The following is a 242,077-nucleotide window of genomic DNA, read 5'->3' as shown; positions in this document are numbered from 1 at the left end:
CCACTACTAGGTTTCTATTGATATGCATGTTTTCCTTATGTGACATGAGTTTTCCATTATATCTCTTTTCCTAAGCCTCTAAGAGCTGTTGCTAGGTCTTAAATTTATGCTGCTCATTCTAGCCTGCAAGAATGAACAGCCAATACATGGATCTCCCTTAACGGACCACTGGTGCCCTTCTGCTTCCTCTGTTCTCCCCACCACAGCTGTCCTACCCCTCACAATGAAAGTACCCTGCCCAATGATCTACCCAATGGCCCATCCTTTAATGGATGCCCAGCAGACTGGCATTATCTCTCAATCTAGCCAGTGCTCAGCAACAAATTTGGCAGTGTTGTGATACTGCACAACAAATTGCTAAATTTGATTTTCCCCACATATTCTAGCTGCTGGAGCAGAAAGGCTGGCATATGCTGCCTCCTGATCTATCATAGCCTGTAGACTTTGTAAGGAGAGAGAAAAACTGGAAAAGACCCTGCTGAATTTTCACTTCTTATTCTCACATACAATCCTATAAACAGCAGATTCAAGTGCCTGCAAATAACAGGCTTGCTAAGCAACAAAATTTGCATGATTAAAGTAAAGAAAGCACCCATAACGTCTTTGCCTGTGGGGCAAGGCAGCAGGCAGGCTCAGTGCAGCAACTCAATTCTTTGTGTTCACAGTAGGTGATCAGGAACCAAGAAACATGACAGCCAGAAGCTGAGAGAACTGGGCTTGTTCAGCTTGGAGATAAAAACGCAAAGGACTTTATTGCTGTCTTCAAATATCTGATGGAAGGGTGTCATACTGATCTCAGAAATGCACAAGGATAGAATAAGAGGCAACAGAAAAAAGAGGCGTTGGGAACAAGATGCAAAAAAAAAAAAAGAAAATCCCAGGTAGGGTGTTTGGGGATTTGTTTTGGTGGGTTTTTCGGCTGTTTCGTTGGTTTGTGTGGGTTTTGTTTGTTTGGGGCTTTCTTGGTTGGTTGCTTGATTTGGGGTTTTTTGGTTTCGTAACAGTGAGGGTAATCCAATACTGGGACAGCATAGAGGGGCTGCAGTCGCCATTCTTGCATGTAGTCAAAACCTAACTGAAAAAGCTTAGAGCAATCTGGGAACGCTGGCCCTGCTCCGAGCAGACAGCTGGACGAGATGACTTCCAGGGGTCCCTCCCAACCTAAATTATGCTGCGAAACTACGATTTGTAACGGCAGCCGTGCCTCCATTAGAGGTCACTGTTGCGCAACCACCCGGAGCGACGCCGCAGTAAAAAAACACACAGTTGTACAAAGTGCTGCACGAATTTGGGTTCCCTTTCGCTCAGTAACTGAAAGTTGAGATCCATGTGGCTGCAGGGCAGCTGTATGATGGAAGATGGGGTATATGGCCCACTTATCTCTCGTTTCCCACGTAGCATATTCCAAGTATGGGATAAAAAGGTGAAAAGTGAGGTTAGCGAAAGAGAGACAAGTCTTGGAAAAAGAAAGGAGAGTAAGGCAGGAAGGTAGAAGTATTTGTTTTGAAAAAAAAAGCTCTGAGTGTACTAAGCAAAGTTTCAGAATGTGGGGTTTGTGTACACTCTCTGCCAAAGTTGAGTAACGAAACGGCAGTCAGCAGATGGAAAACTGATTCTGGTTTTCTACTGTGATTGTCAGAAGCGTAGATGAATGCATTCTTTGTTAACTTCCCATTTCCTTTGTTTATGGGTTTATATGACAGGTTAGCCAGTCACTTTAAAGCCAGCAGGCTTTGTGATCAATCTGCTATTACCTGCTGAGGATCAGGGATCAGAATCCATTGGTAGTAAAAATAAACATTTTTAAAAGCCCAAAGGATTGGGCCATAGAAAGGATGTTAGGCAAGGTGCAAATCCTAGGCAGAAGAGTTTAGGAAAATTTTTGTTGAAACAGTCTTTTCAGAGATGTTTGGATTAAACTGGGGGTTCGTTTCTAAAGTTTACTGTCTTTGATTAAAACTCCCATGGAAACATTTTTGACACTATTATGTGTTGAAGTGTTTATGCTGTGGGAGTTGTTACTTAGGCCAAACCATTGTCTTTGTTACTGATGTCAAGAATTGTACTAAGAAATCATAAAAAGGGCTGCATTTATTTTTTAATTAAACTTCAACATACTGAATTGAACTTTTTTCCAGATACCTGGTTTCATGTTTGACAATCCTGGAAAATGTGTTGCTCACACAAGAAAATTCACACTAGAGAATGTGAGATTGCTTACATGAAAGCATTTCTGAGGTTTGGCCAGTTCTGTAATTGGTCAGATGGCTGAGGAAGAAAAGTATAAGAACAACAAAAGGCTGATATGGAAGACCTTGCAGGATAGCACTGATTGAGAGATGGGAACAAGAAGGATGTGCCATGTAATTTCTGTGCTACACATGTGCCCAGGCGTAGCACAGAAATTACACTATGTTTGTATTTTGCTTGTTCCTGTCTAACCAACCAAACTGTCGTGTTCAAAGTCTGTGTTCTTACCTTCCTTCTCCACTGGAAGAATAGTTTAGGGACTCCTCAGTCAAGCACACCTCTAGTGCAGTTACTTTAATATTATGTTTCTTTGTATTGCTGACATAAATGCTGCATCCTGCCACCTCCACCAGTGGGATTATCCAGATTGAAAAGCAATTCCTTTGAAAGGAACCAGGGTTCCTTTCCTTTTCTCTCATTTTCTTTCCTCTCTTTGAATATTTTTAATCTTGAGTATTTCTCAGTGATTATGTGGTACTTAACAGTCTTCTGCTTCTGTAGTAGGAAGCCTGAGGGAAGGTAGTTGAGACACCTTTACAAACTGCTGGGAAAAACTGTTGAGGCCATTACACAGGCTTCTAGCCTTTTGGGGAAACATTTAAAAGTGTAATTGTTAGGTGACCTATGCCCATGTCAACACTGAGGACATACTACTTCCTCAGAAGGTACAACTAGTTGGAGTGACTGAACATCATGACAGCATAGGCTCATTTTTTCAGCTCATTTTTTTCTTTGATGAGTCCCACTGATGTGGTTAAACTGTTGACTTACTAGAGGAGTTGCAGAAATGGTGCATAGGGTGTGTGGAAAACAGATGAATGATGACTTATAAATAAATAGAAAAGGTCTATAGCAGGAAAGAATCCATGCCAGGCCTACACAGTAGACTCCTAAACCCTCCCTGTTTGCACAATGGCAGTAGCTGGAGATGAAATGTGTTCTTGTCTTCCTTTCCCCTCTCTTCTAATGTGCATCTTCCCTTTCACAGCCCAGACCTTTATTCTACATCCTCATCCTTCTACCTGATACTACACACAAGCTGGGATCCCAATCCATTCCCTATCTCCTTACAACACAGCTTTAGCTCTGCAAAAAAAGAACCCTAACTTCATCCTGTCACAGAGGCCTGTTCATAATACAGCATATATGATAACTAAAAAGTTAAAATTCAAGACCATGAGAAAAATACTACTAATTATCGCAGAAGCATTGTGAAAGGGTGCAGAGGTGAAATGGCAAAAGATTCATGGCAACTGAGAATTTAACTTGAGCTTTCATGTTCTCTGTTTCAGATGTTTTCAAATTTGGTCCTACTTGTGACAGGTATTTTCTTGAGAGCACATAAAGAACAGAAAGATGCCAGTTGTGTTTCATTAAAAGACATTTTTGTCTTAACTTTATTATGGATTTACTTACCAAATGTGACCATGAAAATTTTTTTTTTTTTTTTAGCAAACGTATTTTTCAAGCAAAAGCAGCCTGATCACCACTGGTGTGATTTCAGCAATGGTTACTAAATGTAGGTCTGATCTTCCACTTTTTAAAAGGAAAAGACTGAAGAGATGTTTGTAAGAAATCCTATCATGTTAACAGAACCTGATTTGCTCTCACCTGAAACCTTTTCTTCAGAAGCTTAAGGAGGAGATTTTGAGAGATAAAGGCCCTTTGCTACCCTCTTCCCAGAGAAAGCTCTTGATAACTGAGCTAGGTGTTACCTGAGGAGGCACAGACATCAGCTGCAAGTCCCCTATGCCTCCATAAGCTAGTGCAGAAGGGCAAATACTGAGAGCAGGGCCTTGCCTGGAACCGAGATGCGTTTTGGGAAACATGGGTTTCTGCTTTGCTTTTCTGCACTAAAAGCAGATAAAATTTGCACAGCTGATGGGGGTTTAACATACAAGAGCACAGGAAAGGAGGTTAAGTTTGAGTGTGAACATACAGAGTGTCCCTCTCTCCCTCCAAGAGGTTTGCACAACTCCTGGTAAGATGTTTGCATGTTCTTGCACATTTTTTTTGCCTTACAGGCAGAGGCAGGGAAGGACATGTTGAGGAGAAAGGGAAGTCAGTGGTGTCTTGCTAAAGCAGTCTGTTCCTCTTGCTTTTCCACTTCCTCTTCCTCCTGGTATCAGCAGCTGTGGGGGATGCCAAGGGGAAAGCCAGGCCACTGGATAATCCGCTGCCCCACCATTTATATAAGGGTGAATGGGCAGGAAACATAAGCAACTTCTTCCTTGAGCAAATTGTTTCCTCCCTACCTTCCCACCAGTCTCCCCTTCCCCCAGTTTAGGCTCTCTCCTCCTCTCCCTGGGTGCCAGGACGCTGGTGACAGCAGATGCTAAGATGAACGTATGCATGCATGCACTCAGGCTTGTGCTGGCTCCAGCCAGTCCTGGGTCCCTCTTTGACAGCCTGAGCCCCAGCAGGGAGGCACAGAGCAAGTCAGGGTCCTGTGAGCTGATGGCAGGGGAAGGCAGGGCACAGGCATGAACGCTGCTGAGAGGCACGGGGGGGGGTGTGTGTGTGTGAGTAAGCACAGGTACATGTGCTCCCCAGCTGCTAGATCTGTTTTCCCCACACAGACTGTTCATGCCCAGCTCCCTTTAGACTTGCCTTGCGCTTCCATTCTCCCTCTCACCCCAGCCTCTGCTGATTTCACCTCATACACAGCTTCTAGCAACTTCCCGGCCAGCAAGACCACTTGATTGCCAGCCTGCTTGCTTGCTTGCTTGCCTGCCTGTTTCCCTGCCTGCCTGCCAAGATGGCTAACAGGTCCTCTCCGCATCCCCCTTGTCTCGGGCTAGGAATAGGTTGCTGCAAACTCAGCCATCACAGCTACGTGCACATCACCTGCAATTTAGCTTGTTAATCATGTAATCAAGCTAACACTGATGATCAGCTACAGCCCTCAACAAGGCACAAGCTGTGGGATGTGAGGGATAATGGTGCTGTGGCAAGCCCTGTACTTCATGGGGCTGCAGCTGTAATGCTTCAGGGCTCTTGATAGCTATGGTGAATTCTACACTTTCAAGAGGGTTTTCTGGTGCCTCTGAAGGGTTTAGTAGAGGCCTGGTGTTCCCATTTGGTCTGTTTGGAGCATTTTCTGTTGCAGCACTGCTTTCAGTTCCCCTGAACTCCTGCTGCTGAACTCAGGCAGGCAGAAAGCAGGAGCACAGACATTGGCAGAAACCTCAGAGCTTGCAGAGCAAAAAGAGCAGAGTTCAAAAGCCACTTAATCTGAGCCCTCTGTGAGTGGGCTTCACAGCAAAAAGGGCAGGGAAGAGCCTGTGACGTAGGGGACATTGAGGGCAGCCTAGGGGCAGAGCACAGAGCAGGGAGCGCAGGGCAGTGAAGATGAGTAATTCAGTGAAACATGATGGTTAATACCTGAATACAAGCTTTGTATTCAAAGAATTTCTTGAGATTTGAGCTGACAGAGCACTTCTAAGGTCAAGTCACCAAAAAAAAAAAAGACTTTTTGCATGCAAGATTATTTTGTATGGCAGGTGCTTTACATCAGCTTTAGATGTCAGTGGGAAGGACTGTGCTCTGGAAAGAGTGATTTATTACAGTGAATACACCCAAGCAGAAAACCAGTAGCTTAACATGCACCTGACTGACACTCTGGAGTACGCTGGGCTTTCCTTCTTGGCAGAAATATATCCTTCACAAAACATAGCTGGGGTAAAGAGACTCTGCCATCATCATCCGACTTCTTTCTTGAATTTGACAGATCTACTTTTTCTAGGACAGAAAAATATAAATAGTGGAAAGAGATTTCTGTGCTCCTTGTCAAGCTATAACAACAATAGCTAATGGTTATAAGAGTATAGAGATTGAATTGTGACAATTTTGAAGAGCCACAGTATTGACTTGAAGAACTTTCAGGGAGTTCTGCATTGTAGCTGTCCACAAACAGTATCTGGAATGCCCATTTTTTCCCATAAGCATGACAGTGCATGTATACGTGAAAGAATGCTGCTAATTCACTCATGAACACATCAAACTTGTGTCATAAATAGCAAAAGGACCTTCACATGTCAACCCAATGGAAATGCAGCAGCACATTTTTCAGGAAGTCTAGTCCTGTCTGCAGACATAAAGATAGCATAGGCTGAAGAGCCATGAAGAAACATTTATTGTCATAGCATGCTATAGCAATGGGAGTTAGAAGCTCCTACCAGTGTTCACCAATTTAAAGTTTTTATTGAAAACCAGGTACTTTCCAAAGTGATGCTGCCACAGGATCACTACTGCAGCACAGTGGCACTTTTCCCTAGACCTTAACTCTGTGGAGTGCCACAGCATTGCTAACCAGAGCTGCTGGCTCTCTGCCTTGCCCTCTGATGAGGTTCACATACATGTAATCATGGAGCAGCATGAAAACAGGTAGACTGTAACTCTCTCTAGACAGGTATGTACAAAGAAATGATCAGTGGCAAAGTGTGTCATTTCTGCTGCTGCTCCTAGTATGCCACTAGGAAGCAAAAGCCCCATAAGAGTGAGCAGGCAGCAGGAAGTTTATGTGTAAAACTGCTAATATTGACATTCTCTTGTTGAGTACTCCTCACGTTTGTATGCGTTGCATATTACAGATATACAGAGCAACACTCTTCTGACTTAGGAATGAAACTGTCAAACTTGCTTAAACAATATTAATGCATCTGTCCAAAAACATTCTCTCACATACTTTTTTTCCCCCCATATACACATGGTTTAAGGGTTACCTGCCCCAGCCAATAATTTTTGTCTTGTTCTTCTCTACCCTCACTCACCACATAATTCTATTATGATGTTTCACCTGTTTTGGGATCATTTAATAGAGTAAGATTAGTGAAATGAAGCAGGTTAAAAACATCATGGAAAGAAAAAAAAGTATTTTTATTTTATATCATTTCACTTCACCTCCAACCATGGTACTGACAGAACTGTGGAGGTAACAAGATCCTGATAACGATATTCCTTGTAAGCATTGAATGGAAAGTCAAAGGTGTTCAGATGGGAGTGCCCAACCCTTCAAACTACTTCAGAGCGCAGGACAATATCAATACATGAAAAATACCTTAAAAAGATGGACTAGCACTTATGGCAGAGAAACTCAGTGAAGCTCTTACCCACCCTCTTTTCTTTCCTCTGTTTTTGTCAAATTTAATATCTAAGCAGCCACTTTTCAGAAAGGTAAAGAGAAACAAAAAGTTGAATAAATGCTCTGATAAAAAAAATACTTAGAGATACAGTCATAAAAGTTGCACATGGGAACAGTAACACACCATCGCTGCTCTGGGATTTAGATGCTGGTTTTGGTCTACACAGAGAATGGAATGGCATGTTTATACGTGAGAAGGTATTACCATTGCTAATATTCTTGTATTGCTTGAATATAACCTTGTGATTTTGTTGCTAGTACTGCTGTTGGTTTTTGTGAAAAAGAAAAAGGCAAAATATGTATAAGCTGCTTTCAGACTTGTGGGTCCTGTTCCTTAAAATATTAATTCCTTCAAATTTTTTATTCACCTAAAAATACCTAGTTTCCCCAAATTAATCACAGACATCCTTCACAGAAAAAAGTGGAAAAAACAGAGAGGATCCAGGAAGCTTTTCCACCAGCAAGTGTAAAATGAAGCATGTGATAGACCTTTCAGATGGGTAACTTTCACAGAAATTTCACGGCATGAACAGTTATTTTAATTGTGTTTGTTGCCATTTATGTTCTCAGAAGCTTTCTACCAGGTACAAATAATACATTTATTTCGGAGTATTGGGCAAAAGAGAAGATGACAAGTACTGCCTAGCATTCAGAGTTGCAAAGATGAGCTTGTCCTTTGATCATTGAAAGATTTTTCTGGTGCTGATACTATGTGCATGCTTTTACAGCAGTGTTTGCCCACGCAAAATTACTATATTGCTATAGTTAGCACATTAATGGTCATGAGGACTGTCAGAATAGCAACAGTCACAAAGTCTAATATTCCTTAATAATAAATGCCTCATCACTAGTGTTGATTGTTTATTTTCACAAATACACGATTTTATAAATAAAATCCAGTGTTTAGCAGAATGGATAGCATAAAGAACTGCATTTCTCCCACCAAGAAAAAACCCATTGTGTTATGCAACAAAAAAAAATAACTAGTTATCATTGATTAGTGGCTAATAAAAAGCACATGGCAGTGTTTTTAACTCAAATAAGCTCCATCCAGCACTCTAATAAGCTTCTGAATAAGCTAAGATAGATCTTTTTGGTAAAATTAAGCTGGAAATATCAAGCATTTCCAAAGCATTATTTTTGACACCCAAAATATTTCAAAAAGTAGTTAAAATTTTGTGCAGAAGGGGACATGATAAACAACGAGGAAGAGTCAAGCAACCTTTTATGACGCTCAGACAAACAATTTTTATTCTGCAATCCCATCCACTGAAGAGCTCAGCACCTTCACTGAGGTCTGTTTAATAGAGGGTTCTGTCTTTGTGACAGGCGGGTTTGGGTTTAACTTAGCACAAACACAGGTTGAGAATTTCAAGTGAAGTTTATTTTCTCAGTATTGGTTTTCCAATCCTTTATTATTCTTCAAAGTCTTTGATTTGTGTAACGAACTCACAGGCAGAAGAGCAGAAGAAATTTATTATCACAGTTTAAAAAAAAAAAAACAAAACAACAAAAAAACCCACCTCCACATAGCTAAATCTTTAAAAGACTTACTAGCAGAATCTCTTAAGATCCTTCTGGCAAAGGAGGGAGCAAACACGTTACCAGACACCTGGGGAGTGGGAGTGTATACAGTGATTCTCAGTGGTATCAGGGAACTAGACTTCAAGGTCTTTCCACTCTTGTCTTTATACCTGTAATTATCACACAAATTTCATTAGCCATTACTTTGTAATGACTTGACCTTTTATACAGGACTCTGCAAAATGCGGTAAATGCATCACATGGTGAATACTGCTGATAGCAGCAGCCAAAGAGTCTGAACACATTTTAGTTCCCTTTCCCCCACCACTTCTTGCTTAATATCCTGAGGAGAGCAGTTTTCTCCACTGATCATAATGAAACCCACAAGTAACATTGTTATGCAAACCCTCGCTGAGAAACAGAACTCCTCTTAGCAAACAGACCAGGCTGCTGAAGTGAGATACCCATGGACTGTATCATTGCAGGAACCAGTTTTTCTGCCTGTATCAAAGTATTGGAGAGCTTTGGGGAATCAAGGTAAATTGTTGTACATGTTTGTTTGTCTTAGAAATAAATGAGCAAAGTTCCAGGAGAAGTAGAGTTGATATGAGGTCTTACATATAACCTTATACAACTGGAAATTTTAATTGTAGATTTCATTTAAAATTACTTAGGGAGCTGAAAAGACGCCAGGTTAACAAAATGGATTTCTCTCTTTCACTGGTTCCCTGAAATTTTACTAAGAGCATTCCTACTTAAAGTGCTGTTTGCGTTTTTAATAATAACAGAAATGGTATCACCAAAATGCAATTATTTTTTAGTAATTCCTTTTTCATTATTTGTGGCCAGTTGGTTGTGTGGGGGGTATTTTTTAATATATCATGCCCTGGGTTGAGATATCTGAATATAATTTGTTTGTAGTGGGTCATAAATAATACTTTTATTTCCATTGGTAAGTCAGAATGGTAGTCAGTGTCTTAAAACTGCACAAAATTTCCTTTACAATTACAAGGGATCTTGAAATTATAGAAATAAGGATAGGAACTTTTCAGTGGCAGGAATTTACATTTTTCTTCCTGGAGATTTGGAGATGTTACATTACCTTTAGTGGAATAACCAGAGTCGAATCAAAGATGTTCATAAGGCAGTCACTGTATACACTATATTCACTATATTCACTGTATACACTATATTCACTATATTCACTGTATACACTATATTTACTATATACACTGTCTGCTTCATTTCTGGGCTGTTACTCTAGAAAATTTACATTATTCTGAAAGCTGTTGATCAGCATATAAGAAAAATAATTTTTAGAACCCAAATTATTAAGTACCATGACAGTCTGTGACTATATAAAGCCATGTTAAAAGCCATGTTCTTATTGGATAGATGTTCTTGGTGGAGAAGTTGACAGGTTTCGGCTGTTGAAGACTGAGTTGCCAATAGTTGCCAGGTTTTCTTTTATTTTGACACAGGCACCAAAAAAAGCCAGAAAATAGGAGCTGAACTTTGTGCTGAATTTAGCGGGACATAGAATGAATAGATGACCATGAATAGATAGATGCTTTGGCATCATGCATAAGCTGTGACAATAGTTTGAATCCAAACTGGGATGCTGTCTGGCTGCTCTGGTCAAGCCCTACGCTTTCACTAGTTCTGGTCTCAGTCTGACCTTGAGTGTATGAACTATATTTTCCTCTCGTGTTCCTGAAATATGATGTAGTTGACCTTATGACTAAAAAAAATGAGAAAAAGTGACAAGAGAGGGACAATGGAAATGTAGAGTAATGCACAATGGAAAAGATCCAGAATGCAGTGATCAGGCTGGAACACTGTCTTGTCTAATTTTGACAGCTACATGTACTCACAAGTATGCTGGTTTTGCCTTGCTGGTGTTAAAGAAGGATGTTTGAAATTATGCTCTCAGGATAACATAGAGGGTGTGAGCCTCTCATCAGGGAATCACTTAGACAGCATTGCACAATGCCTTGTACAGTCAACAGTTATATATATTTCACTTGCTTAATTGAGGATCGTATGCACATCCTTTTATTGATCCGGTGTTGCTATTTGAAGAAAGAGCGAGCACAAGAAGGGGAAGTTGAAGTGCTTGGCTTCAGGAAGACTGAAAAGTAAATAATGAGACCATGTTTATGCCAAAACAAAGCAACTTTTTTTTTTTTTTAAATCAAGCTGCTAGTTGAGACTGGGATATTCACAGTTAATTCAAGAAAAATACAGTTGAAATATTTGTATTTTTGTGTTCCTATTACGCTGTATAGGAATATGCGGTTACATTGTAAAGAATGGATCATTGCCCTTGTTTACAGAGTTGTAATTAAGATCCAATTGTGAAAAAAGTCTGTACAAGTGTATCTTGATATCTGTGTGAGTCTTTGTTGATGGCAGTGGGATGCTGGAAAGTATTGCATATACAAATCTCCTTGATGAATCCATGGAATGGAAACTAAACCCGAGTATTGTTCCAGATTTGAGCACATTTGACTAATGCAACCATCTCATATAAAAGCAAATGTTACTGTGCACCTAATGTACTGCTTCCAGTTCAGATCAGAAGCTGAAAATCCGAAATATTTTGCACTGAATTTCCCAATGTAGTGCAAAGAGAAAGTTCAGAAAATACACCAATTACTTCTTGCACGACACTCCTCTGTCCCACAGGCACTTTGCACTTTAGAGGGGAAGGGTATGGTGAACTTAATCTCCCTTCAGAATCTTGTCAAGTTCCCATTTCATGATTTACGGTATATTGCATGTGCTAATGGAATAGGTAGCTGCTGTCGCTTCTGGGAAGAGAAACACAAACTGCGGAGATTACTCTGTGAGCATAGCCACAAATAAAAGATTTTCTCATTATCCCAGTTCCTTTTCTATCTCCCTGGCCAGTCAGGTTTTATATTATGATCCATAATATGGCTTCTAGCATAACTTACTTTATGAAAGCAGGAACTGGTTAAGTACATTAGAGAGAAGTAGATAGACTTCAGTTTCTGGTTCTTGGTGTTAGCTTTACCGTTTACTACTGGTAAAAGACAGAGGCTACACTGCTGATTGTAAACCCTTCCACATGCCCAGGAGCTTTTTACTCGAGATGCTTGTAAATCTGCATGACTAGGGCAAAGTTTGTTCACAACACTGGTAAGAAATTTATTAAGAGAAATCCATTGATAGTCATAACATATAACATGGCAGTCATGAATGGTTCAGTGCACTCTAAAGCATGTATGAATATAATTGATCTTGCTATTACAAAGATGTAGAAAACTTCTGAGAAACCAAATTCATAACAACAGGTTTCTTCAAAGCTGCGTTTCCAGGTTCCAAAAGTCTGCATGATGAATGTCTCTTTTCCAGGATGATCACATTGCTATAATTTGACACAGAACATTTTCTTAAATTTCAAATGAAGAGGGAGTGGAAGAATCAATGTATTGCTAGAACTTTCAAAAGAAATGAGCTTCTGAGTTGGCCAAGCAGCTGATGAGATTGTAATTTGTAAATTCTGAAGACTTCAGACACTAAGGTAAAGTTATAGTATCTCTGATGGTTTAGATTTTGTTACAGCTGTTGAAAAAAAAAGCATGCGTTACAAAGTCAAAGTCAGAAGCATGCAGTACAAAGTCAAAACAGATCAGAGACAAAAAAATGTGTTATTCTCTCTGGTGCTGCAATTAGCTTAACTTTCTGCCTAAGAGAGTGAAATCAATTCTTTGTGAGGCAGTGTGGGAGAAATCTTGAATGATTAGTGATACATATACACATTTCTGCAGTGTAACTGTGTGTGTGTGAGTGCATATGCATCAAATAGCAGCAGATAGCTTACACCTGATAATCTCTATAGTAAATGTGTACTTCCTCTCTTCTCTGTATGTGCAAAAGAAATGACAATATGGTGCTCTGGGGGTAAGTTTCACATATATCTTAGTTTGGCTGTCTTTACTGTAAGTAACATTGTAGTTTAATACACAGTGTTTGGAAAGAATGAATTTCTTGGTGATACTGAAAGACTGGGAAAGATAACTTTAAGTTGCAGAAGTCAGAGGTAAAACTATTCCAACATAACTGCCAATTCATGTAATGTGATAAAATCAAACAGAAGGCAAAAGGAGCAACATCCCAATTTAGAAGCTCTTGTTAGTGAAGTGAAAAAAAACAACTGAATACCTACTGAACTGTGCTGAGTAAAGACAGTATATCATTCTTCAACCTCTTTCTAAAATATTTTTCAGACCCCCATTTATTGTGCTTTGTAGCGATACTCCTTTAATTTCAAACAGATCAGAGCCCTTCTAGTTGTAACATTCCAGCTTTGTATCATTAGTCTTACATTCTAACTTACACACACCACCATTATCTGCTGTAGTTGCACCCCTGCTTCCACTATTGGCTGGGAATGGAGTCCTTGCTGCAGAGGGCTTCTGGAACCAAAGCTGGCCCCAGATCAGGAGTCCAGCTACCTCCCTATTGCCCCTATCCTTCACTGCACTGTCTTTTAATTGTGCTGAATTCAAACATACTGAGCTTTTGCTCTCAGTTCACAGTAAAGACTGGTCCTGAAAGTTGTTGAACAGGGCTGACAAATTAAAACAATTTCAAATGAAGCTATGTGTTTTCCACTTGGAATTGTTCAACTTTCTTTTTTCTTTTTTTTTTTTTTTCCCCTGCAAGAACTTGCGTATCTTTGAGAGTTTCTAGGTGTTTTGACTGTTGTATCTTCCTACTTTACTCCAAATATTTTAATTCTCCATCTACACATGCACTTTTTTTTTTTTTTCCCAGATACAAAATGGAGAAGACAAACAAGAACACAGAGCGGAAAGGGGGAGCAGCAGGGAAGAAAAATTGCTAAGAAGGGAAAGAAAAACTGACACACACACCCCAAAACAGAAGAATTTCTGTTTTCACAAGGGAACTTTTAGTTCTCTAAGGATTTTACAGGAATAACACTAGTCTGGTAATCCAAGTTCTAGTACAGTCTATGCTTCTCATAGGACACTCATATTTTTAAGGTTATATTAATTTTAAAATAGTATGTATTTTATTGGTTTTATTCAGTGTTCAGTTCCTAATTCTAGAAATAAAGATAATTTTTGGTATGCCCAAAAGGAGCTGCATGACCATGCTCTAAGGGCAGTACCTGCACTAAAAATTTTAAAAGATCGTATAGCCACAGCAAGGATATAATAAAATAGAAAGCTTCTCTAACCCTACAGGAAGACATGATACAATATCTCCACAGCCAATCAGCAGTACTAAAAGCCTCAGATCAGGAAACTCTTTAATGTACAGTATGTGTGAACATCGCAACAACAACTTTCTCATTGCTGCTCTTTCTTTTTATCTTCTTTATGCTTACAGGATGTCAGGGTAGATGTGAAGTCACTCATGGCAAAATTTAACACAGGCAGCAACCCCACAGAGGATGTTTCTGGTAACAGCCATCCCTTCAAAGTCTCTGGACAACCTATCCATACAGGATTACAGACAAGGAAAGCAGCATTTGAGAAATTTGCAAGCCAAGGAAATGCAACTTCTTCAGGACCCAGTACTTTTCACAGACCTGTTCATCCTAAGCCTCCTCAGGCAGTCAAGCCTTCAATTGATGATAGAACAGAGAAGGATCCAAAGTCCCCATATTTGAAACCAGTGGCACAAAGGTTTGGAGTTCAGCTTCAGGCAACTAACAGAGAAAATTATGAAAAAGCTGGATGCACTAAACTCACCACCAAAACCAGTGACTTGGCAAAGGAAGAGCCAGTGCCTCTGTATCCAAAACTTGCTCAGAACAGGTTCCTTAACTCTGCTCCTTATGAGAAAGAAAAAAGCGCTCTGGGAACAAAACCAAATCCAAATTTTGCGCCACAGGAGAGCGAGGCAAAACCAGCATTTTCAAAAGTAACTGGAGTTAAGGAAAAGTTCTTGTCTGCAACACAAGAAAATGAGCCCAAGTCGTCTTTCTCTAAACCACCTCTTGCACAGAAACCTTCTCTAAACCGTGATGTCTCCCACAATGAAGACACTTCTAATAAAAATGTTTTTCTGCAAAAACAACTATCAGGCCCTAGACAAAATATACACTCATTTAAAGCAACGAAGGAAGTGGGTGAAAATAGTAACTGTTCTGCAGAAGCTTCAGGCAGTCATTTTTCTAATAAAGCTCTGAAGCCTACTGATCACTGTTCTGGTGCATCTGAAGGAACCCCCAAATATATGGAGAAAAAGACTGAAGAAAAGGGAATGAGTGCTGCCAAGAACATCTTTCTCAGCAAAATCACCCAGGAAGAGTCAGGTTCCTCTTCTAAGTTCCATAAGACAAACACAGTATTTGCTGAAGAAAGGCTATCGGGTCCATCACAAGAGAAAGAGGATGGGGACAGGAGCTTAGGAAAACCCAAGCAGAAACCCTTGCCCCCGCTGTTCAAGCTGGGCCAGCCCCCGCAGAAGCCCAGCAGACCCCCAAGCGTGGACCTAGAAAGGTTTCGGAAGAGCAGCCTAAAAGACAGTGAGTCCTCTCTGTTCTTGCTTTCCTGGGTATTGTCGTATTTATGCATTTACTACCCAGTTCATTTCAGGTGGAATCCCTTCTTCTGTTCAGAAATAATGAGGCTTATGCATCAGACAGTACTTTAAAGCTTTAACCTATGTTTGTGTCTGTTCCATTCAGGACAAAAATTAAAATTATATTCTCCCTCCCTCTATGATAAAGTGTAGGATGAATGCTTTCTGTATTGGGTTTATTTGTTTTCAAAACTACCTACAGGTAACTATAACTTGCATTAGGTAGTGTAAGTATTTTTCTTAATAGACATTTAAGTCCTGACTTCCTATAAAGATGATCATGTCGTGTGCCCCGTTATCAATGGTAACTTCCTGAGCATGGTTTGAGGGTCACCAAAATGATATACTAGAATCTGCATACTTTTTTTTTTATTTCATTTTTGTCTTTCACAATGACTAATCACAGTGTGACCCTACAAGTTACTGTATTTTAAGGTTTATTTAGAAGGTTGAACACTAAGCAAAATTACCGAATCAATTGTTCCCACATGCTGCATTGATTTTATATCCAGATCTGAATCCAGACACCAAAAGCATCTCCTAGACTTAGTGTTTTCTGTTAGATTTGAATGATTGCAGTGCCACAGTTAGTAGCACCTGAGTGTCTGCCTCACTCCTTTTGTAAAGAGCCAAACCTCTGAACTTCCTGATGGTCATAATACACGCATTAATATTAAGGCCTGTCACTAGGTTTCTGTAAAATTTGAGATTGTCTCGAAATATCTGGAAAGACATAAATCCTTGTGAAAAAAAAAAGAAGTTGCGGCAACTCCCCTCCCACAAAGAATTCTGTTTCAACAGGTTGCTTTCACTGCATAAGACAAATTGCAACAATGATATAAGCTGTTTCTGAGATACTCCAAATACGCCCTTGAAACTTTCATGTAAAAATGTAGTTTCCTAGAGTTAGGCCCACATAACCACTGTCAGCTCCTTGAAGGAGAGGTCAGTTTTGTGAGGTTCTGAATGTCCTTAATTCCTCATTAAATCACCTGTATTTCAAAATTTGGCTTAAGGTTTTTCAAAAAGGCTTTTAGGCACTCTTCAACAATTCTGTAAAGTTAAAAACAGCAACTCCAGCTGGAATGGGTGATGCCAGTTGGTACATTTCTGTTACAAGTTTTACAGTAGCTGAAGGAGGCTTCCTCTTTTTCCTTATAGCAGCAGATGCAAGAAACAGATTGCTAAGAAATTCTGATCCCATTTTAAAATCAAAGCTTTAAGTTGCTTTTAAGTTGGGTTGTTTGGTTTTTTACTTCTCCCTTAATGCAATGCTGTCTGCATTGAGCTCAAGAAGAAAAGACATATTCAATCCTCACATATATATTTTAGCTCAAGCAATTTTAACCAGTCGTGTCCTGACTAATGTCAGGTGATAACCATAGCTAAGTAATTTCTAATAATGAGGAGCATTTCATGCACATTAGTCTGCTGTAACCATCTGGCTTTGATTTAATTAAACAGATCAGACTTAGACTCTTAAATTTTCAGTGTAGTCAGTGGAAAAGGGAGATGCCTAATGTTGCGAATTCAGAGCATTACAATTAGATGCCTAATGTAGCTGGTGATAGATGGTCTGAATCATTCCACACTGTGCATGTGCACTACATCAGGTACTTTAATGTAATTTAAGTGATAAAAAGTTTGGCCCTGTGCGTCCCATACTTAGAATACAGTATAGTTTGTGCTTCAGTATTTTTGAGTGCACTAAGACTTGTCTTCTTGAGAGAGAAGATACTCAAAGGGATTATGACTGGATGAAAAAGCTCAGATCTGACTTTCTGTAAAGACAAAAAGCCACACGAAAACCACAGAGTGTGCATGCAGCTATATATTCTATTATTATTAATTTCGCTTAAAAATTAGGAGCATATCAGTAACATAAAATGTATGTTCTTGTCAGCTGCTACATCCTGGTTTTTTCTGTCTAGTCCTACAGTTACAAAAATGTTCTCACAAATCCATGACCAGAGCCAGATCCTCAAATGTTGTTAATTTCTTTAAAATCTCTTTAAGAGAAATACGCCAATATATAACAGTCTGTGCAGCTGCTCCTTCTCAATAGAGCACTGTTAAGCATGGCTGGCTTTACTTGAGTGCCCAGAGCAGTTTCAAAATGGAAAGACAGCATTTTCAGCAAATGACACCAGAAAATATTTTGATTCAATAAAAACAACTAGCTTTGCTAGCTAGAACTTTGAGAAGTCCTGATAAAGCTGGAGACACCCAAAATTGCAACTATTTTTTTTTTTTTTTAAGTACATTTTTTAGTTTAAGTAATGGAGGAATAATGTTACTTTTTGTTTGTTTATTTTTTTTGGTTCCAATGCAGTTAAGGACACAAAGCATTTTTTCCTCATCCTTTTTTTTATAACCAAGGGCTAGTAATATTTAATCATTAAAAATGAATACTGTGAACAGGGCTGTAAGGGTATAACCAGAACTTTTGCTAGAAAGAGGATCTCCAGTTGTCACTAACCAGCACTAGCGCAATCACCAGCCTGGTTGAGTCACATTGGGAACATGAGCAAACGGTGGAGGTGCCTAGTGTGGTGGCGCAGGATTTTTTCTAAACGTTGCGAAATACACACCCAGCTAGGTAGAACTGAAGGGTCAGACATGGCCTTCTCTAGCTCACAGTGTTTGGGTCAGGGCAAGACTGAAAAATTTAGAAACCACATCCATACAAAGCTGTTCATAGTGGTTCTGAACTTCAGCTTTCCTCTGTAGGCTTGGCATGTAGACCTGATGTTCTGTTTGGTTTTAATGAATGAGGCCAGAACTCTCCATAGAACAGTTCTGGTGGAATGACTAGGTGTTCTAGAATGAATCCTGAACAAATTAATTTTTAGTCAACAGTTATTCATCATTGATGGGTTTCTTGGAATACTGAACTCAAATGACAAAACCTACCTGCTTTGGAAGGGTAGTTAAACTGAAATTTTTTCTTTCCTTTTAAACTGTCATTTCAAGGACCAAAGTCATATCAGGAAGGTGCCATCCCCACAGCACAGATTCCTGCGCTTTACTTTTAGGCAACTTTACAGTTGCCTACTTTGCTGCCATGATTCAGGTGCTGAGTGAAAAGAACAAGAATATGGAAAGGGGTATCCCACCCAACAAAGCTTCCTGAGGCCTAACACTGGGGGGGGGGGGGGAGGTGATATGTACTAGGGCAAAAGTTAGATTTTGTGTTGTCCTTTGAGAAAAGATATTCATATAGCAGTCATTACATTTGCGTTAGGGCATGTGCTTGTGGTGCAGAAAACCTTATACTGTCTGATATAAAGCAAGAGTGTAAACTCTGTTTACTCAGAAGTATAAATTCAGCCTTTTTTCTTTGGTTGTTATCCTTTCCCATGAAAGCTGCTTTACCTTTTTTGTAATCAGGTATTCACTAGGCATGAAATAACTTTAAACATTAGAGGTTGAAGGACTTACCTTTGATGCGATGCTCTCAGTCATGTATGGGAGAAGGGTTTTCATTCCTGCATGAATACTGAGGGATGCTGATTTGGTGTTGACCTTGCTTTGGACTAGAATTTTCACCTAAAAAATTTTTCTTGATAAAGTTTCTGTAGAAACAAGTGTCTTGCTGAGGAAAGTGTGACTATTGACGCGTTACTATTTTCCAGTGAAAGGTTTTAAGAAATTCCTGTCTGGGCCTGTGCATACATAGCACTCTGGTAAATTCCTGTGTTATGTCCCATTACAGCAATTTTCCCTGAGAGTAGATCATATTTACGTCAGCCCAAAATCAGTGAGATGCATGTGCCTTCTACATTCAGAAAGTAATACTAATGATACTGTTTTATAATGAACATGTGCAAATGGGTGCTTTGTCAGAAACAAAAAGTCATTTGCTGACAGCTTTCTGTGTGAGGCCACAACCGTACCATAGCTTTTAGAGAACTGCACCTGGGCTGACCTCAGTGTGATCCTGTGTGTACACCCACATCAAGTCAGTTGAAGGCTTTAAACACCTGTGAACATGTTGTTAATGATCAACACTGGGGTTTCTGCTACGGAGAGTATTTTGAGCTGTACTGGGAGAAATGAAAGGAAACTACTGGATCTAGAAGAGAAGAATACATCTAAGAAAATTCTCACAATTTATAATTTGGTTAATGGTTCTGTTTGCAGTCCGTGTTGAGGTTCTGTTCTGCAGCAGACTATATACCCACGCAGTGACATGGCTATCTGAGTTGGGTAGGACACCAGAGAGAGAGGAGGAATTAAAATTTGAGGTGCTTTGTCAAATTTATCAAGTTTGCTTGATCACAATCAAGCACTACTTCTGAAGGCAGTAAATGACAGCAAAGTCTCTTAGAACCAATTGTTTCTCTTGATGGCAAGTTGAAAAAGCAGCTTCCAAAGTTATAAAGAGCAGGGGATTTTTTTTATCACAGGATGTCACAGCTGTTTACTGCAGAATCTGGACTTAAAAGGTCAGTGTAGGTTTTCTTTTTTTACCTCAGTGCTAGATTGGATAAAGTTATGCAACAGCTCAGTATTAAGGTGAAAGGGAATAAAAAGAATTGTAACATGAGCTAAATCATCTTGTTTCTAAGACAGATAAAACTAAAAGCAGCTGATGAAACAAAAGCAGTTGAGGGTGGGGGTAGCTGTGTGTAATGATGTGATATGTCTGCACAGGTGAACTACAGTATGCCACAAACCCTTGTAACAGCTCAAGAAAGTGTCAAAATCATAATTTCAGAATGGAATGATAATTATGTGCAACAAAATAGGGATGCTGGTCATGGGCTGTTCATTAGGGACTGTAATGACAGGACAAGGGGTAACGAGTTAAAACTTAAACAGGGGAAGTTTAGATTGGATATAAGGAAGAAGTTCTTTACTGTGAGGGTGGTGAGGCATGGAATGGATTGCCCAGGGAGGCTGTGAATGCTCCATCCCTGGCAGTGTTCAAGGCCAGGTTGGACGAAGCCTTGTGTGAGATGGTTTAGTGTGAGGTGTCCCTGCCCACAACAGGGGGGTTGGAACTGGATGATCTTAAGGTCCTTTCCAGCCCTAACTATTCTATGATTCTGAAATGCCTGCTATACAGAGCTAAAATGCTGAATTTCAAGCAATATGAAAATTATGGGACTGAGAAATGAAACTCTGGGACTTTTGAAGACCTTCAGTGCCTTTTTTACCTGGTCTCTTATTAGATTTCATGATGTTGATGTTTATTATTATTGGTCCCTCATACATTTACCGCAAAACTATGGAAGTGAATTTGAAATTATGATCATACAGATCTGCCAAGAGCTTAACTTTGCTGTGTCTAGAAAAACTGGATGAGTATTTGCCTGTAGTTTAGTTTGTAGTGGAAATGAATGTAAAAGCTTCTCAGCTTTTCTGTAAGGACATTTCTCTCTCTTCTCTGAGAGAACCCAAATATTTATTGTTCAGCAGCATTAGACTGAAATATTTTACACCACTGAGAAACAGAAGAATCAGTTTTGAAGCTCCTAGAACTAGACAATGGTCAGCTGAAATATAGTTAAAGTTGTGCATTTATCATGAAAATCATTCCTCAGTGTATGAAATCTCAGACAATGTACGTAGTTCGGTACAAGTGCGTTGACATCACCTGTGTCCATCTGACCTCGAAGGAGTTGTGTTACTCATGGGACAAGACTAGTTTCAAAAAAGCATTCTGTGTTCCTTTCTAATTTCAATATTGTTTCTTTGACTATCTTTCAATAGTTCAAACTTCAAGTTCCAAAAGACCAGGTGAATTAAATTTCCCTCAGTCTTTTTGCTCATATCTTCATCCTCCAGCTATAATTACATACACCACAGTTAGAGATTACGCATGTAAGACTAAGGTTTTCTACAAGCAAAGAGTGGAGACATGCTTTCAGTCTGCTTCAATTGGAGATAAATTTTTCAGACTCTTTAAGGGCCTCCACTGCAAAGAATATTAATGCTATGGGAGAAACCTTGCCACACTGAAGTTTTTGTAGTATTACTTGTAATTGGCCAAGGATTAACCATGTAATTCTGCTAAAATCTGTAGACAAGACTACAGATGAAATTGCTAGTATGGCTTAAAGCACTGCAAAAGATAAATCACTGCAATTTAAAAATGAATGAAACCATCCTGATAGAAATATGAATGAGAAGTTACTTATCTGCCTAAGGAAATAGATAAATCTAATCCAAGTTATAGATAAAATAAGTCTTGAGGGAAGCTATCCTTTAGTAATCCCTTGCAGAAGATTGTTCTGGGTACAACTTGCTGTTGTGCAATAGGAGCAAAAGTACACAAAAAACTTCGCAAATTAATATTTAAACTCATTGCCCATTATCATTTCCTTAGCTACAACAGTCCGCAATATCTTTAAAATAAATTAATGTGTTTTTTTACTTATAAACAAATAAAATGTATCCATCAATAAACCACCAGAGGGCAGTTATTAGTCACAAAATGTTATCATTTACACAACTGGCAAATTCATATATCTTCCTCTAACTATCTCTGGTTTTGTTTGTTCAGCCTTATGTGGCACACTTGTTCTCGTCCAGATTATCTGATTCTAGTAAAATCAAAAGTAAGATATGGGCTGTTTATATCATAGTATGAAGGCACAGGAAAATGTATTTTTCTCATGTAAATACTTGTTATAGTTTATGTAAAAATTCTAGAGTCATTCCTGCAGTTGACTATGCTAATTCTCATTGAGTGAGTTATAATAATTCCTGAGTGAAGGTTCAGAATCTCAGATGCAGAATTTAGGACTCTTTAGGTAAATCATGCAAATTCTGTTGATTAAGCCTAAATGATCACTTAAGAGGAATTTCAAACACACATTGATATGCAGTTTGAATCGTTTTGAGGACTCTTCTGTTATGAATCAAAGTATGTGTCTAATATATTCACTCAATAGGTCTGGACTTCTGTTACAAACAAAACACGTAACGCATTACACTGTATTAGAAACCAGTGTCTACCCCCAGCAGTGTGAGTGCTGGATGGGTTTAACACAATGTGTTTGGGATTACACCATATACGAAAGGACTTCTTGTGAGGGAATGTTGAGAACACTAATTAGAAACAAGAATTTAAAAAGTGTCAAAAAAATAAGACAGCTATGAGTTTATTATGGAAGGTGATAGAAAGTAGATGGCTAGAAAGAAAGCAGTAACATTGACGTAACTGAGTAATTCTGTCTCCTTAATTATGTTGCCTTAATTATGTTTGTCCTCCATCTCTGAATACTTGCTGTTGCTGTTCTTTAATCATGCATTTGAAATGGAGTATACCATGCAGTGCAAAATTAACTGGCTCAGGTTTATAAATACTTCTTATTAAAAAAAAGAAGTAATTATTAAGGCTTCTTATCAGACAGTGAAAAGTTTCACCTATATTTCAATTGGGAATTAATTTTGTGTTCCCCTTTAAATAAGGATAAGCATCTGCATATGACTACACATCTGTAGTCTGAAATCACTTTCCTTATGGCAGCAGCACTGCCCAGATGAAGTGTTCTGAATATGTAACCTTAAGGCTCAGTCTGGTGAGCTTTAACATACCAAAGACTTTGGATGAAACCTGTGGGTTTTCTTTTGGGAGTAAGATTACATGCCTGCTTAATATTTTTCACCTGTCAATCCTAAATGTATACTTAGACATTCACTTTTGGGTGATGTTTATCCTTCATCTGTTTTTCTCTACATTCTCACACAGAATGGGAATACCCTCTATCAGATGTGTAGTCTGGGACTTATATTGAATAGTTGTTAAGTATTAGGTGAAATACCATTGATGTAGTCTGTGCATCTGTTCTGGAAACAAGATATCCCAATTGAGATCAATGAGAAGTTCTGCTTTAAAAAAAGACAAATTCTCTGTTATCTCTGATCATGTTTTTCATTATGTATAAGAAGCAATCAACAAAGTAGTCTGAAAATGGATGGAGATCTGTACTAAAAAAAAAATTCAGGACTTCACGTGTAGTTACACAGTCAAAAGTTTTGCATTTTGATAGAAGCATCCTTTAATAAAACAAAGTGCTTTTGAGCTACTCTGCAAATGCAATATTGGTTTTCAGTTTTACTGCAAAACTTTTCACCATTTCTATATGCAAGACCTGGGAAGCTTCCTCAGTTTTACAGAGGGTTTGCTAACGACCTGCAGCAACATCTGCAGGAGCTGATCACCCACTTCCTGCTTAATTCAAAATGTTCAGAGAACTATTCTCAGCTTCCCTAACCCACATATTAATTTAGATACAAGCCATGGTTTCAGGTTTCACAATTATGCTACTTTGGAGCTGCTCGAAGTAAGCAAGTAAACTTGCAACATTACTGAAGCTCAGTGCTTTTAATTATGCTGTTGTTAGACATCCTGTAACAACAGAGACATGAAGCTTATTGGAGACACTGCTCACATTTTGAAAACAAAATCCACAGAAAGTTTTTGATTATTGCCATCCTTGAGTCCAGACCCCACTTTAAGAAATGCCCAGGTACAATCCTGCTTTCCGTTTCCCTTTCTCATTCCCATTCCCTTTCCCATGCTCCTTCTCTTTCCCTCTCCTCTCCTCTCCTCTCCTCTCCTCTCCTCTCCTCTCCTCTCCTCTCCTCTCCTCTCCTCTCCTCTCCTCTCCTCTCCTCTCCTCTCCTCTCCTCTCCTCTCCTCTCCTCTCCTCTCCCTTTCCCCTCTCCCCTCCCTTTCCCCTCTCCCCTCCCTTTCCCCTCTCCCCTCCCTTTCCCCTCTCCCCCTTGATTTTACTTTCTCTTTCCTTCAAAATATCTCTTTTTCAAGGTGATTTCTATTGTTGCAAGATAAAAGCTTTGTGTCAAGTAATCACATTCTGTTGCAATACAAGTTGAACTGATCATGACAGCCTGTATCTTCAGCCAATGGATGCTGAACTGCAGGTGTGAGTGCTAAACATGTTTGTTTGTGTGGTTTTTTTTTCCTTTGAGCACTTCTGCTTAGGTTGATAATACCATTATTCATCTATGTGCCATTCTCTCACCCAAGCCATATCAATAGCTTGGTATTTAGAGACGGGAATGAATAGAGACATTATTTTCACCTGTAACACCCTTGCACCCGAGTCCAATTTATTTTATGATTTTGAAAAGGAATGGGGGGACTGGACCTGGACAAAGTCCTGGATCACATGGTTCTTATCCCGCTTAATTACTTCTTACCTCTGTTGCTCCAATAAGGATGCCTAGCAGCGGTGGGAATTCTCTGCAATTCACCACTTATTTCTGGATTAGCATCTCAGGGTAGAATAATAGAATCATAGAATAGTTAGGGTTGGAAAGGACCTTAAGATCATCAAGTTCCTAACCCCCTGCCATGGGCAGGGATACCTCATACTAAACCATCTCACCCAAGGCTTCGTCCAACCTAGCCCTGAACACCACCAGGGATGGAGCATTCAAAACTTCCCTGGGCAAACCATTCCAGTTCCAGTGCCTCACCACCCTTACAGTAAAGAACTTCCTCCTTATATCTAAACTAGACTTCCCCTGTTTAAGTTTTAACCCGTTACCCCTTGTCCTATCACTACAGTCCCTAATGAAGAGTCCCTCCCCAGCATTCTTATAGGCCCCCTTCAGATACTGGAAGGCTGCTATGAGGTCTCCACGCAGCCTTCTCTTCTCCAGGCTGAACAGCCCCAACTTTCTCAGCCTCTCTTCATATGGGAGGTGCTCCATTTCCCTGATCATCCTTGTGGCCCTCCTCTGGACTTGTTCCACCAGTTCCATGTCCTTTTTATGTTGAGGACACCAGAACTGCACACAATACTCCAGGTGAGGTCTCACAAGAGCAGAGTAGAGGGGCAGGATCACCTCCTTCGACCTGCTGGTCACACTCCTTTTGATGCAGCCCAGGATACGGTTGGCTTTCTGGGCTGCAAGTGCACACTGAAGCTGGTTCGTGTTCATTTTCTCATCAACCAACATCCCCAAGTTATTCTCCGCAGGGCTGCTCTGAATTTCTTCTCTACCCAACCTGTATCTGTGCCTGGGATTGCTCTGACCCAGGTGGAGGACCTTACACTTGGCATGGTTAAACTTCATAAGGTTGGCATCAGCCCACCTCACAAGCATGTCAAGGTCCCTCTGGATGGCATTCCTTCCCTCCAGTGTATCAACCGAACCACCCAGCTTGGTGTCATCGGCAAAGGCTGATGGCGCACTCAATCCCACTGTTCATGCCACCAACAAAGATGTTGAACAAGACCGGTCCCAACACTGATCCCTGAGGGATACAACTCGTTACTGCTCTCCAGCTGGATTTTGAGCCGTTGACTATAACTCTCTTCATGCGGCCATCCAGCCAGTTCTTTATCCACCGAGTGGTCCATCCATCAAATTGATGTCTCTCCAATTTAGAGACAAGGATGTCGTGTGGTACAGTTTCGAACACTTTGCACAAGTCCAGGTCAACTGCTCTACCCGTCCATCAGTTCTGTAGCCCCACCATAGAAGGCCACCAAATTGGTCAGGCAGGATTTCCCCTTAGTGAAGCCATGCTGGCTGTCACCAACCACCTTGTTGTTTTTGATGTGCCTTAGCATGCCTTCCAGGAGAATCTGCTCCAAGATTTTGCCAGGCACAGAGGTGAGACTGACTGGTCTGTAGTTCCCTGGGTCGTCCATTTTCCCCTTCTTGAAAATGGGGGTTATATTTCCCTTTTTCCAGTTGTCGGGAACTTCACCTGACTGCCATGATTTTTCAAATATGATGGTCAGTGGCTTAGCAACTTCATTCACGAGCTCCTTCAGGACCCGTGGATGGATTTCATCAGGTCCTATGGACTTGTGCAAATTCAGGTTCTTAAGATGGTCTCGAACCAGATCCTCTCCTGCAGTGGGCCTAAAGTCTTCATTCTCACAATCCCTGAATCTGCTTTCCAAGACTTGTTTGGTGTGGTCAGAGCCTTTGCCGGTGAAGACTGAGGCAAAGAAGTCATTAAGAACCTCAGCCTTCTTCAAATCCAGGGTAGCCAGTTCTCCTGATAGCTTCCAGAGAGGCCTACGTTGTCCTTAGTCTATCTTTTATTAGCAATGTACCTATAGAATCCCTTAATTTAGCATCTCAGTAGAGAACTGAGGATTTTAGCAAGGTGAGAATGGATCTTTTTCCCATTGTGTCCTCAAGCTTGTTTCTGACTACGTAAAGTACATGGGTTAAAACACTTGGACTTATTTGGGGGTTTTAACTAGTTTCTCTTGGACTTCACACAAGAGAGGTATTAGGGTATTGCTAATATGGAGGTTGATTTCTCTTCAGGTTGTTGAACACAGAATATCTGGATATGAAGGGAGGATGGGATGTTTCTCTAGGTATTATGTCAACTACCAAACAGGTATCAGTGTTTTTTCTTCACAAGCCAAGAATGGCAAGGGCCAAAGTCACAAATTCTTTATCAAGCCAACTCCAGTGCCCTAAACTTCTGGATAAATAAACATTCTCCAAGAATGTACATGACCTTTGCTCACTGCATGTGTGGAAGTTGTTTGAGAAGGTTCCCCAAGAACACAGAAGTGTTTGAAGTGTTCTGTGCATAGTTCTGCTGTAAGGGCTGATGTCAAGCACAATTAAAGAAGTATAATATGACAAGCAGCAGTTTAATGGGATATTTGGTACTTTCTATGGACAGTTATTTACTATGGCAAATTTATCTTAGTTGCAATACAGCTGCAGAGGTTTTGAGGAACTCATTGCTTTTCATATACGCTTTCATTTCTTTGTGAAGAGCTTCAGTTTCTGCATCTGTTTCTTCAGTGCAGCACAGCATGTGAAAAAACTTAAAGAGTCCCAAGAAGCAGAAAGAGGCTATCTGGTCATTGAGCTGTTTGTTAGTGTCAAAGCGACCACACAGTGATGGTTCTTAACACTGTTTCCTGTGATGAGAGTGCTTTGGATACATGTGAAGCCAGAATGTTGTTTCAATTTGTTTTCTTGTTCTGAGTGTCCAGAGCTGACTTCAGTTCCTCTACCCACACAGAGCCTTTCCATGTTCTTAGTGTACCAAGCGTGCACAAAAAGACGGAACTGGAGTCAAAAAGAAATTCTCCATTAAAACAGGAAATAAAACACTACTGAAACATTTTGATATCTTTGGCACCATGGGCCTGATTATAAGAGCTTTTTCATAATAAATGTCACCTTTCATACTAAATGTAACTCATCCCATTATTTTCAGTACTAGAATTAAAGCATTTTACGCCCACATCAGTCTCAGTCATAAGTGTAGGCAATTACAACTCTAAAGGTAGTGAAGAAAATAGTTAAATAGTTAAAGAAGTAGTGAAGAAAATAGTTGAAAAATAAAAAAGCATTGTTTACATTAATATGATGATCATTCAGTTATTGTTAGATTCCAGCAGTGTATATAAATTAAAAGGGACAGCTTGTTCAGCCCTTATGCTTAAAAATAAGTAATTAATATATAATGCATGTGATGTCCTTTCCTGGCTCAGTTTCCTATTGCCTGAATTTGGCTCCCAAGAGACATCAGATTAAAGGAGTATTATGCACGGAGACTTGAACAGACTTTTTACCTTGATCCCAAAAAATATTTACAATAAAGTAACGGTGTATGAAGACAATGCATTTATGTCAACATATACACAACACTGTATTAGGGAAACATGACACTGTTAAAACATAGAAATTTGACAATATAATTAATACCAACTAATATGTCTTTAAAACAAAACAAAATGAAAAAATAAAACAAAGCAAAACACACCTTTCTGGCTTCTTTTTTTCATTAGAATCTGCTTAAAAGAATTCTGTTGCAGATACATGCTTAGATTACCAGTGTTACTCATTTTTATCAGGGATTTTAAAACAATTAGACATTATAGCTGGTAAATAAAGACTATGAAGACTTAAATGGGAACAGAAAGTCCTCAGAGAGTCAGATATAACAAGAGAAAATCATGTGTAATCTCAGCTCATTTAGGCAAAATTTGTCTTTACTCGAAGTACACATGTAGAATGAAGAAATGTAAACCATACCTGCAAAGAGTTGTGTGATGTCTTGGGAACAAATCTAGATGTTCTAAAGAACTCTACAAATTAGTAAGGACAATGATGTGCCAGGAAAGTCTAATGAATTATTGTTATCATTTTATAATCCTAAATTCTTAAAGATTTACCCTTAAGGATTCTTCATATAGTTACAAAGGTTTTGAATAAAAGATTTTGCTAATGGGCCTTAGTTTGATATTCAGGTGTCTGCACTTCCAAAACAGGAGGAGGGATAACAACTGGAGAAAATACTGAAATGCCCTAGATGCAATCAATAGGTATATGGCCAGATTAAGAATGGCTTGTAATACTGATCACTGCATGTGGCAGACAAGCGCATGCTGTGTAGAATTCCAGTGCCAGATTTTTTTCAATGCTGGCAAAGTTGGAGAGATTACAGAAATAGCTACAAATTAAGGGGAGGGGAGGGAAAGAAATGTTTTGGGAAAAGGCTAAAAGCTTTGTGTCTTTAAAGTTATCAAAATCTAGTAAGCAAAGGTAGAAATAAAAGTAATAGAACCTGAAGCCTGATGAGCTTGGGAAACAGTAAAATACAAATTTTAACAGTGAGCAAACTCAAGCAAACTCTGTAGTGGTATATTCCTTCTCTCATTTTCAAACAAGTGGGACATCTTGCTGCAACATAAATTTTAGCCAAAATTGTATTTTAGATCTCTAGTTGTTGGGCTCAACATAGGGCAAGTATTTTACATGTGGTGTCTTCTAAAATATATGACGAGAAACAGCAGATGTCATCTTTGAATTACAAGGGACATAAAGAAGCTGTTTGGTGTCATCCATATGTGTACTAGAACTTATTCATGCCATAAGTTTATTCTACTTCTTCAACATGAACCTTCAAGCCATGGAAATTCCACTTTCAGTTATTAGAAACTGACTCCTAACAAACATTGCTGGCCTTTAAACACATTACTTCTTGCCTTCTCCATCACAGAAATGAAGAAAAAATATTTCCCTTTCTTCTTTGACAGAGACTTAGGTATTAATTTTGTTTTCCCTCAGTCTTATCATATTCCCCTAAACAACCATCATTTGTTAAATGTATCTAGGAACCAATGTTTTCTAGACCTCTAATCTTTCTCACTTTTCTCCTATGGACTCTCTCCAACTGGTACACATTAATCCTGTGGTAGCTTCCCCCCTATGAAGTGGAAGGATTATTTTACTTGACTTTTAGATTATGCTTTTGCATAAAATTATTAAAAGATGTGTGAGGTTTCTTAACAAAAGAACCAAAGAATTCACCAGTGTCAGCAGCAGCATTGGAACTTTCAGTATTCTGCTGTTTAAGTAATGGAGGAACTTAAACGGTTTCAAATGCAGTGCTGCTGACACACATGTTGACAAGTTACTCCAAGCATATCCAAAGCCCAGCATATCCAAATTTTTTTGAGTTCTTTGATGGTAACAGAAAAATGGTTAAGACTTTGTAATTTCGCTTTGATTTCCATGTGACGCATGAGATGTCCTTCAAGTAGTTGTTGATTCCCCTTCTCCTTCCCTCAAGGACAGATTCTTAGACACCTAAAGAGCTAAAGATAGCTCTTTCAGTAGTTTCTGTAACTTTCAGTCTTGCTATTAAGCATTCCTACATATTTGTCCTTGTTCTGTGTTCAAACCACTTTTTTCTAAAAAAAAAAGTGAAAGTATATCTTTCTTGAGAAGATTTTTCTTTCACTATACAGGTGTGAACTTGAAGAAAATCTCCAGAAAAAAAAAGTTCTTTTCAGTTTCAATTGGTTTAACTGAACTGTGAATTATCTTTTTCTTTCTTCTCTCTTTTTCTTAGATTTTGCTGGACTTCCCTCTGTACAGCTAGGGACAATTCTTTCTGAGTACCTTTAAATCCACTCATGATACTTGAAAGAAAACTCTAGTTTTCATGGCATTCAAACAGTGATATCATTTGGTTGTGTTGAATAACTTCTCTCAATGTGAACTTTCAAAGCAGTGGTTACTATGGTTGTACATGGAGCTTGAATTCAGTGCAGCACACAATTCACACATACCAACCCACTCATGTATTATGGTATCTGTGCCTGGTGCACTGCATCATCGTGTTTGTTAGGCTGCGCCTGTTTGTGTAGCTTCTGTGCAGCTTCTCAAACTACCACTTTTCTGGTATGGGCTTGCTAGGAAATTAAGTCCAGACTTTTACAATTTAGGTTACAAATATATTTGAAGATGTACAGAGACTATTATACCTCTTAATCAGTGCCAAAATATCTTTTCATCCCTTCCCTTGAAACTGTCTCTGAGCAAGGTAAACTCCAGCAAGACTGCATCAGTGCTCACATGATGATCTGCTCATCTGCAGCTGATCTTTTCAAGTAATTTGTAGAATTAAATGACAATTCAATTTTGAGACAGCTTAAATAGTGGATGAACTGATATTTTTGTGTCTTATTCATATCTTGGCAAAAAAGATTTCAAGCCTTCTATACATTCTTCTAGGCAGAGGCTCTCTGGCAAGATAAGGCACCAAATATATCTAAGTGAGTTCAACAAAATGTGTTTGCTCTGGGGTGTGTGCAGTACCGATATTGCATCCTAATGCTTCATGTAAACAGTGACGCTCCTTCCTCAGTTGTTTGCTTGATAAATTCAGACTGTCCTGCTTTTTTTCAGTCCCTAGAAATGAAGGTTTGAAACAGACAGTATCTCCCTCAGCAGCACTTTCCCTGCCTGTACCTCCACCACACCCTGCTATGCAGTTGCCATCGCCTCCATCAGCCTCTCACCCATCTCTGCAGGCAGAAGCAGCTCCTAACCTGCCTCCAAGAAACATCAAGCCCAGCTTTGAAACAGTGTAAGTGAACATAAACCCAAAGGTCTGTATTTTCTCACCTTTTTCTATTACTTTGTTCCTGCAGTAGCAGATTAAAGTTGCAGGTGTCCCGGATTTCTGTGGCAGCGAGGTCCCACACCACTTTCCTTGTCCTACCCTGTCCCTGGACAGTTTGGAATTAGGTTTGATTAGATTGAACCCTCCATCTATTCAACTGTTTCCCCAAATTGTCTTATCTATAAAACCACTTTTTTTCTGCCTTGTTGGTAGAGGGGAGGAGGGAGAGAAGAGACACCCCTCTGGGTTCATTAGACCAGAACAGTTCAAGGGCTTCATACACTGGTAGAAAATCATTTGTATCAGTAATTAAAGCTTTCCTCTGCCTTTTTCTGGGGAAGGAGGACCAGGAAGGTAAGGTCTATTGGCTGATACCCCAGGAAACAGCTGTGCAAGCCAGAGATACTGAGCTCAGTGCTGGTTATGAAACTGTACCAAGGGCTGTGCTGTGGCCTGTTGTGATAACACTGAAAAGCCTCTATCACATATAGGGCTCTTTTCTAGATCCTTCCTCAAAGAGCTGCATACATAATGGGAACCTCTCAGTGATGAAGAGCTAAGCCCACTTCATTCCAGTGTCAAAACTGACCAGAAACAAGCTGATCCTGAATAATCACCCGCTCTCTGGCCAGTGGTTATGGCAAATAGCAGGAAACAGACAACAGGGAGAATGTATTAGGCATTAGAGAGGTGTGGATTAGCATATACCCCATCCAGCAGCAGGAGCACTGGCCACCTCTCTGCAGCCACTGCTGCAGCTCCCCAGACACCCTCCTTGCCAAGTGCTTGGGATCCAAGTGTGCTCTCTTTGACTTCAGGAATGGGGAAAATTTACTTACAGATTGTCCTTCCACTCTCCTGTTCCTGTGTGCCCTTTGGGCCCTCCCTTCTGCTGAAAATGTGTGCCTGGATGCTGACACTGTTCCTTTCACCATGTCTTCGTTGCTTTCTCCATCAGGCCAATTTTAAAACATCACATTCTGCTTTCAAGTCCTTTCTTTGATTACATTTCTTTGTTGATGGCTGTCAGCTCTAGTTTTCTTTCAACTAACATAAGGTATTTTAAAGTTAAAAGTCCCTGATATTATTATTAGTTACATTCTCAATTCTTGCTTCTCTCGGTTTGACATCACTTTTAAATCTAACAGCATCAGAGACTTTTACCTGGGCTAACTTTATACCACTGTTTCTCTTATCCCTTGTTCAGACTTTAAGCTCTGCAAGTCAAGGAGCATATTTTAGAGCTATATTTAACAAGGAGCAAAAGTCTGGCATTCTGCTTATGCATTGTGTAAGAAGCCTGCACCTGTGAAGATGGTTAAAAAGCCCAAAAGATTCTTTGCATTCTGTCAGCCCATCTGCCTATTATATTTTTTCATACAATTTTCATTTGTAAACAGATAGCATAGGTAAGTTCTTCTCCATAGAGTGCCTTTGACTCATTTTCTCCTTTTATATTCAGAATCTAGGTGTCCTGATTTCTAGGTGTCCGGGGGGGGGGGGGGGGGGGAATAAAAAAAAGCTGCAGTTAGGAAGAACAATTAGTAAATCTTGTGGGTACTTAAGTAGCTTACAAGGCTCAACAGCCTGTCCACACATTGTATAAAATAGCTGAAAAAAACACCAGAACAATGGTGCTTGAAAATGCAGTCTCCATAGGTTTCACATGTCCCCTTTTTCATATTTACAGAAGTCCAGAAAATGAAGAAAATTATGATGATGTTGAATTTGTTTCACAGGGTAAGATGCATACATTTTAATTAATGGCAGTTGTAAGAATCTGTAAGCATACTGTATTTATAAGATAAGCAAAAGGAAATTGTATTTGTGAGTGACTTGTGTTACTAATTATGCTGTTTCTGCAGCTTTATCCTTGAAGTTAGTTATCTCATAACACTAACTGTTCTATAATTAATATGACAGACTCTCAGGGACTGCTTTAAATATCCCCCCTTTATTAGTTGGAAGTATGCTGGGACTATAAATTACCAGGTTTTCAAATCTGAACCAAAAGGAATGCTGCTCTTCCAGAGCTGACGTTGCGTGCTCTGGTGAAACAGGCATTGTTTTATACTTGATTAAAAAAAAATAAATTGTTGACTGTGCTTTTAATGTCTCTTTGTGGTCTGCCTTCAATAAAAGGCAGTGAGTCACTATGTTGTACCAGGAGCAGCCGGAGAAGCAGATTGTGACACAAAGAATTTCAATCTGCCTTCTGATCTCTCCTCTGGAGGACTTGGTTTGTGCCAGGCACAGTATGCATCATTTAGTGTGCTAGCCATCCCTGCCATACAGCAATGTGAGCTGTAGAGCTGAAACTGAGCCCAAGCTCTTTTCTCACCTAACTGCCAGCAGAGTAAGGAGGAAGGAGGAAATTCACAGTTTCTTCTCCTGCAGCTCAGGGTAGAGCTGGCTTAGCAGAAGAGCCTTTGCCTCCGTATTCAGCTGTGGGCCTGGTGCAAGCATGTTCTTTGAGGTTTATTTGGATTTATTAGATTTTTAACAACTCCTTTCTTGCATGAATAGGCATTTTGTAAACAAATAGCATAGGTAAGTTCATCATTGTCACTAAAGAATTTTTTTTTTAAAATTCCACTTTTGAAAATACATGGTGAAATATGCTGTTTTGTAGATATTTCTAGTTTACAGTGTATTACAAAAGCAAACTGAAAAAAAACTCTGATTTTTGCATTCATACCCCTATTAAAAGCCAGAAGCTTTCTACTTAATATCATTGGTATTAGTAGCAATTTGTAAATAGTTAATGCTAGAATGAATTATTTTCTGTACGTCAAAAAATAAATACCCTGTTTTTATTTTTTGCCACATAGGTCATCAAAACACAGAGGGGGTAAGTGTTATCATCCTTAACAAACCAATCCTTTTAACACGAACTTACAAATTTAGTAAAATCCTTTCAATACATTAGAAAACTTAATTGCTGAATGAATCCAGTATATTGACAGCCAGTTGTAGAAACACTTACTTATTGTGAAGTAAAGAAATAAAACTGGTTAAGTGGAGAAAACTGGATTATTATGAAAGCTGGCTAGACACCAGAAATTGATTTTTAAAAAGCAAAATCACCCCTTCTATTTCCACTAATATTTTATTTCACTAAAATTTTCCAGAAACAAGAACAGCTTAAACTACAACATTGTTTTATTCCAGTAATAAACCACTTGTTTCAGTTCAGCACAGGTTTGTATTGGTGTCTTTAAGTAGATATATTAAATGTATTAGGACTAAAACAGTCTCTGAGACCTTCATCTGAGTCCCGTGTAGATCCCTACTGTTCTAGTTTAACTACTGCTAACCCTAGTACCTTCACCGTGACAGTGCAATAATCAACACAAAGGCTTTCCAGGACTAACAACTGCACTTGAAACATCCACTTTGGATTAAGCAGTGTGCTAGTATGATTATAATCAGTACTTCATAGATGCAGTATTATAGAAACAAAGGCAGAAAAAAGGAACAGTGGGTTTGAATAATATAGTAACTTGGTTTGGGATGATTAAACTTGTTTGTATTTTCATTTTGCTGGAAATGTTTTTATGTAGTTTTTATGAAGCTTACATAGCAGGTCCAGTTTCCTCATGTCTTTCCATTGAAAACTGAATTTTTCTTACAGGGCCAAGAAAGTGATGGTGAGATGTATGAAGACATAAATGACATCAGGTAGTAATTTTAAACTCTAGAACCTATTGTATCTTTGTTAGTAAAAGCTTGCTAACAAAGTTATTTCACCTGGCCAAAAGAGTGATCCCACTGTAGTCCCTGCCAGGCATTGTTGCATTCATTCATTTTGCCTAGAGGAAGTCCAGTTGTTCTCAGGTTCTTTCCTACTTAGATCTGCTATGCCCTGGGCGGGGAAAATCTCCTGCAATAAAATCATGTGATTACTATGATCAAGATAACAAAAGTCTGATTTCTGATCTAAGGAACATGTCTGAATCACTGTTTGGAATTACAGCCTAGGAGGGAAAAATAAGCTCAGCCCCTAGGCACTGTGGTCCCAGATAGAGCTTTTGTTGTGGTTGTTTTTCTTGCATTCTTGGTAAATGTTCTTAGAACTCATATGAAAGGCTGGATTTACAATTTACTCATGGCCTGAGTCCTCTAGCTTAGGTACTGAGACAGAATATGAACTCGACCTATTCTTCTGCCATTTAGTCCCTTCCTTTGAGAAGTCTCTTGTCCTGCTAATGTCTAAATGTATGGGATTCACTGTATGACAACAGCCAAAGAAAAGCTAATTCCCTTCGAATCAGTAACAGTCTAAAGATCCTTGTTGAAGATGTAGAATGACTTTCAGCAAAAACTTATTAATTCCCTCTGGAAACAGATAATTTTAAAACTACATAATCAAAACAAGCAATCCTTTTTCAGTCTTCTTTTTTTAATGTAATTTAAGCATATTAGTTTAGCTAAAGTACCAAAAAAGGAAGAGGAGGGACCCACACTCAGTCATTTCCATAGGGTCTGTAAAGCACAGCTCTTCCAGTGAAACCATTGGCACCAAATGGCAGAGCTGTAGCTATAGTCTGAATTACATCCCAGGGCCTAGATCTCAGCGCCATCCAGTACATGAGGCACAGAAGGCAATGTGCCCTAGTGTGATAGGCATATTTGTGATGTGGTGCAGAAGACTGACTGTCATTTATGTAGAATGCAGTTAGGTTTAAAACCTCAGTCCAGTGGTAGCTCAGGCTCCATTTCAGGCTGCATCAACCACTGACGGCCTGAGTAAATATTTAACAGCTGCAGTCAGTGCCACAGCACCCAGACAGCTACCAATTTCCAAGCTTGATTTCTAAAATTAGCTCAGAAGTGTTTAAATATGCACATAGAGCCAGTTTTTTACCTCCAGATAAACTTCTCTGGTATATTGTCCTCTTAAGGACAGGCACTTTAAATTGTATTTGTAATATAAGATAAAGGGCTGCTTACTCTACCTGTTGCATCCAGACTAGGGTTGGGAATCTGTAGCTTTGATGTCAGTCTTTTTCCACCACATATAGTTCTTTGTTAACCTTGGAAAAGGCGGCTTTAGTGAGATTTGTTTCACAGTTACATTCAATCCTGGCAATGCACTTTCAGATCATCAAGGGAAAAAGAGAAGAAGTGGGACAAGGAAGAAAAGAGAAGAGTGGACCAAGAGAAGAAGGAACAAAAGGAAAAAGAAAAGAAAGAGCAGGAAATAAGGAAGAAGTTCAAAGTAAGCTTTTTGTTTTCTAATCTAACCAAAGACATGTAAGAAGCATTGTTTAGCATTGTCAAGTTCAAAATACACTTTTCAGCTAGAAACAAACCATTTGTTATGATAGGTAGTTCAAGCACCTGGATGAATTCTGAATAAAGGTTTAAGTTACCCTTTTATGTTTGGCATATGCTTGAGTTCAGGCTCTGTACTGAGGGCAAAGTCAGTTTCAGTGTTTATACTGTTTTCATTAAACTCCCTTCTCACATTCTTTTTATGTAAAAAAAGTCTTAAAAACATTTCCTTCCACTTTTCTGTTTAAAAAAACATTTACATCACTAATATCATCAAAAGTCCTTAATAAAAGTGGAAATTGATCACATATACTTAATGGGTTTTGCTTCGCTGGAGTCAAATACAACTGTGTCCAGCCCTTAAGAGATTTCAGCATTCTACTACATTACCCTTTCCTTGGTCTAAAGGGACCTAAAGGGGCATCCAGCTAGGGGCTAAATGATGAGACAGTTCTTTCTGGTTTGTATCATTTTTATAAAGCTGGTGCAGCATGCTACCACAGTCTACAAACCTGCCAGTCATTCTCTGTTGACTAATGCCTGTTCACTGTGCTGCACTGTACTGCTTTCAGCATTGTACATAGTGGGCAGCTTTGTTTTTCTTCATATTACGCTCTCTCTGTACACAGTAAAACCATGATGATTCTCTCACATCATAGCCTTGGTCTGCTGTGGAGAGACTGCCATGAGCTGAGAAGCAAATATTGAAGGAAAACAGTAATAGTTAATAATAGTGGGTTAGCTGGTGTTTGGCAGGCCCCAAGTCTATTTTTCAAATCACTCCTGTGGAGTGGAGGCATTAGTGCACAGAATGCTTTCAGACTGCAGATTGCTGTCTTGCAGTCATTAAGGTGTGTTGTTATTCTTAAAAGCAGACAAATACATTTTAATATATATTTTCTTTCACATTTCTTCACTGCCTGAACTAGTCTGTAATTGTCGAAGGCCACTAGCCTCTGTAAAATCACATGTATCTTAAAGACACAGATACTAAATCCAAAATGGTTTCTTCATAACATGTACTAAAGATTTCACAAAGAGAATCCTGAATTCCAGTAAACATTGTGATCATCTCTTGTGAGTACTTGTAGGATCATTTACAGATCAGAATTGTAAACACAGGACATTATGTGGTAGACATATTTATGTTAATGCACATTTACTCATACGATTTGTATCAGCAACGGTGTGGCAGCAGGGCCAGGGCGGTGATCACCCCCCTGTACTGGGCACTGGTGAGGCTGCACCTGAAATCGTGGTTTGACCCCCTCACTAGAGAGACATTGAGGTGCTGGAGCAGGTCCATAAAATGGCAGAGAAGCTGGTGAAGGGTCTCGAGCACACGTCTGATGAGGAACAGCCGAGAGAAATGGGGGTGTTTAGTCTGGAAGCTGAGGGGAGCACTTACCACTCTCTACAACTACTCTTACCCCAAGTAACAAGTGATTGATTGTTGGTTTTTTGTTTGCTTGTGAGTTGTTTTATTTTTCTATTTTTTTAGGTCCCAGTTTAGACCACTGCTGCAGAGATTACTTAGCTCTGGTTAATCCTTACTCTTTTGCTCTTCAGAAGCTTTTACTTTTCTATCTGAAAAAGGAAGCTATTTGTTTTAAGACCCCACAAAACTCTACTCTTTTCTGACTTACCTCATTTACTACTGATATGTTGACTCATATTAGGAAAAAATTCTTCACAGAAAGGGTTGTCTAGTACTGGAACAGGCTGTCCAGGGAAGTAGTGGAGTCACCATCTCTGTGGGTACTTTAAAGGGATGTAGAAGTGGCACTTCAGGACGTGGTTTAGTGGTGGACCTGTCAGTGCTAGTTTAACACTTAGACTCAATGATCTTAAGGGTCTTTTCCAACCTGAAAAATTCTATGATTCTGGGAGTAGTTCTGCTGGAGCTACATGGAGCTGCCCACTGGAATGAAATATGTGTATATTTTGTGAACATGTAAAAGGCTCCATACTTTGTTACTTTGTTGGGTTTAGACTTTGTATTTCTGTGATCTTGCCAGTCACTTCTTCAGCTGCCCTACTGCTATGCCATATCCCTATCTTTTCATTCATGATTATTAATTTCAAACCGGGTAGTTGGGGACAGGAGTTGTGCCTTTCTGTTTATTTGCCTAAACTATTTTAAATGTTAATGAAACACGTAATCAGTATTTTAGGTTGGATATAAGCAAGAAGTTCTTTACTGTAAGGGTGATGAGGTGCTGGAAGGGGTTGCCCAAGGAAGTTGTGAATGCTCCATCCCTGGCGGTGTTCAAGGCCAGGTTGGACGGAGCCTTGGGTGACATGGTTTAGTGTGAGGTGTCCCTGCCCATGGCAGGGGGATTGGAACTGGATGATCTTAAGGTCCTTTCCAACCCTAACTATTCTATGATTCTATGATTTTATTACAATTATTTTCCCTTTTGTCTGAATGTTTTGGAAAGAACTTAGATTTTCCACATCTGCAATTTCTTCTGTTGCTTCTTCTCTGCAGTTAACAGGACCCATCCAAGTCCTTCATCAGGCACGAGCTTGTGCTGACCACAAGGGAGGGAAGAATGAGCTGACTGTCAAACAGGGGGATGAGATTGAAATAATTCGCCTGACGGACAACCCAGAAGGAAAGTGGCTGGGCAGGATAAAAGGATGTTGTGAGTTCTGTTTCTTCCCTGTGTTCATGAATGTTTTTACTGTAAGACAGCAAACATGTAAGCATTACACCAAGGAGTAGCCTTACCAAGGCTGAGTCATTGGCCGCCAAAGTAAATGATTTCCGCAACTCATCCTCCTGTCCTTAGCTGGCATGCTAGGCTTAGTTAATAGTAAAAAGTTATTTTAGAAGATAATGTAACATCTACAGACACTAGAATAAATTAGGAAAAATGTGTTTGGATCTTCATGGACCTATTGAGTGGTAATTCCATGTCAACCTTTAAATAGTATCACTCAAATAACAAGGATCACATGTTTTCATGTCTGAAATAGAAGCAGAGAATATAGAGCACTGCGCTGTTTGTCTTGTTCCTATTCGTTACTGATTTATAGATTTTACTTTGTCTGAAATCCAAGATCTGTCTCTAATAGCATAAACATCATCAGTGGGTCTATGAGCATGATAAGGAGTTTATGATCTGGCTCCTGGGTTATAACAAAGACATTAAAAGACTGAGCCATAAAATCAATGAAAACTATTAAAGCACTTGATTGATTTTTAAAGAGACTAAAATGACAGTCAGTTCAGTAAGACAGTTCACACATGTAGAACTGAACAATACCAGCTGAGTACTTTGTAGTGCTGGATGTAAAAAAAAATATTGAGGAACTGGAGCATGTCTTACACAAAGAGAGGCTAAGAAAGCCAGGACTGTTCAGCCTGGTGAAGGGAAAGCTCGGGGGGGATATTATAATTGTTCATAAATATCTGATGGGAAGGTATAAAGAACATGGAGCCAGGATCTTTCTATTGTCCCAAGAGAATTGATAGACACAAGAGGCATAGACTGAAACCTGTGAAATTCTGTATGAACATCAGGAAACACTTTTTTACTGTCAGGGTGACCAAGCAAGGGAGCAGGTTGCCAAAAGAGGTGGTAGAGCCTCCATCCATGGAGATCTCCAAAACCTAACGGGACAGAGTCCTGAGCAGCCTGCTTTAGCAGATCCTGCTTGGACAGGGGGATTGGCCAAGATGATGTCAAGAGGCAAGTTCCAATATCAGCTTTTCTGTGCTACTTTGAAGTTTCATTAATAAGTCTTTTGCATGGATCATTTTGTACACAGCAAAATAAATGTTGGTGAGGGCTGGAAGAAGGGTATTCTCTTGAGCATGTGCAGTCAATTAATTAATACATCTTTAATTAATTTACTTTTCATAAACCAATTGCATCAGCAAACACAAGCTACACAGTGACAAGTGTCAATGGTACAGTCAAATTTGTTTCACCAGATGCCAGTAATGGTCTGTGAAGAAGACCAAACAACAGAGGAAAATCAGTTCTGATCATTTAAATAAGAGAAAAAAAGAAGTTACAGATTTGGGGAGAAGCACAGTAAAAACTGGGTTCACTCAGAAACAGTGAAGGGGGGGGATTTTTCATTTTTCAGGAAATGCAGAACATTTTTTCATATTCAGAAAAATCCATTCATGCTCTCTTCTGTGCAGGCAGTACACTTGTCTAGAAGTCCTCTTAACATAGACAGAGTTCCCAATCCCAGGCCAACTGCTTTGCTGTAAGTTTCTCCTGATCCGTGGCACCTAGGGATATAACCAGACAATTTTTTACAAAAAAAAACAGGCATAAGAGGGTAGAAATAGAGTTTCAGCATATCTACCAACCTGAAGCAAAATCAGTGCAGTGTGTCTCCCTCCTAATGCCCTGTCAGAATCTTTATGTCATGGACTGCCCTAAAACACTCCATGACACTGCAGTGATACCAAGGTTAGCTGAGAAAGGGAGCTTGCCCAGTCATTCCTGGAATTTGCACAGAATATTCTTCTGCTGTACCTGAGAAACAAATAAAGGTGAAGTTAACTTGACACCAGCTGAGGAGGGTTTGGGTGTAGATCTGAGACAGGTCTGAGATTTGTATTTGTGTAGACAGATGCAGACCCAAGCTGAGGCTACTTGGAATAAGACATTTCTTTGAAAGTTTTCAAAGATCATATAGAACAATTCGACCACTTATTCTGAACCTTCTGTTAAACACATCCCTTTACCATGAGCTTTAAAACTACCTCTGCATAATTACATGTTTTCATTCATTTAGATGGATACATTAAAACAACCATGGTGGAGATTGATTATGATTCTTTAAGAAGAAAGCAACAACAGTCTACCACAGCTTCTGTGAAATGTCCAGAGAGTGACCAAGAAGTGTATGATGATGTTGGAGAGCAGGACAGTATTAGCAAGTACGTATAAGAAATGAATGATTCGCCCCGGTCAGCCTAAACAGGGGAAGGTTTACAACACCAAAGTAGACTCTTGTTACAAAAGAACAGCCATTTATGTAAGAAACATGTAACAGATATTCAGACTGATTTAGTCAGAGGAACAAGGATGGATTCTGGAATCCAGCATCTATAACCACTCATACTCAGGAGAAATCCATACGATTGGAAGAGAACCTACAGCCTAGCAGTCCAAAAGAGAATAAAATGCAAAACATGCAGGATTACAAATCAGATCTGACTTCAGGCTGGCGTTCTTTCAGCAGCCAATATAGTTTCAGGTCTGATGTTTTCCCAGGTTGCTCAGTATCAGTTTTCCTCCCTGCACATTGGTCTCATGGCATTGTAACCTAACCAGAAGTGTTGCTTTAGTTGTTCCAGGTTTTAGGAAAAACTGAGCATTAGGTATTTCATTGCAGAAGTATCTTTGGCCAACCAATTTCACTATGGCAAGCACTACAATTAACCACCTCAATGCAAGGAATTTAGAAAATATATTGAATCCAAAAGCAAGCAAGAATATTCACACTGTTATACACTAAAGTAACAGTGTAAGGAACTTGGAAGGATGAATGAATGGCTCAGATTCATGAAATCCTTTAAGATGTATTTTGCCATTTTTATCTTCTCTAGTGATGAATAGCATTCTGTTCAGTTCACAAGCATGAGTTGTTGGAAGGTCTGACATACATTAGCATGTTTTGAAAGCACTGTAAGAATGCCATCCTAAAAAAAGCCTATTGATCAAATAGTATTGTTAATATTCCAAAATATTCCTAGTGACTACTAAGGCTGTTGTATTTTAGGATTTCTTGGCACAAGAGTTCAACAAAATATGTAAAAGTTTGAGAAAGGCTCTGACCTGGAAATAATGTCAGCTACTGTGTAACTACCAGGTTTTTTCAATTACTGTTGGAATACTGGGCTAATATGGAATCCTTGAAATGTTAGAAACATGGAGTTAGAGGTGAAGCATCACCCAGTGAAAGCTGGTTGAGCATTAAGTTTATTTGTTTAACATTTCCTCTCAAGAAAATCCCCTATAAGGGATTATTCTAAATGATGTGGATGCACTCTGTAGTGTTCAGTCAAATTATATTTTTATCCCCATCAAGTTTGACTTCATGAGTTCCTGAGATCCTTTCCAACATGAAATATCTTATGATCCTAAGTCTTATTTTGTACTTTAGTTTGAAGACAGCAACAACAATATAAAATATGTTCTAAATATATTAAATCACTATAGCTGTAGACATCAATTTGCATTTCCTTGAAAATGACACTTTATTGGAAATTGCTAACAGTTGCTAACAATTACTAACAATTAGGACCAAATGTTCTGCTGGTATGAAAATGCACACCTTCATTAGCTTGAAATATCTGCTTTGATTTATGCAAATAGAGAATTTGCTTCACAGATTTACTCATAAAATACTGTCTTTTACATTAACTAAACATGGTATCATTAACTGTCTCTCATTCTCCTTTGATTTACTGTGAATGAGATTTTATAATACTCTTTTCTGATTTGTAAATAATTATTTCCAAGAAAAAGAGCAGTATTTTTTCCTACTTTACCTGAACCTACTTAATCTTTCCTCATCTAAGAGCTAGTTTACTTACGAATTAGCGCCTTTTCTTTAGCATTAGTGAGAGTGCAACTAGCATTTGACTGTAAGAAACTGGTGTGCATGTGGTGAAAACAGAGAGAGAAAAAGAACTGGCACATTTAGTTGTTGCCTATATAGAACACACAAGCATGCCTGAGCTTCCAGTGCAGAACCTGTAGTGCTCAACTGGCAGTGTAGATGAGTGCCAAAATGCTGAGAAGCAGTGGGTGATCAGGGGTTTTTCATTTTCCAAAGGATGACTGTTTTTCTCTAAAATGTCTCTCACTTGCTTTTCCAGTAACAGTGCTGGCCAAAGTGGATCTGGAAGTAAGTTCTACATACACTTTTGAGGAGGAGTGGTTTCTGCATACCGCTTACCTTCAAATCTGCACTTTCCAAATAAGACAGTAAATATACATAACCATGCTAAATATTAGCTAACCGGCAACAAATAAGCAAGTGTAGTGGCTAAATTCACTTTCTTTCCACGTATGGGAACTTGGCTAGATTCAGATACTGTGAATCAGAAGCATGCCAGAAGATGACAAAACTAATTTCTTTTTGTAAAGGTAAATCATCCTACAAAACAGCACATACATAATTGGCAAAATATTAACATGAGCAAGAGCTTTTGTGCAGGAGAAATTTAGTTCTGAAATAGCCAGTAATACTGCCAATTAAAGCTGAATTTTGCTTTGAACTTCAGTTTCACTGATACTCTGGAGTCCTAACTGGTATGACTGCAGCTGTTTCACACTGTCAAGAATGCACCTTCAAACAGTTTCCCCTTTGGTAGCACATGAATTTTCAGAGGATTCTCTGTTGATCACAAGAGCACAGCTCATCTTCTCAGCATAAAGTTTAGATACAAGTCATGGCAGAAGCATCCCCTGGCAGTGCTGAATGAAGTTGCTGCCAGCTAAGTACAGGTTTCAGTGATTATCTGGCCAGAGGCTAGAACTGGACATGGAAAATGAGCTAACACTGCACTGACGGAGGTGGGGCTGAAAGGTCCGAAGACCAGAAAAAAAAACAGAGACCCAAATGGGGAGCTTACACTGCATTTGCCTCTCTCTTCTGTGGGTGAGCCCAAGATGTCAGTTGTTGAAAGTGTTCGTCTGACATCTTCCATCATCACTCGTGTCACACACAAAAAGGTAAAAGCCATCAGTCATCATAAGGACTGGGCCAAAATTAGCCATTTAGAACTTCATGGAATACAGTGTAAATGCATTTGTTTTCAGTATTCGCAACAGCTACTGTTGTGATTGGCAGCAGCACATCTAAATGCTGTGAATGGCATTCCTAACTGGAAAAAGTCTAAATCACTGTTTTAATAAATGGGCTGTACTGGTTTACAAAAAGATTCCATTTATAAGAATACTGAACAAGTCGCACACACATCTGACATACTAAAGAGGCCAGTAATGAATACCCTATTCATCAGCATTTAATATAATACGTTAATTCATGTTTGATCTGTTAAAGGTATGTTCCCACCTCCTCCTTCTGATAAAGATATTTATGATGGGATTAATGACGAAGATGCTGCAACCAGGTATGTTTTTGTATCATTTTGCTTCTTTAGCAGAGTGTTTTCGTTTCAGTTTTTAGTATTCTTTAATTAGGAATAATAAATAGCAAGTATTAGAATGATCAGCGATATATGTATTGCTGGATATATATCAGGATGGGTTCATGAAGCAAAGGGCTCTTTGGCTCTTTTGGAGTGGTTTTGTTTTGTAATTATTTTTCATATGTCAGCAAAAGCAGCTGCAGTCATGAAAATCCACGAATTCCCAACTAGACAGAATAGCTCTGAAGTGAGATCAACAAAGTAAAATGCTAGCTTTTGGAGTAACAACATGAAAACAGTAAGCCACTAGATTAATATTTAAACCTACAAATACATCTCAATATCTACAAATGATATATATATTTATAGTTCAGCATTTTAGTGTTTAGCATTTAGGTAAGAGTCCTCACCTTGTGGTATAGACACCGTTGCCATTATTGAGAATTATGTGCATCAATGGAGAATTTAAACTGGACCTTTTAAAAAGAATGTTACATTTTACATTGTGATAATTGCATCCATACTCCAAAGGTCTGTATCGCAGGATGAAGATAAGAACGGTATCTGGTCCTGGGGAATCTTGAAGAGGCTAAAAGTCAAAGATGACAAAAAGAAAAGTGTACGAGAAAAACCAACCAAAGTCAATGTGGCAGAAGATAATGGAAATTTGTTGTAAGAGTCTGCCAGGAAATCACAGTGCACATTAACTAATTAAAAAAATTTGATCACATGCAACTAACATGTTCTTACAGCAACCTAATGAATCATGCATCAAATTGCAGCTCAGGATGATACTTTTCTGCAAAACCACTGACCTCCTTTCTTTTCACCTCTGTAATATAGCTATTTGCTTAATAAGCTGCATTTGTTGCATAAGTCTGGTAATTCAAATTGCCTTTTTTTTTTTTTTCTGGTGAAGAGTGCCAAAATAATGCATCATCTTTGTGCCACTCTGGTGATGTAAGTTTTCTGTATCCTCAGTTTAAATGTACTCTGCTCACCAGTATAATGTATCTGAGACAAACTGGCAAACCTAGTGCCATAATCCAAATTTTAAGAATACTGTGTTCAACAGAATAATGCAAAGATTGTCTTTTACCCATCTTGCCTACAGGTTAGATAAGCAACTGTTAGTTTTACCACTATCTTCTCTCATTCAGTTCTGAACAATTTTCCTTTGATTTAGTGGTAAAAATCCGTTTAGTCCACAAGTATTTCTGGTGTCAGCAGAGCTTCAAAATGTCTGGAGATTACTTGGAGCCCTTGTTGAAAGTTTTTTAAATTACTTAAATGATACAAAAGCCTATTAATGTGATATAAATACTTAATGAGCACCTTTTTTTACAGCATGCCTCCTTCAACAAAGCAGTTTGGAAAAGGTAATTAACAGCCTATTGTTCAGTCTCCATATTGATTCCCAATTTTTTTTTTTTTTTTTTTTTTGTATACGTTACTCTGTATTATGCTGGTCACAAAAATACATTCAAGGAAGGAAACAGGATTTCCCATTGCTTAGCCAGTTCCAGTAAACAAATTTCAAATATTGTGACCGATTTGTCTGCAGACAAAGAGATATATATACATTGCAAGCTCTCTGGAAAACAATTTAATGTAATTTTTTTAAGAAGCTGAGATTTTTCTATGTGAGATTTACACTATTTTGTTTTATTTGACATTAGTATGAACAGCTAGTTTTGGAAAAAAAGTACTTACTGCAAGACTTCAAAAGTAAAAAGGGATGCTTGTTGCTATTTTTATCACTTACAGTGTCTTTGTGAGAGAATATATATTCACAAATATCAGCTCAGCCTTGAAATGAAAAGCAAGTTCTTACAATTTTTGAGGCTTTTTCTAGACCTGAGTTCTAAACCTTTTATTTCCCACTGTGATTTTTCTAGCCATTGATTTGATGAGTTCAACAATTGCTTCCTCTTTACAAATATGTTGAATGTGATTCAAAGTATATTCTTGGGTAAGAGTTCACTGCTTTGGCATTGCAAGATGGTCTAAACCCTAATATACATGTGACTTATATCCACTGCTAAGCAACATTGCATTGACCACAGTGCTATAGAAGTGCCTGTGTGTACATTAAAATCAAACTCCAAAAATATACTTTGATGCAATACAATAGGAAATGGACTCATTAAAATGAAGATTAAAGGCTATTAAATTAGCCAACATGTGCTAAAACTTGCCTCAGCATCAAAAGATTAACATATCAGTGAATACCTATTATTATTAACAAAGAGTCTTCTGAAAAGGTTAGCTGATGTATGTTTTTCACAGTACATTGTGCAAAACAGAGAAGCCACAGTTACTATGGAGAGTAAATGGTTACAGTGACATAGATTGTAACAATATATTCACTACTCAAGGATTGCATAATGATTTTCCATTGTTTTAAAACTTTTTTGTTTCAGATTGTGGAGACAATGATGTTTATGATGACGTAGATCCTTCAGACTTCTCTCCTCCCCTGCCTGACCTCAAGCAAAAGAAAATGGCAATCTCTCCCCTGATTAGAAATCTGTAATACACTGAAAAACATTTTCGAAATATTTACTACAGGCACATTGCTACTAATGCGTGCTTTATTTGGTGTTAAGTTTAATTCTCATGACTCTACTGTTGACAATGGAAGTTGAATATTCCCTGCTTCCATTTCAGAGTGAAATAATAATTAGACTACAGAAAAAAAAAAAAAGCATGCATTGAATTTCAACAAATTTAGTCCCTGATGGACAAAAGGTAGAAATGAATACATGGCCTAACAGTACTTTGTTGTAGATTTTCTGCATGTAGTTCTTTTCTTATCAGAATTTGGGGACTGATATGATAAGTACTTGATTCCAGCTGCTGCAATATTTTAAGAGAAAAGCAGACAGCTGTTATAGGTATGAAACACATATAGCAGTGTAAAGTTCAGCTTGGAGAACTTCTATCCCTGTATTAGGAAGTTATGGCCATCTCTGGAGCACAGATGTGTTATGAGTACATCTATGAAGATGACTGCAACATGTCACATTCTTTTGCAATATGTCACATTCTGTTGTACTAACTCCATTCAGGTGGAGCTAAAGTGTGCACTACAATAAGCTAGTCTGGAGGCATTAAAACAGAGATAGCTCTTTGAACGCTGTACACAAAGGAAAAGACATAGCCTTCCCAAGCTAAATGTAGGTTAGTTCACACACAGACATACATTCATTATCAGTGAAACTGTCATCTGCAACTCCTGAAGAGATCAGGAAGGATCAAAAAGTAGGGTCAGACTTTGAACTCCCATGTATGGCATCAGGAGTTAGGGCACAAAACCCTTCCATGCTCACTGGCATAAGTCAACAGTACTGGGGATGTGGAAAAACCAACTGAACTTGAAAAGGGTCACGTAATGCAGATCCCCTTGTGTAGCAAGGTCGTGTATGGGCTCATAGAACTAACACAGCTACTGTACGAAAGGCCACGAGGTTCCAGCTGCCTCCACAGTGGGACATGTGTTATTCAGGCTATTCTCCAAAGATACATAGGCTTCACAAAATTTGCGCCTTGCCTAGAGATTCTAAGTGATGGCTATAATCTACCTAAACTATTTTTGGTAGATTTAAAGTTCTTATTGATGTAGCAGCTAGAAATGTCAAATAATTTTCCATATTCACTTATGTGATAGATATATTAACATCAGAACTCACTAAAAGAGAATACTAAGAAAGACAACCCCAACTTTTTATTTCTTTTGAAATCAAGTCTGTATTGCATTATCTGTATTGGTTTTGCAGAGCAGCAAAAACATGTGAAACACACCTGAAGGCAAATGCATTTTCACTAAAATTTTCAAAAAGTTTGTTAATACCTCAGATGTATTGTTAATTTAGTTTTTATTTGTAAACTTTTGTTTTAGTTCATCAAAATCAGCAAGGCTTGTAAAACACAAATCAGATGAAAAAGATGCACAAAAGTTTAAAAATATGGAAAGAGAAGAGAAACAGTTCAGAAAAAAGTTCAAAGTAAGTTTTGTTCACATAAAATATAAATACTAAAATATCTGTATTGTATCCTCTAATTTGCATCCCTTAATTTGCCAGTAATCAACTATTTTGCCTTCGAATGTAAAGTATTAGCATTTGTAAAAATAGTTATCTGAGTATTTATAAGTCCAAATGCAAGCATGGGCACATGATACACAGCATAAACAATCTTTTGCCTTATTTTCAAAAATTAACTAATAAGTGGGAGTATATTGGTCTAAGAAATGCATGATTATAAGCTTTATGTAGATCATTTTTTAATCAGCATCTCTTATTTTATTTTTGCAGTTTGAAGGTGAAATTAAAGTCATGTACTCTACCACAGCAGTCCAGGATTTGCCCCAGAGAAGATGGGGATCTAAAGACTTACAAGTTAAACCAGGGGAGTCTCTTGAAATTATAGAAAGTACAGATGATACCAAGGTCCTGTGCAGGAATGGAGAAGGAAAATGTAAGTTTTATTACAAAGCTGTAGTATAAATCAAATTATCAGAGAATGATTGAGTCAAGTTGCATAAAAAATTCTCTACCCTGCCATACTAAAGCAGAGTCTAGTATTTGTCCTTTTCTTTGCCTGGTGGTTGACAAGAGGCAAATTCTTGTTATTTTTATTATTTTAAGACAGGATTGTCTTAAAGCAATTAAAATTCCAACAGACAAGATATACCAAATGAGAGAAAAAGTACAGCTTAGTTATGTAAATCCTGCTTTGCATCAGCTGAGATTAGCAGATGATTTGGTTGCTTCTGTCTCTATTTGCCAAAAAGAGCATAGCTATAACACCCCACAGAAACTAGTAAAAGTAAAATCCTTGCTGCACCTCTGGGAAACATTTGCCCATTGATTGCAGCCAAGGGAACATCAGTAACAATATTCTTACTTTGGAAGCTTAATCTTTCCAAGAGGCTGTGTGGGAAACTGCTTAGGAGTCTTTCCTCCATCCCCTAGCTGGTTCAAGGCATGCCTGCTTGTCTGGGGAGCTGCACAAGGTCGTCCAGTTTTTCTTTGAAACCCTTGGCTGAGGCCTGCACTGGCAGAAGTTTTTTTGCATTTTTGAAGAACTTTGGACTATTTACTACTATTTTCAATTTATTAATGTGTTTCTGTTATTTTTCAAATCTCCTAATGAAAATTCACTGTGTAGGAAGACTGCATCCAAAGGAGAAGCATTTTTCTGCTCACTTTACTTTTTACCTTTGACCAGTGTAGATGACTGTCCAATGCTATATACCTCTCAAGGAGATACAGTCACTTTCCTTCTATTTTTCCCCGCTTTGTACTCATTGTTACAATCTGGATTATAACCTTCTCCTTGGCAGGCCTGCAGGGTGAGGGAGAATTTCTTGCATGACAACACATAATGTTTTTTCAAAATATGGGCTACACTAGTGTAGCCACATCCTAAAGTGCAGATTTCACTGCTGCATTTTTTTGAATCAAGCTAATAACAAAGTAGAAAGTAGTTCATGTCAGCTGTTTCCCTCACAGTCTTCAAAGCCTTTCAAACAGTAAGAGTGACTGCTTTGCTATGCATAAAAGAGCAAAACAAATAAAAATATCTTCCCTGGAAACCTCTGAATAGATCTCTTGTCAGTTTTCACATTCATTAGTGAAGTTTGAATCCTACTTTAGTTAAGTGCCTGACGGTTTCAGTTATTTTCTCTAGTTGCAGTAGTTTCTCATACCTTAAAGATATGATTTTACCTTTTGAAATTCAAATAGACTGAAAATCAACAACTAAAGATGTTTTTGTTAATTTCTTGCACATGAATTCTTGTGCTACGGACCCTTCACCAGCTCTGTTGCTCTTCTCTGGACCCACTCCAGTACCTCAATGTCTCTCTTGTAGTGAAGGGTGCGAAATTGAACACAGAATTCGAGGTGCAGCCTCACCAGTGCCCAGTACAGGGGGATGATCATTGTCCTGGCCCTGCTGGCCGCACCATTGCTGATACAGGCCAGGATGCTCTTGGCTACCTTGGCTGCCTGGGCACAAGCTGGATCATGTTCAGCTCTGTCAGTCAGCACCCCCATGTCCTTTTCGACCGAGCAGCTTTCCAGCCACTGTGCCACAAGCCTGTATCATTGCATGGGGTTGTTGTGACCTAAATGCAGGACACAGAACTTTACCTTGTTGAACCTCATACCACTGTCCACAGCCCATTGGTCCAGCCTGTCCAGATCCCTCTGCAGAGCTTCCATATCCTTCAGAAGATCAACACTCTCACCTATCTCGGTGTCATCTGCACATTTACTGAGGGTGCACTGGATGCCCTCATCTAGATCATCACTAAACATATTAAACAACACTGGGCCTAACACCGAGCCCTGAAGGACATGACTAGTGACCGACTGCCAACTAGATGTGACACCATTCACCACCACCCTTGGACTCAGCCATCCAGCCAGTTTCCAACCCAGCAAAGAATCCTCCTATCCAGGCCATGAGCAGCCAATTTCTCCAGGAGAATGCTGTGGGAGACAACATCAAGTGCTTTACTTAAATCCAAATACACAACATTCACAGCCTTTCCCTCATCAACCAGGCAGGTCACCTTATTGTAGAAGGAGATCAGGTTGGTCAAGCAAGACCTGCCCTTCATGAACCCATGCTGACTGGGCCTGATCCCTCTGTTTTCCCACACATGCTTTATGACCTCACTCAGGATTATCTGCTGCATGATCTTCCCCAGCACAGAGCTCAGGCTGACAGGCCTGTAGTTTCCAGGGTTCCTTCCTGCCCTTTTTGTAGAGAGGTGTCATGTTGGCCAACCTCCAATCCCCTGGGACCTGCCCACTAGAACAGGACTGCTGATAGATGATGAGGAGTGGCTTAGCAAGGTCCTCTGCCAGCACTTTTGGGTGGAACCCATCTGGCCCCATAGACTTGTGCATGTCTAAGTGAAGCAGGAGGTTACTAACCATTTCTTCCTGAATTATGGGCACTTGAATCAGCTCCCTGTCTCTGTCATCCAGTTCAGGGAACTGAGTACCCTGGGGATGGCTGTGTGACTATTAAAGACTGAGGCAAAGGCAGTATTAAGTACCTCAGCCTTGTCCTCATCCTCAATCACTAGGTTTCACCCAGTATCCAGCAGAGGACAGAGGCTCTCTTTGGCCCTTCTTTTATTGTTAATATATTTGAAAAAGCACTTTTTATTATCTTTGATGGCAGTGGCCAGATTTAGTTCCATGTGTGTTTTTGCCTTTCAAACTTCCTTTCTACACAACCTAACAACATCCTTGTATTTTTCCTGGAGTGACAGTTCCTTCTTCCACAGGTGATAGATTCTTTTTTTTTACCCTGAGTTCCAGCAGTATCTTCTGTTCAGCCAGGCTGGTCTCTTCCCCAACAGTTTTATTTTTGGCACATAGGGGCTGCCACTCCTGCACCTTAAGGATTTCATTCTTGAAGAGTGTCCAGCCTTCCCGGACCTCTTTGACCTTCAGTAATGTTTCCCAAGGAATTGTGCCAACCGGTGTCCTAAATAGGCTGAAGTCAGCCCTCTGGAAGTCTAAGGTGGAGATTTCGTTGACCTTCCTGACTTCTCCAAGGACTGAAAATTCTATCATTTTGTGATTGCTTTCCCAAAAATGGCTCCAACCATCACTCACGAGTACTTCTCTGTTTGGAACAGCAAGTCTAGCCAGGCATCCCCCCTAGTTGGCTCACTCACCAGCTGGGTCAGGAAGTTATCTTTCATACTCTCCAAGAACCTCCTGGATTGTTTCTTCTTTGCTGTGTTCCACTTCCAGGAGACATCTGATAGGGTGAGGTCCCCCACGAGAACAAGGGCAAGCAATCATGAAACTTGTCCCAGTTGTTTGAAGAACACTTTATCTGTAGCTTCATCCTGGCTAGATGTCCAGTCTTAAACAGAAGGTAGTGCAGATAAGTGTCAGATAAAATATGATCACATAGAATTAATGGCTTTCTAGGCAACCTTCAGGTCTAGCACAAGACAGAGGTTTTCCTTAAAAGGCAATGTCTTTAATGCATTACAGCCTTCACATAGCAAATTGCTAATCTACTTTATATATAGCATATTCTGGGAAAAAAAAACACCCTTACTTACATTTGAGATTTATAGCACTATCTGATATCTACCTATTTTAAGGTGGAAATACACCAAGTTAAAAGGAATTATGCAAATATTTCTTTATGAAGAAAAGCAGTATATAAGAATTAGTTATTTATTACAATTTGCAGGACTATTGGGGATATTAGTCTTGCCAGATAATTTTTTAATATTCCATACAGGAATCATAGGACATTTCACATTGGCCATTCAAAGACTGCCAATATGACAGCTTTTGGGAACAGTACTAGCTCATTGTGACTGATGCCAGTTTGCAAGGGAGGGTTTCCTCTACTAGTAAATATCTTCAAAAGTGTGATTTCAGTTAGAACAAAATTAGGGCTTGGATGTGAAAAAGGCTTAACACAAAATATGAGATTATCTGGACATTACTGTGCATTTATATTAAAAGAAAAAAAAAGACAGACTTAAGAGACTTTTATGTCTTGTGTATTAGAAAAGAAAAATTCCTTAAGGATCTGGAGATTCAGCTGGACTGACTTGAAGGATTGCCACAAGATAGATTATCAGAAAACTGGTACTTTCTGTACTATATAATGGTTTTTCTAAGTACATGGAACAGTATCGCCTCCAGGAATTAAAGGAAATTTACAAGTCAGGCTAACAAATTTATTCTAAAACCTATGAATATTGTATGAACGACTAAAAACCTGACATTTTAGTGTGACCACGTAAGCCTCCTAATGAATAAAAGAAAGAAACTTATATAATAATTTCAAATATAACACAAGATCACATTTCTCATTTTAGCATTGTCCTAATTTTGTAATATGTCCTAAATATGTAATTACTGTTGCAGCTTTCTCTTTGCTCGCATGTTACACCAACTGACAAATATTTCTGTAGATATCTTTTACCAAAGTTAGCAAGCATTTTTTTCAAGATGTTAGATGAAGAATATATGCAGTTTTATCTGATTTAATTAGTATTGCAGCAGGGTAATAAAATATTTCACTAGTGAGCAGCTTTTCTAAGGTATATCCATTATCTATATAAAGAGCTCTTATCAATATAATACAGTTAATGATTAATTGGTGTATACATCTTGAAAGACATTTTGTCCTATATACATATTTCTGGTTTTTAATATTATAAATAATATGTGGTTATTATTATACCACATTTTTGTGCTATAATTCATGAACTGTACTTTATTTTGTGTTAATGGCTATTATTTCACACCTCTCTCATGCAACCAGGAAACTAAAATAGAAGATGAAAACCTAATCTCACACAAACTGTATTACTATTTCCTCCTTTCAGCACTAATTTTGTACACAATGGAAACTACTCCAACAAAACAAGACAAATGAGATTTGATGAATACGTGAGGTACCTGGCACAATAGTCACCCAACTGATTTTGGAGCTTCTGTAGTATTGTGATTCCTTATCTAAGGCGTAGATATGTTAAACAGCAAATAATGATTAAAACTAAAATTGGACATAGCATAATTTTCCTCAAGTATATACTTGAGTATATACAAGTATATACCTATTTTTCATTGTTATCCACCTATTACGTCTTTCTGTCTGAAACATCTAAAAGAGAAAAACTGTATTTCACTACTTCTAGCAATGGAATAACATGAATATTTAATTAAATACAAATATATTTCAATTTTACAGATGGCTATGTTCTGAGAAGTGATTTAGTTCAGAAGTAAGTACAAAGTTATCTATTTGAAAAAAATTGTTGTAACACTCAATTTTGTTTTAAACTGTTTGTTAAATAGAAGTGGAACATAGTTATTTTAGTATGTCATTCTAGTCCTGCAAATTAATTTCTTTTAATGGAGTTTAGATTTTTCAAGAATTAGTCACACACATCCATGTTGGAAATTTTCCAGGGCTCCATTCCTTGTTGCTTAACCATAAACTCTGGTTTAAATCATGAAAAATTACACAAATTAAACATTATTAGTACTAGAATCTATTACTGAATGGTCCGTTACTGGGAGTAAGTGTATTGATTCCATTTTAAACTGTTTAACTAACATGGACCAATTTTTTTTAGGTTTAATATTATTTCAGTCTCATAGGGATTGAGCAGATTTGGCTCAGTGTTGCTCCAAATAACTGCATGGAGTTCAGCACTTAGATTCTAATTCAAAACTCTCACCAAGCAAAGTCTTTCCATTTCCTTCAATGGGCTTTATGTTAGCCCCTTAAGCATCAAATCAGATGTCACTTTTAGAATTCAGTCCTGCAAACACTTATACACACATTTCTTATATGTATAAATAGCCTTATTGGCTTCCATGGGCCTATTCATGTATCTAAGTGACATATTGTAAAAATTCACAGAGCATGTATCATTTATCAACATTACCTAAATTCATTAATTAAATAGCTGCTACTCCAAAACCATTATGGCATTGCCAAATACAGAAACAAATAAGAATTTCAAGGGCATAATGATATTTTTTGCTCATCTTTTCTGGTTTTCATTTTAAAAAAAATCAGTAAGCATTTAATTGTTTTATGGCAGTATCTCTATGAGTTTGTTAGAATAGCTACTTAAAAGCTCAATCAAAAAACTTTTACTGAAAAAAGCCTTGCATGTTAGAAATGTATACAACTCTACCCTCTACTGAAAATCTTTTGACATGACCATCTTGTTCAACACAGTACTGTTACCACAAAGATTGCACTTTCCTAATTAGCTAATTAATTACTTCATGGCACGTTTGCACCGTACCAGTATGCTATCTTTTATCTGCATGCAAGTAATAATATCAACCCAAATCATTCTGTGATTCTATGGTCCGATGTCTCAATTTTTTACATACATTATTTTTCTTTTTTTTTACTTACAGTGATGGAGAGATTTACGATGATATTGGTGATGGTATGTTGAACATTTCAAACAATACAATAACAGTATTCAGTTACACCAAATAACTTTATTCTTGAGTTGAAATACTATATAATATTAATATTTTTTGCATTTTATTTCCATTTCAGATTGCATCTATGATAATGACTGAGGCAGAATTTTATTCAAGTAAGAGGTTCATTGAAGATCAAAATCTATTCAGAGTTGCTAATTGTGAAAGCAAGAGAAGTCACTAAAGCTGATTACAAGTTAACTCAGTTACACTCTTACAAATGTACAATTAATCTTTTTTTAGGATTTCAGGGTTCTTGCATTCCTTGCTTTGTATGACATTTGAATTGCCATTTATCTGAGCAATTAAAATTCAGGGAATATGAGCTAAAGTTAAGGTTACCATATTCCACTTTCTTTCCACATTTATGATAGTCCATGTAAAAACACTTCTTCAACTAGCTATACCCAGAGAGGCTAGTTCAGGTCTATGAAGTATACAGATGACAATAAGCCCTGGGAACAGGTTTTACTTTGGCTCTGGTCTATTAAACACCAGAGACTCCCACTCTGGGAAGGACAGTATCCTGAAAAGAAATGCTTCCTTTAGTGATAACATCCTGTTGTGAAAACAGGAAATCAAAAGTGGGCATCAGAGAAGACAATACATTGCTGACCTGCCATTCCAACTGCAATAGTGTTAGCTACACTGACATGTACAGCCATGTACCATCATTGCTCAAGTTGCTTTTTCTGTGTTGTACTAATGATAAAATATCATTCTCTAAGGTTCATTTGACCATTCTGTAAGTACTTTTTGACTAACAGTAAATTAGTAACAATGCTACCTGTCTTACATACAGCACTCTGAGATATAAACCATAGAACGGCATAGTATAGGCTATAGATTATAGTATAGCATTGCTCAAAATATATTCAGAACATTTAGGTTAAGATTTAGTTCCTGTTTAGTTTGAAGATATGTTGCTGTTGCCACTATAGTCATTAACATGGACCTATAAACTGATGATTGATTGGAAATAATTTATAGATTAAATATGTATTTTGATAATACCTTTTCATCTAGGTACTATATTTTAGACTTGGCTGAATAAGAGAATAGAAACAACATTTATTCCTAAGAATCATTATGATTCTCTGAATGAGCAAGTAGCAAACTAAAGTAAAATGAACAATGAATCATAACAATAAATATCACTTTGCACTTACCTATCCAAACTCTCTGGAAATCAAAAGACAGTTACAGTGAACTCCTAGTAAAGAGGGTGAGCATGCACAGAAAATGGAACGTATACTTTTAATGTGTGATGCTTTCTCTGTAGTGCAAGATAATCAAAAACCTGTAATAACCAATGTGGCTGGATCAGTGTAAGCAACTCCTCCTGATAATCAAGGCTCCTATAATCCTCAAGGGAAGTAAAGCATACTGTGCAAACCAGTGCAATGTAGCAAACTAGCAAGTTTAGCTTATAAACACAAAATTTTTGTCTCTGTTGAAGTCAGTGAGTTTTGGTCTTATCTTCAGTGGTGCTGAGATTTCATCTTACACAAGTGCCTTTTACTGACCGTTCAAAATACAGTAAATCTTGAAGGAGGTATAATGCTATGGGGATATCAAACTTAAAATTAACTGTTGAGATAGTAGCCTATAAGCTGTTTTATACTGTATTTAAAATCACTTATAATACACTGAAAAGCTACATGTAAACTTGCGATTCCTGTTCTATATTTGCTACTCAAACCAGCATCCAGGCATAGAAATACCAATTTTCTGTGTAAACATCAGCACCAGCACCCAAATTTTAAAAATTACCTTATTATATTGAGTGCAATAATGCATTTGGTTATTTGACTATATTGCTGCTGGTGGTTTATTTATTTTTTAAGGGCATTCAAGAGGGTATCCTCATCAAAGTAGTAATACACCAAAGAACTGAGAAGGAAAGCAGACATTTAGAGATACACAACCACTTATTAGTTTTACACAGTTAGTTGTTGCAAAACACTCTGTGTTAAACTCTAGCATATATGCCCAGTCTTGGTTTAGTTTTAACTGATAGTAAATTTCACATGTTGCACTAAGACCAACAAAGAAACTTCCCTTCTGAGTATAGTTTAACTATCTTGTGTTAAACGACTTCAGTAGAATACAAACCTCTTTTGTCCCCCTGATAAAGAAGTAAACTATTCTTTGTGAGATTTTTCAGTCACATATTTTTAATAGCTTTTAATGTTCTTAGCCTTGATGTGCTGTAGGTACTGTGTTTCCTTACTGAATATATTGACTGAATTTGTCATACGATACATCAAATAATGAAAAGAAATAATCATAAGATTCTTTAAGCTAAAAATCTGTGTATTGTTTATGCAGATCAAATATCATGTGGTTGTTACAGGGTGTATAAATGTATTTAAAAGGTACTATGCACTGAAAAATTACTGTATTGTATATTTTTTTCTTTTCATTATTTTACCAACTTTGTTAACTGGATCCATTTCTTTTTCTCTCTTCTGAATAAAAATGTGCTTTTTGACAAGAAATGTGGGTGCACCATTTTCTGCCAAAGTAGAACAACAGCTGAACAGTAACTTCTGAAAATTATCACCAAGTGGCTAGCAGAATGAAAACTGATTTTATTGGCAACATAACTAAAATACGGCATTTCTTGGTCAGTAATTACTATCCAAAAAGTGAAAGCAGAAAATCTTCCAGGCAGAAAAATCTATACTTAGGCAGTTTAATAAAGCCAGTATTTTAAGGGCTTCTCACCTGTAATTTATTTTGTTATCTTTTGAAGAACATAAAGAAAAAAAGGAAAACTGTTCTCTCTGGTTATTTTTCCCTCCCAAAACTCGGTCTGTGATCCTGGAGTATTTGGCTTTGCCTGCTAAAACATTCAGCAGTGAAAACGTCAAAATATTGACATAAAAATTAGACTTCAGCATGAACACCACAGCTATGGTAAACAGAAATGTTTTCATCTGTGTTTTACCTCTGTGCTGCGCCAGTACACAAGCTAAGCAAAACCAAAACTGGGAGTGCAATAAAGGCTTCTCTAATTCAGGAGCTTTAGAGCATTTCTCTGCTGTTAGCACAGGCTCTGGACTGCAGGAATGCAGCTGATCTCCTGTGCATTCCTGTGTAAGAGGTTTATGTTCCTGATCCACATAATTGCAGATCCCTTGGCTACTTCTCCCACTGTAGTAACAAAACTCCTCTATGTGCGATGTTGTTGCACAATCCACCTCAGCTGTGAAGATCAGTGCTTTAGTGAGGGAAGGAAACTCAGTGGAGGAACCTAGACTCACTGTGTGTGAATTATATCACCCCTCACCACAACATTACTTCATGACAGCTATAGGCATAAACATGTTCGTGCATACACATGCATATCTCTGGATGTGTATATTTTCTGTCAAGTAAAACAACCTCTGAGGAAACTAATGGACCTTTAGAAGGACTTCTGTACAGCAGCTCCAGACCATGTCACATAGAAAAGCTTTTGCACGTAGCTTTTCTACAAAGTGAAGCACTCAAATGCTAGGAGGTGCAAGAAATTAGTTTGCATTTGCACAGTTTCTGCTCTGTCTCCTTGTGTGGATGTGTCTTTAACTGTGTGCACAGTCTATAATTACATGAGGGCTCAGTATTTTTTCCCACAGGATCCCCGCCTCATTTAGTGCATGGGTTGGATGAAAGTTAACAGAAAAGGCAGTTGTTCAGCCCTGCTTATACAGTTTCTGGACACTCCTCTATTTAGTGCAAATCTTCCCAAGCCCATGCTGCACCCAGAATTAGTTTCTCATGGCATTCATCACAATGATATCTCAGATTTCCTATGAACAGTAATGGATTTCTCATGAGAGAGGAAAATATTGTATCCCTGGTTTTGGTGTATGAAAGCAAGGCACAAACAGAAAACAATTTGTGGCACATACCCATTAATCCTGGATATAAAAACAAACTGCTAAAGCTAAATTAATTATATTTTTTATACTTTCCAAGACTAGGACTCTCACTATTTTCCATCTCTTTGCCTTTACTTGTGATTAAACACTTTGTGTTTAAAAAGTATTAGCATCCCAAATGAGTATTTTTAATATACCATGCTCACAGTAATAAAAAGAGGGCAAATAGGCAATACTGATTAAAAGTGAATTTAAGTAATACTTTACATAACATTCTGAAACTTAATGAAAACTGGGGACAAATTCTAGAAGTGAGTGGTCTACACTGTCCCCTCCACTTACACCCAACCTACATATTGACAGCAAGTTTGTTGGCATGGTTTTGAGTCAGGTCTATGGCTTTTGCCAGAATTAAAACCTTTCATGTATATGGTTTGGGGATATGCCAGGCTGAGACACCCAAACCAGTTCTGAAAGGATTAACTTATTTATCAGATGCCATTTACTCAGGATTGCAGCTAAGCCTTCCAAGCCTGCCACCTTGACTACTTAGCCTGACAAAGAAACAAGGTAGGGGTGCACCTGAAGGGTCACTCTAACCAGTTTCCATCACTGAAGCCAGCTGGAAGGTATCTCTGTGCCACGACACAGCCACGGCACTGCAGAAGGACACTGCAGCATGTCGTAGTGTTGTGCAGAACAGCTCCGTGGTAGCCCCAGGTCCCCTTCTCTTCCTGGGTGGAGCAAAATTGCAATGATCTCACAAAGCCTTTCTTCTCTGTCTTTCATTCTAGCTAGCTGGCTCCTGAACATACGTAAAGTTTGTTAAATTATCTCCACTTGCCGCCTTCTAAAGCACTTTGAGAGGATTAAGTTATTATTAAAAGTATAGAGTTTCTTGCTCAAGGCTTTTTATATTGTGGGCCTCATTGAAAATATGGGAAACTATGTTTATTTTCTTTCTTAACACACTGACACATAAATATTACTTAAAGCTTTCACTGTTAGGCAGAAAGTAAGTATGCAAAACATCAACAAAAATGTGAATGAAATGTGAATTAGATGGATAGCAAAGGTTTTAAGAAACATTATACGATTTGCATTACTTCATTAATATTGCCAAATCCTGCAGCTCAAGCATCATGAGACAGACAAAGAAAAGAAAAATCAGCACTGGCTTATTTTCCTGCCTTTTAATTCTTTTTTTGGCCCGATTCCTGATTTTCAAGGTCTTAGCAGGAAAAGCTGCCTGATCCCTCATTTGCGTGTGGGTGCGCATCAGGTGGAAACGTACACAAACCAGAGACACAGAAACCAGGACTCCAGTCCCCTTTTCTTGATGACAGAAGGGACACACGGCCAAGCTCCCTTGCCTTCTCCTGCATCTCAGCTTCTCCCAAGTTCTCCTGCCCTGGACAATGCTGTCAAGCAGTTTCCATCTCATGCTGGTAAGACCAGTTTCTTCTTCTGTATTGACACAAAGACACCCTTATTTTTGTATTTTCATTGCCTCCTTTCACCACCTGAGAAGTTCTCTGTACGCTTTGACTTGCTTTCTCAATTACTTCCTGTTCCCTATAATTATTCCTCTTTTCCTTCATTCTCTGACCATACTGTTCTGCCCTTTGCCTTTCTGCTTCCTTGTTCCTTTCTCTTTTCATCCTTTTAAACTGTTCCCCTACTTTTTCATTCCTGCCCCTGGCTCTTTCATTTTTATCCCGGTTTTAAAAGCTGTTCTGTTTAAATGCTCTTTTTTGTGTGTGTGCAAGATTCCTAACTCTGTGGGTGACACCAGCAGAGGTTTTATGAGTCACCAACCACTGAGAAGACTTAGAATTCTTGTATTTTGTGCTCTACAGTGTTTATCCCATTGCATTTTAAATCAGGCCAAACATACCTTACTTCTGCCCTCAGTATTTTGGGGAGGTTTTTTCAGTACTTAAGTTTGTATGCTATATGTAAATAAATTTAGTTTACTTAAATTTATTGACAGTTTAAATTATAAAAAATAAATTAAAAAAGAAAAAAGAATGCATTTTCTAGCCCAACCCTTTTCTTTTTCTGCTCCTGTATTCATAGACATTTACTTGTTACCAGCCATCTAAGGGACTGAAGGCTGTTCTAATGATATCCACTGACTGCTGAGCATCTCAGCTATCCAAATATTTCAGTATGGTTACCATGATGTGTAACAGTATTGCTATTAAAATGTTAGCCAGCCCTTGTCAGCCCATGGCCAGGGAAAATATTAAAATTAAATAAAAAAAAAAAAAAAGACCATGAAGACCTATAAAAAAGCAGCTTCTGCTGCCACACGGATTTTGAATTCAATGGTGATAAATTATCCTTACATGCAGCTCAAGCACTATTGCTGGAGCTTATTTGGACTGAAACACTTAACATCTGTGGTTTTTAAAGATTTTTTTTCCTCAGGTCTAATTAATATGCCAACCATACCCAAACTCAACACCTGTTGCTTTTCACAGCTTCAGTAGAATTATGCAGCACAGAATGCTGTGAATGATCTTACATGAGCGGGAGCCTGGGTGTAAGGTTGCACTAATTAACAATCTAGTTAGCAATCTGCCTAGTTAATCAGAAAGACTTGCTGCATCACTTGACATTCTCTTATTTTGCAGCTGGTTGTTGTTGCTTTAGTTTGACACTTACTGCTACTCTTCATACTTTTCTGCCATGCGCTGTATGGTCATTTTTCTAATTTCTTCCTTTTCTGGACACTGAAGGAGTATTAACATTCCACCTAGTTGCAATCAATTAATTTTTTTTTTTTTTTACTAGTTTATAGTTCTAGCTGGATTTAAGTGTATATATTAATGAATTAACTTAGATTATGCTGTTTTTCAAAATCAGAGCAATTCCAGAAAAAAAAAAAAAACAAAAAAAACACCTGAGATTAACATTTTATTAGGAATTGTTTTTTCTTTAGCCAAATCACATTGCTTTTGCAAGTTGTTTTACTGATACTTACAAAATTATCCACAGAACTCCTTTTCCATAACAGTATATGTACAAATACACATATTGAAAAGGCCGGCACAGGAAAATATTAGGAATATTCCACATCAGCCAGGAGCACAATCACATCCCAGAAAGCAGATCCAGTGGAAGCAACCTCTCTGGGGAGCAAACTGCAAATTACCCCTTACAGAAAAAGCTGATTGGTGAACATGAGACCAAAAGCAACAAATTAAAAAATCAACACATGGCTCAAAAGTTCAACAAAAATATTCAGCATCCACCTAGACCTCGTGGTTATGCACTAGGGTCCTCCTTGCTTCATTTATTCTCTGCAATGCAACCCCCCCCCCCAATCCCCTTGCTTATACCCAGACACAGCTGAGGCACAATAGCTGCACCCATATTAATCACTTAAAGCAGTGCCAGGAAACAAACATCCCTGGGCATTGAAGACTGATGGTCTTTTCTGTCACTCTGGCCAAACCAAATAGTTTTGGCTCAGGACCAGTGTGAGGCTGTACAGAGATGGCCCAGCACATATTTACAGGATCTCCATGCCACCATGTCCTTTCCAAGCAACCCCATGGGCCAGATGGATTCCCAAGGGAGCAGATGTGTGTAAAATGAGATATCCATGCTTTCACATTGCCCTTGTGTTTCAGAATCACTGTCCTTCCTGATATTCCAAGGTCTGCTAGGCTTTCAATCAAGGTCTGGAAATGTTCATATTTTCTTGGATCCTCTAGCAGGGTCCAAGGCAAAGACACACTGTTCCCAGGAGGCAGTTGATTTTATACACAGGAAGAAGGACCTTTCCTATTTCTGCTCATTGCTGTATTATAGAGACATACAAAATAAACCTCAAGAATGTCTCAGTAAAGGACATCAATTTATGTAGATCAAGCTAGCCAGTAGGGTCACCTTTTCCCCCTAGTTTCCTTTCCTGCATCCTCTGAAGACTTTTTAATCTTTCAGCACAACCCTCTCCCCAGTTGATCCTAGCACTTCCCTTTGCACAATAAAAGCAGACAAAAACTGGGCTGCAGCTGCACCCTCCCACAGACTGCTCTGTATCACTGGCTGGAGATGCAGTGTGCAGGCTCATACTGTTATACACACACCGTGCAGCACACGGTGGTCTGAAAATGTGTGTGTTGGGCAGGTCTGCTCTAGTGCCTCTGTTACTTAAGAGTGACCACTGGAAGTACAGAACTCCAAGCAACTTAACTTGATATACTGCACTTTTGTCTAGCTGCTAAAAAATGTGTGATGATCTGTATTTGATTGTCTCAGAATGTAGAACTTCTAAACTAAAAGCCCACTAGCACCTTTCTTGACCTGACCCTGAGCTTCTGCTGAGCCAGACACTTTTACAGCCTGAGATTACTTAACATAAGAAAAACCAGGCCAAGTGATTCTTGCACCATCAAATGGACAACTAGCATATGGTCATCTTTGATGCAAAAGCCCCCATCCACCCTTGAGCATATAGAAACATTTTAATATGGTTTGGAGATTGTGCCTTTGCAAAACTGCAGATGACACTGGAGATCTGTTGTTACGTGCTCATACATTATGCTTTGCAGGTGGGAACGGAAGCATGCCAGCAGCTCATAGAAGCATAGAATCATAGAATAGCTGGGGTTGGAACAGACCTTAAGATCATCTAGTTCCTAACTCCCTGCCCATGGGAGGGAGTCATGTCATCCAAGACTCTGCCAGACTGGCTTTGAACACCACCAGGGATGGAGCATTCACAACTTCCTTGGGCAACCCATTCCAGTGCCTCACCATCCCTACAGTAAAGAACTTCTTCCTTACATCCAATCTAAACTTCCCCTGTTTAAGTTTTAACCCATTACCCCTTGTCCTGTCACTACAGTCCCTAATGAACAGTCCCTCCCCAGCATTCTTATAAGCCCACTTCAGATACTGGAAGGCTGCTCTCCACGCAGCCTTCTCTTCTCCAGGCTGAACAGCCCCAACTTTCTCAGCCTCTCTTCATACGGGAGGTGCTCCAGTCCCCTGATCATCCTTGTGGCCCTCCTCTGGACTTGTTCCACCAGTTCCATGTCCTTTTTATGTTGAGGACACCAGAACTGCACACAATACTACAGGTGAGGTCATGCTCCTTTTGATGCAGCCCAGGATACGGTTGGCTTTCTGGGCTGCGAGTGCACAGTCCTGGCTCATGTCAGGTTTCTCATCGACCAACACCCTGAAGTCATTCTCTGCAGGGCTGCTCTGAAATTCTTCTCTACCCAACCTGTAGCTGTGCCTGGGATTGCTCTGACCCAGGTGGAGGACCTTATACTTGGCAAGGTTAAACTTCATAAGGTTGGCATCAGCCCACCTCACAAGCATGTCCAGGTCCCTCTGGATGGCATTCCTCCCCTCCAGCATATCAACCGAACCACACAGCTTGGTGTCATCAGCAAACTTGCTGAGGGCGACTCAATCCCACTGTCCATGTCACTGACAAAGATGTTGAACAAGACCGGTCCCAACACCGATCCCTGAGGGACACCACTCGTTACTGGTCTCCAGCTGGACATTGAGTCACTCACCACAACTCTTTGTGTGCGGCCATGCAGCCAGTTCTTTGTCCACTGAGTGGCCCATCTATCAAGTTAATGTCTCTCCAATTTAAAGACAAGGATATCATGCAGGACAGTGTCGAGCGCTTTACACAAGTCCAGGTAGATGACGTCAACTGCTCTACCCCTGTCCATCAGTTCCATAGCCCCATCAGAGAAGGCCACCAAATCAGTCAGGCAGGATTTCCCCTTAGTGAAGCCATGCTGGCTGTCACCAAACACCTTGTTGTTTTCCATGTGCCTTAGCATGCCTTCCAGGAGAATCTGCTCCAAGATTTCACCAGGCACAGAGGTGAGACTGACTGGTCTGTAATTCCCTGGGTCATCCATTTTCCCCTTCTTGAAAACTGGGGTTATATTTCCCTTCTTCCAGTTGTCGGGAGCTTCACCTGGCTGCCATGATTTTTCAAATATGATGGACAGTGGCTTAGCAACTTCATTTGCCAGCTCCTTCAGCACCCGCAGATGGAGGAGCTGGGGAATGAAGTTGCTAAGCCACTACCCATCATATTTGAAAAAAATGATGAAAATCATATAAATTCTGCTTTCATACCATATCCCTGGCTTCAGGAGACCTACTTATCTATATAAAGAAGTTATATTCACTTCTTTATAATTATAAACTAAGAAGTAAAATTTTACTAGTCTGATTCCCCATTTGGCCATTAAAACATATGTTCTTTAATGTTATTTATTGCAAGTTTATTTATTGCAAGTTTACTTATTGCAATTTAGACACTGAAAACCAAAAATAATGAATCAGAGGCCACCTTATGCTTGATCAATTGCAATTTGTGACACAGATAAGCCATCAGACTAGTGAACAAGTTAGTTTTCTCTTTGGTATTAATTTTCTCCTCTAAAATGACAAAATAGCTCCCCTCCCCCCCCAACCTTTTTCTCCTCCTTCATACTCAGGAGCAGCAGTGGCTGATGAAAATGTGTAGAAAATTTGATACCTATGGAATCTTTATAATTTTTTATTTAATCTTTTGTGATTCTTTCCCCACATTCTTGGGGAAACAAAACATGGAAAAAGTTAAAAATAGATCCTGAAATGTCCTCTGCTCTCACAGGGTGAGGACTCCTCATACCAGCAATGACTATGACATTTTCAAGGCTGGATTTTCAAGGCTGGACTCACTTTTCAGCATGATTTCTTTTTTTTTCTTCCCAGGAGCTCCCTTGCATCTAAGTGATAGTTATGAGTGGTGTATACTTCGAATTTTTCATGTCATCATAACAAAAACTTAAAATTCTGGAGCCCAGAGAATTAGGGTTAGTAAGGGAAATATTTCTATTATTAAAAGGTGTCTGCAGGAAGAAAGCTGCAAAAGAGTACTCTGGAGTTTAAACCTTACTCCTTTCTTGCTCTCCCTCGTTGCAAGATACTCTGTTTCTTTTAAAAACCATGATGTCTCTTTGCATCTGTAAGGGAAGAATTAAGTGCTGAATGGCATTAGCCCTTAGCATGAGGGCCCAAAGCATTTTATATGCACATTACAAGTTCAGATCCAACGCAGAAATTTAGCAGCGGGGTAACACTTCAGTGGTGCTTCAGAATTTATGTGAAATTAACAAATTCCGGCAGAATTTGTAACAAACAGGATACAATGTTACTACCATAAGCAACGGTTCATCTGACATTTTTCAGGAAGTCAAGGGCTCCCCAGCCACAAAATTTTAAAGGACAGCCCTGACGCATATTGATAAAGTTATTCTAGGAAGTTTCATTCACTTTCGTCCTGTGTTATGGAAAGATGAGATTTTATTGTTTAGACCTCTTAATTTTGGGTAAACCTGGGGTTCCTCAGGATCACTACCTTTATATATAAAATGAAATCAAGATTGTTGAAAATTGCATTTTAAATATACTTGACATGTTCCTATTAAAACAGGATTCTTGTATTTGCCACAAACTGATACTCCAGAGTTTTTATACTCTGGCTTTGTAAACTATTATTTTAACCTCCTAAATGAGTATTAATGTTTTGGAAGTGCACCGATCCAGATAAAAACACTTAGAATTTTTGAGACGAAATTTAAATGTTCATGTCTACCTAATAAACCCAGATCTTCATGAGTAATACGGGACCTGAATTGAAGGATCACGAGAGAGAAGGGAAAACTTAGTGTGGAAAATGACAAGTAGGAAAACAATTACCTGAGCTTGTGAAGCTATTTTTATACAGCTGGCTACTCCTACATTTCAATTTGATTACTGCTTGCTGCTTTTATCCCTGAGAATCTGGAAGTCTGTGTGAAGAACTTGCCTTGTCTATGGCTGTCTGAAGTGCCAGGACATAATGTAAGGTGCTACCTCTTCGTTTAAACTTTTGCCTAAAAAGGACAAGAGCAAGTATATGTAAGCATACCGTTTCCTTTATTGAGACTTCTTTTCGAGTTCTGAGAGTTGTTTTTTTTTTTTTTTTCTTTTGTATATATACACGTTTTATTAGGTAAGTTTAACAAATATCAAGGTAAGAAATAGATCAATGCTTCAGACTGCAGAGAGACCTACTCTGCCGTGAGAAGACATTTCCCTGGTTTTAATTACTTCACACGTTAAAAAGCAGAGTGCAAGAAAAAGCCGGTGTACAAAGCTAATGGTCACGCAGCATTCACGTGAATTACCATATCATCACAAGGCAAGTGCAGCTTAGAAAGGGAAAACAAAGCAGCAAACCTCATATAAACAAAACCAAAGGGCAAAAAGTAATTTCACTTGACAGACCAAACCCTTCTGATGTGGTGACAGCAGTTTCTGTAGGAAGCCGGCTCCCAGCACGGCAAGATCTACAGGACAAGGAGGAGTTCGCCACGTCCTGTGGCGCAGCGTGGAAACCCCCTCAAGACCTCCCTGAGCTCCAGCCTTTCGGGGCCGAGCTGCCAGAGAAACCACCCAGCGAACCGCGGCCGCGGCCCTCGACAGCGCGCGGCTCCGAGGCGGGTGCCCACGGCGCCATCCGGAGCCGCGGGAACCCTGGCACAAACAGGCGCAGCCGCCTGCGACCGCCTCGGTGAGGCGGCGGGGCGGGAGCTCTCACCGGCCCTCCGGTGCTTGAACTCCCACATCGGCGTCAAGAGCGCCGCTACACCCCGGCAGAGGCCGCGGCTCAACCAGCACCGCCCAGCCCGCTCCGGCCCTGCCTCGCGTCGCCTCGCCTCAGCGGCCTTTGCGTCGCGCCGGAAGGGAAGGAGGGAGGGGAGGGGAGGAGCGGCGAGGGGCTGCCGGCCGTGGCGGCGGCTCCGTGGGTTGCTCCTCGCGAGAGCGGGCGAGGTTTCCGGTGTTGTGACTGCGGGGCCGTAAACATGGCGGTGAGTCTTCGCGCCCGGTCCTTGAGGCACCTCCGCATCCGAGGTAAGGGACCAGAGCAGGCCGCGGCCGCACGCTGTGCCCTGGCCGGCTCTAGCACCGCACTGCTGCCCAGCCGCACCCTTCCTTCTTTTCCTCCCCTTCTCCTGCTCCGGCTCCCTCCTCTCCGTCAGCATAACGCGCTTCTCTCTCCCCGTCCCTGCAGGTCGGAACGACAGCGGCGAGGAGAACGTCTCCCTCGATCTCAGCCGAGGTACGGGCCGGGGGCTGGCGGGGCGCGGAGGTGCCGCCTGCCCCTCCCTGCGCGCCCGCGGCAGAGGGCGGGGGGAGCCGCCGGTGGCGAGCGGCCTGGTGGTGCGGAGCGGCCGCGGAGGCCCGGAGAGCGATGGGGGAAGTGGAGCAGTAGCGGGGTGCCTGTGCCCACCGCTGGTGGGCTGCCCGGCGACCTGTAGTGAGCGGCGCTGCCCGTAGGTGGAAGCCTCTGCTCAGCCCCTGCCGGGCACTGTGGGGCCGTAGCGCTGGCCGTCCCTGGCCGCAGGCGAGCGGAACTCCTGCGTGGGGGCACCGGTTCCCCGGCCGCTCCGGGGGTTATTTCTAGAGGGGGCTGTGCTTTGTAGACGGAGCTGTATGTTTACAGCTGCCGTACCGCAGCCGTCGGCCTCGCTGCCCGGACTCCCTCTGGCCGTGGCACCGCTCGGGTCGGGCGCTGCGGCCCGGGGAAGCACTTCTGCGGTGGTGCTGGACCTGCCCCCATACCTTGTCGTAGCCCCCTGCCTGTTCTATGCCGGCTGGCCACCGTCTTTGCTGTGAGCCGCTTGCGGTTAGACCAGAGGGCACTTATCTCCCGTTTACTTGTTAAATTGTTCCAAACATCCTCCACTAATCTCAGATGTATGGGGAGGAACAGGGACACAGATAAGAGGAAGGAAGAAACAATAACATCTGCTACACACCAGCTGATTTCGTCTCAGGCAAATAGGAACTCGTTCCCTATCCAAACATGTAGTTCATCTTGCCGTGCTCAGGGCCAGGGTAAGGGTTAGACCGTCTCAAGGAGCTGAATAAAATGCAGAAAACGAACTGGCCCACTGGAATCAATGACCGTACTTGGGGAAGAAGATCTTAGTCTGGGGGAGGGAATAAATTTCATGGTTGTAGTATAACTGTTCTGCTTCAGGAGATCAGGGCTGGAGCTATCCTGAATAGGTCCATTTTATGGGGAAGTAGGCAGGGAAGTGATAGAATCAATGAGACGACTGTGAAATGTAAAGGAAGTACAAATATTAGCAGCATCAGTCAAGTTTTCAGTTTAGTAAGAGGCTGTATCAGCAATTCCACCTCTGCTTCTCTTTTCCCTCAGTATGATTGATCAGTGTTTAGAATTTTTTTTTATTAAACAGTTTTGCCATGGGCTGAAAGCTATCTCTCTGAGTACATATGTTTGCAAGTGTATTTTTGTTCCTGGGAAAAAGTGCTGAGGTTTTTTAAGTTTAAAGAAATGGGCTCTTATGTCTCCTCCCACCCTGTATCCAAATGGAGATGACTGTGTTAGTGAGACAGTGTCTTTAAAATTAAAAGAAGTGAAACTTTAGTCAACAAAATGTATGACAAAGGCCTTAACAGTCTGATCACATGACACAGTTATTAGTGTAAGCAGTGTTACCTGTTCATGAAATTTAAAGTATTGGGATTTTAATGAACGGTTTAGTAACTTTTTGATGTTGTGTAGCATGCTGAATTATTTTGGTGTGGAAGAGCAATACACAGAATTTAAATTCTGGAGTGGTAATTTTTACATGTGATCTGTTTGAAAACTTTTACTTGGAATTTGATAGGTGACTATTATGGTATTGATTTTTGCCATGAGGTGTTTTCAGCCACCTACTGATTCCATGAGACAGTAGTAGTAGCAGTGCAACTACTTCATATGTATCGTAGTATAAAATAGGCTCTCAGGTAAGATGCAAAATAATTTTTTAGTACAATGAAAAAAAAGATGTTTTGCACTGTGACTTTATATAGCCCCTATTTAAAAATGTTGTGGTAGTTGCAAGTGATTAAGAAACTGCTTTATATTTAGTTGTGAACCAGTTATCAAAAAAGTAGGGGGTTTGGATTTTTGTCAGAGAAACCACAGTTGCCTGATCAGTAGTCATATAGCTATCCATGGTAGGTATTAACCTCATTTTAAAGAGAAAGCAAAAGTAAAAGGTTAAAAAGTCTCAGCAGGACATTGACTAACCTAAATCATAACTTGATTTCCACACTGAGCACAATGTTTTTTTTTTTTTTCCAGCTGTTGCAGTAGTTACATAAGTGATTAGTTTAAATATTTTAAATTGCTAGCCTCATTCTGTACTGATAATACACTGATCTGATTCACTGTGTTGAGTGGATCACATAGTTTTCCACAAGGCTCATGTGTTCTGTAACTTTAAAGAATATTCTAGTGTTTTTTGTTTCCTCAGTCAGCTGAACTTTGTTTTGATTAACATGAAATATCTGATTTGGGCAAAGAAGAAAATCACCATAAACAGTGCCTCAAACATATGGTTCTAGTTATAGTGTCCTCTTTATTACAAACATGTGAAATTATGTTGGTATTGCCTTGTTTTAAACAGATTGCTATTAGTGATGGCTTGGCAAACATGACTTAGCATTCAAGTTAGACCTTTGCTAGTCCGTACCTGTGGACTGTGTACTAACTACACTCTCTCCATGCAAGAGGCCAGTGCTGTTATTAAGTATTTCAGAACTAATAATAGATGTGGGGAGGATGTTAGCCCTGTTTGTGCTGCTTTGGGTCCTACTTCTTCCTGGCTTTTTGTGCAGTAAGGCTGGGGGAATGCTTTGCTTCTTTCTGCTTATCTGCCTTTCTTTGTGTGCTTTTTGTTTGCTCTTTCCTTTGCTGCTGTAGTTTGAGGGTTGCCCCTGTTTTCCCAGGACTCACCATGTTTACCGTAGCTTGTATAGTATGGTTTCACTCTTTAGAGCCTTCTTGGTGCCCTACCATTTTAAAAATGGTGCATAATAATGCTTATGAAGTGCATTTTATATGATGGTGCATTGCATGTATATGTGTGTGTGAACTCCTGTGTATAAGACTACACTGGTTAAAGATTATAATGTGAAGTCTATGGTTTGCTGTTCCTCGTAGTTTTGGGGATTTTTTTCTCCTTAGTGTTTTTGGTTGTTGCTGGAGTTTTTTGTTTTGGTGTTTTGGTTTTTGTTGTTGTTGCTGTTTGTTTTGCTTTGTGTTTGTGTTTCGGGTTTGTTTTATGCGTATGTGTGTGTTTGTTTTGTTTTTTCCTTTTAACTTTTGGGCCACTCAGTCCAGGCTGTCCTCCATCTTTTAAGAGGATTCTGGTAAATCTGTAATTTTTTCAAAAGAAAATTCTTTTGGGACAGTAATTTTCTAAAGAAAATCTGTTTGCCGAAAGAATGATCGATTGTGGAAAAATTGTCCCCAGCACATGTTCTTCTGTTGGTTGCAAATTCCAGTTAATAACTGGGGTTCGAAGTGCTCAGGTTTTGGCCTTGTGTCATATTACCTGCTCAGAATAGAACAGAAAAGGAAAAGGAGGACAGACTCGCCACCCTTGCAACTCCCATTACAGTCATCTGGAAGGAATTAGCAGTGGGATGAGGCAGATTGGTTTAATTAGACTACTGAAATCAACCTCATAACTTCTTAAGGCCAGAAAGGACAATTGGAGTTATTGACTAGGTTAGTGCATTCAGTAGGAATTTTTGCAGTGAGTCTGGTCGTGGTTGTGTATGTAATCACAGTGCAAGTATTACGTGATTTTAGCATAATTCATCTTGGTTTCTGACTGTTTTACAGATATTCCAAACCAAATTACAGAAATGTATATATCTTCCAAAGCTTTAGGCTGTGTAAAAGGCTGTGGAATCCATACATCATTTGCTGCTGAGTTCTTTTCTTGCCTTGGTGCCTGAATCTCCCTCTCTAATTCAGAGATTCCTGAATCCAATTCTGAGCCTGCAGTGGCTGTTAAGAACTTTTCAGAAGCTTTAGAGAGATGCAAGAGTGCCAAGTGCTGATGGTCAGGTACTGTTCATGTCTTTGTCTTCATTTCCTCCTTTTTGGGGGTAACAGTCTTCACTTTCTGGTAGTGTAGTTTTTAATTAACTGAAATGTACCTGTATCCAACATCAGTACTTTAATTTATTATTCATAAACATGCATTATGAGGTAGAGCTTAGATGTAGCAGCTCTTTTCGTACAGCCAGTTCTTTCTACTTTGTAAATGTTGAGTCTTCTAGCTACACCATGAGCCAGATATGAACAAAGTAGTTAAGGAAAGTGACTTTTTCTGCCTATGTTCCGCAAGATTGGCTATTGTTCTCTGCAGAGTTACCATTTTCCTTCTTTACCTCTACTGTCCGTCATTTCCTCCTATCATGTGGGTAAAAGATACAGAAGTTCCATATAATTTGAGATCTGAAATGTTATTATTTTTTGTACTGTGCTTTCATCACTTTAAACCATGTTGTATTTGATTCCATGTGCCCACATGGCAAAATGTAACGCATTGCATGCAGGGCAAACATCTCGGGATGCTATTTGCAGTTTACAGCCCACAAAAATGTCGGGCATTTTTAAGGGTTATTTGCGGGATAGTCAGAGAAGGCTAGATGAATTTAGTTTCCAAATCGAGCTTGAGATTTGACCATGCTGTTCACAGCTTCCTGCATCAATATGGAAGAAGCAGGGAGGGACACTGCGCACCTGTCTGGTACTGAGAGCCCAAGAAGTGGGTGAGGGAAAAATCCCCACCCATTTTGGAGTGGACTGCTTGTAGCAAGGCCGTGGGGAACTGGGGCGTAATGGTAACTTCCTTGGTGGCTCAAAGGCAGGTGTTTCATACTAATGGCAAGACTGTTACAGGGAGCCTCTTGGTTTTTTTTTTTATACTCTTGAAGTATATGTTCTGGCTTGAAAAGGAGAAGGAGCGGGGCTCCAGCGCACTGTCAAAACATTACCTTTAAAATACCCAAATAAACAAAATGTGTGGGTACCTTTCACCCTGGCTTTGCAGTATGCCATCGCTGTGATAAGTAACCGTAGCAGGATACTTGTGTTAGATCCACACAGAAAAATTGCTAGTTTTTTGCTCCCTCATTTGTGAATCTGTAACAAAAGCTGTAATAGGAGCAAGAAGGTAATAGCTTTTTTTTTCTTTTTTTTTTTTGAGATACAGAACAGCTTGAAAAACAGCTGGAGAGAGATATTACTTGTCTTGCTGTCTGAGAAGTGTTCTTCTGCATTATTCTTGTATACTGTTTTGTTCATATGTGGACGCTAAAACGGAACTGATCGGTAATGTTGGCCTGCCAACTTTTTGGGTAATGTGTTACCTTTTGGTAGGTTAGAGAGGTACAGGTGCAGAGTTTATATACTCTGCAAAATGAAGCGTGCACCTAGCTTTCCTGTTTGTACTTGCCCTTTAGTTGACTATTGTTTTGGTGACTAGAGTGCACTGACCTGGTTAGATTAATGATTCTTGTGTACCTTTGGCTTTGCTTCCTAAAGCATTACAGTTTTAAGACTTCAGAGCTAGTAAGAAGGTGTGTGCTTAGAATATTTTCACTTTTTATTTCTTGATAATAGGAACAATGTTTTTAATGAAGAACAAACTTAACAAAAGGCAACTTGAAAAAACTTTCTAACTTGCTTACCTAGTGTTAAGGTGTCTCTAGGATCTGGGCACTGCCATGTCTTTCAAGATCTGCATTCGTATCAGTCTGTAAAGTTCTCATGTGCAGCATCTCTAGATTTGTTTTTGTGGGTGTGTTCTTTATTTTTTTTTTTTTTTGCTTCTGTGGTTCAGAGAGCTCAACAAATGTCAGCCCTCATTCTGGAGGACAGGGAATAAAATGACTGTCCTAATATCTTGTGGTTCCTATTTATATTTGACAAAATTGTTCTGCCATTGGGATCGGTATAAATATCTTCCTAGGTGTTTAAGCTATGCTGTGGTTCCACAGCGTTATAGTATTCTGCTTCCTATCCTCTCCCCCACACCCCACAGAGTCATTTGAGTCTTACTAATTTTAGAAACTATTGAAGTACCAATATCTCTAGTTCCTGCCTTCTTGATATGAGTGTTTTAGTCTTTGTCATAAATGTTCCTAATTTTTCTTTCTTCCTTCCCTCCCTTCCCTTCCCTTCCACCCCCCCACCCCCCTTCCCTTTTGAGATTAACGCTATGCTTAGTTTCAGGATTTTTTTTTTTTTTTTTTGTCAGAGCCTATCCAGTGTAGATGCTGTGTAAAGAAACACACCCCTCATCATAATTACAGTAAATAAGGAAGCTATGTCAACGATGGCCTTCCCAGAAAGAAATACATCACTTATTTGCTCAATCTCATGAGTTTCATGCGCACTTTACCAATTACCTATCAATCTCATAAGTTTGCCCCTAATAACAGAGAAGAGATGCACAACATCAGGTGGAGTTTTCCAACTGAGGAAGAAAGTGAAATAGTTATAATGAAAAACTGCTGTTTTGCAACTGTTTATATCCATCCAGACCCAAATACTGCAGAAAAGAAAAATGCCACAGGGTGGCTTGAGGATTGGTGATGAAATGATGACTGACTAGTTTGGTGGAATGTACTGAAAAATGAGGTAAATTTTTTAATCTTAAATGCTAATTGAGATTCCTGCTTGAGACTTTCTTATTTTGAAATAATAAATGACACGAGTCATCTACTTTAAAACCAGCTAGCTTCTTACAACTAAGACATAAGCATGTGACTTGAGGCTGTGATAGCTACACAAAAGGTTAGATAAAATAAAGAGGTTTGCTTTTCATTGGAGCTGTTTTTAACTGCAGGCAGGTAGGCAGATGCTTATACCATAGTGCAGATGAATTTATGCACTGAGCAGTACTCTTGTGATTACTTCTGATGCAGAAGGGAAGGTGCCATAACACTGCTATACAAGTGCTGGCTGATATTTGACAAATTGTTTTATTGGTTATATTTTATTCTAGTTTTTAAATCTGCAGCTTCAATGTATTTGTGCATAGTGGAGATTTTTTTTTTTTTCATTTGCTAACCACCTGTTACTGTGATGGAGAATTTGGATAGAATGAATCAAGGAAAGAGCAGGAGTTAGTAAAACCTCAGAGCCTGATCAGTGAAGATCACCAAATCTTTACATCTTGTGAAGAGAAGGAATGCTGGCAAAGATAAATAAGAGAGAAAATGGATTTTTCTTTTTTTCTTAAAGGCAAATAAAAAGCAACCAAACAACAAAACCAGACAGCCCCCCTCCAAAAATCCAACAAAACCAAAAACCACCGAAACAATAAAACCAACCTCAAAGAACAAAAAACCCTACTTAAGAGTTGTATTTTCTTAGTTGTGAGACTGAATTTTACTGTTAGCACATACCTCAAAGCTCTGTAGGACTCACATTCTTCTTTATATTCATCAATGTAGCAAGCTCAACAGTGGCATGAATAGGTTTGGGTAACTAAATTTTATGAGGAAATCTCTTCTCCCAAATTCTACCTCATTTTAGTCCAGGTGCTACTTAACGCTTTGGTTTTGGTGACATCTGACCTTTTATTCCGGTAGCTGCTCCTGTAGTAGTTCATAAAGCTGGTTTTACTGCATTTATTTTAGTTACTATGTAGAAGTTAAATACATTCCATTGTTTGTAATGTAAAATGAAAAGCACAAAAGTTTTTAATTCCCTTTTAATTGGAGAGATGGGTAGTTAAATTCATACTGTTTATCAGCGGTACTTTGAATAACCTTGTGAGTCTCAGACAAAAAGGATGGCAAAACAGTAAAAATGAGCTAGGATAGCTACTCACCCGTATTTGAAATGGCTGCTGTTGTTTAGTGTGGTTAAAATGAGAGGTACATTTCTATACACCATCTACATAAATTTCACAACAAATAAACTGCAGCTGTTGATTTAAGACTACAAGAATGATTAGTCAGAGATTCTTAGAAGTAAGGTATTTAAAGCAAAACAATATGGGCTTGATTTGTGGAAAAAATATAAAAGTAACAATAATTTCATTCGTTGCTTCATGTAAAATATGTAGTAAACAATACAGGGATTTTGCCTGTTTTTTTTCAGTTGTAAAAGATGGATTTTCAGCTGGGTTTTTTTCAGTGTAAAAGATGGATTTTCTGAAGTGTACACAGGCTACACAAAAATACATATATTAAATAACTACTTCATACAGATAGATTACTGTCAAGAACAGCTGTTGCCTGAAAGTTACTTTTTAAAAAAAAAAATCTATAATCTTTTTCCTTTATTACCTTTTGAGCATCAGTGAAGTCAGAATTCAGCTTTAGTAACCTCATATCTAGAGAATTTAGGATGTTCTCATGTCCTCTATGCAAACCGTGTGTGATTCTCATGGGTAGACTTACTGAGGTTTTTTTGGTTTTGTTTTTTTTTAATGACATATAAAGAAATGGAAAGAAGTTACTGTTTCCATAAATGGGGTGTTTCCATCTCAGTTTTTTAGTTTAGCTTGCTACTTCAGTAGGATAGATTTTTCCAAGTTGAAGTTGACTAACAAATTAAGTGTCATATGTGTGTAAAGAACTGCACTTGTATGTTGTTGTGAAATTCATGAATATGGTGCTTCCTGTCCCTTCTCTGAAAATTACCTTTCCAGGAGAAAAAGTCGAGCAGTCGCAGCAATGAGGAGATGAGACCTGTCCTATCTCTGGTACAAAGGGCTGGAGTTCCCAAACATCATCAGTCTGTGCACTATTCTAAAATATTCTGGTTATAGCATTTTAAGGAGGGCAGTTGTCATATCACACATTTGTCACAGTTTAAAGTTTTCCTGCTGCAGTTAGTGCTGTTTGTGAATTACGTGCAATTTCTAGTTGCGTACCTTTATTAATGTTTGAGCATGTTACTATTTTGCTCCTTCCATGTCTTGCTAGATTTGCCTTCATGTCTTCATTGGCAAACCGAGTGATCGTACAGCCACTGGTGTTGCTAGGCTTTTCTTTTTTTTCCTTAAATGACACCCTGTGTAACAGGGTATTTCTGGGGACAGTGGCTGCCTCCTGACAGCTTGGAGTTTATCTGTAAGGGCCATTTAACTGGACAACATTATGGGTTTGGATTCTTGAACAAATTAAAATGATGCAGAGAAGAATCTGAATGTTAATTATGAATATTCTAGAAGGAGCAGCTGTACTGCTTCAGCCTTGTGTTCTGTCTCTCAAGTAGCTGATAAATTGATGCAGAGGAGAGAGTACAACAGCAGGGCAAAGAAACACGTAGTCACTCCACTGCTATGGAGTGTTCCCTGGCCTCCAGCATTTTGTGCCTCTGTTTGTGTTCATTTTGTTGTCTCGTTTCCTTCTCCTTCCTTTTGAACATCGAAACTTTTGAAAGTTTTAGAGAAAGTTCTGGAGTTTGTAACTGCGTATTCTGGAATAATTTGTGTTTCTGTTTAATGCAAAGTGATAATGAGAGAAATTTTATTAGGAGAGTATAATCCCCACTTGGTTTTAGTCATCATGTATATAAAGACTGTATGTACCAAGAATGATTGCTAAGATTCTTGGCATTAACATCATGTCTTCCTGAGAGTTGAGTACCTAGTGTAAATGTTAAGGGAGGACTAAATCAAACATTTGTTCTCTATGAATAGGCAAGTTACTTGAAGAACAGGGCTTTTTAAACCTGCCTTGGTACCTGACTTTAATACTATTTTTATTACTGGTCTTTGGGGAAATTCATGCAGGTCAGTAGTTTGTGTACTGCTATAAAGCAGTGAAAGAATAGTTTATCAAAACATACATGTAATTATTTCTTAAATCGACATTGTAGCTATTCTTTGGAATGGTCCTTCAGTTTTCTCTGTGTTCAAAATCTAAAGTTATTTTAGGTTTAGCAATGCCAAATAATTTGTGGTCAGTCTTCAGCTTTGTTCTCTGCTTCTGTTGAAGTAATAATACTGTAGCTTTAGATGCTAGAAAAACTGTTAACATTTCAACTATAAAATCTGTTTTTCAGAAGTTTTAGCAGTAAAGCAATATTGTCTACAAATTTGGCATATAGGATCACACTCTGGGAGTAACAAGAATAATTCCAAGTGTGGGGATGTAGGGATGGCTCTTCTACACATGTAATCTCAGGCTCTTGGTTAGAAATAACCCTGTAATTTGGAAAGTGGTCCATATTTGAACTCCTGTCTTTGCTTCAGGATGACTGCAACACCAGAATGAGCATTTGCTGTCATCTTTATCCATACTTAAGAACATGAACAAAATTATCTTTTAATTTATAATACTCTGTGTACATCTGCAAAAGAGAAATATATACAGTTACAATAGGCATTCAAACTTTACTTTCCTGTTTACTGAGAGAAGGTTATATACATGCATGTCTAGATGTACAGAGCTAAGTAGGAAGCACTAGACTCCTAAATGTAATTGTAGTAGAAGACTTTCTTCTTACCTGAGGTTCTAGTGATTGCTGATCCTACTTTGGATATGCTGTCTTTTGCACTGCTTATCAGTCATTAGACATTTTTTTCTTTTTTTTTTTAATAATGTGAAGGTCAATTTCCACCTGACTGATAGAGGAAGAACAGTTCTTTGCTTTCTTTGCTGACTGCCATGAAAAAGACAAAGTGTGCTTTTTTCTGCATTACTGAGCCACTTTAATCTAGCCACAGCTTTTTTAAGTAGCAAGAATGAAAATAATCCGAGTTCTTAAGCTTTTGTTTTCTTTCTGTTTTCATGAACCTGAACAACTTCTTTGTTACTGTATTCAAAATAAAGTGCTTTTTGTATCGTTTACCCATGGAAGCTATAGGAATCAAATAGATCTCTAGGTACATTCTGCAGAAATCACTGGGTTTGGTCACCTGTACTTTTCAAGGGGATGCTCTCAATTTTTAAGATTCGTTATACATTGTGAGGTTTTCTTAAATCTAAAATTTATGAGAATTATTTCGCAAAACATAAGCATCACACTATACCAATGCACAGTATTTTTCACCTTACTGATTCAGGTGTGATAAAAGCATCACACTATGCCAGTGCACAGTATTTTTCACCTTACTGATTCATCACACTATACCAATGCACAGTATTTTTCACCTTACTGATTCATCACACTATACCAATGCACAGTATTTTTCACCTTACTGATTCAGGTGTGATAAAAGCATTTTAACCGTGATCGTAGAGGATGTCTGTTTGGCTTAGTATTCAGAACATATTTCAATATAATAGTAACTATCTAAACTTGATACAAACAACTGTTTGTTGTATGTTTTTACCTTATATGTCTAGACTGAAGGTGTATCTCCATTTATATTACTGGGGTTTTGAAAATCAGGTTGAATGTAAATTGTTCACTAATTTTTTTTCGATCTAGCACAGTGGAGCTGGTGCATCAATATAAATAATTCAGGAGTCATGTCTGTTGTGCAGTTTGCTTTTTGTTGCTTTCTCTTCTGCCATTGTTCTCAGAACTTGGTTGTTTTTCTGTGCAGTTTCCACGTTTTGAATTAGTTGTAAATTAAGAATACTTCATGTTATGAGATATTAAATAATTGTCCTGATTATTTTTTTAAGCAAGTTGATGATGGCAGGATGTGCCTCCTCATTGGTATTTGATTTCATTATTAAAGGTAAAAAGTGTCTTAGCAGATTGATTACCTGTCATCTAGGCTTAGATAGACACCTTTAACTAACTGATACCTAATATTTCATCACTTTTATTAACTGATAACTCATTGCTGTTTCAGTAGGAATGGAGGAAAGTGAATTCATGTTTCTAGTTGGTGTGTATTTCACTCAATTTGATTAATTTTGGCAGCATGTAGTTTAATGAGCCACTAAGAGCAGCTTTGCAGCATATGGTTGCCTATCATTTAGACTTTAAAAATCTCTAATGTAGAGGTGTACAGTAAGTTCACCAGGATCATCCATTTATTTTCTTCAGTCAGAGAAAGATATCTCTTGTATTCTTAAAGATGAAATGCTGAACTATATAACTTCCTTCTTTAAAGGGAGTCTTTAGGCACATTTAGTCTATTATTTCACTTTTGGCACTATGATTCCAGTAGGTGTGATAGTTGCTAGTGCAGCCTCTCACTTGAGAGTTTACCTACTGTATGTAGATACTGTCCTACCATCTACCAGATGATGCATATAAATTATACATAGCTCAGTTTAACTTATGCCTGACTTCAGAGTTCCTAAATTATTTGTTTGCTAGAGCCTACCATTTTTTTTGTTTGGTTTTGTTATTTTGGGTTATGGGGTTTTTATGCATAACGAAATAGTTAACTGGCATGCTGCTAGTATACTGAATGTTGTCAAAAAATCCTGCTAAATCTGTCAGGGGGAAAAAGTTGTCATTTGTGCTAATACAGCTATTGCTGGTCCTGTTTCATCCCTGCAATAGATGCAGTGCTGGCTGTTTTGTGTAGCTGGAGCTCTGTGGTATTCTTTCTCTTGGGAGAATAGGATCTGTCAGAACGCATCATGATTCTCACTGGGAAGAGCAGTGTCACAGTCCTGTGGGGTGAAAAAAGGATTCAAGCCCTAAAAGGTTATGAGAGTTCAAAACCAAATCAGCAGCACAACTTTGAAGACTTTTAATGTACATACATCTGTGAATTACTTTGAGTCATAGAGAATCATGGAATTCTTGAGGATAGGATTTTAAAAGCACCAGTGTTGCTCTGTTGAAGATTTTCATTATATGCACTGGATGTTAATTGGTGCAAACAGTTGGGGGTTAGAAGCTGGTGCTTCTAAAAAAAAAAAGAAAGCAGTATGCAGTAAATGAGACAGTAATGATCAGCAAGCTAAGCTGTTGTTGCAGAATACAGGTATGCTGCCTTGAAATGCTTGTACATATCAAGTTTTCAGATGAGATTTGAGGCAAAGTGGCTTTGTGTACAGAGGTGGGGACAATATGCCAAGTATAAAGTGCGGGTTAAAAGGGAAAAAAAAAGTCTGACTTTTTTTCTAATAAGTGCCTTCTGGAAGGGGTATGTCCCACTTCCACCACTCTGCCTGTGAATGGCTTGTTAGCACAGCCACTTCTGCATGACTCATATCACAGCAGAAAACATAGCAAAAGAAGTAAAAGTATGCTGCTGAGTTAGTATTATTTTAATGTGAAGTTGATAGGTGCTGGAGTAGTTTAAAGGATAGGGTGTATAATATATTCGGACAGAATAGAGAGAAGGAAAGTGCATCTTTTGGCAGAAGTAACATCAGCTCAGTAATTTTGCACAGCTCCACCCTTAAAGAAGTACCATGCCAAAGAATGGGAAGATACTTATCTTTCGCTATGGGCCAGCTCGAGATCTTAGAATCATTTATGTTGGAAAAGACCTTTAAGATCATAGAGTTCAGCCATAAACATTACACTGCCAAGTCTACCACTAAACCATGTGCCTGAGTGCCACGTCTACATGTCTTTAAATTACCTCCAGGGATGATGACTCAGCCACTTCCCTGGGCAGCCTGTTCCAGTGTTTGACAGCCTTTTTGGTGAAGAAAATTTTCTTTATGAGTCAGCATATCAGTAATAAATGAGGTAAGTCAGGAAAGAACAGACTTGAGGGGTCTTAAAATTATAACAAGTAGCTTGTCTTTTTTTTTGGATAGAAAAGTAAAAACTTTTGAAGAGCTGAAGAGTAAGGGTTAACCAGAGCTAAGAATTCTCAGCAGCGGTGGTCTGAAGTGGGGTCCTAAAAAAAAAAAAAACCAAACGAAAACTCATCATGAAAAAAAAAAACAAAAAAAGACCACAACAACCAAATAAAAACAAAAAGGCTTTGTCAACACCAGCACAAGCTGTTGAGAATTAAATGTTTGGGCCATGATGTTTCTTATTTTGGGAGATGACTTTCATTGTGTGCCAACTTTTTTCCATTTTTGCATTAGAATCATAGAATCATAGAATGGTTAGGGTTAGAAAGGACCTTTAGATCATCTAGTTCCAACCCCCCTGCCATGAGCAGGGACACCACACTAAACCATCTCACCCAAGGCTTCGTCCAACCTGGTCTTGAGCACCGCCAGGGATGGAGCATTCACAGCCACCCTTGGCAGCCTATTCCAGTGCCTCACCACCCTCACAGGAAAGAATTTCCTCCTTGTATCCAATCCAAACTTCCCCTGTTTAAGTTTTAACCCATTACCCCTTGTCCTGTCATGACAGTCCCTAATGAAGAGTCCCTCCCCAGCATCCGTATAGGCCCCCTTCAGATACTGGAAGGCTGCTCTGGGGTCTCCATGCAGCCTTCTCTTCTCCAGGCTGAGCAGCCACAAGTTTCTCAGCCTGTCTTCATACGGGAGGTGCTCCAGTCCCCTGATCATCCTCGTGGCCCCCCTCTGGACTTGTTCCAGCAGTTCCATGTCCTTTTTATGTTGAGGACACCAGAACTGCACACAATACTCCAGCTGAGGTCTCATGAGTTCAGAGTAGAGGGGCAGGATCACCTCCTTTGACCTTCTGGTCACGTTCCTTTTGAGGCAGCCCAGGATAAGGTTGGCTTTCTGGGCTGCTAGCACACACTGCCGGCCCATGTTCATTTTTCTCATTGACTAGCACCCCCAAGTCCTTCTCCTCAGGGCTGCTCTGAATCTCTTCTCTGCCCAACCTGTAGCTGTGCCTGGGATTGCTCCGACCCAGGTGGAGGACCTTGCACTTGGCATGGTTAAACTTCATAAGGTTGGCATCAGCCCACCTCACAAGCGTGTCAAGATCCCTCTGGATGGCATTCCTTCCCTCCAGCATATCAGCTGAACCACACAGCTTGGTGTCATCGGCAAACTTGCTGAGGGCGCACTCAATCCCACTGTCCATGTCAGCGACAAAGGGTTGAACAAGACCGGTCCCAACACCGATCCCTGAGGGACACCACTTGTTACTGGTCTCTAGCAGGACATTGATCCATTGACAACAACTCTTTGTGTGCAGCCATCCAACCAGTTCTTTATCCACCGAGTGGTCCATCCATCAAATTGATGTCTCTCCAATTTAGAGACAAGGGTGTCGTGTGGGACAGTGTCGAGCGCTTTACACAAGTCCAGGTAGATGACATCAGCTGCTCTACCCCTGTCCATCAGTTCTGTAGCCCCATCATAGAAGGCCACCAAATTGGTCAGGCAGGATTCCCCCTTAGTGAAGCCATGCTGGCTCTCACCAAGCACCTTGTTGTTTTTCATGTGCCTTAGCATGTCTTCCAGGAGAATCTGCTCCAAGATTTTGCCAGGCACAGAGGTGAGACTGACTGGTCTGTAGTTCCCTGGGTCGTCCATTTTCCCCTTCTTGAAAATGGGGTTTATATTTCCATTTTTCCGGTCATCGGGAACTTCACCTGACTGCCATGATTTTTCAAATATGATGGCCAGTGGCTTAACAACTTCACTTGCCAGCTCCTTCAGGACCCACGAATGGATTTCATCAGGTCCCATGGACTTGTGCACATTCAGATTTTTAAGATGGTCTCGAACCAGATCTTCTCCTACAGTGGGCCCAAGGTCTTCATTCTCACAGTCGCTGCGTCTGCCTTCCAGGACTTGGGTGGTGTGGTCAGAGCATTTGCCAGTGAAGACTGAGCGAAGAAGTCATTCAGAACCTCAGCCTTCTCCAAATCCTGTGTAGCCAGTTCTCCCCAGAGCTTCCTGAGGGGGCCTGTGTTCTCCCTAGTCTGTTTTTTATTTGCTGCGCGCCTGTAGAATCCTTTAGTCGAAGAACATTAGTCAAAGTTCTTCAGTGCTGTTGCATGAGATTTTTTGACAGGAAGATATGCAGTGCAGGATCTAAACTTTGATTACGGGAAAGCCACGTGGCTTAGTTGGTAGTATCCAGAATGTATTTAGTCTGTTTTCAAGCCTATTTTAGTGAAAGGACAGACTAGCAAGAGACTATATCTGAATTTGTGAAGTTGTGTTATTTTGTTAATTTTTTTTTACATCTGCCACATGTGGAGCTCTGTTAAGCCTGCCTGCCTTCCCTGTTGGCTTTATTTTCAATAAAGATGAGTCATGCTTCAGTAACTAAGTAAATTTTCTACTTCTTTCTAATATATGATGAATTGCCAGAAGAGGAAAAACAGGATAGCCAGTCTTTCCTTGGAGTTAATATGTCACAATTTTTTTGTTAACTTTTCTTGAAAGGTGTTTTTTGCAAGAAGTTGGGTCTGAAGTTTAAAACAAGACTTGAACTGGCAAGACTTGACTAAAAAATTTCTGCAGTCTTAGTTCTTTCTGGAGTAGTATGCTGTTAGAGGGTATTTATTTCCTTACTGTCGTGTTTTTTCTGCAGCAGTAGTGCTGTTGATATAATCAAAGTCTGAGCCAGCCAACGTGTTGTAGTCATATTATCAATTTGCCAGTGGAAACATCTGTTGTGTTCTCGGTTTTCCCACAGTGTTGTAGATTGTACACTGTAGTCCCCGCTTTGCTTCAAATTACTTGTCTGCTAGTGAAGCTTCTGGGAAATACCTGGCTGCTCTGCTAAACACTGCAAAGATTGCTTTCCTCAAACTTTTCTGTCCCTCTAGAAATGAGAAGTTTTTTCAGCACAGAGGACTGTGTGAAGAGATATTGCTGTAACTGCAGTTTTTCACACACATGTAGAGTAAAGTGATTTTTAGTGCACGTTTTAATTAGGCAGCCTCATTATAAAGGTCTGTCATTGCTACAGATTTGTCAGCATAGGAAGTGGTAGTATTGTCGTGTCCTGGTTTCTTCATATCCCAATGGGCTGCCTTTCTGCACAGCACATCTTGCTTCCTTCTGCATTAGTACTCACTTTATCAGGTAGCTGAATGTAAGAGCTCATTGCCAGCGACGTGTAAGAGGTTTTGTGGTCTGTCTTGTCTGTATAGTGAGCTGTATTTCGGTAGAGGTTTACCTGAAATATGTAGCCATCTGCACTTATAAAATTAAAACTTCTAAGCATATTTCTAGTAATTTTAGAATGTTATTGTTGCTACTTGTTGTCCAGGGAATTGAGGTAGAACGTTCTGTAGGGTGTTCCCCCACCCCCTGCCATTACGTAAGGCAGGCCAAAGTATAGAAATCAGCCAAACTGTATTATAAAGAAACCAAATTATGACAAATTTTCCTCTCCTGTAATGTTCCCTTGAAATCGGGGCCTGTGGTGTAGACTATTCGTAGTGCTGTAGCTGTCACAACTTGCTTGTTTTTAGTGTTTCTCTTGTTCTCGTTTTTATGGCTTATGCTATTGCAAACCTTTCAAACTGAGTTAAGCCCTGGAAAAGTAAACCCTGCAGAGGAGTCCTGAACTTGGGATGGATCTAGTAAGATTGTCACTGTCTCTAATTTCTGTGATAGTATCATATTTCTTGTTTTCAGTGGTTGGCCTGTGGGGATTCAAAGAGGTGCATGCACGTGTTCCAATTTAAGTTCAGAGTTACTGGATGTCAGTTTCACTATGCATATTGCTCTGCAGTGCAAGGTAGCCTGCATTTGTGGCTGAGTATCCAACAACTGACGACTTATGGTAGTGACTTAGATTTGTGGAAGCTGGTGAAGGCTGAGATTGATGCCTCCTCAAAATCTCACTGATCCTTTGCAAAAAGTCAAGATTATGTGTTGTGGCAGTAGCATGGTCTGTACATGTGCTAATGTTTTGTTATAAGCAGTGTAGTCAATGTAACTGATTCCCCTTAGCTTCAGTAGGCATCTTGCAGCTAAGCAGGTTAACTGCTTTCAACTTCATTGACTGATAGCCAAGATCTCCATTGACTACAATGCATTTACAGATTTGCACATCTTAATCCAGGTTTCTTATTCTTTAAATACTGTCTTGTACTCTTGATGGTAGTACATGTAAAGGGTCTTGTCTTTGCAAATATGATCTGGATGTATCCTGATAAGAGGCTAGTTATGTCTGCTTTTTCAGATTTGTTGGTTTTTAAAGTTTTTAAACTGCAGAAAGTGATTAAAAGCTTCATTTATAGAGAGATGATGAAGGAGGTGCTTTCTTTACATCTCTGACACTTCTGATTTCTTTTGTGTTATGAAAAATATACGAATGTCCTTTCAGGATAAACAGGGAAGTAAAAAACTCTATGTGGTTTCTGCAAATTCAGCTGTATTACATGGGGTTTTAAATTCAGCTGTAGCTGTTCGTACTGAAGTAGGAAGCAAGTTTCTTTTACTGAAGTTAGTGTGGGGCATCGCACACAAAAACCTTCTCTTTGCTGCTTTCCAGATGTCTGGTGTTTGGACTCTTCCGGCTTTTTCTAAAGACTTCATTTTATGTAATGAGGGTTTTTTTTTTTTTCTTTTTTGGTAATGCGATACTTTCTAAGAGCTCACATCTGCAGCATAGCCTTGATATGTCATTTATTTCAAACTACAGCACTGTTGATAGTATTGTTGTTGTGCCTATCATACAATGTCTATTTGATCCAAGACTGCATGAGAATCCTGCAGTCAAATATCTCCCTTTGAAGACTGTCGTGCTGCAGTACCACTGTGTACAGAGCTTACTGCAGCTTGTGTTACAGTAGTTCTGTGTGCAGCTCTCTGTGCCCAGCCCCACTCTGTGCTGCTTGTCCCACTCTGCCGCAAGTTCCCCCAACCTTATTCCCAAAGGTGGAGCAATATTGTTTTTTCTCACCATGTGTGGTAACCCTGTTCCATTTCCCAGACCAGAATGCAGGGTCATCAGTTGGTGTTTGAGTCCTCGTTTGTGGTTTTGGTTGAGGGTTTTTTTGCAGTTGGGATAGTGGACCCTGAGGAAGAAAGGGCATGATGTTTCTAGTCCCCATATATCTTGTAGCTCACTTCCCATGTCACTCAAAAGTTCTAGCCCTCTAGTTACAGTTTAGGGTGATTGTAGAGGTAGGTTAATATGGAAAGCAGAAGAGAGCCTTGTTTTCCCCAAATCCCACCAACCCTTTGTCAGGAGAGAAAAAAAAAGTCAAGTGGTGTGGCAGTAACATGCCATCTTTTTACTGCTATCTTCATATTTACTTCTTGTCTTTAAATTACAACGGGGTTAAAGATAAAGCTGTTCAGTTACGAGACGTTAGGATTGGAGTTTCATACACTAAATGAATATCTTTGTTAATTGTAAATGGAAGATATTGATTAAAATCTGCTTTAAAAAAAGAAGTATCTCTTTTCTATGGGCTTTAGCATTCGTTCTAGAGAACTTGGTCTGCCTGATTTTGGTTCTAAACATAAACCAAATTGATCCTTCTTGAGGTGAAAATGAACAGATCCGTTATTAAGAGCTGGAGAGAGCTGTTACATTTAGAAAACTGCATGTTGAGTGCATGTGTAGATTTTTGACTTTAACTGTATTTGCTAATAACCTGTTTGTTTTTTTTGCAGAACCTTCTGATAATATGAGAGAGATTCTCCAAAATGTAGCGAAATTGCAAGGCGTTTCAAATATGAGAAAGCTAGGTCACTTGAACAATTTTACTAAGGTAAGTGCTTAAATGGTGTCATAAAACAAATGGTGGGTTAAGTTGTACAAAAAGCTAAAGATTGCATCCTGCTTCACAGAATTGAATCAAAAATGTGAAATGCAAACTCCATTAATGTAAACTGACAGTGTGGAAAGGTTGAGGACTCTGTCAATGAGTATGGTATGGTGGTTAGGTTGCTAATAGAATAGTAACAGCAACTTTCACTGAGTTTTCCAGTGAAAAAAAGACTTATAGGGTGATTTCTAGTCTGTATTGTTGATTTTTGAGGTGCTTTTTCCAAATACATGCTTTCAAATCATAGGAATGTGACAAGTACTTGCCTGAAAGTACGATGGATATGTTGGAAGATGTCATTGCGAATTGACAGGAGGCAAGAATTAAAAACCTACTGCAGCATGAGGGTGTAGGCTGAAGAAGGAGGCCAGGAAAGGCCTTCAGAAGGAGAGCAAGTACCATTTTTTTTAAATTTTTTTTTTTTGTCAGTAAGGAACCTGTAGGGAGGAGCAGAGGGAGCTGATGGGAGATAGGTAGTGGGTTAGGAAAATGGTACTTCTTGTAGCATACTGAATGGTTGTGGTTGGACCAGCGTTCCATTTATCAAAACGGGAAAAATGCTCCTAGTCCATGAGCTAGGAGACATTTTTGAGCTTCAGTGTGTGTATTACCTTAATGGATGGACTGATACTCGAATTGTACACATTTCTGACAGAGCACTACAGATGCGGCAGTGTGTGTGAAATGATACTGCAATCAGTGGTAGCCAAGCAACAAGGTAGTTGAGAATTTTGTGGAGAAATCAAGGTTAAAAGCTAGTAATAAATCATTAAGTAAGATAACCAGGAGGATACTTGACATTTTTGAGGCAATCTCAGGTGAAAGAACAAATGCTCAGGGGTGGGTTTGAGGGACCAGTCGGTATGAGAAAGACAAAATGCATGATAAACGTCGAAGTAGACATGCTTGTTGGCTGTTAAAAGTACTCCTTGTAAGATTGAGCAGCTCTTCAGTGGTATTACTTGCGATTCAGTTAGCAGGAGGTACTGAGGACAAAATCAGTAGTAAATATATCTATCTTCTAGTGCATTATAACAAATCTGTAAATGCTCCATTTCCTGAGTTGGTCCAGGGCACATGTAAGTGCACAGCATTCACTGAGGGACAGAAATTAGTTACAGTGAAATCTCTTTTTTGGGTCATTGCCTCATTCTGTCTGTCAGACCCACAATTGACAAAATGTTGCTGTTTTTACTGAGATTCCAAACTGTGTTGCAAGAAAGCTCTTTATTCTGATAGAAAAGGCTGATGCATAGCTAACTGTTTCCTTTTTGTGCTAATCTGAAAACTTTTGAATGTGAGTGCTTCCAAATTCTGTAGTTGCCTTAAAATTTAAGAGCTTTATTATATTTGCAGATTCATGATTCCCAGTGAAAAGGCAATATTCAAAGCTATGGATGTTAAAATAGTGTTGATTTTACTACTGAAGATCAGATGTTAAGCCCCCTTAGATGTGGTAAAGTTGTAAAGATGCATATTGTAATTAGAGGATGAACCAAAAACTCTTTTAGAAAGATAGTTTTGAAAAATTGAATTATTTCATAATTGAATATTTGAAGAATATGCTCTCTATACTTAACCTAGTGTTAAAAATGGAAAATACTTACAAAAACACAAGAAAGATTTTCGTAAATTGTAGTTAAGACTGGCAAGGAAGTATGAATTTGTGGAAAAACAACTTGCTAAAGTGAAGTATTACTTTTGAAGACAGATTGTAGTTCCTAACCTGGTTTTGATTGTGAATCGGAGTGACCCTATATGTGAGAATCATCGTACTCTACTTAATGTTGAACACATGTTCTTACAGTCATCTCCCTGGAATAACTGCTTTATAACTGTTTGCCTTGTACATTTGGTTTTGAAAACTCTTTATATTTTTGTGTGAGCTGAAAATGCAGTTTAATGTAAATGAAAGTAGATTAAGGTTGCAAATTGTACTGTGTTGTCTGCCTTGTGGTTGGAGCGATTCTGTGTTTTTCATTCCAGTGGTTAAGAGTGAAAGCCTGGAGCTTGGGGGAGACAGTTTTATTTCCTTTTTGCACTCTGGCCTTCTACCATGAATTAAAATAGTCTCGGTTCCCCCTTTGTGAGATAGGAGTGTGGAGAAGATAAATGTGCTGAGACCTGAGATGCTTGTATCATGTCATGGAATAATGTTAAAGATGAACTTGATTTGTTTGTAAATTCTTGCATTTTGTGATCCATTTTTGAAAGGCTACTAGTAGTCTAGGATATTTGTCCTGTAGACAGGAAAGGACCTTTCAGAAATTTTAAATAGCATATTTCTGATAAAGTAATGCAGAAAATATATAAAAATTTAACCCTCCTACTGGAAATACTATTCTTGTTAAAAGAAAATCAGCACCAGTCTAAGTAGTTGCTGCTCACTGCCCCAGATTTTTCCTTCAAGGTCTGGGCAGATCTCACATTTGGAAGAAATACTGTTCTCCTTTTTTGGTCAGGGGAAGCAAAATGTGTGTATTAATGTAAAAACAAATAATGTAAGTTAATGTGGGCTTTCCTGACAGAGACTTTGATAGATATCTTGAAATTAATGTAAAACTTGATGTCTCAGGTATGTTAGGTTCAGGTTTCTTTCCTTGAAAGAGGACTAGATTTTTGAGGTGGGGTTTGTTTCCTCTACCCCGTTTTTTTTTTTAAGGAGAAAGAAACAAATCACACAATGGTTTGGATTGGAAGGGACCTTAAAGCTCATGTGGTTGCAACCCCCCTGACACAGGCAGCAACATCTTCCACTAGACCAGGTTGCTCCAAGCCCTGTCCAACCTGGCCTTGAACACTGCCAGGGATGGGGCAGCCACAGCTTCTTCTGGGCGAATCACCCTTCAGAAATTACTGAGCTAGACTCCAGATTTTATGCGAAGTTAAATATATAAAATTTATTAAAATAATAATGATCAGCAGTCAACAGGATTTGTTACTTTGTCTGCAAAGATGATACCGTAAGGCGGATAGTTTTTTTGAAGCTTGCATTCCTAATTGGTGTAACTCCCTTTCATTTGTCTTTCCCTTCAAGAAAAGCGTTAACAAGTAATAATCAAGTCCCCACAGCACTCATACTTGCTGTGCAAAGTAAGCTTAACATGATGTTTTAGAAAAACTTGCATTTCATTTATCAAGTTTTACTTAATAAAAACCTTACTGCTCACATTCTTGACACTTTGGCTGCAGAACATAAGTTGTTCTTACCCATCAGGCACTGTAAAGTTTCTGCTTCAAGAAATTAGCATCCCCAGTCTGGTGATACTCAGGCTGTGGAAAGGTATGTTTAATGTTGAGCAGTGAAAAACTTAGAAATTTTTTTCCTCATCTGGTGCTCATCACCTAAATAAGTGAAGCTGCAGTTTGTGGGCAAAATTACAGCCTAACCTGTGTTAGACAAAAATAATTATGTTTCTTTCAAACCAGCTGTATGACTTTTTAAGCTAACCTGAATTCTGACATGAAAACTGTTTGAGGATTTGACCTCCAGTAAATGGTCGGTGATACCTTCAGTTGTCGCAGCAGTTCACAAGCTTGGTATGTGCCTTTGGCTTCAGTAAGCTGAGTAGGATTACCCATGTTTCATTTATATGGCCAGCTACATAGGGTGAGCACCTTGAAGTTTCCCAGCTTCTGCTGATTAATACCAAAACATCATGGTTACTTCTTTGGGGTTTTCCCCACCCCCATGAGAAGTAGTAAGTGATAAATTACTGAAAACCAGAAATAACTGTACGATTCTGTTTACCTAGTGGAAAATATATTTTGAAATATTTATTTAGAATCCTTTATTATAGAAGGTTTATCCCACTGTTAGCTTCTGAGAGATCCTCTATATCTTTTTTAAAACTGAAAGTGTATTTAGATAATGAACAGGAAAAAAAAAAAGATCCACAGGTGGTGTTTATAGGGATTTCTATCTTTCATTCAAAAAGAAAGGTATTCTTTACAGACAAAATGAACCTTAATTCATTTTAGCTTTAGCATAGCAATTGACTAGGCAATGGGATACGGCAAATAATATCCTAAATCTTCTAAAAACTAATTCATCATTATTTAATGTGTCTCTGCTTTTCTGCTATATATATCTGTTAGGTTTTGACTATGCTGCTGAATTTCACTATGTAGATATAGATGGAGTTTTGGGGCTATAGAGGCTTTCGTGGATTCTGTCTCAGTCCGATTCATAGTCCGTCATTCTAGTCTCATTTGTCCTCTGCAAAACCCAGGTATCTTAGAATCTGAATGTAGTATTGACTGTAATATTCATCCATGTAGCCAAACCACAGTGGGCAAAACTTGAAATCTCAAGATAAATCTTGTAGCAGATATAAACACAACAACTGCTTAGGGGCGTTGAGATGTGGAACAAACCTGGAGAATTAACGGGTATAAATCCAGAGTCCACAGTTTCAGTAGAGGCTTCTCTTCAGACTAGAATGTACTGAGTAGTCTTCTCATAAATATTGTCAGTGATGGTTGAAACTGTATCTTCAAAATTACAAAGTAATAATTACATTTGGATGCACAGACTAATATTCTACTTTTACCTAGTAATTGCTGTGACTATGCTGTTGAATATAAATTTGAATGGTCTTGGTGTGCGCTTAGCTTGTGTATGCTATTGACCTCCTGTGGTTTTGTTGTTTTGAGCTACTGTTTCCAAGACATGTTGATGTGTTACTCATATTGCTATGACTCATCCAAGTAGCATGAAAAGCTCGTAGCTGACAGTAAACATGAAAAAAACCTCTTCACTGTGAGTTAGTCACTGTCTGGCCTAGTGTAAGTACCATTTTGTCCCAATATTAAATCATACTCCCAAAAAGTCTGTGCTATTGCCATACATTTACTATTGTATCAAACATTTTCAATTTTAGAGTTGACTTACTGGAAGTTTTAACAAGTAAAGTATTTTCTGTGTGTTTATGTGTGTATATATAGAAATAAGTAACATTTATTGTGTATATATAAAAATACATACCTTTTGCAAGATATATTTATATGGAAATATAAACATATTTGCATAATTCCAGGCATTTACATGATATGGTAATCCACAGCCATTTTCATGAAATACAGCTATGTATAGCCAAGCGCAGATTTTAATATTCTGGTACTGCTTGCCTACAAACTTAGACTACAGTGACATGCACATTAATTGTTTAATGTTACAGTTAAGAATATGACAGTTACTTGGATTTGTCAGGAATTCAGCCATCAAAAAAAAATTACTGCATTTTGGGCCAGAATCGCTGACCTGCTTAATGTTGTTTGGATGTTAAATGAGACGAAAGTGGCAGAGTTTTCCTTATGATGTGTTTAAGACCAGACATTTATAACTGAAAAAATACCCGAAGCATTGAGGGTACCCAAAGCTGAACAGTATCTTCTTTATAGCAGCTTCACGACCTTTTTTTCTCTCCTTTAAACATATATCAACCCAACCTTACTTTTTTTTTTCACCTGGACTAAATGAACCCAATGTCTGAGCCTTCATGGGTGTATTGGGTACATTTTCTAGCCGCCTTGTGCATTCTTCTGCTCTACTTTTCCCAGATTGTCTGCTCTTAAAATGTCGCACCCAAAATTTTACAGTTTTGAGAGCAGCTTGGGAAATGATGAAAAAATTAATCTCGAACATAATGCAGTCCTGTAAGTATTTCTAAGGGTAAAAATGTCTTTTTTTTTTGTATTTGTTTTGTTTGGTTTTTTTTGTGTTTGTTTTTTTTTGTTGTTGTTGTTTTTTTTTTTTTTGTCAAATGGCATCACATTAGTTCATTTAATTTATAGTTCACAGGAACTTAGAAATCTTGCTCTCTTTTTGAATTTTGTTTTTGTATTTAACATTCTGAATGCTTTCAGGACATCTTTTCTTTCTGTGTTGGACTTGCTTCAGTTTTTGTGTCTTATTCATGTGTGATACCCTAAAGGATCCGTTCCTTTTATTTAATTGGATTTTCTTACTGAGTTTAGGCACTCCTTTCAAATTAGTTTTGAACTCTGATCTTGCTGTTTGTCTTTGAAAGCCATTTCTAGCTGGAAGTCCTGTAACTGCACTACTGTGTGTAAATTGCAAAGGAAGCTAATACATAAGTAATGGTGGTCCATTGGAATGAGAACAAACTAATAGCTAAAAAAGAAGGTGTTTTTTTTTTTAGGCCATTTTATCTGTTCATTCTCTGAAATGTTTCACATGTGTTCATAGGCATCATCTCAAACACTTTGATAATAATTATCAATACATTTAGATATCTGCATCCACAAAACAGTTAAGCTTAGTGAAACTTGTAACTGTCATCAGGTTACATGACCATGTTTGAGTTTCAAGATAAGATTAAGTTGTTGAGTTTCTTTCTATGTCAGTGGGGATGTATGCGGTGGGACATATATAGAAGAAAACGGTTGGTATTGAGGAGCTAATAACCTCACTATGTATGTTTAGTAAGAGTGGTTACTGAGAACTAGACTAGAGATGGTCCAGTGCACTGAATGCTCATTAACAGCAAGTTAGGTGGGTTCTTGGAACACAGCTGCTTTAGTTTCGTCTCAAGACTACTCAAGATGAAAACCAATGGTGAGTGCAGTGATGGGAGACTTGCTTCAGGAATGCAGTAGTGCACAAACCAGCAGCTTTCTCAAGAATGGTTTTTCCTACATCAAAATTACAATTCTGTAGGAGTTTTTAAAGTAGGAAAGAAACACTGTTGAGGATAATGTGGGGTGTTAAATGAGGATTTCTCCTTTGTGCTGGTATGGAATGATGGGCAGATGTTCAGATGTATGAATGATTAGCCTAAACAACTATTGATGTACTTGTCTGAAACTGAACAATGAACTGTTTTTGCTCGCTATCTTCTCACACTGTTTTGCTTACACTCTGCCAGCCAATTTTTACAGTTCATAAGATGCCAATAGAAATGCTAAAGCAGCACTGGTGGCCTTAGGCAGCCCAACAACATGGCATAAAAATAGATTGATGCTAGGAAGTGACATACTGTCATAACCAGTTAATACACCAGTTGTCTTTTATAATCAATTAAATTTGAATGGTGGTGGAAAAAAATATATATAACTTGCCTCTGTTTTATAATCATCTTTGGTTATAGCCACTGTTAAGAAAAACACAAAATCCAAAATATTTCAATCAACCAAGATTATGTGAACCCAAATGTGGAGCAGATCCAGGCCAATTTAATAATCTGTCTCATTAGCAATGTTGGATTTCAGCATTATCACTATGCATTTTTCTCACAGTGCAGAAAGTTGTATCTTAAAATGTGATGTGATCTTTAGAATTTGTACTTGTTGAACATAAACCAAAGTATTGTTTGAATTTAAACCATCAAGCTAATAAAATAGGTTTAATTAGAAGCAGAGTTTCTGCAATATACTGTTTTTTCAGAAGAACGTGAAGAGTAGAATGGGAGCATGGAACATGTTTAATATTTGAACTTACAGTAGCCTTAATTTAACTGTTTAGGGTTTTTTTTTATTATTATTATTGTTAGCAGTAAATACATACAAAGAATACGGCACAGGTTTTGATATATTCTAATATATTCTAATATTTTCACTAGTTAGCACAAACACTTCCTGAGTTCCTCACTGAGGAGAAGCTGTTAATATTGTGCTGGCTTAGAACTGAACATGTGCCTGTTTTGAAGAGAGAGGACAAAGTGCAAAGCTATTGCAATCAGTATTAGTCACTTGAGTTTTTGCAAGTGCTTTGAAAAGTGCTTTGGGATTTGGATGTGATAAGTATTTTAGCATTTTAGCTAGGGGTAGTAAGTGAAATTTCTTTGCTGCTCTTGCAAAGGAGAACAGCATCAGCTCTTCTTGCAGAATGGACTGTTTTCTTTCCTTAGGAGGCTAAAGCATTGGCATGCACTACGTTCCTCCTTTTGAAATTTGTTTTAAACATGAAAGCTACACTTGTAAATTTTCAGTCCTGTGTTCAGAATGGATAGATGCAGTTGAAATGTTCAGAATTTGCGACAGTCTGTAGGTGCCGTTTTGTGTGCATTAATTCAGCCTTTGTACTGGTGTTTTTCAGAGGTACAAGTTCAATGGAATCAATGGCAGGCTAGGCCAAATGTCAGTTACAGAACACTTACCACTGGCAATGCCCTCTGATTTTAATTTTTTTTTCCTGACACCTCTGCTGCTGTAGCCAAGCATAATAGTAGACCAGCAGTGTTAATCTTTGCTTCATAATTCTCACCTGAGAGTTCACTCTTCTTGAATGCGGATGTGAGTTCAGTCTCTCTCATGTCTTTTCAGGTTACCAATTGCCAAACTAGCTACTTGGAGTTGAAAAACTGACCAGTAGGCACCTTACAGGATTGTGCAAGCTTTCTGCTAGTATAGGAGGCCACAAATTTGTGTGTGAATGATGTATATAGGAACAGAAAAGTGACAGCAGAAATTCTCAAGAAAGTCTGAAGCTGGTATGCTTCTCCTTGCCATGAATGAAATTCCTCAGGTTTCTTTGAATGCATTGCCAGATATCTACAGTTTTACATAATTATTTTGAAAGAGTTACAAATAATACATGTTTTGTTTTGTTTTTTTTTTTTTGTTCTTTTTTATTTTCAGCTGCTTTGTAATATTGGCCATGCTGAAGAAAAGCTAGGTTTTACGTATGACAGCATCATAATATGGTAAGTAGTAAGGAACACTAGAGTAATACTAGGGTACTTTAATTTTTCTAAGTGCATTTAACTAAACTTTATTTCTGAGCTAGTATTTTGTTTCCCTAATGAGTTTAAATTTCTGAATTTAAACATATACCTTACAAATATTCTGGCTTAAATCAGAAATAGATTGTTCTCTTTGAAGCATTTCTTACTTACATTCCCCATAGAGTAAAAATACTTCCGGACTTGCAGAAAGCACTTTCAGTGAAAATGAGCACCTACAGAATTTAGAGCATGCCTTTGATATAGCATCAGGATTTAAGGATAAACATTTATGTTAATTGTTTGTGTATATGTGTCTGTAACATTGCTTTTTCTGCTACTAAAATGCCCTGTGTTTGTACTTCCAAGTGGAATTTTCCTGTATTTTATGGCCGTTTCTAACAATCAATAGTAACTACATGCTTATTTCCGGAACTTCTGTGGTTTTATGCAAACATTAGTAAATATGTCCTGAGACTCAACATAGGTGGCAGAAACAACTAAGACCTGGTATTTAATATGATTCTTGTCTTCTTCCAATTTAGTTATCAAACTTAGAAAAGCTAGTCACCCTTCAAGTAAAATGTTGGAAATACTTGTGTAACGTCTTGTGGAAATATTGTAAGTTCTTTTGTAAAAAGAATTGTTTTTTCTTGCTAGAACTAAAAAAATTAAAAAAAATATTAGTGTATTTTTGTGAATGCATATTTTGCTGTAAGCTTTAGTAAGTTCTCTTCTGATCTTATGTAATCTATTATGGTGCTTTATGGTGGTACTAAACATCATTTAAGAGTATAACTTCAAAATTCAGAGTTCTTTGGTAAATATTTTTAAATACAAGCCTTAAAAGGTTATGCACATAGAAGTGTTTGTTTTTATAGGCGTAAGTTTGCAGAAAGATCTGCTAATCCAAACACAATTACAGATATTGATGTTCTCAGCAGACACATGAAGAAAAATAGCCTTCTGCTTAGAAAAATGCCAAAAATGGCTTCTCAAAAAAAAAACAGCAAACCCCCCACAAACTCCAAAAACCACCAACCCTCAAAAAAACAAAAGACAGCCAAACACAACCCAAAACAAACAAACAAACTCTAAAAACATGTATCAAGAAAGTTACCTTGGTTAGTGTTATTTTGGTCAGTCTGGTGGGTCCATTGTGTATGTACACTAGAAGTAAATTTTTAGTATGTGTATGTTGGTTATTGTGCTGTGGTGTTAATTTTCAAACTCAACGATTTCACTCAGATACTAACATTTTAACAACCATAATCATGCTGATTTGTGGTTCTTCAGAAATATTTATAGGGTGGGTTGTTTTCATGAGATGCTGACTTTTCAGGCAAACTTAAAAATGCTGCTGGAGTTATAGGTGTTCTGTGGTAGTATTCTGTTTGCACATTGTTATGTAGCAAAACATGCAGATATTCTGAGTAACTTGCAAATATCTGAAGTTTTTAATAGATTTTGGAAGTGACCTTCAGGTAGGCTAAGTTTATATATTCCTTTGGACTTAACATGCAAGTGCTGTAATTTGCTCTGCTGTTGTTCCCAAGATTATCTTGGATTTCCCTAGGGAAACCTTTTTGTTCTACAGAGCAAACTTGGTTTTCTTTGAAAAATATGAAAAGTTATTTGGATGCAAGAAGTACCTTGTGAGTTTTCTGTTTTTGTGAGGTATAAATGGCTAGTCTGAGTGCATTAAACTGGAAGGGAATTATGATTTCAAGAATAATTTTAGATTTCCTATATAATCCTAGGGTTTGGGGTCAGTAACCGTGGTAGACTGTTTACCCAAACTGAAGACAGTCACAGTCTGCAATAATTGCGATTGCCCTCAAGTTAGAAATCTGTTTCTTAGAGCTCATTTTCTTTTTAGCATTTTGTTAGGTGCCTAATTTTAGTTTCTTCCTACCAGCAGATGGAGATAATAGTGACACCTTGTGTTGTCATTCCCAGTGTAGATGGGTCTTCCCGGTTCCCAGAGCACCATACCATTGACAGATGAGAGGAAGCCTTGAGCCATGAAGAAAATGGAATGTTGGTAGGCCTCAGAAACTTTTGAGGTCTTTTAGAAATGTGCCAGGAGGCTTTGGTCATGAAAGCAAAATTCAGAATATTCACTACTACCTGACTGGATCAAACAGGGATTTGTCAAAACCATGGCTATCTTTGCTTAGTGAGTAAATGAGGTGCTTTAAAAGAAGGTGCAGGAGTGATACTGTAATAGGGATTGAATATCTTTTCTTATTCCATTCTTTATTAGCTCTTCCAGACTTTCTGTCACTTTCAATGTTTATCACTCTTAATTCTGTCTTAAATTATTTTCATTTCTGCAGTGACATTTAAAATACTAGGGTAAGTGGTATTGTGCTTAGTTTTTTCTCTTACAGAATCATGATGTCTTTTTGGCACGTTCAGCCAAGTAGGTGCATGTGGAATGTGCATATCAATTTTCTTGATCTGATGGCTCTTTTAGAGCCGTACAGTATGAGTTTGTAACAGTTTTTGTATTGATGTATGGGAAGTCAGATCTAACAATCTTGAATTTGCTTCACCATCTTGTTAACTGTGCTTACAGATAATTTTTAAGTTCCCTTGGTGTTTTTTATCACCCCATCCTATTCTTATAAATAATGTTGTCATGTGTATTTCTGCACAGCCACCCACCCTGCTTCCTCCAAATCAGTTACTGTACACTAAATACTGCCTACAAAAAGAGACAGTGAACTTGGATAAAAATGGGGACAAAGACTTGCCAGGGCAAAGATCTTCCACTCACCTTTGCTCTTCCATTATTATTTCGTATTTTGATTTGTGAAACTACTTTTCATCATTCTATAATCTCGTTATGTCTCTTAATACAGTCTTCAGCAACATCTTATGCCTTTTTATATATTATTGTAATAACTGCTTTCAAGTCTTTAAAAAGAGTAGTATAATATAGTTTGTGTAAACTGTACTAGGTGCTTCACATGGCTAACCAGTTTTATTTTGAGGTAATTTTATTTTGAGATCATTAACTGGCCTCTGGGTGCCTTTTAGAATCCTTTTTGTGTAGACCTGTTTATTGCCATTTCTCCATTGTGGCCACAACCATTTATAATACGGTGCTATCAAATATATGCAGATAGTTCGTGTGAAGCTTGGTGCGCTGCTGACAATACTTACTGACAGATTTCCTCCAGTTCTTCCATCATTTTCACTTCTTGGTCTCAAATGTTGTATAATAAAAAAAGCTTTAGGATAGGAGAAGAAAATGCTTGTATCAGTCATGCCTCTGTCGGTCTCTCACGTGCTCCCTTCCTTCTTTTTCTTTTGGGTTATCCAGAGGATCTGATTTAATTTTTCAGGTTTTCTCCTTGTGGCACAGCTGAGAAATCAGAACATGTAGATGCATGCAGCCAAGTACGCATAGGTTTTCTTACATACCATTTTTTCTGTCTCCTGTAGCATGTGTTTGTTGTCTTTATAAGGTCAGGTTTCTTTCAGGTTTTTACAGTTCAGTCAGTAACTGGTGATGGTTTTTGTGTGTTTTTTTGTTGTTGGTTTTTTTTTTTACTGGAGATATTTTTGTTCACCCTTGTATACTTTTATATATAAGTCACTGCTTTCACTGGACCTTTATGGATTTTATGGCCTTTATTTTAGGTCTGTTATCTTTCTGGCTAGCTGTATGTATGTTTTCATTGCATTCTCACTGTTTAAAGATAGTGACACATCCTTTTTTGGTACCTTCTGCTTTTAGATTTTGGATCTCACAATAGCATTGTCCTGTGTAGTGGTTTCACTGTTGCGAATTCTTAAATTTACTTCTGCCCACAAATTAAGAGCATCCTTGTGAGATTTAGAATGAGTTTTGAAAGTATTGATTGCATTTGAGAAACTATTTGTCTAAAGATTGGTTTGGTCTGCCATTCAAAATATGTTTCCTCTCAAATATAAAAGTACTTGGGGGAGGAGAAGGGGAGGGGAATGGGGGGTGTGATGGGAAATGGAAAAATATCACTGAGTAGAACTGGGTCTTAGGTACTCATTCCTCAGACTTCCATCTCTGGAAAGCTTCAAAGCTAGAAACTATTTTTTATCTGTGATGTAAAGAATACCAGTTATCCAGTCAGCACAATTGAAGAGTTGCTTGTCTGTTTTTCTTGAATAACTTTGGAAGTAAATCTTTTCTCTAGTACAGCTTTTTCTAGAGAAAGAATTTTTCTTAACCTCACTGTATAGAGAATCTTTCTAATTTGCATCTAGCTTAAGTAAACAGAGTCAATTAGTGGCACTCTTTTTATGTAAGAATCATACTTGATACAATAGCACCAGGGTTTTTCCTGAAGTAATTTCCTACGTCATGCTGAAAGTAATAATTGTTTAATCTTTATTTGTGTCTAGTGTTGCAGCCTTTCTACTCTGTCTAGATACCAACTGAAAGTAGGTTCCTGTTACAGTAACTTTTCAGCAGGCCAGTTCTCCAGAACTACTCATAAGAGTTTCAGCATTGGAGTAGCTGATTACCATGGATGACGATCCTAGAATAAGAAAGGAAAAAAAATTAAGCCATTTGTTTATCACATGCTGAAGTATTTACATTCTTAGATGTCCACTGAAAGAATCCTACTAAAATATGTTATAATAATATTATAATAATATATAATATTGGGGTATTTCCCCTGCCCTGTGTAGTCAAGGAAAAAAGGGTGAATTTTTTGAGGTCCTTCAAAAGGACTGTGTGTCATTTAATACTTTCTTATCTCAAGAGGCCTTCAGTATCTTGTTTCCTTTTACGTAGATAGCGAATTTAGGAATTACATTGTGATGGCAGTTTTGATGACAGTTCTGTTTAGGAAAGCTCACTTCGGAGCAAGCAAAATGCTTTTAAAATCTGTATAAAGAGAAATAATGTTTTGGTTACGTGTTAAAATGAAGTATGTAGCAATCTGTGCAGTGTGGGACTGCTTAAATTGTGACTGTCATATTTCATGCAAAAATAATGTGGTGCCATAACATCTTTAGTGAGTGGTGCATATAATTACTTAGGGTGCAAATTTGTCTCTTTGTCAGATTTGTCTCTCTTTTGTCAGATTTGTCTCAGAACATTGTTTTGAGGACCCATGCTTATGGGTTGGCAGTTTAGCAGAGGAGGAAATGTGCTCTACCTGTTAATTTTCTTTGACTAATATTGTGCTCAGTTGTTTTGTTAAATAACAAATTGTATACAGGTCTTGGTCATGTATTATTTCATGGATGTACAGACTGTTCTCTGGGGAATGAGGGGGCTGGAAATTGGTTTGTGGCTTGTTGAGATTGTTATATCTGTATCTGCTGGCAGGGGAAAGATTTGGCTTTCAGTCTGTACATGTAAGTATCTCAAAGTTGGAAAGTTAATAAAGAACACTTTCTTCTTTTTTTTTAAATTTTTCTTTTTCTTTTTTTTTTTTTTTGAAAAAGCAGACTTTATTTTAAATGAGTAGATGGTAGCTGCAGCTGGTGAAGTCAACTTGCTGCTAAGCAGTTGTTTGTCCCCCTTGTTTTCTGCACTGTAGCCTGAGGTTAGCTTTACTGAATGAAGCAAAAGAGGTGCGAGCAGCAGGATTGCGAGCTCTCCGCTATCTAATTCGAGACTCCAGTATTCTGCAGAAGGTCCTGAAGTTGAAAGTGGATTACTTGATAGCCAGGTAATTTTTCTCTTCTTTCTTTTGTAAATAGTACAATTGTAAATCACTTGTTTTTTCACGGTTGAGGCAGGTTTTTTAATATCCTGTTACATTCTTGATTTGTAGTTTTAATAAAAGCCATTTTTCTTCAGTGTGAATAACATCCTTTAGAAATAGAAGGAAAACATATTACACAAGCTAATACAAATAATGATACTATGAGTAATACAAATTTCTGTTTTCAATCATAAATGCCATTAATTATAAATTAATTGTGGTGTTCTTAGAAGGTTGAAGTATCAATAATTTTAATGTCTTAAGGTTTATGCAATATGTGATTCTTATTATCATCAGGCTTTGGAGCCTCTAGTGCGAAAGTAGCTAATGCTCAAGAGTTTGTGTTTTAAGTGTAAGCCATGATTCAAGAGAAGAGTAGCAACAGGCACACTAGCAATGAGATGATAAGCATGATAAGTAGATGTAAATGTTAGCATTTCTAGTGCTTCCTTAATTAAAATCTTCTTCGTTTTTAATATACTGATACAGATTTGTGTTTCTGCTTATAAATATATATACATAGTCAGTTTTAATGTACTATTTCATCTTGTTGGAGTAAAAAGACTTCTGATCCCAGAACACACACAAAACATGTTGATGTGAATCATTACTAATACTTTGTTTAGTCTCATTTGAAATGACAAATGTCATTATGCCTTGCCGTAGTATATTTGAGAACTTTCTAGTGATTTAATTTTAATGAAGATACCTGAAAGAATATAAACCAAAGCTAATTGACCAATCATAATAAGTATGCTTGCTGAAAGGCAGAATTCTTAAACAATCAGTCATAATACTCCTTTTATTCTGTTTATTCAATTTCATAATTATTAACACAAATTGTTAACAGTTAAGGTGAAAGTTGATGTTATAAACAAAATGTGTTTTTTTAACTTGTTTTAGGTGCATTGACATACAGCAGAGTAATGAAGTTGAAAGAACACAAGCACTTCGATTAGTCAGAAAGGTAAAACCTAATATATGGTCTTATCAGCTATGCCTGTCAGTCATACTGACTCCTGGTTTTCTTCATCAGCAGTTTTTTTTACACAGTCTCTAATACCATACTTTGATTTGAGAAGAAATTATAGCTGATATTTCAAAAGAGAGAAGGAAGGATAGCACTGACACTTGCTTTGAATTTAATCTCTCACCACTGAGGATCTTGAGTGGGCTAGAAGAATCCTGCTAATTTCCCTTTGATAGACATCAAACTGGACAAGATTTGGGAAAAACTTCTCAAATAATGAATGCAAGGGTATAAGAACCATATATTAAGTTTCATCTAATGACTTATATTTGTTGTAAAGTGTGTTTTAAGGATCTGTGAATCAAGGATGGGAGATTTTCTGCCATTTGAGAAATGAGACAAATTGCTAATGCTGGAATAATCAGTTGAAGGAATGTTTCTAGCCTTATTGCTTTAGCCATACAGGTTCACGCTATTTGTACTTCTTAGATACACAATGTGACGTAGGTAGTCTGGTTGCTGCATGGTGTACCCACGGATTTGAGATGTTTGAAGCTGGTAGCTACATTTGCAAGTTCATTTTAGAGAAATTGGCATATACAGCTATGTAAGGTATTCTGCCTTTGTATTGGACTTACTTATTGTTTATTGTGCTTATATTCTTCTACTGAGCATCTTAGCAAAAACAACCTCAAGTAAAGTTATAAGTAGTTGGAAGAGTGGTTCCCCAGGAGCATTGTGTGTTTAATCTGTTTTGTGAGTATATATATATTTTTTTAGCAATATATATATTTAAGTTCTAAATATGGAAGTGTGATGTGCAATTTCTTCTTGTATAATAAGCTCACTTGGCTTCTGTCTTGTAAAAGAGATAATACATTTGATTGACTGTTGCACCAAAAAGTTTTAAAGCTGCAGCACCACCCCGCGCGTCCCCCAAACTCAAATAAACAAAAAACATTACCATAAAGGAATGGATCCTTGTGGAAGTCACAATTTATAAAAGTTCTTTGCTAATCTGCTTTAAAAAGAGAGCTTCAGTGTGAAGCCAGAATAACTTAAATGGGAAGAGGAATGGAAACAGATTCATAATTGGTTTTATTTGGGTCAGAGCAATGTTCTTATGCTTCCTGGACTTTTTTTGACTTTTCTTAGTCTTGCTTGAAATATACGAGATGCAGCAAGAGAGGTAACTCCATTAGTTTGATTTGAAGAAATGATCCTGAAAGATAAGCATTTAAAAAATCGTAGAGCTGACCACCAGTTCTGCTTTTTCCTCCATCGTTGTAGAAGGATGCTGTGCATTGGGTGCATGTTCTTTGATGCTGAGAACTATGTTGATGAAAGATGTTTCCCAACACCTTTTGCTACTTAGAGCATTCTTTTTTTTCTTAAAAGACATTGTCAGACAACAAAAAGCCAACCCACCTGCCTGACAGTAAAATTAACAACTTTCACATGTCATATCTGAGTTAAGCATGCGTTGGCATAGGGCAGTCAGTACTTGAGAAAGCTCACTCTCACAGGGAATACTGTGGCACACATCCCAAATGGCACATTCCATATTTTCACACTTTCTTTTTGTTACTGTCTCTTGCCCTTTTCCCATCTCTCCATCACCCGCAGTATCTTGGACTCGGTGTCTTGATGTCAGGATTTCTAAAAGCTTATATAAAGGTCTGGAAGAGGACAGCACATGGCAGATAGAACAGAGTTAATTCATTTGTGCAGCAGATGATTTACTGTGAGCCGTGGAAGAGCTGCACTGGGTTCCACCAGCATCACAGAACTATTTTCAGTTTCAAATTCTCGATGCAATTCTTTAACCTTATCTTTGATAGAAAAAATGCTTACATTAGGATAGATATAAAACTTCAGAATTAAAATATTCTCACACTTTTCATAGAGTAGAAAAAATACAAAACATCCTGTTTAATGAATTTATAAAATGTATGTAATAAATTTCTTTTAAAAATATATGCAGGAAGAGAAAGATAATTTTTTTAAATCTAATCTGATTTTTTTTTTTAAGTTTTTGAGTGCTCACTATCTCTTGACTGTAGTCACATCTGTATTTCCTAGTAGGAGCTTTACAGTTGAGTGGTGTCTTCAGCCATGAAAAGAAGGGCATAAAGTTGCTTCAGAAATTATTTCTCCATCTAATAGAAGTCAGTAAGACCATTTTTTAAAAATAATTTAATAGGCAGAAGGATTTTTTTATTTTCAAAGCAGAAGTCAGGGTTAGGTACAGTATGAGCCACCTTCTTTCTTCCTCTTCTTTAGAGGAATCTTTATAAACACGAAAGAGATAGTCTTTTTTACTTATTTCATCATAGCTGCTTGTAAGTAGCCTTGCATCACCTGTCCTTGGTCTTTAGAACTTCGTTTCAATACTTAGAGCTGAACGAAAGCAAATGTGAAAGCTTATATTTATTCTACTAACATAGAAGTAGATTGGTATGCTCATTCTACTGCTAATTCTTTTTACTTCATGGCATTGTAAAAGTGAAAGACTGTGTGGGTGGGGAAAAGTTTGTTTTTTCTTTAGAGTCCTATCTTAAAGTTTCCTGTTTTGTGGGTGACAGTATTATATACAACAAGAAGTTTCTCAAAAACACATTTTAAAAATGAACTTGTTAAAGTGTTACAGTGTATTTGTCAAAATGGTTGATCTCTTCTTATTTTGACGTACTTTGCAAAGAAGGCAAAACAATTAATCCCTTTTATCTGAACAGATATCTATGAGACACTGAAGGGAGCTGTAAAGTGAATATAGGGCAAAACAATTTTGGAAAAATAAGATAAGCTTGCTTTTGTTGGCAGTGAAAGGGATATTAAACAAAACCTTTGGAAACTAGCTTTAAGTATTTAGATGTTTGGATTTTTTTTTATTTTTTTCTTTTACCTTTTTTTTTTTTGCATCTCACTTTCATTTATTAGTAGAAAAAAAAGGAAGTTACATGGTTTAGTGGGCTGTAACACATGACGTTGTTCCCTTTTTAGGCAGTCAGATAACCTACTTCCTCCTTTGTAGTACATCTTGCTGGTGATGTTCATGTTCGAGAGTAAAAAGGTTATGTATATTTAATTTTCACAAACTGTGAAAAAATGTAGTTACTCAGACTTTGCAGTCAAAGCCTCATTTGAGGGAGGACAAGGAGTTGGTGGCATTGGTTGGTTGTTCTGGTGCAGGGCTTTTTTGCCTTTAATGTGTTCACAGAGGTTTGCTCCTGAATCTGGTGTAAATTCTGATCATCCTAAACTAGCAGCTGAGGATTTCCATAATGCAGGGCTTCAGCAGTGTAAAGGAGCAATACATTGTTCTATTTTGTATCAAATTTATTGCCTTTTTTTTTTTTAATTGAAGGATTGGTTTCTGTAATTGGACACGGGTCTTTTTTTCATCTTTGCTTTCAGTTTAATGTGTTTGAAATGTGTGCAGCGATCTAAGGATCTCTATGAAACAGCAGATTTTAGTCTTGGCTAATGAAACAGTTGGATAGGTATTGAAGAATCTGCTGTGGTATGAATTAGTCTAGGAGAGTTTGTAATCTACTGTGTCATTGTATAGTATTCATTGTCAATAAATTATTGGAAAAAATATAAAAAAAGGTATCCATAGTTCTCACTGCAGCAGACATATTTTTAACCATTTCCTATTATGAAAATATAATACAAAAATAAAAAAGTGAAGCAGGAAGAGAATGGTAAAGTAAATTGACAAAGAATTTCAAGAGCAAAAGAAATAGTTCTGAGGATTAGCCAGGTATAACCAAGTAATAAATGGAGTAGTCTGTCTGGTTGTATCTAGGAAACAGATTGCTGGTGAATCTCTGAGTACATTTAGAGAAATCCTGTGAAGAAACCAGAGGGCTTTTTCTTTCATTTTTGGCAGATGATCACTGTGAATGCATCATTGTTCCCCAGTTCTATTACTAATTCTTTGATAGCAGTTGGAAATGATGGTCTTCAAGAAAGAGACAGAATGGTTCGAGCATGTATAGCCATTATCTGTGAACTAGGTAAGATAACTGAAAGCTAATTAAGAAAAATTTTTATATGGTTGTCATCAGTTTTTAAGAGATTCTTTTCGGTGGGTTTGTGTTGAATAGATGATATTCAAACAATTGAGGGCATAATCATATGTTAAATACTCTTAATGTCAGTTTCATGGATTTTAGTCATTAGTTTGATATAAACTGAAACCACTTTAACTTAAAATCAAAATCTTCTAAGTAGCTGAATATTTCAGGTGCTGTTCTTTCCGTTGAGACTTGCCAATTTTTAGTTTACATTAAAAACATTTCCCTGCTGCAGCTGATGTTTCTAAATCTAATGGACTGAAAGTAGGGAGAATTCCATCCATGAAACGCTGACAAATGTACAGGATTTTGGAGAACTACAAAACATCTTCCTTTAATTTTTTTTTACAGTGAGTACTGGCTTTTCGAAGTCAATGTATGTGTCCACCATGTAAAGGCTATCTGGATGGTGGCTTATCCCAGCTCCTTATACTTGTCTGTTGGTGCCGATTATCAAAGTTGTTTCAAAATAAATCGGTATGAAATAATTTCAGCAGTTTTTTGAAGACAAACTTCTGTTTTAAAGAAATAAATAATCTGTTACTCTTTGGGATTAGTATAAAATACTTATATTAGAATATAAAAAATACTATAGTAATATATACCTTTCACAATCTCAGTTCATTGCTAAAGTCAGTCAGTTCCATTAAAAGCTTTACATGTGCCTCAGCTGTGTTCAGGAAGAAAAATCTAAATGTACTAAACAGACAAGTTTGTCGTATTTAAGCCATGAAATGTGTTTTTTCCTACCACTGGTCAAAGTGATGTGTTTTTCTTTATTTAGCACTTCAGAATCCAGAGGTGGTCGCTCTTCGGGGTGGTTTAAGTACCATCTTGAAAAATGTGATTGATTGTCAGCTGAGCAGAATAAATGAGGCTCTCATAACTACAGTTTTGCACCTCATTAATCATCCAAAGACCCGACAGTATGTGCGAGCAGATGTAGAATTAGAGGTGGGTTCAGTTTTACTTATTTAGTGACAGAAATTAAACATTGTATTACTAATGAAAATGTTTAAGATTTAATCTCAGATTTCACCTTCTGTGTTAGTGCAAAATCTTTAAAATACAGTATTTTAGGCTAAGACCATAGTGATTTATAAAGCAGGAATAGCATGACAGATTGGAGTGAGACTGAGGAATGGGCAAGACCCGTTTGACTGTATCCTCGTGTGAAAGTAATGTATGTCTTTTTTTTTGTCTTTTTTTTGTCTTTTTTTTTTCTGTTTAGCGAATTTTAGCTCCTTACACGGATTTTCACTACAGGCATAATCCAGATACAGCAGAAGGACAAGTCAAGTAAGTGCTAGTGCTGCTACTTGTGCTATCAGTTGCGTTCACGGTGCTGGAATTGAACTGTTTTCCTTTCCAAAGTGAAAATAAAAGCATTGACCTAATACTAAACTAACATTTAAAAGGGCTTGCATGGCCCAGAGAGGAGAAGGTCCTGGGACATGCTTCCTCAAATAGCAGCCTTTCTGGTACCTAAGAAGATGCTGTAGCCTGGGCCCTTCATGGTGGTGAATGGTGGGAGGACAGGAAGCAGCAGGGCGAAGTTGAAATAAGAGAGGTTCCAACTTGACATAAGGAGCAAGAAGGGGGGTGTGTGGAATTTTCTGTGGGGCTAGTTAAGTGTTAGAATAGGCTGTGCAGCGAGGTCCTGTAGCCTTGATGCTTTAGAGTTACTAAAACCCAAGTCTGGAGTGTAGCCTGGTCTGGTGTCGTGGTTTAAGCCCAGACAGCAACACAGAACCTTAAAGCTTCTTGCTCACTCCCCCACTTCTTCACCCGCCTCACTCCTGGAGGGATGGGGAGGAGGATTGAAAGAATGTAAACCCTATGGGTTTAGATAAGAACATTCCAGTAACTAAGGTACAGTACAAAACCAGAATTACTACCATCAATAGTAATAATAAGGGAAATAATAAGGGGAGAAAATATAGAACTAAAAGAGGAAAAGAGATCAATAAACCCAAGTGCTGCACCAGTTGCTCACCACCCACCAACCAATACCCAGCCCGACCAAAGGAGCAATCTGGGCCTTCTGGGTAACTCCCCTCAGTTCATATACTGAGCATGAAATGCTGAAACCAGGACATCTGGTCTGATTGCTGTTAAGTTCTTTGTCCAGCTTTTTGTATTAGAGACCTCCTGAGATTGCTTTCAACTTGAATTATTCATTTTTTTTTAATTACCAAATGTCATTAGATGCTTAGGTCCGGATAACCAAGTAAGATCCAGATCTTTAGATCCGTGATGTAGACTTGCTGTCAGGGGAGGTGCAGAGTGATACATCTGACCACATACGGGTGTTTACTTTGTGATGTTATCCTCCTACCATGGAAACTTCCCTGAAAAAGGGGAAGTAACAGAAATTCTAATCTTTCTCTGTGTGTGTGTTTGTGTACACATTGCATAAATGCATATACGCACATATATGCATATGTAAACAATCTCTTTCACTCTGGATTTTGTAACCCATCTAAGATCTGTTAATTACTTTTTACTTCCTACATTAGTAACACTGGTTGGTTTTTAGTAATTAACTGTACTGTGACATTTGCTGTTTTAATGACAGAGAGGACAGAGAAGCACGTTTCCTAGCTAGTAAAATGGGAATAGTGGCAGCATTTCGATCATGGGCAGGTAAGATTTTTTGTTTGTTTGAAGCTGGATGATTGGAAGGGGAATTTTATTTTCTAGTATACAAGAGTGTTTTGAGAGACAGTCTAATTTGATATGTCTAATTTCTATGAATAACTTGCTACAGTGCTACTGATGTGGTTTGGTATTGTGAAGTTTGAGGACACGTACATAGTTTACGTTGACAAGACACAACTTCCCCACCTCCCATATAGAATGCCTTATAAGTTATATCTTGAATGTAGTTCTTGACATCTGCTGAGTGAGAGGATGTTGAAAGTAAGATCATACGGTAAGAATTTGCCCTTGAGATCATTCTGCAAGTGTAAATAAGAAATCTTTTTCTGTGTGAGGAGATACTACCAGTTCCATTACTGCGTGCTTCTACGCAGTGCTGAAGGAAAATTACAGATGGACATAGTTTGGGATTTTTTGTGTAGAAGACACTTCTAAACTGAAAAAGCATTTTCTTTTTTTTTTTTTTCCTCCTAAATCCTCTCTTTGCAATATTACAATACCTAACATGAAGATACTGCCTTAGGGACTGCTCACTCTTTTAGACAAGGCGGTGTCTTGGAACTAAACTTTATTGGTTTATATGATAATTTACCAAAACTTTGAGTAGGATTTTTACAGGCTATGCTTCCTAATGATTCAAACTGTATAGAGAGCCTTCTTCATTGTAAGACTATTTGCTATGCCTTAATGTTCTGAAAATGATCACTAAGCTGCTTTTAATATCCAGGTATCCTTTAAAAATTTTCTACATGTGTTCTCACTTGTTTGAGGAGGAAGCTTCAGAAGTTTGTGACAACTTTAAAATTTTAGGAAGCAGTTTCTGATAGTAAGGAAGATGCAGCGACTCTCCTCAGAGACTTAGAACTAATTATATATGCCTGAAACTTCAAGTGGCTGAAGAAACAATTTTCTTGGGGTACATTAGTTGCCTTATTACTTATGTTGGAGCCTAATATCTTAAATATTTTTAATACAAAGATGTCCTTATGCTGTTAGTCTTTCCAAAGGACATGTAGCTGAACCAGACTGCAGGGCTTTGATTCTCATTTTGGCTTTTTGGGTGGTTTTTTGCCTGTCTATACTATCTGCTTGTGTTACACTGTTTGGCTCTCCTGATTTCCCAGGCTGGATTATTCTTCAGAGCTGATGGTTCTTATGTCCTTTATCCTCATAGGCAGTCATGTCCTTAGAGATAAAATGGGCGTGCAACAATGACTGCATGCACGCAAACCTATTTCTGCATTGCATTTGGGATGTGGCCACTACATCCTCTCGGAAAAGACCTTTGAGGTGCATTTTGGAGCACACTTAAATGCTCTTATTATGTACATGGCCGTATGTACATGTCTTAAGTTTTTGTGACATGAAGTTTTGAAATTCAGGACTTTAGTAAAGTTCATATAAAACACTTCATTAAAGTTATATTAATGAAAATAAATAGGTAGATGATATTTTTCATTTTTTAGTAATATTTAACAAATAATGATTTGAGGTTTGTGATCTGTAAGACAAAGTGAATTATTTTTGTTCATTTAAAGTTGCATTTTGGAGAAGCTTTTTTATTTTCTGAATAGCATCTCTCTGTACATTTTAATTCTGTGAAGTATGAAGAGAAGTGGCCAAGGAAATGAGCAGGATTACTGTCGTTGCAGCCACATTTTTGATGAAGAGACATATATAAGTTGAGGCTAAAGATCAGTGTAAACCGTAGGTGTAACATTTAGAAACAGTTTGAAGGTTTTCTCTATTAATATTGAAATATTAAAATGAGCAAAGATACAGTATAAAAGGACCAAATTATAAGAGAGGCTTTGAGCGTTTATGCGAAGTTAAATCTCCCATGCTAAAACTGGAGATGAGCATTAGTCATTTAGGAAAAGATGTTTTAGAACTGTGCACAGAGAATGGTATTCGAAGGATGTTTAAACTTGCTGCTTAGAATTCATGTAGGTTAAAAGGAACTGAATAATATGGTAGGCTAAGATACAGCTTTTGATGGAGAAACTTCTCACAGTTCTGCCAAGATGATTCAAATCTTCCATGTTTAAGATTCATTCTTTATCAACAATTTCATCTTTTCTTTCTGCCATTTATTTAATGAATGCTGCTTTTGCAGATAAATTAAAAATACTGTGCACAGCAGAAAGGGTAAAATATCTATAGTTTTTAATGAAGAAACAATTCTTTTTAATTGAAGTTTTCTTAAGTAGTATTTGTTGGAAAGGAGATGGCATGATAAAGGTGAAAATATTTGTGATTGGAGAGTTCTATTATCTGTGCTTGTACCCCAAGTGGAAGTAAAATTCAGTGTGTTTAATGGATTTGGTTTGTGGTTTTGTTGTTCTGGGGTTTGGTTTTTTTGTTTGCGGTTTTTTGGTGTAGGAATATTATTAAGTATTTAATGTTTTCTAGGTATTATCAGTCTGTGCAAACCTGGAAATTCAGGGATTCAGTCTCTTATTGGGGTACTCTGTATACCAAATATGGAAATACGGGTAGGTGATAAACATTTAGTACTGATGTAGGTGTAATATTGGGTGTTCTACTTTAAATATTCTTAAAAATTTAACAATTTAGTGGTTTAGACACAGACTCCACTGAGACCACTATCCTCGTGTTTATTTGATCCCTGACTTTATAATTCCATTATAAAAATCCTATGAGAAGCACACCCTGTATATCTGAGAGCAGGGAATGGAGGAGAGAAAAATACATAATTTTAAGTCTGGTCCCAAGTCAAAGTGTTTCCACAGTAGCTGCAGTTACAAGTTTAAAGCATAATAATCAGAGTTGAATCCAAGATAAATAAAAATGTTTCTTCTAAATTACAAACCAAGAATTTGATGGTTGCAGCAGTAACTATTCTAAAAAGTCTGTAATCCAAGTAGCTTCAATGTCTGTAGATTTCAGTGTGATAATAAGGAACAATTCTAAAGTAAACAAGCCTCTTCCCTTATTCTTCAGATTATTTCAGTTTATCAATATAATCATGTTACCAAAAAAAAAATAATCCTGAAACAGGTTATACCAGTTTTAGCACACTCTAGAAACATCAACGTGAATATTAATAGTGAACAAAAGGACAGCTTTTGTAAATCTATTACATTCTGGGTTTGTTTGTTTTTTTTGGTAGCGAGGTCTGCTTGAAGTTCTCTATGATATATTTCGCCTTCCTCTCCCTGTTAATGCAGAAGAATTTATTGAGGCCCTTCTCAGTGTAGGTGAGTATTTAGAAACAGTTCACGAAGAATTCTGTCTACTAAGCCCTTCTACAGATTTGAGCCCTTCACAGTCTCCTCTGTACTGTAAATTATGTCACTATTACCTGTTTCATCAACTAATTCATTGGGTGCTTTGAAGTACTATTTAAAATTCTTTATCAGCTGTTAAGTGGTGTAAGTTTGATAAAGATCACCAGTGGTGCATAATGGAGCATTTACGCAAACGACTGTGTAAACACATTACTACAAATTGGACTTACTTGAGCTGTTAAAAGAGTTAGCAAATGTTACAAAAAAGTTACTGAGCAGTCTTTTCTATATATTGTGTATGTACTAGCTATTTCCACTGCACTTAAGCAGACTTTTCCTGAGGCAAGTGTATGCTTTTCCACGTCTTTATATTGAGCAGAGTTAGTCTTTTATCTTTAAAATTACTCCATTCTAAACCCAAGAGCATCCTCTGCTTTCTTTCACAGTGCAAAAGTATGAGCCCAAAAGGAGCAAGTTTCAGGCTGTAGCTTTCCAGCAATTCTCCAAACTAGTTGATTATAAAAGTTTAATCCTTATTCCACATTTATAAGTAAATATATTGGTCTATGTTGCAGACTTGCTACTTTGCATTATATGGATGTACATTTTCAATTTTTTGGTGTAGCAGTGTTTTGTGTTAAACAAGTTTAATGTATTTATGACTTGGAAATGTCATTATTGTGATTGACGCTTGTATACAGTCTTTGTTGTAGCTTTGAAGTTAGCTTTACTTTGTTCAGGAGTATATTAGACAACTTCCTAGAGATCCCTTCTGACAAAATTTTCTATAATTTGGAACCTCAATTTTTTTATTTTTAATTTTTATTTTTTGCAGGAACTGTTATTTGTGTATTGATAAAATAACACTATGAAATCCTGTGTTATAATTACAATTGTCCATATTGTCGTAGATCCAAGCCGGTTTCAGGACTGTTGGAGACTTTCTGACGGCTTTGTAGCTGCTGAAGCTAAAACTGTATTACCCCATCGAGCCAGGTCAAGGTGAGCGTTTAATGAGCTTACTGTAAACCCTTGTTTCTGTTTTGTGGTGGTGGTAACAAAATTTTTTTTTTTTTTCTTGCAGACACAATAAGAAACTAAGTTTCTAAACTGTTTCCGTACTTTTTTTCTCCTTAGGCCTGATCTAATGGATAATTATTTGGCTTTAGTGCTTTCAGCTTTTATTACCAATGGACTTCTAGAGGTAACTGATGACTTTTGAATAGATGCTTCCTGCTTTTCACCTATAAATATTTAAATAAAGTGTTGTACATTAAGTGTTGTAATAATTCTTTAACTTTTTGAAGGGTCTGGTTGAAGTGATCACAAGTAGTGATGACCATGTGTCCGTTAGAGCAACTATCCTTTTAGGAGAACTTTTGCACATGGTAAGTAAAATTTGTGCTGAGAATAACTAGAGCAGTAGCTAGTTGCAAATAGCGTATTTCCACCTATAGCTTTTGAATTTGTGTTATGAATGTAGAACATCTATTTTTCATCAGAATAATGGATTAATCTGTACTACATCTTTTGGCACTTCATACTTTCCAACCACTCTTCCTGGTTTTGATGTATTGAAAGTGCTACAGGCTCTGCTCCAAGAATAATCCTCAGCTCCCAAACTCTCACCAATATACTTCCTTGCCTCATTAGCCAGTTGTATTTTAAGGTGGAGTCCTGCAAACTCACCCATCAGTTACTGTGTCTGGGAAGAGGACTTTCTGATTTTTGCTTTTCCTCAGAATGATGGCAAATGAAAAGTTTTCTTTACATTCAGCTTGGTGTGTCCAGGACACTTGATATTACTCATTCAGGCAACCACAATTTGGCAGAGTGCTCTGTTAGCACTGCTGTGGGTAACCCATGCTGTAGAGAAGCCAAGCAGACCTTACTTTGCTCTCCTTCCCTCAACCTAATGTACCTTTTACAGTAGCTTACTCTCTTAATCTAAACTGTTCTAGTATAGAGATGATTTTCATATATGCTCCAGTGCTATCTGTCAGCTTCACAAGGAGCTGTTAGTCATATTCTTGCAAAATAGTTCTTTTATTTCATCCTCTCTTGATGGTGAGAATCGCATATGTAGCAGAGCACTTCTTGATGATTTTTCTTGCAGTTATTTGAAAAACAGAAAGAGTTGAAAAACCCCTACTTTTTAAGAGATGGTAAGATTGCAAAATACAACTTTTGCAAAAATTTGAATGTAAGTTACCAGATGTAGTCTGCAAATCTAGACTATCAACTCATTTCAGTGGTGGTTAATGGTCCAAAAAAAGGTTATTACCACAGTGATTTACAACATCTCAGCTCAGCAGCATGGGTCACGACAGATCTGTTCTTTAGCCTCTTCAGTAATTTTTCTTTATACAATTGGTGAAAATTTCTTGAGTATGTAGTCAGCCATGTAGTTTAAAAAGAGGAATTTGTAGTAACTGTATGCCATATTTCTGTTACTGACATTTGAGTATGCTGCAAAGCACAGGTATTTTTTGGCTTTCTGAAGAGGCAGTTCATTAGTCAGAGAGAGCTGTTCATCAAAATACTGAACAAATGCGTGTGCTTCTATTTAGTGTAGGAGACTGAAGTAATTTCTTATTTTCATTATTTTGTTTCCAAAAATATTTGCCTGTTTTCCAAAACAAAGGCAATTAAATGTCTAGTAACTCAGGATGTTAATTTAGTTAATGAGTTGGGGGTTTTTGTTGTTTTTTTTTGTGCAGAAAGTTTTTAATGGAAATCATCAGTTTAAATTGTGTTTCTGGTTTTAGGTATCTTTGTACTTTAATACACATGACATCAGGATATGTGATGCTTTGCATGTTTTTGCATGTTAACACTTAAATAAATTAGAAGGCTCTGAAATCCAAAATTGTTTTAAGCCATTAGTGAAAGTATTGTGAAAAGTGGTAGATTCTTCAAATGTTGATCCTAAACAGATGGCTTGAAAATGTTGCAATCAGTTACTCTAACTGGTCTTCTGTTGTTTTTAGGCAAACACAATTCTTCCTCATTCTCACAGCCATCACCTGCACTGCTTACCAACACTAATGAACATGGCAGCATCTTTTGACATCATGAAAGAGAAAAGACTGTAAGAATTCTAAGTTTCACTTAAATAAAAATATTTACATCTTCTTTTCCTTCTACAGATGAGTGAAAACCTACAAGTTTTCTGGTAGCTGAAACCTTTACTATCTTTATTTAAAAGCAAACAAATGCATGTGTATATAATTGCTGCCGAATGTACTTGCATTTTTTGTAAAGATAGTTTAAATTAAATGGTTATTTTTTGAGGGGAGGGTTTCTAACATTATAGGAAATATCTTTGCTAATTACTTATGCCATTCCAGGTCTCCCTTATCACATCACTGTGGTGATAACTGTATCATAATTTTCTATTTTATTGTTCATTGTATTGTCAGCAATAAACTACAAACACTTGCTGAAATACTACTGTGAAATAAATGCTGTTTGTAGAGTGATTCAAAGAAACTTGGTGCTTTTCTGCTTTTTAGTTTTGAAAGTTTCTTATAGGTCAGTAGAAGATTTTGGTAGGTGATAACACAGTTATTTTTCAAAAAAGGCATAGCTGAAACTCCACAGGAGATTTCGCTTGAGCAAAGTTGTGGGATCAGAGGAAGGATGAAGAGCAGATGGGACACATTTCTGGATTATCTGCCTTTTTTTTTTTTTTTTTTTTTTTTGACATTTGTAAACATACCTGATAGAGTATACCTGATAGACTTCCTGGACTTCCTGGTTTTGTTGGAAGAAAGTGATTTTGTAGAAGTAAAATTTTTTGGGTTGGGGGGGGGGGCAACACCTTGGTTTTGGTCAATAATACTGTGTTGTTTCATACTGTGGAAATTTGTAAACCCTGTTATGGGTTAAGTTTGAATAATTTGGATAAGTGACCAAATACAAAGGTATTTTTACTTGAAAATAATAGAAATAATAATAATATGAACTCTCCTATGAGAATTTTTGTTTACAAGGAAGAAAGGTAGACTACCTCCTCATTTTAGGCTTACTCATTTTATTTTGCTCAGTTGTTTTCTGCTACCACTAGTTTGTAATTACTGTTTCTGTCCTTGTCAACTCTTATTTCTGTTACTACTTATCTTTTCCTGGAAAACTTCTTACATGAGGTTGCTGAACTGTTTAGATATAAAGAACGGAAATACTGCTTACACTCTTGCCACCCTCCAAGGAAAAAAAGGAAAAAAAAAAACACAAGTGGGGTAGGCAAAACTCATAAACAACAGAATTTACAAGAATTACATTGTTAGTTGAAGTTGAAGCTAGCTCACTCAACTCTTAACTTTACTGCAGACTGTTGTTCTGCTGTGCATCTCACAATACTTTAAGCTTTACGATACCTTCTGTGAAGTGTGATAGATTCCTCAGTACTAGAAATTCTGAAAGATAATTTTCTGTATCATTTCAGTACAAGACTGATGCCTAGCGATGTATGAAAGCTTGTATTATGAAAATTACGTTGTTCTTATTTGCTTCAAATTGTTGGTTGGTTCTTTCATGAGCTATGTTTATTTATTCAAGGTACAGCAGTGGTGTGCTGTTGGATAACAGTTGCCAAATACTGATCATAGGGTATTTTTCCTATTAGACGAGCAAGTGCCGCACTCAACTGCTTGAAACGTTTTCATGAGATGAAGAAAAGAGGACCTAAACCTTACAGCCTCCATTTAGATCACATTATTCAGAAAGCCATCTCAACACACCAAAAAAGGGATCAGTACCGTGTGCAGAAAGACATCTTTATTCTAAAGGTAATACCAATACCAATTTTTTCCAAACTGAATTTTACTTCGTATTTTGGACACTTAGATCCTGCCCCCCCCCAAGCTTCACTCTGGTTTAATTCAGAGTCATTTGCATGATTTCTTTGTAGCATTTTCTTTATTTAATTTGTCGTGTTACGTACTTGCGGATACTATGTTGTATTTCTAGAAATTGAGGAGTGAAATTAAGCCGAGGTTTGATGCCTTTTGGGATGAATTGTGATCTCTTGCTATTAAATTATAGCCATGCAGTTTACTTTCAAATGTAAACTACTGTGGAGCATACCCCTTTTAATGATTGTTGCATGATTGGTAAGTATATCATGTGACAACATTGAAAAAAATGATGCAGGGAAACTTGCTGGAGTTTTTTCATGTCTGTATTCCAGGATACAGAAGAAGCGCTTGTAATGAATCTTCGAGACAGCCAAGTTCTCAATCATAAAGAGAATCTTGACTGGAACTGGAATTTAATAGGGACCATACTGAAGGTAAGCTTAAAAAGGGTGTGATATTAGTTGTATGAAATTGATTGAAAGAAATCTGCATTTCACCTATGAGCTTTGACTTTCTAACATTAATTCCATATGCAGTCTCCTAAGTTTTGAACTAATACAAATATTCTCATATAATAGAGTTTATTATAAAATTAGCTTGTTTCTACAAAATAAGTATCTCAGGGCATTATCTTGAATAATGCACAGCTTTTAAACAAAATACTTTCTGAATGAGTACTCAGTGCAGTTTTCAAATCAAAATAGCTCCTGTCATTCTGTGGATCAAAGCCGTACTTCTGTTGTTACCTCAAGTAACATTTTATTGTCTTCTTTATTGTTACAGATATGGTCAAAGGACAGTCAAGGGTTAATGGTGACAATCATAATATTTTATTAAAACAATAAAAGAAACTATTTCTGTTAATTATTTATCATTCCTTTTTTTCCCCAACCCTTGAGACTTGAGAGAGCAAGAGTCTGTCTTGTATAAAGACCTGAATATGTATAGTAAAGAAGCTTTGTTCCACCAAATTTCACTTTTCAGAGGCTTTTAACCACAGTTTACTGGATTACTACATGTGTGATGATTAATCAGATCTTTTTTTTTTTTTTCTTTTTAACTTTTGATTCAGTATTAAAGGTATCAAGAAACTTTTTCAGAATCTTGATCCTAATTAATCAGAGTAGTACTTGGACTATGGAAGCTTTATGTAGTTGACCACTAAGGTGTTAGGATTTTTTTACCTGAAATTTAAGTCAAGCTGTCAGTTTCCATGCTATCTCAGACCGCTCCAGTAGTAGATTTTCTAGTGTCCTGTCAAGCTGTTGCTAATGTCTCAAAATCAGGAGCTTCTGTCAAAAATTTATGTGTCTCCTGGTTTAATTCTTACCACTTCTGTTTCTGTTAAAATGCATACCAGCATAAACTAAGATAATGTTATCAGAGTGGTCCATATTTAGTCTTCAAATGAGAAGGATCCAGATTCCAGTGTTTGGACTTGGCTGTCTCATGTGGATCTTCTTGTCTCTGTCACAGACTGTGGACAGCTGTGGAGCATCAGCTTTCTAACAACCCCACTACTTGCATCTCCTGTGGTCCTTTACTGCTTATTTTACTTGCTCAGCTTGCTGTCTAAGCTGCTAAAAGAGCAGCAAAAGTGGCAGTGGTCAGTATGGAGGAATTGTAACTTTGTCATTGACAGTAGAGCTTCATACTTTATGTGGCACTGTTACTAGTGTAATCAGTTCTACGAATCATTAAGTAATGCGTTTTATGTCTTTAATGAAGTGTATGACTTAGGCAGGAAAGAAGATGTTTTGTGCAGGTTTTCTCCATCTGTTCTATGAAGATACTTACTGGTAGCAACAAAAATAGATCTGAAACCACAGAGACAGCAGATGCCTGTAAAACCAGAGGAAAATATAATAGAAAGAATAGGTCCAGGAAAGAGTATTATGGCTTCATGTGATCCTTCTTAAAACATTCATGAACTATCAGCAGAAGAGTTTAAATACCATTTTAATAAGCAGTATTTAAGTGAACTGTTACAGAATAGTGATTATTTTAAATAATAGTGAAACTACTACAAAAACTATTTCTCTATTATGCAGATCAGTTTTTTTGTATTTGCAGAGAAGAAACTGAAAAAACCTGTTCATTTTTCATTAGCTGTTCATAGTTTCCTGGTTTCATTAGAATTGGAGCCATATACACATTGCATGTGATTGTCATTCCCTGTCCTTCTCTAGAAAAAAAAACCATAGTTCTTGGGGCAAGAAATGTGGGTTTGCAAATAAAATAAGGGGATTGTATAGGTAACATTAGGTGCAAGAAAGCTTACACTTCTATTTATTAGTAAATATAACTTTAACAGTAATGAGAAAATTTGAGTGACTAATCAAGGACTAATGTACAAGTTTCATATAATGCTTTATTTGCTATTTTTCTAGTGGCCAAATGTAAATCTAAGGAACTATAAAGATGAACAGTTACACAGGTATGTAAAAATTAGCCTTCCTTTGCAGAGAGAAATTTGGAAAAACTGGGTTTTAATATTGCAGTAAACTATTCTTGCATATCACATTTCTAAAACGTAATCTCTAGATAAGACGCAAACTAGAAAATTAGCATAGTAAGGTTGCAGTATTTGCTTTAAATAGGACTTTAAGCTTCAGTAGTTTCTTCTCTATGCACAGATACTTTATATGTTTATTCTCTTAACAAGAATCATACCAGCTTTGCAAACACCTGTTTTCATTTTAAACCCTGAAGTATTACCTCTTTGATATTTAATACATTACTGTTTAATGTCAACACGTGACAAATTTTGACACAATAGGTCTACAGTTGTACATTCATATAGTTCAGCTTTCGCCAAAAACTAAAGGAAGTTATTTCTAGTTGCTCTTAATGGCAAGGAAAGCATCTGTGATTTGGAGAAAATAAAGTACAGCTCTGGTTCCTTTCATATCTGTTGGCATTTAGGCATTTTTATTAATTTTGTGCATGTATGGTAATAGTGTTACTATAATTAGTGCTTGAATGTACCTTTTAACATGAATTTCAGAAATTTATTTGATGAAATTACTTTGGAGAGTAATTCTGTTCTGTAAGCATGGAAAGCTATTTCTGCTACTTTTGTGAAATTCCAGATATTTTTGGTAGAGATGCGTTCATTTTATAGCAATATAGTTAATGCAGTGTGTGTCTACAGATGTACATGCATATATATACATTTGAGTATGCGCGTATAGGCACAAATACAAATGTGTTAGTTAATATGTATAACATATTTATTGCTAGTAGTCCAGAATAAAATAGACTTCATTTGACAAAATTTGAAGAAGCCCTCAAATTGCCTTTGTGATTCGTCCTGTGTTTGGAGTTGGGATAGTGGCTTACTCTCACTTTTTTACAGAAGTCTCAGTGCTCTATTTAAGTTTTCTTAATGTTCAACATACCCACCTTCAGACAGAACATTCTGTGTTATTTTTAAGCACAAGTGTGTGTTTATTTTTTGACAAAGAATTGGCATGGGGAAGCTCTCTGCTGAAGATTTATTTCTGCAATGCAAAACTCAAGTTACATATACCACGATCTCAGAAAGTCTGAGTGAGTCTGCATTTGCAATTACTGTGTTATTTTACAGAAATGCTAAAGTGAGCTGAATGAAAATACTCTTGCAGAACAAATATGGCCTTTTCATGGCAGAACACAAAAATGTATTTTTCACAGTAGCATTAACTAAAGTAGGTGAAGAAAATTCATTTCACAAATTCTTGTTTTGCGCTTTTTAAGTGAAGATAGTATAATCTTTGAAACTCACCACAGGCTGAACTGCAGCAAAGTAAATTACAAGCATGGGAAGAAGGAAGCTGTGGGTTCTAAGAACACAGAGATTTTGTGGTGAGGCACTGGAATAGGTTACCCAGGGAGGTTGTGAGTGCTCCATCCCTGGCAGTGTTCCAGACCAGGTTGGACAGAGCTTGGGTGATACGGTTTAGCGTGAGGTGTCCCTGCCCATGGCAGGGGGGTTGGAACTAGATGATCTTAGGGTCCTTTCCAACCCTAACTATTCTATGATTCTATGATTTTAAATCATGGCATGGAAAACACTTCATAATGTGTAGTACAGTTGCATCTCTGAAGCTGTGTCTGGATAGTCTCATTACTGCTACCTGCTACTCTTTTTAATAACATTTGAAAATTTATTTCCAATAAACTAATTTAGTGATAATGTAACTTTTCTACCGTCATAATTTTGTACTGGGAGCCTATCCTTGTCATACTGCAAAACAGCTAATTTTTTTTACTTTCTGTAGGTTTGTAAGGAGATTGCTATATTTTTACAAGCCTAGCAGTAAATTGTATGCCAACCTGGATCTGGAGTATGCCAAGGCTAAGCAGCTCACTGTGGTGGGTTGTCAGTTTACTGAATTTCTTCTTGAATCAGAAGAGGTAAGAAATTTTCAGCTCTTTAGAATGAGTAGTGCTGCTTTATGCCACTTTTTAGTAAAGACTCCTTTAGACTTTGGATGTTAAAAATAAAATGGACAATGTAATTAAGTGTAACTGAAGATCCATCCCTGGTGGTCGGTGTTCAAGTCCAGGTTGGACAGAGCCTTGGGTGGCATGGTTTAGTGCAAGGTGTCCCTGCCTATGGCAGGAGGGTTAGAACTAGATGATCTTAAGGCCTTTTCCAACCCTAACTCTTCTATGATTCTATGATTCTTAAATTATCCATATGAGGCACTGAGGAAGATGATTGTGTATAAGTAGAAGTTTTATTAAATACAGCTATATTAAATGCAACTTAGGCTTTGGAGTTCTTTCAGTTTTTACTACATATATCCTTCCTTTCTCTACCTCCTTTCTTCTTGTGTGCTAAAAAATTTTTATGCCTCAGGTCACAGCAATATGTCATTGAACAGTCATTTCCCTGGAAAGAATAGAATTGGTCCTGAAATGTCTCCAAGCTTAAGCCCTTTTATTTGCCTTGAACCTTTTTCTTTAGTCTGAATTGTGTTTTCCAGTCAGCCTTTCTCTTTTGTATCTATTGTGTTTGTGTGTTTTAAGAAAATGAAAATAATCGATTTCAGTAACGAGACACTGAGTTCTAGTAAATAGCTTTTTCTTTGTTTTATTAGGATGGACAAGGTTACCTGGAGGACTTGGTTAAAGATATTGTACATTGGCTTAACTCTTCATCTGGAATGAAACCTGAGCGTAGTCTTCAGAATAACGGGTTACTGAATACCCTTAGCCAGCACTACTTCCTGTTTTTTGGTACTCTTTCTTGTCATCCTCATGGAGTGAAAATGCTTGAAAAATGCAATGTATTTCAGTGGTGAGTGTTTTTATTCTGTTTAAACTGTGCTTGTGGGTATAATGAAAATTATAACCTGCATGAGCACCATCATCTGTAAAGCTGAAAAATAAAGATCCCCAGCTGGGGGGGAGGGATTCATTTGTTTGGGGTATTTTTGTGCTTTTGTTTGTTTGTTGGGGTGTTAGGGGTTTTGTTTTTGTGTGGATTTTATTTTGGGAGGAAGGGGAGAGTGTTTGCTCGTTTGTTTGGGTTTTGTTAAGGAGGAGTCTTTTAGGCTGCCGTTACTGACAGATTTTGTGAATCTGTCACAAAATTCCACATCTATCTGACAGAAATCAGTATCAAGAAGGATGATACTGTACTGAAAAGATGGGGGGAGGAGGGGAAACAAAACCAAACAAACCAGAAAAACCCACACACCACTAAAAACTGGCAGGTATCATACTCTTTGTGAAATGCCATGATGCATGTTTTACCTCAAATTCAGACTAATATCTTTGAGTGAAGCTGTGAAGTTAAAATTTTGTTCAGGTCCAAATAAACTATGTACTCTGTGTAAGAAAACCTAGTTTACAGTAAAATGTAGACAGTTAATAGCACTAACCTTTTGACAAGCTAGAACAGTTGAGAATGTTTTACAATGAGGAATTGTTCACAGACCTTCATGAATACTATTTTTCGTGCTCAGAGTCACTAATTAAAGAATGCTGACAAAATTATTACTGAGCAGTTATAAAAAAATGTTCATTTGGGGGTTTTCCCATTTGCAGTTCAGTGCATTATCTGGTCCCCATTTGACTCTCACAGATGTAACAGGTTAGAGTTAACTTAATTTCACTGAGAACTTACTTTGTATTATGCATAGAAATTAAAGTTTAATTCAAAGTACTTAAGTTCAAATTCATGATTGAAATAAATCAGTTTGAGTGGGTTCAAATACTAATTTATTTTTTTTTTCTCTCTCTCCATTTCCGCCTCCTCTCCCCCCAGTCTTCTTAATCTTTGTTCTTTGAAGAACCAGGATCACTTGTTAAAACTGACTGTTTCCAGTTTGGATTACAGCAGAGATGGGTTAGCAAGAGTCATCCTTTCTAAAATCCTGACAGCAGCTACTGATGTGAGTCTGATTCTACTTATGTGCCAGCGTTATTTGCCACTAGATGTGTATTCCGTTATTCAAGGTGTATGACTTTATTTTAAAGCTGTTATATATCAAGAAAAAAATGTATTTTTTTGTGTTCAGAGAAATGAAACTCCTGCTCATGCAGCTTTTCAGTTTGCTGTGAACTTCACACCATACATTGTATTTGTGCTTAAGGAATTCAGCCATTCAAACAGGGACTCAGAGCCCATTGTATGTATAAAGCTGGGATTATTTTTTCACCTTAGCTCATTGTTTCAAATATATTTGCAGTAAATTTTACTTGCCATTTTATTGTCACATCAGAGTCATGAGTTTCTCTTTTCTTCCTCCAAACAGAAAATAATAATTATTTTAATTCTGTGCTAGCTATTTTGATTAATTCCTGTTCAGGAATTATGTTAAAAGGAGTGAATATTGTGATCTTTTGTTCTCTGTATCATACTTGTATAGTTGCAGCAGTAACAAAGATTCATTCTAGACAGATGTTAACACTTAAACTATGTAACACTGAATTCTGCTTTTATATTACTGTGTTATTCTGCAGGCTTAACTTACCAAGTGATCATTTCAGCATAATAGCTGTTGTTCTTTTAATAATTAACGCTGCTAGTTGTCTATTCCAAGTACAAGGTGTACCACTAACGGAATGCAAGCCATTTCAACATGGTTGTGCAGCCTAGGTCAGAGTTGCAAATGACTGTTCCACGGTCTTTCTTGATACATGTGGTATGTTATTCCTGTCTCCCAAAAAATAAGCCTCTGTATATTGAATATGTAGAAATGTGCACATGATATTTGAGTTGAAATAATGAGACAAAATTTTGGAAATTAACTATGCACATTCACATTTTCCACTCTCATTTTCTTTCAAGTGTCCAACCTGGACCAGTTCACCTGTCTCTTGCAGTACAGGTACTCACATGCATCCCAGCATAGATCAATTATATTTTAACATCTAAGAAATTTACTTGGTTATCTGCCATAGCCGTAAAGGTGTAGGAACTGAAGATAAGATTTGGACATCTGATGTTGTTTTCTACCAGCTATGTTTGCCTCAGCATAGGTGGCACCTTTCTTAGGAAACATACATTGTGACGCTTGTTCTGTGCTTACGCAAGAACACTGCAAATTCTTGTCAGTTAAGCCTATTTGTGTCTTTTTATTTGTATTTTTTTTTCTAACAGAAAATGATGTTGATTAGTTCATGCTGTTTATTCAGTAAGTTTTGAACAGCAATACGGGAACTGTTCTGCTGTCACTTGGAGAAATTCATACTAGTAAACCAAGTGCTGTGGAACTGTCTTACTACAGAAAGCAACACCTTCTATTTAGAAGGTTTTTGAAGCATTTTGAAGATAAAATACTTTTAGGAAAAAAATTAAAACATCCCCAGAGATTTTTGTATTTGCTTATTAGCGTTTTTGCAAATCATTGTGTAAATGAAAGAGTATACAATTGAACTGACCATTTATAGGGTATTTTTCCTGCTAATTCTGATTACTTCATATGTTGCTGTCACAGTGAATGACTAATTGATAAGGAATTTCCGAGGAGACTTGCAGCGAACAGATTACTTGTGATCTCAGACTCAAATTTCACATTTGTTAAGACAGAAACAGCTCTCTGAGAAACTCTAGTTTCACTACAGGTGTGCATCACAGCTACTTGCTGTAAAATGCAGTCATTGAAATGTATTTTAAAACCTGATAAATCATTAATTACATTAGCTGTTTTTCTTCTGTTAAAGGAAGCTTTTCCCTACTTTTGCAGAGCTGCAGGTTGTATGCCACAAAACACTTACGAGTGTTACTGAGAGCAAATGTAGAGTTCTTCAGCAACTGGGGGATTGAGTTACTGGTGACCCAGTTACATGATAAAAATAAAACTATTTCTTCTGAGGCGCTTGATATTCTAGATGAGGCATGTGAAGACAAGGTGAGCATCTTTTCTCTTTTCAACCTCTTTTTGGTACAGTACCCCATAAGCTGTTCCCCACCCCTTTCCTCAGTAGCAAAAGTATGCAAGAAGCTACTGATGGTTTCCTTTCTTGATTGTCATTGATGGACTTCATGATAGTTTGTAGAACTATTGCTGAAAATGCTTGAACTATGTATACTTGAAAATGTAGAACTATTGCTGAAAACCCTTGCTGAAAATGCTGCAGTATTAATGACAAGAAAATACAGATTTCTGGATTATGCCTAATTTAAAATATTAATTCAGACTAATTCAGCTGGTTTGATACATATTTAATGACAAAAGGTGCAGTACCTGAAGCAGATAGTATGAGGAGGAGGTTGGAGCTATTTGATACTTCCTTTTGTAAAAAACATCTTGCTGCTTTGCTGGCAGATCATTGTAATTGTAGTTTTCAGAATTATGTAATGCTCTGATACTCCTTATGCATTTTTAATTATTTTAGGCCAATCTTCATGCCCTTATCCAAATGAAACCAGCTCTTTCTCATCTTGGAGACAAGGGTTTGCTTCTACTTCTAAGGTAAATGTTGAGTATGCTCTTTGACTTTACATTGTGGAAACAAGTAAGTGTTTTTTATTAAAATTATGTGATTTTACTGAAGTATTAACTGTCTGATGTTACTTTGCAGATTTCTGTCCATCCCAAAGGGGTTTTCATACCTAAATGAAAGAGGTTATGTAACAAAACAAATGGAAAAGTGGCAAAAGGTAATGCTAAGGATAAAAAGTGTGCTTGATAATAGGAGGAATAGTGTGAATATGCAGGTTAAGGTCAGAGATTCTTTAAAATACTGTATTGCTAATGCCCATGTATTTATTGCTTCAGTGACTTAATGATTTTGCTGAAGAAGGTTGACAGGGACTTGCAGTTCCAAAGCTCCTTTGGACATGCGTGCTTTTAATTTATCCAGGCTTTTTATATAATTTGGATATTTCAGCAAAAATTTTCAGAAAGAAATATTTCAGGAGTTTAGCGACTTTCTAAATGATTGTTGTGTTAAGGTCGTACCTAGAGAAGTATGTAAAGAAATACTACTCTTCAAGATACCTGTTATCTCTGGTTATTGCTAAAGTTAAATTTAGAGCTCATGAAGACAGAATTAGCTTATGCTGTTAGGAAGTGAATAAGAACTCAAGACCATTAAGAAAAATGTATCATTGCCATTAATAGAATAAAACTCTCCATGCATTATTTTGTTTTCACAGTTGACTATAAGTGCTTGGTCTCATTCCTGCTGGCAATTTTTTTACTAGTTTGTAAGCTAGCGCTTTTGTAGGAATACTGAAGTGCATGATGGTCTGCTGGGATTCTTCAGCTTAAAGTCAGTTGTGAAGTATTTCCTTCTTTACTTCGTTTAACAAATTGACGAAAATAGTCATGGTATGAATTGTCAACTCTGCAAACTCATTGTATGTATGAAGAGCAGTAATTTGGATGAGCCCCACCTTCAGATCATAAAAAAATTCAGCCTTCCTTAAGGAGGACTTCAATTATTCCTTCCTTATAAGTTACCATACTATAAAAAAGATAAGCCACTAAATGTATTGTGTCAACCTGTGTCTTCTTTTAGGAATATAACTTAAAGTATGTTGAATTGATCGAAGAGCAGCTAAATGAAGCACTTACAACATACCGCAAACCTGTTGATGGTGATAACTATGTTCGTCGGAGCAACCAAAGGTAAATTTTGGAAAATGTGTCTTCGGGCATAAGCTGGTGGGACTGATTGAGAGAGCTTTAAACTGGGTGGATAGGGTACAGCAAGAGGGTTGCAGTAGGTAAGCCAAGGGTTGATATAACATCACTTGAGGATGGGAAAGCCTAATGGGAACATTTACACTGCTCCTGGGAGCACGGATAGCTCAGGCGCATATCTGAAATGCTTGTACACTAGTGCATGCTGTATAAGAAACAAATAGGATAAAGTGGAAGTGTTGGTCAGTTTGTGGAGCTATGATACCATTGGCGAAACTTGATGGAATGAGTCCCATAGTTGGAGTACTGGGGTGGAGGGCTACAGGCTGTTCAGGAAGGACTGGCAGGGCAGGCAAGGTGGAGGTGGAGGTGTTGCCCTGTGTGTAAGGGAAAGGTTTGACTGTACAGTGCTTAGAGTTATGTGATGTGTTTGAGAGCATCTAGGTGAGGATTAGGGGATGGAAAACAAAGGAGGTATTGTAGTGGGTGTCTACTACTGATTGTTCAGCCAGGATGTTAGCACTTTTGAATTACTCCATAGGCATTTAGGAGAAATTTCTGATAGTGATTTGTGGAGCTTCAGAGGGAAAAGAAATTGTGTTATCTCTGTAAGTGAGGTCAGGCTTCACAGGAAAATTATAGGGTTGTGGTTCATGTATTCAGGGAGAAAACATGAAGGGCCAAAGCTCAGTTGGAATTAAAATTTGGCCAGTATTGTGTCAGATAAGAAGGGGTTTAAATATGTTAATAGAAAGAGGAGGTCTGAATAAAACATTGTATCAATACTTGTTAAAGATGGTCGCCTGATAAATAGGGATGAAATAAAAGTGGAGGCAGTCAATGCTTTTTTGCCTCAGTCTTTAATAACATTGATCGATCTTGGGCTGCCTGGTCCTCTGAGTCAGAGGATCACAAGTATGGGAACAGACACTTTCCGTTTGTGCACACTGAAATTGTAAGGGACCAGCTGCATACATATCAATAGGATCTAGCAGATATTATGGCAAGACCCTTCTTGATCATCTGTCAAAGGTCTTGGAAGTTGGGGGAGATCCCTGCTGCCTGGAGGCTAGCCAGTGTTACTCCAATTTACAAGAAGGGCATAAGGGAAGAACCAGGAAACTACAGACCTGTTACTCTAACCTCAGTTGCTGGAAGAATTATGAAGATCACGCTAGGTAATTTTGAAAGGCATTTAAAGAACAAGGCAATCATCAAGCGCAGTCAGCACAGGTTCACAAAGGGAGATTAATTTGATATTCTTGTATAATAAGGTCATCCACCTAGTGGATGAAGGGAAAGCCAGTAGATGTAGTTTTTCTGTATTTTAGTAAGGCTTTTTATATTGTCCCTCACAGGATTCTGCTGGGCAAATTGTCTGACTATGGGAGGAGTGGGTTCACAGTGTACTGGACAAAGAACTGGCTGAAAGCCAGAGCTTAAATGGTTATAGTAAATAGGGCTACATCAGACTTGTGGCCAGTCACCAGCTGTGTTTCTCAGGGCTCAAATGTAGGGGCAGTTCTGTTCAATATATTTATCAGTGATGTGGATGCAGGAGTCAGATGCAATCCATTATCAAGTTTGCTGAAGATACCAGATGTAGAAGTGCTGTTCACCTTCTTGAAGGACAGGAGGCCTTGCAGGGGGGATCTAGATAGATTGAAGCATTGGACAGCCATTAGTACGGTGAAATTTAGCAAATCCAAAAGATTCTGCACCTAGGACTGAGTAATGCAAGGCACAAGAATAGACTGAAAGAGGACTGACTGAAGAGCAGCCCTGAAGGAAGGGTTGTGCTCAGCAGCAGGCTCTGTGTGAGTCAGCAACGTTCCCCAAGAGGACAGACTGTCCTGGGGTGCATCAGACACAGCATCAACAGCTGGTCAGCAGAGGTGATTCTGCTGCTCTATTCAGCATTGGTGCAGCCTTACTTGGAGCACTGTGGGCAGTGCTGGGACCCACCATTTAAGAAGGATGTGAAGGTCCTTGAACGTGTCCAGAGGTGGCAACAGTGCTGGTGGCAGGGCTGGAAGGAAATGTCTTGTGAGTAGTGGCACAGGCCTCTGGTCATGCCTGGTTTGGAGGGAAGGAGATTGAGGGGTGACCTCCTTGATCTCTTACAGCTTCCTGAGGAGGGGAAGTGGAGAGGGAGGTGCTGAGCCCTGCTCCCTGGTACCCAGTGACAGAACACATGGGAGTGGTTCAAAACTGCACCAGGAGAGGTTTAAACTGCACATCAGGAGACGTTTCTTTATCAAGAGGGTGGTCAAACTCCAGAAACGGGCTTCCTAAAGGGTACACTGCAGTGTAATTTATTTTAAAATAAAATGTTGGAATTCCTGGAAAAGCATCTGATTTCTTCCTTCCAGATTACAGCGACCGCACGTCTACCTGCCAGTTCACCTTTATGGCCAACTGGTGCACCATAAAACAGGCTGCCATTTATTGGAGTCTCAGGTGAGGATAATAACTATTTATAACATTAATGACTTTAAAGAGTACTGTAACCTATTTAGAATGTTTTAAAAAAGATGTCATTTAGACAGTCATTGTAAAATAATTTAAGAATGTCTTAAATTATGTGGGGCCAAAAAGTTGCGAAGACAGTCTTTGACATCTAGTCTCATGTAGAATTTCTCCCTGAAACTGAAATACCAGAGAAATACCTTGCAACATTTTCCTTAAAATGGCTAGCAAAATCTTAGAATAAACATATTTTCAGCCAGTGTGTGGGTGAATTGTATTCTAACAAGTAAAACTGTGCCTATCCTTTTATGCATACAGAAATGAAAATGAGAATCAAAAGAATGTAACTCTGACAGGTTGATATAAGAACAGTCCAGTAACAAAGGTATAACACAAACCACTACTGCTGCCACCAATAATGATAATGATAAGGAAAATAACAAGGGGAGAGAATACAACCACTCACCACCCACTGACCGATACCCAGCCCGACCCAAGCAGAGATCTAGCCCTTCCGGGTAACTGCCCCCAGCTTATACACCCGGCATGACGTGCTGTAGTATGGAATACCCCTTTAGATAGTTTGGGTCAGGTGTTTGTCTCTGCTTACTCTAAGCTTCCCCTCCTCCCTGGCAGAGCATGAGACTCAGAAAGTCCTTGGTCAGAGTAAACATTACTGAGCAACAACTAGAAGCATCGGTTTTATCAGTGTTGTTCCCAGGCTGAAAGTCAAAAACACAGCACTGCACCAGCTACTAAGAAGGAGAAAAATCACTGATACTGCTGAACCCAGGGCATCTGCATTAAGTTAATTTAGTCTTTATAAAGATAACAGATTAAGCAATCAGTGGTGACATTAAAATTTTCTACTTGCATTACCCTTACTGTCAATTTATGCTTATTATTCCAGAACTGTACATTTTAGGGTGCATACTTTAAATTAGTGCTTTACCTTTTATTAAAAATGCAAGAGAACCTGTTTGACTGAGGTCTTGCTTTCGTTTTCAACTGATGTTTTTTTTCTTCTGTTTTTTCTCCTTCAGAGTATTGTTACAGATCTGAGTTACACTGTTCGTTCCCCAATGCTGGACAAGTGGGAAGGAATTAAGCAGCTGAAAGCAGCCCTTTGGGCTTTGGTTAGTAACAGATTTACAAACTTCTTGCAATTGTTTGAGTTTTGTCATGACTCTCTCATAAAATCATTAATTAGGGCTTTTGTCATAAAATGTGTGATTTTTTTTTTTTTATTTTTTTCCAAGTTGGTGCTCTCTATACCGTGACTGAACTTTTAGTTGAAAATGGTTTACTGCACCTTTTGTTCCGGTTTTCAGTATTCATGTTTTTTGGTTGGTTGGTTGGGTTTTTTTTTTACTTTTTTAACAAGTAAAAAAGATGTAGCAACGATATTAGTATGGAACCAGTAGTTCCAAATTGCTGTCGTCTGATTTTAATGTATGTACTGTGGTGGTCCAAAATTCAGTGTTTCTGAAAGAGCTGTCTGCCACTGATGCATGTGAATATATACAGCCGTTACACTTGGTGCTCAGGACAGGCAAAAACCTATTGTCTGTGTCTATCCAAGCTACACTTCTAAATTTGCTTTGCACTGTCAACTGTTCATCTGCGTCTTTCCTGTCTTCCCCAAAGTTTATTTTGGCACATTTGCCAACGTGGCTGTTGTAGGTATGTAATAAAATGTAAGTGTAAGTGGGATGTAAAATGAGTAAACCAAGATCATACTGCTATTTATAGTAGAATTGGTAAAATGAGGAATACATAGTAGTTAATAGTGTGATGAGCCCTTTTTTTGAATTTGAAGGACTAGGAAATGCCAAAAATGTTGCTCAGATCTCTAATTGCTTTAAGAAGATAGAGCTTGAAACTATACCATCAACAAAGAAAAATGCCAAAAGCTTTATACTGGTAGTACTGCAGATCATGTCAAAATCAAACCTTACTTGACAAACTTTTATTCCAGGGCAATATTGGATCATCAAATTGGGGTCTTAACTTGCTTCAAGAGGAGAATGTAATTCCTGATATAATGGCACTTGCCCAACATTGTGAAGTTCTCTCTGTTAGAGGGTATGTGTATCTGATTTATACATAAAATTTTCAGATGGCAATTGCCATAGGTTTTCAAATAATCCTACCTAATTATTATGAATACAGTTTTGCACTTGCTTTGAAATAAGATATTGAACATTGATAACAGAGTATCAGTTATGAAGTTCTATAGGAGGTCTGAAAGAACATGCAGTAAACAAATGAAACTCGTGAAAAAATATATTGCTTTTTAAAAAAATTAAGTATTCCTTATATCTCTGTAGGAATCAATTTATTATTCCAGCATTTTTATTCAATAACTTTTTTGAATCTTTAAAAGGATGAATAGATGGTATTTTGCCTAATATTGCATTAGTGTTTGTCCTTTTGCCTAATATTGCATTAGTGTTTGTCCTTTATTTAAAAAATAAAAATAGGTACTTCATGTAATCAGGCTCTTGTAATAATGAATTTTTATTTTTGAATAGTGCATTGTTCTCAGATATTTGATATGAAGATACTCAGCTTCAATTGAATTACAAACAAAAATGAACAAAAAGCTGCTTGGTACTTTTGTGAAGTTTCTGCGGAATTGTTTTGAAACTGTTTCAAAGAGAGCAAGTTTAGTTAAATTAGATACTATTATTGTTGCTTTCCCCCCCCCTCCCCCCCCCCCTCCTGTGTATACATTAAATACAGAACCTGTGTCTACGTGCTTGGTCTAATAGCCAAAACTAAACAAGGATGTGACATTTTGAAGCATCACAACTGGGATGCAGTGAGACACAGTCGTAGACAGCCTTGGCCAGTGGTCCCTGATGATATGGAGCAGCTCTGCAATGAACTTTCTTCTATACCCAGCACTCTTAGCTTGAACTCTGAGTCCACTAGTTCTAGGCACAACAGTGAAAGCGAATCTGCCCCTTCAAGTAAGTAACAACAAAACAAAGAGACAACAACAAAAGAAAAAACCCACCACGAAACAGCATTTTGGTGTTCTACTAACACTTTGGCATGGTGAGATTCAGACAAATAGTACAAAGTTGTTATTGCAAGGAGAATGCAAGCAAGGGGAGGGAATTTTATGTCATTCAGAGAGATCTACACAAGTGAGCAGGGAGTCTTAGGTTTACATTTGATACAGAAGTAAGAAATTCTAACATAGGCTAAGTTATGTCCAGTCATGACAGCTTACTGTAATACTCTGCAGAAATCTCCATGCTTTTGTGAAAAGTTTACTTGGTTGTCCTCAAAGGAATATTCTATAATATAAATGCATACATTCTCTGTGTGTATGCATACACACAGAATATTAGTGTATTTAAACTCTTGCGTATTTTGAGCATCTAATGCAATTTAATTTTGCTATGGATATTTGGAATTTAAACCATATTTAGATATCATGAAGGAAGCACATTGACTGTAATCCTAGTAGCTGGATATTTGCACTGAAATAAGGTACTGTGGCTTTTCTTTTGAAGCAGTGAGGTCTTCAGCTCAGGTACTCCTTAACATTTGTGCTTTACACTGAGTTAACAAAATGTTAAATTAAAATTGTAGTAAGTCGGTCTCCCACTGTTGGTTTTGTAGAATTATTGCTTACTTTTTTGCAGCGTAGTTGCAAAGACATGTCCACTTCTAGTGACAAAGTCTCATATAATTTCAGGTATGTTCATCATGGAGGATGACCGTTTTGGTAGTACTTCCACTAGCACGTTCTTCCTAGATATTACTGAAGATGCAGAACAAATATTTTATGACAGACCTGGACCTTCAAAGGACAAAGACCGTAGTCCCTTTCCTTTTTTTTCTTCTAGTAGGCTTGTGAAAAACCGCATTCTAAACTCTCTTACTCTCCCTAATAAAAAACACAGAAGTAGCAGTGATCCAAAAGCAGGAAAGCTGGCATCATCTGACAGTAAATCAGTCCTGAGGCGAAATCGTACAGTAACAGAACCTTCTGGTAGCATAGAGTTTCCTGCTGGGGAAGAATTAAACCCTGTTTTCAGAGTTCCTAAAATCCAGACTTTACGATTAGAAACTTCTTTTGTTGGAAGTAAGCATATGGAAGATACTGATAGTACCCCAAGTATTGGAGAAAATGATCTGAAGCTGCCAAAAGGTCTTGGAAATGAAATTCACCGTGAAAACACAAGCAGAGAAAAGCTAATAGGAGATGGTACTACGCAAACACATTTCAAGAGTCGTAGCTTAAGTTTTAATACAGATACCACAACAAGTGGTATAAGTTCAATGAGCTCTAGCCCTTCAAGAGAGACTGTAGGTGTGGACACTACAAATGTAGATACTGACTGTGGAAGTTTGAGTACTGTGGTAAGCACAAAAACAGTTAAACCAAGTCTCTGTTCAACACCACAGTCTAACCACCTGCCTCTCTCAAAGTCCAACTCTGTATCTCTGGTGCCACCAGGCTCTTCTCATACACTTCCTCGAAGAGCCCAGTCTCTTAAAGCTCCTTCTCTTGCTACAATAAAAAGTCTTGCTGACTATAATTTTAGCTACACAAGTTCTCGAGATGCCTTTGGCTATGCTACACTAAAACGCTTACAACAGCAGCGGATGCATCCTTCACTGTCTCACTCAGAAGCCCTGGCATCTCCAGCAAAGGATGTGCTGTTTACTGACACTATTACTATGAAGTCTGGCAGCCTGGATTCTCGACTAACCCCAAGTCGGTAAGAGATTATAATGTGCTCCTTACTTCAGAGGTGTAAGGGCAATTAAATGGGAAAACTGTCTTTCTAGTACCTTGTTGGTTTTTTTTTTCCAACTTCACCTAAAAGTGACAGTTGTTGCAGGATGATTCATTGGAAGCAGTATCAATACTAGGAGAATAATAGAATGAGAATTCTCAACTCTGTAAGTGCCGTTAGAGAAGCTCAGCTTTCACAGCTGTGCTCAGCCCTTTCAGTGCTGTTAATGGGACAGTGTTTCCTTCTGTTAGATTGGCTTCCTGTTTAATTTTTTAATATCTAAATGCACTCACACTGCTAACATTACTGAAGTTGCAGTCACACAAAATAGCTTTGACTACACTGCATGAGCCATATTGCAGGAGAAAATTCTCTCAATGCCATTCAGTGAGGTTTCAGGACACGGCCTCCTGCCAGCATGCTATATGTGTGTTCACTGTGATGCTGAGGCAAGTGATGAGATACTGGTACCACTGACAGGAATGTCAGTTTGGCTTCTTAGCTATAACAAAGCAAAGGTTTTACTCATGGCGTTTATTTTTAGATGGCAGTGTCACCTCTTTATTTTTGAGTAATATTAGATGTTCTGAAGACTAATTGGAGAGTTACATAAGCTACCTAGCTCATGACATTGACACTGTTCCCAGCAGCTGCAGTCAGTGCTTAACAGCTTTCTCTTTAAAACTCTTCTACCAGATTTTTCCTTTCAGATTATCTTTCAGCTGATGCATTGAATTTTCACATTGCTATTGAGAAGGAAAAGATACTTTATATCTCAGTTCTTAGCTAAACATCCTCTCAGGTGAGAGAAGGGGGAGAAGCTATCAGTACATAAGTCGTCTGCTTACTGCACAGAACAGCAAGTCCCTGAACTGCGCTCCACATATCCAGCTGAGTGTATATGAGTGCCTGTTTATTGCTATGCATTTTTGTCCTGGTTAAGAGCAACATTCCTTTGTTGATGTTTTCACATGATTCTGCATAGATGTCATAAAAGATAAGTATTTTTCCCTTGGGTCAATTAGAACTAGACTGTGCTGATTAAATTAAGGATGATTCAGTAGTTAAGCTGCATTATCTGGAAATCAGAAGTGCCTTTTCTGCTTTTGTCACTGGCTTCCTGTGCTAATGCAGGAACAAATTGGTGTCATTTCAGTGGTAGTACAGGTTCTGTTGCGGTTGTAGTAATGTTGTACCATTCCTTGCAGTCATGCCTTTGATATGCAAAGCAGTCTTCCTGCAGTGGGCTTTCATCCTGAGACTGCATGCAATGTAATACTAACAGTATTCCTGGTGTTCAGCTGTTCGTGGTCTCTTATCATTGGGTAGGCTCAGAGATTTGAGCTGACCAGTTTTAATATTGAACTGAAACAGCTGTTGTGCTCGTATCTCAGAGAAGAAAAAATTGCAGAGATGCATATTACAAGAGATTGTCCAATTGTGTTGGTAATTTAGCTAATTGATTGGCAAGACTATGATATAGCTAGTACCTGTGTTGCATGTACTGGTTACAGCTGCATGTCTGCACTGAATAATTGTGGTTCTTTTAATTTCAGAGTATGTTACTACTTCCAGAGAAATGTTGTCCCTCTCTGCTGTTAAAGTAATAAATTGGAAGGAAATATTATGTCCTTTTTTCTCTGCCAAGCCTATTTTTGTGTCAGTCTTCAGAAAATTTCTTTGATTCATACTTCATTGAGAAAATTATTTGTCATAGCAGGTAGCAGATGTAAATTGGGTTTTTTTATTATGTTTCTAGTTGTTCTTTGCATAATTTATTTTGTGAGGCTAAATTTCCCACCTTTGTCTTTAAAGACCAACTAAAATTTTGATGTGTGTGTCGTGAATCCTGATTGTGGCTGTCACCATCTGCTGACATGCTTTCATAAAAACTTACCAGTGTTTATCGCTACTAATGATATATCTGATAACTTTTCCAGGAAAAGCAGGGACAAATTTTAGGATTAATGGTTCTGTCTTTAATTTTATGCTGAGAGTAATTGTAGAATGTTTTATTATGAAATAACTAATGTAATTGGTAATTTTAGGGGTAATTTTAGTATCATAGACCCTTAAGATCCTCAAGTCCAACCATAAATCTAATACTGCCAAGTCTATTGCTAAACAATGTCCCTAAGTAAACATCTACATGTCATTTAAATACCTCCAGGGGTGGTGACTCCACCACTTCCTTGGGCAGCCTGTTCCAATGCTTGACAACCCTTTCTATGGAGAAATTTTTCCTAATGCCTAATCTAAGCCTTCCCTGATCCAACTTGAAGCCATTTCCTCCTGTCCTTTTGAAGCATGGCTTGATTTTTATAGTAAAGTCCACTTCTTCTGTCATTAGCATTGGTCAGAATTGCTTAGTAGTGAGAAAACTATTGAGATATCCTATAACTTGTGTTCTGTGCATTCTTATTGCATAATCTCTTGAACATTACATGGTCAAACCTTGATAATGTAACTTTTATCTCAGTATGAATCAGTTAACCTCTTAGGGATAAGAATACATTTTAATTGCCCATCTAAACCAAAAGGTAATAGAAAATTATTTCTAAAGAAGACTATTTCTAAAGCGGAAAGTCAAGAAATTAAATGCTTATTGTACTTTAGCTCCCAGTGTATAATAATTTACAGTAAAATAATTAAAATCTACTGTTCCTGAGGTGTGTCTCTTTACTAGGAAGCTTTAACCCAGTGCATATAGACCATCGACATAGGTTGATTGGAAGAAAACATTTACTGGGTTTATCTTTAACAAAAAGTGAAATGACAGATGGCCCAATGAGAAATTTCCATCATCAGGACTCTGATCAGCACTGAGGACTCCAGCCTCCTTTCTCCCATCCTGTTTTTTTTTGTTCCTTGTCACAGTCAACTCTGCTCACTGTGCAGGTTCAGGTTTGTCCCCTGCACATTCACCTTGAGCCAGTTCTTCCTCCATGAGTGGGTGACCTAATGGGTGGCAGCTTTGAGTACAGGAAAAAAGTTCCTTGCTTGCATTGCTAGTTCTGTAGCAAGCGCAAACTTTGCATTTGCAGGATGTGCCTGCTCAGCTCAGAGTTTCTGAGTATCCAGGGGAGATAGACTCAGTGTACAGGTACATTTCAGAATATGGCAGTTAGCAGTTTCAATATTTACTGACTCTGTCTGGGCTGTAAATCTTTGAAGCCTAGGAAGCTGGAGAAGATTTGTGGTTTCGCAGCCACAACATCGCAAAAGTTTCATCTTGCTATTTTGCAAGTCCTTCTAGGACTTTAGAAGAAAAAGTACTTGTCCGAGGAACTGGCAAACTATGCAATACAGTACAAGACAGAAAAAAGCAATGAGCCTGTAGTTGTAATTTGTCAAAGTAACAGGCTCTGGGTTCTGCAGTGGGAAGGTGAGAATAGTCATAGTGTCAGCAGTCCTTCTAACTTTTAATATGCCAGAATGAGAAATGTACCTGGATTGTGAGTTGTTATTTCAATGTTGCAGGTTCATGAAAGCTTTAAGTTATGCTTCATTAGATAAAGAAGATCTGTTAAGTCCTATTAACCAAAACACACTTCAGCGTTCCTCTTCTGTTCGCTCGATGGTTTCTAATGCTACATATGGTAGCTCTGATGATTACATTGGCCTTGCTCTCCCAGTGGATATCAATGAAATATTTCAGGTATGTATGTGATAATTTACTGGGGTTATTTGCACTTTCATACTGAAAGGTAGTCAACTGTTGCATTTTCATCAGAATAGATTAGATCTAGAGAAATGGGGAAAAATGGATGTGGTACTTCCAAGGAATGCATTTTGGAGAACAAGAGTTTCTAACTCAGTTTATTGAAAATTGTTGGCTTTGTATTGGGCAGATAACACAGACAGGGTTGAAGAGTGTTAAACAATGGTAGCATAAATAATGTCAGAAGATCTTTAGTTGACATCGGCTTTTGTACTAAAATCTGCATAGTCTGTGGACATTTGTTAGCACCTCTTTAGCCAACTAATTGAAACATTTATTGGTCAATGGTGATATGCATTATCCCACAGTAAACTTCCTGCTACCATTAGTTTGATGTGTACATATGTAGTCATAGCAGTAAATTATATTGTCTTTACTTAACCTCATATATATATATATATGCATATATTTAGGTTAAACCAGATTATTTTAAATGTCTTACCAATTGCCACCTTTCTGCATGGTTAAAATGCATTCCCATCTCAAATTGATGCATCACAGGGTTTAATATACTGTTACTTAATTATCAAAAGCAGAGCGTTGTCTATTGCAAAGGTAAATCAGTGGGCTTCCTTGTCTTTAGTTTACTTAGTCTTTGTCTTTCAAACCCAAGTAGTTTCTTAGTAACCTCAAAATTTAGTAAAACTAGAGCAAAGTCAAGATTGGCCATCATACCTGCTTATATTCTCCTTTGATGAAATAACTACTTTTTCTTTCTCCTTTGCTGCCTTTTTGGCATATTTACATTCTCTCTGAAGTCTTTTTGTAGAGTTATGTCTTGACAATACTACATCTTATTGACAACATTTTAGATGTCCTGTGTGGTTTTGCACTGCTCTCCTGATACCTCCAGTGGTGTAGAGTGATCATGGACAGATCATTAGTATCCACTTCTGGGTCACAGGTTTCCTTGCAGCCTGTCACCACTGTTTTAACATTTACTATTTGTAAGCCTTGCTTAATAAATGTTCATTCACAAATGTATGTTTTTCTCATTGGCTTTCCTTTAGTACTCATGAGCCCATTCTTAATTTCTCTGATCGGATCTTTTTCCTGAAGTAAGAGATGTACAAGACTTTATTTTGTCATAAAATCTGTTCTTCCTTTATGTATGGCTATCATCTGTGCTAATTTTAATTTTCACTTGAATATTCCAGGTGAAGGAAACTCCGTATTTCCAGAAGAAAACCACACCTCCATTTGATGATCATGGGACTAAGATCTTTGCACCTGATGCAGGAGGTACTGCTTTCTTTCCTTTGCTGTACCTTTCTGTTGTGTATTTGTATACGATAGCTGTTGTTTTACCTCCTAGTTAACTGGAACTGTACTACAAGCACTTTGAACACCCAAATAGACATACGTTACTGACATTTTTTTTTCATGTGTGTTGTTGATGCAATATATAAAGCTGATTTTCCAGAAAATGTGTTTCTGTAGCTTGCTAAATTTCAAAATTGTTCAAAATTATATTTGTTAATATTTCCATTTTGGGAAGAGCATGTTACTAAAGTGTCTTCATCTTGTTTCTGCAGTGTTGAGTAGTTTCTTCCTACTACAGGCACTAAGTTACAGGATTAATTGTGTTTCTGTGTTCATTGGTACATGTGTTGTTTAAACGTTAGTATATTGTTGTGCTAATCTTGTTTGACACTGTGAAAATCAGTAATGTATTAGTGTTACATGGGTATTATTAATGCTGACATAATTCAGGATTTACGACACATCATCTTACAGTAAGTATGTACAGTGTGTGTTTTTGCAGGTTGAATTATGTCCTTTGCCATGATTCCTTACATGTGATAAGCTGAGATTAAAATGTGGTACCTGTTTCCCAAATGCTAACAATCTTGGGAGCTTAACCACTCAAAAGTTTCTATTCTTGACACACATATACCCTCTCCAGGCTTAAAAGGGGAAATTTAATTGAAATAATGGTTGCTGGGTTTTGTTGTTTTTTTTTTTCTGATGTCTAATTGCTTATCTACAGGTCTTCCATCAGGTACAGGTGATGTTGTCAAAAGCCCTTTTCAGATGCTCCGACAGCAGATCAGTCTCACAGAAATAATGAATACCAGCCGTTCAGATGCCTCCCAGTTTTTAGAAGGTACAGAGGATACAGGGCTGCAGGAGCACACAGATGAGAACTGCCTTTACTGTGTCTGTGTTCAAATACTGGGTTATCAGCCTAGCAGTAAAGTGAACTCTTCATATGGTCGTACAGGTTAGTGTTCCTTGTGGGGAAATGTGGTAAAACTGAAGGAAAGTAGTGAATTTTGTTCATGTTGAAAATGTATTAATCTGTGAGGGTTTCTTTTTCTTACTGACTATTGACCTTGAAATTAATACTCCATAGTAAGCTCATTGTGCAACCAGTGGTATTTCTATGGTCATTTTCAGCTTCTTGGTTTCTAGTAGTGTTAGTATGACTGGGTGCCTGCATGATTTTTTTTTTCTATATTTCTAAGAGCTTATCAAAATATGAAATTTGAAATCTTATTTAGTATTTAAACTCTGTGTCCTGGAAACAGGTGCTTGCTGTCAAGCTTATGAAAAGTCTGACTTCAGAGAAAGTCTGTACCATAAAACAAAAACAAAGGAAATCTAAAGAGTCTTTTGAAGTTGAGCTGTAATTTCTGGGATTTAGTCATCTTCCTTTATATTTTGAGATTCAGATCAGATTCAGTATATTTTTTCCTAACCTCCTCTGCTGAGCTTGAAGTTACGTGACTGTTTGGAATCTCTAATAGAAACATAATCCAGTAATGGATACCTAGTAGGAATAATCATGGTTTTACAATAGTGTTGCAGATGAGCTAGTAGCACATAAAGAGTACTGTCGACAAAGGGGACAATGTGAGGAATGGCCCAGAAAGCAGAGTTTGAGCTTGAGTTCAATGTCAAGAAAGGATGGCAAATAAAATCCCAGGTGTAGTCTTCAAGTAGTGAAGGGATTAGAGGTATGGCAGAGCCAGGCTCTTGTCAGGCATGCAGCCAAAGGACAGGAGGGCAGGAACATGTGCTGGAGGAGTAGAAATTCCAGTTGAACATAAGGGGAAGGAACCTCTTTGCAGTGTAAAATAACCTCATTTTGAGGTGAGCAAGACCTTCAACCGTCAGGCTTCTTTGAGCAAGAGGTTGAACTAGGTGATCTGCAGGAGTCACTTCAGACCTATGTTTTTCTGTGGTTGCTAACTGTGCAACAATTAGAAGTTTGGATATTATATTTATCTCTTTAAATCAAAAATACCAAAGGCTGTGGATAGTGAAAGCTCCCAGAAGAATCTTACTTCTCACATCTTTCTGTTGATGAAGTCAGCTTTCTGCAACACCTGCGTTAATTGTATGAACAGAACAAATTACACATGTACAAAAGCATCTTTATTATGTTATGTAAAATAGAGCAAAGATATATCAATAAGAGCTGTATGTGTAATCACACTTTTTAGGCTTCTGTTAGTGTCTAAAAGAGCTTATTGGTCTTGACTATTTTGAGATTCAAAACCAGTGATTTATAGATATTTTGATTTGTCCAAAATCAGCATCTAGTTTCCAGATGGCTTATATGTACAATACTTCATGCATCAATGTCTTGAATGCTTATCATTGTTGGAAAATTAGAAAAGCATTTGAAGTGAGGAAAACTGTGAATAACAAAGATACAACATCATGTTTATGTCAGATTTTTCAGACATTCCATATACTGACTGGTGTGGGCAGACCATACACAATCACTTAGATGTGCATTCCTCCAAATTTTCTGGAATTTCAGGCTGTAGTGATGCAGTATCCCATGGTTCAGCTAGCAGCACCAAGAGTACAGAACTTATGCTAGGTAAGTTTGGAAACTTTTTTGTTTATTAAAGACTAACTCTAGAAGTATTTTAGGTATTGCTTTTGCTATACAACATTTCTGCAGGTTATTAAAATAGCTCTGAATTTCTGTAAAGAGAAAGACATTCAGGCTGATGTTTTATGTTTTGAATTGTTGTAATTTCTTAGGAAGTAGCTGCTTGCTAACTCTGCAGCATCTGATAGAAACAGAGCAGATAATGACTCACCCAGATTGCAGCATGGTTTAGTGGTAGAGACAGCCCTGTAATTGAATCCTACAGGCTTTTCCATTTATGAAATGGTAGTGTACCTTATTAAAATCTTTCTATATTAATTCCTGAAAATAGATTTTTTTTTATTTTTTTTAAGTTTTATATTCAAATGAAGTATTTATTAAAAGTTCAGAATACATACATAAGTGCATATGTATGTGTTTATGGAATTCTAAAACAGACTTACTTGGCACAAGATCAGCACAAAGATTATTCTGTTTAAACTCCCATCTTGTTTAATTTGTTTTTCCAGGAGTAAAATCAATCCCAGATGATACACCAGTGTGCAGAATACTTCTGCGGAAGGAAGTCTTACGTTTAGTCATCAATTTGAGTAGTTCAGTAGGAACTAAGGGCCATGAAACTGGACTGCTGACGTAAGTTAAATAAATTTCAAATGTTTTAGCAGTTTGTTGTATGTATACGCTCAATGTTAATCACTACCCCAGAGATCTTATTTCTTACTCCTCAAAAAATTGTAAGCAGGTATGATTGAATATAACATAAAGGCTAAACAAAGAATTGTTCTTCTAGTGTTTTTGCTCTCTCTTTGATTTCTTACTCTTCCCCAGTCTTTCTAAAATCGGTAGTTCAACTATAGTGATATTCCTTTACATACACAGTGTATCATACATCTTAAAAAAAAAAAACAGCAAACTAAAAAACCAAACCAAATAAACCAGTAATTCTTTTTTGTTATTTTGCCAAAAAAATATATATCAGATAAAGAGAATAACAAACTGAAAGTAACTTCTTGAGAAACACGAATTTGCTTCAAGCGAGAATGCAACTACTGGTATTAACTTATAGGGGGGAAAAAAAAGGTGTTAAAATACTGGAATATAAATCCAGGTACCAAATATCATAATAAAACCTGTAGGTTCCTGGCATAGTGACATGGGAAATTTGCATATGGCTGCTACAAGAAAATGAAGAAATGCTCATTTTAGTTTTAACAATGGTTACAGGTAATTAAGTTAGCTTTTTCCGATTTCTCTTATTACTGCTGTACATGTGGGTGCCAGTTCTTTAATATACTGGTCTATGTTTCTATGTCTGTTATTTTAAGGGTAGGTGATCCCCAGGTGTACAGCAATTCTCTGCAACTTTAAAAATTGTATATTCTGTTTAATCTCACTTGCAGTTTTGTACAAAGTCATGGTGCCCTTATGTTCTTGCTTTTGTCAGACCTGGAATTTATAATGCCTAGTAATGAAGAGTTCTACTTTAATGATGACAATCAAAATCTAATTGAATGTTTTTTGGTGTTTTTTTTTTTCATTTAAATATGATGGAAACTTGTTTGAGATTTAACAAAGCTTTGTTTTTCTGTGTGTGGGCTTTTTTGTTTGTTTTTTTTTTTTTTGGGGGGGGGGGGGGGGGGGGGGGGTTGGTTTTGTTTTGTTTGTTTTTTCCAGAATTAAGGAGAAGTATCCCCAAGCATTTGATGACATATGCCTTTACTCTGAGGTGTCCTACTTGTTAGCACATTGTACATTTCGGCTTCCATCTAGAAGGTTCATTCAGGAACTATTTCAAGATGTACAGTTCTTACAAGTAAGTGGAGTGTTCAGATGTGTTGAATGCACCAAATTGCACCAGCTGTGTGCAGGTTTCATGTTGTGAATAATGGATGCTTTTAGATATATCTTAAAAGGAACCCATTTTATGATACCTATTTAGCAAAAATCACTAATGACATGAATACTTCTTCTTGTCTTTTTCTCTTAGATGCATGAAGAAGCAGAGGCTATTTTAGCAACACCAACAAAGCCTCCAGTGATCGATACATCAACTGAATCCTGACCTCTGTCTCATGCAGTGCATTGCATATAGACTCTGAAATCCTCAGACAGCCTCTGACTGACTGGATAAAAGGCTTCAAGTATCATCTGCTACACTGTTCCAGAAGCTGCTGGTACCTGAAGACTGAACTGAAAACTTTCTTCCTCAACCAATTACTGTCCAAGTCTTTTGAGCCCTTTGGGGATTTATTAAACATTACCATAGTTTTAATAATAGTAATTATCAGTATATGCAAGAGCCAAGCACTGAACACCTCCACAATTTTTCATTTCATTGGAAAAAACAAACAAACAAATATGACAACATGCAGAGACATCTTTTTTTGATTGACTTTCAATTCTGTTCCAGAGAAGTAGAATGATGCCTTGCTTTTTAAATGCTGGATACGAGGAATCAGAGAGAGATATGAGGGTGCGTTCCGTTGCCAGCAATGGGGATCTGTGCTGTAATCTTGGAGACTAGGGGATTAATGTTAGTGTTAGCCTTTCTCTGTTTGTTTTTGTACTGTTTATAACACTACTTGGAGGTTTGTAACTTCAGACAAAAAGAAAAGCCTCAGTGACACTGAGGTTTCCTTTAAGTTATTTTAATATTGCTATAGTTCTGAGTCATTTTATTAGCAGTCTCTCCAATTTCATGACATTTACATACATGTGTCTTATCTGAACCAGTTAAGGACTTTCACTACAGTTTGATTTTTAAAAATAACAAATCATTTAAACTTAAAATGCTGAAATCAGATTGTTCTCCCTGAATGATATGCATGCATTTGCAGTTTCTACATTCATGCTCATATAGTACGAATGTTGGTCTTACTCTTAACCAAAATCCTTTAAAAAGCATGATTTGTATAAGATAAATGAATATTGCATAAAGTAAACTTGAAGACATTTAATCATTGCTGCTTTTGTGAGAAGACATAATATGAGTGTTTTCAAAGTTCTGTGGAAACAGCCTTTTTTAAAAACAAAGATTTATTTGGATTTTCAATGGATGAGTGATCAAGCATCAGACAGTACTAATAATTGTAGTGAAAAGCCTTACGTACCAAATTTTGGAGCAGCAGTACTTATAATTTTATACTGGTATTTAGGACTTGTTGCAAAAGTTAAATGAGACAGTGACTGTTGGTGACTGAAATAGTTGCCTCAGTCTTGTTGCTGGTGAGGTTTCTAAATTAATGAGTGCAAGTTGTAAAAAAAAAAAAAAAAAGTAAGAATCCCTGTCAATTTTACACTTTTATTATGGATCTAGAGATTCAGAAGCCTTTATACGAAGGTAATATAAATATATGCAAATGTGTATATACAGTAGCATGGCCACCTTTGTTAGAATGCCTGTAATAGAAGGGATTACCCATTGATTTTGATATAGGAATAACTCAGCTGGACTGTACTAAGTAGAACGTATTTTTTCCATTCACTTTTACCATTTTTTATAATTGTCAGATTAATACTTAAGTGAAGATAAGTGGAATTTATCCTGACGCTCACAACTCTGTTCTTCCTAGCTATGCTACTGGAGATTTCAATAGATAGTCCTGTGAACAGTAAAACAAGACACATAAGCACTGCTTTGTAGCTATCACTTCACTGAGTTTTTGTGTGCACTGCATACCATCACATTCTGGTAAAGCAGATTGTAAACTGCTGCTCACAGTTAAATTTAGTTCCTAAGATTATCTTCCCATGACTTCCCACTGAAAGAAGGAGCAAAAAGAAACTGGTTTAACTCTTCTGTGGTCAGTGACACAAATAACACATCTGTGTGTCAAGGCATGTTTGAAATGCTCTGAAAATATCCGGTAACTATTGGACTTCTGCTCATAAGAGATAAATGCTTCTGTAAAACCAAAATGTCAATCACAGTAGACCAAATAGTGGTATAAACTCCAAAGGAAATAATGTAGTTTTCCCAAAAATGGGGCTAGCGTATCATATACCGTAGTTTCAAACACTACCTCAGTTAGGCTAAAGTATGAGAGATTTGTTTTAATAACTAGATGGGGTTACATTGAACAGCTCCATGTTATTTTTCTGCAGTTAAAGCAAAATAAACAAGTTTTATCACCTGCATTTAGAAAAAACCAAACACCTTTGTTCATTTGTTACCAGTTTAACCTGTAGCACTTAACATAGTAAGCACTATACAAAGGCCTCTGATTATAAAAAGGTAAGCAAAAGCGGTGTTAATATGTTTTTGAAAGACTCTCCATCCTGAAATGCTTACCTCCTCTGAAGTAACTCACTTGTGTGGGGATCCATGACAACAGATACCTGATGTAAAAGTTACGGCTGCAGATTCAGATGTAAAACATGATTTATTTTTTCCCTGAAAATGTATGAGTGTCAGTAGATTTCAACAAGTACACATAGAGGATGGGAAGTCTGTACTGTACATAATATACAACATTTCCAGAATGAATTTACTTATTTACAGTAAGCTCACATTAATGTGTCATTTTAATTGGCAAATGAAGGGATGCTGTAATTGAAGGAATCTGATATTGGCCTAGTTATAAACTGTGAATTTCCGATTCTATAGATTTTCGTTTTCAGATATCCCTTTCAGAGTTGTTATATTGGGGTTTTATTTGCTTCATGATAAAACTTAAGAAAATAGTAGTAAATAACAGTTGTGCTTATATTAACCCTGATTAATAGTCCTTCCACTTCTCTTGAAAAGGTTTGCAAGGGAAGCTGACAGACCACCTGCTTTGTGATTTTTCCAAGCCAGACAGTTGCTGATGTAAATGCTTGAATAAAGGGTGAAGTATGTAACCTTCACTTGCACTATATAGTAATACAGTTTGGTTGCTGTGGCAAAGGAAACTCCCAAATGATTAATTATGCTAACACAAAATGCTCAGCTCTGATGTGAAAGCCTTTGTGGGAAGGAGAAGCTGGCTCTACTATGTTAGGGGGCTGGTTTTCTTAAGTCTGCTCCTACAGTCAGTGCAAGGGAAGAGCCTTTTCAAAGGCCAGACAGCTAACTAAAGGTCTCCCAGTTACTTCCCCAAGGGCCTGTTTCTCTCCATGAGTGGGAATAGGGAGGAGGATGGAGCTAGGTGCTGCAAGTGCCCTTTTGGAGAGAGACTTTTTCAGCTGTCTGAAATTCAGAGATGAGGAGAGCTCCCAGCTCTCATGGGCATCACTTGGAGCTGGAGGAGACTTGCATGCTGGGCCCCTGGTATGATACGCTTGTAACAGTTGCTTTTCCTCATCTGGGTGTTCTTTGACCTGACATAGGTACCCTAAATGTGCTCTCCTTGGGTTTTGTTCTTACTTGTTCACAAGGCACAATGAAGTGCTAAACTGTTCGGTACTTAAGGAGCATAGTGGATTGGCACACTGAGATGATCTGCCCTTATAAACATTTGGAAAGGAAGCAGTGAGAATCCTGATTGTCTTTTTGTCATTTTATTTGGAAATGTATGTAGTGGTCTTGAAGGAGAGTTGTGATGGCAATGAAACTGAAAAAACCTGTAGCACCTTTACTGTGTGCCTGAAGGGAGAGGTAGCTATTCAAGAAACAGGCAATAATCAAAGCTTAGTGAGAGATGAAGCCAGCTATTGCTCCTTCTTATCCTGTGTCCCAGAGTTGGTATTTGGCTTTTTGGACTGCAGGAAGCTGGTTTTACCTTCTAAGTGTGAGCTCAAGCTGAGCACTCTCAGTGGAAGAATTTTTGCCAGGCTTGGGAGCATCTCCGAGATCTGTGCTCGTCCCCTGGCAGGGTTACACACAAATCCTGTTACTCCAGGTTTCACTGGAGCCAGCTGAAAGCAGGTCCAATAACTTCTTTTTTAAGCTGCACTTCTATTACCGTGTTCTTATTAAGGGTATACTAGGTGAGAGTAGAATCTGAGAACTATAAAAAGACCTTTGGGAACATGCTAGAAAACATGCTTGTATTTCACTAGAAGCCTCCCACATCTCCTTGGATTTTGCTTAACTCCGAGTTCTGGTTCCCTGGATAGTTTTGCTTTCAACAGATTTCTAGTTCAGTAAAGAATGTGGGTATTCTTTTGACTATTTTTGTAATGTAAATGGACAACAATGCCACAGCATGCAGGAATTGCACATTTTGCTTGAGTTGCTTTGTAAAACACACTATTTTATTTGAGAAATGTAATTTATGCCAAAAAGTGTAAGATACCATTTTGTCACTGAATAGGGTGTTCCAGCACAAGATGCAGTGTCTAAGGGGGGAAAAGGCAGATGCTTTGTAGATTTAATTGAAAAATTGTTCCAGTATTGGGCTGTCAGCATCCCTAAAACTGCATTACAAGAGATTGTCTAAATTAATGCATCTGAGGAAAAAGGGGATCAAGGAATATCTCAAGACTTTATTCTCCCTACCCCGTGTGGTGTTTTCTTATTTAGTAATAAGCTGCTACATATTTGGGGTTCTAGTGTTTGTAGGTCACTGAACAGACATTGAAATCTGATTTATATTGTATACCTGTAACATAGAAAGAAAAAGTATTTATATATTTTCCGTAAGAATATTGCATTGAGCTGTGTATAATTTAAACAGAGGCTTGTCCCAAATGGTATTGCCCACCTTGATTTTTTTTTCCTGTTTTTTTTTCCTTTTTTTTCCTTTTTCTTTTTTTCTGTTTTTTTTTTTTTTTTTTCTTTTATAGTGTGTACAGTTCATGTCAATGGGCATTAAAAGCCTTCTGAAGCGTAGTCTTATCAAAGGGATGCATTGTTAATAAAATGTACTTAAACTTCATACAACTGTTCTGGTCTCATGTGTACCTCTCAGCACTAGAAATGGATTGGAATTCTATTTAAATTTTTTAATTACTGGTTAACTAGAACAATCTGAAGCTTTGCAAATTTTTTTTTTTTTTTTGGTTAAAAATACATTTTCACATTAATGCATTCTAGGATGTCTTACAAAAAACGTAAGGGAACTAAATAGTTCATATACCATCTTTATTTTGAAAATGTAGCATATTGATACTGAGAATAATTTTCCACTATGTGATGGTTTAAGTGTTAGCGTTTCAAAGGCAGCTGTGAAAGCTGAATTATAAACAAGAAGAGAAAAACAAGTTAACAGTTTTGAATTCTTTAACCATTAATACAAGACAGATGTCTTAAATCTAAAAGTTGTACATACCTCTCCACAGAGACAAAAACACGTTTCTAATCTTTATTCCTCATTCTCATGGCCAAGCTGTGCCCCTGGAAAGGTCACTGTGTCCTCGCTGGAATCCTGTATGTGTGCTTTTGATCACAGGTGGTTTCACAATGTCAGCCCTCAGGGGCAGCCAGCAGAAAGGTTTCTCATGGCCTCACCACCCATCGGGTGGTACCTGGCAGCTTATCCCCTGGCTTCCTGACAAAGCAGTTTCATCACTGCCAGATCTCTGTGGGAAGGATCTGGGGATTTGAGGTGGGATGTCTCAACAGGCCTTGGTGTCTCACCACCAGTAATTAGCAGCTTAGCTTGTTCCATTGGCCCCCTCTGCTTGCTCCCTGGATGGAATCACCACAGACAGCGTGTGGTTTTTCTCACACACTTCAAAAGCAGCGATCTGTGCTCTGATAGAGCTGTCCTGGTGTGAGGAGCTGCAGCATGTTGAAATTTAAAGGCTTTGTCGGGTAGTTTGACTTTTTGGAACGACTTGTGTATCAGAGTTCCTTAGATGTGAGCTCTTGGTTTACGATACCTTTCAAACCTCTTTAAATAAACAAACCTGTTCTTGAAATGCACAGCTAGGCCGTTTTATTTCAGTAGTGCCTGAACAGCTCACTTCTGTTTATTGTCCTTTTCCCTAGCAGTAAAGCTGTTAAACTGGGCAAGTATATAGGATACGATGAAAAACTCTGGAGAAGAAAATGTGTTCTAAGCCACAAGGATACTGTGGTATCAAACTTTCAGATTCACTGTAACTCAAAGGAGAGTAATATAAATGGGGGCAAAACTCTGGGATGTCTCCACTGAACAGCATCATTCTTCCTTCTTTGTTCTCTGTGCTGTTTCCTTAACCTCACTACCTGATGGCTGAAACGAAGGACCTTACTCTCTTCTACTTCTGAAGTAAATCTGCATGACCCACCTGTGGGCACAGCACAGTCTGCACTGACCAGATAGCAGCCACAGCTAGCCACTGGCCTGCCTACCTTTCTTTGCACTGCTACCTGCCGGACGACTTTTCCCTCTGCAGGCAACGCTTGTTGTCTCACCCAACGTCTGTGTAAGATCTTGTGAGTTTTCCTGAGCAACACAGTTCAGGGACAGTACAACACCATCTATAAGCAACACTTTAAATCCTAGACATGGTTCAGTATTAACACTTGTTTCTCTCTGGTGCTGCTTTGTTTTTGTGAAGTTAAACATAGGAAAGATGAGTAAAACTGCATTTTAACAAATCAGCTGAAGATCACATCTAGAAAAACACTTCATGTTTTCCCTTCTAAGAACTACTTGTCCTGTGCTCTGAAAGAATTCAACTTATCTGAATCATGAAAGATTCTAGATAATACTGCAGTTAAGCAAAACCAATGAGTTCCATGTGTACTAGGGAGGTTAATCTGCTAAGACACTTGGATCAATTCCAACTCTTCTACTTCATTACAAAAGTACAAGTCTTTTTAACTCAAAATGGAAGATCAAATTCACTGTTGCCTACTGTAGAAATTCTGGTTAGAATAAAAATACTATTTTCAGTACATGTAGAAGTAGTGTGGGGAGATCCAGCCGAGAGTCTGAATATGACACTCTTCAAAAATGGAATTCATATACCTATGCATATGTGCCTGCTTATCTGCTTGGTTGGGGCTTGCTACGTAAGTGCAGGGGTTATTGATAAAAGAAGTTCTTCTGCACAAGCAGAGAAGTAGTGCCATGGTAACACCTCTGCAAACAGCTGTCCTGTTGATAACAGCTCCTTCCCACTCACCTCTCCACATCTCTTTGTTCAGTTATGAGGATTTTGTTTAGGATTTCAAAGGGTCATTCTTCCTGCAGAGAAGGCAGTCACCAGAAACAGAGCAGCAGCCCACTAGCAGGGCCTGACCCTGTTAAAACCCTGGACCCTATAAAAACGTTTTCTGTGCTCTTTCACCCACCAAGTGTAGTTAGAAGACAAGGGGAGTAAAAGCAAGACAGTCACTGTATTTTGGTGCACAGGGTAGTACTCCTAGAGAAGTCAAAGTTTCTTTTAATCTTTCAGCAATGTGCCACACACTGAGTGCTGGTAACTCTTCCATGCTGATTCCTTACATCACCTAAGAGAGGGAAAATACAACCCACACCCCCAGTGTTACTGGGCTGGAGTACACCCCAAAGCTGAGTAATGCTCCATCACAACTGCAACCCACACTTGCTGGGGTGGCCAAAGCACAAAGTAAGCACACTGTAATTTACTTCACAGAGTAAGTAAAATAAATACACTCTATGAGCACTCTCGCTTCTTTAACTTGTTCCTCTACTTTCTGAATACATTTTTAATCTCTGCAAAATATAGTATTTCTCTGCATCAGACCATGATGAACTGCTATGATCTAACTTTCTACGTAATATAGGCCACAAAGCTGCCTGTAAAGCTGATATAATGCCTGTAACTTGTGATGAAACCATAGCACACATTGTTCCTGTGCACAAGACAGTATTTTTAAACTAGCCTTGAAGTAAGAGCTTTTCAGAATTAACTGAAGTAGTGCAGCTGGGCTTGTGAAAGCCTTCATCCAAAGAATGTGGGGGTTTGTAAGTTCTTATTTACATTGTGTAACCAAAAACTGGATGGACTCAAAGGAGGAGAGTACATCAAAGCTTCCTCCCTAGGCAGTGCACATCTGTTTGTGAAACATATCTCAGGTTGGTCTTTCTGCCAGCTGTTTCTCTGGGTGTTCAGGCAGTATCTTCCTTACAATGTCAAAGTAGAGGTGTGGCTGGTACAGCATGACTGACAGTTCTGGCTTGCTTGCTTCTATTGTCTCTGGTAGTTGATAGAGATCAGATTCAACTGCAAGATGAGAAGAATAAGCAAAATTTTCAAACCAAGTATGAGTCTGAGGTGTAGGTGTAAAGTCTCTCTCTTCATTTTCATTGAGGTAAATGCGGGAAGAATTGTGATCATCAATCTTATCATCTGTTGTCATTGAAGACAACTGGCTCCAAGGATGTAACTTCTGGGCTTCGGCCTTACTGTCCACTGCTAGCATGTCAGGAATGCAGTCACTTATTTTCAGTACTTTCTCAGAACCAATCTACAAGAGATCATAAAACAAAATAATTACTCAAAGTAATAAGCCCAAAGTAAAGGAAAGGGAACGATTACTTCAAGCACTTCTTCTACTGTCTTATAATGTTTTTGAGCTTGGGTTTTTCAAATAAACACACAGAATTTGAAGGAAAACACATTTACAGAATACCAACAGAAGCTGTATTTTATGTGACATTTATCAAGAGTATTTATTTAAAGATATCTAAGCAAGTTCAGTATGACTACATTTCAAGAATGAACCATGTCCCTCTGCTTTAAAGCCTTTGCCAGGTTTTCGATGTGTGCATTTTTTACCCTGAACCAGTAAGTGACAGGAAGGCAGCAGCAGCAGAGGTTAGGTGGTAGAGTGTCCACCCTCTGGTGCTACTGCTCAGTGAACACCAGCAGCCAAATCAGCAGCAGCCCCAGGCCTATCACGATGAGGAAGTGTCCCCAGTTTTTGACCCCCTGCATGGAAGGCGCAGACCCTGGTTCGAAGGGCCTGCAGAAGAAGCTGAATGCCTTTTGCCACTCCTTTCCTCCTAGCCAGACGTGGCAGTGCCTGGCAGGTCTCCCTGCATCCTCACCGGGGCCCCAAGTACATCTCTGCAGTGCCCCCTACTGCGATGCAGGAGGCAGGAGGACGGGGTAGACGGTTGACAGGCTGCAGCAAAGTGCCATATCCTGCGGTCTTGTGTTCAGACAGTGCTGGGTTTTGAACTGTAATACTGGATGAGTCACCTACTGTATCAAAAGATTTAATTTATTCTCCGATTCCACTTTCACTTTTTGCAGTAATAGACTACAGAATATAGAATGATCAATGTGGAGTCAAATGAATATTGAAAGAAGAATTTTCCACTAAATGATGATATTAAATTATGTTGATTTCTGTATAATAAGCATCACTCATTTTTAAATGTAGCCAACACCAGGAGAGTATTTTTCTGAATCTTCACTAATCAAAGAATGGAAAAATGAAAAATACTAGATTTTCAATGGCCTTACCTTAAACTCTTTGAATGACAGCACTTTGCTCTTGTTAGGACTAGGTATTACAGGACAGCAGCACTCTTTCACCCTGAAATAAGAGAGTAAAATGATAGGTTTCTTTTCTCTCATCAAAGCATATTCTACCAACACAAGCCACAGGCAGATGTGTACAGAAACAGCAGCAGACGATGCGTGTCACAAACGCCACAAGCCAAATACTTATATCGTCCATCCACACAGTTGGACAGCCAAAGGAAAAATGAACGAGGCCTTACAACAGGCTGGAAACGACAAGCTGCAGCTGTGGTTTGGGAATTACGCTAGTTACATTCTCTGTCTACAACAGGAAAATGCATTAAAACTTACCACTTCATCCTCCAGCGGCATATAGCTGCTGCTAGTGCAGGAACTATCACCATCAGGAATAGGAGGTACAGCACGTTGGCTATGGAAGAAAAATACTTCTAAATTTGTTTTCAACTTCTACCCTGTCAATACAGCCTGAGTTCCTAGGACAAAAATAACATTATGCCCACATGGGATACCTGCCACTAACTCAGCTGTAAAACTGTGTGTGGTCTCTGGTTGCAAGGTAGTTTGTCTGGAAGTTCTGGGATACAGCTCTAAGTCTTTAAACCTTCATTTCCTTTACCAAAATTGAATTAGTACTACATTGCTTTTAATTTGTTCTCATGTTGACACCTTAACTGTAAGGGTTAATTTCCAAAAGCTAAGACAACAATAACCTCACTTAACTTCACTTTACGTTTCATTCCAACCCCCAAAGAAGACAGATTTTTACCATGAGACGCTGGCAGAACATCCATACCTCTGGTATGGCTGGTTTATAGCAAGACAGACGCAACACAAGTGTTCATGCTCTCCTAGGACTTGCACTGACACAAGAAACCCAATGTATTTCCTTCTTGTTGGAAGACACAGCCTTGGGCTATGCTTTTCTCAGACAGCTGATGCTATAAGGAGGCAGAGGGGGACCACTAGGTAGTGCTTGCTGTCCTTCTGCCCCAGCCAGTGCCCTCTTGCCCTGTGCCAGTGAGTCTGTGTGTCCTACCACACACCACAGCAGGGAATGGGCATGTGCTGCATTCTCCTTTTGTTTTTTCCTGGTTAGCTAAGGGCTTTGATTCCCTGTGCAGTTGTACATGTCTGTGTCTGCACAAGAGAAGGCTGACTAATGGGAGCTAGACATAGGCAGACACTGTTCTGCTAGTTAGTCTAAAACATCAAGTCTCCTTCCTGAGCTTCACCCTTTCCTACCTCTCCCCTTTCACTTCCACCCCCAACTAATTTTTCCAAACCAGGCATCTCTGATTTGGATAGTAAATTTCCCAATCGTGACTGCTGAGTGGTACTTTCAAGGGCAAGTGATACCCTGTTCTTCTTTGATGACCAGATCTGCCCAGTTAGCAAACTACAATGCTTCAGCCAACAATCCCTTCTTACTGACTTATGCAGAAATTAACTTCACAATGGATTTAAAGACTGATGAGAATAATAATCACTATTAGAAGTTCAAGAGCCCATTAGGAAATTACCTGTTTGCACACAGGTCTGTAGTTTTATACTTTGTTATTATTCATTTATTTATTTATATTAAATTATATATTATATAATATTATTTATATCAGAAAACTAGTTAAAATGCAATTCTTCAATACTTCTAGCAAACAGGACGCACTAGTCACGTAAGCATGCATAAATTCAGCTACTTCCCAGAAAGATATAAAACTTTAGTAAGGATGTAAATTATTTTCATTCTAAAATGGAAAAAACATAGCAACTTAGAAGTTTCACAATGCCATGTTGGTATGCGCATTTTGGTTCTCAGCTGGATTCTTTCTCTATGTATGTCATATTGAATTAAATATTTTTCCTTCTGCTAGAAGACAAATTTTCTACAGCCAATACTCACAGTTAAGAGGTGTATCTATGTATATAAAGTTAACAATTGGAGTCTCTCCTCCACCTGTATATGCTTTAACTACGAGTTTGTATTTTGTGTTTGACAACAGGTGTTTCACGGTGTATCTCTTTTCTTCTGGATTTTCAACTGTGTATTTGCATAGCACCGAATCATCTAAAATAAAACAGATGAGACAGAATCATAGAATCTCAGAATCACAGAATCATTTGGGCTAGAAGGGACCTCAAAGATTATCTGGTTCCACATCCCTGCCACAGGTAGAGACACCTTCCTCTAGACCAGGTTGCTCAAAGCCCCATCCAACCTGGCCTTGAACACTGCCAGGGATGGGGCAGCCACAGCTTCTCTGGGCAGCCTCTGCCAGTGCCCTCACAGTAACGAATTTCTTCATAATATCTAGTCTAAATCTACCCTCTTTCAGCTTAAAGTCATTCCCCCTTGTCATATTGCTACAGGCCCTACAGGTAAAAAAATCTACAGGTGTTCTTATCTACAGGTAAAAAAACTCTACATCTTTCTTGTAAGTCCACTTCAAGTATTGAAAGTCTGCAGTTAAGTTCTCCCCTAAATGTGACAAATTATCTTAACTCAGATGATAGGCCACCAAAGCAACAAAACATTTGTAATTTGCACGTTCTTCTGAGAAGGATGATGTGTCCTGACTCACTGACACTTGTCTGAACTCACATTCCTTCTAACTGGACTATCCACAGCATTGCACATCCTTTGACAGACCACCTAATAACTTGCTGTCAAAAGCTGAAACTGATTAATTCCCTTTTGCTACAGCTTTTGAACAGAATGACTTGGGCTTTGCCTTTTCCTTTTTCACCAGAATCTTGTATCCCTTAAGCTTTGGTCAAGTTCTTGGAAGATAATCAAAAGCAAGAATTTGCTGCCTGAAAAAAAACCCTCTTTTGCCTTTCTATTGTGCAACTTCCAGACCCCAGGAGAAAAGGGTTATATTATTCCACTTCTTTTCAGTCACACCCCTTGTCTGAGCTCAGACAAAGCAGGAAATCTTTGATTTAAACATTTTAAAGTCTAACTGGGATGACTTGCAGAAACCTGATACTTCTATGGTTAGGTTAGTTCTGACAGGAACTTCTATATCAGCCTCCTTCAGTTCAACATAAGCTTTTCAACTTGGTACTAGTCTAATCACCAGAAGGATCTGACACAGGACATGACCCAACTGGAAGCAGAGGCAAAGGGGAAAAGAAATTATCCTGAAACATGGTGGAAACATCTGAAAATTATAATGGAGCCAAGTCATCTGGGGCAGTTTTAACTGTGCAGCAGGAAGATCAGATATAAAAGTTTAAACGTGGCTTTGTGCCACCCCACAGCTCAGTTCTACTGAACTCCATGGTAGGGCACAGCCACAAATACTTTCGCTATAAAAGAATTTAAATAGGGAATTCATACAGTGCTCCAATTCTGAAGGAAATAAATTGTATCCCATCTGTTTCAAAAATACCCCAAATCCTAGTAAAACTAGCATGCTTCCTATGACTCTCATCCATGTAGACCACAAACAGATGTTTTCAAAATTCATCCAGAATTCAGATCGTAAGAGGCAGAAACTTGACTCCTCCTACAGTACAACAAGCTTTTCTGGAGCTCACACTGGAGTTAAAAGGAACTATGGACAACATGACAGAGGCTATAAATCTGTATAAAGCCAGGACCCACTTCCATCCATTAGCACCTTAACCATTAGAGAGCATTTAAAGGCAGCAGGTGTTGAAACTTGTGTATTGCCTAATAAGCCAATGTGCCTCCCTAATGTCAACTTTCTAAGAGGCTGCAGCATCAGCAGCAGCCACACAGTTTTCCACCTGCATTAATGACATTAATTCCTAAATCCCAGAGCCCAGTTACCTGGAAGAACATGTTTTTGGGATCCTTTCAAACTGCAGTCCTCTTGTAGAGGTGACACATAAACATGGTAGCCTCTTACAAAACCAGGCTGTGATTCATTTGTGGGATAAGAATCCCAACAGAGTGTTACTGCATTGAAAGTCAATTCAACTTTTTCCACAACAGGGTCAAGTATAGGAGCTGAAAGAAAGGAAATTCAGGTTAAACTTACCATTAGTCCTCAAGAACGTTCACTTAAAAAACATCTACAGTTGCAAATGGTGTTTCTATCTTACTTGTATTTAAAAGCTGAACAAAGCCAAAGCTCCCCACAGAGCCTTCATGCAGTCAACATTATGCCTGTCCAAATGACTGCTAATCACAGCTTTGTTCAGCTATTCTAATTAATGTGGACTCTATGTGGTCACTGCACTAGTCAAATATGCTTGACATAGGGCTGTGTACACTGTTGTACAACTTTTAAATGCTTATATAGAGACAACACAGCAAATACATTTTTAGCTACTTGTAGCAGGAAGGATGTGGAATTCTTCTGTTTATGACAGATGAATTCAGCAAACACACAAACCCTAAGTATGCTGCCAACTTACGTAGCTCCCTGAGAAAACCAGTCTTCTTCTCCAGTAAGGATGCTTTATTAGCAACAGATCCATAGATTTGGAAGTTGTATCTCACCCCTGGAATAAAAGCAGCTAGAAAACAGTGGAACTAGTTACAAAAATAGGTTATAGTTTGTCTTTTTGTTTTGCTTTTACTTAACTGCTTTTTACAGAGGTTTATACTCCATTAGAAATGGTCTTTGTGGGCTACTGTGCTCTTAAGGCAACTGAAGGAGACACAGGGTAAACCAATTCTTAGTGTGTCTAATGTGAATTAAACAAATTTGTTCTGTCTGAAAGAAGGTATTGAGGGGAATTATTACTATATTTTTGTTGCCCTAGTGTATTCAAGATGAGTGTACAACAGACTCAGAATGCATCAAAAGCAAGATAATTTCAGTTCCATTTCCGGCACAGGCAAGGGTCATGTTTTGGACTGTTTGCCGTAGACACGTACTCATGCATCAGGATGCCATGTTATCCTCACTGACATCCACTCCCACTTGCGTTAACCAAGTGCATCCTACTGAAGAACTGAACAACATTTTTGCCACGTTACCACACTCTCCCTTCAGTGAGGATGAAGGTTCCCATGTATTTGTATGCATTGAAGTGCTGTTCCTTCACTGTATACTGAAATATGTTCAATCAAATTTTGTTCAAACATGTTTCATTCCAAAGTGAACTCTCAGCTTTAGAGAAACCAGGAAGCCTATATTCTTTCAGCTGTGGAAGTATATCAGAGCAACTTTCACACAGCTAGAATCTATTTTCGAAGCCACTACTAGGATGAAAAACCACACAACTGGTCCTAAGCAAGGACTGGTTCTGAGACACATCACTTGTGGTACACTGACAGCACTAAACCTCTAACTACACAGTGGGTGTTAAATTGCTGGAGTCTAAACTTCTGAGCCATGTTACAGGTAAGGCAAAGCTCAGTTTTGCATCTCTCCTGCTAACAGATTTTAACTCCTTCATCAACCTCACTATCCTCCCTCAAGACCCTACCGCAAGACACTCAGAAGACCTTTTTCTAAAATGATGTACTGACTTTTCTAAAATACTGCACTGATTTCCAAGGCTTACTACTGCTGGTATATTTGTGGTGTCTAATCCACTTGCTAGGCAATGCTTGATGCCACGTGCCTTTAAAGAATTACACCCACACTGCACAGATTTCAACATTCCACAGGATTTGTTTCTTAAACTCAGTTAATGCCCACAGCACGAAAGATAGTTGCACAGGCATCAAGAAAGAAAAATGGTTCATCTTTCACCTGAGTTGATCAGAGCACTGGAAGTGTTGGGCCCAAATCTCTTCCACTGCAAATCGCAAGGCTGTAACATTGGAAAGTTACACCAATCAACAATGTAATTGTCATACATATGTCTGGGCTCCCAGGTAATAAAAATGCCATCATCTGTACCATTAACCTGTTCTTCTTTAAGCTCTTTGGTGTCTAGGAATGAACAAAACATAGTCGCTATTATTTTCCTGCATAAGACCCTTGATTCATAAACGAAGATCAATATAGCTTCTATGCTAAACGGTTAAAACAATAATAATAAAACAGTCACATTCCTTCACTATCAGACATACTGGATCTTTCACAGGCTGAAAGTTGATTTCTTTGTATGCTGAAAGCTGACAGCTAAAACAAAATCCACTAATTATTACTACATATTCATAAAACTTCAGAAACCTGAAGACATAATAACAAGAGGCTAATCACACACAAGAGCTCTCTGCAAGGCACTGGCTGCATCTTCACAGCACCAGCCTCAGGTCTGAGGTCCTAATTTAAGGCTAAATGCGTTTTGCTCTGCAGAGCCTCTCTGTGAAAAACAGACTGTCTGTTATAAGAGATGGATCAAGGCACTTAAGCTACATATTCATGCAGTTACCATCCTGTAGGCAATAACACATTAATAATTTTCAGATAGCAGTGATGTGAGTTAACAGGCCAGGTTAGTTTGCTCCCCCAAGATGATAAATTCTCATACTGGAAAGCTTCAAAACTCTCATAATGGAAACTAACTGCAAACTGTTACCTGTAGTGCTAGGGATTATCAATACTGAAGGAAGTGAATAATTAACATTGTTCTTTGCTGTGATACTAATTCTGTAAGAATGGTTATCAATGGAAATCCTTGTGCTATTGTAGACTGATGAAAAGGAGAAGCTTTCAGACTTAGAACCATCTTCTACTTTTCCCCAGGTTACTTCATATGAAATATTTTCTCCATTTGCTTGAAAACTTGGTGCTTGCTGGGGAAAAAGTTAAAGGGGTAGACACCAATTACTTACTAAATTTTGGAAAAAAAAAGAAAAGAACATTTAGAACTTTAAATAACTAATTGGATATATTACTTCTGTAAGAATATAAATACTTGTTTCCGTACATGCATACACATACTGGTGGAAACAGAAGCGCAGAAATCTCAGTAACGGGTTTTGTCTTGCTATAACAGTTAGAAAAACAGAACTATATGTCTGAAATGCCAGGACAGCACATAGCTACATATGTTCTACCATATGTTATATCTGATTCTCCAATTCTTAAAAAGCCATTTTCATACTGAAGTGATATTAAGTGCACACAAACTTGTTAAAGTTCACGGGAGAAATTTCCAACCTCTTCATGAAAGGCTTTGCTTCTGTTTCTGTACCAATGCCTTACCTTCCAGAGCAAGGTCACATTCCGCCCCCCCTGAACTGGTGTAATTTCTCTCCAGATGTCCAGTTTCCCCGACGGAACTGCAATTAATACAGCAAATCAAAGGTGTTCTAGGTGCAGAGAGAATAAACCATTTAATTGTTTCCTCCTATTTGAAGAAATTCCAACCCCAAACCCTCTTTTTCCATTTTCCCCATCACTGCCAGGTATTGCCAAAGCATTATCCTTTAACTTCTTTCTCTCTTCATTATTGTTTCTGAATGAATGTCTCGTTCATCTCCCTAGAAAATCTTTCTTTGCTTGCAGTTCCCAGTTCTCTGCACCATTCCTCCAGCCCTCACAGAACACTGTAACTCAAGTCTGCCCATCCTCCAGTCATCTGCCTGCACTAGATGAAATGGCAGACTGGCAGCTAGGATAAGAGTTCCTTAATAAGAGACATCTTCTTAAATTTTGCTTAGTGTGCCTCAACTTTTATGCATGTGACAGGCCTCTGCTTTAGCTACACAGCAAGATCATAGCAACAAATGTCAAACAGAGGTGGCAAGTAAAGAATATCCTTCAAGCTTTCCTTCTCAATAGATTGGACATACTTGCTTCATTCGTTCTGATGGTTCGGGCTTCACTCCATTCACTCCACTTCCAGAAATGCTTAGCTGCCCCACAGTGCACTCTAGTTGTGTATTCAGTGTATGGCTGCAGTCCATCCAGCACTATGCTCTGTGAGGCATAACGGAGGTGTGTGTCTGAACTATTATGCTGTAAGACAGAAAAAGAGAACAGTTAAGGCTCAGTTCATCTTCATTAGCAAGAGGTTTTTGTCTAAAAAATATAAAATATTTCTTCCTCTAGATACTATAGTAGCCAGTTAAGTTTGAGTTGGAAAAGATAATCATGCAACAACAGTCAAAAAAAAAAACCTAAAAAAAGATGTTCACAAGATCAAAAGACTGGGAGATCCAAAAAGAAGTCTGCAGGCTGTCTCAGTGTAACTGAGTATGAGTCACAACCTATCAAATGACTACTTTTCACATCAAGCAGGGAACCTACTGAGATCTTAACCTCACAGGGTGTGGGCCTCTTACTTAGTTCATGTAAGTAGTATGCTGTTTCAGATCTATACACAGCATCTATTCTTTCCATTTTTCCCCCACCCTTTTCCTCCACTCCCTCCTGAGAAACAGAGAGAGTTCTAGCAAAAGTCAGAAAGTGAGCATGCTTTCAAGCCTCTCATCTAAACTGTTTTCTGCAATGATCAATTGCAGCAGCCATTTGACCTAACAGTTCCTGAGCAATAACTAAGACAGGACGCAACTTGATCCTGATCTTCATAATGCCTTTGTAATATGCTAGAGGCAAGCTGCCTTCATAAGATAAGGGCTACAGAGGAATGACAGTACACATACAAATGGTGAGACTGGCTAACTCTTTGCGAAACAGGTGGAACAAGACAAGGAGGCCACTCAGATAATCTTCAGGGAGATGGAAGAACATGATAAGAAAAACTGCTTGGGGTTCCCTCATTAGAAACCAGACACACTACCATCAAGTACAGTAAACAGTACACAGAAAGCTCCTGAATTAATATGACAAAAAACTTCAACCTGCCTTTCAACATTTGTGTGCGAGATGAGTAATAAAAACATGATAAATCAAGATGAGCAATAGCTAACAGCTATCCTATCCAGCTATCCTGAGTGTAGATCAGAAAATCCAGAAAAATCAGAAAATCAGAAAATCCAGAAAAATCAGAAAATCCAGAAAACAGACACATCAACATGGTCATGAGATTTAGACTGTATTCAAATTACTGGGAAATTATTTTTTAATCTCACATAAAAAAAGATACTAGCTATATTTTTGTGTATGAAATTCAGGTTTCATACCAATTCTACTTTTCCATCAGGTAGGAGCACTTCAGTCTGACAAAAGAGCTCAATTCCTTTGTTTTGATGTTTCCAATATAATGTGATTTTGGTATCTGTGCATTCTTCCCACAGCTGCGAAGGTGCAGCAGGATAAACTGTCAACAGAAGATCTGAGTTAGCTCTCATAAAACACAAGGAATTTTAAGGTATTTTAGCTGAGTAGTAAAAGCAAATACAAAATACAGATTTCTTTGCCAGTCTAGGAGAAGCATATCTAAATTAGTAAAAAAATAATTTCAGACTATAAATGCAAGTAGATATTATTAAAAAAAAAAACAACAACCAAACAAAAAAACAACCCTTGCGCTGACTTGGAAATATTTTAGAAAATTGTGAACAAAAGACAGACTCAGAGACTTTTATTGCACACACTGGAAAATTCTCTAATCCAGGAGCTGGTGGAGGCTCCTGATGTAGCACAGTAACATTTCCCACATTTCTATACCCCAGAATCCAGCCTGTTCACCAGAAATTTTATTCATATCTCTTACATTGACTCCTGACAGAATTTACCCCTTGGTAAACAATGCCAATGATACTTCTTCCAGAAGACTTCTGAGATCCTTTCCTGCTATGTAAGCAGTATTCAGTGAGTATTCAGCAGATCTCAAACTCTCCCATATTATCAATACAATTGTAAGGAATAAGACATGGCCATGTGAGTAAGCAGTATGTTTACAGCTTTGGCCTTTATTCTAAATGGACAATGAATTACAACTTGAGGACTTCCAGACTCAAAGGAGCTTTGATACAGAGGGTCCCAGCTACCACCTGAAGAATTAGCAATGATGGACATCAGTTTTTCCTTTAGTCACTGACAACCTTTAAGTAAGGAAAATTCTACTGTAAATATGTCCAGGATCAGAAAAAAAAACATAAGGGACTTTACAGCAACCACTATTTAAAAGGTTAAATCATAAATATATCACTTTTAACTTTTAACAGTCACCAGAACTGGAAAACTAGTAAAACTTTAATGTACTTAGCACATTGAATGTAATCTATTTTAACCTGAATTCCCATGAAAACTTACTTTATAAAATTGTGTGGTATCACTACAACCTCTTAGTTTGCTCTTTCACTTTCTTCCTGCTCTATTTCTTCCACCCCCAAACAATCAAATACTCAACTTTTAGAGCTCTCATGCCTTTCTGAGACAAATTTATCAAAGGCAGGTGCTTAACATCAGTTCCTACAATTCATATGAAAAACCATGTCTAGCAAAACTGTAATCAATGCCTCTGAGGAAGGAAGCACTGCCAGAATGCAGCAGTTACACCAGACTCCCTGTCCATCAGATGTCAGCTTCAGAACTAAGCAAAGTACTTGTTGCCTCCTTCAAATAGCTAATGCGGCCACAGGATCTTCAGAACCCTTAGGTGGTGCGGTAGGGCTAGAAGGCACAAGGAGAACTGGAAATACTGCTGGATACCCAGGAAATACCCAGGTGTTTTGAGGCACAAGCAGGTGAGAACTTATGGGACCTGGGGTACACTGTGATGAAGGGTAAAACTCACAGGGAAGAAGAAACCACAGCCATCAGCTATTGCTCACAGAATAACCAGTTTTATTTCACTGATAATGAAGTACTCTTTTGCCCTTACAGTAGTACCGCTGATGTTACTGTTTAGTATTAGCACCAAGAAAGTTTAGCACTATGGCCTCTTTCCTGGCAATGGCTGCTTATACCTGCATCACAACTCATTTGGAGAGGTATTAGTAATTTTATTTACCTACTTTTCAAAATGTGCATCTCCATTTTATATTGGCAAGACAGTAACATCTGCAATAATACTTTAGAGAAAGGACTGCATTCCCAAGTAACTGACACATTTTTCTTGAACTTCCCATTTTATATCCTTGTACCATGTTGCTCCCTATACTAAGAACCAGCTTTAACAAAGCAGCAGATTTTGAAGCATTTAGGGGTCATTTCAGTAACCAAATCTGACCTTTGTAGTGAAGCTGGTTTTTACCATTAACACAACTTATCAAAGCTGAAACTGAAAAGAAAGCAGGTCAGAAAACTAATGAAAACTCTGAAGATAAAAATCAAGGACTTCTATACCTTAAACTGGGATACTCAAGTATTAGGATCAGAAGGAGGACAAGAAACCTCAACAACGAAATAGAAACATCTTACTTCTGTGAGTTACATCAAAAACATCTGTGGCAGTTTTCTTTCCCAGTGGGTTTTCCACAGTCACTGTGATATTCAGGATCCTCTGCTGGCCTATATCCCAAGAACACGAGCACTGCTCAGAACAACTTACTGTGCATGGAACCTTTTTGTGGGAAAACCTATCAAAGAAAGTGGGGGTGGAGGGGAGATGAAGAGAGAAAGACGTTTTTCCATAATGTACAATAGACATAGATGTTGAAAATGCCCAACTAGAACACAACATTATAAAAAATAAGGGGGAGGGGCACTAAAAGAGGCTACCCAGTTCTTTCCCTAGCCTGCCATCGGATGTTTATAGTTATTCTTACAATTAGAATAAAATTTTCTTCAAAGACTGAGTTTACTTTATCTTTTTAAGATACAGCTAAATTGCCATACTTTTAAGGTACAGTCAAGCTTACTTTACCCTTTTATGACACAGCTAAATTGCTTTTAGTTATTTCCTTGTGGAAATTCTAAACTAGGGACTCATTTGCCAAGAATTAAGTGATACACATAGCTACCATTATGCTTTTAAATGAAGCAGTGATTTCAAGTGCATCTTCTAACCTTCCATTTTGAAATCAGCATCATAATATCTAAATGGAAGTGAATGATGAAGAGACCACAAAGGTATAATGCAGTGATGACCTGCCTTCTGCTGAGATCTTTTGATGCAAGTTTCTTGTTGCCCTTTCTCTGTAGGTTCTTTCCTCTCCATTTAGGTGCCTCTATAGCAAGGAGCCAAGGGCCAGGTCTGACATGCCTCAGCTGTGTAGCAGCTGAAATTATAGAAACTATAGGCAGAAGTAGGATCATCAGTAGCTCAAGAAGGAAAACACTAGAATGTAGTTATAAAATCCTAAAGTACTAGGGAGGCTAATCAGGCTAGCCAAGGATTAGCTGGGAATTATCAGTTTGCATCAGCATTAGTGCAAATTGCTTGTGAACACACTAATACCAACTGATTTAATCCTAGTTACCTGTTGTGTGTTTTACCCAGTAATTACGATACACTTTTCAGATATCTATATTATGATTGCAGGGTGTTTTCATACATACTGAAGGATATCCAAACAAATTAACCCAAAAGAACGGTTAGAATAAGTTTTATCAAGCAGAATCTGGTCTGACGAACCTGCAATTTTGTTGTAAGTAGTCTAATTGAGAGCAGTTTTGCATAGCTCAGACTTTGTTAAATAAAGGACCAGTGAGCTGGAAAGAGGCAGCAGCCTACTGCAACAAGGATAAAACATTTCCACAGATTTTAAATGAAAGAACATAACTGTTTTGTACAGCAGAGCCCAGAGTTAATATAACAATGAGCACACTTACTCTTCATACAAGGTGTATTTTGGTGAATGACATCCATAAAGATACGTGTCTCCTCCTTGGCTCCAAGTACATGTCACTGTTCTCATGTCTTGAGTTTGGCAGGAAAAATTAGCAGGTGCATCAGGTGATTCTTGTCAGAAGGAATAAACAAAGAAAACACCAACAGCATGGCAGTCAAGGCAGAATTCATCAACCTTTTTACTATATTAACAAACTATAAATAGTGGATATTTACAAAGTTTAGGTTACTACAGATGTTATTATTTCAGTTTTGCTTATTCAATGACTACTCCACAGAGAAATCAGGATAACACCATAAACTAATTTCAATCTGAACGCTGCTGTATGTTATTATTTTTTGTTATATACATATACTCATTAATTTAATCTGCACTGTCTTCTATCTGTAAAAATTGCTACTAGCTTTCAAAAGGAGACTGTGCAGAGTTTTTACCTCATGCACACAGACAATGAAGCTGAACTCCTAAGTGGGTAGGTATATTTAAAAAAAAAAAAAAAATCAGTCACCTGTCCTAGGGTCAATTAACGAGATTAATCTGAACATATTTAATGCTATTCTTTAATGCTTTCTATATGCAAGTGTACAGATACGAAGTCAGACATTAAACAGAGTTCAGCTGCACATGACAGGACAACAACAATTCCCCACAGCCATTCTTGATTAATAACAACAGGAAAATAGAATTGTAATAAAGCATTCACTTACTACCCACAAAGAAAACTGCATGATCATAGCATTGCTCCTTATCGCAAGACTCTTGACAGTAGACAGTGATGTGAGGCACTCCTTGATGCGACACATTTTTCACAGTGAGAAGCCTGACTTGACTGTCTGTGTGACTGAAAACATGAACAGCTGGAGCTAGAAAGAATTCCTTAAGGATTTGACCTTTCCTTCCAATGCAACAAAGAGTGATGTCAGAGCCCTCCTCTACAATTTTTTCATTTGGAAAGATTTGTGGTCCACTGCTATTTGAAGTGTCCAAGCCTGCAAATTAATATATAATAGACCATTTCAAAATCTGCTCACAGCAGCAACCTTCAACCAGAACACATAACTGAGCATTTACACAAGAATCTGTTAATATTATATTATCCATTCACGGACTTCCATTTAATTAACTCCACATGTAGTTATACCTATATTTCTCCCAAACCCAGAAACATATAATGTAGTCCAACAAACTACCTAAGAGACTAAATTCATCTCCCTTCCTGTCTTTCACTTAGGAGAAATACAGTGTGCATTTAAGAACTGCCTTTACAGAAGAACACTACCTCCTGCACCAATAAAGATCCTGACACTCAGCCAGAATGCCTGCTCTTGAAGATCATAAGCAGGGGACTTGAAAAACATAACCTTCTGAAGCTCATGCAGCACTCAGCTAAGAGGAAACAACATTGAATGCATTAGATCAGTAAGGGGATACTCAAATTGGAATGTCCAATTTCAACTGAAAAAAATAAAATCTCCATGACTGAGCTTACTGAGAAATCAAGGGAGACTTGTCTCCTATTTCCCATTATATGAGGTGGGGGGAGATCAGCAATTTATATGCCACATTCCAAGTATAGAGATCTGCGATTCTTCTACTACCCATGATGCCTCCCATAACTAAAAGCCCTTGCTGCCCCAAATAAGACTAGTGTTTCTTCATAAAGCCACTGTAGTCATTTTTTATAAAGCAGTTACATATTTTGTTTTAAACAAATTATCTGGAAACCAAACTATTCTAGTAAGACATTGTAATATAAAAAAAAAAAGGGTTTTGTGATATCATGAAATTACATTATTGATTCATTCCCTCTTTACACTCATAATTCACAGAAGTTCATTCTAAGTGGCATAAAGATCTGACATGCTCCTCTCTCTCTGCTTCTTTAATACAAATGAAAGCTATGAACTCCAGACAAAAGATCATCAAAAGATGCATCAGATGATGTACTCATACCTATGCTCTTCTTACCATTTGCCTCAGAATAGGCCAGAGCTGCATCTCACCCAGTGACAGGCTATTCCAGCGCCTATTCAGGATCCCATGCCACTCTGTACTGTATCGTTTTAATATATTAACAAGAAAAGACCTAACACTTTTGATCTGAGAGCTTTGGAAGGCAGTCTCCAACTTAAAATAACGGCTAAACCACTGCTATTACTTATATATATAAGTATATATTATTATATATATGTATTACTTATATAATAGTATATATTACTAGAAAAAAGAACACAACAATAATAGTTGATTAGTGCTTAAAGACGAAAGAGTTCAAAATGGATTCTTGATTTGACACCATCTCTCCTGAACTACATTTTAGCATTACAGTCACCAGTGAATTACAATCTAGCTTTGTACTGGGAAAAAATAAAACCAATATTGCAAAGTCACGTTTTGCTTACCTAGCACAGTCTCCCAAAGACTCCACTGACTCCAGATTTCTGATGCTTCTGCTTTGCTCCTGATTCTCACTGAGTGTGCCATACATTCCAACGGTATGTCTGAATCCCATATCCAATGAAGAGGCTTTCCTGATTTATCAAGTGTGGTGTTATGAAACTCCTACAAAGAGCAGTAAGGCAAAGTATTGAAAACACGGCCATGTGCAGATACTTTGAAAGTAAAACACAAGCAGTGAAAGAAAGCTGAAAAGAGAAAAATGCTTTTGAAAAAAATAGTTTCTGAAATCCCACTTGCTTCACACGATCTCACACGAAGTAACCAGTAACTGAGTAACTGCTTACAAATCTGTACTAGCAGCAGCGGTGTGACTGATGTGCTGGCAAGACTATTTGATTTCAACAACACAATTGTGAGTCAAGCCTTGCTTCTCAAGAAACAGATTCACTCTCAGAGACTTTCTGTATGTTATTTGTGCAGGCTATTACATAAATAACAGCATGCACAGATGCAGCTGCCTGCAGGTGCACCTTCTGTAATGATCTAGGTTACATAGTCCTGGCTTTGAATTACAGCCAATTAGGATTTATGCAGATAATATCTCATTGTAGATCTGAGGCACAACATCTAAGGACAGTGCTACCATCAGTGACAGGCAGAGTAGGAAAGTATCTGCTGATTTCATAGAATCATAGAATGGCTTGGGTTAGAAAGGACCTTAGCTTTGAACAGCCCTGCCATGGGCAGGGACACCTTCCACTAGATCAGGTTGCTCAAAGCTCCATCCAGCCTGGCCTTGAACACTTCCAGGGACAGGGAATCCACAACTTCTCTGGGCAACGTGTCCCAGTGTCTCACCACCCTCAAAGAATTTCTTCCTAATACTTAATCTAAACCTCCTCACTGACAATTAAAAGTAATTCCCCCCGCCCCTTGTCCTATCCCTACATGCCCTTGTAAAACGTCCATCTACAGATTTCTTGTAGAACCCTTTAGGCACTGGAAGCTGCTGTAAGGTCTCCCAGAGACTTCTCCAGGCTGAACAACCCCAACCTTCTCAGCCTGTCTTCATAGGAGAGGTGCTCCAGCCCCCTTATTATCTTCATGGCCCTCCTCTGGATTCGCTCCAACAGGTCCACGTCCTTCTTGGAGGGCGAAAATCACCTCCCTCAACCTGCTGGTCATGCTCCTTTTGATGCAGCCTAGCATACAGCTTGCTTTGTGGGCTGTGAGTGCACACCGACAGGTTTTGTTGAGCTTCTCGTCAACCAACATCCACAAGTCCTTCTCCTCAGGGCTGGTCTCAATCCTTGCTCAGCCCAGCCTGTATGTGTGTTTGGGATTGCCCTGATCCAGGTGCAGGACCTTGCACTTGGCCTTGCTGAACTTCATAAGGTCCACCTCTCAAGCATGTCCAGGTCCCTCTGTATGGCATCTCTTCCCTCCAGCACCACACTCCAAACCCCCACTTAGTTGTAGTTATAGGGCCCCAGTTTCTCACTTCAGGGCTAGATCTACTCATGAAGCACTGGAAATCCTATCCCATGTATCAGTGGTCAAAATTACCTGAACTGCATAGAACTCATCTGCAGTGAAGATGTGGTTCTTCAAACACAGAGACAAAATAATACCAGATTGGCTGACCAGGGTTAAGTTGTGATTCTTAACAGTGCTATCTTATTTTATTGACTTCTGGTTACAGAAAAAAAGAAGCCCTTCTCTGCTTTCTGTGCTTTCTCATAAATAGCAGCTTTAAATAAGCTAGACCAGTTTTCTGCTTTTACTAAGTTTTAACATGTGCATATCCTTTCACAGTTCAGTCAGCAGATGACCCACAGTAAGCTATAATGTACCTAAAATATGCATTTAGTTCTCAAAGGATTTTTGTCAGAGGTAATTTTTTTTGGAGAGGAAATTTTCTTTGGATACAAAAGTTCTCACACTGAAGTCACAAAGTGGGGAAACCATCAGGAGCAGGCCTATGATTTGAGTGATTTCCACCTCTTCAGAAAATTTGGCTGGTTTAGGTGTTAAGGAAAACCAGCAGTACAGGGACTTTGCAAACAAGTCATCATTATTTATTCCTTAACTGGAAGAGTATAACGTAACTGGGTATAACATAACTGCTAACAGAGCCAAGCACAGAGTTCAGAAGGCTTCACTCACACTGATACTACGTTTGGTTTGTAAGGTGAGAGAAGTTGTGGCAACATGACTCGCTCAGTCCCCAGGGGACAGTAATCATGATACAAAAAAGACGGCTTTGGAGAGCAGTAGAAGGGATGTTTCTGGGAAGCTGCTTAAGGGACCTGCACCTTGAAAAGGAAGGATTGGCCTTCAAAATCAGATCTCCTAAGTCTGCCCACCACAATCCCTCAATAAAGGTATGCAAGGCATATCTACATTCTGCACAGCTGGAAATTACTTCATCTGAGCCAGTTTTGTTTTTTTTTTTTTGTACAAAAACTGGGCATAACCTTAGACCAAGTCTGGCACCTAGGTAGAAATACAAAGGTATTTCTAGTACAGTTCTGTAATTAGTATGTTGTAAGCTGTAAACTGATATGGAAAGCTATCTCCGTATGCATGTGAACATTTGATTTTCCTTTAGCTTCCTTTATACTGTAAAAACTAATATACCTTTTTTAAAAAAAATACACTTACTGTCCACATAGTACTAGTTTCATCTGTTCGACGGACTTGTATTTGAAAAGACATTGCCAGCTCAGCATCATGTGCTGACTTGCCAACATCCCATTCCATCAGCAGCCGCTGAAGAGCCAAATCCTTGGAAATGTTAAGGTAAGTCACTGGAAACACAATGGATTCTAGGAGCACAAAAAGGAGATGATAATATTAAAGTTTAGCTAAGTTACAAAGCAAATCTGAAACAACAGTGGCTAGTGGATATGTTCCAAATTAGACAGTTCTGATTTGGGGAAGGAAGAGGGGGAGGAAGTAATCAAGACCCATGCTATTGATATCAAAGATAATTTTATATGTTAAGCATGAGCAGCTAAAATGAGGTTCCTGAATCTAGTCAATAGTCCCCCTACCACTAGATTGGCTGTGCTATTTGATTTCTTTATGCTCTCAATTTGCTAGCTTATTTATGGGAATACCAACCCATCCCCTCTATAGTCTTATGAAAAGAAATAACACTATGCATTAGCAGAGACTGAATGCCAAGAAATCCCAACCCCCAGCAAGCCTTCTCATCATTAGGCAGAAAATCCAGGCTCAGTTTTGCTCTCTGACCTAACTAGAGAGGTTGAGAGTTTCCCTCCACTAACCAGCTCAGATGATATTCTAGTATTAGGCACATTCAAGGGTGCTCTACACAGAGCTTAGGTACTGTAGTCAGGCCTGTGGATTCTCCTCTGGAATTAGACACCTACTTATAAATGTATCTCCATTCTTTTTGAGGGTCTGGAGTTAATTTCCAGAACAAAATAAAGTTTAAAAGTCAGACTGAAGTGCCATTTGGTGTCGGGAAAGGAAAGGCCCTTAAGAAGACTAGCCTGCTGAAGCCTATAGATCAGCTTATAAGTGATCTCTCTTCTTAGATGTTTGTCACCTCTCCCCCAAAAAACTAACTCTTGGGGGAGATGAAATATGGCACCCATTTATCTGTATCTTCTCTTCTTCCTGAAAAACAAACAAGCAAGCAAACAAAACCTTACTGATCTGGTTGTTAATGAAGCCAGGGAGCTAAAATAGCCAAGTTACCAGGCTTTTTCTTTTGACATAGTTGCTTTCCAATATGCTTCTACCTGTTACAAATGATAGTGTCAGAATGCTTACACTGACTAGGACACAGAGATCACAGAAATAACTCTGTATTTTAATAAAACAGAACTCATTCTGGGCATTCCTGTCCCACTACAGCCACATTCTTACAGACAACATGGACTGAGAGATCTCAGCAGCTCCTTTTCCCAGAATGGACTGACTCCTCTAGTCATTTCTCCCAGTTGTGCTTCACCCACTGACCCAATGATTACTTGAGCACTTTTATAGAATATTACTGGCACAAATGCAAGCATTAAGGAAATTTAGTTTGAGAACCTCCATTTTGATAGATGTTTCTGTCAGCAATCCAAACTGTTTTGTAAGTTATCCTGTACTGCCTAATTTCTGTGCAGCAGTTTTCATACATCTAGATCTTTACATTAACTGCAGGAAATTAAAGGCTCATGAGAAGCAGCAGTTATAACAATCCCTGATCAATCAAAGGAAGCAAGAAACACTTTATGAGCATATTTATTAGTTATGAAAATATAGACACTGACACAGCTTAGTTGTTCATGCAAATTCAGCCTATAAAAGAACAAATAGAGGAAAGTATATATTGCTCCATTAGTTCCAAAACTGATAAAAAAAATGTTGAAAGAAAGGTTTCTCTTTTAGCAAATCATCAACAAATTCCATTGGTATATTTTTAATCCACTCCAGTTTGAATGATACTGAAAGTAATTTAAAGCAAATTAAAGCCATATGCTTTCGATCTAGAGGAAACTACTGGCATGAGCTTTTAGATATGCTTGAAGGGAGAAATCAAGTCTTCGATGTTCAAACACTTGGTCTCAGAAACAGAACTGCGGTAACCTATAGAAGTTTTTGAGGAAGAAGTATACACACAAACATACGTACACATACTTCCTATCAATTCTCCCTGTAGTCTTAATATATAATTACCAGAAAAGATGAACATGTGTAAATTACATGAAAGCAGAATTAGATGGCATCTGTGTCTTCCACAAGGCTGATGCAAAAATATTTCACGTGCAGAAGCAAAATTTCCTTTTTGGCTATGGTTATGACATGCTTCTTAAAAATAACATACCTGATGCTTGACATTCGCTTTTGAAAAATAATGGCCATCAGTTTTACACTAGCATAAGGAAACACAGCACCTATGACTAGTAGTAGGTGCCTTGAACTGTATAAGCAAAGTGGAAGGCCTAGGGATCAATTTCACTTCCCTGAATGAGGGAGCAGCAATTTTAGGTTTTACTGGCCAACAGAAATACTGTTATTTTCACTGCCAAGGACTGATCAGGTAAGGAGGCAGAACAACCAAGGCAACAAAATGAGCCACAAAAATAACTGTGGAAGCAGAGTATCTTAAATTATTTTGGGAAGGTAAGACAAGGCATATTTCATCTCCCCACATTCTACTGACCCTCACCATGAAAACAAGATAAGGCTGTTAAAATCCCACTTATGCTTGGGAATTGACTGTAATGTTGTTCCTCTCCAATATGTAATTTTAGCTGCTCATTTTCTAGTCAAACTTACCTGTACATTCATCATCCTTCTACCTGAAGCACTATATACAAAGCCTCTGAGGGAATCTCATTTCACATATGCAAGTAGGTGGGTGATTTAAAGCTCTGTCCCTAGCCATTCTTGTGTTTTCCTTTTGCAATGCCAAAGCAACTAAGAGAAACAGACGGGCCCAGCACAAACAAACAGACCTAAAGGAGGGGACTCAGGTAATCCCTCAATGAAACTTATGGGCACAAAGTAATACTCCCAGAGAAAGGAAACAAATATGCCTCAAGTTAAGCCACACAGTTGGCAGAAACCTCTTCCTTTTTCAGGGTGCACCATGAAAAGAAACTCCTGCATATCTTCTGTATTTCCCTACCATCTTTTCTGCTCCTCTAGAGAATTCCAGAGTGAGCTACAATGTCACTACTGTGCGTATTGGATTGACGATCCCTGGGAAGTGTTCAAGGCCAGGCTGGACAGGGCTTTACACAACCTGGTCTAGCGGGAGGTGTCCCTGCCTGTGGCAGAGGGGTTGGAAATACATGATCTTTAAGGTCCCTTCCAACCAAAACCATTCTATGATTCTGTGATACCACTTCAGACTTCACACAATTTTGTTTCTAGCAGAGCCTGGCATATGACAAAACAGATCATCAATCAGGGCTTACACACAGTACCAGCAAACAAAAGAAACAATATAGCTAAGGATATACCCAAGACCTTGAAGATCACTGAGTTACAGTGTAGGGCTTAAAGACTTTTAGTAGTAGGACTTAACGCATGCAGAAACATTTCTAGCATTCACAGTTACAATCTTCCCCTCCTAGCAAACTTCAAAGCATTTTAAGACTTGTTTTTACTTGAAAGCTACCTCAAGAGTATATGAATAGCTTTATGATTAACACAGAGACTAATTTTATGCCTGAACAGCTGCATGTGAAAACAAATGACCAAGCTGTTGTAATGCGGTAACTGTTTGGACTTGCCTGCATTACAAAGTTTTGCCACTTTAGGGGCATTGATAACAGTCTCAAAAGTGAGGAGCTGATACCTTAGGTGAACAGAGTGTGGATGCATGAGTTTCAAGGTTGAAGAGAGGCAACAGAGTCTGAAACAGATATATTACCCCTTCAGTATGATAACAAAAAACCCACCCTCCTTCACCAATTTCACTAAGGCAACAGAACTTTCATAACACAGACTGCAGACTGGTAAATTCTGTCTTCTTAATAGCAGTCACAGAAAAGTCAATGTAAAATATTTATTCCTTTTTTTTCTTTTTTAAAGGAGTCACACCGAATGCTACGGCCAGCAGGAAGTGTGCAATCAGTACTTTCACCTTAAAATACTCAGCATTCTGGTAAGTTATCTTTATACTCAACTTTGTTCCCTCCAAATATACAGGCATATGGCTTTTCTCTTTATAATAGATACACAGAAGTGTAAGAAATAAAAAACTGGTCCCAGAATATTGTGGCACAATCAGAAAAGAGCCAGCAGAAGTGCTGAAGTTTTCACAGATGAGACAAAAAAAAACAACAACCCAAACAAACAAAAAACCACAAACATGAAGAAGCAGAAAAGCATAGTTGTCAAAAAGGATATAAATTCTTTGAAGATCACAGAATACAGATCAAAAAAAGTATGAGGCAGAGGAGAAGCACATGAATAAATACACTCTGGCTTCACATCATTGCAAGTAATTGATTCAAGACAAAATTTTGCATTATGGGGTTACAAAGGTAATTATACAAGTTGCTTAATCACCTTACCAAAGAGAATAATTTCATTAAACATGTAACATGTTGCTGAACCACTGAAGACTTACAAATGCGCAAGTCCAAAGCTTCAGTTGTTGTAGACTGCTTCCAAACAAAAAAACAAATGTTTGGACTTTTACCTTCCTGTGAGTATGTAGTGTAGCAAGTCCTCAGAGGGAGCAGTACTGCCAGAACCATGAAGTGATTCATCATTTATCCACCTTTTCCTGCACAAGACTTATCAGGAAAGAAGACATTTCTTTTTATTTGTTTCTTTTAAGAGAAATGCATGTCAGGCAATAGTCCAGATAATATTACTGTATTTAAGAATGAATAAAAACCCAACCACACAGACTCTAGGCAGTTTAAGAGAAATTCAGGAAGAACTGTTTTTAGGACCTGGTTGCATGATAGGAAAAATACACTACACTCAAAAAGTTCTATTTAAGCTAAACAAAACACAGTATCTTTAAATTTTCTAAGGAAATATATTCTGTCCTGATATATTTTGGCTTTACTCCTGCACAAATAACAAGATACCCAACACAGAAAAAAAAAAAAAAAGTATCAGAGTTGAAAAAGGCCTTTTTCTGCTCCACCTACAATCTGGCTTATGAATCCAGCAGACTCTGGCAAGCATGGTCTTGCCCTTTGCCAGCACACTATATGGATGGCTTTAGTTAAGACTGCAGTTGAAATACACCTATTATAGAATCATAGAATAGTGAGGGTTGGAAAGGACCTTAAGATCATCAAGTTCCAACCCCCCTGCCATGGGCAGGGACACCTCATACTAAACCATATCACCCAAGGCCTCATCCAACCTGGTCTTGAAGATCAAAGTCTTAGCAGCTTCCATTCCTAGGACTGTCACCTCAAGCACGACATAGCTCTATCTAGCATTCTTTTTACAGCTTTTACACTTACATTGTGATGAAATTCCTTTTGACTTGCACAGCTGAGTCCTGAAGGACTGATTGTGTATCAGATCTTGTAAGACATGAATAACCTGCAAATTCCATGCAGAAGGGAGAGGAAAACATTCAGCACCAGAATGGTTAAAAGCACTCACGCACAGAGGGTACAGGAGTCCAGGAAACAGGAATAGGACTATGGGCACAGCTATCTTTAATTTCCACATTTTACATTTCTGGAGCTGTGTAGAATACTGGTAAGAGTCTTCTACCACTGCTTCCATAACAGAATTTGAAACTGTTTTGCAAGACAGATAACCAGGATGACTTTCTGTCTCCACAAAGCCAAGGGCAGAACATTTACTGATTTCAGAAGGGCCAGTAACTCACACTAGAATTTCTTCCTAGCAGAAAACCTCCAATTTAACACCTCAAAGCTACAGACACTTCAATTTATTGATCCTTAGGTTTTGAGAAGCTCTGAATTTCTCCAAAGGATAAAAAGAAAAGATTTCAAAATATTTTTGCAGGTTTCTAAAGGTCACATGGAAATTATAAAAGTCCTGCATGCATCACTGCAACCCAGGGCTCCAACAATGCTAACAACAAACGCTAAAATCAATATGAACAAAGAATCTAAATATGCAATCACGTGCAACTAGTAGACTCTTCCACTTAGGGAAATCTGTTTACTTAACAGATTTTCTAAGTTTAGACTTACCACTTGATCAAATTTAATATCTAAAAGTGAAAAGAATTTGATATATTTTGCCTGGAATAAACACAACAGAATGGCTCTTTGTTATAGAGTGGCAAATATGTGACACAAAAAAGAAGTCTTTCCAAGGCAGATTACGTTAAAGCTCCTGGTAACTCTCCAATAGATTGTTATTCCTTTGAATTATACAAAATTAATATTGAGACACAAAGTCAAATCTTGCATGCCCTTTTTCAGAATAAAAAATGGAAAGAAAACTACCTTTAAAGTCAAGAGAGTTGACTCTCTGCTCTAAAACCAATTTAATACAAAGGTGGTCAGTTCGGTACAGCGGCATAACTCCTGACTTAATTATATCAGCATGATGAAAACCTGGCCTCACAGGACCCCTGATTTTGTAAACATTGTTGGGGTTGAACACACAAAATCTGCCCTATTTGTCATGTATCACTTTAAGCTAATATAGTGGCAAATTACTATGGAAGTCATGACATATTAGACTATTTATTTAAAATGCTTCCTATTTTGAAAACAAATCCAAACCCTTTTCTGGTCTTGAGAGGCATTCTCAACTACCCTATCAAAATAAATGTCTCATTTAACCATCTCTCTCCAGCCCTCTAAACTGTCAAATCACTAATGACACAGCCTAGATCACTTCTATTGATGCATAGTACAAACACTGTATGCTACTATAGGGCAGTGTAATATAATCAATAACCATCAGAATATAAACATATTTTGCACAGCTACAATGCTGTTCTCTATTCAGTATGTTAATAATCCAATTTAATATTGTATAATAAATTGTAATAATACATGCAATTGTAGGTATCGAACCATTTTTTCATTGGAAAAGTTCTGGAATTCTCTAACAAAAGAGAATACAAAGTAAATTTAAATAAATAAAATGCTATTCAAGAAAAAAGAAATACATTCATTCATATACAAGTAATATTCTGACTTACACCATTCTTATGCAGAAACTATAACTAAAATTAATTACATGCAATAATTACTACCAACTAATGTCAAGCACTTCTTCTGTATTATCAATAATTAAGTATCTTTACAAAATCACCTTTTAAAAATCAGTCTTGGTTACAAAGATTAAAAGAGAATCAAACCAGTTGTACAAAATACAACTGTATTAATTTAATTAAAAAAGAAACCAAAACAAAACACAATGCTAATCGATTACTGACATATTTGCCAAAAGTAAAAGTAATTGAACAACACAGGAAATGAAGACAGGAAACCAGGGAAGGTTTTAAGGTTTGTAATGCATCACCCTAAAAAAACAAAGGACTACCTCTGAGAAATAGTGAGCAGCTATCAAATACCACAAGAAAAGTGAGTCACAAGCACTGTTCTGACGAATAGCTTGGTTTAGATTTGCCAGCCTGAAAAGATATGAATGCAGTACTAGCATGCCACACAGTTCTTCATCTGAGAATTAATTATCACTGACCTGGGCTTTTTTAAGCCTAGAAGACGTTTTGTCATCACACTCCAACCTGTGTGCTTTGTTTCCATGAACTACAGGTAAGAACAAGAAGCTTTGTGCCAGTGTTTCTGAATATGGATGGCAGACATGCAATTTGAATTCTTTTTCCTTTCTACTTATTATTCATCATCAAGATAATTTTGCAATGGCATTTGTCTATCACAGAATCACAAAGCAGTTTGTCCAAATGAGTTGTGAAGAACTCCAAGGATGAATATTCCACAGCTTCCCTAAGCAATTTGTTCCAGGGCTTAACCACCCTCACTGTGAAGTTTTTTTTTTCTCCTCATATTCATATATTCCTATGTTCATTTCCTCTTCATATTTTGTTTGCACTTGTTTGCACCTGTTCTCTCCTGCCCTTTTGCTGCATATGTCTGCAAAAAGCTTACCTCTGTCTTCTCAGTAACTTTTAATTAATTAAGCAAGAACTAATAATAATAGAACTGCCCTTACTCTTCTCTTCTCAAGACTGAGCAATCTCAGTTCCATCAGTGATTCCTAGATGTGCTTCAGCCTCCAAAGCCTTCTGGTGTCTCTCCGCTGCACTCCGTCCAGTCCAACAGTCTTTCTGCTGTGAGCCCAAAACTGTACACAGTATTTTAGATATGGCCTCATAAGTATTAAATAAAAGGATATAATCACTCTCCTAATCTCTAATTCTTTGCTGTTATTAACAACAGTAGTTACAGTTCTAATCTCTGTGATGAATTTGGTTATTGGCTATCGTAATCACAGTGTGATTATTTCATATTGTGAAATGATCTATAATATGGACAATAATACTAAGCCATAATTTGAGGATGATTGGCACAAAATGATCTGTCAGTGCTACTGAAGTTAGTTGAGCAAGAAATTTTTCATTTTATCCTATCTTCTTCCTCTTTCTAAAAATTCAACATCTGTGAGGGAAATGAAGCAGGCTTTTGCCTTGTCAGGCTGTAGCCTGAATCACTGATAGATTTTTAATTCATTAATATATTCTTTACTTGTCATTCTTCCCATTGGAAAAATGTAACCTGGGGGGTGACAAAACAGACACAGACAGATTCAGGACTCCCCAGCCTAATTTGAAATTAATCAGCAGTGATAGATACATCAATAGAACAGAACCATTTTGGAGACGTGGTGGCAGTTGCAATAATATTCAGCAGCAACACAAACTGTTCAGAGATCTGCGATTCAAGAGAAATTGCTCCAGAACTGGAGAGAGGAGCAAATTACCTTGGGAAGAGATGAAACCTTCTTCAGTAGGTAGTTTGAAAATAGTCTAAATAAGTATCTCTGGGTAAACTATTTCTCCTTCAGTCAAAAGGCTGCCGTAGATGATCCCTGAAGTCCCATCCAGGCCAGTACTTTCCTGACGCCAGAGGAAAAAAAAAATCCCATTACTCATCTGGTAAACATGCACAAGATAAATATTTTGCCAACCTCTCTTCAAAAGCATTAAAGCACCAACACTTAACTGAAACCTCTTTCATAGTATTCAGTAGTCATTGTCTGGAAGCTGGAGCCATATGGTGCACATACTGCTGCAATACCTGGAATACTCATGTGTGCAAGAAAAGGAAGCCCCTGGTATGAACATCGAGTCATAGCTGACCACAGAGTCAATCTGGTTTGTATCAATCTTCCTCAAGCCACACATTTCAAATCATACTTCATACAACTTTCCTTTCTCAGTGCCCTTTGCTTTGCTTATTTGAAACAGTCACAACCCACACCCTCAAATGAATCAGGGCCTGTACGCAGGCTGGGAAAACAAAAGTTTTCAGCTGCTCGGATCCAGAAAATTTTATCAATTTACAGGATAGTATTAGGGACACCAAATAAACACTACTGATCAAACAGATTTTCCTAGAACAGACATGGAAGAGGACTGTCAGAGAGGCAAAAGCAGTAATAATGCTACTTTGGATTTATATCACATTCTTCAGCCCATACTCTAATTTCCTCTACTTCATAGACAGACAGACTGAGGATAAGAATCACAATTCAAAGTATATACCATGCAGTAGAAGGTTGGTAACATAACTGACATGTTTGGTGCCAAAATCTAATAAACTATTTCTGTAGGCACAAAAGAGATACCCCTAGAAAACAAGTCAGACCTTAGATAGACTAACTTGTCTATCTAAGGAGGTGTTTTTTAACTCTTGAATAGACAGGTAACTAGCTGAGTGCCAAAACGAGCAAGAATGCTCCACAGCCATGATTTGTACAAAGTGTTCCTCTGCTCTCCTGATTCCCACAATTCCCAATATGTCCCTTTGAAAACAAAAGTCCACAGCTAATTTGCAACAATTCTAAATTCTGAAAAAAATGAATAGGTGAAGCACCAAATTCTAAGGCAGATGAACCCTTCCTTCAGGCCTTGTACTCAGGCTTTCTTCTCCCAGACAATTTTAAAGATGGTTTCAATTACACTTAGAACACAAAATACGTATAAGACACTGAAAGTTCCTGATAAGCCTTCGTGATCTAATGGGTGAGCAACAGTTTTAAAAGCTATATAGGGAAGAAATGTATTTCTATCATTAAGGTCTAGTAGGCCTGTAATCATTTTACCACTTAGGAATAGCTTTACCTCCTGTGGTTTTGTTTGTTTTTTAACAGAAAGTTCTTGGATGCATTCTGTTGATTTTCTAAAGAGCTTCACCAAAACAGGAAAACATTATGTCCTTCATAGCTCCACAAAGGGTGCAACAAAACAAACAATCCAAACAAAAAAGCAAATTATTTTGGCAAAAAATGGGATCCAAAAACGTGAAGCCCTCAACAGGCTGTGTAAGACTACTCCTGCCCCATCAGAAAGCAAATCCTAAGGCTTGTAAAGAAGGAATCATGTAACATGGTGGCATGACTCATAAAAAGAGCAGAATAAATTTACTATGATTTTCAGGCATGGTCTGCTTGGAATGCTGTTAGGATCTGGTTTGCTCTGCTGGAGTATGGACTGGTCCAGGCATGCAAGAGTTAGATAAAAACAAAGAAAAAAAAAGGTTATAACAAAAAATAGACTCCAAAGAATGCAAGAACTACTCTGGATTATATATATTTTTTTTTCCTCATTAACTCTGATGAGTTTGAGATTAAATGACTGATTGCAGCTGTTTAAAAGAAAGCAGGAGCCACATTTGCGCAGTATGATGCTAGATTTAAAGGTCGGGGCTTGCACCTCGACGCAGTAGGAACAGGAAAGTTTAAACTCACCTGGGCAGGAGAGGCATCCGCATCCCACGATGTACCTCACCCAAGTAATTGCTGCTCAGGTCAAATTAGCAGCTTTTATGGTGTAGTTAAGCAGTGACATTCTGAAAGCAGAGAAGGTTAGCAGGTCACATAACTCCTTAAATCCAACTAAGTACCAGTGCTGCGGGGATGGTGTGTCGGGAGGATGAGGAACTCCCTGCCGCAGCCCTTCCGCACCCGCCGTGCCGAGGGATGCCTGTAAGAACGGGAGTTAAGGGTCAGGCAAAGGGTGAAAAAAGCTCAAGGGGTACCAGAAAGCCTAAAAGTCAAAGTGAAAACTCCACGGAGCGTTTCAAAACAGGTGCCGCGGTGGGGAGCGGTTTCCTCAAGCGGAACAAGGCTACGCTCCACTCAGCAAGAGCGCCGGGGTACTCCGCGGGAGGAGAGGCGAAGGAAGGCGGCGATTACTGAGGGAATGGGGTCTGCCGCGACAGGGGGGAATCGGCACCACTCACCTGCAGCCGCCGAGCTGCAGCCTCTGGAAAGGGGGACAGACGGCTCCTCGCCCGACGGCCAACGGGACACGTCAGCCCCCCCGACCAGTGCCGGGAAGAGCTGCGGCGTGGCCGTCCCTCGCTAGGCAGGGCCGCACCTCCTCCGACCTCGCGGGGGCCGGGTGAGCAGCGTCCCGGGAATCTTCCCCTTTCTCCGGGAAGCGCGGCCGGTTCCCTTGGCAGTACTCCCGAGGGCGGGCCCCCGGCCTCCCGCCATCCGTGCCGCAGCTCCTCCCGCCGTCTGAGCCCTCCTCGGGAAAGCCGGCCCCCGCGGAAGAGGGTCAGGCGGCAGGACGAGGCCGTGGGCATGGGGTCAGCGGCGACAAGGGCCGGCCCTGGTGTGGCCAAGCAGGGAGAGGAGGACAAGCAGGGTTAGCCTGAGAGTGAGGAGCAGGGAACGGACACTTTGCTCACAAGGCCACTTTCCCGATCTTCCCAGTCCCGAGCTCGTCAGGAGCTGCATATAGGAATGCGCCACCAGCCTTGCTGCTCGGTGGAAAAGAACCTGGGGGTGCTGATTGATGGCGCGTAACATGATCCAGTTTGTGCCCAGGCAGCCAAGAAAGCCTGTATCAAGCCAGTGTCAGAGATAACACTGCTCTCCCCCCCCCCCCCCTTTTCGGCACTGCTGAGGTTGCACCTTGAATCAGGTGTTCAGTTCTGGGATCCTTACTACAGGAGAGAAATTGTGCTGGAGCGGGTCCAGAATAGGGAAACAAAGGAAGGTGGCTCAGGGGGGATCTTGACTGCTTTCTGCAACTACCTGAAAAAGGATGGAGAGAAGAGATGGCTTGTCTTTTCTCCCAAGAAACAAGTTTTAAGGACAAGAGATAACAGCCTAAAGCTTCACCAGGGGAGGTTTAGATTGGATATTAGGTAAGATTTCTTCACTGAAAGGGTGATCAGGTATTGGAACAGGCTTCCTTGGAAGTGGTGGAATCACTGTCCCTGAAACTGTTCAAAAAACATGTAGAGGAGACCCTCCGTGACATGCTTTAGTGGTCTTGTCAGTCCTGGGGTGATGGTTGGACTTGATGTTCTCAAAGGCCTTTTCCAACCTACTTAATTCTAGGCCTCCAAGATGCCTGTGCCTCTGGTACCGTGGCCCTGGGGCTCCTGTGTCTCTTTGGCTGACTCTAGGGAGAAGGACAGTCACTCTGGCCACCAAGGTTGATGGGGTGAGGACGTGGCCTGGTTCTTGCAGCAAGGCTTGCAGAAAAGGCCATAACCTGTGTGGTATCTCACCACTGCCTTGCATGCAGCTGTCTGACAAAATCCCATTCAGAAAACACATTAAGGAGGGTTACGGCTTGCCACTCCCAGATGCATAGGACCATAAAGCAGGACAGGAGATGAGGAGTTCACCACACCTTTAGCCATCCCCTTGGGCTGTGGGTCCCATCTGACAGGTCTCAGCAGCACGTTCAGGTGCAGTATGCCTCAAGCTCCTTGCTTCCATCAGAAGAGGTACCTGTAAGAAAGTTTTGTTTAAACTTGTTACTTGCCCTTTTCAGGGTGTCTGTGGTGAAAGTTTCTCTAGTTTGTAGTGCTTTTGCATAAAAGAGGTCTTCTGTCTCTTACTTTTTATAAGCTATGTTTATAGGTTAAACATAATGTACTTATTAAGACACTGTTTTCCTTGATTTCCTTTGGGCTCTCTCAAGTTCTGAAAGCTTGGTTGCTTTTCATTGGAAGGATGGATGTGGACTGGGAAGTATTCCGGCTTACAGGCTGTATTACTTTTTATGCTTCCTGCTATATAGCTTGCCTGGTTTTGTTTTGTTTTTTTTTTTCCTTGGAAACAGCACTTACAGTTTGCTTGTGATCCACTTGAGCACCTTGATGCTTTTCTTCTTCTGAGCTGCTGACTAGCTAGTTGATCCCTGCCTCTGTGTTGTAGGGATATCTCATGCTTCCCTCTATTGAGTAACACCCTGTTCTTTAGTCAGTTTTTTCATTTTCTCATGATGCTTTTGCTTTCTAGTCAAGCAAATGATTAGTAGTCAAAGAATACTTTTATTCTTTAGATATTTATTCTGGAGAACTACATCTGTTTCTTCCCTAGAGTTTCTGTGCATGCTGTGTGAGTCATGTAAACAACTTTTAACAGAGGGTAACTACTTACTCATTTTTCATTGCCCCCATGCTGGCAGTTACACTTGTATAAGACCTCAGAAATATGAAAGATGTCTAAAATTGGATGCCAAAATTTTGGCTTCTCGTGTTTCTTTTTTTTGTTTTCCTCCCTTATAGTTATTCACAACTCTGTAATCTGCTAATAATGTTTTTAGACAGCAGAATTAGAAAAGCATACTGAAAAATTATCAATTCTGTATTTGAAAGCAGAATTTGAGAAATATGCCCTAGATCAAACATAGGGGGGTTGTACACTAAGGGATCTGCTAGGAAATGGCGTATCATCATGTAATGAAAACTAAAGGGAATAATTTAGGGCAGCTTAGTTCCAGCACTTTTTGAATCTTGAATGGGTGTCATTGCACTCCTTTTTGTCTTCTGTAGGAGTGAAAATCTTTTGCAGACACTTTTTAAGATATTATGTCACTTTTCTGCTTTCAGTCCCCTCATTTGAAAATGTTTCTTCTTTTAGACCTCTACTGGAGATAACTATGATATGTTTAACATTTTCTGAATCATTTCAACTCTTCTGAGATTATACAATGTTCAGCCCTCTCTTGCCTCTCCGTTTAGGTAGCAGCAATAATCTTGGATGCTGCTTTTGCACACTGATTAAGTTCCAGAACAGTGTAATAGCTTATCTTTTGAATGCTCCAGGCTTATGAACATATGAACCCATTGCTATCTAGAAATAATGTTCAAGGTACTAATTAGTAACTGAAAACCTAACAACTTATTGAATAATGTCTACAAGGAATTTTCACGCCGTGTCAGAAAGTGTTTCAAAAAGCACGTTATTGGATTTCTTATATCTGACGTGGAAAAAACAGAAATAGCAAGAAATAACAAAGGTAAATCCATGAAAGAACTTGGCACTGCAATGTGTCAAGTGTCACAGTGTCTACAGGATTTAAAGCCCAAAGTTAGGTGCTAAAGTTCTTTATATATCAAATCATAGCGATGTACTTTGGAAAGGCCTAGAAGGCAACATCCGGTCCAACCTGAGACCTTCTTTTTTCATGGCACAGAAGAAGAAATGACCACAGTTGTGAATTTCACCCCACATCTGCTAGGTGCTTAGTTACCTGTGTACATATATCCAGTACCCAGCTCTGATACGGCACAGGTGCATAACTGCACTGCTATGAGAGAGCTATGAGAGCTATTTGTAGAGAGAAGAGAAAATTGAAATGCAACCACACGTGAGGCTGTTGACCTGAGATAGTTAGTAGTTCAAGAGGGAAAGTACCAACATGAAAAGGTATAAAATCCTAAAGGAAAAAAAAAAATTCACCTGGGGAAGACTGGTCAAGTCTAGCTGGGGACTACCTAGGAATCGTTGTGTCATGTTATCAGTATGGATGGAGCTGGTGGAGGATGGCAACTTGGTGGTGTTAAGAGAGCCGTGAAAAGTTACCCTTCCCCTTTTGACTCATACCTGCCTGTCCAGCAGAGACTTCTCAGGTAGCTTAATAGGAGTGGCATGTTTGCTAATGGTTAGTCTAAAGCTTATTAAACCCTAACTAATAAGCCAATGTGTGTTAGCCAATAACTAACTGTTTTGTTTTGAATTATATATATTCTTCTTTCAGAGTCTCTGTGCCTGGCTAAAAGTACCTGAACAAACTGACCAAGTGTGATGGATGCACTCAACTCCTTAACCAAACTAGTGGTACAGGCTCCAAAGGAGATAAAGGGTTAAGCCATAACTATGTCAAGAACTTCTTTAGTTCCAATATCTTATCTGAAAACTCACGAAGGAACAAGTGAGCATCAATGCATACGATTAACACATGAATATCAATGTGTTCCAAGACTCATTTGTCAAGGAACAATGAAATTTGTGGGTACAAGGATATTATGTATACCTTTCCCACCGCATGTAGTTAGACTTCAAGCCAGCCACTTTATTCCATTAGTATGACTGCATAAGTGAGCTTTTTTTGAGCTATCCCTGCTAAGCAGCTGGCTGCATGGCAGTCTCACCTTGGGCTAGGGCACCTCCCAGGGTTGCCCCTTGAGGCAGAGAGACCTCTCACCAACTGCAGATCTTTGACAGATGCTGTGCGTAACCTGGCATTTGCTAAGCCACTGTCCATTACATTTGAAAAGTCATGGCAGTCAGGTGAAGTTCCTGACAACGGGAAAAAGGGTAATGTAACCCCCATTTTCAAGAAGGGGAAAATGGATGACCCAGGGAACTACAGACCAGTCAGTCTCACCTCTGTGCCTGGCAAAATCTTGGAGCAGATTCTCCTGGAAGGCATGCTAAGGCACATGAAAAACAACAAGGTGCTTGGTGACAGCCAGCATGGCTTCACTAAGGGGAAATCCTGCCTGACTGATTTGGTGGCCTTCTATGGTGGGGCTATGGAACTGATGGACAGGGGTAGAGCAGCTGATGTCATCTACCTGGACTTGTGCAAAGCGTTCCACACTGTCCCACACGACATCCTTGTCTCTAAATTGGAGAGACATCAATTTGGTAGATGGACCACCCAGTGGATAAAGAACTGGCTGGATGGCCACATGCAAAGCGTTCTGGTCAATGGCTCAATATCCTGCTGGAGTGGTATTCCTCAGGGATCGGTGTTGGGACCGGTCTTGTTCAACATCTTTGTCGCTGACATGGACAGTGGAATTGAGTGCGCCCTCAGCAAGTTTGCCAGTGACACCAAGCTGTGTGGTTCAGTTGATACGCTGGAGGGAAGGAATGCCATCCAGAGGGACCTTGACACGCTTGTGAGGTGGGCTGATGCCAACATTATGAAGGTTAACCATGCCAAGTGCAAGGTCCTCCACCTGGGTCGGAGCAATCCCAGGCACAGCTACAGGTTGGGCAGAGAAGAGATTCAGAACAGCCCTGCGGAGAAGGACTTGGGGGTGTTGGTTGATGAGAAAATGAACATGAGCCGGCAGTGTGCACTCGTAGCCCAGAAACCAACCGTATCTTGGGCTGCATCAAAAGGAGCATGACCAGCAGGTCGAAGGAGGTGGTCCTGCCCCTCTACGCTGCTCTCGTGAGACCTCACTTGGAGTATTGTGTGCAGTTCTGGTGTCCTCAACATAAAAAGGGCATGGAACTGTTGGAACAAGTCCAGAGGCCGATACTTTTGGCAGTGGTACTTTAAGCAGTCTAAATCACCCATCTGTGACACCAAGAGGGGCCATAACAGACTTCCCATTCAAAGGAGGACTTCACCTGTCTGGTAAGTCTTGAAAACCTCCAAGAAAGGCAATAATCAGAGACTTGGAGGTGAGCTGTTGTAGAACTGCACTTCCTTCCAAGGGACAATTTTTAACTAACATCCAACCTGAGCATCCCAAACCACAATTTCTGACTGTTGCCTCATGTTATCTTGTGCCATCTGCCATTACAAGGAAGAGCTGCTTGTCTGCTTTGTAACTAACTGTCTTCCAGGTAGTTGTAGGTTATCTTTAGGTGGTCCTTTAGCCTGCTCTGGAAACTAACCAGGCTTCTAGTTCATGTTCTGTAGGCCACAGACAATTTTGGTACCCCTCTGTGATATCTTCTCCTTTTTCTCAACATCTCTCTTGAACTGGGGTGCTCCCATATTAGTCTCTTTAAGGGAAATATTATAGCCCTGCATCAGCACACAGAGCAATCTAGGTCCTCCTTTTTGTTCATTAACATAGCATCACTTCAGAAGGGCACCTGAGTGTGATGATTCCCCTCTGAAGTATGAGAGCTTCCCCATAATGCTGTCCTTTCAGCTTCTTGTGCATAAGCTTGGTGTGGGCATCCCTTGGTTGCCAACCCAGTCCACCTGTCCTCACTTCATTGTCATTCATAACCTCTCTCCTCATCATTCCTAGTTTGAGCTCTTGTCAGGATGGCCAACCTGTTGGCAAAGATTCTTTCCACTTAAATTGCTGTAATCTGCTCATAGCAGTCCTCAGTGGTCAGCAAGCTTTTATCCCTTGGTCATAAAAGCTGATTCCTTAGTGTTGACATAAGCTGTGCTGTGTTGACCTACAGAATTCTCCACTCGCTGAGGCCACCATTCCCCTTCATTGACAGGACTGAGGAGATACCACCTGAGCTCCCCTGCCTTTGGGTCTAATCTCCAGAGCCAGGTGGTCACACTCGATACACTCAGGGTTTCTCCTCACAGTGTCATTGATACCTCATGGAAGATCAGTACAGGATACTTGTCTTAATGTCCAAAAGATCAGCATGGGGTACTAGTCTCAGTGCCAAACAAGCCTAAGCCGTCTTTCCACAATGTCCTGGATCCAAGCCCTCAGCAAGCAGACCTTCCTAGGCAATAGGTCAGCAGATAAGAGCCTCTATCCCCTAGAGCAGTGACCCTGCCACTATGACTCACTCTCTGCATGCTTAGGCTCAGCTGGCTGTTCTTATGCTCTGTTAAGCAGTTCCCAGGCCCTCATCTGCTTCCAGAACACAGAGCCTATGCTGTAGTCAAAGATCTGCATGCAGAGAAGACATCCACCTGGTGCCAGAAGTCACAAGCTTACAGTCTTCCTTATTCAATCCAGTGCACACAGATGCTGCCTATCCCAGCTTTAGCACAGTTGGGGATTCAAGCTTTTGCAGATGTAGAATCTTGGCATTCTGGTGAGGTGCACTAAAAAGCCTTCTCTCTGACATCCTCCCTAGTTCGAGTCAGCTGAAGAAAAAAAGTCAAAGCACCCTTTTACCATGAATAGCTGATTGAACTCATTTGGAATTGCTTAGACCTAGTAGAAGACCTCCTGTCTTTTCCTAGTAGCAGTAGACACACTGAAGTTCCTGAAAGAATTCCCAGGAGTTCTCCAGTGATCTAGAAATTCCCATAAAATCTAGAAAATCTGGAGGCAGAGCCTGGAGACTGCTGTGCAGTCTGTTGGCTGCCTCCATTAGCTGTCATCATTTAGTCACGTGTGGTTTGGGTTTTTTGTTTGGTTTTTTTTTTTGATTCTCCAAATACAAGTATTTGCACGTTTCCTTAGTAAGAATACTCAGGTAAAGAGTTTTGACGATCTGCTTTAGGAAGGCAAGTGCTAAAATAATTACCATTCAAGGGACTACAGCATCTTGTTGTGTAATAAAGTTTAACTGGCCTTACACCTGAATTTGGGATTTTAAGCAGTGAGTCCACAGCATATACAACACTAACTAAACCACAGCAATGCTGTTTGGCAGTTTACATGCATGGATAAAGAAGGGAATGTAAAAGAGACGTAGGGGACGAGAGGGTGTGCTTGGGCAGGTTTGTGTCTCCTTTCATACAGGGATTGTTGATGTAAATGTTTGTGCTAGCAATATCCCACACTGCCTACAGTTCAGGCAATGTAGGGGTGAACTCACTGAAAGTTATCTCTGCAGAATTCTGGAGGAAAAAAATTAAGTCAGGCAAATATTCAGATTTTTTTTTTCAGGGAAAATATTCAGATTTTTTTCATATTTTGCTGTATCAGTAAATGTTATTTACTGATCTTTGGGTAGATAGAGTGGGTAGATATTTGGGTAGATAGAGAAAATGACTTGGCCTAAAAGGGAAGAATAGCTTGATTAAGGTTCTGAATAGAAAAAATTCATGCCACTTAATCTCCATGGGTCTGTTTTCCTTAATTAGTTGGAGGTAATAGTATGTCCTTTTTGCTTCTTTTTAATTTCTCTTGTCAGTTTTTAGATGAAAGACTGCTTCTGGCTTTTGCTGCTGTGCTATATCATATAACTGGACATGAAGTCCAGGTTTTCTCTATTGAAATCTGTGTTCAACAATGTGCTTGCAATGTTATCTGATTTACTTCCAGCATTTACAAAATCTACACTGATGTTGGTGTACTAATAGTTTTTACCCATATACTGACTTCTACAGTGCGGTAAATATGCCCCTTATGAGTAATAAAAAGGCAATTTTCTGCTTTCTCCATCCTTCAGGAAGAAAGCAAGCCACTGAAACAATGCTATCTACATTAACAGGATCATGTCAAAGGAAAAAAAAACAAAAACAACTTCAAACAGGATGTACAAAAGAGAATTCCCTTTCTCAGGCACTGAATCAGTGACTTGAGACAAGAGAAATGGGGTAGTTAAAAGTTGCTCACAAAACAATGCGATGAAAGACTTCACTTTACGATGTTATTTAAAGTAGAAGCAGAAATATTGGCCTGTATTTCAAGAGTTTCTGATTCTAGTTAGCTAATGATCATATGCATGAGTTTCTGAACAGTTTACTAGAGATGTTGACTGTCTTATAAAAAGCCAGTAATTTGTATGAAAAAGCTTGAAGTCCTTTCAGCTATGAATTTATATTTAATATTGTGTGAAAGAGGCCATGTGAAGCCTTAGCGAAGAAAAAATCACACTCACAACCTCATTCTCATAATTCTTCCCTTAAAATTTTCCCTGCCAGAAACTCCACTGCCTTCCAATGCAGTCCCTAGCTAGGACCTAAATATCCATAGCAGTAGAAAGTTCTCTCATATGTGAACCAAAAATACTTACTAGCTCTTTGCACTCACTCTTTGCCTAAAACTAACTGAGACCAATTTATTCCTGTCTGTTTTGCAGCAGCCATTGAATTGCTAAGATTAGTAACAGGACCTCCTCAGCTCTCTCTAGGCAAAACAAGATTTTCAGTGGTTTAAAGAATGCAGATCATGATCACCGCTATTCACATCTGTGTCCAGTTCTGAAAGAAGAAATAGAGGACACAGTACTCCCAACAGGAGCATTGTCAACAGTTTATTAACTCACAGATGACACTTCTGTTCCTACCTATCTGTGTATGCGCTGTTTCCTCAGAAGCAATATGTTGTTTATTTATGATACACCTTTATCTGTAAGCCAAACATCATGGACCATGCCAACTCTTCTCTTTCCTGGTTGTTCAATTATTTCTGCTAAAGACTACAACCTTGCAGGTTCCCTATTGAGGCACTGTTTTTCTAATTTTTCAACATGTCTTTGGATCTTAATCTGGATTTCTGATGTGCTTGTGATCCCTCATAGCTTCATGTCATTTGGAAATCCAAGGCATCTTTTATCAGATTGTTGACTGCTATCAGGCAAGACAGATCTTTCCAGCTCCACTGAAGACACTGTACGCTGGACTGCAGGAAAAGGAGCGTGTCCAACCGGTCAAGGGAGGTGATTCTTGCCCTCTACCCTGTTCACGTGAGTCCCCAGCTGCAGTACTGCATCCAGCTCTGAAGTCCCCAACAGAAGAAGGAGGTGGACATGTTGCAGCAAGGCCAGAGGAGGGGCATGAAGATTGAGCACCTCTCTTAGGAAGACAGGCTGAAGGAGTTGGGTTGTTCAGCTGGAGAAGGTCCCAGGGAGACCTTAGAGCAGCCTTACAGTACCTAATGGGACTACAGGAAATCTGGAGTGGGACTTTTTATGAGGTCATATAGGACAAGGGGGAATGACTTCAAGCTGAAAGAGGGTAGATTTACACTAGATATTAGGAAAAAAATTCTTCACTGTGGTGGTGCTGAGGCACCGGAACAGGCTGCCTGGAGAAACTGTGGATGCCCCATCCCTGGAAGTGTTCAAGGCCGGGTTGGATGGAGCTCTGAGTAACCTGTTGTAATGGAAGTTTGGGCAGGGTTGTTGGAACTGAATGATCTTTGAGGTCCCTTGCAACCCAAACCCATGTATGATTCTATGGTTATTCCTTCCTAACAGTGAGCTATTGCTAATTGCTTTTTGACTGCACATTGGCACTGTTTTCCATGACAATGCTCCTCATACAAGATTTAATTCCTAATGAGAAACAAATTCTATGTAGAGTTAGTAGTTGCAGAAATACTCTTCCAAAGCAAAGGACAATAAAGCATTCTTGAGTTAAACTGCACTGGGCTGAACAATTTCTGGTGTTCTTTTTAGCACAGCCAGAATGACAAAAGATTTTCAGCAGTATTCATGAAGTTCCTCTGGGAATAATTTTGGTCATCCCACAGCTGTAGAGAAGTCATTGAAACTGTATAGCCATGCTAGTGTTGGACTGTGTTAATATTCTTTGCTTCTTAATGGCATCTTAGCTTGGAGTCAAGCTAGGATTCCTTGCTGCCAGCCTGAACTGTCTCATGAAATGTTGGAGGGAGGGACGGCATAATTGCATTTATTCTGTAGGTGCACACTAAGTGTCCTATGTAAATATGGTTTGAGCTTTCTGTAGAGATTTCCATCATGCCTGTAGTAGGTCACTGGAAAACACAAGGCCTGAGCTTTTATTGAATTGCAGTGTATTGTAGACAAACTTGTGTGGTTCCAGCAACAGTCTCTTCTCCAGGCATATCTCTTTGATCAAGTAATAATGGTGGTTCCTAAAAAGAGACAGTGCACGTATTACATATAATCTGATATGATCTCAGCTAATAGCAACAAGTGTGTAAAAGGTGTGTAAAACTGAAAATCATAGTAGCATAAATAAGTTATGGAATAACTGAAGAAAAAAGGATTGGTATTTGCCATTAACTAATAATTGCACAAAAATCCCTGTGTGAAGCAATTCTTATTAAAATGACAAAGAAGTGAAATGTAAAGAAATAAGAATTAGTATGTAACTTCAAGTCACTTTTTTTTGTATATAATTGGTTATATAATGCTTAATTATTTCAGTTCTGGTTTTATTCACAACGTCCATTTCCCCAGTGAAGACTGAGATACATGAAGTTCACTTGTTCTGTAGATCTTTCATATTTTATTTCCTCCCACTTATCAAATGGAAAGGCTGCAGTTTAGTTATTCTGAATTATTCAAACCAAGTTCAGAAGCTAAAAAAATGATTCTCTATAATCTTTTTGTTTATGGCCCTTATCTGTCATGTCATATAATTCAAATTTATAGAATCATAGAATCATAGAATTGTTAGGGTTGGAAAGGACCTTAAGATTATCTAGTTCCACCCCCCCTGCTGTGAGCAGGGACACCTTACGCTAAATCATATCACCCAAGGCCTCGTCCAACCTCGTCTTGAACACTGCCCGGGGTGGAGCATTCATAACCTCCCTGGGAAACCTATTCCCGTGCCTCACCATCCTAACAGGAAAGAATTTCCTTCTTTCATCCAACCTAAACTTCCCCTGTTTAAGTTTTAACCCGTTACCCCTTGTGCTATCACTGCAGACTCTACTGAAGAGTCCCTCTCCATCATCCCTATAGGCCCCCTTCAGATATTGGAAAGCTGCTATGAGGTCTCCACACAGCCTTCTCTTCTCCAGGCTGAACAGCTCCAACTTCCTCAGCCTGTCTTCATACAGGAGGTGCTCCAGTCCCTTGATCGTCCTCGTGGCCTCATCTGGACTTGTTCCAACAGTTCCATGTCCTTTTTATGTTGAGGACACCAGAACTGCACACAATACTCCAGGTGAGGTCTCACGAGAGCAGAGTAGAGGGGCAGGATCACCTCCTTTGACCTGCTGGTCATGCCCCTCTTGATTCAGCCCAGGATACGGTTGGTTTCCGGGCTGCAAGCGCACACTGCCGGCTCATGTTCATTTTCTCATCAACCAACACCCCCAAGTCCTTCTCCACAGGGCTGCTCTGAATCTCTTTCCTGCCCAACCTGTAGCTGTGCCTGGGATTGCTCTGACCCAGGTGGAGGACCTTGCACTTGGCATGGTTAACCTTCATAAGGTTGGCATCAGCCCACCTCACAAGCGTGTCGAGGTCCCTCTGGATGGCATTCCTTCCCTCCAGCGTATCAACCGAACCACACGGCTTGGTGTCATCGGCAAACTTGCTGAGGGCGCACTCGATCCCACTGTCCATGTCAGCGACAAAGATGTTGAACAAGACCGGTCCCAACACCGATCCCTGAGGGACACCACTCGTTACTGGTCTCTAGCAGGACATTGATCCATTGACAACAATTCTTTGCATGTGGCCATCCAGCCAGCTCTTTATCCACCAAGTGGTCCATCCATCAAATTGATGTCGCTCCAATTTAGAGACAAGGGTGTTGTGTGGGACAGTGTCGAACGCTTTACACAATTCCAGGTAGATGACATCAACTGCTCTACCCCTGTCCATCAGTTCTGTAGCCCTATCATAGAAGGCCACCAAATTGGTCAGGCAGGATTTCCCCTTAGTGAAGCCATGCTGGCTGTCACCAACCACCTTGTATTTCGTGTGCCTTAGCATGCCTTCCAGGAGAATCTGCTCCAAGATTTTGCCAGGCAGAGAGGTGAGACTGACTGGTCTGTAGTTCCCTGGCTCATCCATTTTCCCCCTCTTGAAAATGATGGTTATAATTCCCTTTTTCCAGTCATCTGGAACTTCACCTGACTGCCATGATTTCTCAAATATGATGGCCTGTGGCTTCGCAACTTCATTTGCCAAATGTATGTACATCAATTTAATCTAATAATAATTTCCCATCTTTTCTCTATCTAACTTAGTTGGAAACTAAAGATGCTAAAGCTACCAAATTTTGTGGTGGTATTAGCAATGTAGTTGCACTAAGCACAGTAATAAATTCATCACTAACTAATGAGTGTTTACACCATTTAGGCACTTACTTACCCTTGAGGGTGCTTGAGTTTAGAGACCAGCGTCTTCCAAGTATCTTTAAAAGTCCTAGTTTCACCTCTGAGTAGATAAATTCCAACCTGCTCATGTCTCAGAACTATTCTTTCCTATCAGGTTGCACCAGGTACAAGTAGGCTGCCTTTCAAACTCCCACGAGCTTTTTTGTCTTTCTCAACAATGTCATAGCTTTAACTGGAGGGAAGTGTCTGTCCCCATTTACACAATCCTTAAACCTGTAGCTTTAGTCATTTCTGGGGGTTGTTCCAAGTGTATATTTGAATTTCTTTCAACTGAAGATAAAGGATTGAATCCTTCTATATACTTTCATATTGAGCACTCTGGTCAGTAGATTATTATAAAAGGACGGTGTGCCTTCACATTTTATAAGAGGGTGTCCTCAGCATCTTCCTGTGAGGGACAAATATGTGCAACGTGCAATAGTCATTCCTTGAGAAATTAGCTTCCTGGGAATTCCCCCACCTAGTTTTTGACCTCAGAAACATTTGTGCAGGTTTTACGCTCCTCACACTGAAACAGCTGTGTGCGTATGAAGTCTAGGTGCTTGGGAAATGTGAATGAAGAGATGCCAAGTGCATTCAGACTTTCAGATTAATGGGTACCTAGACGAATTCCAGAGGGGGAACCAGCTTTTGCCTAAAAGTCTTTTTAAGTAGCTGTGCTGTTTATTGGCTCACCCCGAAGACATCAATCTCAAAAATATCCAGTCTCAGAGTCTCAAATTTGAGGCACTAAGGGCATTATTTTCAAATAGGGTCGTTTTTTTGTTTGGTGGGGTTTTTTTTGGAGGTTTTTTTGTTGGGGGGTTGTGTTTTGTTTTGTTTGTTTGTTTGTTTGTTTTTGTTTTGTTTTGTTTTGTTTTTTTCCTGGAGAAACTCTCTGCTACCATCTTGTGGTAAACTAGCGGAAGAGACATCAAGAGCAAACATTTTTACTTGTGTGGGGAGTCACGGGTTAAAATTCATTATGTATTTGGAGCACTGGACTAATATCGAAAGTGTGATAGATTTCAGGAAAGGAGAGTGAGCAGCATTCTTGATCGAAGTCGTTTTTCTATTGTCATATATTGAGATTGTGTGCGCAGATATTCTGGATATGCGCTATTTTTTTAATGTGAGAAAGTTTGCTAGGATGAAAAAGGGACTCAGGAGTTCTGACTGTGCGATCAGAACATTAGTTATAGTGGTAGCAGGGCTACTTGATGAACTTTATAGTTCATTAGACTGCATTTATTTAGGTCATATATACAGCACTATCCCATTGAGGTACAACAGATATAGCCTGTTTTGAGTGATTGTGTAATGGACTTGGACATATCCAAGAGGAGAAGGTGGTTCCCTGTGGATTCTTGCTGTGCTATGGACTTTCACTCTCATGTAAGAACAGATGTGAAGTCTTCTGCTAACTCAGTATCTGATGGAAAAATCATGCATATTACCCACTGAAGCCATTAACAGTAAAGGAGCTCTAGTTGATACCCATTACTGTTTAGCACAGATGAAACTGAAGTAACCAGAGAAGAGCCAGGCAAGGCACTGGGCGAGCAGGCAGTAAGGGAGAACGAATCCCAGCATTTGCATAACAAAGATCAAGGATGTAATGTTCAGGATTGTATCAGTGTATGGACAGTAATGCTTTCAGATGCAAAAGGTAACATTCCAGCTGGAGATAACAGCTACCAAGAGGTGACATATAGGTTACTTGTCTGCAAAAATCCCCCTGGTGGCTTGGGACTAACCTAAGGCCATTCCTGAGTTCTGGGGCGCAAGAAGTCTGACAGGACATGATGGAGTACAGGCATGCTTCTCTGCCAGATAGTTACAAAAATGAGACTAAGGCAAAGCACTGTTTCCCACAGGGTGACTGTTGACTTGCTACAAAAGTATAGTTGCTTCCTTAGGCGTTCCACTTTCCCAAATTAATTCTATGCTGTTCTCATTCATAAGGGAATTACTTGGTTTACACACAGCTTCAGAATACGTCTACTGTAAATTGATATGAACTAGCAGGCTAAATGGACTTGCCAGATGCTTTCAGACCTCACTTCTAGTTATTTAAAATTAGTGTAGGGATTTCCACCATATCAAGCCTTGAGGGTGGAGGAACAGCAGTAAATACCCTCCAGATTTCCTTCAAATGCCATTTTCAGAAACTATTAAGTCATTTGGACTGAAGTTTAAAAAAAACATACAGAGGCCTACAACAAAAAACTGGCACAGAAAATTCCAACCTTACTGAGTTTTTCAACTGGATAAATAACTGACAGTACCATCTCCAAATGGTAATGCTACCTTTATATACCTGCTTATATGTCAGTTCACAGTAGTCAGTAAAATGAATTGGAAAAGCGCTTTGTAAGCCCTAAGGTGTACCAATGAGAAAAAAAAAAAAAAAAAAAGGTTTTTTTGTCCCATGTCTTGGCTTTGGATTGCTTATTCAGCAGCCTTGTTCCTGAAAGTCTTGACAGTGGAAAGTCTGTGGAAAGCAGAATCAAGAGGTAAGCTTTCTAAATGCTGTATAATGTAAAATGCCTCAGAATCACTCAAACTCCGTTCTTTGTAAAGTATTGATACATCCTGGATGACAAACCTCATGCATTTAATGGAAAAATTAAAAATGCTGGGTGTTAATTGCATGTACTGGAAGTAGCAACCCAAACTCCTATCACTGAGAATTAGTGAACTATCTCTTTCCTCTTCCTACACAATTTAGAGTCTGGCATAGGATGCATGAGATTTAAAGAAAGAACAAATCAAAGTGCAGAAGGTCTTGAAATTTTAGGTACATCAGTGTTGTGTACTATTTCTTTAGTAAGCTGAAGTTCTTAGATATTTAAGCTATACAACCATGGATAGTGCTATTACTGCTTGAAACTTGAGTGTGTATTTAGTGAATGAATAAGGCAATTAATAAATTGGAAATTAATCATAAATTCACCATAGATGATACAATGTGAATGCATGTTGTAATGTATAAAAGGCTAGCTATATCATTTAAAGAAGATTTCAGCTTGGATTCTTTAGATGGTTATGCTCAGTGGTTTGATCGCCAACAATTAGTGCACTGTTTGCTATCTGCCATACTGAATAAAAGAATCTCTGTGGCAAAGCCACGTTGCATTGAGCAACATGTATCTAGGCAAGGCTGTTGAAGACTAGATTGTGGAAGAGGAGGTATTGTGAGAACATCCTGGAGTAGTCAACTGAGAGCATCAAGCAGACTGTGTGGAGTGCCAAGAGTTGGGATCTCTGTGGCCAGTTAATGACCATTAACTAGGGAGGAGGCAGACTTTCGAAGGAACAGGTCAAAAAAACGTTATTAGAGCTTTTTGTGAACATACTCAGAAGTATCCATGGTTCTGGGGATTATGCTATTCCAGCCCTAGTGTTGTATAAGCAAGCCTCTGCGTGATAAAACTTACATTAGAAAGAAGTTCCTGTTGTCTTCAGTGTCTATACTGCTGCCCTGAGAAAAAGAAATTCTGGTGGCTTTTCTGCTGGTGTAGTGTGCATGCCACACACAAGCTTGGACTTCTATGATTTAGCAGTATGATAGGACTTTTTCTGCTGACAAATGCATAGTGGATTGCAGAACGTATCTTCTTCTACAAGGGTAGCTTTTCTGATTTAGCTATAAAGCTTTTCAAGACAAGAAATGCAGTGTGTACTTGGTGTTTAAATACGCTTGATACACTATTCCGGGGCAATAGATTCCAGGGGAAAATGTCCTTCTGGCAAGGCTAGGTGGCGCAGCAGGTTAACGCATTAAAGTTTTTCAGCCGTTTTAGGGTTTTCAGCGGTTTTAGGGTTTGCAAATTCCTCTAAATTTCCAAGGCCTCTTATGTTTATTGACACATCGATGCATTGATTAATGTGGGAGAAACTAACTGCTTTTTGTGGCTTTTCTGGTTCATGATTTTCATATTTAACCAAGTAAAAGTCCACATAGAAAAAAGCTTCCAAGATACTTTCTGGACAAGACAACATAAATACTTTTCTCATTTCTTGTACATTGCCTTTCAAGCAGAAGTGTAGTTGAGGGTAAACAGACTCTGGATGCTTCTAATTTGGGAAAATTAGAGTTTATTTCATTCTCACTGCCCTCTTGAATACCGCAGAGGTATGTTTATAGATGTTTTATATACCAATAAACCACTGTCTCCAAATACTTACCAAACATTAAAGAAATCTTCAATGTCAGCTTTTTTCTCCACAGAAAAGGAAAAATTTCTGAAAACACATTATTAGTGTGCCCTTAGTACTTCTTCCATCTGTCATAAAAAATAGAACGCTGAGTCTAGTAGTGAAATGAAACATTGATTTTTTCTTGGAAAAACGTGGAATAACTACCTGGACAGTTTTGTGAAGCAACTTAGTAAGTGTTAAATGGAACAATTATTTGTTGCCAAATTAAATTGTAACAGACTGCTAGTTTCTCAGATAGAGAATATTGTTTACATAAAAAGCTCAAGATAAGCATCTGTCTCATGTATTGTTATTTGCAGAAGATAACTAAGTGATGATTAATGAGTTATTTATATTCTTTGGAAGAGGTCAGGAAAGGAGTTATCAATATTTGAGCAGCAGTATGTGGCATTTTAAATAACCCCAATTATCAAAAAGGTTGAGAGTAACAGTCAGATGGTTAATGTACTGAGCATTCAGCATCTGCTCCTATGAGGTGTCAAGTGCCTTTGCAAGGCACTGAGTGCTCTCAAATTACATTAAAATATTGAGGGAATTCACTTCCTTCCAGGAGATTCTCAGCCACTGGCAGGATAAAGCTATTAGCATCCAGCCAGTAATGGATAGTAGGAAAAATCCATTTCCTCCTTTCAATTATTTATTTTTTTTAATTTTTTTTTTTATATTTCTACTCCTGAAATGGCTTACCAGTGCTCTGTAAGCACTCGGCTGAGAGCTGAGTGCCTGCAAGCAAAATATCTTTGTCTGCCCTGAGACACAAGCACAAAAGCTGAAAGCAAAAGTGAGAAACTGAAGAGTAAGAAGCCATGAAAACCTGTATGTGATACATTGTAGTGAAGAGCTTAAATCTATTTCTATAACATAGGGCAGCTTTGGGCATCCCAGTGTGAGGTGGCCTACTCCTTTGTGTGGAGACACTGGCGTTAGCTCTCTGCTGCCAGGCTAGAAATGCAATAGCTAAACAAGCTTATTCTGCACAAATCCCAAGAATCACAGCACACAGCTTGCATCAGCATTTGCAGCTCATGTTTGTATCTTGTTCCAGGATAATCTGCTTATCCCGTCATGGGGTTAAGGAATGAGCTGGTTTAGATCCACTTTGGTAGTATTCTGATAGGGTTCCTACTCTTAAAATTGACAGAGCTGTGCCAGCTTTTTGTGGCATTGTCAACCATTACAAAACTGGCAGGTTTAAACAGAAGGAAAGCAACAGTAGTAATTCTGCAGGAGAGCAATGACAGAAGGAACTGTGTGGATACAGAAGAGTGAACCAAGGTGAAGCTGCTTTAGAGCAGCAAAAGCCTTCTACTTAAGCATTTTTATTAAGCCAGTTTTACTGAGCCAGTGTTCACACGCTTCATAGAGTGTAATCATAAGAAATTTTCTCAGGAGAAAACTGCAGGAGGAAATGTTCTGGAGTCTGAGGGGTAAGGCATACTGATGAAAAAGTCAGCACTAGGTGTTTAAATTGTTGAGGAAGCTCTTTCCTGAAACCTCAATCTCCTCTATGCCAGGTCCTGCACAAATATTGGACAAAATAAATGTAAACAGCTGTGGAAGTAAAAGATAGTTGATGATTTTATGCAGAAAGGAGAGCACAAAGAAACAGTATTAGTGTGTGATAAGTATTGGCAGCAGGATTATATGACAGTCTAGTTATGGTTGAAATTTCAACATCCCTATGATATTGAGTGTAAAGGTGCTCTGGGGAAACAAACATACTACATGTGTTTCTCAAGCTGTTCAAGTATGGCTTCCATTCTAGGTCCATGTCATGTCACCAGTGGTAGGCTGGAACAGGCTGCTGAGTATTCTCAGTGCCTCTCTATGGGAGAAAGTAAGCCAGCAAGGGTTTCTGAAGCTGACACTGTGACATAATGCTAGGACTCAGCTTAATACCAAACCACAGACAGAATTGTTGGTGTCCTGGGGAGCCACTGTCATCTTTGCAGAACTACGCCCTTTCTCCAGGCAGCTCTCTGAGGGATATGGTGGGTGTCTTGTGGTTCCTAGCCCTCTGGTTTGAGGGTCAGCAAGGTTGTCCATGCTTGGGTTAGTCCATGAAAGGCCCTGAAAGAAAAGATATTTGACATCACAAAGAAGGGAGTCAGTTGTTTGGTACAGAAAGGTAGCCAGTCAAACTGAAAGATGTAGTCAAAATTCTGACAATAGTATATTGGATAGGTATGAGCAAGGGTAGTGAGGGGAATTTCTTAGGGGCTGACATGGGAGACAGCAGTCTTCAGAAGAGTTTTAACTAGCTATATAGGTAGAACAGGATAACTTACAGAAATGTTATGTAGAGAGGATGCTTAAAATTAGACCTAACCTCTAGGTAAAAACATGGGAAAGTGTAATCAGTGATGACTGCTAGGTTATTGACTTGAGAGGCTAGACGGTGTTTTCTCAGAAAACGAGCGTGTGGAAAGCATAGTGGATTTTTGAGAAGGTTAAGAGTGTCATCAAATTTACCAGCAAACAGTTTAAGATTGGGAAAAGATCTCTGAGTAACATGGTCACTTGATTATCAATTGAAAGAACTGGACAAATTACTAGTATATCTGGGTTTATTATACTGAATGGGTCACACAGTGAGCTTGTTTTACTGACGGGGTAGTGGGCCTTGGGCCATTCTCTACCTCCATTAGGATTTCTTCATATTCTGAGGTATGTGGTAACAACAAAATTATGCTTGGGAATACATGATGATGATAAGATTGCTACCATGGTTTATGACTCAAAACTTACTTGTTCATAGAATCACAGAACCATAGAATCGTTAGGGTTGGAAAGGACCTTAAGATCACCTAGTTCCAACCCCCCGCCGTGGGCAGGGACACCTTACGCTAAATCATATCACCCAAGGCCTCGTCCAACCTCGTCTTGAACACTGCCAGGGATGGAGCATTCACAACCCACAACCTCCCTGGGCAACCATTCCAGTGCCTCACCACCCTAACAGGAAAGAATTTCCTTCTTATATCCAATGTAAACTTCCCCTGTTTAAGTTTTAACCCGTTACCGCTTGTCCTATCACTACAGTCTCTAATGAAGAGTCCCTCTCCACCACCCTTGTAGGCCACCTTCAGATACTGGAAGGCTGCTCTGAGGTCTCCACGCAGCCTTCACTTCTCCAGGCTGAACAGCCCCAACTTCCTCAGCCTGTCTTCATATGGGAGGTGCTCCAGTCCCCTGATCATCCTCATGGCCCTTCTCTGGACTTGTTCCAACAGTTCCATGGCCTTTTCATGTTGAGGACACCAGGACTGCACACAGTACTCGAAGGGAGGTCTCACAAGAGCAGAGGGGCAGGATCACCTCCTTTGACCTGCTGGTCATGCTCCTCTTGATGCAGCCCAGGATACGGTTGGCTTTCTGGGCTGTGAGCACACACTGCCGGCTCATGTTTTCATTTTCTCATCGACCAGCACCCCCAAGTCCTTCTCCACAGGCTGCTCTGAATCTCTTCTCTGCCCAACCTGTAGCTGTGCCTGGGATTGCTCTGACCCAGGTGGAGGACCTTACACTTGGCATGGTTAAACTTCATGAGGTTGGCATCAGCCCACCTCACAAGCGTGTCAGGGTCCCTCTGGATGGCATTCCTTCCCTCCAGCGTATCAACCGAACCACACAGCTTGGTGTCATCGGCAAACCTGCTGAGGGCGCACTCAATCCCACTGTCCATGTCGGCGATAAAGATGTTGAACAAGATCGTTCCCAACACCGATCCCTGAGGGACACCACTCATTACTGGTCTCTAGCAGGACACTGAGTCATTGACCACAACTCTTTGAGTGTGGCCATCCAGCCAGATCTTTATCCACCAGGTGCTCCACCTATCAAATTGATGTCCCTCTAATTTAAAGACAACGATGTCGTGTGGGACAGTGTCGAACACTTTGCGCAAGTCCAGGGAGATGACATCAACTGCTCTTTCCATCATTTTCATAGCCCCATCATAGAAGGCCACCAAATTGGTCAGGCAGGATTTCCTCTTAGTGAAGCCATGCTGGCTGTCACCAAGCACCTTGTTGTATTTCATGCGCCTTAGCATGCCTTCCAGGAGAATCTGCTCCAAGATTTTGCCAGGCACAGAGGTGAGACTGACTGTAGTTCCCTGGGTCATGCATTTTCCCTTTCTTGAAAATGGGGTTTATATTACCCTTTTTCCAGTCATTGGGAACTTCACCTGACTGCCGTAACTTTTCAACTATGATGGACAGTGGCTTAGCAACTTCATTTGCCAGCTCCTTCAGGACCTGTGGATGAATTTCATCAGGTCCCCTGGACTTGTGTACGTTCAGGTTCTTAAGATGGTCTCAAACTCATGCTTGTAAAGCATTATCCCAGAAAAAGTAACAACGTCATCATTTGATCAGTCCACACAAAAAGGAAAGTACTCCTCAGCAAACCTATGTTTCTATCCATAATGCCACCTCATCTGGTTTCTCACCAATCCTATTCACCCAGAAAGTTTTCTGAAGGATGCATATACCCTACATGAGAATACACAAATGAGAACTTGATGATACCAGTTTTTCTGTTTTGGCCTCAGTGAATGTCATCTTTGTAGCTACCCCAAACATCCTATGTGGGTAGAGAAAAGGAATGGTGAGAGACAAATTATTTCTTTCCTATGTAATTGACATTAAACCTTTGAGCAGCTATTGGATGCTTAGATGTACTTTGAAGAGTTTGTGGTTGCACTGGTTTTGGTTCAATCTGACTCAAGGGAAGGGATGAAAGGTTCATGATAACTCTGTTGTGGTTGCCCATTGCTGCACGTTTTCTTTGTGGTAGCATGCAGTAAAAAAATGCCTTGAAAGCTACTATAAAATTTGCCGAATGGCTTACCTATTGATGATGTCTCACCATATAGCAGTGAAAATGGAGTGTAGTTGTGTGACAGTTGTGCAAGGAGGCAACCATGTCTGAGAGACACGGGAACATAAAGACATTTTAACATAACCAGCAGAGAGTGAGAACAACTTCTGCAGTATTTGAACTAACAATTGTAGGGATATCCATTATATCCCAAAAGTTTTTGATCTGCACAGTTATATTCAAACTTCAGTGGTTTGAACTTATATTCAAACTTGGACGTAATGGGTTAAAAAACTCTTACATTTCTTAACTTTGTGTGATCCAGGTTTCACTGATGCACGTAAGGCATGGATGCCTTACCCTAAGAAGGATTTTTAAGAAGCACTCTGGTAAAAGGCAGCTTTGTTTGTATTTCACTCAAGGCATTTGGAATACTGAAGCATAGGGAAGCAAAGTTCTGCCTATAAACTCAAGCACAAACAAAAATGTTCACAGTCAAAACATTATCAACAATAGTCTGATTGTACTGTATGAGATTAGAGATGCTAAATTGAAAAAAAAAAAACAACAACAAAAAACCCCATGGTATTTTCTTCTCTTTAGTATGCAGATATAGTGACAAAACAAGCAGAGTTTTCCAATCATCATATTGTGCTTTGACATATGGGCAGCTTGGTAATAGTGATGGAAAGTGATATTGGAGCTGATCAGCTTTCTTCAAGAGTTGAAAATCCAACCTATACAGAGAACATCTTGTTTCTCAAATAAGATATTAATTTGAACTTTAATAACCACAGCTCTGTCTGCACAAATCAGCACTGCAAGCATTTAATAATCTAGGCTAAAGCGGGAAGTGTTGCATCAGTTTATTTGCTAGAGTAGGGTTGAAGGAAGTGTATCGGGTCACCTGCGAATCTTCTGAGAGGTTAGAAATGGTAAGGCCTGCCAGAAATTATTGAATTTTTCATCTGCAGTAAAACTCCAATGCACAAATGTCAACTCTCATCTTTATCTGTGTGCACATGTGTGAGTAGGAGAGATAAAAATGAACCTAAAGATGCTACAGGATATGACTGGCTGTTTCTAAATTGAAAACAGTAAGAGAGAAAAGCAGTGCTGCCAAAAGTCATGGATCTTGCATGACATTTTTGTACTCCGCAGGCTCATCTCAGATTGTCCAGTCTCAGCAGGATTCCTTTGTGTGTGACCAAGCTTCTGGAGACTTCTGACAATTGTGTACAGGTCTTTATCTCAGTCCAATAGGAACAGTGCAGCCTTTCTATCCTTTTAGCTAATAAAAATGAAGCTCAGTGGAGTCACACAAGATTCAGAAACAGGCAGGAGTGCATGTCTTGCCCTCTGCAATAAGATTTGCTCAGTAACTCATACTTTGCACCTTCATAGTGAGTGTCTGGCTATCCAACTCAGTATCGACCAAAATTTAGAAGTTTAGCTTTATGAGAAAATGCTTTTGTACATATGAAATCACAGTACAATAGCACAAAATGCTCCAGCAATAGGCAGAAGCCTCCACAATTTTTCTTTACAGCCTTCAGTCACAGGACAGGAAAAAGCTAGAGGACAGGAAAGCTAGAGGTAGAAGGCCAAAGTGCAGACATGAAAGGCATATCTGCTCTTATCTGTTTTCAGTGCAAAGAGAAATGGTTGCAGTCTCTTTCTGCTGACTCAGTTCTTGGCAGCTCAGGAGTTGGTTAGGGTGGAACAGGGAGAAACTCCTCAAGTTCTCAAAGTTGCGTGTGGCATAGACCCAATTTTGTCGTGTGCTTAATTGGTCCAATCCTTATGCTTGGAAAATGGCTTTCGAAATTATGATGTTTGTAAAGACTATTTTTCTTCACTGTAGTACCTGAAGCTCTCTCTGGAGCACATGGAGAAGTGCATGTAATGGTTGGAACTTGTGCAAAGTTATTGATTGACCTGGGGTGAAGTCCTTACACTTTATCTTTTCCTGGGCCTTTTCTCTGACCAACAGCCAAGTTCCCTCTCTCTTGTAATAAGACAGTTTTATCTGAAAGGGACTGTGATCATTAAGTTCTGAACTGTTTAAATCTTTTGCAGTACCAGAAAAACCACTAGTGACTTTTATAGCAGAGGATAATTTGTTTTGCACAAATGCACACTACAGCAGCTTAACTGTATCTCAGGGATAAACTTGTTAATGAAACTACTTTCATTAACTGTAGTCTTGACAATTTCTCTTGATATAATGAGAATCATTTACTGTTAACTGGAGCTGATTCGTTTTGTTCAGACCGTGTCATTGTTCTAGTTTTCGCAAATCCTTAGGAGAAGGAGGTGGCCTTCCTTAGTCATCAGTGTATTTCATAGAATCATAGAATAGTTAGGGTTTGAAAGGACCTTAAGATCACCTAGTTCCAACCCCCTGCCATGGGCAGGGACACCTCACACTAAACCATGCCACACAAGGCTCTGTCCAGCCTGGCCTTGAACACCGCCAGGGATGGAGCATTCACAACCTCCCTGGGCAAACCATTCCAGTGCCTCACCACCCTCACAGTAAAGAACCTCTTCCTTATATCCAATGTAAACTTCCCCTGTTTAAGTTTTAACCCATTACCGCTTGTCCTATCACTACAGTCTCTAATGAAGAGTCCCTCTCCACCACCCTTGTAGGCCACCTTCAGATACTGGAAGGCTGCTCTGAGGTCTCCACGCATTCTTCACTTCTCCAGGCTGAACAGCCCCAACTTTCTCAGCCTGTCTTCATATGGGAGGTGCTCCAGTCCCCTGATCATCCTCGTGGCCCTTCTCTGGACTTGTTCCAACAGTTCCATGGCCTTTTCATGTTGAGGACACCAGAACTGCACACAATACTCGAAGGGAGGTCTCATAAGAGCAGAGGGGCAAGATCACCTCCTTTGACCTGCTGGTCATGCTCCTCTTGATGCAGCCCAGGATACAGTTGGCTTTCTGGGCTGTGAGCACACACTGCCGGCTCATGTTTTCATTTTCTCATCGACCAGCACCCCCAAGTCCTTCTCCACAGGCTGCTCTGAATCTCTTCTCTGCCCAACCTGTAGCTGTGCCTGGGACTGCTCTGACCCAGGTGGAGGACCTTACACTTGGCATGGTTAAACTTCATAAGGTTGGCATCAGCCCACCTCACAAGCGTGTCAAGGTCCATCTGGATGGCATTCCTTCCCTCCAGCGTATCAACCGAACCACACAGCTTGGTGTCATCGGCAAACTTGCTGAGGGCGCACTCAATCCCACTGTCCATGTCGGCGACAAAGATGTTGAACAAGATCGTTCCCAACACCAATCCCTGAGGGACACCACTCGTTACTGGTCTCTAGCAGGACACTGAGTCATTGTCCACAACTCTTTGCGTGTGGCCATCCACCCAGTTCTTTATCCACCAGGTGCTCCACCTATCAAATTGATGTCTCTCTAATTTAAAGACAACGATGTCGTGTGGGACAGTGTCGAACACTTTGCACAAGTCCAGGGAGATGACATCGACTGCTCTTTCCATCATTTTCATAGCCCCATCATAGAAGGCCACCAAATTGGTCAGGCAGGATTTCCTCTTAGTGAAGCCATGCTGGCTGTCACCAAGCGCCTTGTTGTATTTCATGCGCCTTAGCATGCCTTCCAGGAGAATCTGCTCCAAGATTTTGGCAGGCACAGAGATGAGACTGACTGTAGTTCCCTGGGTCGTCCATTTTCCCTTTCTTGAAAATGGGGTTTATATTACCCTTTTTCCAGTCATTGGGAACTTCACCTGACTGCCATAACTTTTCAACTATGATGGACAGTGGCTTAGCAACTTCATTTGTCAGCACCTTCAGGACCCGTGGATGAATTTCATCAGGTCCCCTGGACTTGTGCATGTTCAGGTTCTTAAGATGGTCTTGCACCAGATCCTCTCCTACAGTGGGCCTAGGATTTTCATTCTCGCAGTCCCTGCATCTTCCTTCCAAGACTTGGGTGTTGTGGTCAGAGCCTTTGCCGGTGAAGACCAAGGCAAAGAAGTCATTCAGAACCTCAGCCTTCTCCAAATCCTGTGTAGCCAGTTCTCCTGATAGCTTCCAGAGGGCGGGTACGTTGTCCCTATTCTGTCTTTTATTCGCTACCTACCTACAGAATCCCTTCTTGTTATCCTTAATATTCCTAGCAAAGTTTAATTCTAACTGGGCCTTAGCTTTCCTAACCTGGTCCCTAGCTTCCCGGAGAACATCCCTTTACTCTTCACAGACCGCCTGTCCTTGCTTCCACCTTTTATAAGCCTCTTTTTTCTTTTGAAGTTTCCTCAGCAGCTCCTTATCCATCCAAGGAGGTCTCCTGGCCCTCCTGCTGCACTTCCTTCTAGTTAGGATGTAACACTCCTGAGCTTGCAGTAGGTGATCCTTGAATATCAACCAGCAGTCTTGGGCTCCCCTGCCCTCTAGGGCAATATCCCATGGAACCTTACTAAGCAGGTTCCTGAAGAGGCCAAAGTCTGCTCTTTTGAAGTCCAGGGCAGTGAGCTTGCTGTACACTCTTCTCACTGTCCTGAGCATCTCGAATTCAAGTATCTCATGATTGCTGCATCCAAGGCTGCCCTGGAGCATCGCATTTCCAATGAGCCCTTCCCTGTTGGTGAGCACGTGGTCAAGCATGGTACCTCTCCTTGTCAGCTCCTTTATTACTTGCAGAAGGAAGTTGTCTTCCACGCAATTGAGGAACCTCTTGGGTTTCTTGTGCCGGGCTGTACCATCGCTCCAATAGATAACAGGGTGGTTGAAGTCCCCCCTGAGAATAAGGGCCTGTGAGTGTGAGGCTGTTCCTATCTGTCTGTACAGTGCTTCATCCAGATTCCTCTTGGCCAGGCAGTCTGTAACAGATCCCCATAATAATGTCCCCCATAGCTGTTCTCCCTTTGACCCTGACCCACAGACTCTTTGTTGACTGCTCACCTGTCCCCAGGCAGAGTTCCATACTCTCCAGCCTATCCCCAACATAAATAGCAACTTTCCCTCCCCGCCTGCCGGGCCTGTCTTTTCTAAAGAGCCTGTAACCTTCCATTCCAACACTCCAGTCATAGGAGCCATCCCACCATGTTTCTGCGATGACTATTTTATCATACCCCCGTAGACATGCACACATTTCTAATTCCTCTTGATTGTTCCCCATGCTACAGGTGTTTGTATAGGGTCATCTGAGCTGAGCTCCAAATGAAGCCGGCTCATTGGCTGGAGTGGCTGGAATATCTCTCCATCGCTCTGAGCATTTATTATGGGTGCTGGCAGCTGACTGGGAGTGTTGGGACGGAATTGTGTCCCCCTCCCCCAACACATCTAGTTTAAAGCGTCCTTGACCAGTCTGGCAAACCTCCTACCAAAACTGCTCTTTCCCTTCTTTATCAGACCAGCTCCACCAGCCCCCACTAGACCTGGCCTACAAACTTGGTTCCTGTGTTCAAGACACCCAAACCCCTGACTATGGCACCACCTTTCTAACCATTTATTAACCTGACCAATCCTCCTAGCCTTTTTGGGGTTCTCCCCTGTATCCTGGAGAACTGACGAAAAGACTATCTGAGCTCCAGAGCCCCTAACCACCTCTCCCAGGGCTCTGTAGTCCTTCTTCATGTTCTCCAGGCTACTGCTATCCCTAGCACCGACATGGATCAGTAGAAGTGGGCAACAGTCAGTGAGACTTACTAGAGCAGGCAGCCTCTCTGCAACATCCCTGATCCGTGCCCTTGGTAGGCAACACATCTCCCTTGAGACTGGGTCAGGCCGACAGAGGAGTGCTTCTGTTCCTTTCACAGTACAGTCCCCTAACACTACGACTCACTGCTTTTACCTGGCAGCACCAATAGAGTTCTGCTTTAGCAGTGCACCAGCAGGTTGTTTCTGGTGCGAATGTGTTTCCTCATCAGTCCCCTGCAGGGCAGCAAAGCGGCTCTGGGTGGGGATAACAGATTTAGGAGGAAGCCCCTTGCTTTTAATTGTCCTTTTCCTCCTTTTTTTGTTTTTTGGATTTTTTTTTTTTTTTTTTAATCACTAATTCCCACTTTCCCGGGTTAACGGCCTCCTTCTTTCCTTCATGAACTACAGGGGACTCTTGAGGCCCCTGCACAGTTTGGGCCAGGAGCAAGCATTCCTGCTTCCTCTCAGCTTCCCTGACATCTCGCAGCCTATTAACAGCATCCCGCAGCTCAGCCCCTGCTGCAGGAGGACCTCCACCAGGGAGCACCGAGTGCAGCGCTGCCCATTGTGCACCCTCCCCTCACCAGACCAGTGCAGGCACTCTCTGCACCCTGAGCTCTGCACTGCAGCCTCCCCTCCCACCGGCTCTGTCTGGGTGCCTACGCTGGCCACCGCCGGGGCAGCCAGAGCAGAGCTCCCGGACCAGGCCCTGCTCACACGCCGAGTGCTCACCGTCCCGCTCTGGTGGCCCTCGCAAACTGCCCTGACCTGTTTGCCCGCCGTTGCCCCCTGTTCGGTCGCGCTCCCTGGGCAGGTTTTTACCCACTCAGGGCTGGTGCCGCTCCTCCTGGCTCCGCCCGCTGTGAGTCCCTGATCGCCTCAGCTGAGCTGCCGGCTCCTGGGCAGGTCCCGTCGCGGACTTGAGGCTCCCTCGGTGGCTCTCGCCGCTCTGAGTTGAGGCTCCTGGACGCTGAGCTTCCACCCTGCTCAGGTGTTGAAGGCGTCCTCTCTCGAGCTACTCACCTCAGCAATTCAGAATATTTGAACAAAAGAAATGTGGGAACACCTTTAAATGGCTATAAACTTTCTATGGAACAGCAAAATCATTCCCTTCATTTCAACATATGATCAGGAGAAACCCAATTCAAATAAAAGATATTATTTTCTTAGGTTTTGAAAGATCTTTTGTAACACTCAGAAAATCTAAATAATCTAAAGAAAATTAAAGTTTATACAAAGATCCTGGCAAAATAGGTTTTCATCGTCATTCTGGTAGTGTTCTTGTACCTTTCAGTTCATACCGATTTCAAGGAACCAGCACTCTTGAAGAGTAACACACAAATCTCAAGCAAAGGACAAAGAGTCAATGAAACTCAGGGTAGTAGCATTGATCCTGATACTTCCTATCTTCTGCTTTTTTTGTAAGGGAGTCTTTGGAAAAGTCTGGATTGAAGGAAAAGGAATATGAGAAAATTATTTAAAGAAAAGCTGAACTGTGGCTTCATTAAAATTGCAGCTGACAGCAAGTAGACTTATGCTTTGCATTCTGATAAGAAAGTACAGAGAGGAGAGGAGGCCTGAAAAATATATTACAAGGATTGAAAGCAGGAGGGCACTCAGTGATAGGGAAGAGGAGAGAAAATAGCTCCAAAGAAGAAGCCATTCAAGCTTCAAGATATTAAGAATGCTTGTGATTCCAAAAGGAAGAAGAGCCAAACAAACCAAAACTGATCCAAAACCCAAGCCTTGTACTTTGCATCTGAAGGCAGCAGGAAAGGTGCCTGTGTGGGATTAGCCATGTGCCTATAAATAAATGTTAGAAAAGGAGATTTTAAACAAAATCTCATTTTCCTTTATAACACTGCATTGCAAAAAGAAAAACAAAATCTTTACAAAATAGGCTCTTGTGCTTATATCCTAAGCACATCCCCTTTTTCCTACATTCATTCTAATACAGCTTAATTTTTTTTTTTTAATACTTTTTTTTTCATTTCCTGCTGAAGCGAAGCACAGATGCTAGTTTCAAAAAGGAACAGTAACTACCGGGGTGGGGGGAGGGTACGCTGAATCTGAATTTAATAGCATTTTTTCCTCACATCATCATCTGAGCAGATATAGGTACTTGCTAAGTGTTGCTGCTGTCACCACTCAGAAAAAAGGACAATGGCTTGGTTAAATTCCAGCTGTCATTAAAAAAATCTTTTTAAAAAGAGCTCTGTGGGATTTTCTTTTCATTCCATCTGCCCTTCTCCATGATTTCAAAATACCAGTATTTGTAAAACCCAAGCTAAGTTCCTTCTAGGTCAGTCATGATCTCCAGAGACAAAGGTCAAAAAGGAAAGCTTTAGAAGACAGCTTTATCAATGACATATGAGGCAGAACAGAATCCAGCGTTGTTTTCTATATCTGAGTTAGCTATGCATTGCTGACAATTAAACATAATTTTCAGCAGTAAAGTAAGCTAAATGCAGTAGTTATGGGTGATTTCTTATCCCTTGAAAAACTCTGCCATACTGGCAGACAGTAATCACAACACAGTAGCAGTAGATGACTTTGAAAAAAAAGGATTTGCAAGGAGGATAAAGAAATAGACTTGCATGGTTGCATATGTAAGCTCAGAACACTCATCTGAAAATTGTGCAAGATGTATGGAGACTGCTATTTCAAACTAGTCAGCTTTTAGATTCTGAAGAAGGGATGACAAATAAGGAGGTGATGAGAAACAGTTTACTGTCACATAAGAGAAAATAAGGGGACCGGTGGAAGAAATGCATGGAATGGGAGGGAAAGACAAGGAAAGGAGGGGAGAAGCATGGATGGTCAGAATCCTGGAGGGATTGAACAGAGCTAAAAACACAGCCTTATACTCTATAAATAGTTAGAAGGTGATGCCCTGGGGAAAGATGGTAGAAACTCCAGTGGATTCCCTGGGAAATGAGTGAAGAGACTTCTCTGAATAAGGGATGTGTGTGGGGTGTGTAGCTTCTCCAGGAGCTTGGAGCAGTCTGCTTGTCCCATACATATCAATCAGCTGGAGTAGAAGGGAAGTTCTCTAAATGTTTTTCTGCCTGAGGTTGATGGGATCCCAGCACTGGCTTGGCTCCGAGTTATTAGCTAATCAAGTAAATAGGACATACATCACTTTCTTAGGGCCTTAGCTGAATGGTAAACACACCACTCTTCAGATTTTCAGAAGCTCAGCCTGTGAATAAGTCTAGTTAAAATAGCTAGTCCTACTGATATTCTCTGAAGATGATATGTTTTGAAGAGCATCGAATTAGACATTATATGCAAAGGGGAATAAGGGAATATAATCTGGGAAATACAACATCTTAGTTCTGATACCAAAGCTAGGATGCAGGATATTGGGAGTGGAGTTTTACTTTTGCAGGGAGTAAGATGCCTCGTAATTTGGCCTGGGCATCCAGAAGCAATTCTTGTCCACAGAGACAAGAATTCTCTTTAATTATGTCAAATTTATTTAGTGTTGAAGAAAATGGTTCTTTTCTTGGTCTTTAGTTAGAGATTATGGCTGCCCTGTTTCGGGATTGAAGTAGTGTCATCACCCTCAAAGTTGTGAATGAAAGCAGACTTCATACAGCCTTTTGGGCACAGTCAGCCAGTGGTTTGTACTTTAGACTGGGCTTTCACAAGGGAATAATATTTCAGTTTTCGCTTTCAGGGTAAAATTATACTGTTGTTCTCTTTCAAGATTGATTGAGCATTTGAGGATAAGTGTTCTGCACTAGCTTGCAAAAAATAACCAAACCCCCCCCAAAAAAAAACAAAAAAAATTCAATCTGATAAATGGGGGGGCACTTAACACCGGAGAGGGAGGTGAGGAGAGGACTATAGTTGTGGGACCTGCTGAAATCCCTCAGCTTCTTTTCTTCTAATCATGACTAGCTTTGAAGGGAGTGATTTAGTGCAGGAATGTAATTTCTTTCCTCAGCTGGCTAGAGAAGGTAGAGTTCAGGCATTTAATATAGGATCAAATATTCCTTGAGATTCCTAGACCTCATTTAGAATTTTGCGGAGCTTTGAAGATACTTGCACTTCTATTTCTCCAAGTCTAAACATTCTATATCCATTGATGTCCATCTGAAACACAGAATCCCTTACATAGAAACAGGGGGAATTAATACCATCATTGAGGATGCTACAATACCATGAGGATGCACATACCATTCAGTACCATACAGTACCATAGTACCATTTTGTCCCATTGGCTTCAGTGGGACATTTTATGGATGGGGCTGCTATTCAACACACACATGGAATTTTTGTGGACTTTCAGTGACTCCACAGTTCTGTGGAGCACACTGGAGAAATACTCATGTGAATTACTTCTGAAATCTTTTCTTTTTTTTTCTGCACAGAACTGCAAAAGTGCTGTACCAGTCTGGGTATATCAACTGCTAAAGCTGTATTGAGAAGCCATATCCAAAGACTTTGGTAAAACAAACCTTGAGGTCCATATTTTATTTTGTTCTATAGCTGAACTGAGTCTTTTCTTTTGGGCTGGTGGCTTAGAAATGCTTTCTATCCTCCCAGATAATGTTTCTAGGGATGGAGTCCTTACTTGTAATATTCTGCCAGGAAGAAAACCACATATCAAGGTCATGACTGCCATCTGAATGTTCAGAGTTGATTGAATACCTATAGCTTACCAAGCAGCTTACCTTCCAAAACTCCCAAGAGATCAGCTCATGACCTTTTAGCCGCTGAGCTAAACACCAGTTCTGGTTCTGTTTTCTTGGCTAACCAGCTAACCAGCACAATCTAGGAAAGAAACTTTCCCAGAATATTCCATTTCTGAGAGACTGCTAAGAACCTTTAGGAGTCTTAGGAGACTCCTAAGAATCTGGGTTTTTTTTTGTTTTTTTTGTTTTTTTATGTGAGAAGGGGGACTTTTAATTTGCTAAAGGATAGTTTCATAACACAGAGTTTAGGGATAAATACCATTTCCATCTTTCAAACATCTGAAGTATCATCAAACAAATCTTTAGTACTTCTACGCAGTGCTCCAGGATGACAGCCCTGATCCCATGTTACGGCATAACTAATGCAGGCCTCCACATATTGCCTCTGAAAAGTGAAAGAGGTTGGCAGAAACATGAAATAAAGATACTTATCTCTTGGAGCACTTTTTGGCTGTAGATAAGAAACCTCTCTCCAAGTGTTATTGCAGCATATTAAACTACAGCTGATAAGCGCAGGTACCCCCTCCTTTTTTTTTCTCAGTGCTCTAGAGCTATCATTAACTGACTTACCCCAGGAAACTGTTCACAACAAGGAATTAAAACTCCTTGTTGTTGCTGGGATATTCCTTTGTCTAAAGGGGTTTTTTGCTTTTGTAGAAAGTTTGGAGCTTATGATTCCTCTCTTAAGAGACAAACACTGAACAGAGACTATTTTGTCTCCTATTGGATTCCACTTTCCATCCTAGTGTGGGATAAGAGAAAAAACACAGACCAGCTAATACTAGTGATACTAGCCTGCATACAAATTCAGGGAAGAGGTTTTAATTAGGACTATGTCCTCCCATTGCATGTAGGCACAAGCGTAGCTTTTATTCCTACAGGTTTCTCTGCATGCCAGAAAATGCCTAAGGAGCAGTTGAGGGCTTCTGACAACTCCTGCAGAAAGGTAGTATTTCATGGTTCCTCTATGGCATATCACAGCCCTCCATCAGCTACTAATACAGGTTTCACTTCCTTGTCCTGATGTTTTCTGTAAGCCATATTTCTTGTTCTTTTCAATTCAGCAGGTAAAGACAAAAACGTTCATTCTAAGATATGGATACATTCTTTTCCTATAGATTCTGAGGAGTAAGACAGTAGGAAGCTTCATGGTAAAAATGAAAGTTAACCCTGAGGTATTTCCATTTTTATTTTATAAACAAGAATGTGCATTAGGTTCTAACAGCTTTCAGTTCTAATTCTCAGCTCTACTTGATTCCTGATCTATTTCTGACTTCTGCTTTGTTTCCCAAATGGAATGTCCTGCAGCATCACTGCCTTGCCCCCCACTTGAACATTAAATTTAGTACTTCTGACCGTAACCTTCCACTACTTAGAAGACCTGTAACTGCCAGTAAAGGCCTGTCATGCATTTAAACAGTTTCAGAAAGCTTAAAAAGTTTCAGAGAATGAAACAATTCTATGAGTATATTCCTCCCTCCAAAAGAACGAAGCTTCCAGTGTTTTCTCAAACATGAAGAATTGTTCTCAAGCAAGGTTGTCAGAGCTGTCACACAGTAAAGCTAGGTTGATCTTTGTGTAAGATGATCTAGAGCTTTTCAATATCCTTTTCTGCATCTGGAAGGTGAAACACATAAGTTACTGTTCTTCCCCCAGGAAACTGGTAGGTATTTTCTGCTATACAGAAACCTTGCAATATATGGTTAAGTATATTCAAATATAGTGTAGCCATCACATGGGAACATCTTCATTTGCCTTTAAGATAACTAGAGTTTTGTCCAAGTTTGTTCTGCATTCTACTAGCAGAGAACTGAATCTGAGGGTTCAAATAACACCATGTTTGAAAATGTATTTTCTTGTTTGAAAACCTGAGAGTAATATCTTGCTTAGAAATTCCAAAGCAAATCAAATGAAAGTCATGACTGAATGAGCATTCTAATGGAGAAGAGATCTTGTGGGAAAGTCTGCTGGGAAAGAATTCCACTGAAAGTAAACAGTGTTTTTTCAATGTATAATAGTACATTTTCTTCCCTTTGGTCTGGCTTCGGTCTAGAAAATGTTACAGAGTAACTGAGTGGTAAGGAGAAGAAGCTGACTGTCTCAAAGCAGTTTTACTTGGCTTTGTATTGCAGTTATGTGCTGGACCATAGAAATGCATAAGTAAGACCTCACCTGTGCAACAGAGGTGAAAATATCTTCTATCCACCAGTTCTTTCAGTGATCTCAAGGTCTTCCACCACTGCAGTCAGGAAAAGCTTTCACAATTCTTAGTGCACAGCCTCAAACACATGAATAGGAAGGTAAGGTAATGGTTGAAACAACATAAAGCTCCTACATGTCTTGGTCCTGATTCTGCTCTGTGCAAATAATTTCCTCTTTGTTCTGTTAGAGCAGCCAAAGGACTAAATCCTACATCCTCCAGAAATCTATTACTTTCATGATTATGTAGCACTACGTATGCTTCATCCTCTTAACTCTTGTGTGTTTCTCTTTCCCCTCTTCAGCCCCTTTGAAATCATTTCATGCATGGGTAGAACTACCTAACACTGACAGCAGTGATCAACTCTGATCTCTATCCATGATGAGAAATATTAGTGTGCTGATATGGAAAGAGACAAGGATTGCAGGAAAAACTGTTTAATTTGACAACCACAACAGTGAGATTAAACTCTTCTCTTGGAGAGCTGGGAAGGTGCCAGGGAGAAGTTATAGAAAAACCCAAATCTTTTGATCAGATTTTCCACCTGAATTCTGCTGAGTACTTTTGCACGAACAGTATATGAATCCAGGTCCACTGGAGGTCAGGACATACTTGGAACCTGTCAAGTCTGCAGAGTGCTTCAGCTGTACTTTGAGTGCTATTAGATGTTTACACAAAGGCCCATGAGCAGTCCTGGTAGGAGGTGTGTGGTCTCACTGTACTATGTGCTGCTCAGAAGTAATTGAGGATTAAGAAGTTTATGATGAGATGCAACAGAGGATTAAAACAAACTGACAGGCTGGGGATGAGAAATCAGCAGCACATGAGCATTGTTTTAACTTAATGACTAGTTGCCTCCACTAGGCAACCTGCCTAACCTTGGTGTATCTGAATTGCATCATTTCAGGGAATATTTGAGTGAGCAGTAACTGCAATAAAGTTACAGGTCAAAAGGTCTGAAGCATGACCTGTTAGGAAAGATGGAAAGAAAGATGATTGTTTAGTCTGGAGTAGAAAAGACTGTGGGAAGGCAAAGTACCACTTCAAATTTACAGAAAAGAGGAAAGGAATAACATGTTGCAGAGGGCAGAAATTTGCAGCAACAGAGATATGGGCTAGAAGCCTTAGGTACAGGTTAGTCTGTGTCTGTATCAAGTTGCTTTGGACACTTTTAAGTCCCCATAAACAAAACTAAGAATGAAGTAGACAAGTACCACTAAGTGACACAGATACTGTAGTTGGGCAGTGAGATGACCTAGATGACTTCAGGCCTTCTTCTGGCAGTAGTTTCAGTAATTTTTATGGTATCACTGTGTACCTAAAATACACAGAAGGCTGTGTATTTTAGAAGCTGTTTTTAAAGGACCTCTCCTAATCTTTAGGACTGCTTGTTTTTAGAGAGCTGCATTGAACATCTTGTGCAGAAAACATTTTTCCCCTTCACAACCTTTATTCAACAGCCCATATTTGAAATGAATAGGGGCAGCTCTTTGCAATTTTAGTACTCATGTGGTAGATATTTAATGTTTATTTCCTTCCTTTTGTTTACAGCCTCTTCAGTTTGTCATCAGGTTCAAAGGAGAGAAAGCTGGGGTCAGAATCATAGAATCATAGAATCATAGAATAGTTAGGGTTGGAAAGGACCTTAAGATCGTCAAGTTCCAACCCCCCTGCCATGGGCAGGGACACCTCATACTAAACCATCTCACCCAAGGCTCTGTCCAACCTGGCCTTGAACACCATCAGGAATGGAGCATTCACAGCTTCCTTGGGCAATCCATTCCAGTACCTCACCACCCTTACAGTAAAGAATTTCTTCCTTACATCCAATTTAAACTTCCCCTGTTTAAGTTTTAACCCATTACCCCTTGTCCTGTCACTACACTCTCTAATGAAGAGTCCATCCCCAGCATCCCTATAGCGTCCCTTCAGATACTGGAAGGCTGCTCTGAGGTCTCCACGCAGCTGTCTCTTCTCCAGGCTGAAGAGCCCCAACTTTCTCAGCCTATCTTCATATGGGAGGTGCTCCAGTCCCCTGATCATCCTCGTGGCCCATAGGATATCACAGACTGAAGTAAGGGTTGGGTTGTTTTTTTGTTTGTTTGTTTTTTTTGTTTCTCATGACTGTATGTAATAAACAAACACGCTATTACTACAGTCAAGACTTGTCTAAGCCCAACCAATAGGAGCTAATCCAAATGTGTAGAAATTCACAGGGAGTAATCAGGGAGACAACAGGGAGCCAAGGAGCTGTCTAATTCTGTTGTAAAGCAGCATACCAAGAGTACAGAACTGACAGCTTACTTATCAGTACTTGTTAATGTTTTAGTAGAAAGAAATAGCTCTCTCAACTGCTGACTGCAGTCTTCTACTCCAGTACTGAGCTAGTCTTTGAAGTGGCACTGTCTCTCTACTCCCTTCTGACCCTATGATGCATGTTTATGAAACTTTTTAAATCAATGGTGTGACTTATTGCTTAAGACTCTCTGCCAGGTCTGATTAAGGGAAAGGCTTGAAAGCGTACAGTGGGATCATGCTTGCTTGCTTGCTTCACTTAGCTTGTGCAGAAATTTAGGCTTGGAGACACTGGACTGGGACCCAAATAATCATTTTTGCATGGCACTGCATTGTGTTTAGACTTAGCTCTAGTGCTCTTAAAGTTTCTATAAATGGTTCTTCTATTATTTTGTGATTTGTCCAAATCTGGACAGATCTTCATGCAAGCAATAAATCTCATTCTCAGATTGTACCATTATCATATTGCAAGATTTAGTCCAAATCTTGGAGTTTTTACGATTAATTATTAAATGTAATACAATCTGTTTTCCCCAGTTTTTACTCCCAGGAATGGTAGTGTTTTGCCAAAACCAGGAACAAACCAGAACAGTGTAGCAACACTTTAATGGTTAAAGTTTTATAAAACAAAGGTATGTAATAGTGTAATTGAAACAATAACTTAATATTGCTGACTGTCTTGTTTATGGTCAGTTTCATTTAAGTTATTTCATGGAGAAAAGGGAATGATGAATCAATTGGATCTGGTTTTCAGAAAAGTTTAGCTTGAAGTTTGTATCTTGCTCCATTGACAGCTAAGTTTTGAACATGTTACGACCTTTGCATTTTTTGTAACAACCAGGTAACTTGAAGTTATTAATAATGAAGTATTTAGAAATGTTCTAATTCTAGGGTGACAAGTGACATGCACTGTGTTATCAGTTGGCTCTCTTGCATACCTTCTGAGGGAAGTAAATAGCTGGCACACTTGAAGACCTCTGGTTAAGATTATGTGGGAACAAGAGCAGGGAAACCAGAGGTGTTAGAGATAGACAGGCATGATATCTAGCAAATGCCTGCCTACCCTATTTGTGGTTCTAACCTTTGCTTTTTATTCTTCCCTAAACATTAACCCTGTTAAGAATTCTAAATGAAGAGTTATAGGAAAAGTTTAAGTGCAATTCCTTTTACCTTTTTTTGCAGCAGGTAATTCTACAGCCTAAAGCACCTCCTATGACAGTGTGACTCAGAGGCAAGAAGGGGGAAAGTAAAGCAAAGGGACAGTTACATTTTCTTCTAGACTCTTAGAATGCACAAGAATCAGAGCATGATAGATGTCTTCAGTGCATTGTTGCCTTCTGAAAAATACAGGAGCCCAGGACAGTGAGTCACCATAATGTTTTTAAAAATCTAGCCCCAGTTTCTTCCATTTTTATTGTACTGTGGAGGATCAAGACTATCCAGTCCCATCAAGAACTCCTGAAGCAGTTGATTGGCCTCATCTGTGCTCTCTTAAATCAATGGCACCTGCACAAGTGGCCCAGACCAGGATAGTGGTCATTCTACAGTGTTGCAGCCAGGAAAAGAAAGGAGAATTTGTCTGTACCTCATAGCATTGCCTTTGAAATAAAAGAGCCCTACCAGGGGCACAGTCCAGAACTGAAGCCTTTCTCTGTCCACTCTTCCATGTGTTGACCCCTGCTTTAAAGGAAATACTCCCCATCACGTGTCCTAGCATCCCTCTGTCAATATCAGACAGTCACCTGCAAGGTCTGCAGATGTCCTGTGGTGAACAGCTGATTTTCTTAAACATTGAGCCTTTGCTTTCTTCTCTCAGACTTTATAATAAAAGACCAGTCTCTGACTTAACAAAGTCTATTCTATACTGGGCTAAGTTCCCCTATTACATATGAACTTCATGGGCCATGTCAGCCACAGGTTTTATTTGAGATGCCTGCAGCCTAATGTTTTGCAGCTAAAGAATTACAACTACCTAACAAAGAATCAATAAACCTCAGCTTGTTCTGGTGTAGGTTTTCTTAAGCCTGTATTGGCAAAATTATTATAAATTGATAGTAATATGTCATTTTGAGCGGATCTCATGTCTTTTTTTCAAGTGTCAATTTTAAAAATATCTCAGGTGAAAAAAGGTGGATTATCTGTGCATAAAAATAAATGTATGTGTTATTAAATGCTGAAAGATGATTTTATGCACACTTTTCTGCTGTGCTCCTGTACTAAGTAAATATCATAGAATCATTGCGTGAGTGCATGAAAGTAAAAAATTATGACAGGTAATTTCTTTGATGTATTTTGCCTATGGGCAGGGATCGTCTGCATAAAGGTTATGATTTTCTAAAACTAAATCATCTTTTGTATGCAAACCAGCTAGAAATAAGAAGATTAGAGATCATTTATTATTACAGCTTTCATGTATTTAAAATTATTTTTCTTCCTAAGAAGCTAGTGTTTATAAGCACATGAAAATACAATAAGCCTGATAATAAGACTACACCTATATCGTTACACATCTATATCGGTGTTCATTAGGTGAAATTGGGAGCCAAGTCTTCCCAAGACAGAGTACCTTTTAGGCATTCTACAACCCCAAAACAATGTACTGGGCAAGATGAAGAATCTATTTTCCCCTTCCTCCTCCTCCCTTGAAGGTCAAATCATTACTCTGACCACTTAAGAAGAACTATCATGTTAAGCAGACAAGACCTCTTGTCGAGCATCCGGTCCCTGGCAGGGACCCGTAACAGACATCTAGCAAGAGCTAAATTGATGTGACCTGCTGCCTGGTATACTGTCCTAGTTGTTGGTCATTGGCAGCTTAATGACTTCCTGAGCCTGTGGTTGCATCTGTAGAGTGCCTAACAGCCACTGACAGATTGAGTGTAATATTCTTTAATCCTTTCTTGAGCCTGCGAGGGTTGCAGTTCGCTATATCTTCTCTGTGCATTCTCCTGGGAGAAGCATTTCAGATTAACAGAGAGGATGTCTGTTTTTTCAGGGATCCCTTCAAAAGAATACCTGAATGTACTTAACAGGAGCAGGACACAAAGCAGTTTCCACAGTATGTGGTAGAACAGGCAGAAAAGAGGCACTAAGGCTGAATTTCTAAGTGAGACAGGCTTATGAGAGGAGCGCAAACACTGAGCTGCTGCATAGTTGCTAGCACACTATGGTATAGTTTCAGTCTGTGTAAGCCAGCACCCTTTGAAAAATGCTTGTCTGAGTATGGTTCAGGCAATAGCATGTGCCCGGCTGTTCCCAACTTTCATATGCTGAAGCCCTACCCCTGAGCACAGCCCTTTTTCTATACTTAGACATCTTAAATTGAAAGAAAAGACATGCAAAAAAAATGTTTTAAAGTCACATAATCACCACATAGAACACAAAGGAGACGCAGAGCCAGCTCTGTACAGTGTGGACATTGCCATTTGGCCCAAGGCAAGGGAACAGCCCCTGCCCTTGTGTCACTTAACAGAATGAATGGATCCAGGGAGACTTGGAAGCTGATGAGAAAAGCAGGAAGCATACCCCCAGCCACACCTCAGAGGTGGCAGAGAAAGTGACTTTTTTTATGAACCTGAGGAGTTGTGTTGAACTGATTGCATGTCAGAAATCCAGTACACTGCTGGAGTAAGTGTAAATCTGAATCCAACAAGATAATTAGGAGGCTTGTAAACCTTCTTAAATTATATTGTTCTCAATATGACCTTCTGTCCTTTAAAACAAGTTTATTCTCCTAGTTTATGTCCTTTCATCTCAAAAACATTAAAGCTTAGCCAAACTCAAACTAGTGAAGCTTTCACAGAGGAATTCTGAAGTTTCCATGAGACCCATGCACGGACACTCTCATAAAACATTGACAGGAGCTGTACCTTTCAGCTGTTCTGAAAAGGACATTTACCTTGGTCCACAGGAAAAATTATGAGTAATTATACAGTCACTCCTCTGTGAAAGTTGTCATGTATTAGTCATCATTAAACGTATACAGTATGGTACTCTTGAACAGGTGCCTGTGCCCCACAACCTTCGCAATGCAGCCTTCAAAGGCTAATGGGCAAGAGATATAAGTAACTCTTTTCTTTAATCACAGGTATAGCAGCCATAAAGCGCTCACATAAATTTCTCCTCAAAAGGGCTCTGGTCTTCCAGATTATCTCTCATCATAATCTTGGTCCAAGCAAGCTGTGCCAAGCACCATTTTTGGACAGCTCAGTGTGACACACAGAATTTAACTACACCTCTTCCAGACCGTTCCCACTGTGAAAAAGTCTGGAAGCTAGCTGCATGTAGTTAAAAATATGTTGGTTCTTTCAGTTTCTAGTTTTCAGAAATCTGAACTTTTTTTTTTTATATTGAAGTTATCTCTCAGCAGACATAAATTCCTGTAACAAAATCAAGTTCTGTCATTGAATTCACATAGTTTGCTTCATAATTGATCTCATAAAAGTTGATTTCTCAGCTCTTAAGAAAAAAATCAAATCAAAGGGAAAACACAAGAAACGTGAGAGCATTTAAAAGGAGAAGCAGCATTTGCTGCAAACAGTGCATACTGGTCATATAGGTAACAAATATTCAGCCTTTCTTGTTCATCTTCTCAGTGGCTACTCATCCTACAAAGAATAGAAGAAGACAGCTAGGTTAAAGACACATGGAAACTGAGAAAAACAAGAACTGGAGCTTCAGTTCAAGGTTGCCTTATAAAAAATGCTAAATATATTCACCCTATAAATCATTTCAGATGCCTCTATCTCTGAATCCACAATGCTGTCAGTGCTTTCCAACACGTCATCAATTTGTTGTGGAGAACAAAATGGAATGCTAACTTGGGAGGGTTCCTTTTTTCCATTGGCACTTTCTGGTACAAGTAATCACTAGCTCCCTAGGTTGTCACAACGGAGAAATTAACATACTGAATTTAGCTAGACAAACTGGGCCTAATTTGAAGCATTCAGATGAGCTCCTATTACACATGGTGAATGTTCATAGAGAGGACATTAACAAATTTGTGAACATGATGAGAAGAGGCAAAAACAATCCCTTGAGTAAAAAATGAAAGGGACAAAAGTAGAGGTATTTCCTTCTCATGACCTGGTTCAGAATGGTTAACAACATATATTTTTCTTTGCTGCAAATGGCATTTACTAACATGCAAGTCAAAATTGAGTGACAGTAATAATATAACTCCAAGAAAAAAGATTTTAGATGTTCATAATCCATAATATGGTGAATTCGCTGTTTTCACTCTTCCTCAATGTACCTTCAGAAGCCTAAATCCACTCTTCGTACAGTACATTAAGAACTTGATGCATAGGGATTTTACACCATGGCACCAATTAAACTACATGAAAGTACTACATCTGAATTCCCACATGCCCTCAGCAGAAAAGGTACTTCTAATGGTTTTTAACTCGTTTTCCTCTATGAGTTTTTCTCTGTAAGTTTTCTACCTTTTATGTCATCAAGAATTGCAGCGCAGTTTGCATGTTTTGCAGTCCCTATGTCCATGTGTTCTAATCATGTGGTTTTCTTTTTCAGTTGAATTTCAGCAGAATTACGCTGCAGGTTCTGATGGATAGGGCAGAAAGTGTTGATACACTGCACTGATTTCCACTGTTGTCTCCACCTGCCAAATTGGATCCTGACTTTGTTCATTTATTCTATTAATTTACTTACTGTCTTTGTTTTTTCTGATCATGTTTTCCATCTTGTTTTCCTTTGAGTGCCTTTTGTTTCCCTCTTTTCTACCTGCTATCTTGATTTTCTTCTTAACTATTAACAGAGTATTTTCTCATTATACTGGCCTACATGGTTCCAAAAATTTTATCAGATCTTTTTGCCTGAAAAACAAAATGTGGGGAAGCCATGTCACAGGTCTTCAAAATAGAGCTGTGACTTTATTTTATCAGTGATATATTCCCTCTTCACTTATATAAGATTATATGATGTTCTGGACAAATTTTGACTTTATGTTAGTATCATTATGTGTAGAAGAATTTCAGTTTCTACAATGCAGATGCTGAGACTGTGGTTTGGCCCAATGCATTGAACAGGAATGTGGAAGCATTTTTAAAAAAGACCACTAGTTTTGGGTTTGATCTTATATGCACTTGTTCTAGTAGAGGAAAATCTGCTTCCATCTTGTATGCACAGGAACAGAAAGAAGAGGCCACTCTACAAAGCAAGACAAAGCAAGAGCAACCACTGCACAGACTGTGCTCTCACCACAGCACAGGTCCATCACAGCTGAACAGGCTGGGCAGAATAAGGCTGCTGATAACTGGTCCCTTCAATGGCTCCATACACAGTGAGGTGGTGAATGAGGTCCAGGAAGTCTAGTCTGGCGCAGCAGGAGATGGAAGCAGAGACAGAACTGTAAACCAGGCTGCACCATGGGCCCAAGAGTCAATCTAGAAGGTAGGGCTGAGGGTAGGTCCACTAACAACATAGCTCATGCAGGGTTATGAAAGGCCATGGTCTGAGCTTACGTGTTGCTCCTGGGCCTTGGGCAAAGGGTAGAGGTTCCAGGTGAGGCTGGTCCAAGCAATTAAATGCTATTGGTACACATTCACAGTCTTCACAGTGTGGACTTAGATGAATTTCTTAGTGGCAGGCTTTTCAGCTCTTTCATCTAATTCCTACCTACTTCAAATTACAATCAAATGGGCTGTTTAAATGTCTTTAGAAACCTGGCTATAAGTACAAATGATACTGAGCTGTTAGACACCTAAGAAGCTTTCAAGCACATCCTTAAGGTCAGTAAGGCCATTTATTTTGTAAGCAAACGTTTGTGTTGCATTTTAGCTTTAATCCTCTTCTCTCCTAGCTTTTTTGTCTTTAAGATGGTGTTCTCATGAGGATTAAATAGTTCACATCTGTATTGCATGTGAGGAGCAAAAGTTTCTACAAGCTGCAAACTGTTATGGTACAGGTTACTTTACATGCTAATCCTAACTTTATAAGCATCCTAACATTAACCATATAAGCTAACTGACAGAAGATTTCCCGTTCAGACTTCTCCATCTCTATGCGCTTGTGCTTTGATCAGTTTGTTCTGCATTAACAAGCATGTGGAAAGTCAAAACCAGTTTCCTCATAGATTGTTAGTAGGTGAGACAGAGGGGCAATGGCAAAGAAGCATTAACCTCAGATGTGTGAAGCTTGACAGATCTGTAGTTTTTTTTAATAAATAGCCTGAACTCCCATAATGCCTCATGAAACATCAAAGAGAGACAGAACAAAGCACATAAAATCATAGAATCACCGACTGGTTTGGGTTGAAAAGGATCTTAAGATCATCTAGTTCCAACCCCCCTGCTAAGGGCAGGGACACGTCACCCTAGACCATGTCACCCAATACTCTGTCCAACCTGGACGTGAACAGCCAGGGATGGAGCATTTACCGCTTCTTTTGGCAACCTGTTCCAGTGCCTCGTCACCCTCATGGTAAAGAACTTCTTCCTTCTATCTAACCTGAACTTCCCCTGTTTTAGTTTGAAACTATTACCCCTTGTCCTATCGCTACAGTCCCTGATGAAGAGTCCCTCATGAGACCACAAGTATGAGATGAGACTGAATTCAGCTTGAATGTACTTTGTAACAGATAGGGACTGGCTCTCAATGTCCAGTGGACAGAACCTACTGCACTATTGATCTTGTAAACTCCAAATGCCATCATCCCCTTTGACTTGGGAACTGCAGCTGAGACACTTGGCAGGGCTTCAAGGGCATCTGTGGGAGAAGAGGCTGCCATACTGTGAATGTGAAAAGGGTCAGATCAACCTCTGATGCATTTCTTGATATCTATATCTAGTGGACATTATGCACCTATTTGTCATTTTCAAGGCTTGCTTTGGATTTTTAACAGTTCAGCTATGTGGCTGTATAGCTGACTTACTAATTCTGTAGTAGTGCTATCTTTGGAAGCTGAGCCATCACTAGCTGATTGCTGTAGCAATATATTGAGCCAAATTTACCCTGATATGACCGCTTTGCTCAGGGCAGCCACACAGATCTGTTTATGGGATTTCCAGACAGCAATTCACATCCTCCCAATGCTGAACACTTTCTATTTCAGGTCTGCATATCCAGGCTTGGCTCAACACTGCATTGCTTCACATTTATGCTGGTAGAACTCCTTTGGACAAGTTGGTATAAAACTGGAATGGCCTTATTGTCATTTTCAGGACACTAAGACTACCTCCTTCAGATGAGGCTGAATAGACATACCCTGTTCCAAATTGGTACCTCAGCATGTATTTTTCATTTAAAGCTCTTAAGTATTTGCTGTATGTTTCTGAGCACCACTATTGGATTACTCTGATTTGTTTTTTCCCACAGAAAACTGGTATTAAGTGGTCCTTTTCCCAGCAATAATAATCCCATTTACTATAAATTATTTTATTTGTAGTACCTTGGAGACACTGTAGTGCTTTTACATAATAAAAACCCCCATTTATTTATGAATATTTTGAAGCTTGTTTTCAAATTTTTTGTTTGTTTTTCTCATTTTTAAAGTGGAAATCACTGAATTTTATGGGAAAATAACTGCTATTACAAAAAAAAAACATTTATACAAGTATAACTTCATGTGAAAGGAAAGAAACAAAGAAATGCCTATTTCTTAAAAATATAAAGGAAAATATGAACTTTGTGTAGATGAAAAGTACATGAAACAAGAAAACTATTCACTGAACTAAGCTTCCCATTGACATTTACAGTACAGGTTACAGTTGTCTGCGTGAAAGAGATGTCCGATAATAACACAGGTTTTCAAAATCAAACTTGCACCAGCATGAGTCAGATTTTTAGGCAAGTCTGGCTAGAAGGAGGAAGCTTTAAAACCTAATTTTAGAGGGAAGGTGAGGTCATGGTACATGCTAAGGATTTGCATAATCCTTCTTACATAATCCTAGCAATAGAGTAGTCAGGTAGGTCTGTTCAGTGTACACTGGCAGAGAGGATGCACAAGATACCATAGTAGCCTAAAAAATAAGCAAGCCAATTTTGTTTTCCTAGTATTTATGGAATATGGTCCAGATGTGGAATTATTCTGTGACCCTCTAAAAGGCGCCAGTGTCCCAGGGTACCTTCTGGAGACCTGAACCAGCTGTCCCAGTCCAGCGCCATGGTTCCCACTGAGAGGTAGGCACCTGGATGGGATGGGATGGGATTTCCAGGGTGTTCCTCTATAATCTGTCCTCTCAAGATGCATAAATGATAGGTAGGACATTGAAAGAATTTAACACTGTCCCATTAGCACTTCTTAAATTCACTGTAGGAAAGATGTAAATACTGCTCCTCGAGGAAGACTCTCTGACCAGTGTTGTGTGAGAAACCGCATGCCTAGCTAATGGACCAGGCAGCAGGGGGGGGGATGAGACATCGTATGGAAAGGGCGGACTGTGTAGCATGGAGAGGCTGACACCTGAGTCAGAGGTGTTAATGCCTTTATGTAAATGACACAAATTTTATTTCTGATTTTTTTTTTTTCTGGTTCCCTGTACCTGCCTGTGCCTACCTGTGCCTGTAACCATTCAAAGCTTAGAGAGAGCATAGTAAATGTGTGTAAGCACATACAGGTGGAGTATGTGTTTGAAACATTATTGGTTCTGTTCAGCAAATGCATTTTATTCCCACCTGGCAGGAATGAAAGTCTACCACAGACACAGATCAGTGGATTTGATGCTTTGAGTGTACAGATGTTTTTTCAACTGTCCCTAATTCAAAGACATTGTCAGACCTCTTCTTATGTGAAGGGCTAATGAAAATGAAGCAAAAGCTACAAATCTATGTTTACCATAGGGGTCATGGCACACATGAAAAGTAAGTATTGAATCATGCTATCAAAACCCTGCCTTTGCTGAACTGGCTATAAGGCTTAACTAATAAGAAGTCAAGGTTTTCAAGCTTGTAATGATTTTGCTCTGGTGAGGCTACCTTCCTGTGACTTTGATGGTTGTTTTGTATGAACATTTGTTCACCTATTTTTTATGGAAGTGGTTGTCAGCATTTACATTTATTATCATTCTCATGCATCACTATCATCAGCCTTTGATCTGGCTGGTTTTTTAGACAGTTATTATTGTGTTTAGAATACTGCGTTACACTGGTAAAGCTAAATGTACCATATGAATTATAAATAATAACTGGTACAGTTTTTCTTCCTACATACTTAGAGCAGGTTTTTTTCAGGCTAACCAACATGACTTCATGTTTGAGAAAGTACATGCAAAGGTAATCAAAAACATTTTTAACAGTGACAATGAAGGATTTTCATGTGCCTGGATCAGTTTCACAGATGCTCAGTGTGAATGACTAATGTTCAACAGCTGGTCAGGCACATGAAATAGCAGCAGAGATGCTCTTCTTTAGGGTCAAGAAATACACAAAAAATAGAATCTCTTCTACCCCAGCAGTAAATACTGCACATGCCTATAGTGAGCTTTTTTATGGAGTGCTGTCAAAATAGGGTGCAAATCTTTGCATTCAATTTATGCACTGCACAGAAGCTACAATTAAGAGGAAGGGCCACATTGATTTTTCCGGTAAGAATTCTTTTTTTTTTTTTTTTTTATTATTATTCTTAGCTCTCTAAGAGCCAAGTTATTAGCTATCCATGGAGGTTGCAGGATGTTTGAACTCTGCTTTTTAGTGGCAAGAAAGTGAGATTAATGAGAGTTCTAGTGTCTCTCTGCTGACAAGAAGCCCATTTCCATTTTTGCTTTTAAGGGGAAGAGCTGCATTTCTCGTAATTTGCAGGAGAGGCATCAACTAGATATAAAGAAAAGAATATATATTCAGCCTCTCTCCTGAGACATGTCATCCTGGTTTTCACACTTACTGGCAAGTGAGCATGCAAAAACACTGCACTGTTGTGTTTGTTGAGCAGTCAAGTGCAGACTTCAGTAGACTGGGACTTCATAAACCACTCACTCGACTTACCCTAGTCAATTAACCCACATGTTGACTTTGCATTCTCCTCCTGGGCTTCTGTTTGCATGTTTTCCCTCTGTCTGCTGCAGATAGTTTTGCAGAAATCAGTGCTGAAACAGGGTCAACCCCTGTGTCCTTTGTCAAACAGCTTTTCCCTGGTGAAGTTTGCCTTTGGGAGCTGTGGGCTGTGGGGAGAGAAGCACTACACAAACTGTTCTCTGTTTCCACTGGTTTGTGTGCACAGAGCTCTAACAGATTTGTATTTGCCCTTAAATCTTGCCTGGCATCTTTTGATCAATTGTGCAATCACTAATTTCCTCCTTTTCCGAATCCACATGTATAAGCACTGATAAGAGGCTGCACAAAGCCTTCTAGCCCATGTGGTTTCTGTAATGTAGTGTTTAACTCCTAGGCTTCTCTATTTAATGGAATCACAGAACACCTCAAGTTGGAGGGAACCCATAAGGATCATCGAGTCCAACTTCCTGCTCCTTGCAGGACTACTTAAAACTAAATCAGGTAACTAAAACCATCATCCAAATGCTTTCTTGTGAACAGTAGATGAGTTCCCAAGAACTGCCATACATAGGGTGTCCAAGAATGGTTAGCAATATATTCCTTAGAACCTTCAGCTGTAGCTTTTATGGCAGTCCTGATCAGACAGCATTAAATAAATTCCATTTCTTTTCACTATGGAGAGCAAGAAAGAGCTGACTGAGGCAGCGGGGAATTAAATGAGCAATGTAAGGACTTTCCCCACTTTATTAGCACCGCAGGTCATTTTGGTAGCAGTATCTCCTCTTCTAACCCTCCAGCTTTTTGGGTAGTGTCAGTTTGGAAGCTTTAAACCTGGCCAATTAAAAAAAAAAAAAAAGAAAAGAAAAGAAAATGTTTGTTGAAAAAGATACTTCTCAGTTATTGTTTGTTTTTTTATCAGAAAATTACAGTCTGCTCTGTTCTCCTGGAGAGTAAAGCACGTTGTTATGTAGTCTAGACACTTCTATAGGAAGGCAGGATTCCCATTCTCGGAATTAAATGTATTGTGATGGCTGTCCCCTCATACCTGTTTCTCATCTGTTTCTAGCTCCGCAGCTGTCTTCAGTGCTGAACATTCTGTCATAGATTGCTGCTGTATTTAAAGAAGGAGGTAGCTGAAAGGAAGCAGGCTCACTGTATTATCATCCCGATGTAGGTGAGGACGAGTGAGTAGGAATATCTAAGCTGTTCCTGTCTGCAGGTTTTATAAGGTCTGCAAAGAGAAAAAGAGAAGCAAGTGGTATCACAACTGTTATTGGCCGGGAAGGCACCTGTAAGTGTCTGCCAAGCAGGGCTTCCAAGGTCCATAAAAGAGTCGTAACTTTAGCCCAGCGATGGCCAGGCAATCTAAGCTGCATTCATTTCTGGGGAAAACTTGGCTTTTCAACTTTTGGCTGCTCTGGGATTAGGAAGAAGGAGACACTGGATTTGAGGATACTGAGATAGATGGAAAAAGAAGGGATCTGATGATGAAGACATTTTTACAGCAACTGAAAAGGTGGAGTGGAAGGGAAGAGCATATTTGTTAGGAAGTGGATAAAGGGAAGAACACATTTGCCAGGAAGTGGATAAAGCCTTAATCGGGCTAATTAAGAGCTATTCCTATACCTGTGGCCCTGACAGCCTTCTAGTATTATGGTAGTAATGGTGAGTCTGTTGAGGAGAAAGGAGTCATGTGAGACTCATGCAGCAGTGAAGGCAGAGAGCTGGGAAGAAGGAAAGTGATGTGTTTGGGAGTGCTGTGGAAGGCGGGCAATAGAAGGACAAAGGGAGATCTGGATGGAAACATAATGTTATGCTGAGAGCTTGCAATCTTCAACTTTATGTTATAAAAAAGCATCAGGGAAGTACTGAATGAAACACCACCGTAAGTCTTATAGCTATTCCACACTGACATCTTATTTGTCTGCCTTTGGTCTAAAAAGGTTATCTCTCCTCTGTGCTTCAGAAATACAGCATGGCTAGTGGAATGATCAAAGTCTGAAGTAAATGGCTTCTGATTTTGTTTAATCGAGAGTGCAACATAAAATTAAAAAATCAAAGCCATGTACAGCCTAATTTCATTATTTCCAAACATGTTTTCCACAGTCACTCTCTGAGCTAATTTTAGCATTGTAGAACAATGGGAGAAAAAATGTACATGATGGAGTACTGTACATGAGGCAGCAGAGGCTTTTGCAGCCTCTCCAGCTTCTGAGTCAAATGGGATGTCCAAATTTGCCATTCTTCAGAATCCCCTTGCTTGTACAAGCTTCCCTGACATTGCCTGAGCCTGCAATTTTACTCCTTCCTACAATAAGTGTTATTGCTTATAAATCACCATGGCTGAATATATATATGCAATCTGCTTAATAACTGTTTTGATGTATTGTCCTAGTGCATCACTTACTGCGTCTCTTACTGTATCACTTTATTATAAGCGTAAAGTGGTCTCAGACTACCCCAACTGCTGGACTATTTTATCTTTCCTGTTACAGTTGAAGAGGTATAACACAGGCTCTTCAGGCCTTATTTATAGTAGTTATAGTGGTGTACTTACTTCCTTGGGGAAAAGACATGTAAACTTGTAAAAAAGCTGTTTTGTTGTGAATGTCTCTACCAGTTCCTGGAATTCAATAGCTTTACTGACTTTTAAGCTGGCACAACTATGGCTTTAGACCTTGAATAAACCTCAGTGAAAGAGAGCTAAGCTACTTCAAACTACCTTGCTTCTCATGTGGGCAAAACATACAGAGACAGCTACAGTTATCGTGCAGAAACTTATTTTGTCTATGTAGGGACACCTCTGGGGTGTCTGCCAGCACAGTTGTCAGAGGTGTGTGCTAGTTTTATCCCACACCCTTAACAAGCGTGTCTCTGCCAGTAAAACTTCCAAGTTTAGACTGGCTGTAGTGTGAATGCCCCCGTACCATCAAGGCTTTTTTTCTGTATTAGAAGAGGACAATGTTGTACCACTGTAAGTACCTTTATCATCACACTTATATTAGGGGCTATATCAGCATAAGCTCTTTGGTACAAGTGAGAGTTAGACCATTTATCTATCAGACACCCTGCTGCAGATGAAAGAGCCAAGTTACAATCAGCTCTGAACCCCTGAGGAAAAGCTGCAGGATTTGCTGACTGAATCACAGGAAAGATTCACAGTGCCATGCATCTGCAATGCTGGTTTTGAAAAGAAGTACAGGAGTCAAGTTCTAAAAAATCCAACACTTACTGTAGCAACCTGATGGGCCACTACATGTTCCCTGTCTGGTGGAATCACCCATGTTTGCAGGGTTTGTTTAGCAGGCCAAGGTTTTTTGATCTTGATACTCCATGCATTCTTAATGAGATATGATTCTGTGGCCTCTTCAAAGGTTTTCTTAAGCTGCAGACATGTCTGCACCTAGATTTCATCTCTTATTTTCAGTAAGATTATTCAAAGGAAAAAAAAGGCTCAGCTGACAAAACCCTTGAGTGTAAGAACAGCATGACAGGATAAAAAGACATGCATTAACCTTACAATTTTAATAGCTTGCTTATGAAACTACAGCCCTTCATGTTCATCTGTGTAACCACAATACCTTTTCATGTTATGTCGCTTACCAGTTGCTGAGGGACATATGATTTGTGTGCTTTTTACACAGACTGTGAGGGACTGGAAGTATTTTACTAGACATTCTGTGTACCCTGCTGTTGAGTGGCAACTGTTTTCTCTATTTTCCAGGGAATTCCAGAAGTACAGTTTCAGGATTGTTACCATTACAAAACCAAGTTGAAAGAAACCTGAAATATCTTCCAGGGAACAGAATTTCCTTACATTTGTCCTTTGCCTGAGATCTTCAGGCTCTTGAGCTTGGAGAGTTTCCTGGCAAGGACATTACTTTGTATTTAGGATGATTTCAGTGCAATGTGGAGAAGCTGAGGAATGCAACGTGTCTGTGTGTATCAGTGCTTACATAAGAGGATGTATAGGAAGCAGGTACTTGCAGCATTAGTACCTAATGTTTAGACTCTGGAGGTGATGTTACTGATATTACCTGAAACACCAAACCCTTCCCTGTCCATACACAAAAGATTGCAATGTTTTTCTACCTTTTAATAGTGAGGAATCATCCTTTTATGTAAATTATTTGTAACATGCCAGTGAAGGGTCCTGGGAAAATGTTAAAAAAGGATTGACTCTTGTCTCTGTCAAGCAGTAGTAAACTGTTTTGGATAGGCAATAGCAGGATTTAGAAGCAAAGACTTCCATTTATCTGAACTTCTGCCAAAGTCCAGGGTGAAGCAAGACAAAATCCTAACCTGAGCAGGAGAAAGCATTTACTTGTATTGACTCTGATTATTGGAGTACACTGCAATGTCCTACATCAACACGCCACCCCAGGCTGTGGGGTGGCATGGCATGTTCTTGCTTTGCTCACAGAACTAACACAAAACACATCTATCTGTAGAGTTAAAGCAAAGTGAGAAGCTGAAAACTTTTCACTAATGTTTCAGTTGGGCTGTTTGCTGATTTTGATTGTTTTTATAAGAAAAAAAATACTACAGTCTAGTCCTCCTTCTCAGACAGACCAAAAACAAATGATGGAACCTCCAAGACTTTTTGTCAGAACAGAAACTGTGTCCTGGATGTATGGCAGACTAGGCAAGTTCTCTTTGGATAGCTTTTTTTATTAATTCAAGAGCAAACGTCAACCCTGTCTTACAAAAGCTTGCTTTGGAGCAGAAGAGACCCACCAGCCCTCTCTAAGCTTTGGTAAATTCATTCAGGATTAAGAAACCCTGTATTTCTAGTACTGAAACTCAAGGTGGGTCTCAGCTCAAGCATATGCTGATAGTCAATCACCAAGAAGAGGCACCTAATAAAACACTGAGAGCAAGCTTCCATGTTGCCCTCTTCCTCCTCCAGGTCTTTGCATACATAGCTGTTTTCTGTAGGAGCAGAGTCCTAGAGGTCATGTTGTTCCAGCCCTTTAAACCTCAATGTTCTGAACGTCCTTTGAAATGTTCTTTGTTACACACAGCTTCTGACCCGTTTCCATCAGCACATTTGGTGTAGGAATCTGCTCTCTGAGTCTCAGTAAATATAACCTATCCGTACTTTTAAGATGAGTATACATTTAATCTCAAGTTCTCCAGTCAGCTTTTCTACCCTAAACCCATTTCTCAGGGGATGAAGTGCAAAAAAGCAGCTGCTAGTTTCTGTAAAAGGCTGGAATTGGTTTGAGGAATTTGGTAAAATTTGGGGGATTTGAATATAAAGGGTACAGTGTGTCTTCTGCTTCTGATTTTTCTGCCTCTGCATTCATCTATAATTTGTGGAATCACAATTAAGTCATGTTATGCCACTGACATTTTTGTATGGTGTAATCACTCTTGATTGCTGTCTCTGCCCTTTGCTAGCTGGTTTCTGTCTGCAGTACAGCTCTCTTGAGAGACCACAGTTTAAAAAAAAAAACACAAAAGAGTACCACCAGGGCACTTTATTTTCATCTCTGAATGTTTGAGTAAAACAGGTCTCCCATGGAAAATGAAGCCAAATGAATGCTGAGATAAGTTAATAATATAAATATGCCACCTTGTCGTCTCTCTTACTAATTCCTTCGGAAGCAATACAAACTTGCTCTCATCAGCAAGTCTTAAGAAGCATTGGTTGCTGGAAGGGAAGCAGTCCATATTCTAGTAAGGCACGTGCCCCACCATGAAGGGAAATAAAGGCATGATTCACATTAAATCTGTCCTGTTTCTGCATTGTACCATCTGAACCTCTCCTGACCTCCTGGCAGGCCCTAGGATGTGTGCCTTGCTGTTTCTAGTTATTCTCCATGTGCCAGGGTGGACAGGATGCCTGTCCATCTGTACAGACAGCGCATTCTGCTGATTCTATCCTATGTTGGCCTCAAGCAGTGCAGCAAGAAAAATGTCCTCTGAGCAAACTATTTCTCATAGGGTGAATGAAAGGCAGTGTTGTGGCCTGGCACTTGAAATGTCAGCTGAGGCTAGCTGGCTGGGAAACACTGGGAAGCTTCCTCCACTCTGGCCACATGCCCACATTCTGCACTGAATTGTACTCTATTTCCAGATACCTGCATCTTCAGGGTCAGGATGAATGCACGCAATACCATCTTAGAGGAGCCGAAAGTGTTTGTAACTTTGGAGGTATTGCTTAGAACATATGGGCAGTGTTAAAGTAGGGTTTTTATAAAGGCATTTGTCTCAGGTACAAATGGGTATCTCCAGATGGGTTTACTACAGCACATCTAGCCCTGAGAGGATGTAGTGTATGAAGTCTTTTTCATTCAAACTCTACAAAATGGTGAGCTGTGAATGAGGTCTTCTCAACAAACACATGCTGGCCAGTCCAACAGATGATACGAACTTCAGCCAAATACCTGCTAGATTCTTTCCAGGGGTAACCATGTCTTCAGTCTCAGCTGATATAATCCAGTAAGTCATTAGCTGGTTCATTTATGAGACGTTACTGTGAGCAATAATGAGAGAGAATTCACTGATACCTTACTGTTGGTGGCTTACAGGCCGTGGCTATACTTAACAGTCTTATGTAGCTCATTATTACAGAAAGACGGAACCAAAGGTCCTGGAGTTCACTAAGACAGACCATTTCTCAACAGCTTTCTTCATGGGACTCATGCCTTTTTTTAATTCCTATCTGCCTTCTAGTGCTATGATTGTGGTCCATAAAACAAATGACTAAAGAGTATTTTAAAAACATTTGCATACAAGCATATATGTTGATACCCACAAGCAAAGAAACAAGCAAAACAGAAGAAATCAAAGTATTGCCAAATGTTTTGGCTAATTATCATGTGTTTGTAATTTAGAACCACTACATCAGCTATTCCCTATATGCAATTTGGATGATTTGTTTAACGAAGAGCTGGGATGTCTGTTCATGAGCTTATTTAAAGATTTTTATTTTGTTTTTTAATATGACTACTCTATATTCTTTAAATTTAGCTTTTGATTATTTTATAGAATCATAGAATAGAATCGTAGAATGGTTTGGGTTGGAAAGGACCTTAAGATCATCTAGTTCCAACCCTCTGCCTTGAGCAGGAATGCCTCACCCTAGATCATGTCACCCAAGGCTCTGTCCAGCCTGGCCTTGAACACTGCCGGAGATGGAGCATTTACCACTTCTTTGGGCAACCTGTTCCAGTACCTCACCACCCTCACAGTAAAGAACTCTTCCTTATATCTTACTTGAACTTCCCCTGTTTAAGTTTGAACCCATTGCCCCTGTTCTATCGCTACTCTGAGTTCTTCTTGCAAATTATAATATGTTGTATCCCTGCACAGCGCTATTAGCTGTAGAAGACAGTATGAATAATGAGTCTTTTAGAGAATGTGTTCTCTAAATCAACCCCATGAAATTTGAATATACGATCTTTTGTATATGCTAATGTCTATTATTACAAATTCTAAGATTATGCAAATATTTTACTGGCAATGTAGGCCCTTACATTTGAAATTTTTTAATAACTGATATTTAATATGTGTGCATTAGTTCTCATTTATAGAAACTATAAGATCTAACTGGTTGCTGCAAATTTTTTATTAATAGAATTGAAGTCTGAATGGGACCATGGTAATTATTTAATCTGATATTTTGCAGAAGACTGACTGATATGTGGAGCTCTCCAAGATCAGAGGGAATTTATTTTAATTCCTACAGTTATAGGAGGACAAACACTTTTCCATGCAGTTGAACTCTACCCTATTTTTCCGAAAGCACAAGACTTTGAGAGTGAAATTTGTCCTATATCATTTCAGCTTTAATCTTTGGTGTTTGTTGGTTCCCTCTCCAGTCAACACATAAATAGGCACTGCGTGTTGACGTGTTGAAGACTGATGAGCTCTATCACCTCCAAAAGCCACCTCTCTCCCAAATGACTATAGAGGGGACCTAGACAATTAGTTGAGGACAGTTTTTCATAAGCAATAACAGTAAATGCCACTCCAAGTGCTAGTGTGGGGATATGCCATCGGCTGTTTAATGACTGATGTTTACATATCACATGTTACTTTTTGAATTTTCTAAGTGTAGCTTACTGCCACAAACACTTGCCTGGAGCCTTGATAGGTTAAATTGTCACTTAGGTAAATGAGACTGTCACCCTTGTGGTATATTCTAAAAGAGATTGCCTCCATGGGGTTTCTAATCTCTTTTGCAAACTTAGTACATAAACTTCTTTTTTGATCTCCATTAATAAGCCAGATTTTTCAGGCCATGAATCATCTCTGCTGAAATGCAAAGAATCAGAAAATAATCCTGCAGAAAGACCCTTAGAAGTTGTTTGGTTCCTTTCCTTTTCCCAGGGTAAGGTTATCTCCTTTCTCAAGACAGAACATTTATCATGTCTAACAGATTATTTGCATAGTTTGCTCTCAAAAGCCTCCTGCCGCAGAATATATATGGACTCAGTCAGAGATCAATATGGTCAGACAAAAAGCCGTTTATTACAAAGCCTTAACCCCTTAAATACTGTTTCTTACATGCACTTACAGTGATTTGGCATATTATGATTGGATACATGTCTTGAAGACCCTTTGCAACTAGCATATAATTGGTTAAGCACAGGTGTGGGAACTTGACCTCAAAAGCTTGCCAACAGTCCACAGTTCTCATGAACTCAGTAAAATCCAGCTTCTTCTTTTTTTAGCTTTTTTAGGCTTCCTCGGGCCTCTCATGGCCTTGCTGTATCTTTCAGGATTTTCAGAGTTTATGTACCAATTATCCATTCTCCTGTGAGAACACTGCCTCCACAGCCTCCAAAGGTGGAGATTCTACCTTTGGATTCTGTAACCAAGCCATACTAGAACTTCACTGTTTTTCTCAGAAGAAGGTTTTCCTTAAGATATAAGTTCCATCTTTGCAGCTGCAGTTTTAAAGTCCATTATTAATGCCTTTGTAGTCTTCCACTCTCTGGGTATGGAACAGTAATGGTTTTCTCAACAGCAAATAGAAGAAAAACTTTAGTCTTTTCTCCTCTCCTTGTTTCAAAGAAATGCAAAGAAGCATGAGTATTTGATCTCTTTTTTTTTGTGCTTTTTGTTTGTTTGATTGATTGATTGATTGATTGTTTTAACCTCTATGTGGAGCACATGTGTTACGTTCCAATCTACATCTAGATTGTGTTACCTGCACAACTTACATAATTTCTTGTAAATTTTATAGTGATGAGAAACTGAGATATACAGACAGGTGAAACTTCTCTCAACTTTGGAAAACTAAGCATAGACAAATCATGACTTCCTTAATAAGGAAGGTCATGGTCAAAATGTAATCACCATTAAATTAAATGTAATCACCAATCAAACTTCTCTCAACTTTGGAAAACTAAGCATAGACAAATCATGACTTCCTTAATAAGGAAGGTCATGGTCAAAATGTAATCACCAGACTAAGTACAGAAATAAAAGGCATGACTGTGGGAAAAGCATTCTGATGGTGGTTTCAAGTCTAATTTCTATAGATTAGAAGAGAGTGTCAGACTGTAGCAGATGACAGCCTATTGTTCTTTCCAGATACAGAATATGCTGAGACAGGAAGGTGAGGAGATGGGTAGCAAAGTTTTAGCTTGCATGCAAAGCACTGCCAGAACAAACAAGCTTTCTGGATCATTTCCGAACAAGAAATCAGAGATATAATTTTACTTCAGGGATGTATTAACAACAGAAGGCTACTGAACTAATGATCCCTGTGTCACACAAAATGCCACAAGCTTCCAGAGTTGAAACCACCTAGTAAAAATGATGGTCCTATTCAGCAGTTAAAATGGTTGACTGTAGCCAGCTAAGGTGCACTTACACTATTTGGCTTATCGTTCTGCAGATGTGTGTGGTGTAAATGGAAATCAACACTTTTATAGGGTTTTAGGTCAGTATTCTTTTCGCTCTGTCTCTTCTGAGTGGTTTAGCAACTGCAAGTGCACACACAAGAATATAGTAGCTTCTCATGTCCAAAAATTATCAAGTGGAAAAAAGTCTTCTTATAAACGTACAAGTTCTCCCATTCCTTTCATCTGCATCCTACATGCATACTGGCATGGCATAGGGTTCTAGACCAAAGCCAGACATCCTGTATGGGTAACAGAAACATGTGACCTAAAGAGATGGTGCTTGGTATAACTGGAAGCATCTTGGAGTGTACCTGTATGTCAATAAACATGGGATGTTTGTAACAATTCCAAAGGAGGACACTACATTCTTGAGGCTAAGTTTAAATCTGAATGAGAGTGTGAAATGAGAATGTAAACGTTACTGTAAAGTATCAGGTTGTTTAATTATTTGGAGACTTAAACCAGACATACTAGAAAGAGCACAAGAGCTGTACATGCACAAAACTTGCTCTCAAATTCTTTGAACTTTAGAGAAAGGTGAAATTGCATTTAATTTCTTTTAAGCCCTCATGTTCTTCTTTGTTTGTTCATGCTGCAGTGTTGCTTGTGGTTCTTCTGTCATGGAGTCTGTATCATTACAAAGGTCATGTTTGAATACCTTCATCAACCCCTTCTTCAGAGCATGCAGCAAAACCAGAGCATGCAATAGCTGTGACCAGTTCTAACATCTCTATTTCTGAAACAGTTTTTGGCCAGAGTGTCTATCCAAATAATCGCTGGTTGAATAGCCTTCTTGTGTAACACATGGCTGATTGAACATGAACAGTAATACATCAGATAAGTTCAGTGCACTGAAAACAATGGTATGATCTAAGAATAGTGTAAAAAGGGCATGGAGGAAAAAATGTTTTCTTTTGCTACTGCAAATGAATCGTCTTCCAATAATGTCAGTATGTGAATGAAGGCTGAAGAGAAGACAGAGCTAGCAGGAGTGAGTAAAGCTGCAGTACAAAAATAGATGAGAAAAAATTAGATAAGAGCTTTGTTATAATAAAATTTATTATCATTTCATTATATAAGTACTTATAATACCCAAAGTATTATATATATTATATATAAAATATCATCTGATGATGATGGATTTAAGAGGAACTATCTCCACATACATGCAGATTCAGGAGTAACAGAGTGAACTGGAATTAGTTAATCTTCAAGACTGTGGCTACTCATACAGGATCTGGGCAGTCCCATGAATGTACCCATAGGCATTAATTGCTTTGACCAGCCTCACCTGGGGCCTCCACAACACCCTGTCCTTGGAACCAGGTGC

At 39.1% G+C, this 242,077-nt stretch overlaps 3 protein-coding genes and 2 long non-coding RNA genes across 14 annotated transcripts; 4 read left to right on the top strand and 1 right to left on the bottom strand.

Annotated features, from left to right (window-relative positions):
* The first annotated feature begins 9,271 nt into the window (after positions 1-9,271).
* Positions 9,272-58,321, top strand: FYB1 (FYN binding protein 1). 6 transcript variants are annotated; one of them, XM_062615432.1, is made up of 21 exons: positions 9,272-9,454; positions 13,724-13,898; positions 14,303-15,446; positions 19,646-19,711; positions 31,175-31,355; positions 33,082-33,131; positions 34,223-34,242; positions 35,026-35,072; positions 36,495-36,612; positions 39,160-39,316; positions 41,433-41,577; positions 43,525-43,553; positions 44,715-44,784; positions 45,334-45,474; positions 46,150-46,181; positions 47,226-47,334; positions 48,704-48,809; positions 49,119-49,281; positions 54,559-54,592; positions 55,749-55,780; positions 55,897-58,321. In XM_062615432.1, exons 3-21 carry the CDS (start codon positions 14,330-14,332, stop codon positions 55,917-55,919), a joined length of 2,640 nt encoding a protein of 879 aa, XP_062471416.1. In that variant the 5' UTR covers positions 9,272-9,454; positions 13,724-13,898; positions 14,303-14,329; the 3' UTR covers positions 55,920-58,321. The 6 variants fall into 6 exon arrangements, with proteins under 6 accessions (XP_062471416.1, XP_062471415.1, XP_062471419.1 ...); XM_062615431.1 differs by lacking the exon at positions 13,724-13,898; XM_062615433.1 differs by lacking the exons at positions 9,272-9,454; positions 13,724-13,898 and adding an exon at positions 12,361-12,467.
* Positions 58,322-68,465: 10,144 nt separating this feature from the next.
* RICTOR (RPTOR independent companion of MTOR complex 2) lies at positions 68,466-147,366 on the top strand. 2 transcript variants are annotated; one of them, XM_062615419.1, is made up of 38 exons: positions 68,466-68,626; positions 68,787-68,834; positions 87,959-88,056; positions 96,715-96,779; positions 102,341-102,472; positions 103,412-103,475; positions 107,374-107,500; positions 108,345-108,514; positions 108,792-108,859; positions 110,139-110,206; positions 112,634-112,716; positions 113,355-113,442; positions 114,384-114,474; positions 114,610-114,676; positions 114,780-114,860; positions 116,463-116,563; positions 118,100-118,262; positions 118,664-118,765; positions 120,722-120,768; positions 122,594-122,729; positions 123,419-123,618; positions 124,591-124,717; positions 126,515-126,679; positions 127,167-127,243; positions 127,353-127,431; positions 128,295-128,404; positions 130,792-130,879; positions 131,932-132,024; positions 132,867-132,973; positions 133,634-133,863; positions 134,601-135,630; positions 139,129-139,306; positions 140,527-140,611; positions 141,360-141,593; positions 143,052-143,204; positions 143,729-143,852; positions 144,894-145,032; positions 145,207-147,366. In XM_062615419.1, the coding sequence occupies exons 1-38, from the start codon at positions 68,578-68,580 to the stop codon at positions 145,279-145,281; spliced, it is 5,142 nt and encodes a 1,713-aa protein (XP_062471403.1). In that variant the 5' UTR covers positions 68,466-68,577; the 3' UTR covers positions 145,282-147,366. The 2 variants fall into 2 exon arrangements, with proteins under 2 accessions (XP_062471403.1, XP_062471404.1); XM_062615420.1 differs by lacking the exons at positions 68,466-68,626; positions 68,787-68,834; positions 87,959-88,056; ... (2 more) ...; positions 103,412-103,475; positions 107,374-107,500 and having other exon boundaries at positions 108,459-108,514; positions 108,802-108,859.
* Positions 147,367-151,508: 4,142 nt separating this feature from the next.
* On the bottom strand, positions 151,509-181,008 carry LOC134162012 (oncostatin-M-specific receptor subunit beta-like). Of its 4 annotated transcripts, XM_062615421.1 has the most exons (20): positions 180,850-181,008; positions 180,082-180,213; positions 177,414-177,495; positions 176,627-176,723; positions 172,114-172,277; positions 169,452-169,611; positions 167,757-168,038; positions 167,030-167,159; positions 165,677-165,834; positions 163,492-163,628; positions 162,199-162,364; positions 161,609-161,685; positions 160,980-161,196; positions 160,205-160,387; positions 158,916-159,017; positions 158,326-158,505; positions 156,430-156,594; positions 154,863-154,941; positions 154,512-154,584; positions 151,509-153,507 (listed from the first exon to the last, which is right to left on the bottom strand). In XM_062615421.1, the coding sequence occupies exons 4-20, from the start codon at positions 176,697-176,699 to the stop codon at positions 153,112-153,114; spliced, it is 2,742 nt and encodes a 913-aa protein (XP_062471405.1). In that variant the 5' UTR covers positions 176,700-176,723; positions 177,414-177,495; positions 180,082-180,213; positions 180,850-181,008; the 3' UTR covers positions 151,509-153,111. The 4 variants fall into 4 exon arrangements, with proteins under 4 accessions (XP_062471405.1, XP_062471406.1, XP_062471407.1 ...); XM_062615422.1 differs by lacking the exon at positions 156,430-156,594 and having other exon boundaries at positions 180,850-180,985; XM_062615423.1 differs by lacking the exon at positions 160,205-160,387 and having other exon boundaries at positions 180,850-180,985.
* A 2,344-nt stretch (positions 181,009-183,352) lies between these two features.
* Positions 183,353-193,801, top strand: LOC134162016 (uncharacterized). The gene is made up of 3 exons (XR_009964162.1): positions 183,353-183,493; positions 191,416-191,563; positions 192,049-193,801. It is a non-coding gene; the product is annotated as an uncharacterized LOC134162016 (long non-coding RNA).
* A 35,780-nt stretch (positions 193,802-229,581) lies between these two features.
* On the top strand, positions 229,582-234,695 carry LOC134162005 (uncharacterized). Its single transcript, XR_009964160.1, has 3 exons — positions 229,582-229,756; positions 231,951-232,058; positions 234,609-234,695. It is a non-coding gene; the product is annotated as an uncharacterized LOC134162005 (long non-coding RNA).
* The last annotated feature ends 7,382 nt before the right edge of the window (positions 234,696-242,077 follow it).

Source organism: Pezoporus occidentalis, unplaced genomic scaffold (genome assembly GCF_034315485.1).
Source record: "Pezoporus occidentalis ecotype Australia unplaced genomic scaffold, CSIRO_AGI_Poc_V1 ctg181, whole genome shotgun sequence".
Taxonomy (NCBI): domain Eukaryota; kingdom Metazoa; phylum Chordata; class Aves; order Psittaciformes; family Psittacidae; genus Pezoporus; species Pezoporus occidentalis.
This window is presented reverse-complemented; position numbering and strand designations above follow the sequence as displayed.

Bases quoted from the DNA above. Each gene is read 5' to 3' on its own strand.
- RICTOR (XM_062615419.1), top strand. From the start codon at position 68,578: ATGGCGGTGAGTCTTCGCGCCCGGTCCTTGAGGCACCTCCGCATCCGA. The intron at 68,627-68,786 runs GTAAGGGACCAG...CCGTCCCTGCAG, and splicing joins GAGGCACCTCCGCATCCGAG to GTCGGAACGACAGCGGCGAG. The intron at 118,766-120,721 runs GTAAGCTTAAAA...CTATTTTTCTAG, and splicing joins TAATAGGGACCATACTGAAG to TGGCCAAATGTAAATCTAAG.
- LOC134162012 (XM_062615421.1), bottom strand. From the start codon at position 176,699: ATGATGAATCACTTCATGGTTCTGGCAGTACTGCTCCCTCTGAGGACT. The intron at 167,160-167,756 runs GTAAGTGAATGC...CCTTCTGACAAG, and splicing joins TGCAGTTTTCTTTGTGGGTA to AATCACCTGATGCACCTGCT. The intron at 161,197-161,608 runs GTAAGGCATTGG...CTTTTTCCCCAG, and splicing joins ATGTGACCTTGCTCTGGAAG to CAAGCACCAAGTTTTCAAGC.
- FYB1 (XM_062615431.1), top strand. From the start codon at position 14,330: ATGGCAAAATTTAACACAGGCAGCAACCCCACAGAGGATGTTTCTGGT. The intron at 34,243-35,025 runs GTAAGTGTTATC...TTTTTCTTACAG, and splicing joins GTCATCAAAACACAGAGGGG to GGCCAAGAAAGTGATGGTGA. The intron at 36,613-39,159 runs GTAAGCTTTTTG...TCTTCTCTGCAG, and splicing joins AAATAAGGAAGAAGTTCAAA to TTAACAGGACCCATCCAAGT.